The following is a 238,580-nucleotide window of genomic DNA, read 5'->3' as shown; positions in this document are numbered from 1 at the left end:
GTGTGTGTTTAGTCGTTTAGTCGTGTCCGACTCTTCGTGACACCATGGACCAGAGCACGCCAGGCCCTCCTGTCTTCTACTGCCTCCCGGAGTTGTGTCAGGTTCATGTTGGTTGCTTCGCAGACACTGTCCAGCCATCTCATCCTTGGTCGTCCCCTTCTCCTCTTGCCATCACACCTTCCTAACATCAAGGTTTTTTCCAAGGACTCTTTTCTTCTCATGAGATGGCCAAAGTACTGGAGCCTCAGCTTCAGGATCTGTCCTTCAAGTGAGCATTCAGGGTTGATTTCCTTTAGAACTGATAGGTTTGTTCTCCTTGCAGTCCAGGGGATTCTCAAGAGCCTCCTCCAGCACCACAATTCAAAGGCATCAATTCTTCGGCGGTCTGCTTTCTTTATGGTCCAGCTCTCACTTCCATACATCACGACAGGTAAAACCATAGCTTTGACTATTCGGACTTTTGTTGGCAAGGTGATGTCTCTGCTTTTCAAGATGCTGTCAAGATTTGTCATCGCTTTCCTCCCAAGAAGAAGGCGCCTTTTAATTTCAGGGCTGCTGTCTCCATCTGAAGTAATCATGGAGCCCAGGAAGATAAAATTTGACACTGCCTCCATATCTTCCCCTTCTATTTCCCAGGAGGTGATGGGACCAGTGGCCATGATCTTAGTTTTTTTGATGTTGAGTTTCAGACCGTTTTTTGCACTCTCCTCTTTCACTCTCATTACAAGGTTCTTTAGTTCCTCCTCACTTTCTGCCATCAGAGTGGTATCATCTGCATATCGGAGGTTGTTGATATTTCTTCCGGCAATCTTAATTCCGGCTTGGGTTTCTTCCAGTCCAGCCTTCCGCATGATGTATTCTGCATATAAGTTAAATAAGCTGGGGGACAATATACAGCCTTGCCGTACTCCTTTCCCAATTTTGAACCACTCAGTTGTTCCATGACCAGTTCTAACTGTTGCTTCCTGTCCCACATATAGGTTTCTCAGGAGACAGATAAAGTGGTCAGGCACTCCCATTTCTTTAAGAACTTGCCATAGTTTGCTGTGGTCCACACAGTCAAGGGCTTTCGCATAGTCAATGAAGCAGAAGTAGATATTTTTCTGGAACTCTCTGGCTTTCTCCATAATCCAGCGCAAGTTAGCAATTTGGTCTCGAGTTCCTCTGCCTCTTCGGAATCCAGCTTGTACTTCTGGGAGTTCTCGGTCCACATACTGCTGAAGCCTACCTTGGAGGATTTTGAGCATAACCTTGCTAGCGTGCGAAATGAGTGCAATTGTACGGTAGTTGGAGCATTCTTTGGCACTGCCTTTCTTTGGGATTGGGATGTAAACTGATCTTTTCCAATCCTCTGGCCACTGTTGAGTTTTCCAAACTTGCTGGCATATTGAATGTAGCACCTTAACAGCATCATCTTTCAAGATTTTAAATAGTTCAACTGGAATGCCATCACCTCCACTGGCCTTGTTGTTAGCCAGGCTTTCTAAGGCCCACTTGACTTCGCTCTCCAGGATGTCTGGCTCAAGGTCAGCAACTACATTGTCTGGGTTGTCCGGGATATCCAAATCTTTCTGATATAATTCCTCTGTGTATTCTTGCCACCTCTTCTTGACGTCTTCTGCTTCTGTTAGGTCCCTCCCATTTTTGTCTTTTATCATGTTCATCTTTGCGCAAAATGTTCCTCTAATATCTCCAATTTTCCTGAACAGATCTCTGGTCTTTCCTTTTCTGTTATCTTCCTCTATTTCTTTGCATTGTTCATTTAAGAAGGCCCTCTTGTCTCTCCTTGCTATTCTTTGGAAGTCTGAATTCAAGTTTCTGTAACTTTCCCTATCTCCCTTGCATTTTGCTTCCCTTCTCCTCTCTGCTATTTCTAAGGCCTCGTTGGACAGCCACTTTGCTTTCTTGCATTTCCTTTTCTTTGGGATGGTTTTCGTTGCTGCCTCCTGGACAATGTTACGAGCCTCTATCCAAAGTTCTTCAGACACTCTGTCCACCAAATCTAGTTCCTTAAATCTGTTCCTTACTTCCACTGTGTATTCATAAGGGATTTGGTTTAGATTATACCTGAGTGGCCCAGTGGTTTTTCCTAATCTCTTCAGTCTAAGCTTGAATTTTGCTATGAGAAGCTGATGATCAGAACCGCAGTCAGCTCCAGGTCTTGTTTTTGCTGACTGTATAGAGCTTCTCCATCTTTGGCTGCAGAGAATATAATCAATCTGATTTCGATATTGCCCATCTGGTGATTTCCATGTATAGAGTCACCTCTTGTGTTGTTGGAAAAGAGTGTTTGTGATGACCAGCTTATTCTCTTGACAAAACTCTATTAGCCTTTGTCCTGCTTCGTTCTGAACTCCAAGGCCAAACTTCCCTGTTGTTCCTTTTATCTCTTGGCTCCCTACTTTAGCATTCCAGTCCCCTAGAATGAGAAGAACATCTTTCTTTGGTGTCAGTTCTAGAAGGTGTTGTAAATCTTCATAGAATTGTTCAATTTCAGTCTCCTCAGCAATGCTGGTTGGTGCATAAACTTGGATTATTGTGATGTTGAATGGTCTGCCTTGGATTCGTATTGACATCATTCTATCATTTTTGAGATTGTATCCCATTACAGCTTTTCCCACTCTTTTGTTGACTATGAGGGCTACTCCATTCCTTCTACGGGATTCTTGCCCACAATAGTAGATATGATAATCATCTGAGCTGAATTCGCCCATTCCTGTCCATTTTAGTTCACTGATGCCCAGGATACCGATGTTTATTCTTGCCATCTCCTGTTTGACCACCTCCAGCTTCCCAAGGTTCATAGATCTTACATTCCAGGTTCCTATGCAGTATTTTTCTTTGCAGCACTGGATTTTCCTTTCACTTCCAGGCACGTCCACAGCTGAGCGTCCTTTCGGCTTTGGCCCAACCACTTCATTAGCTCTGGAGCTACTTGTACTTGTCCTCCGCTCTTCCTCAGTAGCATGTTGGACGCCTTCCGACCTGAGGGGCCCATCTTCCAGCGTCATATCTTTTAGCCTTTTGTTTCTGATCATGGGGCGTTCTTGGCAAAGATACTGGAGTGGCTTGCCATTTCCTACTCCAGGTGGATTGCGTTTAGTCGGAACTCTCCACTATGTCCTGTCCGTCTTGGGTGTCCCTGCACGGCATAGCCCATAGTTTCTCTGAGTTACTCAAGCCCCTTCGCCACGACAAGGCAGCAATCCATGAAGGAGAGTCAAAGTGTGGTCTCCAGATATTTATTGGACTGAAGTTCCCATCAACTCTAGCCAATGGTGAGGAATATTAAGTTGTAGTCCAACAACATTATTGGGTCACACTTTGCATTCTGCTACCCTAAATGATTTGAGACCAGGAAAACTTCCTACTCCTATATGTTCCTGCTTGGACCTTACATTTCTCACTAAAATCCTGTTCCATGTCTAACCACCTGAAGAGGTGAGGTTGGTAAAAACTAGAGATGGGTCCCTCTCTGTAGCAGCGTCTGTGTTGTAGAACTACCTTACTAAGGAGCTTATTGGTCTTTAAGTGGCTGGTAAAAAGTATACTGTACTTTTTTTTTTCCTAAGCTTCTACTGATTAGAGACATATAAATAACATATAAACCTGACAAACATCCTCAGGAACAAAATGCTGGAGTGAAGAGCAACTGATTAAGACGGTTAAACCTGAAAGTGAGCTGTCCCCTCCATCATCTCAGGTGGAAGGAGTCAACAAAGTGCCAAATACTGTACAGACCATGATTCAAAATCTGACTTTGGGGGAGGCAGGTGGGAGCAGAACAACCAATGGGAGAGGGTTTTATAGTAATTGAAGAGTGGGAGGAAAAGGATAGCGAGAGAGGGGGAGGACTTATGCCGGGACGAGTACCAACAGGAATAGAAGTCCCGTTAGGAGAATTGGATCCTATGGAATGGATGGTGTATGTCTACCTGAGGGGGAAGGGTCCTTGGAAAAAAGGTGGTGTGTCCAGATCCTATTCCCTTTGGAGGACCACGCGCAAAGGAGATTGGGCACGTCCCCCATGCTGTAGGACCATTTGCACAGAGCAGAGAAACCCTTTGAGGAAGCCAACCGATCGAGAGAGATTTGGGATGTCGCCGTGTTAAAGGAAACGACTGCACCAGCCAGATCGGACATGACGTGGAATGTTTTGCGTATGTTTCATAGTCCTATTGGACTTACCAAAGTTGTAATACACCCCTGCCCTCCTGAAGATACTAATGTTTGCTTAAAGACATTTCGTCTCCTGCCGTTAATCAGGTAGAAAAGGGGAACTGCTTACTTTGGAACTGCCACCAAAAGGTCCCCATAAAATCTTGGGGGTGGTGGGACAGGAAGCAATGTGTCTGAAACTGATCTGAGGGTTTGGAAATGTCTAGAGTCTGATCTGGGGAGGAATAAGTACACCACTAAGAACCAAGCTTAAAAAAAAACACCCACAGCCATTGTGCATGTAAGGTCCAGCTTCTGGATTTAGAAGGCAGAGCAATTCACCTGAGAAAACTAATGGACCAAGTGCCAACTTTCATTTCACTAGTAATCTTTCCCCCCAGAAAGAGTGTCCCCCAAATGTGCTGGAGAATTATATCCACCATCCTCAGCCAGGCAAGAAGTGAACAAGAGCTGAATTCCAAAACATTTCAGAGGTAGGGCACCCATTTAGAGGCCTCTCTATTATAATTTTTGTTGCAGCAGCCCCCAAAACTATTTTAGCATGTTTTACAAAATTGAAATTATAAGACCAGTACATATATTTATAGCAATAGTTCCATCAAGAATATCAACCTTGTGTAAGCACTGTACATTTGATCTTAGTTAGATGCATTGAAGACCATTCCGAAACACATGCATAACTTTCCACAGATCTCTATTGCATGCATCTCAATAGGAACCATTACTTTTCTAACATTATGCACTTTTCCCTGTGAGGATATTCTTGTTAATCACTCTTGGACAGACACCTACTGTAATTATGTAGTATAAAAGGGAAACTGCAGAATTGTTCCACACAATTGTTTTAGCTACCTATTTTGTGCTCAGACATAGCTGGTTTATGGACTTGATCACTCACATGACAGTCAGAAAACTACAGTAGCCACTTGCATGGTTCCCCTTTTTGTGAATGGTATTTCACAACATGATTTTGGTCACAGTTTCTTAGGAAATTTAGGCAATAAACAGTCTTGTTTCCAATTAATTTCTGTGGACATAAAATCAACATGCACACAGTGCATTAGAGGAATAGAGAATTTAAACTGCATGCTTCTCCTGCTGAGATGTTTGAGGACTTAAAACCACAATTCACTCATTATCCCTTCCTTCCCCCATCCTGAATCAGAAAAGAGGGATAAATGAAAAAAAAAGCTAAAAGTTTCTTTTAGAGGCAGTCTGATCTGGGTCCTGGCCGGGTAGGTGGGGCTTGTAAGCCATGTAAGGCAGCCCATCTAGGAAAAGGAAAACTCTGACTTCAAACCTTGTTATTTATATTCAAATCTTGTGAAATACCACTGCCTTGTGGCTATATCCACTGATGGAAAAGGCTTCAGGAGTTAACCTAGAGGCAAAATCTGGAGCCGGAGTCCCAGAGGCAGTTCGTGTCGTTCTGCCAACTCCTGCGACATCGCTGGAACCAGTTGTATTGGCTCTTGCCTTTCCATTGGACCATTTCAGCAATGTGGAGAGGGGGGATTTGCTAACAGCCTATCCTCCATATTACTTTACCCAGGCTTCATGCTCTGGAGAGGACACTCCTCGATTCAGAGCATGTTACCATAGTCTCTCGAGACTGAAGGATGCCTATGATCTGGGTCCTGAGTTGATCTGTGACTGCACTAATAAGTAACTAAAAGAAGACAATGTTGGTTTCTAGTCCACATTAGGGATTATAAATATTAAAGAAGTACAAAAGAGCACAAGTCCACATGCACGAGGGACTATGAGCCTTGAGATAGCTGCCTCCCTTCTCCTCCAAACCTTTAACAGATTTGTTAGACTATGCTCTTCACCAAAGAGGCATTATCTCATGAATGGCTGCCATATTGTACTTGCCCACCCATCTTCCCTCTTGATGTTCATCAATTTTTTTTGGTGTCCTTTATGTTGTCTTTGATTTAATCTACTTTATAGTTTGTTGCATTATATTACTTGTATCCATTTGATTAATTGCCATGAGTTGTGCTTCACACTAATTGGGCACTATAAAGGTTGAATGAATGAATAATAGTGGTGGAGGCAAATAAAAAGGGCAGGCTGGTTGGACTCTTTCTGATTGAAAAAACAACAACAGAGTGTGTGTGGTCTTGTGGAAGGTGTGGAAAAAATTAAAAATGAATGTCCCAAAATTGTCATGGCAGACATCTGCCAGGTATACTTCTTAATATGAACCAGTTCTAGTGAGTGTGTTTAAATATTTCATCTCTGGTACCATGTGATTGGAATTTTCCACTCAGCCTCGAGAACAGGAGGTAGCCCCTGAAAGTACCCCTTTCCCCCACTAATATTGCCTGTGTTGGAAACCAAGCTTCCTCTTGGGGGGAGGGGGGGTCGGTCGGAGAGAAAGGCCACACAAAAACTTAAGCCATCCTGATCCCAAAGCTGGGATAAATTTTGTTTAACTCACCAGGTAATAAAAAGCCAATCAAAGATGAATTAAGTTCAAATTATTGTTATCTGGTGAGTTTTGCAAGCAAATGTTATTACTGGTTGCAGTCCAGATTGATTGCTATCTAAAATCCGTGAGTCCATTTAGTATCCTCAGTGCTGCTGAGTGACTTTTCCAGGTATCCTCAAAAGTTCCAACAAACCAAACCAAAACAGAGAAAACTATCCGTCGTTTCTTCTCTTTCCTTATTTTCTGTCTTCCAAGTATGTAGCCTAACAGTAGTGTCCCAGCCTTATCTTTCTGCCACCAGACTGAATCCCTGTCATCTTTTTCTCTCTTTTGATTGCAAAAGGTCTTTGTTGATTGGCTTTTGCCACCTAAATCCAACAATAGATAAAGTAGCAATTGTTCTCCAAGAGTGAAATGTGGCATCCAATACAATCTTGCTTACTGTGTGTCAGAGAAATGGTGGATACAAAAAGCCTATTTAAGTCAGATGAAAATCCCATCCTGTTCCAAAGAATTTACTTCCAGATGAGGCTTTTACTGCACAGTCACCTTACCTCATTTTCTTGGGTGATGAGTCAATGTCTAGGCAATTTGTACAGTGTTTCCATTTGTATCCCCCTGCTTTTCCTCTGCTTCTAGTATGGCTGCAATCACCACTTTCCCAAGCGCCCTTGTTGTAAGCCTGTGGCCTCTCCTCATACCACATAGAGAAATCAGCCAGGTTGGCAAATCAATATTGCTCAATGGTGGTGACCATACAGTGTCCATCACCACACTTGAAGGCATCAGGGCAACTTAGGAAGATATCACAAACACATTTATCCTCTCGCCATTGTGGCTTGTACCCTGGAAATAGATGCCTGAAGCCATTCCCTTCTTGCTAAATGGTAGGACTGGCTTTGGCTGCAATCCTTAAAATACTCGCTTATTTAAAATATTTTTTTTACCTACAGTAGTTGGGAGTTAAGTGGCACTGAACTTCCTTCAGGGTGAAGAGATATAGGACTACACTGCCAGGCAGGTACAGTCCTGGGTTCAGGTCCCACGGAAGCAATTCCAGTGGAACCTGGTGGGAAAGAAAGGAATGTACTTGAAGAGAGAGGGCTCTGCATCTCACAGGGTGCCAAGTTCCATGCCTGGTATTTCCAGGTAGGCTTGGGAAGGGACCTTCTAAAAGTGCTGGAGGATGTCCCCCAACAAGCATGGGGAGTAATACCCCTCAGTCAGTTAAACTGCCTTCCTCTGTTTTTATTCTACAGCCTGGGGCTCACCTCCCACAAGGCATGCCTGACACAGGGTGACCCACGGCCGGCCTTTACTGGGGCTACTAGAAGCAGCACCGCCCAGGAGTCGTGGGAGGCAGCTGCAGGCCTGTGGGGGCAGCAAGCGAGGAAATGCCCTCGACGGTCCCCTTGAGCATTGGCTCTATTCTTGGAACCCTCTCTCCTCTCAAGAACTTTTCACATGTTCAGAAATGCTCTCGCCTCGCCTCACACTTTCGCGGGGCTGAACGTGGGCGCTCAAACGAACTGGGGCAGCAGACGCCGAACCTGGCGCAGCCTGCCCAGAGCCGTCGAGAAAAACGCCGTCGAATCCCCCGGGCGCTCCTTTGCGCGCGACTTCCCCGTTTTTTTTGGCCGGACGGATCCATGGGGCAGAAAGACGAAGGGGGAAACCGCCTCAGAATCTCTCTGAATAAGCCACGTAAACAAAGGCTTCTCCACCTCAACCCGTCGGAAATAATAACCTGACAAATCTCTGTGGAGGCGAGGCAAGAGCAAAGTCCTCGGCCAAGGGCACTTCGGCTGCCCGGCCCTTTCCACGCACCCCCGCCCGCTGACTTAGTACGGCCCAGTCCCGGGCAGAGGTTTCCCTTTGCCCGCGGGGGGGGGGGAGAATCCCCCGTTGCTGCTTCTGCTGCTGCTGCTGCTCGTGGTTGTTGGTGGTGTAGGTGTTGCTGCTGCTGCTGCGGCGTCGGCGTCTCGCCATGCCTTCGAGCCTGAGCGGGCAGAAGGCCGGGTCGTGGCCGTCCGGAGCAGCCGCCCCAGGGCCAGCCGGGCCGTGAGGAGTGGGGCGGCGTTCAGTCCCTGGCGACCTCCCCAAACTTCCTGGCTGCGCTGACCCCGGGGGATGCCTGGCAAGAGAGAGGATGAGAAAAAGCAGGGTGCAGCGGATGGTCCTGGCCACTTGCCTGGGCTCTTTGCTCCTGGTGATCTTCTACTTCCAGAGCAGTCTGAACCCAGGTAGGTTCAACCTTCGCCCCGCTCCTTACCTGCCTCCATTCCTCTTATTTCTCTGTCCATTGCGCGGCGAGGCTCGTTTGTCGTGGTGGGAATGGGGGGGCGGCGGCGGGCTCGAACCCCTTTTCTCTCCTCTCTTTAAAGCCGCCTTTCCCCTTCGCTTCCCAAAGTTTCTCTTTCATTCGGTTCGTCGACTTCAGACCAGCTTTGCGGGCTGCTCGTCGACATTTAAGGGGCCACGAGGCACTCGTGCTCTCTCCTTGTGCGTTTTTTTTTTGCAACCCACAGACGAACGCAGCTCCTCGCCCTGGAAATCGCTGTTCTGTATACGTGCACTACCTTCTGTGAGCCCCCAGCCAGCAGGACGCGAAAAGCTATGAAATGTTCTGAGATCTGCCTTTTGCAGGCTTCTTCCTTCTTCGTCTGTCCCAGTTGCTTTAGACTGTTATGTCCGAGGTAGCTGAGGAGCAGATTTACCATAGACGCTGCCCAGAACCGTTTTTACTCCTGTTGCTGTTTGTTCTTTGATAATGAACAAATTAGTCTTCTTTTCTGTGAGTGTACCTTTAGAAGAACCTGTATTGTTAAAATGGTATTTTTTTTCGTCTTGTGATCCCCCTTGCACACGTACTTGGTTCTTAAGTCCTGTGAGACATTTGAGAAAAACCTGTGTGAGACTGGGCTGCACCATAGATTAAAAATATAATAGTTGGATCACACCCAGAATGCTTTTAGGCAGTTAAGCATTGCTTGACTAAAGGAAAGAGTTAAGCCAGTGATGCAACTTTCGCAGTGAAATCGAGAAGATGTGAAACACTTAGTCCAGGTTGAGCCCTAAAATAGGAGCACTATAATGGATGTTAGATGCTTTTTTCTCCATCAGTACTTTGAGAAGGACATTTGATAGAAAAGCACCGTCACCTGTTGATGGGAGCAGCACTAAGGTGGGCCTCACTGGCCAAAGAGTTGGATTAGAAAAAGAGAAAAAGCTCTGCAGCATGTCTTAACTGGTCTTTTCTTCGGTTACTGAAAAGTTATGGGGGAGTGCAGTGTGTTGATTTCTGCAAACGTAAGTGGAAGTTGCTCATCTTCTTAGGCATATTTCTAAAGCACATCCCTAATACTTTTGCCGGAATTTACTTCTACGTATGTATTTGAGGATGGTGGGCTTGACAAATCGGGATGAAATGCAGGGGTTCATTCCTCTGAATTCAATTAAAAAGGAATGAATCCCTCTGCTCAGAGAAGCGTTCAGCATTTTCTGAAATGAAGCACCCTGTGTCTTCATGCTGGGTATGCGAAAGGGTTTGGTAAGTAAATGCCAACTTGCTGTGGGGAGCCTGTCCCCAGGGAATTTGCTCTTGAGATAATACACATGTTCTCACTAACATTGCTTTCCTTATCAATGTGTGTGTGTGTGTGTGTGTGTGTGTTTTGCAAAGGGATGTGTAACACAGAAGACGCTTACTGCAAACTTTGTAAAGGCTGATCTTGGTCTGGGCTTCAGTATTGTATGGGGAGTCTGGGTTAGAGGCTGAGTGGACACTGAGGTCTGTAGATGCAGCTTCCTTCTGATCCCTTCCACAGTATTTTCTTGAACATGAAGGAAGCAGCATGCAGGACTAACCGTATAAGAGCTGCAGTCCTGAACACAGTTACTGGGTAACCTTGTTGAACACTGTGAGACGCCTGCTTCCGAATGACAGCTCCTAAGATTGTGTTGTAAGCTTGAATTTACGTGTGGTTCCTAACTTCCTTTCTTTCTGTGTGTGGTGCTCTCCTTTGCACAGAGAAAGGCACACAGTTATTTTTGCCAGCTTGGTACTTGTAACCTCCATTTCATTAGGTGGAAGTAGCACACTGAGTTACATTGGTGCAAATACGAAGGAACAAAGGTTTATACAAGTTGTGGGGTCCCCAGGCAGAGGTACTTGCCACAGTGGTATGTGACAGCAGGCTTAAACTTGCTTGCATAGTAGAATGACAGCAGTGGAAAGGGACTCATCCTGGAGACTCCCACAGGGGTGTAGAGCCTAAGCAGAGAAAACACACCGGGAGGGAAACAATGTTTTTAAGGAGGCAAAGTGAGGTTCTCTGCTTTTTTTCTTACCTACACAACCTTGTCATGTGTGTTGCAGATCACCTGAGTGATACTACATGTGTGCAGCCTCTCCTGGATGACTTGCCCTCCCCCATCCCATGCATTCACATATTAGTCACAGTTTCTTTCATACATATTTGGCCCCAGGTGAATGACACCAGACAAATAATTTGGCATGTAAATTCATTTCTGCTAGATCTGCATCAGGTATAAAAATGGCATGTTATCCATTATTACTTCATATAAAGAATGCAATCTAGAGAACTTTTAAGTGTATTATCAATTCTTGATGCTACATTTGTTGCATTGATTTCAGCGGGACTTCACATGCCTATCATAGAATCACAGAATAATGAAGTGGGAAGGAGCTTATAAGGCCATCAGGTCCAACCTCCTGCTCAATGTAGTCATACAAATCAAAGGATATTTGCCAGGTGGTTGTCTACATTTCTCTTGAATTCATTCAGTGTTGGAGCACTCTCCACCTCTCGAGGTAATTGATTCCATTGCTGTACTGCTCTAACAGTTAGAAAGTTTTTTTCCTGGTAATCAAGAGAAATCTGGCTTCCTATAACTTGAGCCCATTGTTGCATGTCCTGCATTCTGGGATGATCAAGAACAGATCCTGCCCCTCCTATATGACAGCCTTTCAGGTGTTTGAAAAGTGCTATTGTATCTCCCCTCAATCTTCTTTTCTGAAGACTTTGTTGTTAAGTCGTGTCCGACTCTTCGTGACCCCATGGACCAGAGCATGCCAGGCCCTCCTGTCTTCCACTGCCTGCCTTCCCAAGACTAAACATGCCCAATTCTTTCATCTTCATAGGGCTTGGTTTTCAGCCCCCTAATCATCCTTTTGCCCTCCTCTGAACTTGTCCCAAATTGTCAGTGTCCTTCTTGAAGTACAACTTCCAGAACTGGACACAATACTCAAGATGAGGACTAACCAATGTTGAATAGAGGGGAACTAGTACCTTATGAGATTTGGAGACTATGCATCTTTTATTGCAGCCTAACATAACATTTGCCTTTTTTGTATACACATCACGCTGTTGGCTCATATTCAGCTTATAGTCTATGACAATTCCAGTCACATCCTCTGCATGTCTACTCAGGTGTAAGACCTACTGTACTCACTGGAACTTATTCCTATAGAATGTTAGGATATATGGGACTGTAGTGTTAATTTTTGTTGGTGGTGATGAGGTAGTAGATGAAGATCCTAATCCATATACAGTAGCTATAAGCAAATGTTCAAATGAATTACACAGCTGTCTTATGCAGGCTTACTTAGAAGTAGGTTACTTATAACCAGTTGATTTTGTTCAGAAGCATAAGATTGGAGCATTGGAGTTTGACTTTCTTGATTACTGTGATCTTTGGTCCTCTATTAAAATAACATACAGATTTTTTAAAAGTCTTTACAAATACATTACATTACACTTACATTGGCTTAAAATTTCAGAACATTGACACCAAAGCTATTAAGCTGAAGTAAGTGTTACCCCCAATTAGGTCCCTGTTCTTTATATCCTGGGGAGAGGGACCATGAGAGGAGAGAGAGGGAGCCAGACCATACACCAATAATTTTAGGTTAAGCACTATTCATGTAACATTTATTGATGAGACTTAAGACATAGGCTATAAGACAAAAGGTACCAAGGGACTTCCCATTCACACAAGATACTCACTCATCCGAAAGACCTTTCTCTGGCGAGTGATCAGTCCTCAGAGAGGGTGATGGGAGCAATCCTTGCAGCACTGTGGAAGCCCACCTGTCATTTCCTGGGTCATCCTTCTTTTAGGTCTTTTCTCCTTGAGGGCTGTGTTAATGGGCTAAACCTGGGCTGGCACAAGCACAGGGGGGCAACCCCTGGCTTCCTGGGCAGATGCAATCTGTTGTCATGCAGGAATGCTTCCTTTCACGTGTACAGCTTGTTCCATCAGCCACAGACTTGACATCAGCTAGCCTGCTTCCTCTTTCTTAAGCTTGCTTTCTCCAGTTTTAGTCATATTTGGAGTTCTTGTTCCAGTTCCCTCATGTCTGGGCTCAACAACTGCAAAAATCCAAACCTTTGCCCACACAGCGGTCTCTTATTAATAACGAAACTGTCTCTGTCTGCAAATTGCATCTTCTTTTGAAGCTCTGTATGAGTCACACTATCCCATCTTCCCTTGCAATTTCTCCATCATCTTCTCAGGTCTGAGGTGCTGGTCTTTCTGGAACCCAAGCACACTCTGTCACTCATAACATAAGTTTATAAAGAGCTCATTAATTTAAAAATTACCCAAATTCTGTAGCTAGTGAGCTAACAAATTAATATCCCAGTTAATGCCATTAATGTGGTCTGCTGTACTACCAATCAATTCAGAGAAGACTTGCAGTCTCCTGTTTTCTGTTCTTGTACTCAGAACTATGTCACTTCTCATTTCTAGAAGAATGTGTCTGTGCAATTTTTATGATTCAACAATATGCCATTATTTCCAATGTGTTTTCCACAATTGTGCTGATCTGAACCTTGAGAAGATATATTAAAAATTCCTCCAGGGAAAACCATAGATTTAAAGTTGACATTCCCATTTCATCCTGTTGGGGAAATTCTGTAATGTAGGCAGCTGAATGTAGTGTATTTTGAACAGAGCGTGGGATTTTTGTGGGTCTTTTACATTTTCTGTGGAAGGATTGTATGAAGTTTAGTGGATGAATTCTTACATTTTGCAAAGGCTATACTGGAATCTCTGCTTTCTGGTCTTGTATTTTAAAAGAAGTAGCTATGTGGTATGTTGATTTCCTGGCAAATTGTTGGAAGAAGGACACAATCTAGGCCCCACTGAATGGAAATAACTCGCACAAGCTTTCCATGGGGTTGGATGAGTGCTAAAGCTGGTGAAAGGAGAGTGCTAATTTACTAGGCAACCAATGCTGGCTAGAGTGGAAGATACAGACTTCATGAACTTTGAATTACCAATAAAACTGAGAAGAAATCTGGTGGTGATATCTATCTGAGATAATTGCTGATTTTCTAAAGAAAACACGTAACCTATCCCTAAGACTAGCCTCTCTGTCAAAGCACTGGGAAGTGGCTAATGCAACTCCAATGCAACTTTTCAGAATAAAAACCAGAGAGTAATCAGGAATTTATGGCTAGTTAGCTTCCTGTCTTTTCGTGGTGAATTTGTGGTATTTTCTGTTCAGTATTAAATGCTGAAACATATAGAAAGGCATGTCTTGCTGTAGAATCAGTATGATTTCTGCATAAGTAAATCCCATCTTACTAACATTTTAGAGTTCTTTGAGAATGTTAATAGGTGTATGTGAATGAATATTTGTTTTTATTTTTATTTTTACTTATGAAAAAGGACATCACCAAAGACTCTTCACACAAGCTTAGCAGTCATGGAATAAGTGGAGAAGCCCTCATGTGGATTGACTGCTGGCTGAAGAACAGGGACCAAATAGTAAGAGTAGTCAGAGAGATGGAAGGATCTAAACAGCACTATCCCAAAATAATCTGCTTTGATGCATGGTTTTTTTGACGTGGCCCTATTCACTTATACCACCAAGTTATTTAGTGTGGTTAAAACAAAATGAAGAGAAGAATACTTCAAAAGGATCTCTCTAAATGGATCTTAGAATATCAAGTGAAGTTCAGCATAAGCAGGTATGCAGTGATACATACACAAAGGTGGGCGGGAGGGAGCTAACTTCAGACATTGCTGGCAGAGACTAAACCAGGAAATGTGTTTCAGGATTATGGTGGATCACTTGGTGGAAATGTTGGCCCAGTGTGCAGGTGATGGAAAGAAAGTCCATTCTGACTTATGGCAGTCCTTTTTAGGGCTTTCTAGGTAGAACAAACTCAGAAGTGGTTAATCATTCCCTTCTATCTGGGGGCGCCCGAGGACTGTGAAGCTTGCCCAAGGCCACCTAGGGTGGCTGTACTTGCGAACTGAACCCCCAATACTGTATCTGGCTCTACAGCTATATATCTGATCCACTGAGAATATAAAACGCTTTATATTCTCTCATAAAACTGCTATGTATCCACACCATAAAACAGAATGCTGAACTAGGTGGGACATTTTACTTTATTCAAAAGAGTTCTTCTTTTCTTAATTGCTCTATATCATCCTGGTAAAACCCTGTCCTATATAGTCCATCAGCTAGGTGTAAAAATGACATTCTGGGGAAGATATGTGACTTACTTTTGAATTGACTTAGTGCTTTGCAGTTCTCTATTTCAGTAACATCGCGAAGAAATTAAAAGGAATTTACATCAAACATGTCCCTCACAACTTTTCTGTAAAGCAAAGAAGTTCCAGAGAGGACTACTTTTTTTTTTTTAATGATTCTGACTTCATCTTACCGTAGTTTCTGTTTTTAAGTTTTGGTGAACATGAGGTGGGTGGTGTGGTTATAACTGAGTTTCTCATTAAGCTTGAGCATAAGATGTGGCTTTTCTTTCAGTTGCCACCTCTTCCGAAAAAGGCGTTTAAAAAACTGTTCCTTTCAGCAAGTTAGCTCAAGGATGTAAAATGTCATTTATGTGGTTATTTTTTGTAAGGTTCTCTTCAGGTGACTAGATAAAGAGACTGGCGAAACCTTAGGAAGAACAACCTTCAGAACACGGCCAAAGAACCCAAAAAACCCACAGCAACAATTAGATCCCAGCCGTGAAAGCCTTCATGAATATAAATCAAGCATTCTTAAAATCGATGCAAGTTGCCGTATGGGAACGCTGTAGAATTACACCCCATGTGGACCATGCTTTGGATGCAACATGCAGATGTCCTGCATACAAGCAGATTTCTATGTCTGTTTGCTTGATAATGCACAGCATTTTACCTTCCCAAAATAGGGCAGTAAGGTCTGCACCTTTGTACATGCTCTTTAGACCAGTGGTTCTTAACCTTGGGTTACTCAGGTGTTTTTGAACTGCAACTCTCAGAAACCCCAGCCAGCACAGCTGGTGGTGAAGGCTTCTGGGAGTTGCAGTCCAAAAACACCTGAGTAACCCAAGGTTAAGAACCACTGCTTTAGACCAACTGTGTTTAGAATTCAAACTTACAAAATAAAACTGTGTCTTTAATACAAGCACGGCCAACTCACAGTATAGAACAATGGCACTGGAGGGACGCAAGGCACTGGCCTGGATGACGTGGTTTCTGTCAGTAAATCAAGAGGCAAGACACTGGCATGAATTATTTATAAAAGCAGAAATCTACTTCAGTGATGCTTTGCACCAGGGATTTTTGAGGACTGTCTCCTCTCCCCCCACCCCTTCTTGTTTCTTTTGCTAGGGCATCTTTGCACACTAGAGTTAGGTTGGACCTCCATGCCTGCATGCACTGCAAGCCTAAGTATGTATTTCTGCCAGTTGGAGCAGGTGAGAGGAGCTGTTGGACCAGAGAGGAAGGGCCAGAACAGGTATTTGCCAATCAGCTGCCAGGCTTGCTCCATGTTGTGACATCCAATTGGACTCAGTTTTGACAGTGTAGATCAGGGGTCTCAAACATGCAGCCCGGGGGCCATTTGCGGCCCGCCGGATGATGGTTTGCAGCCTCCACCTTGCCTGCCCCCCCTGAAGCGCCCATGCATCCTCTGCGGTCAAGAGTCAAAAAAAGCCTCGCCTTTAAACCTGTTGTGGTGGGGGTAGCTGGTGCTGCTGAGTGCGCCTTTTTTGAGAGGGGCCCTCAGAGAAAGGTTGCCGGTCCCCCGCGTGTGTGTGTGTGTTTGTGTGCGTGCGTACACACCTGTGGAGGGTTCGCCCCGTTCTGTTTAATTTCATGGGTACCGGTGGGGGCTTTTCTCCTTTGGCAAGCTGATTCTGTGAGGTTTTTTTTTTTTAAAGTACAGTGGGGTCTCGACTTATGAACGGCTCGACATACGAACGTTTCGACTTACGAACTGCTCTCATAGGAATATATGGACTCGACTTACGAACTTAGATTCGAGTTACGAACTCTTTTTTTCCTTTTTTTAAAGCTAAGTCATCTTAGGTTAAAAGGAAAAAAGAAAAAAATATCCCCGTCTAGTGGCAGAAGGCGGAATAGCAGCTTCCCATTAGTTTCTATGGACGAAAAGAGCAGATACGGATTAAATGGTTTTCAATGCATTCCTATGGGAAATGCAGATTCGACTTAAGAACTTTTCGACCTGAGAACTGCCTTCCAATACGGATTAAGTTCGTAAGTCGAGACCCCACTGTATGTCATGCCCTCCCCCCCGCTAGGCAGTTGCTGGCGATCCCTCCCTTCTCCGCTTCTTCATCTTGCTGCTGCTGCTGGTAGTGAAGAAGGAGCCGGAGGGGGTCGTGGCCGACAACAAGGGCTCACACGCCCCTCCTCCTTGGAGCCCCCAGGAAACTCCTGGGCGGCTTCCTCGGGCTCTTGCTCCGCTTGGCAAAAAATCTGATGCGGCCCAGCCTCACCCAGACTCTGCCTCTAGCAGCCCCTGGGAAAATTGAGTCTGAGACTCCTGGTGTAGATCATGCAGTTTTAGATGTAGTGCCTCATCAGGCAGGAAAGGCAGAAATTGTTAGTGAAATGATAGAAAAGAAATCCTATTACCGTAACAAATATTTTCCACTATGGAGACCTCAGTCTTGCTCTAGTATCGCGATCAAGGTTCCCTCTAAGGTGTACGGCTGCGTGAGCGACTCTGCCCCACGCTGCACTACATTCGTCCTCCACACACCCACAGCGAGCATTTCCAACCCTTTGGCCCCTGGCATGATGGAACCCCATGTGGGAGGCGGAGTCATGTGTGAGAGGGGTGGAGCCTCACCCAGCAGAGCTGAAAGTTAGAGGAAAAGTTAAATGAAAAAAAAAAGTAACTGAGGGATGGAGGGAGGGAGGGAGGAAGAAAGGAAGGAAGGAAGGAATTCTGGTTGACACAATTGTTCTTGGTACTCTGCAGTTTCAGTTCTCTAATATATCTTTTTAAAGTTTTCTCTTTTTGAGATAAGAAATAAGAAGTTAAATAAAGAGAGTTGCTTCTGAGGAAAATGTTTATCCTCCAGTGGCAAGAATAATCATCCAATAAAGCTGCATAGTGAGAGATCTGAGACAGATAAAAAGAAATAACTTTTTCACACAGCGCATTGTTTAACTGTAAAATACACTAATGCGAGATGTGGTGGTGCCCATGCTAGTGATAATTTAAAAGGAGATTAGTCACATATATATATATATTGGGGCATGAAGCTGAAAAATCCTAAAGCCATTTGTCTCCATCCTGGGCAATGAAAATGCAAGTCACAAATTAAGTAACTAACAATTTCCTGCCTTTCATGATCTACTGCCTGACATGGTTGCCACTCCCCATAATGTAATGTGTGGTCTTGACTATTGTACATCAAATCTCAGAGATTTCAATCCCACTCTTGTTTGTGTGAGGGGGTGTTTTGCAACCCCAGCGGATGTCCTAGGTATACTTGGAACTTACATCTATACTCCCATTGAATCCAGTGGACCTGCTTCTGAGTAATTATGCATGACTTGCTGGTTCTGTTGCTCGTGGCGTTTAGCAGACATGCCATTTGTCCATGTCATGGTGATTACCTTCATTGCGCCAACATTCTTCAGGCTTTCAGGATTAAAAACCTTGAAAATTTGCACAGAAAATGTTGTTCTGTTTGCAGATCAAGGAATAGGGATGCAGCCTGTACTGGATGGGGTTACACTCCCCCTGAAAACACAGGTGCACAGCTTGGGGGTACTGCGGGATTTGTGTCTCAGCCTGGATGCCCAGGTTTCGGCAGTGACCAGGAGTGGCCACTGTCACACATGCCTCAGTTATGTCCCAGCCGACACCAGAGTGTGTTACAGTGATCCATCTTACACATCACTGAAAGTAGAGACATGCATCTTCAAGAAAGAGGACCCCAATTTGAAAGGGGGGGGGAGTACATTAATTGATTAACTTGTGCAGGGACAAAATTATAAATTCTGTTATATGTAATATAAATAGAATGGGAAGACTCTGGTGTGCCTGCTGAGTCTGCTGTTGGGATGTTGGTTGCTGTGGATGTGCAACTTCAAGGCTCCACTTCAGGACACACACATGAGAGAGAGAGAGAGAGAGAGAGAGAGAGAGAGAGAAATGGCTCCCAATTCAGCAACCAGTGAACAGAGGATGCTCTAAACAGAGCATTACCCTCCAGCGTAGCCTTTCAAACTGAGGACTGTCTTCTATAAAAGGAGTTATATGGCTGCTCTCTTTCAGTGTGTAACAGAGGGGTCCAGTATTAGGAGCTCAGCCTGGAATTCACTCACACTGCTGTTTTTTTTTTATTCTTGTGGCACAGACAACCTGGCTGTGTTTAAATATAAATCAGTATCTTCTGCCTGAATCCCAGCTTTTGGAACAGGCCAGTTGGAAAAACTTTGTGCTAATCTGCTTCCCACTCCATTCTGTAGCCCTTTCCTATCCCCCTTTCATTGTTTACATATGGCAATCCCAGCTATGGTAAATATTCCCTCCACTCCCACCCCCCATGTCTCTTGAGGGAGAGAATTTTGGGGGGAAAACAGCAGAACTCAAAAGCAGAATGCTGCTCTGAAATGAAATATGGTAGGCTGATAGTTTATGCATGTGCAGTTGGCTGTGGCTGCATATTTCCCTGCTTACACTAAGGACATACAGCAGAATAAAAGATTCCTTTACTGTGCTCCTCTCACTGCTTATTCTTTATTTACCCCCTATCCCTCTCCTCTCACCGAACTAGAAGACGCAAAATCTAATATCTCTTGACTTTCTAGTGCAAACTGGATAATCTTAAATTATCCTCCTTGCTTGGCATAAGAGCCATCCAGATTTAAGACTGCAAAGCATGTCGTAATCACTCAGGTTCCTAAATTAAAGGACATGCAGGGCATGAATAGTGGTGGATGATGTATCGTTTGTTTTCTTTCTCATAGATTGAGAGGAATCTGTAACCATGCCCTTTGCAGTCTCTGCCTAGGAAATGTTAGGGTGTTGTTGCTGCAACAGTGTAATGTTGCTCTTTATAATCAGGCACTCTGAGGTCTTTTGAAAAGAAGACTCACAAGTTAACTTTAAGTAGCAATCGGTATGTACTGGCAAACACCAGCTGGCCCTTAGGGCTAAAGAAACTTCAGGGTAGCGGTGGGGCGAGTGACTCCTGTTAGAGCAACAGTAGGCAAAGTGTGCCTTGGGGCTGCATACATCCTCCAATGTTGTTTTGGCAGCCCCTCCCCCCCGGGACGTAGTGGCGCTGCGGGTTAAACCGCAGAAACCTCTGTGCTGCAGGGTCAGAAGACTTGCAGTCGTAAGATCGAATCCACACGACGGAGTGAGCCCCCATCGCTTGTCCCAGCTCCCGCCAACCTAGTGGTTCGAAAGCATGCAAAATGCGAGTAGATAAATAGGTACCACCTCGGTGGGAAGGTAACAGCGTTCCATGTCTAGTCGCGCTGGCCACGTGACCACAGAAGATTGTCTTCAGACAAATGCTAGTTCTATGGGTTGGAAACCCATAGAGCTTTGAAATGGGGAGTCGGATACGACTGGACAAATTGTCAAGGGGAACCTTTACCTTTACCTTACCCCCCCCACAACTTTCTTGACCCTCAAAAAAATTAAATTAAAAACCCCCAGCTGTCCAGAAAGTGAATTGCCACTCTTAGCAGCTCCTAGAACTGTCAAGTGATACTAATATTTGAATTCAGTGGAATTTATTTCTAAGTAGATACGCTTGGGCTTACATTTCATAGTCACATTTTCTACTTCTTACTGATTGTGATGGATACAATTTTTAGAAGTTACTTTTTGTTGACTACTTTTGGTTTGGCAAAGAATGCATTCTTTCAGCTTGCATAGAATTCATCTTTAGGCAGAAATTGAACTGTGCTTGAAGACTTTCAGACCTTTCATTCAGCATCATACTTGTCCTGCTTCATTTTTGCTGCTCTTGTGTGCAACTCTATCTGGCTTTAAACTTATTTTGTCTCAAGTTCGTAGGAGTACAATATAATCCCAGAATTCTGTTGATGACATACTTGACTGTAGACATATGTAGACATAGGTTTGGTTTGTTGTAGTTTATCATAACAGATGGGAGACAGATACTTTTCTTCCTCAATGAGTCACAGTCTAAATGCTGAAAAAGCCCAGCTTCTTAAGAACTAGAGAAGTATGCCAGAATTATAAAACAGGAAAATTATAGGACTGTGACTAAATTTAGGCACCAAGCAATTGGAGGTTCAATCCAGTCCCAGACATATCCCACATCCTCTCTCTTTTCCCAGTTTGGTCAGCCATTCTCCTATGCATGAGATGTGCAAAAAATATTTTAAAATTTCTCTTGCTACTGAACTGCAAAAGAGTTCCTCTTATATACCTTCACTGACTACTCCTATTTGTGTTTGGTTTAGGGATGAACTACAGTATGTATATAGGCCAGAATCCTGTTGACCCTTGTCTAAAGTTTTACATAACTGGCTGCAGCTAACTGATATGGTGCCACATGTGTCTTAGTCATGTGCTTGGTACGCCATCTGATTAAGCAACCAAGATGTGCCCTTAATTTGATAACCAATTATCAAAAATCGGCCATGGCAAATTGCACAATCATTACTCAAACACCAGTAGGATTCTGGTCATTGTCATTGGAAGAGTGAATTCCTTAACTGCTGAAAGAGATCTGATTGTCACAGCATCAGCTTTTCATGTCTCCCATACTTAACTTACAGTACTTTGTTTTGTGATTGGTCGTTCATAGGGACTTAAGAAGAGGTTTCATGAGCAAGCATAATTGCACACACACAAAGGACTACCAGAACCATGTCTCTGGAATACTAGTACAATTTTAGCTTCTATGAAGATATCCTGTCTATAATGTAAACTTTGGTTTGTATAGGAAGTATATAATAAAGAGAATGTTCTGTTAGAGCTTTTTCTTACTGTTTATAATGGGGAGAAGAAGGTTAAAGAATGCAATGTCTGAGCTTCTGTAAGAAGGAGATGATGGAAATAATCACTGGACAGAGCCAACAAGAGTGGCCTTTCCATGCCAGGGCCATCAAAATGTGGTTCTTATTTTTTTTTGTCTTTAAAATACAACTGATGAGGTTGTGTAGGAGAGAACATTTTATTTGGAGTTCTTATGACTGGAAGATTACTTGGTATCCATCCTTCCCTGTCTGTTAGCATTTCTATTTTAGCATTGCAAATATTGGTGCTAGCAAGCCGGTTTGTTTTTCCTTGTACGTTTTTCCCCTGTGCATTCGGTTTGCTGTGGCTCTCCGAACTGTGCTGTCTTGTTGCTGTGTTTGGGGTGGATTAAAGCTTCTTCAAGCTTCACATCTTTCTTTCTTGCCATAAGTTCTGTACTTTCCAGACTTGAAAAGCTGCCTGCTGGTTCAAAGTTTGGAAGAAGGTTGAAAATTGTATGAAATCTCCCTGCAGATATTAACCAGATCTTTGGTTTGCTTCTCTAACTTTCTTCCTTTTAAGAGGCCCAGATAAACTCATGTTGTTCAAATGTGGTGGGGAAAAAGGACTGGAGGGCATTCCACTCCTGCTACTCTATGCCAAAACATTCTTCTCTCGGGTTACCTATCTAAAGATCTGCTAGACTTTTCCCTTTGTCTACAACAGCAACTGGTCTCTCTGGGCTGATTGAAGGAGGCTGATCTGTCTGACCTTGTGTTGACTCTCCCACATAGCATCCTCCCTCCATCCTTTACTGCTGGTGAGGCAGCCTCTCAGGGGAGTTTCGGTTAGCAAGGAAGGCCAGTGAGCTGTGTGTGCTGTGCCAAGACCCACCGTCCCTGCAGTTCTTGAAATACAAAGTTTTATTGGTCCTAGACATGTTTTTTTTTTCATAAAGTGGTATTGGATTTTCATGTGAATCACCTGTTAATTCTTCCTACTCTGTTCCTGCCACCCTTAGATGTGTGTAGGGGTTTCGCTTTCTTCTTCTTTTCTCATGAACTAAAGAATTTTGGCTTCTTGCCAAACTTTTTGTCTCTTTCCGGGGCCCTAAACAAGGCTGTCTGGTTTCACCTCAGTGCTTATCCAAATGGACGGTGGTACTAATTATCGGGTCAACCACTGCCAGATGCTCTTCATGCCTATTCTGCAAGGGTGGTTGCAGCCTCCATGGTGTTCTGGAAAGGTCTGCTGGACATCTGCAGAGCTTCTGCATGGTTGAAGCCTCTTATTTTCATGAATCACTACAGATTTGATGTATGGAGCAAGTTGGATGCCTCCTTTGGAGGAGCAGTTTTCTTGGCTTTGTTGGCATGACTAGTCTTTTGCCAGTAAATGAGCTTCTTAGTCATCCAGTGCATGATTCAGAGAGACCATGATGAATGAGGACAGGTTACTTACCTCTGACTGCAGTTCTTCGAGTGGTCTTCTGTGAATTCACTCATTACCTTTCCCTCCTCTCTGTCTGTCATGCTCCTTTCTTTGCTCAGCAGAGGATGGAGGGGAACTGAGGTAGGATCACTATGATGCATGCCTGTTGAGAGGAGAGTTGAAGCTTTCTTGGTGCCTCTAAACACTGGATGTTTCTGAATATGTCTGCACAGGCACAATATAAACCCAATTTGTGAATTTACTGAGGACCACTCAGAGCACTAGAGCTACAGGTAAGTAAATTGTCATTCTCCCATTTGATTCTTTAAAAAATGAAATTGGAAACTGGAGTTGGTTTGACTCTAGTCTGAAAGTCAGTTTCACCAGCTTGTTAGTCATGTTAACTTTTATGATAAGGGAGCTCTGAAAAGAGGCCTAATCCTTTCGGTATAAATCTGGATCCTTCCATATCTGGGACATAAACATTGTTAAAAACACGAGTAGTGGTAGTGGTGCTATCCTTGAGGAAGAGGCAAATGTCTTGCAGTTTGTCCTTCCTCACAGGTCTCGCAAAGTGGACCTCCTGTTTTGTTGCAGAGTGCCAACACTGCAATTAAATGGTTGTTGTGTTTTTTTCGGGCTCTTTGGCCGTGTTCTGAAGGTTGTTCTTCCTAACGTTTCGCCAGTCTCTGTGGCCGACATCTTCAGAGAACAGCACTCTGTGTGTTCTGTTCTTTGAAGATGCCGACCACAGAGACGGGTGAAACATTAGGAAGAACAACCTTCAGAACATGGCCAAAGAGGCGGAAAAACCCACAACAACCAGTAGATCCCAGCCGTGAAAGCCTTCGCGAATACATTGTGAATACTGAGGTCTTAGTTTAGAAAAAAACAATTGTCCCTGCACTGCAAGGGTTAAATGCTTGTCTCCCCCCCCCCGGAATGGTATTAACAGAGAAATACGTAACAGTCCTCCAATCCCCCATCAGGCTAGACCGGTAATGGCTGCCCTTGCACCCTTCCGCTGGACCACTGCACCAGCAGAGGGGTGTACCGAAATCCAGGATCGGAGGACTGGTAAGTATTTCCCATGGCAACTTACGGCTCATGTGCCCACAGAGAGGGCTCTGCGTGCCAGTTATGGCACACATGCCATAGGTTTGCCATCTCTGGTCTAGACTGCAGAAGGTAAATAAATTTCACGTTTGACTTTTTAGGTGGCAGCTCCCAAGTCCTATTGTCATGTAGGGCAGTGGTCCCCAACCTTGGGCCTCCAGATGTTCTTGGACTACAACTCCCAGAAGCCTTCACCACCACCTCTGTTGGCCAGGATTTCTGGGAGTTGATGTCCAAGAACATCTGGAGGACCAAGGCTGGGGACCACTGATGTAGGGAACAAAGCAAACTGTCCTAATTGATAATATTGGGTCAACGTACAATTCCTAACAGTCTTCGCCAACCTAGTTGCCTCCAGATGGTTAAGGCTATCAAGAGAGGATAGCGAGAATGATGTGGGAAAGATAAGTAGTATCTTCATTCTCTCTTAAGCTGCTTGCTGTACTGTCAACTGGTATTCATCAGTTCCAGACAGGGAGTTGGCAGACAAGCTAGAAAAGAGACCAGCCAGGCATGCCCAGTTCTCTGAGGTATGTCAGACTGCGAGCAATACCTCACTGGGGGAATCTGTTTTTCCGATGTATGTCACTGGAAATTCCTGGATCTACTCTTACAATGTGTGACGGCAGCACTAGGAAGGGAAAGAGCAGTTGGCCACCTTTCACTCTTGAGAAAAGTAGAGGATTGATTGTATTACTCTGCACATCATGACTTGAAACAGTGGGTGAACATAAGTATGTTTGGTTGGCTATTTCGTGATGTGGCGTCTATTGAGGAATTGGTACAGTAGATTCACTTGTATTTGGATTGCGTCTACAGTATACAGCTAACGCAGTTTGATACCTCTTTAATTTATCATGGCTCCATTTATTCCATACAGTGTTAGCATTCCCTTTCAATTCTTTCAAATTTTTCCAGTGTTACTTATATCTTTGGTTGGTTGGCTGGTTATCATAGTATGTCTTACTTCATACATGTATATGTGTTAACTCCTATGGCTGGAAGATACATAGTTTGGAGATCAACAGTGACCTATTGAGTAAGCCCTAAGGAGGAGGGATGAGACTGTGGGATTTCATAACTAAGGAGTATTTTTCTAAGCTTAATATCATGCTGTTAAACTAGATTCTTATATTTTTAAATTTACATTGCAAATCAAATCTTTTGTTAGCAGGAGTTTGCTTGATGGTAAGGAGGTGGAGGAATTGTGAGGCTTTATCAGAAGGAAAAAAAGAAGGCATGAGGCCAAAAAGATTTGGGAGCTACTGAGGTAGGAAGTCTTATTGTTGCTCAGCACACACAGTTCTACTGTATTGGTTTTGATTGAACTATAGCTGTCTTTCAAATGCTGTTGATCTCATCCAGGGCCAAGAGGCTAGATAATGTGGCAGCCCAACTTATTAAAACTAGTCTCTACAGCCATAGGTAAGGTTAACTGTTTGAATACTCAAGGTGTTAGAATATACTACAAATGAACTGAGAGATGTGAAAATCATTTCTAAATGTGGGATTGTTTATTCTGATTGTTTTGGTGTGTATGTGTGTATTGAACAATATTGAAGAGCTTTTGCAGTCACAAGTCAAGTAAAGAAAAGTGAAAACAGAGGAAAATTCTTCTACGTTTGCACCTGATGATGGTTCATCTTCTTGTGTTCTAGGAACAATAGTGGACTTTATCTAGGCTTGGCCTATGAGTTTTTGTTCATTCTGGTCTTGCCTCTTCTGCTGCGGAATTTGGAAGTAATTTGTTTAAAGTGTCTGGATTTTTCATTGTATGATATATAGCAGGTTAAATCTTCAGAGCTCAGCTTTGCAGGCCGTCTTGGCTAGAATTTAGAGATGGATCCAACAATGAATAAAAATAAAAAATGGCTTTGAATGGTGCCATCAAAAACACAGGCTTGGCTCTGAATGCTTCTTTGGGATTTCCTTTTGGGGCCAAGTGTGCAGATGGTACCTGTCTGTCATGGGTTTGGAGGGAAAGTTCCATCCTATGGGGAGTGGAAGGCGGGACATCAGGGGGAGGAGCTGTACTGTATAAATATTGGGAGCTGATGTGAAGCTGGTGTGGGAGTCTGTGTGTCAGACTGAGTACAACTGTGTGTCAGTTTGTACATACCTGATAGGTTCAGGTTTCTTTATAGGTAGCCAGAACTGATAGGTTCAGGGTCTGTGCTTTACGTTAAAGGGTTCTGTGTGAACCATACTGTTGTATGTCTATGATTGAGACCAAGCCACGTTACAGTATCTTATTTTACTTGATCTTTTATTTACCCTGTTTGTTATTTAAATAAACCTTGTTCTTTTATTTGTTAAAATCCATTCCTGGTCTGTGTGACTCCTTATAGGGAATGGTTGGTGGCAGCTTAGTTAAAGGGTGGTATATCCCAGTAGGTCTGGGGTTGTCACATTGATTGGTGTCCAGCGTGTGGGATACGACTGGTCCAGTTGTCCAGTGGTCCAGCAAAGCCTTGGCAAGTGTGCCCAGAGCAAGGGGGGTCTAGTCAGGGAAAATCTGAGAGCGCGTAGGTAATCTTCTAGGCTTACCTCACGGGGAGGTAGGCTAGTGGAAGAACGTGTAACCTCAGATTGGGGACTAGATTAGGGAGCTCTGAGGCAACCCGTTTTGGCGGGAAAAGGACTGAGGCAAAGCTGTGTGAAGTAACAGTGATCTAGCCTGTCTGCTGAGAGGCCCAGCAGAGGGGGGTGGATTCTGCCTGGCAACAGTTGCAAGTTAGTGCTGAAGGAACAGCAGCAATCTATAGAAGGCTGTTGCTGAGGCAAAAGAAAAAAAAAAGTCGTCGCTTTATTTTGAGGCTTGACTTTTGAAGGCAGCCTGTTCTGGGGGGGGATTATGCCCTTGACTCGAAGCCAAATGGCAGAAATGGGTGAAGTAAAAGAGCCACAGGTAGACCAAGGTTCTGAGGAGGAATTTGGCTCAGTGCAGGATGAGAGCACGGGAGAACAGAACCCAGAACTCAGAAAATTGCTCCTAGCCCAACAGCATGAACTAAGGGTGAGGGAAATGGAGGAAAGATTAGAGAGAGAAAGAATGCAGGAAAGGGAGAAACAGAGACAATTTGAAATGGAATTGGAGAGAGAGAAAATGGCTCTGGAAAAAGAAAGAATGGCGTTGGAAAGGGAAGAGAAACAGAGACAGTTGGAGGTAGAAAAAATGGCGTTTGAGTTAAGAAAATTGGAAATGATGAACCAGAACAATAATAACAATAGGGATTCTGAGGTGGGCCAATTGTCTAAAACTGACTTGAAGAAATTCCCTGTGTACCACAAGGGAGATTGCCCTGAGGTGTTCTTTTCCCTCGTGGAAAGAGCGTTTGTGGACTTCTCAGTAAGGGAAACTGAGAAGATGACTATTATGCGATCTTTAATCAGTGGCAGCCTGGCAGAAGTCTATGCAGAGATGCCAGAGGAACTACTGAAAGATTTCGCTGAGTTTAAAAAACTGGTGTTTGCCAGACATGGGATAACTGCTGAACAGCTGAGGCAAAAATTCAGGTCACTCACCAAAAAACCAGAGCAGACTTTTACCCAAGTGGGGGCCCAACTGGTGAGGCTGCTAGAGAAATGGCTGTCTCAGGAGGGGACAGAGACCTTCCAGCAGCTCAAAGACCTGATAGCGCTGGAACAGTTTTATTCAGTCCTGCAGGGGGAACTGAAGTTCCAGGTGAGGGAGAGGAAACCGAAATCTGTGACAGAGGCGGCAGAGATCGCAGATTTTATTTACCAAATAAGAAAGCCCTTCGGTGCTGAGGGGAAATCTGTAGGTAAACCCAAAGAAACCTACAGCAAGTACTCTCAGGGACCAGGGAAAAACCAGCAAGGGGGAGGGGCCCATGTTGAAGGGAAGCCCTCAGACATGAAACCACAAAGACCTCAGATTTTGGAGGGAAAACCAAAACCAGATGAGAAAGACTCAAAATACAGCAGAAAATGTTATTCCTGTCAAGGAAAGGGCCATCTAATCTCAGAGTGTGAGAAATTAAAGCAGCTAAAGGGAAATTTGCCTCATGATTTGAGTGGAACCAAGCCAAAAGCTGTGTTCTGTGTCCAGACAGAGCAAAGCTCCTTGTCATTGAGGGAGCCTGTTACCATGGCTACTCAATCTGGAACAGTTACATCTGCTGATCAGGCTGGGGAAAATGGTCCCCTGGTAGAGGTCAAGCGCTGCTTGCTAGTGAGGACAGATTCGCAATTGTTTGAGACCGCAGGGGTGGACGTAGAAATACTTGACCATCAGTATAGGGGGCTGAGGGATACTTGTTCCCAGGTGACCCTGTGCCATCCAGACATTATTCCTAGGGAGTATCTAATCCCAAATGAGAGCATGAAGGTGGCAGGGATTGAGGGGCAGGTGATCTCACTGCCAGTAGCTGAGGTACCTGTGAGCTTTCAAGGCTGGAGGGGAGTTTGGCGGCTAGCGATTTCATCGACTCTGCCAGCAGCCGTGCTCGTGGGAAATGACCTAGCTGAACATGTGAAACGCGTGCTAGTGATTACACGTTCACAAGCCACCACGGGGACAGTTCAGGGGGGTACTGAAGAGCCCGAGACGGAAGCAGATGAGGGGAGTTCCGAAGCTGTGGTGGAAACCTTAACCACAGACAGCAAATTTGGCCAAGAGCAAAAGGCAGACGCCACTCTCCAAAAGTGTTTTGAACAGGTGACAGACACCCAGCTAACACCTGAAACCACCGCGAGATTTCGTGAGAAAAAGGGAATTTTATATAGAGAGACCCTGAGGAATATCTCAAAAGGGGGAGATGGGATCAGAAGTCAGCTAGTGGTACCTGAAAAGTATCGCCCCATGATCTTACAAAGGGGGCACTCTGACATGTTTGCTGCGCACTTAGGGGTGAACAAAACACAGCAGAGAATCACACAGAATTTTTACTGGCCTGAAATAGGGAAGCAGATCAAGGAGTTCTGTAAACAATGTGATGTGTGTCAGAGGCAGGGGAATAACCGTGACAGGACCAAAGCGAAGTTGTGCCCTTTGCCTGTGATTGACACCCCGTTCAAATGTATAGGAGTGGATATTGTGGGACCTTTGCCAAGGCCACAAAGAGGGGGAACCGGTTCATTCTCACCATTGTGGACCATGCCACGAGGTACCCCGAAGCCATTCCCTTGACTAACATCGAAACTAACACAGTGGCAGATGCCTTGGTGGGGTATATGTCCAGGATGGGATTTGCCTCAGAAATAATCACAGATTTGGGCGCATCGTTTACATCGAAGCTCATGAAACGGTTATGGCAAATCTGTGGAATTAGACACAAGGAAACCACTGCCTATCACCCCGAAAGTAATGGGTTAACGGAGAAGTTCAATGGGACTCTGATGCGCATGATTAGGGCTTACTTGGCAGAGAATCCAAACAATTGGGACCAGAAGCTGCAATCCCTTTTGTTTGCTTATCGATCAGTGCCACAAGCCAGTACCGGGTTCAGTCCGTTTGAACTTTTGTTTGGGAGAAGGGTGAAAGGTCCACTAGATTTAATCAAACAAAATTGGGAAGATCACCTGAAACACCTGGAGATAGTGCTGCAGAGGTTAAGTGCAGCAGGGCTAACAGTAAAGGCGAGCAAGTGTCAGCTGGGTAGCCCAGAAATAAAATACTTGGGTCACATATTAGGGGGAGGAGTGATCAAACCCCTAGAGGCCAAGATAGAAGCCATTCGTGATTGGCCCAGACCCAACACCAAGAAAAAAGTCAAATCATTTCTTGGGTTGGTGGGCTACTACAGAAAGTTCATCCCGAGGTTTAGCGAGATGGCGACTCCGCTGACCGATCTGACGCGGAAGAAGACTGATGACCGCATCCCGTGGACCAGCGACTGTGAGGAGGCGTTCCGGAGGTTGAAGGAGGCGCTCATCAATTATCCAGTGCTGCGTGCTCCAGACTTCGACCGGGAGTTCATCATCTACACCGATGCGTCTAACAGCGGGGTAGGAGCAGTTCTTTGCCAGGAGGATGAAAATGGTGACCAGCATCCAGTGTCCTACCTGAGTAGGAAACTCCAGAAAGGTGAGAGACATTTGGCAACTGTGGAAAAGGAGTGCCTGGCCATAGTATACGCGATCCAGAAGGCCAAGCCTTACATCTGGGGAAGACATTTTATTCTGTGCACTGACCACTCACCACTGCAGTGGTTAAAGACAATGAAAACCCACAATAGTAAACTTATGAGGTGGGCTTTAAACCTGCAAGATTTTGACTTTGAAGTGAAGGTGGTCAGAGGGTCAATGAACTGTGTTGCTGACGCCTTGTCAAGAAGACCCGAAGAGTGAAGACGGTGAAGAAACATGGACTATGTACATATTTTGATGACCAAAAGTTAAATGTACTTGTTTATTAAACATGCTTGGTTTGTATCAATAAAGGTGATTTAATGTATTGTAAATGTTAATATTTAAATGCCTAATTGATATGTTTAACCTAGAGTGTAAGTATGAGTAAGTATGGTATTGTGTTAATGTATAACTGTTTTGTGTGTTTTGATTCTGGTTGTTTTTTGGAGAAAAGCACTTTAGCTTTTCCCCTACAAAACAACTTATAAAGAGGGGAGGTGTTACATACAGCACTGATGGTACCTGTCTGTCATGGGTTTGGAGGGAAAGTTCCATCCTATGGGGAGTGGAAGGCGGGACATCAGGGGGAGGAGCTGTACTGTATAAATATTGGGAGCTGATGTGAAGCTGGTGTGGGAGTCTGTGTGTCAGACTGAGTACAACTGTGTGTCAGTTTGTACATACCTGATAGGTTCAGGTTTCTTTATAGGTAGCCAGAACTGATAGGTTCAGGGTCTGTGCTTTACGTTAAAGGGTTCTGTGTGAACCATACTGTTGTATGTCTATGATTGAGACTAAGTCACGTTACAGTATCTTATTTTACTTGATCTTTTATTTACCCTGTTTGTTATTTAAATAAACCTTGTTCTTTTATTTGTTAAAATCCATTCCTGGTCTGTGTGACTCCTTATAGGGAATGGTTGGTGGCAGCTTAGTTAAAGGGTGGTATATCCCAGTAGGTCTGGGGTTGTCACAAAAGTGTCTGTATTTTTCATTGTATGATATATAGCAGGTTAAATCTTCAGAGCTCAGCTTTGCAGGCCGTCTTGGCTAGAATTTAGAGATGGATCCTACAATGAATAAAAATGAAAAATGGCTTTGAATGGTGCCATCAAAAACACAGGCTTGGCTCTGAATGCTTCTTTGGGATTTCCTTTTGGGGCCAAGTGTGCAGATATCCAGATAACCAGTACTGCATGCATGGAAATTGCCTATTACTTGACCAGAAGAGATTTGGCCTGAGTGCTGAGTGCTTCCTGCGAGGCTCAGGGTATTGTGGGAAGTGTAATTCTTTGAGGGATTACTATATATCCAGCCCAGTGGGCAGCCAAACTATACTTCCTACAATACCTCTCCCAAGTAGCATTGGGGAGGTGTAGGACCCTAGGCCCCAGAGAGGTTACATTCTTACTTAGCTGGGCAGTGCCAGCGGAGAGGAGAAGGAGGAGGCCTGAGAGAATAAGGTAGGTGCTGGGGTCTGTGAAGGGGCCAGCGGGCGGGTGGGAATGAAGCAAAATGAAACACTCACAATGAAAATGACATTTCATTTTGCTTCATAAAAGCACAGTTCCCCAAACTACCCACAAAATGAACCATCCACTGCCCATCTCTACCTTGGAGATATCGTGATGATAAACAAGCATGGGCTTTCTTAAAATAAATAAATTACACTGCTGTGGGTTTTGTAAAAGTTGGGTATCATCACAGTCTGTGGAACTTTAGACTCTTCAATTTGCTTGAAATGAATGCCTTTTAGTTGAAAGACACAAAACACTATTTAGATTTTTATTTTAGTTCCAGAGGAGGGCCAGCTGAGGCCTTTATTTAAAAACACTTTCAGAGCTGCAGTGCATGTTGGGAAGGGGTGCCTCTTTTCAGTCTGGTCTAACAGGGCTTCTCTTGTTTCCGCAGTGCTTCAGTATTCAGAATTTGTAGTTATGTGATAAAAAGCCAACAGACTCAATATATATATTTTTTGCAAAGGAAAGATGTGCTTTATTTCCCCAAGAATACAGTACACTCTTAGCCAAAGTTGAACACTGTTGCTCTCTTTTTCTTCAATAGGTGTTCAGCTCTTCTCTTTGAGAGAAATGATATTCAAAACTGTAATAGGTAAAAAAAGTTGTTTATTTAGGAAAAAAGCATATAGATATGCCGCATTTGATCATCAGTAAAAAAAGAACCCAGCTGCTCCTAAAAGACGATGTCCTGCTCTCTAAATAACCACAGGGGGGAGAGAGAGAGAGAGAGAGAGATAGTATAACCATGTATAGCTTAGTAGCTTGGACTATCTGGCTGCAGAGACAGGGGCTTGGAGTTCAAATCCCACCATGGTATCTAAGAGAGGAGCCAGGCAGGATCACTTGAAACATGTGTGGCTCATTGGGTCATGTGCCCAGCCACTTTTGTGATTTCACTGGAAAGCACAGGATTAGTCATTTTTGGGACGTGGTGGCGCTGTGGGCTAAACCGCAGAAGCCTGTGCTGCAGGGTCAGAAGACCAAGCAGTCGTAAGATCGAATCCACGCGACGGAATGAGCTCCCGTCGCTTGTCCCAGCTCCCGCCAACCTAGCGGTTCGAAAGCATGCAAATGCAAGTAGATCAATAAGGGACCACCTTGGTGGGAAGGTAACAGCATTCTGTGTCTAAGTCGCACTGGCCATGTGACCACGGGAGACTGTCTTCGGACAAACGCTGGCTCTATGGCTTGGAAACGGGGATGAGCACCACCCTCTAGAGTCGAACACGACTGGACAAAAATTGTCAAGGGGAACCTTTACCTTTTTTTTACAACCAGCTTATCTTCTGTGAAATTGGTATTTTGCTCTGTTTTGTTGGAGGAAATACAGGATTTGGCATTTGTGGCTTGGGCAAATCTTCCCTAAGATTTCATCTTAGTCTTGCCCGAGTAAACTTGTGTCTGAGCCTTTGATGATATGAGTATTGGAGTAAACATACAGTATATTCATAATTACCATTGATTTCAAAATAGGAGGATTGTCCATTTTGTGATGTCCATTTTTGTCACAGCACCTGTATCAGATTTTTAAGCACAAATTAATGAAAAATAAAGAAGACAAAAAAAGTTGTGGCATTTTAAAAGACTAACTGCTATACAGTATTTTAATATCAGTTTTCATGGACAAGTCCACTTCAGACAAAATTTTAAATGTGTCCCGTGGGAGGATCTTCCATTCCATCTGAACTAAATCTCTCATAAATATCATGAAACAGATGCATACAAGTTCTCTGACATCTAGAATTTCTTTATTGGTACCCGGTCAAATCTTTGTGGAACTTTGTCTGAGAGAAATGGATGTTTGCTTTCTGGAATAAATGGAATCAATATGAGGCACACTTGGTCAGGTGTTTTCACACATTATTTAAATTTCATGTAGACTGTGGGTGCTGATGTCCTAAAAAGCTAACAAGGGGCAAGAGCAGGTAGAAGGTACTGTGAAAGGTCTTCTGTGAATCTCTTTGTTTACCTTTTTCATAGGAGGAACTTGACTCTTCTTTGAGGAGTGTGTGTTGAGTATGGTCCAGTCCATCAAATAATGGAACCAGACTCTTTGCAAATGAGCCACAGTGACTGAATTGTTATTGTTGTTGCTTCTGCTGCTATTTTGATTTGTATACTGCTCCATGGTACCGAAGCACTCTCTGGGTGGTTTGCAACGTAATTGTGCAAACAACAGTTTGCCTCCCAGCAGTCTGGGTACTCACTTTACTCACCTTGGAAGGATGGAAGGTTGAGACGACTATCAGGTCCTGAGCAGAGACTCGACTGCAATACTGGAGTTCAGTCACTGCACCATGGAGCTAGTTGCATCATGCCCAAAGCAAACATGTCTGGCAATTGGCAATTAGTTCAGATCTCACACAGTACTTTTAGTATCTCTGGAAATAATTATGTTGCCATTTTCTATCACAGATATTAACATGTGTCTGTGCTTTGAAAAAAAATCAAATACAGTACCATTAATTTTGAATAGTGGCTGAGATTTGAATGCAAGGAAATTAAAAATTATGGACAGATATTTGATGCTCTAATAAGCTTCATCCCGTCTGTTTCCTGTTCCCAAGAGCAATGGAAAAGAAGGGAAGAAAAAGTTTCAACTTAGCAGTCACATTAAAAGAAAGCAGAAGGGACCCAGACTTTTATATGACTTAGCTGTGGTTGCTGGCATGACTTTTTCTTAGGTCTCAATGTCTGTTAACCAATTTAACAGCCAGTATGTCTCTTAGAAGAAACACCTCATATAGCTGAATACAGTCTCCAAAATGCACACTGCCAGGAATAACTAGCAGTATATCAAAACTGGCTTTGGGACAAAATATATTTTCCTTTTTGAAATGATGATTCTGAAGGGATTCATGGGAAAAATATTGAGTGCAAAATTCATTTTCAGAAATCTGTTTTCCTGCTTCTAGATTCATTCTACCAAAAAGGCATGCTGGGTTTTGAATTCCAACAAGTCCCCCTTTCCACCACCTAAACACTTTTTTAAAAAAATACATACATTCTTCCAGGAAAGAATATGGGGGATTGGGAATCATCTCACTCGCCAATCAGCATGCTTTCTTCCATAGCATGACTCTGGTCCCTAGTTCTTTTTGGCTGAGGCATCTGTGTTTCCTCATCTGAAGTATCACTCTGCAGTGCTCCTCCTTGGTGGTGTCTACTGGCCCAGATGTGCTTTCCCCACAATTTCGTGATTGAAAATTGGTGGAAGAAACATTAATACTGTAATTTAAGAGATGAAGATGAGACCATTACTAGCAGAAAGCAGCAATGGCTTGGAATGGCTTTTCATGAAAGTGCAAGAGGAAAGCACCAAAGGAAGACTAAAGATAAAATTGCGACCACAGAAACACTGTACAACTTTAGCACAGACAATGAAGAAAATAAATTAGTTAGAGATTTTGTATATCTTGGTTCAGTCATCCAAATGGGGAGACTGCAGACAAGAAACCAGAAGAATACTGAGACTAGGAAGGGCAATAATGAAAGAATTAGAAAAGATCCTTAAGTGTAAGCATGTGTCACTGGATACCAAGACAGAGATCATCAACACTATCATATTTCCAGTCACCATTTGTGGGTGTAAAAGCTGGATGATTAAGAAAGCTGACAGGGGAAAAATAGTTTGAAATATATAATCAGAGTAGAATCATGAAGTTGGAAGGGGCATATAAGGTCATCCAATCTAACCCCTTTTCTCATTCCAAAGTGACTATGCAGGCTTTGTCACTCCACTGTCACATCCATTTCCTTAAAGAAGGCTATTCAGTTCACACGATTATTTGGGAACTGAAACAAAAAAAGAGAACATGCAAGGCTCCTATTCCCGTCTTGTAGAGATGCAGAGAACTGATCTTGGATTGACAGCTTTGATAACTTACATTAGCAGAACATATAAGAAGGTAACCAGAAAGAAGAAAAATATGAGAACTTAGAAAAGTGATACTTTGGACTATAGAGAAGAGTCGTGTGTCACCTTAAAAACTGTTAGTTATATTTTGCATAATTGCAGCCACTTTATCAGATATAGTTTCATCTGATTTTAAGTAATTTGTTGATGAGAAAGGAAAAACAATTAACATGCCACATTAGCTGGTAAGGGCTGCTGTAATACTTGTGATTCTTCTTTTAGAATTCTGTTTTATGCAGGATTTTTGAAATGAGGGATCCACTCCTTGGAAACCTAGGCACATTCTGTAAATATGGCCTCCCTGCTTTTCTAAGATGCACTAACACATTTCAGCTTCTTTGCCCCAAAATGCAGGCTTCCTTCCTCTTACCTAATATCCCATCCTCCATAAACCCCATCATCACATCACATGCTAGGGCACAATTCACTACACAGGGGGCTGTGTTCTTTTATTTATTTACTTAAAATATTTACAGGCTGCTATTAAAGGTAGGAAATCCTACTCTTTAACATAAAATGCAAATACTAATATTTTTTTAAAATCATCTATTAAAAAACCACATATTAAAAAAGTGTCCAGCACAGTAAAATATTAAAATTCAATAGCTGCAGCTAAAACCACTAGCAGCCAAATTAAAGCTACATATAAAAATGCCACAGAAAATTTATGAGTTTTAAGCTGAGGTGGCAGTCCATTCCTACAACATGGGACATTTGTTATAATGCAGTGGCTCCCAACCTTGGGTCCTCAGATGTTCTTGGATTGCAATTGCCAGACATCTGGGCAAGCACAGCTAGTGGTGAAAGCTTCTGGGAGTTTTTGGCTTCGGAGCCACTGATAGTGGTATGGATCCTGACATACAAGCTTATGATGGGGGGGGGGAGTGGGATTATTTATTCAATATTTCACAGTTTTCCTTCAAGGAGCTCAGAGTAGCTTACTTGGATTCCCTCCCTTATCTCTGCAATATTTTTGGATGGAAACCTAGGCTAGGACACCATGACTGATCCACGGCTACTGAGACATCTTTTCAAGGTTCAAGTCCCCAGTGGGCCATGATCAGTCTCCCTCTCTCTCTCTCTCTCAGCTTGACTGAAATTCTTGAGAGGACCTGAGTTCAAATTCCCACATAGCCACGAAGCTCACCAGAGGACTTTGGTGCAGTTATACCTTCTAAGCCTTAGTCAACTTAGTAGTTGAGCAGAAATCTGAATTCAAGTCTCCCCTGTCTGAATCAAAGTAGCTACTACAACATACTTTCAACAAACTACTTTCCTAACTAGCTTTTGAGCAAGATTAGGCAAAGTGGACCCCACACCTATTTTTGTCACCCTGCTTTGAATTCCTGAGGAGTGGCAATTTTGCAAGCAAATGGGGTGAAGCCCCCCAACTGTTTTAAGCCCCCAACTGTTCTAGAACTGGCCATCTAGAAACACTCCATTTTGCTTTTCTGTGATTATTATTATTATTATTATTATTATTATTATTATTATTATTATTATTATTATTATTATTATTATTATTATTATTATCATCATCATCATCATCATCATCATCATCATCATCATCATCATCATCATCATCATCATTTTCTGGGGTAGTATGACCTCTTAGGTCCTATGGTAGAAAACTGGCCCCTGAATCCCCTGAAGTCTCTCAGCCCTGCTTTATACATTCTGTTCATTTCCTCCCCCCCAAAAGAGCCCGTTTTTTCTATGCTTACTGCCTTTTCTTCCATTTTTTAAAAAAAGAAACTCTCTCATTCTCCAAATTAATTTTATTGCTTTTTGCAAGATGGTTGGATGTAAACTAGTAATTCTCCAGACTTCTGAAAGTGTGTTTGTTGGCCAGAAAATACTTTTGTTATCGGCAGGGGGTGGGTGGTGGGTGGGTGAACAGCTCTGATTACTTTCTAGCTGTCTTGCTGGGTCTCCTGGAATACAGGAAAAGCCACAGCTCAGCTAGAACTGCCGTTTTACCAGAGTATATTTAACTGTTTCCCATTAAGAAAGTGAGGAAGGAAATGGCGATATGAGAAAGGTGTTTTGCTACACAGTAGTAAATGCACACCTCTTAATTCCAGATACAGAATGGTGCTCGCTGTAGACTGAGATCATGCTGAAAGAAAATGAGGGGCAAGAGGGAGGTGAATTGCAAGCTACCCTGTTTCCTCGAAAGCAAGACCTAACCTGAAATTTTGCCCTAGTACGATTTTTCAGGATGCTCATAATATAAGCCCTACCCCAAAAGTTAGCCCCAGTTAAGTGAAACCACACTCTCCACCATTATGCAGCATGCAGAAGATGACATGACTGTAAAATAAAACATTCCCTGAAAATAAGCCCTAATGCGTTTTTTTTGAGCAAAAATTAGTATAAGACCCGGTCTTATTTTCGGGGAAACATGGTATTTTTGTGGTTCGGTGGCCAAAGGCCATATCTGCGCAATCGTTTACGTTAGCTCAAAATTGCATGCCATGGGCTCAGAATTCCAGCCTTGGCTTTGTCTGTCAGACTGTTGTTGCCTTCAGCTACTCTTGAATTGGGAATGGATTCTATGTTTATGTAACAGGAGCTTATTTTATGCCAAAAACGCTACCTTCAGGCAGAGAAGACGACTTTCAGATTGGTTGCTCAGTACAGTTCATTCATTTTAAAGGTCATTTGTATTCTCTTTTGTCTTTCAAAGAAAGCTGCCGCGGTGTGTTTCCAACTTCTCTGAATTAGTTTAGCTGGGATGCCATTATGTAATATTGTTTTTGCACCCTACTCAAGCTGTAAATGGATGTGCCTAATGCTAAGTGTCTGCAGAATTCTGCACTTACAGGGCTGGCCCTGCCACAGTGGGGAACCACATCAGGCAGCCAATGTTGGGAGGCTGCAGCCAGAGGTTGGAGGAAAAAGCTGTGCGCCATGTGGCCCCTGAGCTCGCATGCGGCCCTTGAGGTGGAAGGGGGAATTTTTGCCTGTCATTAGTGTTGAAGAGGGACGTGGTGGCGCTGTGGGCTAAACTGCAGAAGTCTGTGCTGCAGGCTCAGAATACCAGCAGTCGTAAGATAGAATCCACGCTACGGAATGAGCTCCCGTCACTTTGTCCCAGCTCCCACCAACCTAGCGGTTCGAAAACATGCAAATGCGAGTAGATAAATAGGGACCACCTCGGTGGGAAGGTAACAGTGTTCCATGTCTAAGTCGCACTGGCCATGTGACCACGGAAGATTGTCTTCGGACAAAACGTTGGCTCTATGGCTTGGAAACGGGGATGAGCACCGCCCCCTAGAGTCGAACACGACTGGACAACAATTGTCAAGGGGAACCTTTACCTTTACCTTTTAGTGTTGAAGAGTGATCCTAAATGAACTGTCAGTGCGGTCTGTGTTTGAAAACAAAATGGAAGAGTGCATCAATCCTTTTCTTTGCCTCGGGCAACAACATTTCTTGGTTCGGCCAAGACGTTCTTTCTGATTCAATGCTCCTTCTGCCTCACCTGATTTGTATGAAAAAGACGTCATCGGCATACCGACCGTACCTCCCTCTGCATGTGTTGTTGTCAACTCTGTACATATAGAGCTGTTTTGATTCCTCTTGAACTGCCATGGCTCTTTCCTATGGAATCCTAGGATTTGTTATGTGCTGAGGTACTTGAGCATCCCTACCAGAGAGAACTAAGTATCTCCCCAAGCAACAGGTCACAGCGTTTTGTCAGCTGTAGTTGTGACTCTTCTGTTCCGCTGTCCAAGGAATTGAAGGAGTTGTTGCTGAATAAGGTAAACTTCTAACGCTCTACAAAAATCACATCCAAACTGTTAGTAGCTAAGAGCTCCTAGAACCATTTCCTGCTTTCACACCCCCTTTAACACTTCAGTTATCACTACCATCACTGAGGCATGGAGCCACCAAAGAGTGTTAAGTAATATTAGATCTTGGGAAGAACTGCAGATATTATTGCCAGCTGCAAAGACAAAGACATGAAATACCATCTCCATCCTAGGGGAGAAACTCAATCTTTGAGATTCTCTCCGCCGACATATATATATATATACCGTGTTCCCCTGAAAATAAGACAAGGTCTTATATTAATTTTAGCTCCGAAAAACACACTAGGGCTTATTTTCAGGGGATTTTTTTTTAAATGTACAACCATCTATGTTTATTCAAATACAGTCATGGCATCTTCTGGTTGCTGCACAATGGTGCTGTGGGGCTGTTGTGGGGCACAGTAGACAGCCTCCCCCCCCTAAAAAAAAGTACACACAAGGATTCCCAGAGATTGCCAGTTCAGCCAGTGTAGCTGTGGTGCTTTGGCAAAGTGTGCCTCAAAGAAAGGAGAGTAGGGAATGTTTTTGAATTGTCGACTATTCACAAGGGAACATTGCTCATCATTTTCTTCAGAAAGGTGTTTGTCTCACAGGTATGAAAAGACTTCCAGTGCAGTTTTTTAGCCTGGCCTGGCAGGAGTTTTGTCTAGAGCTTTCCTGGAACTTACCCGATAGTTCACTGCTGCTCGAAAGGTAAAAGGAGGTTTGTACATTCCAGGTCGCAAAGCCCGGTGTGCTTTTCCTCTTGCTCTCCTATGGAAGGATCATGTGGGGATACTGGCGAGCCTTCTGGCATGGTCTTCATTGCTTGGTCCTCCTGATTGGCCTGGGGCAAAAACCAGATAGGGGCAGGAATACCACACAGTGCAGTTCTTCACATTAGGAAACTTCTTTGGCACTTAATGGGACAATTGTTTTTTTGCTTCAGATGAATAGCTTTTATGCTGTTTCCGTGACTTCTCACCAGCTGTGGAGGAGATTCATATAGATCTGTTGATGGCTTTAGGTTGGGTAACCAGCAACTGAGCATCTGGAGCAGCTTCATGGAAAACAGCTATGTTCCTGCTATTGTAGGCACCCTGTGCCATCACTTAACACAAAGTAAAATAAAACAAACCTCATACATAATAATAGCCTTTTAAAATGAGGCAGACAATAGAAACATAGTTTACTGCATCAACCCATTGATCCATCTAGCCCAGTGGTGTAATCTCTGACTAGGTCCAGACTGGTTTTCCATGATTTTTGGAAGGATGGTTTCCTAACTCAAGCAAGTAATAGCTAATCTTCAGATAGTGTAGTGGAGTAGACTTTGTCTAGAGGGGTGGGGTATAAATCCAAATAAAGTAAAGTAAAGTAAAAGGTAAATACCAGTTATCAAAATCTGTCACGTAGCAAGTGCAGAAAGAGCAGCAGCATAAAACATCACATGAGAAGAAGCTAGAAGTCAGAAGAACATCACTCTGTGGACAGAGGCACCACTGGCTGGAAAGAGCCCTTGACTTTCCTGTAACTTTGGAAAATGGGCGACAGTCAGAGAAGTGCCTCTGATAAAAGACATTGGTATGTGAAAAAGAGGGTCCTTCAATTTCAGGGCCAGCCCAAGGAGAGGACCATTTTGCTAACTGAGGTAGAGAAACAGATAGCAACACCCTGCCCCACATCTGGCACTCCAAGCAAAGTAGAAAGCCAGCCAAATTATTTGCTAAACATAGGGTAGAAAACCCCATTAGCACCTGTCCCCATCTGGCAGGAAAAATACAACAAATTAAATGCCTAGTCATTTGCATCCCTTTTGTGACGTTCCAAATTTGCTGCCTGAAGCAGCTGCTTAATGATAGGGCCAGCCTTGTTCAGATACTTTTTCGTGCTATTCAGGAGATATTGCCCTCTCAGTAAAATGTTTTGTGTGTGTGTTTTTTTTAAAAAAGCAAAGTTGCTATGATGCTAGCATTCAGGAATCCTTACCTAAGGCAAATAAAAAGGGTTTGACGTATTCCGCAGTTTATAAATGCCCTGATATTTAAAAGGTGAATGTAATGATTTCTCTACTGCTTAAGCAAGCGGTACTGGAAAAATCTTTGCCCTCCTGGCTTCTTTGAAGAATGAGCTGACATGAAGTCTTGCCACAATTTCCAGTTAACCACATTTTCCACTTACGTTACTAAATTAAGAGTTTAATTTGTGGCTCTTGAGCCCATCCATGAAAAGTCTCTAGTGCAATTCTCAGTGAATCCCTTTGAAATAATCTTTTGTTTCCTCCTAGATTACTTAATTCATACCCACATGTTTACTCCCCGATAATTATCTCTTTGATAATTGCTATTATATTCACTCCTGGTAATTATCTCTATGATAATTACCTTCCCATCTGTATGAACTTTATATCCATCTCTAGATTTTTACCATACACACAGCAGCCTTCCATAGATGAGGCTATTTCAGGAAACAGGAATCACTGTCCTTAAAGAGGTTGGATGGAAGTGAGGAGGCATCTTTTCATAATTTCAAAATTTTTTTTGTTTATCTGTGAGGTGAGCAGATGGGCAAAGGTTTTGGGGAAGGGTTATAAAAGTAGATTTAAAAGAGCATGTTGCATATTCAGGAAAAATGGATTGTGCTTCTAGAAATGAATAAGCTAAAACAGGGATTGAATGCTTATCCATGAGTTTGGGTTGTGTGTGTGCGGGTGTGTGGTTTTTGGCCAGTCAGTAATGTTGCCAGTTAATGATGCCAGGTATTTAGAGGAGTTTCCAAAGAAGTAGCTGCTATAGTCTGTCTCATCGTGTTGGCAAAATTAAAGGGGGAAAAAGACATTTTCTTTTTAAAAAGTGACAAAATATTGCTATAGTTTGAAGACTAGCAAACATTCACATCAGAGCTATTACCACAATGTAGAAAAAGCACTTGCTTATAATAATACGTAACAAATGTACCTCATAAGATAAATAAATAGAGCCATTCTGGATCAGGGCAAAGGCCCGAGAAAGGGAACCTTTCCACAACAGCCAAGCAGATAGTTCTCAAAAGCAGGACACGAGGGAGACAATGTGCTTCTCTTTGGGTTCCCCAACAATCAACTGGTATTCAGAGGCCAGAATCCTGGCACATTTTACTATGTATGGAAGGCCAGTCAGGCAAGTGATTTCCTGGCTGCCACAAATTACATAACAAATTATTTTTTCCAGTACTGTAATGTAATGAGTAGCAGTAATTGGCTACTGATCTAATATTGTAATGAGTAACAAGAAGAAGTTACTTTTAAAATGTAACTTTCTGGTTATCTGACATTAAAGTTTTCAGGGCCCTGCATGTCCCAGAGACTTAGTGCTCACCACGTGCTAGGGAAGTGTGTGAGCTGGGCCTTTTATTCAGTCAGACAGTTAGAAGGAACCTAAAATACCAAAATTGTATTTATCCCACTTGGTGCTGAAATCCCTTTTAATTTATCCTCCTTAGTTTCAAGTCCCTGCTTTTCTCTTCAGGAACAGAATAAGACAGCATTCTAGCTGGGTTGGCACTGCCTCTCAGGCACAAGCTTTTGCCAGTCAACAGTCTGCCACTTCATTGCGCCAGCAAGGTGTTATGTGTCGTGTATGTGCGCATGTGTGCGCCCAGACACAGACACTCACACTCAGTAGATGGTCCGGCCCTGCTCGGAACAGACTCCTGCCTGTTGTATGCTGCTTTGTCAGACCACAAGCATGCAGCTCTGCCCTGAAAACGGAGAATGCCTGGAGTCAGGAGGAGGCAGAGGGGACTCTGGAAGAAGGGAACACTAGGGATTCAAAAGAAAGATGCTATTGAAGGGCAATGTAGGTCAGGGCCTGACTGACTGGCCAGAGCAGCTGCTAGATTTCCTCCCTTCAGAACTGGAGCACCTTTGGCTTGTTAGGTTTAAAGGCAAAATATTCCCCACATCATTGCAGTGCCCAAATCTGTATTTAGGCTTTTTATCTTCGGAGTGCATCTAACTCTCTAATTTTTACAGGGGCGATGCAATTCTAGAGACAAGAGCAAAAGACCATGTAGCACACAAGCAATGTTCCTGGGAAATATGTCATGCAAAGGCAAAGTTTTTGCCACCTCTGGGATGCTCCTCTCATCTCTGCAGGAAGCTGGCCAGGCTGATAGCAGGGTGGGGGCCCATTCGTCTCGAGGGGCAAAACTCTCAAGAACCCCAGTGTATACCTCAGGGGCGCCCAGTCCCTTAAATTAGAACCCAGGTGTACTAAACAAGGCTGAATTCACTGGAAAACTCTGGAATACAATAAGGAAGATGTTGTAGGTTTGCAAAAGTGCATACTGTACTGTGTTTATTTTCGCACTGCTAATAATTACATTGACTATAGAAAGGATGAGAAAGGAAGCATCTGGAACTCAGGCACCATCTGCCCCCTCAGTGTCACATGAGCGGGAGACATGTTGTTGTCTATGTAGTGGAACCTACAAGTGGGAGGAAGAGGAAGTACAAATTAGTCACACTTTCGTGTTTGATACTATGGAAAGAAACAGGCCAAATAAAGTTTTGATCATTTCTTTACAATTGAAATTGTCTTTTCCTGATATCTGTGTACAATTCAGCTCTAAAATATCTGTTGGTTGCGGTGCCTATTTGATTGCTTGATATATTATCCCATTTTTCCTGTGCAATAACCAAGTTCTCACTTTTCCTGTTTTGTCCTCACATCAACACCCCTATGAGGTAGATTAGGGCAAGAGAACAGTTAGCAGCCCAAGCTGCCAAATGAGAGCATCATAACTTAGTGGAGATTTGAACCCAAGCCTGCCCAGCCGTAGTCTGGTACAAGCCGTTGTGCCATACTTTCAGTCCATTCTTACATTCTTCCTGTTGGTGTTCATGTAAGGTTTGTATAGTCTAATATTACAACTAATTGTAGCTAATTGATATGTTATCAGTGTTTTTCTGTTGTGTCAAAGTGCTCTAATAGTGAGCAGACCTGGATTACAGTGGTGAGTCTTAGAAAGTTCACAATGTTTTATTTGCAAATTTGGATGCTTTTTATAAATACAATAGAATCACAGTATCTGTGGGGATCATCCATCGCTGTGGATGCCAAAACCACAGAAGTGGAAAGCTTGTAGAGAGCATAATCTCTGGTTCCCTCTAGTGGTCGGTTTTGGTAATACATCTTTGAAACATATTTTGGGGAAAGGGGTGTTATTTAATATTTTCAGGCAATGGATAACTGAAGCTGCAGGTACTGATCCTTAGGATACAGCAGTCCTACTGTGAAGTAAGGCTTTGTGTCTTTTCTAGTTTTTCTTTTTCCCTTTTTGTGGTCTGTGATGAACAATTAAAATGTAAACTTTAAAATAAAGAAGAAAGGTAACTGGCCCTTAACTGTTGTTCCCTTCCTCAAAGTAACTGTTATTGTTGCATGCCATTAAGTTGCTTTCTACCTGATATGACCCTATGAATTATTAACCTCCACAAGATCCTGTCATTTACAGTCCTGCTCAAAGTAAAGGCTGTGACTTCCTTTATTGTGTCAATCTGTTTCTTGTTAGGGCTTCCACTTTTCCTAGCATTCTTGAGCAATAATAAATGAATAAATTCTCATGAAGTGCCCAAAATATGATAGCTGCAGTTTAGTTATTTCCACTTCTACAGAGCATTCTGGCTTCATTTGTTCTAGAACCCACTTACTTGTCTTTCTGACCATCCATGGTATCAGTAAAACTATCCCCTAAGACCATGTTTTAACTGATTATCCCCCCATCATCTTTGTTCCCAATCCAGCTTTTACATTTTGCCTTATTGTAAAAATGTACAATAATAACATTTTTTTTAAAAAAAGTATTCCGAAACATTTTTCAGTCACTCTGCCTCCAGGAAGGCCAATGGCTGTAATTCTTGTCCAAAGCTATAATTTCTGGCTTTCAAGACAACTCTATTATTTCCCTTTCTTTTTATATCTAGGGACAGGAAGAAAGGAGGTGTGCCAGAATTCAGAAGGATTATGGGGCCAGAGAGGAAAATCTTTTTTTTTTACATGCTATAAATGTATATAACCTCACATACTATATCTGTTCCAGGATTGCTACAGACAAGATCCAGTCAAAGTGAAGTGCTTTAAAATCCTGTGGTTGATGTGAGCAAGCACATGCTTGCATTTCTTCCATTCAGTTAAATAGACTTCAGGATTTTTAAGTTTAAATGCATCACATCCAAACATTTTTAGAAAGAGCAGTTTATCTCCTACCATGAACTGTTGGTCAGATTGACTTCTTATTCTGAAACAGGAGTTTCCTTAGTTAGTTCTTTGATTAGTTAACAGAGCTAGCTCAAGGCTCATAGATTTTAGTGGGATCAGGTAATTACCTTAGTCTGGACCAATCCTATTGTGATCTGGATTCCCAATTAATTCTGTGATTCATACATCCATAATAACTGCTGGACAGGGAAGTCAGAGAGAGGGAGAGAGAGAGAGGTAAAGGTAAAGGTTCCCCTTGACAATTTTTGTCCAGTCGTGTTTGACTCTACGGGGCGGTGCTCATCCCCATTTCCAAGCCATAGAGCCAGCCTTTTGTCTGAAGACAATCTTCCGTGGTCACATGGCCACTGCGACTTAGACATGGAACACTGTTACCTTCCCACCAAGGTGGTCACTATTTATCTACTCGCATTTACATGCTTTCGAACCGCTAGGTTGGCGGGAGCTGGGACAAGCGACGGGCGCTCACTCCGTCGCGTGGATTCAATCTCACGACTGCTTGGTCTTCTGACCCTGCAGCACAGGCTTCTGCGGTTTAGCCCACAGCGCCACCACGTCCCTGGGAGAGAGAGAGAACTCTCTGCAAATCAGTTTCCAGGACTACAAGATACACTACAAGTTCATACATTTTTCTAAATGTCCTAAGGCATTTGGAATGGTCAGAAGCAGAATAGCTAAATATGTTTCCTCACTTCTTTGTGGCAGTATAGGTTATGGTTTTGTTACGTGCCCTCAAGTTGACTCCCACTTACATTGATCGTATGGATGAACGATCTCCAAAATGTCCTGTCCTCAACAGCCCTGTTCAGCTCTTGTAAACTCAAGCGTCTGGCTTTGGATAGGGAATCAATCCATCTCATATTTGATCTTCCTCTTTTCTTCTTAGATGCTTGCATAAAAGCTTTCAGTTTCATCTTCTTCAGCATTGATGGTTGGAGAACAGATTTAAATGATGTGTTTCCACACAATTAATTGTTTTGATTTATTATAGCCCCTAACTGCCTGCGTTACATCTTGCCTCAGTATTAGTGCCACTCAATTTCTTCTTTGTCATTTCCAGAGTAGAACACTTTGTAGTTGTCTGATTGAAAATATTCCACTCCGCTCCACTTTAGTTCACTGACACCAAGCACTACATTTCATTTCTTGTTTTGCAATTCCCAGTTTATCTTGATTCATACCTTTCATCTTTCATGCTCTAATTGTGTGTATTGCTGAGCTTCAGGCTTTCCTGTCACTTCTACGTATGCCAGCCAATAGAATTTCTCTCTGCTTCAATCTAGTTGCATTATTAGTAAAAGTCCTATTTGTACTTGTCTTTTGCTGTTTCCCAGTAGCTGATTGAGTGCTTTCTCACCTGGGAGTCTCACCTTCCAGCACTATTTCTTGCTTCATATTGGACTGTCTCATAGGGTTTTCAAGATAAGAAAAGTTCAGCCGTGGTTTACCATTGCCACCTTAAGCACAGCATTAATAAAAGTTAGCTTAGTGTCACTGCTGCTGCCTCCCTGCCAGTGTCACCTTTAAGAATCACTATTGCTCGGTAGCTGCCATCCAGAGGTTTCTCTATGCACATCACCATTGGGATTATCCATTCTTTTCTGCAGAGGCAGCTATTGCTCCTGAAAAAGGTGGATGCATTTTAGTCTGATGCCTCAGCTGTGACCATAATGCTTTGGGTGACCCTGGTAGGAGTCTTGGCTCATAATGGAGTCTGGCCTCCTGGCGGCGATGCTCTCAGCTTCACTGACACACTGAAACCCCTCCACCACATTAAGATGTGCATAGTCTGCCCATAATGGTGCTAAATTCTGATCATTCTACTCAATGGTGAGGTCAGTCCTGCAATGGAAATTCCTTTTTTCACTGCCAAGTGAGCTAGTGTTCAGACAGACATATGTGCTGCATAAAATGCTGGATAGTTCTTCAGCACTGTTGAGCGGTCATGATCGTTCACAAGAGTGCTTCAGCTCTTGCTTTCAGTGGCATATGGCAGAGCCACAAACAGTTGTGCGTTGCCTTCTCATCTGTTTCATGTACCCTGCTCACTCATGTGTTTTTGCTAAACCTTGGACAAGACACATTCAAGCTGTGTAATTCTGTTAGCCTTGTCCTCTGTCCTTCATGTGCCTGGTTGAGAAAGGGAAGGAACTGAAACTTGGGGGTGGGGAGACGTTGAAATCTGGAGTACAGCTGTGCTCAATACGCTGTGTGCATTTTGTAATCCTTGGGGCATCCTCTGAAAAGGCAGAAATTAGTGCTGTGGTAAAGTTCATCATCCTGAGAAACTCTGTGTTGTGTTTTTTTAGAGTAGGTTCTAGCTCTTAAGCCTTAAGCTCTTAAAATAATGCCTAGTAGAATCTCAGACGCTTATGGGCTCTAAAGTTCTCTGTAAGGGGCATTCCTGCACGTGCAAGGAAAAATCAAGCAGATTTAAGATATTTGGAAGTAAACTGATGAACAGAATACTGTACTTGGGATTTGTTTTTATCTTGGTGAGGAATTTGAGTTGTTTTTCATTGTGAAATCAAACAACCTGTAGAGGTCCAGTTGGTGCCAACATTTTCTTTGTTTTGAAACAAGTTGCAGAGCCTGTGGTTTACTCCAGATGACAAAAAAGGGGGAGGAGCAAAACAATTTTCACCTTCTAAAGCTATCAAAGGATTTAAAAGATCTGTATTCTCAAAGGCTTTCACGGCCAGGATCTGATGGCTGTTGTGGGTTTTTCGGGCTCTTTGGCCGTGTTCTGAAAGTTGTTCTTCCTAACGTTTTGCCAGTCTCTGTGGCCGGCATCTCCAGAAGACAGGAGTCAGAGACAGACAGAGTTCTGACTCCTGTCCTCTGGAGATGCCGGCCACAGAGACTGGCGAAACATTAGGAAGAACAACTTTCAGAACATGGCCAAAGAGCCCGAAAAACCCACAACAACCATTTAAAGGATCATTCAAATTTTTTTATTGTGTAAGGCAGCTTGGGTTCTAGTTGCAAAGCTGACATTCTTCCATTTTCATCTTGTGGAAATGGAATCTTGTCTGCCCCTTTGACTCCTTAAAACCAAATTCGTCCCCTGCCCATCCCACTCTCACACACTCCCCTCTATGCCCTGAAAGCAACAGCAACACAGATTGCAGTTATGTTAATGCTGTATATCTGAATGTATTGTTGCTCTTTGGAGTGTGTACAAGTGGACACACACATGCATGCACACTTTGGATTTCCATTTAAGACAGGTTTTCATGAGGACTAGCACGTTGAATATCTTGCACTTCTGATTTACCACTATACCAATGGCTGAATTGGAACATTTTTTTAACAATTGAGGGACGTATTAAGGATCAGCTGAGGGGGCTTTGCTGAGGCCCAGGTATCTTTCCAAGTCTGCCAGGTGTTGAGGCCAGCCTTGGCCTGATGTCTGATTGGTTGTGCTGTTCTCCAAACTACACCTTCTCAAAGGGCTCCAAGGAACATTCCCTCTTTATTTCCTGTCCATTCCATCAGACTAATAAACGACCAGGCTTAGTTTCAGATTGATTTCCTCCTTGTTTTGGAGAAAGAGTGATGGGAGCCAGCTGGCAAGACATTTCATGACCCTGGTTTAAAGCTGTTATTGCTATCACACTGCCAGAAAATAATAGCTTGGCTGTTTAATGGGATATTGCTTCAATTTGGAGTAGTGTTTTCCTTTCCCTGAGACCTACAAGTAAGAGTGATAGCAATAGTAGGTAACAGGGCAAAGGCATGCTGAAAGATCTTTATGCAACTCAGTCAGCTTATCTTAAGAAGCATCAGCTATGTACAGCAAAAATAAAAACAAAGGAGATGTGGCACTTTAAAGATTGATGGATTATTTACAATCTGCTTCCTCAGTATCAGCTACTTACTCTTCAAGTGAAAACCTTCCCAACAGATTGGTGTATTTGGGGGAGAATGTTTGTGTGCATTTTGATTTACTTCAGATTACTGATGAACATGTTAATGGTTTAAATGGGAATCAAGTAACTGGGGCTATTTCAATCCATAAAATGCCTCCTAAAATATGAATGAATTGTGCAAGAATCATACATTCTTATCATGAAGCCTTGAATTACTTCCACACCCCTATTGGCAAACTACATGCTTTGCCTGTCTGCAATATGTCAAAGGACCCTGAGGCCTTCACATTGTGTCAAGTGTGATATGATATGCTTGCTTTAAAAATATACAAGAAGTTAAGTTGAATAGCATACATGCATTGCATGCAAGTTCAATTCCTTGCCTCTCCAGGCAGAGACGGGCAGAGCTTTTGTCTGAAGATACTGAAGCTGGAGCTGCTGCTGCCAGTCAGTGTAAACAGACTGAGCTGGATGGACCAGTGATCAGTTTGACATAAGGCAGCTTCCTGTGTCATATGTGGGACATATTATGGTAGGCAGAGCCAATATGTAGCCAGCCCTGGCTGGCTAGGGCTGATGGGAGTTGGTCTAGCAACGTCTGGAGAACCACAAGTTGTTCACCCATGTATTAAACTCCTATTTTCCCACATAGAGATAGCATTGGAAAACCTGGAATGTGTATAGTTTCCTTAAAGGTGAAGAATGTAATATGCAGCAAAAATGTAGCATTAGTTTTGAGAATGTGCATCAAATGGGGCTATGGATTCTCCGTTCTTCTATATAGTGTGAATTTTAATATGAATTTTAACACAGGCAACAATAACAAAGGCAGAGCCATCTGAAATGCAGATGTATGTATCGCAGGATGCTAAAAATGTCTTGGACTGCCAGAGAGAACGTACTAAAATGAATGAACAAAGACCAAAGAATCATAAAACAAATCAAACATAGAGGGCTGAAATGCTGCGGTCATGTAATGAAAGATGGAAAATGCAGATTATTGTAGCTGATAATTTATGGTAAAATAAAGAAGAATAGAAATGCTGTGAAATTCATAGTTGAAATAGCCATGATGGTGTCTGTCATCCAATGGGAGTAAAGCAACAGGAGGAAAGTGGACGGAACGGCTTTGCTCAGTTTGACTCCAATGTGAGTTTTCTTCCATTGAGTCCTTCTGTTTTGCTCCACTCCCTACAGTTTCAGGGGACAGTAAAGTTTTGATCTGGTTCCAGATCTTTTAGAAGGTCCTATAATCTCTTTCCTTTATTAGAGAAGACACGAACTAGATTTTTTCATAGCTCAATGCTAGTTGTGTTGCTTCCCTGATCTGGTACCCTCCAGATGTGTCTACCTATAATTCCCATCATCCCCTCCAGTATATCTGGAGGGCAGTAAGTTGAGGAAGAACTCTGGAGAGGTTTCAGTAGAATGGGGTTATGGTAAATCATGTAAGGTTCTTTCCCCCCTCCTGCCATCCCATTGCATAGGTAGTAGAGTTAAACTCATTGCATTTGCAAAATGAAGTGTGATGTTTGTGAAAAAAAATGGCTTGAAAAGAACAGGAGTGGAGTAACAGGAGGAAGGCTATGATTGCACTCATGATTTTGGATCCAGGTGCTTTACTTTTGGAACTGAGCAAATGCATCTCTGCTAAACCTTTCAAGGCCCTTCACATGTATGGGCCCTCACTTGTGGCACTTGAAGCTTCATAAAGTGAAATGGCTTTTAGCCAGGTTATTTTGATGCTGGGGAATTTTCCATTCTGAGTTTTTTACGATGGGGAATCCGGCTGTGCTTATGACACAGCTGGAGTTTTTATTGTGGAATTTGGATGACCTGTGTTGATCCACTTATCACCAAAATGTGCAAACTTCCCTGTTCTGGAGTACAACTAAGTCCTAGATCCTCCAGTCAGCATGGTTTGTGGCTATGATGGCTGAAGGATTCAGAGAAGGGTCATCCAGAAAAAGTCTGAAGAAGTGGACTTATCCACAAAAGCTGACATTAAAATCTAGCAGTTAGTCTTTAAGGTGCCACAACTTTTTTGTCTTTTTTTGGGGGGGGGGGGGGTTGGTTTGGTTTTGGATTTTTGCCTGGCACGCCAGCACAGACTAACATGGCTGCCTCTTCTGAAACCACAAAAAGTGGTTTTTCGAAGCTGTCGATATGATGAATATTGTAGATGTCCTCCTTGGAGGCAGAGACTTGGGAGCATGTGGAGGAGCCTCATGGTGCAGATGAATTGAACAGCATTTTTATGTCTCCTCGCCCACGCACTACATACCACCATCCGGCTGGTGCTTCAACCAAGTACCAGAATGTTGTCCCGTGAGGAGCTGGCTGCTATACGAATGACCCTTCCGTGCACTTTTGAAACCTTTAGCCTGTTTGGCAAAAGAGAAAGGGCTGTAATTATTATTTTTCTTTTAAAAAAGCAGCTGCTAAATAACCTTTGAAGCTTGTCCTGCGTAGGAGTAGCAGCCAAGTCTTTTCATTGCATGGAACTTGGCAGTTTTAATATTACATATATGATTACACCATCTCTTTGGCTGGATGCTTTTCAAATTTCATGGCTTGAGTTAGAAGTGATGGCAGGTTTCACAAATGCTTGTGCATCAGGACATGCCTTAAGCCAGAAAACCACTGTTTTGGTTTATACTTACATTTCCAAGGATGAAACTACTGCAGTTTGATTTACTTGGAACTGGATTCTATCTGAGCATTACTTCTGAAATGCCTGAAAGAGAATTTTAAAATATCACTTTCCCCAGAGAGCCAAAAAAACTCCATACTTTATAAGTCAGAAATGCTGATGGAGTGAAATGTTTCTGGCAGTGGTTTTAGATTGCCCTCTTTTGAAATTGTTTTAAGAGTTTTAGCTTATGTTATTGTACTTTACGGTGTGCTGTGGTATATATCATTTTGTATTATTATTCATTAAAAACCAGTTATTTTTATTATTGGCCAGAATCTTATTAGGTGGGGTCTGCCTGTGCACCTCATTAGCAGTGGCCCATTGTCACTGATTAACGGCTTTCTTCAGAGTGCACTTGACTTCACCACACAGCATCTAAACTGTACAGGCCCTGAAACAGGAAAAAAAAACTATAGCAGCAGTCTATGGCCCCCAATGATGTCATTCCCATTGTGTGGGCAGAGCTGCTCAACAAGATTTTGGCCATTATGTAGTGTAAGCTTTCTATCCCTAATTTTCTCACCTTTGGAAGGTTAGCCCTATAGACATCTTAAACTGTTTTTCAATGCCAATAGCAGTTTTTAACATTGTTGATCTGTTGGAGAAACTAGGGTGCAGTCATTTTTTTTAATTTAAGAGGCACATTTTACAGAAAGCCAGAATAAAACGTGTCTAGATACAGGTATAAACTACATGCATGCACACAGAGTATTATTAAGCAATCAAGTAGGCATTTACTTGTACAGTGTAGCAGATGGCAAATATAAGAGTTGAAAAGTCTCCAGTTGAAAGACTGAATTCTTAGTGCAGTACCCAAAACAAAAACCTATATAAAAGAGAGAGGCCAGCAGGCTATGCCAGAGATTTCATGCTAGAAGAATAGTCTACTCCATGCTAGTAGAACTGTGATCTATTTAAGTAATGGTGTGGGGAGAAAATGCATTTAAATGTTGTATGCTTATCTGCTCTTCCGTACAGAAACACCCAAGCAGAGAGAGGTTGAAAAACCTAGGAGGCTGATTTGATTTGGACACCAGCTCTCTCCATCCACCTCTCTTGTATACACAGTATCTTCCATTGTGGGTGTGCTACTGTGGGTGCCTAAGACTGGCGGCTGGAGGATGGTGTCAGTGGTAGTCAGCTGTGCCCCCCTGGCCGGCCTAGTGCTGCCTGGCTTCTTGTGCTACATTTCCTGCTCATGGAGATAGGTTATCAGAAAGGATAAGTTACCTGGGCTCCTCCTTGCCTCTCCTCTTCTTCTAATCATCGTGGGCCAGTGATGCTGCATGGCACTGGCTCTTCCAGTTTTGTTGCCTGACTTTCCCTCTCTCTTTAAATAATGGGAAAGGAATCCCTAACTGAGAACAGGGGAAAGCGTGGTGTCCTCGTAGCAGCAATCCTTCGAATTTCTGCCAAGTTATGCTGTTTGTGCCTCTCTCATTCCCAGAGCACATGTGTCTGTGCTTCTTCCTCCTCCTCCTCCTCTTTAAAATGTTTTGGCAGTCGGGTCCTAGAGCCATGGAAAGTCCCCTCCAGGTGACCGTGAGGTGCACGGATGATGCACTGTGAGAAGGACCCACTTCCCAGCAGCCAAGAGGAGTGTGAGCACCCACAACAGCAGGATAACAGCCAGCGTATACGCGGATACCAGCAGTGGCCCAATTGAGAATAGAGGAGAAAAAGAGCGGGAAAGAGGAGCGAGAGGGAGGCGAGAAAGGGGAGGAGCCAAGAGTAGAGGGATATCTGATGGCAGGGGCTGAGGGGAATTTAGAAGGTGAAAAGGAGCTAGACTGGGAGACTGAGGGGCCAAAAGAGGAGGAGGAGGAAAAGGGGAGGTGAAGGAGGAAGACCTTCCTCTAGGATGTGGTGGGTTGGAAATGGAAGATCCCTGGACAGGAGAACATGTTAAAATCAAACTGTCCATAGAAGAAATAGGAAGGAGACAATACTGTATATTGTTAGACCTGTGGGGAGTAAGATAGGAGAAGAGGGGGAAGAGGAGAAAAGACAAAGAAAGGAAGGATTCGAGATATAGCTGGGGGAAGCGGAACCTGTGGAATGGACGGTGTAGGTCTGTCCCAAGAAGGAAGATTGGTGGAAGAAGAAGGGGGCCAGGCCAGTGGGGATGCTTTAGCCAGAAACGTCCACGGAGGGAGAGTGGTCTCGGCACCCTAGGCCTCAGTCTGAGGAGGCCCACAAGAAAACCCACAGATTGCAAATGGTTTGGAGTGAAACCCCCCCCCCCAGAGTGAACTCTTTTGTGAGTTAAAGGACAATGGATCACAAGGGACCCATTGGTGCCACTGAAGTTGTTATTCATAATACTCCGTTGTTTGAAAATAAAAGAAGTATTTGTGGAAAAGGACTATCTCTACTTTTGGGGGAACAAGAAGGGGAATGGGGTTTCCCCAAATTTGAACCCACTCACACATGTGATTTATACATGTACTGCAATTGCTGACAAACATGATTTCCAGCACAATTGAGGAAGATCTTGCCTTTTACAGCTCTCACACATATTTCTAAATCCTAATTTTGTCATCTCCTGGCAGGCGCGTATGTTACCCTTTCCCAACTCGCTGCCCTCTAGATTCTTTAGAATCCCTCTCCTATTTCTGACCATCAGTCATGGTGGCTGGGACTACTTGGAATTACAGACCCAAATATCTGGAGGGTACCCGGTTGGGGTGGGGGCCGTTTTTGTTCTCTCTGCTCCTCATGGAAGCATTTTAGCTCCTTTCTGCTCATGTTGTAGATTTGTTTCCCTCAAGCAATCTGGTGAAAATTCCTTTCTTCATTCTATCACTTGTACTACATTGCAAACTACCCTCAGTGTTGAGAATTATGTAAGGCATCTAAAGTCGCTTGTCCTATTTCTTTTCCCTGTTTTAAGTGCATTTTCAAAAGGCATGCTTTCAATTGTGCTACATAACTTGCAGCTTCAGCTATTGTTGACAACATAATAGATGTACACTATATCCAGCTTGTTCAGAGATGGAGGCAGTTTTGAGCAGTCATTTGATAATGAACAATCTTGAGTTGGATACATAGGGGATGTCATTGGCAGATTTCAAAAATCACAATTCAGGAAGAAAGGAAAGAAAGGAGGGAGGGAAGGCTGCTCCATTTCCCAGAATTCCCCAACCCATGTGGCCAGTGGCCATGCAGGTTGGCTAATTCTGGAGTTGTAGTGTAGCTCCCCCAAATTTCCCAAGTTTGTCTCCATCCTACTTTCAATTATCAAGTGCTGCAGAAGTTCTGATCAATGGTGCTCTTCTATTAGGATGGGACGCAGGTCTGCTATAATGTGCCTTTCCTTTCTTCCCAGGATAGTTGCCGCTACAATGACACATATAGTAATGATCACATCAGTTTGAGGAGGCCATGCCATTGCTTTCCCATTGCCTTCTGTTGATCAGTGCCCTTGATCGATCCCACAGACTGGGAGTGGCATTTCATTTTGACCATGTGGATCAAATTAGCTACCCATGATTAGTAGGGTAACACCTGATATGGAAACTTGGTTCTCATAGCAAGACATGTCTGGGCAGTTTTAAAAACCTGTTTAGATTTGCATGCAATCTGGTTACACATTTCTGTGGCCGTATATTGAAGAAGCTTTCCTCTTAGAAAGTAGAGAGAGATGTTTTGTCCTAGATTTTATATGAAAAGCAATATTTTAATGCAAGCATGGGTCAGATCAGAAGTGCCGTTTGCCTGGAACCTGTGGCAGATGAGCAGCAACTATTCCAAATGTCAGTGTGAAAGTTGATTGGTTAGTCTTTCTTCCTCATCTTTGTGTATGTAGGGATGGGTCTGACTGAATGTAAGCTCTCCCTTTTTAAAGGAAAGTATGTTAGACTGAAGAGTTGACTGAAAAGAAGGAGAACTGCTTTTGCCCTACTCTGTTGCTTCCCTGCCATCCTCTGTTGCATTTCCCTAAACAGCACTGCCAGTTCAGACAAGGGAGACCAGACCTGAAAGGGTGCAAATAAAATAGAGCCAAGGTCTGTACTGTATCTGGAGATTTCCACCACCAGTCTAATGGAACCAAAGTCCTGCCAAACTTTGTCATCTCCAGTCTAGGCCTGCAAAAAAGCTGAATTTCTCACTCAGTGCTTCCCATTTCCAGCAGAACTGCAGTGAGAAGTTTTTCATATCACCTTTCTAACGGTAACTTTGTGGGCATGGGCTGCAGTTGACTTGCAACACCACGTTTCTCCTTTTCTGCGGTAGAGCTGCATAGGGAAGCAGGACGGGTTGCATCAACTGCTGACGGATCAGATACCTGCTGCACTTGGTGAGACAAACTCACGGTTGTCTCTGAATGAGAGACTGCATCACTAGCAACCCCGTGACAAGCAAGGAGAAAGAATGGCTGCACTGTCATGGATGAGGGCTGGTGAAATGATCTTTCTGCTGACCTTCAAACCAGGCTGTAACTTCTCAGGCTGCATTTATCCCTTGCCTCATTGCAGGGGGTACGGCCAGCTTTTATTGAACTGTTGGATAGCTCAGCGGTTTAGGTATCTGGCTGTGGAGCCAGAGGTTGGGAGTTGGATTCCCTACTGTCTTTGTTGACCAGGGCTGAACTCGATAATCCATAGAGTTTCTTCCAGCTCTGCAGTTCTAAGATGATGATGATGATTCAAAAACACCAGGCATAGAATATCAAAATTATAAAAACATTGACTGGCATTATATAACAGATGCAAGTTTTAACTAAAAACCTAAGTATACAGTATAAGTATATCAGGACACTATGTATCCTTTTCCTAATATTGCCTTTCTTGCTGCTATGTAACCCAGGCAACAAATCAAGGCAAAAGTTTACATTGCTTGTGTCATGACAGGGCTATTTGAGTTAACACGCAGGTTTGTTACTTTGAATAATGAGTATCTTAGGCATGGAGATTTGCAGCTTTTTCTGATTGCCCCAGCACAGTTCTGCTCCCCGAACACACAGCATACCAACCACAAACATCTAGATAGGGCATTTTGGAATGTGCTTTCTTGCATCCTAATAACTATGGCACTAAAAGTAGCTGCAGCACAGGAAGTAAAATGATGAAGAGACATTTGATTAGCAGGCTCCTGTCCTGTCCTGAGGTGTTGTTCTTGCACAAGTAATGAAGGCCTGGATTTTGATACTGTTCAGTTACCCTACTACAATAATGCTCTTCTAGGTTCCCGTGATAGAGGAATAAACTAATCAACTTGCCTTTTTTTAAACTGCTTTAGACTCTGTCCCCCTAGCTTGCCTCAAAAATTCTTACTTGCTGCCATGAGTGAAACATTAGCACTCTTAACTTGGGAAAATTGCCTTGACAGTTTTCTGTTTTAATTGGGAAGCCACTGACAGTGCCAGCTCTGAGCTGCACACATGAGTGGCTCAGCCGAAGGTGGTCGTTTGGCCAGTGTTTGATCAGGCTTTGATCCCCACCTAACACAGTGACGGCCTCGCTTTGTTGCAGGCTGAGGTTTCATCGGGTTGACGACTACCACTTATTGGGTAGTCGCTTGGGGAGTCTGGCACAGCAGGAAGTGGTGTTTTCCTATGTCTACGTGGCCTAATTATTTAGCAAGGTCTCTGTGAAGGGTTTCTTGGTACTCTAAAAAGGAAATGTGAAATACAGAACACGAGTTTGTGCTTTCCTTTGCCAAAATAACCGTTGACTTAAAATCATAATATTCTGCTGTTGGAATGGAAAAGAACTAGATATAGGTGTTCTTCATCAGCAAACAGTTCTTCTTTCAAGAGCATATAATCCTGGACTGGTTGCCTACCTCTTTATGGATTCCATTTAAAGTGGTAGTTTTAGCCTTAAAGCCCTCACCAAGCTTATCTTGGACACACGCTATTCTTCCATGATCCTGCCCAGCAGTTAAGATCAGCATTTGAGTTTCTGCACTGTTGCCCCCAAGAGCTTCTCGTAACAGCTACACTTTGGACTACAACTCCCAGAAGTCCCTAGCCAGTATGGGAATTCTGGAAACTGTAGTCCAGAACAGTAGCTTCTCTAAACTGTGGTCGTACTGTTACTTGGATTACACAAGCGGATAGCAGAGGTGGTGTGTTTTCAGTAAGAGCAACAGGACTGTGGAATTCTCTCCCTTTGTAAATCCAGCAAAAAATCTCTTATCTTTTTGCTTCTATATACTTTCAGCTTGCAGTGTCATTCTATCAGCTTGCTGCAGTGTCTGTTTTCTGTAACATACAGCATTTTATTGTTTTTAACAATATTTTTTCTACTTGGAGTGTGTTTAGCAGGATAAAACTGATAGGATATGAATTTGGCTAAGCCAAATTGTTGTCTGTAATTATTATGAGGAGTAAATGAGATATGCAGCAAGGGAGGCAATCCATGTTCTGGATGAGTTCATTTTCAGCTTTAATTGGGAAGGAGGTATTTTTGTTTTAGTTTCAATCACACCGAACTAAGAATTTAATTTGGATTGTATCACTATGTATGTATGAAAAAGTCCTGTCCAGTGGAATTCCTCTTTGAGATGTCCACCTAGTGACACAATAATACCATATTTTTCCTTTTAAATAAATATTTTTTCCTTTTAAAAAGAGACCTGCTCTGAAAATGCTCTCCATCTCTTCCCTTTTCAGCTGCTGAGGACAGGATTTTGAGGACCATCTGGCATGGGAAAGCTGGCCGAAGTCCACTTCAGACTCTTTACAACAGTGACCAGGTGAGTGTGCTAGAAGGAAGGGGGCAGTAGGTGGAAGAAGTGAGCAAGCTGTAGTCCAGCAATGCTTTTGTATGAAAAAAGGATTTCCAGTAAGGACAGAGTGGGTGGATGAGATTTGAGATTTGCACCCTGCCCAGGATATAGGGTTTTATTTTTTAAAAATGCATGGAATATGAAAAGGAGAAACGTGTTATTGCACAATTTTAATTGTTTTGAACCACCTTGGGTCCCCTATGGGGGGAAAGGCAGTATATACATAATATAAATAAATACATACATTTTGGCAGTTCCATACAGCAGAGGTCATCAATCCCTGGTCCACGCCTCATTGCTGGTCTGTGGCTTGAGCCCTACTGGGCTGTGGAGACAGACATCCTGCCCCCCCCCGCATGCACTCCCCTCCCCACAGCTGCTTTGCCTATGTGTGCGTGCAAGCACACATACGCAAAGCAGCTGTGGAGAGGTGAGTGCGTGTGGGAGGGAGCGGGAGGTCTGTCTTCGCAGCCTGGCGGTGGCGATGAAACATGGTGACCAAAAGCCGGGAGGCTGAGCATGGCCAGGTGCTCCGGCTGCTGGCCTCCCGGCGGCGGTGTTACCCCAATGTCGATTCTGCCGTTTGAATTTCCCACAGAGGGCGGCGAGGAGCCTGTCGGGAGGCAAGCGGCCAGAGAGAGCACCCCGGCCATGCTCAGATTCCCAACTTCTGCTGCTGCCAGCACACGCTTCTGCACATGCAAGAGCGTGAGCGCGAGGGGACGCCCCGCCTCCCTCAGAGGCTCAGCCGGTTCGTGGTAGGAAAAAGGTTGACGACCTCTGCCATTTAGGAACACACCTATATAACAAAGGATCATTAGATAAGGGAAGACTGGCTGAGGAACCCATTTAAAAAAACCAGTGTACCTACTGGTTTTGCCATATTGTATTTTGGTGTTGGGGACTATATAACTTACTGGGAGGCTGTTGTCTTAGTTGAAGTACCTTTCCATGTTATTTTTCCCCAAGAGAAGTTTTTTTAAAAAATGTAGTAGTCTGACACCAGAACATAATCATGTTGCTTTGCTTGGGCATGCCCGCCCCACCCCACCCTAAACATCACACACCAATTACCTATGTCACTGAAACACCACCTACAGACATGCTCCCTTGCTTTACAAGAATCATTTATGACAGACACAGAAAGACCTCAGAACAAGGAAGGCAGTCGCCTCTCATCAATTTATGTTAGGCAGAGTGCTCTCTAGACATGGTTGTCTTGATAGAGTAGTGTTCTTTGTTTCCCCCAGTCTCTCTTTTTTGCTTTTAACAAGACAAATAAAAATGAAAACAAGAGAAAAGCAACACCAGTAAAGTGTTCCCACAGGAACAAGGATGACACCCAAGTGAGCTCTTACAACAAACTGAGTGGCTTTTGAATGCTATAATATATAATATGCTTTAATGTTTCTTTGGGGGCCATTGGAAACATGCCTTTAAAAAAAAAATCTCCTATGGATATTAATTCTTAACTCCTACCTCATACAAACACTGCTTGGGCCTTTGAAATATCTTGCTTCCTATCTATAGAAATTCAAAGGGCTGATAGTAGGACTGATTACAGGGGTGGGCAAGAAGAGGGGTGAGAACAGACCTCAGAAGAGCTACTTTTTTGGCCACACTGGTTGAGGATTGCTGAAGCTGTACTTCCAAAAAGGTAGCCCATTCTAAGCTCTGTGTTTTACCATCATCTTTACCACTGTATGTTGCCTTCATGGAATCTGAGTTGAGTAGTCTTGGTTTCAAAGTAAGTTTCAAAAAGAGTCCTGTTTTACAGGATGGTTCAGAATGACCACAGTGTCACCAGACAGGTGTGTGAGAAAGGGACATAAAGGAGGTGCAGTTTATATACCTCTTCTTATATTCAAGAGACAGAGCATTTTATTTGGAATGGCAGGTGCCAGCTGGTGAGTGGGAAACAGAGAGTGGGAGGATAGTTGAGTAAAAGGAGCTTCCTTCACTATGATGTAACTGTGGCTGCCAGAAACTCGTCGGAAGCCAGAGAAGGACAAGAGGAAAAGGCAGCCCTCTGTTCCCCACAAGCTGGTAGAGAAAGAAATACCCAGCTATGCTGGGAATTGTAGTTCAAAGGTGTTATTTGTTTGCTTGTTTGTTGATTGATTGTATTTTTACACTGCCCATCTGATGGTTGAGGTTGGCTTTTATTTGTGTTAACCACCCAGAGTAGTGGCAGAGGTATAATAAAAGCACATAGAAGCACCCAGTCCCAAACCTCAGATGTCTAATCCAAGCAGTCCAAAAGAACCTCAGTGGCGACCGTGGTCAAAAAACAAATATAACATAGATATAGATAAGCTGTCATGAAAGCAGGATATCCTCGAAAGCTTCTCTGAAGACATGAAAAGCACAAATCTATAAACTTCTATTTGAAACCATTCTCGAAACCCTCCAGGGTTTACTGTTGTTTTGTCTGGATTGTGATTTCAGAGCTGTCCCTTGGTTTTATAGTTAATCCTGTTTGATAAAAGCTCTGCAAGTCAAGTCAGGAATGCTGTTTTCAATGTGAATCAAATTCACTGTATTAAAAAAAAAAATCCTCCATGCATCCTATAACAGTAGCATTTACTGATGAAGAGTGAAACAAATAGAACAGTAAGCAACGTTTGGAAAAGCTAGAACTAATTTTCGTCCAGGACTGGGAATATTTTGTATTGAGCCCTATATCTTCCAGGTTAGGCCTTTGGCAATATAACAACATTTTGGAAGAGGGGGAAGGGAAAACAAAGGCAAACAGTGGAAGAGGACAGCTTGACTTCATGTGCTGAAATGCAAGGTTTCTGTTTTGAGTCTTGTTGCTTCAGAAAAGGAGGAGAGGAACAGGAGGGAAGGCTGCTTCTCCAGATGGATGCTGCTTTCTTCTTCCCTTAGAGAAGAAGCGCCGGGGGGGGGGGGGGAACAGCCAGGTGAAACATGGGGGAAAAAAAGAAAAGAAAAATGAGCTCTTGAACTTGTTCAGAGCAGCAAGCCCTGCGGCAGAGGCATGAACCTGGCGTGGCCTCATGTGCCCTCTCTAGCAGATGGCGCCTGTAGGAAAGGAAGGGAGGGGAAGGTTTGAATAGCCAGAGGCAGTCTGTGTTCATGCCATTCCGTCTTTGGCATTGAACTGCCTTTGGTGAGAGCGTTCAGCTGGGCATCTGAAGGAGGCCTTTGGTTGCTTTTCCTTTGCCCTTGCTCAGCCGCCACACATGCCCACCAGCAATCATCAGGACAGTTTAGCACCCAGCTTGGAAAGGTGCCCTTTTGGTGAACTCAGTTGAGGGTTTGTGGGAGTTGTAGTTTAAAAAAAAAAACCTTTCCCAAACTGGTTTAGCAGTTCCTGTTCCTGCTGTTATTTTGTGACCAGTCTAGCTCACTCAGTGTGTGCCACATTGTGTTTCAAATCCTATGACAGGTAATTGTCATAAAACAAAATAAAAGATATGTGAAAAGGGAGCCAAGACAAATGATTGGGAGGGGCTGCTGTTGCTGAGAAACTCTGAAGGCGAAAGACTAAACTCCATAATGCTATATGGACACATCTATACTAGAAGTGGATGGATGGAAATCAGCATGTGCTGGATTTTTAAAAAAGGTTTTGCTAGTTGAGTTCTCCCAAAGACTTTAGGGAACTGTGTAGTTTGTTTAGGGTTCTCAGACATCCCTCACAGAAAGATAGTTTCTTCAGGTTTGCTGGAAAATGACAAGATCCATCAAACCACTTTGAGCCTCTGGTGTGGATATGGCCTGTGGGATGTCCTTTTCTCAGTACAGAAGTGACAGAAGGCTGTCAGAAGTCTGTTCACGGCAACTGAGGAGAGGCTGAACATGATACTTATTCCTGGAATATTCTTTTTAGATTGGTTTTCTCCATTCACCTAGCCTCCATTTGAAAAACCTAATTTATTCCCTTCTCTGCCAGTTCCATAAAGCCAGTCACAGGAGTGCTCAGGAATGGGGAATTAGATTTAGTTAACTCCCCTTTCTGTCGTGTTTTGCTGTTCCATTTGCCCACATACTTCTGCTTTCTGTCAGCCTTTAAATGCTCACCACACCCATTGGGGTCAATTAAAACTTCTAGAGCCAAGGCAGTTTGCAGTTACAGGAGGAGAGGTTTTTCCTTCACTTTTCTGTGCCACTGCAAGAGAACTTAAACCTTAAAAGGGAAGCTTCTTTATATATGAAGAATTCTTCCTGTTCTCCACCCCGCCACAAGACTCAGCTACTAATGCTCACATTGTCTCTCAAACAGATAGTGGGTTGTCCCCTTTTCCAGTTCTGTCACTAAGTCCTGAGGAGGCTAAATAAGGGTGTGTTGAAGACAAATGATTCCTGTGGCAGGTGATCTTGTAAAACCCAGCCTTCAAGACCGCAGAGTTCTTTATCTCCTGAAACCAGTGACACAGAGTCTGGAAAAGTTCCTCTTTTTTCTGTAACGGAATCCCCAAGCCAGCATGACCACAGGGAAGTTTAAGAATTGTGGTGTAAAAAAGCCGTTTTCCCAAGCTCTTTGCCGATGTGACACTGGCCGCACTGGCTTGGGTATTCTGGAAGTTGTAGGCCAAAGAAGTAATTTTTTTCAAGCTCAGCATTAAAATGTTTGGTGTACTGAGCAGGGAACTCACTGGGATCAGCCAGTGTGCAACTATGACTCCTTTTCTGTCTTGTGTCTTCCCAGTTAGAGCTGTCTTCCCTGCAGGCTACTCACCAGCATAGGCGGGAACTGCTGGGCAGCATGTGCAATCGGTACACCCGCAAGCGCCGCCTCTTGACCCCTGAGGACTTACGCCACCTGGTGGTTGATGATATCCATGGGTTGCTCTACTGCTATGTCCCCAAGGTGGCTTGCACTAACTGGAAGCGAGTCATGATGGTCTTGACAGGGCAGGGAAAATACCAGGACCCACTGGAGATCCCAGCCAGCGAGGCGCATGTCTCCTCCAACTTGCGCACTCTTTCCGAATACAGCGCTTCTGAGATCAACTACCGCTTGCGTAACTACCTCAAGTTCATCTTTGTACGGGAACCCCTTGAGCGGCTGGTCTCTGCCTACCGCAACAAGTTCACCCGCAGCTACAACACGGCCTTCCACAAGCGCTACGGGACGAAGATCATTCAGCGGCATCGTCAGGACCCCACCCATGAGGCTCTGGAACGTGGACACGATGTACGCTTTGAGGAATTTGTGTACTACTTGCTAGATCCACGGACGCAGCACGAAGAGCCTTTCAATGAACACTGGGAGAGGGTGCACTCCCTCTGCCACCCCTGCATCATCCACTATGATGTGGTGGGCAAGTATGAGACCTTGGCCAGGGATGCCAATTACATCTTGCAACTGATTGGGGCTGACGCAGGCGTCAAGTTCCCAACCTCCTCTAAGACCACCAGGACCAACGACGACATGACAGCGAAGTTCTTCCAGAACATCAGCCCCTTCTACCAAAGGAGATTATTTAATTTATACAAAATGGATTACTTGCTCTTCAATTATACTGTCCCTTCTTATCTGCGCATCCGATGAGACCCCCCGCCTCTTTCTCGTCATTTCTGACTTCTGCTATCTGCCAATGATCATAGATAGGAAATAACTTTACCCTTTCCCAATTCCTACCTTTCTGTGATGGACAATGTTGCCACAGTTAGTTAACACTGTGGTGGCCACAGTACTGTCTGTTCCCTCTCCCTTATTTCAGTCAGAAGAATCCACTGTTTAGCCAACCTTTCTCCTGTTTCTCAACCAAAGATTTTTAGCCCCCTAGAAAGTACTGGAATTGTTGCCTTTCATTAGGAGTTGGCAGAATCACTCTGGAGCTGTCAGGAAAGCAATAAATGGCATATGTATTTTTATAAGAGTATGCTTAACATACCCTCAAGCTTCTCCCTTCTTCATAGATTGAAGAAGGAGGAACATGAGCCAGAAATATCTTATTGTGAACAATATCATTCTTGCAACTAGAATTTTCTATGAAACAAAGTCTTTCATCTCTATCCTGCTTTCCACCCACCACCCCTTAGTTGGCATTTTTTGTAACAAAGCATTTTCTTCAGACACAGGCCTCCAATGTCTACCCACATGCAAACTTCCTTGAAATGAATAGATACTGTACTGGAATAGTGCTTAAAGTGGCCACTTGAAGTGGGGGTGGTGAACACTTATAAGAACATTTATGTATGTGACCATCATAATCAAAAATAGTATTTAATGAGAAGCAATAATATACATATATAAGTTCATGTGTATGGTTAACATTCCCTCAAGCCTCTTCACAAAAATTTTAAACAGGCAAACAAACAAACAAAAAGCACCATAACAGATATTGACTATGTGAAGATATTATTGAAAGTTCTGTTTTCATGTTTCTAATACAATGTGGGCCTGGCCAAATTCAGGTCCAGAATTGTGCTCTTCGGTTTAAAAACCAGAGCAGACACAATTGAAAAAACATTTGGGATTCAAAGGCTGAAAGTATTTTGCTTTAGCACTCTGAGGAAAAACGCAGAACTCATTTTGGAAGAGTGAGGGACGTGGACTTTCTGGGTCCTCAAAAACTGCAACAGTGCTTTTAAGAATGGCATCTTGCTACCATATCCACCTCCTCCTCTTGTTTCCCTTCAGAAAACCCACTATTTTCTTCTTCATTGTTTTCCTGTATAATCCCAGCCAGTCATGGTGGTGATATCACAGTGTCATATAACTAATGTTTTGCTCTGTGAGGACATTACGAAGTGTATTCACAGTAAGAGCTGGGCTCCCTGGATTCACTCTGTAGGCAACCACTATTGTTTGCAACCTTCCTGAAAAGAGAGCACTATTTCATTGTCAATCAGGTACTTTTCACTGAGGAGCAAAAGCTTTTATGTGAAGGAGTTACCATCCATCTTAGCTCTACTATCAGTGTTTCATTATGAACATTTTAGGTTATTGCACTCCCTCTTTTTGTCCTGCCAAATATAAGTGTAATAAAGTGGTCATTATACCCCCCCATCTTAAATGAAATGGGTATTTCTTATTCCCTATAATCTGGGTTTTGACTATTTCCTCTGAATTTATCCTTCTGAAAAAAATTGGGGGGGGGGCATCTTAACACTTCAAATTGTGATTCACAGTCCACCTATTCAAAATCCTTTTGACTGCCTTTCCCAGCCAGCCTCTTCTCCTTAAGCATCAAGAGGATTCTGCTCCAGAGAACCATCTGCTGAACTTGAGGAGATTAACTTTTCCTTCCAAACGATAGTTTTTGCAGCTAGAACTAGGCGACATATCTGGCTTCACAACAAGAGAAGAAGTAGCTCGGGAAGAGTTGACTTGGTGAGAATGTTTATTTTTAAAAGTGTGGAACTATTTTTCAGGAAACATTTGGTTGGGTAGAGAAGGCAGCACTGATGGTGGAGTTTGTTTTGTCCTGTCATATAGGCTTCCCTTACATTTAGCTTGGAATATGTTGTTCTGGCATATAATGTTAAAATGGTCTGCACATCAACTTTTGCTTTCCATCTAGAATGGTTATCGTCTTTTTAGGTGCCAAGTCGATCCCCAGGGTGCTAGTTGGTCTAATGCAAAATCCTTTGAAATGGAAAGAAACTGAATACAGTGTAAAACTGGAATGACAGCTAGCCTTATTGAGTGATGAGGTGGGATTTGGATAAGGAAGTAGAGAAAGGGAATTAATAAACTGTTAAATCATTGCCAGTGTGCCTACCTTTGGAACATTTGTACTACTTGAAGAGACAATCCTGGAACTGTAAATTTCATTCAGTCCTCTTGGACGCTTTTGCTTAAATAAAGCAGCATTTTGTCCCTGCTATGTTTCATTCATTTTCATTTTGTTTTTTCCTCTATGTATGGAAGAGATCACTTTGGTTAAACCGAAGTTTTGATAACAGGGTTATCTGCAACTCCCAAAAGGCTTAGCCAGCACAGCCAGTGGGGAAAGGATTATGGGAACTATAGTCCTGCAACTTTTAGAAGGCTTCAGTGAAGTGTTTCGAAGTTCTCTCTCTCTCTCTCTCTCTCTGTGTGTGTGTGTGTGTGTGTGTGTCTGTGTGTGTGTGTATGTGTCTGTCTGTGTCTGTGTTATATAAATAAAGAACAAAGGTTTTTGGTTCTTCTAATTTCACTTCTTTTGAAAATGACACTCTCTTCCAAAACTGACTGTTGTTTTTTAAAGTTAAAAATGTGTAATTGCACTCACAGGTAGTATGTGGCCTCTGTGTTGATTCTTATGGGTTTAATTCTATTAGGCTTCCAACTGTCTTTGTGTGTAGCTAGTTCCGGTGTCCCCCTTGCTGCTTCCTTTGATGCCCAAGGAGGTTGCTTATTGTATTATTAACCTGCATCCAGGGATGCTATCTCACTTTTCCAGACTGTAGGCATTCCCAAAACCTTCCTAGAACAATGCTAATCTGTTCCACCAGTCCATGGGCTTATGCATGAATTTAAAGCCATGTTGTTGGAAGCATGAAACATGGACTCTACAGCAGTCCTGCAAGCTAATGGTCCAAAGATTTTTCCACAACCAAAACAAATGTGCACTGGCATGGAAATCCAGTGAGAAATGTGATGGAAGAAGAGAGTATTATCTACTTATCACAGTGGCCTTTAAAAACACTTTAATTGTGTTTCTTGTTATATGCTGTCAAGTTGAAACCAACTTATAGTGACCCTAATAAGACTTTCAAGATAAGTGAGACAATTAAAGAGTGGCTTTGCCAGTTCTACACATACCCCAGTGAGTTTCCCTGGCTGAGTGGGCATTTGAACCCTGGCATTCAAGGCCACAACTATTCAGTACACCACACTGGTTATCCCTGTTTACCAGGATGGAGGTTCCAGCACAATATTTACTGCAATGTAATATGAGTGACCTTATAGCCAAAACGTGTGTTTTTGCTTCAGGGAATTATTTGTGCTGAAGTGAATAACAAATCCAGTCAAAACTGAATATTTTTAACCCTAGAGTGTTTTCCATTGGACAATGAAGTGCAATCCTTTATTCATATAGGGCCCCACTGAGAAGTGTATTTGGGATTCTGGGTAAACCTGTTCATGAAATCCAAAAATGCTTTATTACCTTTTAATTCCAGTATCCCTCTGAAGAGCCCTGGATTCTTTCTGTTCATTTACAGTAGTTATCTAAAGCAATGGGTTATTGCTGTGCTTTCTGTTGTTCCAACCAGCTATAAGAAACGGCCTGAGAATGTTACAGGTGCAAACAAGATGCCTTTGGAGCTGAATTACTGCTCCAACTTGGGAGAACTAGACTAGAGGTTTCATAGCCCCTTACTATTGGCCATGATGGGTATCCTGGACAAAATTTGATGGCCAAACCATCTGGACGACCAGAGGACTCACACTCCTGTTGTAAACACATAAGCTCTGAGGGGCATTGGATAGATAAACCCCACTGACATAAACAGAATATGTAGAAAGAAATGGAATCAGCTGGGCAAGTTATTGGTGATGTAACCTGATTCTCACTGACTTCACTGAGAGTCAGTGTGCAGACTATGTTAGGCTGCATCCTATCCAATGAGTACTAAGACAATGGGAATGACAAAACAGGGGTAACCAGAAAAATCAGCAGCCATTGGTTTACTCACAAATAAGGCCCATCAAGTTCAATAGAACATACTTTGATCAGTGGATTTGGGATTGTTGCCTAAGTATTTAATGCTGAAATATGCATGCAGGAGTGACTGTTTTGCCAGTGCATGACCTAAACTCAAGCGTGGCTGCTTCTCTTAGCGTGAATAGTAGCATTGAAGCAGAAGATTCCAGAAGCATAATGTTTCTCCTTGTGAACTGAAGGAGCCCCAGGCTTCACACAACCTCCTTGAATGGTGTTTATACCCTGTTTCCCCAAAAATAATACCTAATCTGAAATTAAGCCCTAGTATGATTTTTCAAGATGCTCAAAATATAAGCCCTACCGCCAAAATAAGCCCCAGTTAAGTGAAACCCCGCCCTCCGCCATTGTGCTGCAACCAGAAGAAGATACCATGACTGTAAAATAAAACATCCCCTGGAAATCAGCCCTAATGCGTTTTTTTTGGAGCAAAAATTAATATTTGACCCTGCCTTATTTTCAGGGAAACACGGTATGTCTATACACACATTGTATTTAGGTCAGAAACTGTCAGTCATTCAAAAGGATGTATTCTATATTTTTAATTTTTGCCACAGCATTTCTGATTCTTTCCTTGGCTTTTACTCTGATTCTCTCTGAGCCATGTTGTGCTCCCTTTCTTTTCAGGCTGGCCTGTTTCCTCCCTATTCCCTCGTGGCAAAGCGAGTCCTCCACCCCTTTCGTCCACCTCACCGTCTTCTGCTTCACCTCCATGAGGGTATTTGAATTTTACCGCCTTCCATAAAGACAGGTTTTAATAAATGTCTGGACAGTTTCTCAGACCTGTCAGGTGTGAGTGGTTGCTGCTGATAAAGCAGGAATTTTAAAAAGGGCAGCACCCCAAAGGCAGGAGGAAGAAGAACAGCAGGCATCAGAAAAAGTGCTAAAACCTTATTTCTTGTAAAAGGACACCTCATTTTTGCGAAGTAATTAGTTTTTCTTCTGACACTGACAATGAATTTCATGTTCTGCATTAACAGTGCCAGGGCAGTACATCTCTCTGTTTGCATGTAAAGTGAGGACAGCAAACCACAGGACTGCCATTTTCATTCCTCCTTGGCATCTTAATTCGCTGCAGTTCTGACTTTGTCACAAAAGTCCTGCTTTCAAATGGAAGCTTCCCGAGGCCGTAATACGCAGGGAGGCCAGCATAGAACGATGGGGACATCTTTAGTCCAGTTGCATGAACTGCAGCAGCTTAAATAATTCTCTTCCCCCCCCCCCCAGCAGCTTGCGTTAGGTAGAACAATTGTTGCTCTTTTAAGATGCCCTGTGGCTGTTTTTATTTTTATGCATAGTAATTACAGGTGTGCTCCCTGACACCTCCCTCTTCTGCTTTAAAAAAATCTGCTTAATTATGACTTAATAATGATCCAAACCTCCTTTCTGTCGTAGAGTTTTGAATTTCTGGTAAAATTCCCTGTGACACACAGCAGTAGTACACAAATCCAAAAATAATAGCTTCAAGTTTCCCAGATAGTCTACCCCTTTATAGTCTCAATAATGCCCTCTGAGATATATGTAAAAAGATTTTTTTTTAAGTTCATTACAGTTGTGAATATGAACAGCAAACAAACAAACTCTGACTTTCAATAAAGAGAGGAAAAGGAGTGGAACTTAGCAGAGAGCTGGATTCAGAGGTGAGAGAGGGAATGATTTCTTAGTGCTGGTTAGACTGACAGTCACCCCAGCCCTCCCAGTCTCTCAAATCACTGGCAGCAAGCCAGACTATAAAGACTTCCAACAGTTTCTGCTTAGGAAGTAAGAATGTGATGGTAGTTTGAGGGAAAGACCTTAGAATGGTATTTCTTAAAGAAACGCAAGCTAATGGACTTTTGGTCACATTTGCCCAGGAATATTGACTGCAGCTACTGCAGAAGACCTCACAAGCCACTCTCTGTGTGGGACTAGAGGGCTTCGCAATAGGTCTTCCCTGCCGTACCTTCTCCCCAGGGGTCCCTTGTCCTCTGTCTCACTTTCAGAGCCGGACAGAAGGCTCAAAAAAGATAGGGGAGATTCCATGAGGACAATGCCATGTCCCCCCCCCGGCACCTCTATGAGAGAGTTTGGCAGCCTCTGAGTGCAAATAATTGTGTCATTTCCTGACCACAGAGACTAGGGTTGGGTGGGCCAACGACAACCCAGGGCGGTGTTGGGTTCCAGGATCACAGATGGCCTTGCCAAAAAAATTTTTTTTTGCCCAGCTAAAGTAATGTGCTAGAACTTCTGGAAGCCTCCGGATGCAAGGACTTTTTAAGTAAACCACACACACACCAATTAACACTCAAAACAGATTTTTTTTTAAATCTTTTTGTGTGTGTGTGTGTAGGGAGAAATGGTCTCCAGGTCCATGCAATTGCCCACCCCGACTTAAAAGTCTTTTCTGATCTGCTGTCCACTAGACTGGAAGATAAATTCAGATCTGCTAGACGTTCTGTTTGCTTTTAAATGCTTGGTATTCATAACACAATTATGTTTTTAATCAAAGCTCCTTAGTATTCTATTTTTTTCTGCCCTCATTTTCATGATCTAAATTATGTTCTCAAGCAGAGGAGAATTAAGGAGACTTGTGTGTGTGTTCTCTGCAATTTTAAGATTATATTATAAAATCCCCTGCACATCTTCTCCTGAACATTCACATGCTTAAAATTTCCTTTGAAGGGTAGGGAGAAATAAACCCTGCACATTTTGTCTATTTCTGCTAACAAGCCAACAAATATTTGTGCAGTTCTACTTTTTATTTATATATAACTGAAATTTACAGGAGCGTAGCACATCTCTCCTTACTCTTACTTGTCTGAAATTTGGTAGGTATAATCTCCACCGAAGGGGCCTATGACTTTCATTCAGATCTGCCACAAAGAAGAGGAGGAGGAAGACCCAACTGTTACATACAGCACTGATGTTACCTGTCTGTCATGGGTTTGGAGGGAAAGTTCCATCCTATGGGGAGTGGAAGGCGGGACATCAGGAGGAGGGGCTGTACTATATATATATGTGAAGCGTGTGTGGAGAAGTTAGGAGACGCTGGGATGTGAAGAAGCAGCAGCTGGGAAGAAGAAGCTGGTGTGGGAGTCTGTGTGTCAGACAGGGTACTACTGTGTGTCAGTACCAACCTGATAGGTTCAGGTGTCTGTTGGTTAGCCAGAACTGATAGGTTCAGGGTCTGTGCTTCAAGTTAAGGGTTCTGTGTGAACCAAACTGTGTGCATGTATGAATGAAACTAAGCCACGTTACTATATCTTATTCACATAATCCTTTTATTTTCCCTGTGTGTTGTTTTAAATAAACCTTATTCTTTTATTTATTGAAAATCCATCCCTGGTCTGTGTGACTTCTTATAGGGAATGGTTGGTGGCAGCTTAGTTAACGTGTGGCAGATCCCAGTAGGTCTGGGTTTGTCACATTGATTGGTGTCCAGCGTGTGGGATACGACTGGTCCAGTTGTCCAGTGGTCCAGCAAAGCCTTGGCAAGTGTGCCCAGAGCAAGGGGGGTCTAGTCAGGGACAATCTGAGAGCACGTAGGTAATCTTCTAGGTGTGCCTCACGGGGGGGTGCACTAGTAGAAGAACGTGTAACCTCAGATTGGGGGCTAGAGTAGGGAGCTCTGAGGCAGCCTGTTTTGGCGGGAAAAAGCTGAGGCAAAACTGTGAAATAGCAGTGAGCTAGCTTGTCTGCTGAGAGGCCCAGCAGAGGGGGGTGGACTCCGGCTGGCTACAGTTGCAAGTTAGTGCTGAAAGGACAGCAGCAATCTATAGGGAAAGCTGGTTCTGAGGCAAAAGAAAAAAAAAGTGGTCGTTTTATTTTGAGGCTTGACTTTTTAAAGCAGCCTGTTCTGGGGGGGGGGATTATGCCCTTGACTCGAAGCCAAATGGCAGAAATGGGTGAAGTGAAAGACCCCCAGGTAGACCAAGGTTCTGAGGATGAATTTGGCTCAGTGCAGGGTGACAGCACAGGAGAGCAGAACCCAGAACTCAGAAAATTGCTCCTAGCCCAACAGCATGAACTGAGGGTGAGGGAAATGGAGGAAAGATTAGAGAGAGAAAGAATGGAGGAAAGAGAGAAACAAAGGCAGTTTGAAATAGAGAAAATGGAAAGAGAAGAAAGAATAGAGAGAGAGAAAATGGAAAGAGAAGAAAGATTGGAGAGAGAGAAAATGGCGTTTGAATTAAGAAAATTGGAACTGATGAATCAGAACAATAATAACAATAGGGATTCTGAGGGAGGCCAATTGTCTAAAGCTGACCTGAAGAAATTCCCTGTGTACCACAAGGGAGATTGTCCTGAGGTGTTCTTTTCCTTAGTGGAAAGAGCGTTTGTGGACTTCTCAGTGAGGGAGACTGAGAAGATGACCATCATGCGATCTTTAATCAGTGGTAGCCTGGCTGAGGTTTATTCAGAGATGCCACAGGAACTGATGAGAGATTTTGCAGAGTTTAAAAAACTGGTGTTTGCAAGACATGGGATAAATGCGGAACAGCTGAGGCAAAGATTCAGGTCCCTCACAAAGAAACCAGAGCAGACTTTTACCCAAGTGGGGGCTCAATTGGTGAGGCTGCTTGAGAAATGGCTATCTCAGGAGGGGACAGAGACCTACCAGCAGCTTAAAGACTTGATAGCGCTGGAACAGTTCTATTCAGTCCTGCATGGGGAACTGAAATTCCAGGTGAGGGAAAGGAAACCGAAATCTGTGGCAGAAGCCGCCGAGATTGCAGATTTTATTTCCCAAATAAGAAAGCCCTTGGGTGAGGGGAAAGCGATGGGGAAACCTAAAGAAACCTACAGCAAGTACTCTCAGGGACCAGGGAAAAGCCAGCAAGGGGGAGGGGCCCATGGTGAAGGGAAGCCCTCAGACATGAAACTAAGACCTCAGGTTTTGGAGGGAAAACCAAAACAAGATGAGAAAGACTCAAAATACACCAGAAAATGTTATTTCTGTCAGGGAAAGGGCCATCTAATCTCAGAGTGTGAGAAATTAAAGCAGCTAAAAGGAATTGTGCCTCAGGATTCGAGTGGAACCAAGCCAAAAGCTGTGTTCTGTGTCCAGAAAGAGCAAGGCTCATTGTCACTGAGGGAGCCTGTTGCCATGGCTACTCAATCTGGAACAGCTACATCTGCTGATCAGGCTGAGGAAAATGGTCCTCTTGTAGAGGTCAGGCGCTGCCTGCTGGTGAGAACAGATTCTCAGTTGTTTGAGACAGCAGGGGTGGACGTAGGAATACTTGACCATCAGTATCGGGGGCTGCGGGACACTTGTTCTCAGGTGACCCTGTGCCATCCAGATATTATTCCTAGGGAATATCTAATCCCAAATGAGAGCATGAAGGTGGCAGGGATTGAGGGGCAGGTGATCTCACTGCCAGTCGCGGAGGTACCTGTCAACTTTCAAGGCTGGAGGGGAGTTTGGCGGCTAGCGATTTCATCGACTCTGCCAGCAGCCGTGCTCGTGGGAAATGACCTGGCTGAACATGTGAAACGGGTGCTAGTGATTACACGTTCACAAGCCACCACGGGGACAGTTCAGGGGGGTAATGATGAGCCAGAGACGGAAGCAGGTGGGGGGAGTTCAGAAGCTGTGGTGGAAACCTTAACCACAGACAGCAGATTTGGACAAGAGCAAAAGGCAGACGCCACTCTCCAAAAGTGTTTTGAACAGGTGACTGACGCCCAGCTAACACCTGAAACCCCAGTGAGATTTCTAGAGAAAAAGGGGATTTTATATAGAGAGACCCTGAGGAATATCTCAAAAGGGGGAGATGGGATCAGAAGTCAGCTAGTGGTGCCTGAAAAGTATCGCCCCATGATCTTACAAAGGGGGCACTCTGACATGTTTGCTGCGCACTTAGGGGTGAACAAAACACAGCAGAGAATCACACAGAATTTTTACTGGCCTGACATAGGGAAGCAGATCAGGGAGTTCTGTAAACAATGTGATGTGTGTCAAAGGCAGGGGAATAGCCGCGACAGGACCAAAGCAAAGTTGTGCCCTTTGCCTGTGATTGACACTCCGTTCAAATGCATAGGGGTGGATATTGTGGGACCTTTGCCCAAGGCCACAAAGAGGGGGAACAGGTTCATTCTCACCATTGTGGACCATGCCACGAGGTACCCTGAAGCCATACCCTTGACTAACATTGAAACTAACACAGTGGCAGATGCCTTGGTGGGGTATATGTCCAGGATGGGATTTGCCTCAGAAATAATCACAGATTTGGGCGCATCGTTCACATCAAAGCTCATGAAACGCTTATGGCAAATCTGTGGAATTAAGCACAAGGAAACTACTGCCTATCATCCTGAAAGTAATGGGTTAACTGAGAAGTTCAATGGGACTCTAATGCGCATGATTAGGGCTTACTTGGCAGAGAATCCAAACAATTGGGACCAGAAGCTGCAATCCCTTTTGTTTGCTTATCGATCAGTGCCACAAGCCAGTACCGGGTTCAGTCCATTTGAACTTTTATTTGGGAGAAGGGTGAAAGGGCCCCTTGATTTGATCAAACAAGATTGGGAGCAGATCACCCAGGATGACCCACCGGACGTTGTGACATACATAGACTCTTTAAGGAAGGACCTAAAGAGAAACCTAGAGCTAGCAGCAGAGACCCTGCAAGCTCAAAAGGTCAGAAAGAAAGCTTGGGATGACCAGAACGCCAGGGAGAGGCACTTAAACCCAGGGGAGGAAGTGCTTTGGCCTAGGCCTTGCAGAGGGAACAAACTGCAGCTGGGTAGCCCAGAAGTAAAGTGCTTGGGTCACATAGTAGGGGGAGGAGTGATAAAACCCCTGGAGGCCAAGGTGGAGGCTGTTCGTGGTTGGCCCAGACCCAACACCAAGAGAAAAGTCGAATCATTTCTTGGGTTGGTGGGCTACTACAGAAAGTTCATCCCGAGGTTTAGCGAGATTGCGGCTCCGCTGACCGATCTGACGAGGAAGAAGGCTGATGACCGCATCCCGTGGACCAGCGACTGTGAGGAGGCGTTCCAGAGGTTGAAGGAGGCGCTCGTCCAGTATCCAGTGCTGCGGGCTCCAGACTTCGACCGGGAGTTCATCATCTACACCGATGCGTCTAACAGCGGGGTAGGAGCAGTTCTGTGCCAGGAGGATGAGAATGGTGACCAGCATCCAGTGTCCTACCTGAGTAGGAAACTTCAAAAAGGTGAGAGACATTTGGCAACCGTGGAGAAGGAGTGTTTGGCCATAGTCTACGCGATCCAGAAGGCCAAGCCTTACATCTGGGGAAGACATTTTATTCTGTGCACTGACCATTCACCATTGCAATGGTTAAAGACAATGAAAACCCACAATAGCAAACTTATGAGGTGGGCTTTAAACCTACAGGACTATGACTTTGAAGTGAAGGTGGTCAGAGGGTCAGTGAACTGTGTTGCTGACGCCTTGTCAAGAAGACCTGAAGATTGAAGACGGCGAAAGAACATGGACTATGTGTATATATTGATGACAAAAAGTTAAATGTACCTGTTTTTTGAACTTGGTTTGTATGAATAAAGGTAAATTGATGTAATGTATATGGTAAATGTTTAAATGCCTAATTGATATGGTTAACTTAGAATGTAAGTATAAGTAAGTATGATATTGTATGTATAACTGTTGTTGTGTGTTTTATCTAGGTTGTTTTTTGGGGGAAAAGCACCTTAGCTTTCCCCCTACAAAACAACTTATAAAGAGGGGAGGTGTTACATACAGCACTGATGTTACCTGTCTGTCATGGGTTTGGAGGGAAAGTTCCATCCTATGGGGAGTGGAAGGCGGGACATCAGGAGGAGGGGCTGTACTATATATATATGTGAAGCGTGTGTGGAGAAGTTAGGAGACACTGGGATGTGAAGAAGCAGCAGCTGGGAAGAAGAAGCTGGTGTGGGAGTCTGTGTGTCAGACAGGGTACTACTGTGTGTCAGTACCAACCTGATAGGTTCAGGTGTCTGTTGGTTAGCCAGAACTGATAGGTTCAGGGTCTGTGCTTCAAGTTAAGGGTTCTGTGTGAACCAAACTGTGTGCATGTATGAATGAAACTAAGCCACGTTACTATATCTTATTCACATAATCCTTTTATTTTCCCTGTGTGTTGTTTTAAATAAACCTTATTCTTTTATTTATTGAAAATCCATCCCTGGTCTGTGTGACTTCTTATAGGGAATGGTTGGTGGCAGCTTAGTTAACGTGTGGCAGATCCCAGTAGGTCTGGGTTTGTCACACCAACATCAAATTGATTGACTCCATAAAGGAAGTCATGGGCTTGATTTTGCAAGACTTAAGCAGGGCTCTTAGTGACAGGATGTTCTGGAGGCCACTGGTTCATTTTTGGGGGGGGGGGGGGAGACCTCCATAAATGGAAGTGACTTGGTGGCAGGTCACAGCTACTTGCAACTACTTGCATGGCTTTCTGGCAGACTGTTGTTTAGTGCAGCAAGTCTAACACTAGAGTAGGCCCACTTGAATCAATGGAATCTATCCCCACTGATTCCATGAGCCTCCTCTAATGCAACTTGTTAAAACTAAGCAACAGGACTTCAGCCTCTTTCTCATGCCAGTAATTGGCATACTTCACACAGGCAGGAGCGTGCACACACACACACACACAGAGGCAGCTGTACAATAAGCGTGTGTGGAAGTGTAGTGATAGGCACCAACAGATGGCTGGCCTACAGCTGTGCTTCCAACGAGAAAGGCCTGTAAATCTGTTAGTACTATAGATAAAGAACCTGCTTCATCTTGTATTCAGTAGGGCAGGGGGAGTCCAACTGGCTCTCCTGTCTTGCGCCCCCTCCCCAGCAAGTAAGTCTGCGTCTTTACCAGCTGTAAAGTAAAGCCTCAAGCAGACCTTTGGAGTTAACGAGAGCCCCCCCCTTTTTTTTGTCAGTTTGCTCTCCTGAGCAAGGAGGCCTTCCTGTTGCTTCCCTGCAGAAGGGGCAGCTTTCTTCATTCATGCTCCGACTCCCAGGCGTTAATTCTCTTCTGGAGCAGCACCGCTGAAGCCATTTATCATCCCTCTTCTGCTGAGCCGTCTGAAGAATCTCATGTGGTTTCAATCTTTGTCAATTAGATTAGAGTGCATTGTGTCAAATGGATTTAATCTGCTCTCTTTCTTGGACTGTATTAATCAATAAACTGCCACCAAATGACCACGCTTCTTTCTCTTCAGCCAGCTCACATAGTGTGTGTGGGGGGGAAATTGAGGGCTCGCTCTCCAGAAGGTTCTCTGAGTGGAACTTCAATAATTTTGTTTCAGCATAACACCAGAAGGTTTGGGCTTGGTAATAAATCTTGGTTTCTCCCACAAATATCTGCTAAAAACTGACCTCAGCTGCTGAAAGAGGCAGTAAAGCCTCCAGCACCAACCCAGCCCTTTTGAAAGATGATGTATCCGAGACGCAGAAGGAAAGCCGCTATTCAGAACTAGAACCCTGAGAGCTCCACCAGGCAGCCTGGTGGATGGTGGCTGAGCCGAGGGGGTGGCCATAGCCCTTAAATCCAGGGTGGGGAACCTGTGGCTCTCTTGTGCTTGGGCTATAACAGTGTTCCTCAACCTTTTCTGAACCGCAGAGCGGTTGGGAGGGTCAGGGCCCTTGCACAAGAGGCGGGGCACCTTACATCAACATTCTGCCCAAGGTGCTCTCACTTCCTTACAAAGTTCCTCCTATCATTGTCCATGCTGGTTGGGGATAGATGGGAATAGGAGTCCTGCAACAGCTGAAAAACATTACACCCCCCTATCATTGACTTATGCATCCCAGCACCTCTACAAAGTTCAGTGCTCCCCATCAGATCTCAAGGGATAAAAGAGCAGGCTCCTTTAGATGCATACAGATTCCAAAATCTGTAATTTATTAAGCAGTGATCTTTCTACAGATCCCTTGATTGCATCATTCCCAGCAGGAATGAAGGCTGCCCTCTAAGCGTCTGGCTGGAAAGACACTTCCAGAGCTCCTTTTCTGCCTGGCTCTGTGGTTGGCCTCCTTTTCTGTCCTGCTGCAAGGCACAGCTTAGAAACATGCTTAGATGTAAAAGCTGAGCAGGGGGACGTCCAGCAGGTCCGCATAAGGTATGGATAAGAGAATCTTCAGGTACCTTTTCTTCTTCAGTTGGCAATTAAAAGTCAGCTTCTAGTGTAAGCGGGAGTAGCCCTGATCCTTCAGTGTTAAGTGTGCAAATTCTATCACAGTGATTTTCAGTGTCAAACAGAACAGAGCCTTCATTTTAGTCACCGACCTCATTGCTTCCATTTGCCTGTCAAATGCATTTTTCATTTTGCCTGGACTTTTCGTAAACATGAGGACACCAGCCGTCCTTGTTTGCTTAAAGAACATTGGATTTGGTGCCAAACCGGACTGCAGAAGGGGCCATGTATGAGTACGAATGCACAGATGCCAAGATCTCCTTTCAGAGAGTGGTGCTGGTAACACAGTTTTGCTTATTTACCAGGTAAAGGGATAAGACAGCCTCCTGAAAGAGAAAAACACTGTGTTGGGCACCTGGGGGATTTCGAAAGAAGGTTTTAAAAATCTGACAGTGTTTATTTGTTGGCATTTTGCATGTCAATCAAATTATTCCTTCTGGAAAACTGTGTCTGAATACCTGAACAACAGCACTGTGTGTGTGTGATTTGCTTCCACTTGAATGAGGCATGATAGCCAGTGCTAGCCCAAGACATTCGGCCTCCTGAGTTAGACCAGCTACTGTCACCAGCTTGGCTTCCCACAGATCCCTGACCTCCATTGCCTCCTGCTTTCAACCAAATGTGCATCAGAGCGCAGCCACCTTTACAGGCTCTGCAAGCCAATGGTCCACCTTCTTGTTGGGCTCCCAGCAGGCTACTCTGGTGTCAGGAGGAATGTTCTGGCCACAATTGGGAGCAAACTACCTTTTTAAAGTGCCGCACTGCCCCAGAACAAGGCTGCTTCACGAGCATTTTGGGAAACTGCAATGGGAGCTCCCTTCGCAGTGGTGATCTGAGAGCCTCCAGCCATGTGTCTGTAGTACTAGGCCATTCTTGGATGATGGCAGAAGCCTGACAGTGCCACATTCTGATATTGGGCCCTTTAGGCTCAGATTTCTTTATATGTGAGATGGGTGTGTGTGTTTGAACAAACAAATGTGGTTATCCTCCACCTGACTGACCCTTAAGCGTGGGCGGCCTCAATCTCTGTGAAACGCAGGAAAATTAAAAACCCAGGTTAGCAAAGAACTGTGACCTATGACTTAACTGTGTCAGAAATGTTCTTATGATTTATTCAGTGGGGATCCTCTTCAGTAAATGCTATGATGGCACTCAATGTTCTGAATTCCAATTGATTTGCCATCCATTCTTGGCAGCTACATGAATATTAAAGTGGTGTTTCTTTGAATTTTCCCCTAAACCCAGATAGGATAGCATCATTCACTTTGCTCACAGGGTAACGCAAGATGTGGTTAATGTTGTCATCTTTCAGTTATGAAAATACCTTTAAAATAATGTAAAACATATTTTTATTTACATGTCTTGTTAATATATGCTTTTACAGATGGTTTCAAAATTTCAACTCTTGTGATCTCCACAGACAGACAGACAGCTTCTTTCCCCCAGATTTTACTACAGCTTGCCTTGGGCCCAGAAATGGCCATCAAGGGGAGAAACAAAATAAGCCAGGAAGTGCCCAAATGGGCACCTCTGGGTGCTATCTGGGTTTGGGAGGGGTGGACAGGGAAGGGTTGTGGAATAATTCCCATGTCTTTATTAGAAAACATGGCAGAATCTGAATTTGTCAAAATTCTTGGAAGAGCATAAGACTCAAAAAACATAAGCCCCCTGGCAATATACTCTGATAAAAGTATACTGGTTCACTGCAAAAACATATTTTAATATGCCTTAAAAATCCTGTTTTATTGAAACAATTTCCTTCTGTTACATCATATTTCTTGAAGTCAAAAGGTAGGAGAGGGAAAGGAACTGCATGCTTTTAATTTTTTGCCCTTAAAGTACTACAGTAATGATGTTTTGCAGCATAACAGTATAACAGAAAGTTCAGATGCATTTCAGAAAATGGCTCCCAAGGCTAAGACAATTTCTCATTCTGATTCAGAAGCAGCTTTTCTTATAACTAAACCACCTGCTATTTTTATTATTATTTTTACAAATCACAAAGCCCTTCCCCTCCCCCCAATATATCAGTAGTTTTTTTCAGAACCACCTGAGATCACCCAGCGTATGTGTGACTGATGGAGTTACATACCCTGCTATCTGGATGATCATGGGCAAGCTCCACAGTGTCACCTGAAGGAGGGACTGCTAAACCAGATCTTAATGCATCATAGCTAAGAAAACCCTGGGAAGGGTCAGAATCAGTCTAGTGGCACATTATTATTCTTTTCCCCCAACAGGAACCACCAGCTGAAAGCTATGGCCCAAGGCAAGCATTCCCCATTCAGGCCTCATTTGACTGAACAGGAATTGCCAAAAAACACAGATGAATCCTAGACAGATGTTCTTCCTGGACCACACCCAAGGTAGAACACAAACCACACAATGGGTCTTAGTGAAGAGAAAAGTCTCATTGTTGTTTTGCCACTCAGAAGGGGACAAATTCTTGTGATGATTCCAGGGGAAGGGACTATCTGACTTTGGGGGTGGGGAATAGTAGTGATAAAGTAGGATGAATATAATGAAAAGCAAACTCTAGTAGAGCAACAATAGTGGCAAGGTATAATACTGCCAAAACAGAAGTCCTTAAATGCTGTTGATGGGACACACTGATCAAATAAGCATTTGGTGGACATTTAAATCGGCACTAGTCCTATAAGTTAGTACATATGCTTTATAGCTTGTTCTACAAACAATTGCGATGTTTCTCAAGGATAGCAGTAGGAACACATTTTTCTTCTTAAAAGTTCTTTTAAAAGGGAATAACCCAGATTTGTTTATAGCTAGATTATGTAACTTGCCATGATACCTTTTAAAAATTACTAGGAGTTGCCACTACCCAACTTTAAAGTAAGGAACTTTAATGTAAATAATTCTTCTTCTTCCTGGCTATACCACAGTTGTTTCAGTGCACTTGACCTTCTAGTTTAAAAACTGCTAGAACCAAATAATTCTCGTTTCATGGTCAAGCTTATGGAAATGTTTGATCAAAACAGCCCCACTACAACACTTACGTTCAAAATATTTTTGTTATGGAGATTATTTATGGGGATGATTTGGGAGAGAAGACATCAAGTGATAGCAAAATTATAATGGGCTCACAGGATGCTTTAGTTGAAGAACTGCAGTTCATTGAAATTTCTTCATGAACAACAATTCTTGGGATTTTGGGCTGTGGGAGTGGGCATGACACTCAAACTGACGGGCTTTTTATTATCCCCATAGATTAAATCTCTGATTAGTTCCTCCACATTATTTTCTTACTCAGCTACACTGATAAATCTTCTTGCCTGCAGACATAGAAATTTTCAGTTCAGTACGTAAACTATAAGCTTGCAATAAGTTCCATCTTTTGTCACTGGGTAGGACCCATGACATATTTCAATAAGTATTTCAGGTTTTACTTCTGTGTTATAATCTTTGTTACCCATTCCACTTCAGCAGCCATGTTCTTTCTTTGATATTAGGGTTAAGAATATGGAAATCAAAGCTATATGCTTATTTGGAATAGGCAGCACCATTACCTCAGAACCGTGATGTGGCTCTTTCTCACAATTCTTGATCCCACACTATTAAAAGAAGAACAAAAGCAGCAGAGATAGCACAGCTTCTTCTTTGCCAGGTAGTGGCAATAATGTCCTAAAACCTGGGCAAGCCTATGAAAGAAAATTGCCAACACACTACTATTTTCACATTTTATTGTGTGTATATTTCTATAAACCATAAAAAGTTGCCAGATCTGAAACAAAAAAACATGAGAGTGAATGAAAATTTAATCAAACTAGACACTGATGCTGGGGCATAGTGAACTGCAATCCTTCTGTCTTTCTTGTTTCACCTGCAAGGGTCTCCTTGAAGAAAAAGCTCATTCAGCTTTCCTCTCTATGTGAGGAAGAAATTCTACAGATAGTCTTACCTTTGGAAGAGTGGACAAATTAAGACCGCTGTTTGCACAGTTGGTTTGTTTTATCCTGGCACAGAACTGTTGAAGATCTGGGGACAGGTTGTACCTTTTTCTAAGAACACTGAACTCTATCTAGTATAGTGAGGCACTATGCCTGTCCTTTGGTGAGTCTTTTAGAATATGATGTATGATAATGACTGTCTCTTTTTAAAAGAAAGATTTATGAAGCCTATAAATCAGGGCTCATAATTATTCTTAAGATTTCATGCACAATCATGAGCATTTTTTGCAAGTGGCTTTAGAAAAGAAGGTTGGCACGGGAGGGAACAGGATGACACGAAGCTCCTCTTCTTACTAGGTGGCACCTTCATCTTCATTTGCATCTGTCTTCTCAAAACAGAATATTTGCATTTCACCTCCTCACAAGTGTCTGGTGCTGAGAAAGAGAGACCACACTTCTCTGGCACATGGAGGTATGATAGCAAACTTCTTATTTTGAACAAGATGGAAATGTCAAAGGATAGGATAAAGTAAAGCTTTCTTCCTTCTTCATGAGAAGATGCTCTGCTTCTCCAAGATTTGATAGAGCTGTACAAATAATTGAAGCCGAGGAGCAGCCAAAAGCATCAGCTTTGGCTGTTCTGTGTTCTTTTCTTGATTTCTTCCTTTTCCAGCTCATAACTGCTGTTGTCATTGCAATCTCAACCATTTCAAAATTCTGCCAGGAAAACCAGCCACAAACAAGCTCTTCTCAAATTCAGCATAAGCACACACTGAGAAATCTAATGCATAGTGCATAAATGCCAGATACCATAGTTATACAACTATGCATGAGGTATTGTAAAACAAATGTTGAGCTATTGCACTGCTCAGTTTAAGTTTCCCTGCTGTAGCTCATAGAGTTTTTGGTGCAGAGTGTTAACAACCTTGGGCATAATTCTCTCTCACTGTCTCCCTTCTTTCATATCAGAGATAGGCAGACAATAAAATGCCTTCTTGGATTGCCAGTTAATGCCTGGCAAAGACAGTGCAACATCCTTATCTAGGACATAATCTACACCCCACTGAGATCAGTGGACAGCCTCCCATTGGTATCAACGGACTTTTCAAAGCAGGCCATTGGAAAACACTTCTCAACCAACTGAAAGGCAAATCAGAGCAGAGTGTTTCACTGTTAGTATCTCAACAGCTGCAATCCATGTTAATGCTCCTTAAGTGACAGATATTTTTCAAACTCCACAGCTAGGCAGAACTGAGATCAAAAGGGAGGGGTATACAATTCATTCCAGTTTAAGGACCTGGATCTCCTTTTTCAGTACCCTGTTGGACCATGTCAAAAGCACCATCGTGAGAGTTTTTGCTCATCAGATCAGTCTGCAGGTCAACATTGTAGCAGAAGTCTCCATTAGTTTCCCATGTTCAGCTACAATCCAATGAGCAGCCAAACGAAGCGGAAGCAAAGTGCCAGGAACCCAGTGCCTAGGAGGTCTCCCAGAGCAGTGAGGTAGGGGATGGAGAAATTGTCAGGATCAAGACCCTTTCTCCACATGAGCCGCACAAGGATGTCAGCCATGTAGAGCAGAATTCCCACCTGTAAACAGAAATGCAAAGCAGACATGACATCTTCTACTGTGGTGTGACCCAACACAGTTATAGCGCTGGAATGGCCAACAGCAACAGAGCACAGACACGCCCTGTTACCCATGTCAGAGGCCACAGATATCTCTTGGACGAAGCTATGGCCACCTTCCCATCTAATTCCCAGATGGTGTATGTGTGCTGGGAAATAGTGGGGAAAATCTGGCCTTCCAGATGTTGAAGAACTTTGACTCCTATGGCCATTCATCTGGGGTTGATGGGAACTATAGTCCATCATCTAGATGGCCAAATTTCCTAGTCCTGGTTCCACAATCCTGGTGTAAGCCATAAAGGGGCAAATGCAGCTGTGGCATCTGCCCAGGTCATGAATATTCATATGCTATCTGTATAGACCAATGGGAGTGTTGGAGGGGTGGAGTCATGAGATAGACTCAGCAGCAGCAGGAGGAGGAGTTTAGAGAGTGTTTTTGAGATTAGTTGAAGAGGTTTAGGAGTTTGGTGTGGTTTTGGAATTTGGGCAGGATAGTGGTGGTTGAGAGTGAAATGAATGAGGATGTTTAAGAGTTAACAACACTGAATGAACTTTCATCATCTGTAACAATAAACAACTTCTATTTGGTTCTTTTAAAATGACATATGGCCTGGACATCAATTATTAATAATAGTAATATTGATGTAATCAACTGTTGGCAGCTGAAAGACACATAGTGTGAGCTCTTACAGTAGTTTGGTGAAACAAGCAGGGGCCGTGTGGGATCGTGACAGCAGGAACACACGCATGCGCGTGCACGCACGCACACACACACACACACGCACACAGAGAGTTCTTGACAGATACAAGCCACCACCCTTAACCTCCTTGGAGAAAATAAAGTAGCAGGTGGGCTGGGGACTGAAAGCAATGCCTTCCCTTGGCCTGAGTTCAGGACAACACTACTTCATCATGTAGCTCCTTCCTGGAGCCAAACTTCCTTTTGTTTACTGCTCTGTTTGACAGGGTAGGGAGAGCAACTGCTGGTAGATACTGAGTCATGGGCAATCATCACAGCCCACTGCCAACATCAGGTTTCTCTCATTTTCAGCCAAGCACTCTGTTGGGGGGGGGGGAGACACCTTTTCAGCTCATCCCTAGAAATGCCATGACAGAAACAAGGCACTGAACTGTCTCTTTTCAAAATACTAATAGGAGAAAGGTCATAAAAGGGATGTAAAGTGAATGAAACAGATGGTGTGTTCCAGATAGAAAAGTGAAAGTGACATTCTGTAGTTTTCTGCAGTGGTATCCCCACATCACTTTCCCCCATAAATACATCCAAAAAGAGCTATAATTTCAAGTGGATAACTGCCAATTTGGAAATTTCAAAGGGACCAGGATCAAAATGTGTGAAGAAATGTGGGCGTGTTACTGGCAAAAGCACAGATACAGTGGCTGATCCGCTTTTGAACACATTAAAGAGTTCATTCATACCCCAGAAGTCCATTTCTAGTTACCTGCAGGACAGCAGCCATCAGATAAAATGCCACAAAGGTGAAGGTGAGTGCGGTGTGGCCTGCTTGAAGCAGGTGAATGGTATAAAGGAACACCAAATGTCCTGGGATCACTAGCAGGATAAGAACACGAGCTGACTTTGAATTTACCCCTGCAAAAGAAGAAAAGCAAAAATTACATGACAGTTATAGTTATGCCAAGTGAAAATAAGACATGAGTTCTCTTCAAGGCTTTTCTTCATAACAATGATGCGCTCTAGTAACTGAGAACTAATTTTCGAAAAGTTCCAAAGCCCCCTCCCCTGTGATCCATCACTACATACAAAATGGCCCCTTTATGACAATGGGGGTGCCAGTGGAGAAGTAACAAAAGATGGGATGAAGGGAGACAGTAATGAGAGAAGGGATGCTGGTGGTCAGGATTAAAGGGCTAAGTCTATTCAAGACTGGTGTCTATTAAGGTAGATTGTGATATGATAACTTGTTCTGGCAGTTAATTTCCATTAATAAATATAGGAGCTCATGAATGTTTGACAAACTGAGAGATTGTAGTATAATGGACCTTACCCCACATGCTAGCGTGAAATGAAGTCATGCCTATGGAGGGAATGTTTTACTGCTGCCTGTACCTTAGTTTGGGCCTGGCAGGTCAGCAAAGTGACTTCTAAGGGCCAGAGCTTTGCAGTGGAGCCACAGAACAGCCACTTCAAGGCATTTCACAAAACAGCCTTCTCAGTGTGGCCGCTGATGCAACTGATTGCCACCTAGTCTGGAAGAGTTTCTCAGTGCCACATCATATTCAGATTAACCACAGAGACCGAGGTGCCAGAGACAGTGTTCTCTTGTGGGTGAGTGTGTTCATTTATACATGGGAGTAACTGGGGGCCAGCATCTAAAAATGGTTTCCCTACCTGAGGAGAAGAAAGTGTTACACGGATTAGGCCAGTGCTGCCTCATCTTGTGCGGCAGGACTCCAGGCATGCTCCAGAAGTGCAGAAATGTGGAAATGCGACTGGCTTGGATAGCTACCAAATTGCCACCAACACCTACAAAGGAAAAGTGCAGAACAGGGAAATTAGTCTTTGGTGCCAATAATGACACATCACATAAAGCATCCAGCAGTAGGAATCTGCATAATCTGAACAGCCCCACAACAGGTCCTTCCCTCGACTAATCCAAAGAAAGTTATATTCTGACCTGCAAGACTTATACTAATTTCCCAAACACATAGCAAAGAGCATCCTCTCTCTCTCTTACACACACACACCCTACTCATACAACCCTTATTCACACACATACCCAACTTTGGCAACATGAGAAATATGACAGTATGAGGAAGGTCCCATTGAACATCTGTTTTTTAGCTCGAGTACTATGTCTTCTTCCATCTCTGCTACTGAATGGCTATCATACAATCTTTGCCTATGGTAGATTTCTCCTCCAGAAAGTATTTGGCACTTCATTGTAGATCCAGCATTCAATTACGCTTTTCAGAAAAGAGAAAAACCTGAAGACTTTTATTTTTTAAAGATAAAGCACAAAAGTGCACAATTACATTTTTTTTTGGAGATACTGGGCACTGATTCAAAGAATTAGCTCTATCCAAGTTGGGCAAGTTTATATGACAGATTCATTCTTATAAAAATAATTTGTTTTGTTTCTTTGGTTGTATCATTTGTATGCCACCTTTCTCCCAGTAAGGGACCCAATGTTGGCTAAGTAAAAATTCAGTCTTATTCAGAATGATTGTAAGGAAGGCTCATACTGCTGCTTTTGACACAGACAGCCACAAACAGTGACACATACTGCTTTTTAAAATTATAGATGTTCTTTCATTAGTCCTGTTTTATATACCCAGAGGAGTTCAACAACGTTTAGCATTGTTCACACCAAATGATTCTGTATACTCTTCAGATCACAGGATACAGGGCAGCACTGTTCAAATGCTACAAACTCCATATGCTTGTGACATATTGATGCATTTGCAACAATTTCTGATAGTGTTCCAAAATATAAACAGATTCAGAAGGATTTAATTTTCCACTAGAAAAACAACATTTTAAACACTGAAATAATGCACTGTTCTGAATCAGACCAATGGTCCATAAACTGGATTCACTATCAACAGTGGCCCTCCACGACTTGGAGATGAGATGTATTAAAACTTGGGTTCGTCATATGCAAAGCATGTGCTGTATCACTGAGCGGCAGCAGTTCCAAAAAGGCACACAAATACAATCATTAAACTAGAAGGGATTCTGAGGACTGAGTTCTTCCACTTCTCCAGATAGTTTTGAGACTTAAGGTTTATTTTTGCTAATAGATCTAAAAACTGAAATATCTAGCCTTACACCAATGAAAAAGATAATGTTTCATTTGCAATCACCAACCCTCTACCATTAACATGAAACTTTTTTTAAAAATTATCATCCTACCATTGATCACAGGAGTGAAAACAGCCATGCCTTCAAAGTTTGGGTTTGTTATGGTTTTGTCCAAGATGAGTCCTCCTAGGCTGTTTAAACAAACAAAAATATGAGTATAATTTTCATTTTATAATCCCTACTCTGCAGGATTTAAAGACTAGTTATTCCATTTTGAGCCTGTCTTTGATGAAGTTAACTTCTTTTCCTGAACTCTTCTGCCACGTTTTAAAGCTGCTGATGGTAAGGGGGCAGCGGTTCAAGAGAAGAACTATTATCACCTTGTTGCCAGAGAACAAAGAGTTGGAGGAAAATAATAAATAAAATCTCATCAGCATAGAATTAACATGAAGACCATGATCACAAAGAATGCTGCCTGACTTGACAGGTATCTGCAATTTCTGCTGCTTAGAGGTCTAACAAGATTCTCTGACAGTTTCTGCTGTGTCACTTTGGCCAGATTTTGCCTTCTGAGCATGACTACATTTTTCTTCTTCTTGCCTCCTGATATAATTCTGATTATATGGATGTATGCTGTACAAATCCCAGCTTGTGATTGTCTTAGGCAGCTGTTCCTTTAATCACTAATGCACCACTGATTATGGACTGTAAAACCCCCATGATATTCTAGCTACTAGCTATTTCCAACCATATGGCCACATATCATTTAATGATGATAATATTTTCAGATCTCAGAAATAGACTACTGTAATGCTATATACTTAGGGCTGCCCTTGAAAACAGTACAGAAACTTCAGCAGGTCCAAAATGTAGTGGCCAGACTGATTTCTTGGATTAGTAAATTCGACCATAGATCCCCAGTCTTGGCATACCTTCACTGGTTCTCTGTCAGTTTCCGTGCTCAATTCAAGATACTGGTTATGACCTATAAAGCCTTAACAGTTTAGGACCTCGATACTTGTTGGGATAGCTCTCCTAGAAATCAGCTACTGTACTTGTTTCACTCCATGTTGCTAAATGTGGTAACACTGAAGGAGGCCGGAAAGGCAAAGACAAGGAATCAGGCTTTTTCAGTGGTGGCTCACATTCTCTGGAACAGGTTTCCACTGGAGATACAGGAGGCGCCTCCCCTCATGTTCAGTAAATCATTGTAAAGAGAACTATTCAATGCTGCCTTTAACAAATGAGTCTTCCAGATGCAATTCATATTCATATTTTATTTTTATTTTCCTGTTTCTCTTTTCTTTTTTCTATGATTTTCCCCCCAAATTGCCATATTGTTATATGTATTGCTATGTGGAGCCTCAAGGATTTTTACAGTTTCATTTGTAAACTGCCCAGAGTAGTTCACGCTTTAATGGGGCTGGCGGGCTGTCTGTTTGTCTTAACAGATTATTTATTTAATAAATAAACAAAATTATAAAAGTAAATCAGATTTGTCTCAGACCAGGATAATGATCTCATCACTGTCACTGGACAATGCTTGGCTTTTTAGAGCAGTCAAATGGTTGTTCGTTCTGCTGTACTATACTCCATGGTTTACTCCTAACCCCACCCAAGTCCAGGGTCTAATTTATCTGATTGTTTCATGGGCTGGCAGCAATGCCTTTAGAGAGTGAAAACACTGCACAGTCTACCTTACCGGAATACCAGAACAGTGCTGGATTTCCTCTACACACACACACACACACACAAGATGATTTCTTTTAAGCAGGTGCAGCTGATAATGCAAGACATGGGGAAAGTGGCACTTCCTGGATTCTTTCCCTACACGGCTGTTAGGATGACTGTAGGCCTGTTCCCCTTTGCCTCTAACCATTCTAGTACATTTATGACACCGTTGAAATGACACAGATGGCAGCTTTATTGCTTCTAGTCACTAAAGAACAATGAGTGCTGAGGAAAATGCTTGATGTTTTGAAACTGTTTCATGGAGCTGAACCACTGAAGTGACCCCACACTTCTAGCATATGCTGGGAAAAAACATCACACCATAAAAATCATCACTGCCTGCTTGAACAGACACTTTTCTTTGAAATCTACAGATCATATAATCAAGACAGTGAAGGGCATAGGACTGGCTTGTTTGCACAGTCATACTTTTGATGTATAAATCCTTACTAGGAACTCCCCCTGTAATTATTCTTATATCTCTTTAGGACTTGATAATTCATAGCTGAATGTGTGAACCGACTCCACCAAAGAGGCATAAATATCAGTGTTGGTACATTTTATGACTATTCATCACACATGCAAGTCATCCCCATTCTTCAGGTACCCTCAATGTACAGGTATGTTAACCAGACACCAAACCACCTGTGTACACATTTATAGGATACACCTGGGACATTCAACATGTTCAAGTGTGGAGTAGCATTGTTCAAGATTCCAGCCATGATCTCTTCTAAGGTATTCCATTCTATTCTTCCTCCCTCCAAATTTCTGTCTCTGCTTTCACTGAGCATGCTCAGTCCTCACTGAGCTGTTTCAGATCCCCATGGTCAGTTCTTATTAAAAGGCTGGAAATCAATCAGAGGGTGAAATCGGCAAAAGCAGATTAAAGGGATTTTGCAATGACTAGTACCAGGGACAAAACTTGAATAGATGGCTCCTGGAGACACACCACTTGTACCCCTCTAAGTTCCCCATTAAGCAATGAACACAGCACAAGAATTTCCCCTGATATCTAGATGATATGCCTCGTAATTTGCTTTGTACTGCTTCTTTTTCTTAGATGCCCAGCTCTTTTTGATCCTCTCAATGTCCTTGGTTTTTTTTTACTGTTTTGTACCAAGGGGAGGCGTTTAGAGCACAGCGCATCAGCCAGAACTCCACACTGCAACACTTTCTGTGAAGCAGAGACTACTATGCGGTCTCCCTGCCTGTACAGTAGGCACAACATGTCCAACACTTCCCCACTTCTGCAAGAGGCCAGAACAAACACAGAGGATGGAACAGGACAAGGGCAGAATACCATGGGGACGGGGGGGGGGATTTGAGACAAAAAATATTGTCCAAAGTCCCTTCCCAGCAGGAAAACAACAGTTGGGATGCAAATCTTGGTAAATCCTGTGTTCTTTGGCCTCAAGCAACAAAGCAGTAGATTTGCTCCTCCTCGAACAGCCTCAAGATTGCTAAATTCAGGCTACCTACTAAATTCCTTTCCTGTTTGTCGATGTTTACCTGCTAATGGCCATTGCAACAATTACTGGCTGCCAACCAGATTTCAAGACCTCAGCAATGGGAGGACTCTGTCTGGCAATCGCAATCCACAGAGGAATCATCACAATGAAGATGGCACAGATCATGGGCGAAAGATATTTCACATCTGCAAGAAAAAAAGGAAACCTCAGGTTAACAAACACCTTTTACCTCTGCTAGTTTTCACAAATGATTTCTGCAGAAAGACCCCCATTAATTTTTGAAAGAGTAGATCAAGGATGAATGGCGAAGACTGTATGATCTCAGAATGCACTATGGATGTTTTCCTTCTAGCACCATCTATAATTAAGCAGCAGATTATAATATGCAACACTGATGAGAGGTACAAAAAGTTACATATAAAAAACAAGAAAGCCTATCACACAAGTGAAATACCAAAAGGAGGAAACAGAAGAGGTAGAGAAAGAATAGGGCGCTATTAAAATGTTTACTCCCAAAGCACTGATATAAAAACAGGATGTATAGAAGCATTAACAAATTAATACTGTACAGTGATAGCATTTGCAGCAATAAGCAACATAACAGAACAAAGGCACAAAGACAATACCGTAATTATTTATCTGTATTCCAAACAAATTGATTCATGGGCGACAAAATCCTTTAGGCCTATTGCTTTCAATGGGACTTAAACTATGACTTATATTTCTATATAAACTTCAGCCCACTATATACTAACCAGATTCAACACTAATCTTTAAATGGGAGTCTCTATCATACTGGCAAGAATAGAATTGGTTCGTGGAAATTACCTGAAGGTGGACACTCAAGAAGCCAAACCCTAATCAAACGCAGTATGCTTTCATGGGATAATGTAACAAGCTCATTACCGCCTCTTAGCAGTAATTATGTCCTGGTGAAGAACTGAGCATATAAAAGTAGTTTATGCATTTGTAGAAAGGAAGCACAATACACCCAAAGACAAGCTAAAGAGCTTGCATAAAGGGGAAAGCACAAGTTATAAAAGCAGAGTGCAAGAGAGCAATAAACGAAGCAATCTATCTGAACGAATACAGACAATTTTCAGAGTACTGCTAAGAAAAGGGCAAAGTTTCCTTTCTGCAGTCAGATATACTATAACTGGATGACATTATCTTGGTGCTTGCAGATACACAATAAGGGTGTAGGAAAATGTCTAGTGCACCATTTCACTGTTCTTGAGAGCAATAAGCCATGGAAATCACGATTGCCAGCTTCCTCCTAACAGCAGATCAAGTGAATTAGGACAGTAATCATAGCTGGGAATGGGCCAAATCCTGGGACTGCACAGCTTGCCTAAAGCCACACAGGCTCTACTCACAGGAGGCACAGGAATTGAACTCCTAATGTCTGGCTCCATAAGCGGTGAAACCTCAATGAGTAATCCAATGGTAAACCCTCTTCTGAAAATCCGGAAAAGAGTTGCCATAAGTCAGAATTGACTTGATGGCTCATAACTGTTGCTATCTTGGCACTAAAACGAAATTAGTTCTGGGGACAGTCAAACATCTAAAGGGAGACTGTTCCATAACTGGGGCTGCTACAGATGAGAAAGCCCTCTTCCGTGTCTCTGCATAGTGGATCATTCTCCACAGATGGACACAGAGGAGGCCCCCCAGCAGATCTTGGTGAGCAAGCAGGTATATACAGGAAGAGGTGTTGCCGTCCCAAGCCATTTAGGGCTTTATAGGTTATAATCAACATACTGAACTAGGACTGGCCAGTGCAATGTTGTCAGAACGAGTCATATGAGCTCTGAAAGGTGTTTCTGCTAACAGTCCAGTTGCTTCATACTGTGCCTGCTGCAGTATCTGTGTTGTCTTCAAGGGCAGCTTTACATAAAGCCCAATACAGTAGTCCAGTCAGGAGGTTACCAGTCCATAAACCACTGGAATGGCTGAAGCTGGCAGGCCACTCAAAGACAGTCTCACTGTGCTCACCTGAGCCACAAATGATAAAGAAGTCTCAATGAGTACCCTGATGCTACATACCTTCTCCTTCAGGAGTGCAACTTCATCCAGAACAGGTTGTCTACTGAATTCCTGCACATGAGATCCATCAGGTCACAGAGCTTCCATCTTGTTGGGATTCAGCTTCAATTTACTGGCTCTCATTTAGCCTATTACCTCCTACAAACAGTGTTTCACCACATACACGGCATCTCCTTTGACAAGAGCTAGTGCTGGATATAATTCTGATGGTACCCAGCACCAAAATGCTGTATAACCTGTCCCAGTAGCTTCAAATGGATATTGACCAAAATGGTGGTGGTGGTGGTGGTGAGAATGGATTCCTGTGACACTCAAAATCATAATTGCCATGGAGTTGAACAGAAATCCCTCAGTGCCACTCTCTGGAACAGGTCCCTCAAATGGGAACAGAACCAATGCAACACAGTGCTGCCTGTTCCCAATTCTGCAGAGCCAGTCCAAGAGAATACAATAATGAAAGGTATCAAAAGCCACTGAGAGATCTAGGAGGGTCAACAGGGTGGCACTTCCCTTGTCCTTACTTCAAAGGAGGAGCAAGGCTGTTTTAGTGCCAAACTCCAGCCTGAAACCAGAACAAAAAGGGTCCAGATAATCTCTTTCCTCCAGGAACATCTGAAGCTGCCTAGCCACTGCATTCTAGTACTGAGGATTTTTAATTCAAGTCATAAGAAAGTACTAAACAGAAACTGTCTTCCACCCTTTTTATAAATACAGGATCTTCATGACTGATCTATATGTAGTGTCACAGAGTTAGACCAGATTTTGAAATTGTAGACCAGTGGTGGGTGACTTGCAATCTGTCAAGGAAGTATTGGGGTACATTGAGCAAAGCAGGGGTACAACCAGCCTCCAAGGTCCTCGCAGAGGAGAAAAACATGAGACAGCAGCTTCTTCCTTTACATATGCACAGTCTTCACAAAATACAGTACTCCAACAGCATCTCCTCTAGTAAATCTCCAAACTATCCACTCTACACGTGTTTTCTTGCGTACAAAATATAGTACATATGACCAATCATTATCTCATTACCTGGTCCCATAATTCCATAGGTAACATTACCTCATCTCAGATGATCTCAGAAGAATTACATCAGCCTTCTGCCTAGTCAGCATGACTCAGCTTTATACACAGCTGTACAACATGGCTGATTAACAACTTCCTTTACACATTCAGTGTAAAATGTCAATTTCTCCTATTACAATCCTTGTATTTTCCTGACATAATCCTCCAGATGATGTCGGACCGCAGCTCCTTTCCTTCTTTGCCAATAGCTTTGCTGGCTGATGCAAACTGAAATCCTGTTATATCTATCTAGATGCAGACCAGATTCTATAAGTAACTGCACTATTTCTGATTTCTTTTAATGGATTTTACACTTAAAATGTCGATTGTGATTTAGGATGCTCATGTAGTTTGTTTTCTTGGTATGCATTTTTTCACCCCAAAGATCAGGGGTGGGCAATTAATTTCTATAGGGGGCCACATGAAAAATCTGAACTGTGTTTGGGGGCCGAACCAACTATACTTAAAAATAAAATGAAACAGTGATGTTATGATTGTTTTTATTTTAAACTTGTTAATCTTCACAAATACTAAAGAGGTTTTTTGTGGTATGTTAAAGATAAGCAACTGATCAAAATTAGACAAAAAGCTATAAATGGCTTTGATGTCCGGCAGGCTGGACAGGAGCAGATCGCAGCCTGTATGTGGCCCTCGGGCTGCACTTTGCCAAGGTCTGCCATAGATACTGGAGCCCACCTTCATGTCCTTCCTTATGAAGGACCTAGGACTGCCAAATCATCCTATGATGATATGAAGGGTCTTGAGCCTGCCAAATCATCTTGTCAAACAGGAGCAGGGGAGCTAGACTAGAGATGGCACATTAATGTGAGCTAGAATAATTATTGTCATAATAATAATAGCTGGGCTTCAGGAATTGGGTTTATTAGCATCTTTGAATCAAGCTCTGTTGTCTTTTTCTTCTTTTCTGAAGAGACATAACCTTGGAATGATCTCCAGAAGTACAAGGAACTTTACAAAGGGGGGGGGGAGAGAATGCTGTGCTATGAGAAAGCAAGGCTAACGCAAAAGCAGGAGGAAGGAAGCCTCAGAAGCGCCTTCAAGGAATGGGGAGTGTGCCAGGCCTTTTGATATGGTAATGATCTTTCTTAGAGGTCTCTCCATCTGCTCTTTGTAACTGGTCCAAAGCTAGGCTAGTTGCAACACATTTTGCAGGTAATGGGATAGTTGACGCATTCTTGAAAAGCGTTTGTTTTTTTCTTTAAAAAAAAAGGTGCTGTCAAAGCCGAGGCTAGAGGCCTGAAGTTATCAAAGCCTTTAATCACAAAAGTTGTATTAATCTCAAAGACTGATACCCAGAAAAGAAATGCATCCTCCTTTGTGAGAAAGTGGGACAAGATCCTAACATCATTCAATGTTTCATAAGATGATACACAGCACAAAGCCCACTGTTTATCCTTTAACAGCAAGAAGGCAGAATAGCTCTTGGCTATCATCTGCTTGGTGGGAATGGGGAACTGTTTAAAAGCAAAGCAAAAAGCAAAGCGTGCTGCTTATATACCACCCCATAGTGCTTCAAGCACTCTCTGGGCAGTTTACAAGTTAATTATGCAGGCTACACATTGCCCCCCCCCCCAGCCAGCTGGGTACTCATTTTACCGACCTTGGAAGGATAGAAGGCTGAGTCAACCATGAGTGGGCTACCTGGGATTGAACCCCAGGTCGTGAGCACAGTTTTGGCTGCAGTACAGCAGTTTAACCACTGCACCACGAGGCTCTTTAACTCCCAATCCTTTCAGAGTTGCAGGATTATTTAAGCATCAAGCACTAGAAATGACAGGGAATAGGAACCCTCTAGGATCTGAACTTATGTGACTTTATATGAATAAAGCTTCACCTGTAGATATTTCTTCATCAGCAGAAGGGTTAGCGAGACAACAGCCTCTTAACCTTTGGCAGCTTGAATGTCGAAATAGAAATCCGGCTAAACTAGGAAGGTATTATCACATTATCCTTTTGTAATGGGATATAGCACTTCTGCTGCATGTCAAATAAGGAACAAAATATAGAAAACCGCTAAATAGCCCACATCGTCTCCTCCCACTGTGAATTGCTGTTACATATTTGCAAGGAAAAAAATCCACAGTAGGCTGAAATTAAAACAGAAGCCAAAACCATGTCCTCCTACACCTCCACACGCAGTTCTTCCCAGAGGGAATAATTTTATGGAATAACATGGAATAATTTTCACAGTGATATCCAAATGTTAATGAAAATGTATATTAAATTAGACTTGCCTTCATGTAATACTAATATCCAATTCTTATATGCCCTCTGTGTCACCAAGATGGTGAATCATCATAACCTATCTTGAAAGTCTTCATGAAGAGAAGCATAGGGAATAATTTATAGCACATAGATGTGAAGTAATCTTCAGAGCTAGGTTAATCAAAGCCCAAGAGAATAAGGCTTTTTCATCTTTAGATACTCTCCAGAGAAGAGGAATCTAGGCTGGTTACAATTTCTCTCCTCATCTACCTTCCATACCTGTTAATACTCCAATAAGTGTACAAGAATCTCTATTTCTGTTTAGTCAAATGACCAGTTGGGTGAATGGGCCAGGCCATTTGTAACATCCATGGAGTGCAGTCATTTAAAAAGTGAATAATCTGTTATGACCACTTGTCCAAATAAACGTCTTTTCTTTTCATCCCTCGTCTCCTGGGATAGACCCTTCTTGATTCTGAAATGGATTCCATTTCTTTAAATTAAGTGACCTATAGACTTGAGAGAACTTGCAGACTCACCCCCTTGCCACCAAATACAATATGGTTGTCCACTACTGCATTCCTTGTTTAGCCTAACAAGGCATTTCCTTGAGCCTTCTCATTGTCCTGTTTGGCTGTCAGATGCCAGCTGTTTGGAACCTAATAGGATCCACTAAGGAGAATATCCTTACCTCTGTTATTCGACACATTTTATCATTTTCTATTTTTAGACTATTTTGTAATCAAAGCACACACTGGCCAAAATAAAAAGCAACTGAAAGAAGCTGTACAAGATTGAAAATCATGGAGAGAGATAACTCATGAAATTGCCAAGGGTCGGATCTGACTGAATGGATAGTTTGATTTCATTTTTAAACACACAATGAAAATATAACTATTTTTACAAGCATTTCCTTTGTAGTCCAATCTGACACCTACTTCATGGACACCAGAGGTATTTCTAGGGAATTAGCCATATTACCATGTTTCCCCGAAAATAAGACAGGGTCTTATATTAATTTCTGCTCAAAAATGCATTAGGGCTTATTTTCAGGGGGTGTTTTATTTTTTTCATGTCCAACCATTTATATTTATTCAAATATAGTCGTGTCATCTTCTTCTTGTTGCTGCACAATGGTGGAGGACGGGGTTTCACTTAACTAGGACTTATTCTTGGGGTGGGGCTTATATTACAAGCATTCTGAAAAATCATACTAGGGCTTATTTTCAGGTTAGGTCTTATTTTTTGGGGAAAAGGGTAGTCTGTTCTAGCAAGACTAACAAAATCTCTATTTGCATCCTAAAGACTAACAAAATGTATTTGGCATAGGTTTCCATGGCCTGTAACACATTTCTTCAGATATAATTGAAATAATAAACACAACATGAATACTATATTCTAATTTTTGTGCTGTATATAGTGGTGCCTTGACTTACGAACTTAATCGGTTCCAGAACTCCGGTCATAACTTGAAATGGTTGTAAGTCGAAGCACCATTTCCCATTGAAATGCATTGAAATGGAATTAATCCATTCTGGCCGAAGGCAAAAAAATAACAAAAACAACAAAAAATCACTACAAGACCCATCGGAAATGCGATTAATCCCTTTCGGCTGAAGGAGGAAAAGAAAAGCAATCAAGCATGCAAGACCCATTGGAAATGCAAAGAAAGCAAAGGAAAAAGCAAACGGAGCACATTGGAAATGCAAAGAAAACAAAGCAAAAAGCAAGGGGAGCTTCCGCAAGACCCATCGGAAATGGGGGGAACCCCCCAAAAGCAGCCAAATTCCCAAAGACCCATCGGAAATGGGGAAAAACTCCAAAAAGCAATCAACCCCCCAAGACCCATCAGAAATGGGTGGGGAAAAACAAACAAACCCCCCAAGACCCATCGGAAATGGGAAAAAAACAAAAAGCAACCAACTCCCCCGAGACCCATTGGAAATGGGAGGGAACCCAACAAACAAACAAACCTCCCAAGACCCATCGGAAATGGGGGGAACCAAAAATCAAACAAACACCCCAAGACCCATCACAGCACAGAAACATAAACCCCCAGCCCAAAACCACGCTGCAAAAACACCCAGAACAGTTTTTAAAAAGCAGAAAGCAGCACCTTACCTTACCAGGCAGTCCAAAGCCTCCTCCAATCGCACAGTCTCTAACTGCTCGGGCGAAAGAGCTACAAAGAAGCAGCCTCTTCACCACCAACAGTTAGCAATTTGAATTTCCCGCCTTTTTCCCCTGCCTTTTTTGTGTTCGTAACTGGAAGCTCCGACCACAAGTTGAAGCAAAATTTTGAGGCTGGAGCTGGTCGTAACTCGAAATGGTCGTATGTTGGGACGTTCGTAAGTCGAGACACCACTGTATATATTACTTTTCATTTTTACTCTTGTGCACTGCTTTAAAATCCTCAGATATATGCAGTATGTGCACATACATGAATGAACAGATAAACTGACATACCTATGTGTTTGAAGAGGGTGCTACTGATTCCAGCGAGTAGAGAAAGAGTGATAAGATCTCCAAGGCTTGCAGCTATAGGGGTTGCAACGTTGTCTGGGTTTATCCCCACTTTTCTTGCACCAAGGATCACACCAATCATAACCAGACCTACAAATAACAGAGAATCAGATTTAGATTGGTTTGGGAAAAGTTAAGTGACCATGGCTGGAATAGTTCAAGATGGAAGATTTTCTCCTCAGTTTACAAAACCTCACCCTGAAATAAATCTTTTAGTCTTAAAGTTGGCACAAGACTTTTGGATTTGTTTGTCTTTGTTTTGGTTTAACTAGATGGCACTGAAACAAGCTAACCATTTTCTAGAACACAGCCAACAAGCAAACCTAGAGATAAACTCTGTAGGAAATAAAACAGGTTAAAATAGGTATGGGGGAGAAGGGAATTTCGTGCTACACGGGAAGGAATGCAACAGGCTGGTGGAAATAATGCATCCCGCCTCCATACACCCCAAATTGTAGCCTGGGCTTCTCTTAAACTCCTGAAAAAAAGTCAGTGGGAAAAATACCTGTTGTCCTGGAATACAAAAACTGTTGTCTTGATCTCTTGGGATTTTCCTGTTCTATATAGCTTTTTATAGATACATTCTGCATGCAATTGAACAGATTAGGGGAACAAATTGCACTAGGGTGCAAAATGTATCATACAGAAAACTAGATTAGATTCAGATGAAGGAGGAGTGAAATTTGGCAACTCTCCTTTTAAACAAGCTGGAGGCTCTGACTTGCATTTTTAAGTGTTAACAGAAGTAGATTGCTGGCCATTTCTGGTTTTGTCTCCTCCCTGCTTCCAATATTCAGTGCTGCTTCCAGTGGATTTAGGGCCGGAAACTGGTCCCTGCAGTGTGTCCAGGCCCACAGTAAATCTACATCTGCTGCTGAGACAGGTTAACTAGGGTTACAGCACATGCACATGGCTGGGCAGTCATCTGATTGCTACATTTTGCAATGTGTCACAGGATTGTAAAGTGGGGAGTGGAGAGAGATAGTCCAGCCATTGATGGATGAAAGGGTATATTTATTATTGCTTAACTCATGAATGCTTCACTTCAGCCTCACATCTTTCACCACCTATAAAAAAAAGAGGACCGTCTCTCTCTATAAATGGGTTGGTGAAGCCTTGTCAGGTAGAGGTTGCCAGCAGAGAGACTGGTCAAGAATACAGTGTACGTAAAAGGTTGAGGAATTGTGATCAGAGAGAGACAGACTCTTTGTACTGTATCTCTCTTTGACTTTTCCCATATTTTTTCTGCGAATTCTCCAAATCATAGAAAAATCTGGATTGTCTTATCAAGGCTTGATTAGTTCCATCTGAGCAACATCACTCTATCATAACAATCCTGCCAGTTAACCTTCTTTTGCAAATTATAGACAACTGTAAACAAAGGACAGTGGCTTTATAATCTGCACTTTTAAAAAGTATAATGTTCTGATTTTTTAGGTTTTGGGGGGATCTAGATCTTTTATGCTATTGGCCTTTGTTCTTCAAGACTTGCAAAATTGTAGTCAAGTGAATCAAATAATCATCCAAAAGATGCAAAAGATTTATATACCTATTTTGTTAGTTGACATTTTTTGGTGAACTAATCAGATATTGTTCTGGGTTTTATGCAATCAATAATGCTTTAACCTCACTGTGTGAAATTCCACGAAATGGAATGGTTATGGATGGATGGAAAAGGAGAAGGTTTACCTATGTCAATAATCTTGAAGAAGCTACAAGCTAGACAAAAATGAGTCCTAGACCTCACCAGATAAAGAAAATCCAGGGGAGCCAATTTAAGCTATGAACTTGCCATAATGAAGTCTAATTCCTATCCTAATGGCACAGAAGGAACTTATTAAGCCCTCTTAAGAAAAAAAAAACACATACACACTTCTACCTGTAAGACGTGGGGTGATAGTGCTATGAAAGGGTGAAGAAGATTCAAAGGTGAGAATTTCTCATCACAACACTGTCTGCAAGGCCACTTTTATATTTCTACATTTTGGTACAGCATAAGAACTGTACTGCAACAAACTGCACAAAATGTATAAACAGATAGACCTCAAGAGGAAAATATAATATATATTCAGCAAACCAGACACTTGGCGTGCAGATTTCCTTCTTTCTGAAAAATGAGAAAAAGATGTCTGGATATCAATATTTTCTCTAAGAGGGTTAAAAAAACTGGGTACAGATAGATGCTCAAATTCTTCAATCAACATTTAATACAAGTGATTCAGTTAAATAAAACTGAATAGCTGTTCTACTTTACAATTGGAACCCTAACCAATTCTAAGGACTTTAAGGACATTTTATGTCTAAAAAATGGATATATTTCTTTCTCAGTAAAATTTTTTGAAGCAACAAATTTCAAAGGAGTCTATTGCATTTAATTTTACTTCTACTTTTAAAAGTTTTATTTTAAAGTTTTGAAAGTCTCACTCAGGCCAATAAAAAGCCAGAAAAGCAACAACAACAACAGGTTTGAATAGCTGAAGCCTGAGAGTGTAGGGCCTGCACTGAGCAACACAAGATTTGTGAATAAGGAAAGCTGCAAGACATCACAGACAAGTGACATCAGACCAATGGCAGTTCAGAGGGCAACCAACAGACATTTTATTAAGAGTGAAGAGTTAAGAAAAAGATATCCCTGTTTTCCGCTGTGGAGGAAGGAATGTTGAGGTTTGAAATTTTGTGTATATAGAGTGTACAAATAATTAAGGAGTGTATCGAAAATGAAAGTGTTTTTAAAATCGAGGCTTGAACAATAGTTTACTATTATCATTTCAAAACAATTAGCTAGCTTCAGCTGAGAAAGACAATTCTTCATAAAAATCCTGCCAATTTAACTTGTTTTGCAAATGATAACCGAAGGATGCAAGCTTTATAATTTGCACTCTTCAAATTATAATGTTCTGGTTTTCCAGTTTTTTGAGGAGGGGATGTCTAGATGTATGTTATTGCCCCTTGTTCATTCAAGCCTTGCAAACTTTTAGCCAAATCAGTGGCATAGTGCCATATTGCCAGATACTGAATAACAAGCCACCGGAGTTACAGTAGGTGTAACAACAATTAAGACTCCTATTTAAAAATCTTTTCTTGGAGGACTTAGCCTTTGGACTGCAAAGCCCTGGAGATAAGTTTGTTTGCAGTCAGAAGGGAGAACTGTACAAGGTGCAAACTATTTCTCTGGATCACACTGGGATTAACCCTTTTGTGATAAATACCAACTGTGACAAACATAGCCTTTTGATTTTTCCTTGGATGTCTACAAAGTTCTGCAGAAGTCTGAGGAAGAGGTTCAGGTGTCAGCTTATCTGACTTGACAATCCAAAATGTTACCAGAGTAGTTGTGCCGTGTACCCAGGCTTTTTTGAAGCCAACATTCAACCTTCCTCCTTCCTATTCCTCAGTGAAGGCCTATTTTCTAGCAACTGTGGGAAAGGGAACTGCCTCAGGAACCTCCATTAGGGTTGGAAACCTTAACGACTGGAAACTTCCAGTGCAGAACTCTCTGGGAATCATGATTTGCAAAGACTTTGTGGATGTTGGTAAAGACTTGGAAGCGCTAATGAATTACAACTCCCTGCCTGTGGATAAGGCTCTGGGCCCTAATGGAAGGCTTAGGGGTTCTAAGCTCTCTTGCTTTCCTGTTCAAATATAAATTTGGAGGGAAAGAGAAGGGAGAATGAGTGAGCAACAGTGATCTTCTTGGATTTTTCTCTGATCTAGTGTAACAAGAATGCACTTTATCACTCTGTCTGTTTAACTTATCTACAGAACATGGAATACTGAAAGCTCAATTAGATTCAAATGAAGGAGGAGCAAAAATTGGTGGAAGAAACATCAATAATTTAGGATATCCCAATGATGCTATTTTAGTGGCAAAAAGCAGCAAAGACTGAAAGCAATGCCTGATGAAGGTTAAGGAAAAAAGTGCAAAAGCAAAGTTACAGATGAACACTAAGAAAAATAGCCATTACATTAAAAATAAATTATATAACTTTAACATGGACAATAAAAAAAGTGTTAAAGATTTACTATGCTTTGTTTCCATCATGAATTCAGTAGCCAAGAGGAAGACTGAGACTTAGAAGGGTGGCAATGAAAGAATTAGAAAATATCCTTAAGAGTAAGGATGTGTCACTGAAAAACAAGGTCAAGATTATCCACCCTATGGTACTCCTGATTACTTTTTGGGTATGAAAGCTGGAAGTGAAGAAAGCTGAATGGTAAAAAGTTGATTCATTTGAAATATAGTATCAGAGGAGATCATTACAAATACCAGACACCATCAGAAAGACATATAAGTGGGTTCTAGAGCATGTTTCACTGGATACCAAAATGAATAAATTGAGGACATTTTACTTTGGGCAGATCACAAGATAAGATTCACTGAAAAAATAATAATGCTACGAAAGTTGAAGGCAGTACGATAAGATGAAAATCTAACGCATGGTGGAATGACTCACCAAAAAAAAAATCTTGGCTGTTAGGTTGCAAGACTGGAGCAGGGCGGTTAAGGACAAGACCTTTTGGAGGTTATTAATACATAGACATAGGATCACTATAGTTGAAAGCAACTTGATAGCATGTAAAACAATAATACTCTTTTTTGGTTAGCAACAGAGCGATGGGTTCCTGGTCACTGTAGTAGCAATCCCATTTCCCTGCCTAATCTATTTTATGGACCTGTTGTAAATATAGATGAGATAAAACTTAACAAATACCATCCTAAGCTACTTGAAAGAAGAATGTGATCAAATATAATTAATAATAACATTCTATTTCCAGCATCAGTTGGTTAACACTTCAAGAATTAGTGCCCTCCAGATGTGTGGGACTACAGTTGCCATTACTCCTTGGATCTGATCCAGAATTATAATTCTTCTGTCTTATTCTTCCAAAGGTCCATAAATATCTGGCTCCATCTCAAGGTGTGCTGAAGATGCTAGCTAGTAGGCATACATGAGCATGGGAGTTGGACTAAGAAAGAAGTGAACAATTTTATAGACCTTTCCCTGCCTTTGGTCTTTCATCCACATATAGAATGAGAAATGTGTATGGCATGGAAACTGAAAGCACATACACACATGGGTGTGAGATACATAATGGAGGGATAGATTTGTCCCTTGGCACGTGCAGCCATTGTCAAGGGAGCTTGTAGGAGGACTAAGCTGATGATGATAAGACTTAGTAAGAACTAGAAACCAAGTCTCTAACTTATTAATATGGACTGTTTGCTTGGGACTTGTCTTCACATGAACGGGCCTTGTAGCAAAACCTCCTTAACTTGCTGTACCATCAAAGCTTTCTTCATTACAGCTCTTTGCCAGTGAAATTTGCTTAAAGCAATACTGAAATTCTCTTTTCTGCTTACAAAACACTTCAAGAATCAAGTAACACCAGGGAAGAAGTCTTACATAAACCCTTTTAGTTACATCCTGTTATTTCATAATCAGTTTTAATATGTGTACAAGCACACAACCTACAAACCAAGGATTAGCTGTGGTTACTTTATTTCTCTGTTCATGGAGTTGTCTAGACAAAGATACTGGAGTGGATTGCAAGTTCCTGCTCCAGGTGGATCATGTTAATCAGAACTCTCCACTATGACCTGTCCATCTTGGGCGTCCCTGCACAGCATAGCCCATATCTTCTTTGAATAACTCAAGCCCATTCACCATGACAAGGCAGCAATTCGTGAAGGCTCTGTAAGGTCAGCAAAAACAAGACCTGGAGCTGATTGTGGCTCTGATCATCAGCTTCTTATAGCAAAACTCAAGCTTAAACTGAAGAAAGTAGGAAAAACCACTGGGCTAGTCAGATATAATTTAAACCAAATCCTTTATGAATACACAATGGAAGTGAAGAACAGATTTAAGGAACTAGATTTGGTGGATAGAGTGCCTGAAGAACTATGGATGGAGGCTTGTAAAATTGTACAGGAAGCAGCAACAAAAACCATCCCAAAGAAAGGGAAATGCAAGAAAGCAAAGTGGCTGTCCAACGAGGCCTTACAAATAGCAGAGAAGAGAAGGGAAACTAAATGCAAGGGAGATAGGGACAGTTATAAAAAATGGAATGCAGGCTTCCAAAGAAAAGCAAGGAGAGACGAGAGGCCTTCTGAAATGAACAGTGCAAATATATAGAGGAAAATAATAGAAAGGGGAAAACCAGAAATCTGTTCGAGAAAATTGGAGATATTAAAAGAACATTTTGTGCAAAGGACATGGTAGAGGACAAAAATGGTAGGGACCTCACAGAAACAGAAGACATCAAGAAGAGGTGGCAAGAATACACCAAGGAATTATACCAGAAGGATCTAGATGTCCTGGACAACCCAGATAGTGTGGTTGCTGACCTTGAGACAGACATTCTGGAGAGTGAAGTCAAATGGGCCTTAGAAAACATGGCTAACAACAAGGCCAGTGGAGGTGATGGCATTCCAGTTGAACTATTTAAAATCTTAAAAGATGATGCTGTTAAGGTGCTACACTCAATATGCCAACAAGTTTGGAAAACTCAGCAGTGGTCAGAGGATTGGAAGAAATCAATCTACATCCCAATCCCAAAGAAGGGCAGTTCCAAAGAATGCTCCAGCTACCATACAATTGCACTCATTTCACACGCTAGCAAGGTTATGCTCAAAATCCTATAAGATAGGCTCCAGTAGTATGTGGACTGAGAACTCGCAGAAGTACAATCCGGATTTCGAAGGGGCAGAGGAACTAGAAATCAAATTGCTAACATGCGCTGGATTATGGAGAAAGACACAGAGTTCCAGAGAAACATCTACTTCTGCTTCATTGACTATGAAAAAGCTTTTGACTGTGTGGACCACAACAAACTATGGCAAGTTCTTAAAGAAATGGGAGTGCCTGACCACTTTATCTACCTCCTGAGAAATCTATATGTGGGACAGGAAGCAACAGTTAGACTGGATATGGAACAACCGATTGGTTCAAAATTGGGAAAGACGTACAATGAGGCTGTATATTGTCTCCCTGTTTATTTAACTTATATGCAGAACACATTATGCGAAAGGCTGGACTGGAGGAATCCCAAAATGGAATTAAGATTGCCGGAAGAAATATCAATAACCTCAGATATGCAGATAATACCACTCTGATGGCAGAAAGTGAAGAGGTATTAATGAACCTCTTAATGAGGGTGAAAGAGGACAGCACAAAAATGGTCTGAAGCTCAACATCAAAAAAACTAAGATCATGACCACTAGTCCCATCACCTCCTGGCAAATAGAAGGGGAAGATATGGAGGCAGTGACAGATTTTACTTTCTTGGGCTCCCTGATCACTGCAGATGGTGACAGCAGCCATGAAATTAAAAGACGCCTGCCTCTTGGGAGGAAAGCAAGAGTCCCCTGGACTGCAAGGAGATCAAACTTATCTGTTCTGAAGGAAATCAACCCTGAGTGCTCACTGAAGCTGAGGCTCCAATACTTTGGCTATCTCATGAGATGAGAAGACTCAGTGGGAAAGATTCTGATGTTGGGAAAGTGTGAGAGGAAGAGAGGAAGACAGAGAATGAGATGGTTGGACAGTGTCACCGAAGCTACTAACATGAATTTGACCAAACTCCGGGAAGCAGTGGAAGACAGGAGAGCCTGGCGTGCTCTGGTCCATGGGGTCAGGAAGAGTTGGACACCGCTTAATGATTAAATAACACTTTATTTCTCCTAGACACAGGCAAAGCACTTGAATTGCCCATCCCTACAACCGCAGAATAGTTTTAAGTTTTAATCTTCCCCACCCCCAAATACTCTAGATATCAATTGTATATTTTTAAGAGAAGTGGCAGCAAGTTTAGGAAAGTTACTTTCTTGGCTTACAACTCCCAGAATCCCAATGGTAATGTATTTTATTTATTAGGTATAGGTATTTTAACCCAAAGAAGTACCTATTACAAGGTCTGCCACTGCTGTCACAGTTACAAAGAGTAATCGTACTGCATGTGGCAGGAGAAAGGAAGGAAATGGCTTTGAAAATCTCCAGGTGCTTTTATAAATTTCTGGGTCATGTTAACAGAAGTGGCCTGAAAGTTAACAGTATGCAACATAGCCAAGCTCTTTCCATGCATAAACAGCTCCCTCAAAGTAGCTGTTTATCACCACTTATTAAATGAAAGAGGCAAAATCATCCTGCTATTCCTTCTGTGCCTAGTGTCCCCCTCCTTGTCATCTTATATTATACCATATCATCGCCAAAACTGCGTTCCAGAATCAGGTAAACAATGCCTCCCTTTCAGAACTGTTCATGATACTGTATTAAAAATTATCACAATAAAAAGGGTACAGAAGTCAGGTTTGGCAGAACTACCAAAAAAGGAAGTATCCTGTTGGCAGATGATGATCTGAGAAAATTCAAGATGGAGGGCAAGGTTTCAAAAACAAATTACTTCAATTCATCCATGTTCCACTTTTCAAGTCATCTTGGATCCCAAAGCGACTTAGTAATCCAATACACAAAAGGGAGCTGTAGCTCAGATCCAATGTTCTAAATACATAAGGTTCCAGGTTCAATAGCTGGCAGCTCAGGTACACACAGACCCATACAGTACTCTCAAAGGTACTGGCCATTACAAACCCTGAGGAATGAGAAGAACTTAAAAAAACTTACCCAGTGTGAGAGCAGCTATAAATGCAGTCGTCAAACTGCTGGCACATAGCACCGCTGCTTGGTTCAGTTCCACGTACCCCTTGGACAGAGCACCCAGAAAGACAGCTACCACAGCTGCCAAGAGGCCCACCACAGTAGCCTGTACCTGTTGAGAAAAACAACGGAGGAAAGAAACCCTAAGTAAGTCAGCCTCTTTCAGCAGCTCACAAGCATCTCTGCAGGTCTTTAGCCCAGACGGTGCTCTGGCAAACTAGGTATCACAAAGAAATAGGTCTTGAAGTCCCAATAGTGTGTGTTTTTAAAAAGGAGAAGTAAGGGGCTTGAACCTTTGGAGTGCTTAACTTTACTTTCCCCCTGCAAAATTTCAGACATGTTTGCACTGGTAAAGAAGCAGCCAAAACTTACTGTATTTTTTGCACCATAAGACTCACTTTTTTCCCACAAAACAGGGGTGTGGAAAGTCTGTGCGTCTTATGGAGCGAAGAAAACAGATTATATTTTCCTGTTTTCTTCTCCTAAAAAATTGGTGCGTCTTATGGAAAGGTGCGTCTTATGGAGCGAAAAATACGGTAATATGTGAAGTGAGATTAATCCTCAATCTCATCTCATATTCAGTTAACAATCAGGTAACTTAAGTTCTCTACGAAAGTGCACTGCTGCCCTCTGATGGATGGAAGAAAGTATTCTACAACATAAGCTACACTGCACTAAAAAGAATTTGTTACAGATTTATCCACATTGGAAATTTATCCGCTTTAAGTGTTTTATTTTCTCCACTCCAATGTTCAAAAATCGTAGCATCCTAGTAGAGTTGCTGAGAATTTAGAACCCCTACTTTTCTTGTTGTTTAGTTATTAAGTCATGTCCAACTCTTCGTGACCATATGGACCAGAGCACACCAGGCCCTCCTGTCTTCCACTGCCTCCCTGAGTTGGGTCACATTCATGTTGGTAGCTTTGATAACACTGTCCAGCCATCTCATCCTCTGTTGTCCCCTTCTCCTCCTGCCTTCACACTTTCCAAACATCAGGGTCTTTTCCAGGGAGTCTTCTCTTCTCACGAGATGGCCAAAGTATTGGAGCCTCAGCTTCAGGATCTGTCCTTCCAGTGAGCACTCAGGGTTGATTTCCTTTAGAATTGATAGGTTTGTTCTCCTTGCAGTCCAGGGGACTCTCAAGAGTCTCCTCCAGCACCACAATTCAAAACCATCAATTCTTTGGCGGTCAGTCTTACTTATGGTCCATCTCTCACTTCCATATATCACAGCTTTCCCAATTTGGAACCAGTTGGTTGTTCCATACCCAGATCTAGCTGTTGCTTCCTGTCCCACATATAGATTTCTCAGGAGATAAATAACGTGGTCAGCCACTCCCATTTCTTTAAGAACTTAGTTTGTTGTGGTCCACACGGTCAAAGGCTTTTTCATATGAAGCAGAAGTAGATGTTTTTCTGGAACTCTCTGTCTTTCTCCATAATCCAGCACATATTAGCAATTTGCTCTCTAGGTCCTCTGCCCCTTCGAAATCCGGATTGTACTTCTGCGAGTTCTCGGTCCACACACTGTTGAAGCCTACCTTAGAGGATTTTGAGCATAACCTTGCTAGCGTGTGAAATGAGTGCAATTATATGGTAGTTGGAGCATTCTTTGGCACTGCCGTTCTTTGGGATTGGGATGTAGACTGATCTCTTCCAATCCTCAGTTTTCCAAACTTGCTGTCATATTGAGTGTAGCACCCTAACAGCATCATCTTTTAAGATTTTAAATAATTCAACTGGAATGCCATCACTTCCACTGGCCTTGTTGTTAGCCAAGCTTTCTAAGGCCCACTTGACTTCACTCTCCAGGACGTCTGGCTCAAGGTCAGCAACCACACTATTTGGGTTGTCTGGGACATTTAGATCTTTCTGGCATACTTCCTCTGTGTATTCTTGCCACCTCTTCTTGATGTCTTCTGCTTCTGTGAGGTCCCTACCATTTTTGTCCTTTATCATGTCAATATTTGCAAAAAATGTTCCTTTAATAACTCCAATTTTCTTGAACAGATCTCTGGTTTTTCCCTTTCTATTATTTTCCTCTATATCTTTGCACTGTTCGTTTCAGAAGGCCTCTTGTCTCTCCTTGCTATTCTTTGGAAGCCTGCATTCCATTTTTTGTAACTTTCTCTATTTCCCTTGCATTTGGTTTCCCTTCTCTTGCCTGCTATTTGTAAGGCCTTGTTGGACAGCCACTTTGCTTTCTTGGATTTCCTTTTCTTTGGGATGGTTTTTGTTGCTGCTTCCTGTACAATTTTACGAGCCTCCATCCATAGTTCTTCAGGCACTCTGTCCACCAAATCTAGTTCCTTAAATCTGTTCTTCACTTCCACTGTGTATTTACAAGAGATTTGGTTTAGATCAGTGGTTCTTAACCTTTTTTACTCAGGTGTTTTTGAACTGCAACTCCCAGAAACCCCAGCCAGCAGAGCTGATGGTGAAGGCTTCTGGGAGTTGCAGTCCAAAAACATCTGAGTAACAAAGGTTAAGAACCAGTGGTTTAGATGATACCTGACTAACCCAGTGGTTTTTCCTACTTACTTCAGTTTAAGCTTGAATTTTGCTATAAGAAGTTGATGATCAGAGCCACAATCAGCTCCAGGTCTTGTTTTTGCTGACTGTATAGAGCTTCTCCATCTTTGGCTGCAGGGAACATAATCAATCTGATTTCGGTATTGCAAATCTCTTGATGTCCACGTGTAAAGTCGCCTCTTGTGTTATTGGAAAAGAGTGTCTGTGATGACCAGCTTGTTCTCTTGGTAAAACTCTATTAGCTTTTGCGCTGCTTCATTTTGTACTCCAAGGCCAAACTTCCCTGTTGTTCCTTTTATCTCTTGACTCCCTACTTTAGCATTTCAATCACCTATAATGAGAAGAACATCTTTCTTTGGTATCATTTCTAGAAGGTATTGTAAGTCTTCATAGAATTGGCCAGTTTCAGCCTCTTCAGCATCGGTGGTTGGTTCATAAACTTGGATGATTGTGATGTTGAAAGGTCTGCCTTGGATTTGTATTGAAATCATCCTATCATTTTTGAGATTGTATCCCAGTATAGCTTTCCCCACTCTTTTGTTGACTATGAGGGTTACTCCATTTCTCCTATGGGATTCGTGCCCACAATGGTAAATATGATAATCATCTGAATTGAATTTGCCTATTCCCGTCCATTTTAGTTCACTGACACCCAGGATGTCAATGTTGATTCTTGCCATTTCCCGTTTAACCAATAGCAAATGCCCAAACAAAACTGTAGAATCATAGAATAACAGAGTTGGACGTGGCTTATAAAGTCACTGAGTCCAAATCACTGCTGAATGCAGGCATTCAAATTAAAGTATATATGACAGATGCCTAACTTTCTCTTGAATGCCTCCAGCTTTGGAGCTGCTCACCACCTCTCAAGGTAATTATTGCCACTGTCATATTGTTCTAACAGTTAGGAGGTTTTTCCTGATATTCAACCAAAATCTGGCTTTGTGTAACTTGAGACCATGATCATGTTTCCTGCACTATGAGATGATACAGACCAGTTCCTACCTTCCTCTGTATGACAACCTATTTGAACACTACTATCAGGGAATATATTAAAATATAATACATTATATTTATATATTATATATGTACCATATAATACATTATACTATATATTTAAAGATGTTTGAGATAATTAACTAAAAAAGCAAAAGGTAAAGTGTGCTGCTTATATACCGCCCCATAGCACTTAAAGCACTCCCTGAGGGATATACAAGTTAATTGTGCAGGCTACACATTGTGTGTGGTCCCCCCCCCCGGCTACATACCCCCCTGCCCCCGCAAGCTGGGTACTCATTTTACCAACCTTGGAAGGATAAAAGCCTAAGTCAACCTTGAGCCAGCTACCTGGGATTGAACCCTGGGTCATGAGAACAGTTTTGACTGCTGTGCAGCAGTTTAACCACTGTGCCAGGAGGATCCTAACTACTATCTTTAAACTGATTTACTGACTAAACAATGCTCAGTTCAATTTACAGTGGTGCCTCGCATAACGAGCGCCGCGTTTAACGAAGAATCCGCATAGCAATGCGGATTTTGCGATCAGTAATGCGATCGCATACCGATGTTCCCATACTGTTAGATCAGTATGATAATGGAACCAATTACAGGCAGACCTTGGTTTACAAATTTAATGAGTTCTCTGGAACATTACATAATGCGAAAAATTTGTACAGTGGTGCCTCGCAAGACGAGCGCCCCATTTAACGACGAAATCGCATCACGACAAACTTTTTGCGATCGCAAAAGCAATTGCTTTATGATGTTTTGTCGCTTTGTGATGATCGGTTCCCTGCTTTGGGAACTGATTCTCGCAAAACAACGATTTTCGGCCAGCTGATCGGTGGTTTCAAAATGGCCGCCAGGTAAAAAAATGGCTCCCCACTCTTTTCTGGGACGGATTCCTCGCTGCACGGGCAGCAAAAATGGCTGCGCTATGGAGGATCTTCACTGGACGGTGAGTTTCAAGGCCATAGGAACGCATTAATCGGGTTTTAATGTGTTTCTATGGGCTTTTTTATTTCGCATTATGACGTTTTCGTTCTACAGCAATTTCGCTGGAACAAATTAACGTCGTAATGCGAGGCACCACTGTAAACCGAAACACAGTTTGCCACAGGAATGGGGGCGGCACTATAAACCTCTAGGCACAATGCATCCTGGGGAAACTTGCTGCGTACTGCGGGAAAAATAATTCTAAACCAAGGCATTATTTTCAATGGATTTCCCTTCGTAAACCAAAAATTATGTTAACCGAGGCATTCTTAAACCAAGGTACTACTGCATCTTGGGAGGCAATGAGTGCTCCAACATTAGAGAATCACACTGTGAGCTGCATAAATGAAGGGAGGTGACTGCACAGAGCTAGCTCAGATTCTGGCTTTTTAGGTTTAGGGCTGAAATTGATGTTTTTTAAAGAATAAAAAGCCAGCAGGCCACAAAAAAAGAGAAAAGTGTGCTCCTTAGATATTGCCTCATAATGCTTAAAGCACTCTGGACAATTTACAAGTTAATTATGCAGGCTACACATTGCCCCCATCCTGCAAACTGGGCACTCATTTTACAAACCTCGGAGGATGGAAGGCTGAGTGAACCTTGAGCTGGCTACCTGGGACTGAATCCCAGTCATGAACAAATTTTGGCTGCAGTACAGCAGTTTAACCACTGTGCCAAGAAAAATTTGGCTTTCTTTACTGCATGTGAAGTACATTCACATGCTGAAAAGGTCTGAAATAGCATGGTAAGGAGTCTAGTAAAAAAAAAGTATAAATTTAGGAGGTCTGTTTTGATTAATATCAGTAAGACACCTTAAGCAAAAATGTTTATTTGCCCACCTGAATCAAGGCTAAATTACAGGTAGCCATTTTCCATTGTTGTTGTGTATCATCCATTCTCCCAGTATTAGCCTGGAAAACAAAATAGGAAAAATTTAAATCTTACATACTGAGAGTAAGAACTAGATAACACCTGCCACAATAGTGTTGCACCTGAATTTTGCCAGCAATGTGGCAGATGCAGGTCCTTGTTCTTAGACATTCCTGTTTTCAGCCTTTTCTTAGTAATCAAAGCTTCCCACACGTGGCCCTCCTGGGTATGGGTCTTTTTTTTCCATACAGGATATAGAGAAACAGAGGTGCTGGTTTTTCAAGGGCTGTGACCAAAACAGCATCCGTGCAGGTATATTCCAATCTACAGATATAACTGCAGTCTATACAGTACTAATTATTCACTCTTGCTGATGGCAGATACATTTCAAAAAGTAATCTAATCTGTGGCAGCAAATCAAAGTTTATGATAAAAGGAAATGCACTACTTAGAATAAAACATGAATAGTTGTAGCCAGACATATAAAATATTACACTATTTTTGATAAATAGGGGTGGTGGGGGGGAAGAGAGGCAAACAACTGAAAATTTGGGAGATATGACCATAAACATAGCCAAAGATATCTTATTTCTGTTTGCCATAATGTAAAGCAGGATCCCTTTTGGGAAGTTCACCAGCTAAACATGAGATCAATGATTAATCAAGGGTACATATGATTCTAATATTTTACTTCTCTCTCTCTTGTACCTGGTCATAAAACTTTCATTCCAGATTAAGAGGAAGGGCAGTTCTAAGAACAACCCTCTTTTAAGTCTCAATACAGCAAGAAAAGAATTCTTGTCCATGTGCCCAAGACTAACCACTGTACTGCTTGTCATTATCTACATCATATTCTTGCTGCTTCATAAAAAGCAAATGCAATCTATTTTCATTGATGAACTATTGATGAGATTCTTGATTAAACCTCAGAAAGTTCCTTGCCAAACAACAGTTTTAATTACATCTCTGCATATTAAAAACACAAATCCAAGAATGATACTCACAGCGGTAGAAAGTCTTGATGCCAAGGTCATTTCCAGGTTGCCCTTCAAGCCAACCAGGGCCGGAATGAGGATAAATATTTCTGTGATTGTCTTAAACACCATCCAATGCTATGGAAAAGGAAAAGGAAAAGGAGGGAATGTGAATCCACTGCCATACCAAGCACAGGCTACATGCACATGCGTAAGCTGGAGGACCTGGCATGAAGCTTCTTCCACAACTTTAAACAGCACATGTTCACTTTCTAACCTGGCAGGTCAACAATGTCTCTAAGAGATTGTGCATCAACAAAACTGTTGGAACTGCCTGCTAAAATCAAAATTCTCCAAAAATTGGAAAAAAATGTACTGACTTTTTAAAAAAGATACATAACAAAAAAATAAATAAAGCAACCTGCCAATTACTGGGTCAACAGTATATTGTTATAGGGATATGCAAGTTTATTAGTTACACATGATTTTTTTTTCTCACAGAATAATGTGTTTCTACTGTGAGAACCTTCTGAATAGAGCCAATAACATCTCAAGCCTTGCCTCCCATGTTTCCACACATCTTTTGAAAACATATAACAAAATAAACAGTGATTAACCCATTCCATCAATGGCTGAAATGGCATTGCTTAGCAAACAAATCACAACTAGAGCAGACCCAATGAACCAATAAAATGTATGTAGACATTGACTTACCAAATCCTTAATAATCCAACGGGCCTACTCTAGTTGTGACCTACTATACTTCATCTACTTTATAGGCATCCTTCAGTCTAGAGAGACTCTGGTAACATGCTCTGAATGGAGGACTTGGAACAATGTCTAGTGTTTTGATGCTGTATGCAAAGCTGGAGTGTCCTCTCCAGGGCACAAAGCCTGAGTAAAATAATATGGAGGATAGGCTATTACCCAACCAGCAAATCCCCCCCTCTCTACTATACTAAGTACAGTGGACCCTCGACTTACAGACAGCTCAACTTACAGACTTTTCGAGTTACAGACTTCTCTGGCTGCAAAATTTAGGTTTGACTTGCAGCCAGAGAATTGACCTACAGACCGGAAAAAATACCAAAATGGAACAAAAATGGAACAAAAACAGGCGGTTACGGATTAATCGGTTTTCAGTGTGTTGAAGGTCAATGGAGCCTTGACCTACAGACTTTTCGACCTGCAGCCACCATTCCAATATGGATTAATTCCGTAAGTCGAGGGTTCACTGTAACAGGATTTTAGCCATTATGTAGCTTCAAGGATTAACTTTAACATCTCCTAAACTAAATAAATGAATAAGACATTTTATTACAGTGACTCTGGAGATCCTTTGCCAATCAGAACATTAGACCTTCGGTCTATTTATTTATAAAATGCTTATTTAGATGAAAACGTGTTCTGATCTTTCCTGAAATTAAACAAGAAGTATAGTGTGATTTCTTAGAATTCAATTTAGGAAACAGCAAAGGAACAATGTGTATATGTGTATGTGATATGTTACATATAGTTTTAATACGAAACAATTTTTAAAATATTAAATACTTTGCCCCTTAGATTCTGGCAAACCTGACTTTTTCATACTAGACATGGTAAGTAGGTTCACTGTGAGTTAGGATCGAAATTAAAGAAGGGATAGCCTGCGGGACATTCAGAAGCATCTTAATTGTGAAGGCTCTTCACCCACACCCTCCCACAACAATTTGACCCAAGACAACAGGGAAAAAAAGAGCTCTTGGGCTCCAGCCATTTTGCCCATCTAAAGCTATCCAGCTAGTATGAGAGGAAATACCACACGTCCATCAAATAATAACAGCAGACACACTTTCTAAACAGAAATAGCAAAGATTTGATCCTAAAATTGATGTTTAAAATGAGCGAGACAAAACCCAGAATGGGTGAGTTACCTGGTCAAAGCTATACTTGGAACCAGGATGATCTCACCCATTTTAAAGCAAACAGTAGGGCCCTCCTTGGTGTCAATTTAATTGTGAGGAAATCTGAACTGATCATGGAGAGTTAAAGTATGTCTAAGAGAAGCTATTCCCTACAGATTCCTATAAATTATATTTAGGTTTTAACCATTCTCATCTCCATAAAGAATCCTGTGCCTTTATTTTGGGAGTGTGTTAAAGGAGAGGCAGTATTACTGGTGGGGCAGTGTGAGAAAGAGGTCAGGACTAACAGAAAAGTCAAGCAATCCAACATGTGAATTCTAACGTTTACCCCGTACCGAGTTCTTCTTATGTATAGCTGTTCCAGTGGACTTGGGGCGGGGGGAGGGAGGTTCTGTCAGATTTCTTTTTGACTGTATTCAGTTCAAACTTATGGATGACCACACAAGTGTCAAACCTCCCAATAATGAATGCAAATATTCTACTTTTACAATAGCACTATCAACTGCCAAGGGCAACTCAGTGACCTCTGTATTCATTTCAGTCTGGAGCCAAAGATTTCTTATTCATCTGTGTCTGCACTTTTTAATTTCGCTTTCCTCAGGACACTGATTAGTTCACAAAGTGGTGATACACATGGGCTGTGCTTTGGTAGAAGGGACAATGTACACACAGTGAGTACTGCTGAATCTTGCTTACACTGCTTTTCATTCAATTATGACAAGGTTGAGATTTGCTGGTATGCTTGTACTCAATGCAGTTAGCACATACATTTTGTGATACACTCATTCTGCAGTTATGCAAGAGATAATTATTCTACAATAAAAAACATGAAGTGCGAAAGTATGACATTGTCTTTGTTGCATAACTTCACAACCAAAGGTGAAGAAGAACATAGCCCCCAAAAGTGGCGGGGTCATTACTGCCAATAATAAATACTGTATGCCTTGTTTCCGTTCCTTATATGTAATGTATGAACCGGCTGCTCTACACCAATTTTATTGCTCTTCATCAACTGATCATCTGGGTAGGGAACATGAATATTCTTACTGGATTAAAAGTTTCTATAGGATTATGCTTAGTGTGATTCAGAAACAAGCCCCATTTGGTGCCTTTCTTATCAGGATCAGAAAACAAGTGAAGAAAAAATTGTGCATCTCAAAAGAATATAGGCAGAAAGGCACAAAAGTGCTTGGAAATGCTACAAGGAGCCCTGTTTTGCTACCTTGCTGGCTAATTATCATTATGCTAGGACATGTGTTTTCACAGCATATGAAGAAAGTAAAATTAAAATGGATGACAATGAAAACAGAAATCTTTTTCCCACAGATCTATGCCTAAGGATGTGCAAGAAACGGAATGATCTTTCTGGTATGGCAACAAAGCAGACATATTGGAAGACTGTCATGGGACTAAATGAGCTCTCCCATAGACAAAGTGAGGGTTTCTGTCATCTTAGATATTCTCCAGATAGGGAAATATGCTAGTCTGTATACTGTATTGACCAAAACGGGGGGGAAACAAAATGGCCCCAGAAAGACTGAGGAATCCAGGCCCTTTAGCAATCATGGAATGTTGAGGAGTGTTGAAAGTCTGTTGAAAAGGGAAAAAGTCTGTGAGCCCCAATGCCTTATTATCTCCTGAAAGGAGGGATGAAATCAGGTTGAAGATTTGCACAACTCTGTCCAATTATTTTGTACACCACGGGGAGAAGAAATAAAAAAATATCCTCTTCCCCAAAGGTGTAACACTCAGCTTAAGGTTGCTATAGTAGCCTCCTGATCAAATAACCCTACCAATCAGTAACCGTATGTGATCACAGCTGTCATTTCCTAGTAATTTACATCTCCCCTCTTGACTGCTTATAGGGCCCAACTTGTTCAGGATGCTGTCCTGTCAGCTGAATCCTAGCTTCTGTGTTCCAGGATAAAAACAAAAGTGTGCCATGAAAAGGAATGAAAACCATTTCCTCTGACACAATCTAAGTACCAAGACCTCTTTAGAATTCTGACATACTCACAAAACATACCTTCCTCACAAGCAGGGAGGCAGCATGCTGTGCTGCTCCTAGCTAACAGATAACCATATTTAAAATGGATGCTCAAGGTCACTCAGGTAAACTAGACATTTTCCCCATCTTGTTATCAAGGTATGTGAAAGAAGATATGTACATACTTGAATAATATCCATCAACAAGCCAGCAGCCACCAAGCTTAAACCTGCCAAGAAGAATGGCCCAAAGATCTGTGATGCAATGGAGAATGACGATTCTGGAAGGAATCCACTGGCTGATCTAGCAAATTTACAGGTGAAACCCCTTAGTTTCTTTCCATGGAAGCACAGTTCCAATTTCAGCTGGGTGACAACCATGGCTGAATGCCATTAACCCATACTCAAGAAGCAGGAGGTGAAGAGGATATCCAGAAATAGAGGTGGCTCTCACCTCTCAGCAGCACAGTCCAGGATTGAAGGCACTTTTCGGTTATGGCTGTACAGTACCAAGTCTTCAGTTGGATGCTCTATTCTTCTTCAACCAACAGGCAACAAGGTTATTTTCCCTAATGCATTTGGCTTAGAGAGCTTGATTTCCACTAAGCTTCTTGAAAGTTGCTTCTTGTACTCCAGAGAGGAAACAGAATCCAAAGGAAGATTAGGTTGTTTAGGATATTTATGGATCAAAACATATAAAACCACATCTTCAGCTACTATCACCTGGCTAGAAACCAAAAAAGACTTGCTTAAACTCTGGCATTGAAAAATACCAGCATGAAGAGTGACAGGTTCTGTGGGAATACTTCAGTCACAGATGCCCTTTCTCCTCATGTTACAAATACGGTGATTTAAAAAATAAGCCTGTCCTTCTGAAACAACCACCACTGCTCCAGGTTCACCATGTGTGACGCTGAACTTTTCTTGCCCTTTCAAGACAAGGGAGGGGGGAGGGCAGATTAACTCTTTATATTTGTTTCCCTTCTTCTCTTGCTTCCTCAAGGTGAAGAAAGGTCACCAGGAACATGAGCCAAATCCATATGAATCTCCGGATGTGACAGAAGAGGTCAACAGGAAGAGCTAGGAAGATGTAGCAGCTGGAAGGGTGCTTTTATTTCTCAGCTCCTTTTTCTTCTCTCTGTTTCTCCAGCCCAGCTAAGGGTGTATGAGTTGAGGAAATAATGTGGTTTCTATCTCTAAGTGACTAACTTTCAGAAGAAAGGGGGGGGGGGGAGAAATTCCACAGTAAAAGCCAATGAGCTTCAAAGGAACACCCTTATCTGCTGTCATCGCTTCAACTTTCAGCTACTATGCAAAGGCCATGATAAGAGTCTCTGCATGAGTTCTATTTAAGGTAGTTCCATAGTTAATGGAAAAGTTTCCAGTCACTTCGCTGTGGCTTTTTATTTCCTGTCCCTAAATTCTTCAAAATGCTGTAATGTATGGTTTCCCAAAAAGTATTTGTTTATAAAACCATGGTGCCCATGATGGGATGCCGATCCACAGACGAAAGCATTTGTTAGGCACGTAAAATGACTGATGGAACAAAAATGATCACTGCTATTCTTTTACTCTTTTTATTGGACCGAACAATGGAATCACAAGAGAATTTCCTGGCCAAGACTGATCATACTTTGCAATTTGTGTGGAAGTTCACAAGTCAGATTTTTATCTCTGAGATATTATGTCGTCTTTGGAATAAATTCTTTATGAGCATAATCACTGTGTATATTATTTGGAAAGTCTGAGAAGGTTAGTGACATGGAATGAGTCTGCCACTGACCAGATGACAGGCCTTTTATCATTTAGTTTGCCTGTTGAAAGCCACTAAGCCACCTTAAGTGCCTATTTTTGGATTAAAAGGCTATTCGGATAATTGACAAATTTTATATATGTATATAATAAAAATAAGTCAATACTGCCCCAAGTTAAACATGTTGATAGCCCACTTTTTGTCTGCCTAGCTTGTTAAGTCATCTTGCCTTCAAAGTGTGGAACGCATAATGGTCCCATAATTTTATCTTCATTACTTTGTAGAGATAAGTTAGGTTGAGAAACTGTACAAGTCCAAGGCTAGTCCCACTGGCTTCAAACCTAAGCAGGGATTTATTTCCCTAAGCAGGAAAATTGCACACAAATGGTGAAAAATCACTGAATTATGGTATTATGAGAAAGGGGGAACAGCAATCTAGGAGAGCCCGTCTCAGGCCAAAAGGGCCAGATTCAGTCTTTCCCTGCTCCATCTATACAGTATGCACTCCATCTCACTAACCCTCAGTGCACCGACCTGTTGATAACAGTTTGTTTACAAAATACAGAACAGTTCTGGAAACAAATTAACAGTCTTCCTCACGTAGACTATTTGGCCTCATTAATGTTTTCAGAAAAAATACACATCTTAGAATTAAATCACAGAATTCAGTCTTTTTAGCTGCTGCTCTCCTTACAGCGAAGAGATTTAAAATAGGTCCAGGCTTACACTTATAACTCTTGTACCCAATATTCACCAAGATGGAAACTCACTAGGCAACCTTTTAGACCACCGGCAGCTTGTAGACTGGGACAGGGAGACACCTCATCCCAAAATGTCAGGACTCACACTAGTCACAAGTCACCCTTACTTTAGACGTCACCTTGCTGACCAGGAAGTAGAACCTCCCCTAACTTTCTATTCCTACAGAACAATATTGCATCAACCAGCATATCTTCCATTTCCTCTTAAACATGACGCCACAGAGGCCTATTGGAGGTCTTGTTCACACACTGGAAACTAATACACACACACACCATCCAGCACTCCTCAGTTCCCTAGCTGATGGATGGGATCACGGGGTGCTTCCCTTCAGATCTGGAGTCTGAGGGAAAATGGCAGTTGGAACTGAGTGTTCTTTGTGGGCAGAGGTTGGAGGGGTATGCAGTGAGAGTTTCCCTTCAGCTATGAGGCAATATGATTATTATTATTAAAATAAATAGTATGAAAACTATCAAGTAATGACAGAATCCTCTCTCAAATGGCATAGTTGTTACTTCAATTGCCAAACCTTTATGTTCATCTATTAATAGTAACAACTCATTCTTTCCAATCTTCATTATGAATCTTGTTTCCCCGCTAGGAAACCTAAAAAAAACAGTGCTTTACTATACCCCAGTCCTGAAGACTTAAGCGGCACTCTAGAGGGGAGAAAGGGCTCTAGTAAGGCATTCAACTACTAGCTAGCTAGCTTGGGGCCATTATTTTCCTCTCTCAAACATTCTGTGACACAGCAGCTGTTAAAGGTGTTTGCCATGAAGAGATACAGTAGCAAGTACTGTATCACCTTTACTAACAGTCTTGGGAGAATGGGTTCATTGCACTCCATCAATAAATAAGAACCATAAAAAAAAGTGCAACCAATGAATCAACATTAATTGGCATTTGAGTCAGGAGAGGCGAGTGTACAAATCCTTTTTTTTTAAATGACCTAGTTAAGGTGCCTCCAGTAAAGATGGACACATCTCCAGCATGGGACTAATAAAAAAAATACAGAGCCCTGAATAGTCAAGGGACTTTTCTTTCACTACAAGATGCAAAAAGGCCATAACTGAAAATATAAAAAATACACTTTACACAGGACATATAAAAATAATTTCTATCAAATATGAAATACTGTAATAACCCAACCCAGTGTATTAAGTGCTTCTGAAACCATGAGTCAGTCTGCCTGTGTAAATAGACTGGCCATCTATTTATTGTATATATATATCAAATTACCACCTTATGTATAACAATGGCCATAGGCAATTCAAACATTATTGCACCGATATTATAAATATATCAAAGCAAAAGCTAAACTGTTTTTCCAGATGACATTAAAGAACAAAATCTGTTATTACCATTTGTAATCCCTACCAGGCAAAGGAGGGGGATTTAATATTGCGGTTGAGATATGAGTTACTGAACTCTGCTTCCCAACACTCTCCAGCCAGTGGTGTACAGTTTCAGAGTATCATTGGTAGCTAAGCCAAAAATTGTGATCACTTCTTGCTCCTACAGATGTACTTACTCCTATAGGAAAGGCACAAGAATTTGCTGACTTGAGATATCTGAACATCTCCTTTTGACAGTGGCAACAGCACAAAGAATAAATCCAGATCCCCTCATTGGCCTTTCCTGTGGGAAATATGTTGATTTGCTGCTGGGTGAAGGCATTCACGATGCCACAAACTGGCAGCTGGGTGAAGGCATTCACGATGCCACAAACTGGCAGCAGGTAAAACCCTCACCATGTTTTGGTGTGTGTGTGTGTGTGTGTGTGTGTGTGTGTGCCTCAGAGCAGCAAGATTGCCTTGCCCCAATGACTCCTCCAGAAAAGTCCTTGACTGACCTTTTTCAAAAACAGAATAATCTTTCCTCCTTTACATAGCAGAGTCTCCTATGCAGGGTGAGCAGAAGTGTGGGGAAGGGGGTGAGGGCTGGTAGCTATGAACTAGTGGTGGCTAGCTCCTACTGGAGTTGGTGGAGTGGAGGCGAAACCAAGGAATTACCAGAGGTGGAGCAATCTTTTGAATACCTAGCAATGCATGGTACCACAAGGGGAAACTGAGGCACCTGAACTTGAAACACACTGTATCAGATGTGTAACACTTCAGGCCATCCTTTTGTAATTTTCCAAAAACCTACATAACTGCTTTGAACTGCAGTAGGATCCACTGGAACTGTTTGCACACTGACAAGATGTAGACTCAAGTTCAGAGTCATGAAGCTAACAGCCTGAGCACAGACCTTAGTGTCAATTTAATCTTACAATGCTTCCATATGACTATTTTAATAAGCAAGCAGCATATTTTTAATGTGTGACTTTTAAAGTTAATTAAATAAACACTATTGAGTCATGCCACTGGTGTGGAATATTATGGAAATGCATAGAAACGTGTTTTGTGTTGCTGTTATTTTTATCTTATTCTAAGGATCATCCAGTACAATAGAGTAAAAAAAACCATAATGTCAATTGAAACTAAGTGGGACCTCTAATCTTACAGAACCCTAATCGATTTCTTTAATGTTGAGCAGCACAAGGTTAATACTGGAGAGAAATATTAACTCCAACTTTATGAAAGCTGTCAGAACAGTCAACAGGGTTTGTAGTGTCATCCTATCAGGAAGATAAGGGGCAGCTTGACCTGGTACTCTACAGATCAAATAAATCAAATGTACAGGAGGACTACAGTGCTAAAAATATAATCCATTAAGAAAGAATTCTAGTTTAAGTTTAGAACAGAAAAACCTCTTTTGTAGAAAAGAATTCATTTGTCCTAATTCTGTGTTTTGCTCTTTTAATATCAGAAATTGCATATCTTAAATCTTGCCTGGTTAACTGTACTCAGGTTTGTGCATATAATATTGTGCAAATATCTTAGTATATGTATTTACAGAAAAGACAACAAGGAATCGTGACAGTTTATGATCCGAGAAGGGTTGAGGGGTGCTGACTCTAAAATGTTGGGATGAGATACATATACACATGCTCTGATCATGAGATATTACACCTTAAAGCCAAACCACTTTGATTTGTTAAAACTTTCCAGAACTTTTATCTGAGAAAGTGGACTGCAATCCACAAACACTTGTGCCACATAAAGCCAGTCAGTATTCAAGTTGCCACAAGATTCTTTATTTGTTTAGACCTCTGACTTGAATTTATTTGTTTTATATTTTTCCATTTAACTTGCTACACCTTTTGCACTCAGAGCAATTCATTAAAAAGATTAAAATAATAAATGCAAAGTAGGTCTATTCACCAAAGACTAGCAAAGACAAACATGGAAAAGAGCATTCTAAGTCAGTCTCACCTGCTTTGGAACACCAAACAGAATACTGTAGAAGGCAGCCCACTTTCATATCTTGTTATGTTTAATAATCTTCCAGGGAGTGGGCAAAGTAGTTGTAAGCATCCTAGACCAACTTACATACCAGTATTCTGTTCCACTTTCTGAACACAGAATGGCAACTGCACATGCTGTTTTCTTTATTTTCTAGGGTGTTTATCATTCACTGGGTGCACAGCTGACTATGTGACCAAATGCTCAACAGAAACCCCAGGGGAAAGAAAAGAAAACTGCCTGGGGCTTGCTATTGCATACATGCTAAATAAAACAGAATACTGGCCTAATATCTTTAATTTGACATAAAGCTCCATATACTGTAGGCCCACAACATCTGAGTACAGTCCACAAACACGTATGCCAAACTAAACTTTATAATCTTTACGTGAGTTAAGATTCTATGCTGTTGAGTTTCAGTGAAGCTTGTTCTATAGTAAATGCGAGCAGGACTGTAGTCTTAAAAGTTTGACCTCTGCATATTCATTCAGCAGTCTCACTGAACTCAGTAGGTCTACCCCACAGCAGGTGTGCACACATATTTGTAAAAATCTGTCATTTGACAAAACTGAAGTGTAACTAAAAAGGCAAAGAGGAAACTAATTATCATCAAAGAAGACTGGTTGTTTAGCTGCTCCAGGCTATGGACACCTAGAAAAAGGAATATGATAATGCCTGCTGTCATAACTGAACACACTCGAGGAAATGGACGAAAGTACCTGTTTGTCCTACCTGAACGTAATCCAAGACCATCCCAGCAAGGACCATGCCCATGCCTGCGAGCATGTAGGGAAAGAGCACCTGCAGGCCAATGGTAACAGCAGACTCCTCTTGAAGCTTGGCCATTGCCACTTTTGCCTCGGCTGGCTGCTTCTGAGATAGGAGCAAAGGGCCATCCTCTGCTCCCTGGCTGCCAAGTTTGCTCTCTCTGTGTTTACTCTTGCCCTTCGCTTTGTGCCTCGATCGTTCCCCATTTCGAGTTCTGCCTTCTTTCCGTCGCTGCCGAGTCTCCTCACTTTTCATGTTGATCCTTCCAATTCAGGATTCCCTTTTTGGCCAGCAGCAGGAAATCAGAGACAGGGGAAGAGAAAAACAAGAGAAAGTGTTCCATTTCAGCCTTGAGAGGAAAAGCATTGGAGAGGGGTTTTTCCCCCACTGTCCATCCAAATATAACGTAGTAATTCATTACTGTATGTGATCCCAACTGGCACATAGTTCATCAGAGATGGTAATTCACAAATGCTATTCACAGATGTTCTGCAGACCCAAAGCACATGATGTTAAGTGAATGCTCAAAGTCTTAAGGGCAATTTATACGAAAGAACCAGTTCTAAGCCAGTTCTTCTGGGTCCCCAGATGTTCTTGGACTGCAACTCTCAGAAATCCTGGCCAGCACAAGAAGTGGTGAACGCTTCTACGAATGCCTAATGTTATATACCTAAATTCTATTCTTATTCCACTTTCTGCCTTAATTCAATGCATTTTCTTTCACTAAAAATTGTACACATGTGACATTCTGGTAGTCTAAGTTCTAAATGGAGTTGTAGTGTTCCAAATGAGTAGAAAATCTGATATTTTGTGGGAATTCAGTTTTTTGAAATACACCATATTCCTTAAACAGCAGGAAATCTGGCGACCCTGATAAAGAAATGCTGCTCCTTTTCTTGCTAGACAGACCTACCCACTAATTAAAACATATATGTGTTTTTATGACAGAAAAACCTGCACCACCACCATTCCTTTACAGGTTGCTGCCAGCACAGGCCTCAGATGATCCGTGGACTGCACTGACACTTCCATCTGGGTTCAAGACCGTTCCGGATTCTTTGGGGTCATTCACATTTATTATTTGTGGTGTGTGACAGTCATGTCTCTATGGCCAGTTGTCCAGCACACTAAATTACAACACATATTTATTTGACCAATGCAGGGACTGGGAAATCTTCAAAGCTTGCATGTACAGTAGTTTTGTGCTCTTTTGGTTGGCCTGATAAAAGCATTACATGTGCATTTCAGAATGTGTTATTTAAAAAAGATCACATGGAAAGGGTGGCTGATACGGTACCTGTCATATTTTATACACACCACTCACTTTTAGCTGCAATTCCTCAGCTGTATTAATTTACGAAGGAGACACATTCAATTGTTAGCCGCAGGTACAGTAGATTTATTGAATGACTGGGGAATTCAATCAGCGCTGGCACAAATCCCATTGGTTCAATGGGACATAGCCCCCAACCTTCCAGAAATCTGGATAAAACCAAAATCAAAATACAAAACAAGGAGATAAAACTCCTCTTGGTTTTGATGTCGATAGGGGGAAACAGAGATGTGAGAAAGCTAGGATAAAGCAATGCCTGGCCATCTGTCCAAGACGGAGGGCTTCCCATCCCATCCTCCGTCACTTCCATAAGCCGCAAAAGAAGGAGCCGCCGACACTTACCCAGCGCCTTTGTTCTTCCCGGCCCGAGTTTTACCGCCCCCTGGGACCCAAAAAGGGCATCGCGCGCCGCCGGAGCGCATGCAAACGAAGGGGGCGTGGCCTCGCCCGCACCTGGAAGCGACCCGCTTTCAAAAGCGCGCCGGCCCTCGCTCGATGTCGTAGCGAGAGGTGATATTTCGCGTTGCCCCTCTTGCCACACGGTCTCTATGGGGGCGTGTCCCCTCGGCGGCCGGCGCAAGCGCAAAACGAAGGGCCACATCTACGGGGTGGGGCGGGCTAGTTCGCCGGGAGGCGCCGGCTCTTCGGCAGCTGGGACCGGGGGGAGGTGAGGTGAGGCGCTCGGGCCTGAAGAGGCTGCGGCCGTTTCCCTGCCACGGAGGCAAGCGCCGCTCTGCCTGCAGCGCCGTGCACCTGAGGTGTTCGCTCTCTCTCAGGCGGCTTTCCCCGTTTCTGGCTTCCTTTCCCCGCGTGCAAAAGGAGGCGAAGGTGTTTTTTCCCGTTCCCGGCGCCGCCTGGGTTTTTAATTGTAGGATGTTTTGAGATCCGTTCGGCTTCCGAGCACGAAGAACGGGATACAACAATCAACAGATAAATGCCAACGTGGAAACAAAAAAGAGCTTGCTCGACAAGTCCGGAAGCTTGTCGTGACTAAAAATACCATTTTGGTTTTCTGTGTCGAAGGAAGGCAGCGGAGTGGAGAGAAGACCTGACAGGAGGGGGCGAGCACGAGTAATTAGTAATAAGATCATGAGTAACGGCCCCCCCTCCTACAGAAAAGAACGCCCCCGAGAAGGAGAAGCGTTGATGGGCGAGGGCGAGGGGCCAGGCTGGAGAGAGAGGTCGACCCTCTCGTCTGTTTCCGCACGGGTAGCAACAAATGGAAGAACAAAACGTGGTTAATAACCTGAAAGAGATTTAGTTCAGTGCCAGCTTTTATTGATGACGATTCATTTCCTCAGAAACGAAGGCTAAGTTCTGAGACCACAGATTTAATTGAATATGATTGTATAGGACCTAGCTGTATCAGAAATAGTTGTCTAACACCTATAAAACTATAGCTTTTATTTTTCATAAACTTCTTGTGTCCTATCTTTACAATCGTGTATACCTGTGGTCTTATACTTGAAGCCTATGTGTCTGAACAAGTGGATTGGAATCTACAAAAGCTCCTGTTGAACTAAATCTGTTAGGTTTTATAAAAAAAAAAACACAAATATTGTTTCTGTTATGACAAAGGAGGACACCCTTCCTTGGCTGAATGGGATTTGATTAGACATGGAATATTTGTATTTGTCCCCCATCCCTTCCAGATACTGGGCCAGCTGTCTGTGTGCGTGTGCAAGCATATCATCTGATAGGTGGCCACAGAGTGACAGATAATCTCTCCCTCTTATCACAATACACCCACAACAAAAAACATGCGGATCACCACAGTCACCCATCTCTTGAAAAGGACAAAAGCTGATCACCTCCATAATTAGAAATGGAGATTTCCTGCTTATGAGATTTCCTACCTGAAGTGTCAGAATATCTTGGCTGACTTTGGTAATCATGCACTTGGACTAGGGGATGGGCCTTGCTGTTCCACCTCGGGTAACACAGTGTGCCTGGCAAAAAGTGTGAGGACTTTAAAAAGGTGGCACCGCAGGTAGGAAATTTCATAAGTAGTTCCCCCAATATCTAATGATGGTAGTGATGATGATAGTTGTTGCTGTAAAGTCTATTCTGATGTATAGCAACCCATTTCCTCTGGTGGGTGCCCATCTCTGAGTGGGTGCCTGCCAGAGAAGGAGGGCTGGGAAGCCATGCCACCGCCTCTGAGTGGGGTCCCATTGGAGAAGGCGGGGCTAAGAACCCAGGTTGCCTGTAAAATAGCTACTACACTGACATGGTTCCTATACACTGCCATCTGATTGGTTCATTGTGTAATTGCCATCCTGTCGTTGCTTACTACCAAAGGAGTGATGTAAGCACGTTTTCTCTTTTGCTTATAGACAAAAACAAGTGGATAAAGCAAACAAAACCATTGCTAATTGCAACAACCATTGCTTAGAAGCAGGGGCTAGCCATTGCTTCATGACAGAATAAAACTTAGAATATAAATAAGCCATGATTTTTCTCAGAAGAATCAGACTGAGCAGTTGTGAGATACATCTTATCAAAACAGATTGATAAAGCAGTCACACCAGAAGATCAGCTACAGTGAACCTTTGACTTACAAACGTGGTTCAGGAAGAGGGGAGTAAGTCAAAATGGGCGTAAGTCGAAGTACAATTTCTCATTGGAATGCAACTAATCCATTCCAGCTGAAGAAAAGAAATCGCCAAAAAAATCACTGCAAAACCGGTCAGAAACGTGATTAATCCCTTCCAGCCGAAGGGGGGGGGGGGAATAATCAACCGTGTAAGACCCATTGCAAATGCAAACGAGAAGACAAAAAGCAGTCAAGTGTAGAAGACCTAATGCAAAGAAAATAAACCAAAAACCAATCAACCATGCAAGACCCATTGCAAATGCAAACAAGAGAAAGTAAAAAAGTAATCAAGCAGATCATGCAAGATTGGAAATGGAGGGGGGGACTAAAAAGCAAACAACCCCCCCCAAGACCCATCAGAAATGGGGGGATCCAAAAAGCAAGGAACCCCCCCAAGACCCATTGGAAATGGGGGGAAAATCCCAAAAGCAACCAAACCTCCCAAGACCCATCGGAAATGGGGGGAAACAAAACAAACAACCCCCCAAAGACCCATCACAGAACAGAAATATAACCCCCCAGCTCAAAGCCACGCTGCAAAAACACCCAGAACAATTTTTAAAAAGCAGGAAACAGCACCTTGCTTTACAAGGCAGCCCAAAGCCTCCCTGCCAACTCTCTCTCTCTCTCTCTCAGATGCATAAGGGAGGCAGTCCCAAGCCTCTGAGGATCTCTAACTGCTGGGGCAAAAGAGCTACAAAGAAGCAGCCTCTTCGCCACCTACAGTTAGAAATTTGCATTTCCTGCCTTTTCCACCTGCCTTTTTCTGTTCGTAAGTGGAAGCTTCAGTTGGAAGTAGAAGCAAAATTTTGTGGCCAGAGCTGGTCGTAACTCAAAATGGTTGTACTGTATTTGCCGGCGTATAAGATGACTTTTTTTGTCCTGAAAAACATGCCTCCAAGTGTGTGTGTGGGGGGTGTCTTATACGCCGGGTGCACTTCAAAATTCAAAAGCAACACACATGTACTCACATACACACAGAGATACACCCCCCACTCACTCACACAAGGGGGTAGCTAAAGGTTTCCACACCCCCACGGACCAGCCCTCTTGATTGTTGCTCACTTAACGACGCTTGCGCTGTGTCGCGGCGGCAAAACCGCGGTGCCGCAGCGAGAAGTCAGGCCAGCAAGTCTTACTTTAAAGAAAGAAAAAAAGGCTACTCCTTAAAAGCAAACCCCCCAATGAAAGCAAGTTATAGCTACCCGACGTGCTTAAACAACCAGTCAAACCCAGAAAGACAGCCAATGCTGTCCTTCTTTTCAGCAAACCGTCGCTCTCTCCCAGCGAAGTCACTTACCTGGTAGTAAGACCGAGTAGACCGAGCCCCGCTCCTCTTTGGTAGCCTCGGAACAGCCGGATTCTAGCGCCGAACAGCTGACTGTCGGGAACCAGCAGAGAGGCGGCAGCCATTTTGAGATGCGACCACATGGCTGCTGCCTGCCAAAATGACTGCCGTCTCTCCAAAATGGCTGCTGCCTCTCTGCTGGTTCCCAACAGTCAGCTGTTTGAGGCCGATGCTGACCTTCTTCCAGCAAACTCTCGCTCTCTCCCAGCGAAAGGAAACAAAAGCGGCAAAACAAACTCTCCCCATGATGCAGCCAAAGCAGAATCACGCATGCGGAAGAAGGGGTAGTCTTATACGGCGAGTATATAACAAATTCTACATTTCAAGTGGAAATCTTGGGGGGTCGTCATTGTTACATACAGCACTGATGTTACCTGTCTGTCATGGGTTTGGAGGGAAAGTTCCATCCTATGGGGAGTGGAAGGCGGGACATCAGGAGGAGGGGCTGTACTGTATAAATATGTGATGCCTGTGTGGTGAGATGAGACACACTAAAGAAGACACTGAGAGACACTGGGTTGTGACGAAGCAGCAGCTGGGAAGAAGAAGCTGTTGTGGGAGTCTGTGTGTCAGACAGGGTACTACTGTGTGTCAGAGTACCAACCTGATAGGTTCAGGTGTCTGTTGGTTAGCCAGAACTGATAGGTTCAGGGTCTGTGCTTTAAGTTAAGGTTCTGTGTGAACCAAACTGTGTGTATGTATGAGTGAATCTCTGCTTCCGTCTCTGGCTCATCATTACCCCCCTGAACTGTCCCTGTGGTGGCTTGTGAGCGTGTAATCACTAGCACCCGTTTCACATGTTCAGCCAGGTCATTTCCCACGAGCACGGCTGCTGGCAGAGTCGATGAAATCGCTATCCGCCAATCTCCCCTCCAGCCTTGAAAGTTGACAGGTCCCTCTGCTACTGGTAGAGAGATTACCTGCCCCTCAATCCCTGCCACCTTCATGGTCTCATTTGGGATTATAAACTCCCGAGGAATAATATCTGGATGGCACAGGGTTACCTGGGAACAAGTGTCCCGCAGCCCCCTATACTGACGGTCAAGTATTCCTACGTCCACCCCTGCCGTCTCAAACAACTGAGAATCTGTTTTTATCAGCAAGCAGCGTTTTACCTCCACAAGAGGACCATTTTCCTCAGCCTGATCAGCAGAGGTAGCTGTTCCAGACTGAGTAGCCATGGCAACAGGCTCCCTCAGTGACACTGAGCTTTGCTCTTTCTGGACACAGAACACAGCTTTTGGCTTGGTCCCACTAGAATTCTGAGGCACCATTCCTTTTAGCTGCTTTAATTTCTCACACTCTGAGATTAGATGACCCTTTCCCTGACAGAAATAACATTTTCTGGTGTATTTTGATTCTCTCTCATCTTGTTTTGGTTTTCCCTCCAAAATCTGAGGTCTTAGTTTCATGTCTGAGGGCTTCCCTTCACCATGGGCCCCTCCCCCTTGCTGGCTTTTCCCTGGTCCCTGAGAGTACTTGCTGTAGGTTTCTTTGGGTTTACCTACAGATTTCCCCTCACCCAAGGGCTTTCTTATTTGGGAAATAAAATCCGCGATCTCTGCGGCTGCTGCCACAGATTTCGGTTTCCTTTCCCTCACCTGGAATTTCAATTCCCCATGCAGGACTGAATAGAACTGTTCCAGCGCTATCAAATCTTTAAGCTGCTCATAGGTCTCTATCCCCTCCTGCGATAGCCATTTCTCAAGCAGCCTCACCAATTGGGCCCCCACTTGGGTAAAAGTCTGCTCTGGCTTCTTGGTGAGGGACCTGAATCTTTGTCTCAGCTGCTCTGCATTTATCCCATGTCTGGCAAACACCAGTTTTTTAAACTCTGCAAAATCTTTCATCAGTTCCTCAGGCATCTCGGCATAAACCTCAGCCAGGCTACCACTGATTAAAGATCGCATGATGGTCATCTTCTCAGTTTCCCTCACTGAGAAGTCCACAAACGCTCTTTCCACTAAGGAAAAGAATACCTCAGGACAATCTCCCTTGTGGTACACAGGGAATTTCTTCAGGTCAGCCTTAGACAATTGGCCTCCCTCAGAATCCCTATTGTTATTATTGTTCTGGTTCATCATTTCCAGTTTTCTTAATTCATACGCCATCCTTTCTTTTTCCAGAGCAATTTTCTCTCTCTCTAATCTTTCTTCTCTTTCCAATCTCTCTATTTCAAATTGCCTCTGTTTCTCTCTTTCCCTTTCCTCCATTTCAATTTGCCTTTCCCTTTCCTCCCTTCTTTCTCTCTCTAATCTTTCCTCCACTTCAAATTGCCTCATCCTCAGTTCATGCTGTTGGACTATGAGCAATTTTCTAAGTTCTGGGTTCTGCTCTCCTGTGCTGTCACCCTGCACTGAGCCAAATTCATCCTCAGAACCTTGGTCAATCTGGGGGTCTTTCACATCACTCATTTCTGCCATCTGGCTTCGAGTCAAGGGCATAATCCCCCCTCAGAACAGGCTGCTTTAAAAAGTCAAGCCTCAAAATAAAACGACCACTTTTTTCCTCTTGCCTCAGAACCAGCTTGCCCTAGAGATTGCTGCTGTTCTTCAGCACTAAAGTTGCAACAGTATCGAGTCAGAGCCTACCCCCCTCTGCTGGGCCTCTCAGCTGGCAAGCTAGCTCACTGTTACTACGCAGTTTTGCCTCAGCTTTTTCCCGCCAAAACTAGGCTGCCTCAGAGCACCTTAATCTAAGTCTCCCCAGTTGGCACGTTCTTCTACTAGCGCACCTCCCCGTGAGGTACACCTAGAAGATTACCTACGCGCCTCAGACTGTCCCTGACTAGACCCCCCTTGCTCTGGGCACACTTGCCAAGGCTTTGCTGGACCACTGGACAACTGGACCAGTCGTATCCCACCGCTGCCACCAATCAATGTGACAACCCCAGACCTACTGGGATATGTCACACAGTTACACTAAGCTGCCACCAACCATTCCCTATAAGAAGTCACACAGACCAGGGATGGATTTTTAAACAATAAAAAGAATAAGGTTTATTTTAAATACAAACAGGGTAAATAAAACAATCAGGTGAATAGGATAAAGTAACGTGGCTTAGATTCACTCATACATACACACAGTTTGGTTCACACAGAACCTTAACTTAAAGCACAGACCCTGAACCTATCAGTTCTGGCTAACCAACAGACACCTGAACCTATCAGGTTGGTACTCTGACACACAGTAGTACCCTGTCTGACACACAGACTCCCACAACAGCTTCTTCTTCCCAGCTGCTGCTTCGTCACAACCCAGTGTCTCTCAGTGTCTTCTTTAGTGTGTCTCATCTCACCACACAGGCATCACATATTTATACAGTACAGCCCCTCCTCCTGATGTCCCGCCTTCCACTCCCCATAGGATGGAACTTTCCCTCCAAACCCATGACAGACAGGTAACATCAGTGCTGTATGTAACAGTCATACGCCAGCAAATACGCTAAGTAGGGACGTTCGTAAGTCGAGGCATTACTGTATGAGATTTCCTCCTTAGTCTGGGTGAGATCTCTTTAGAAATGTTTTTCTATATGTCTAAATATGCTAAGACTGAAGTTATGCTTTTTGCTTCTTATAATATTATTTTGGAGGGATATCCTCTACCCCTTTGGGTTGTAAGCCCCTGTATTTAAAATGTATTCTCCTTCATTGTTGAAACATTATTATAGCATGACTTAAGTGCTTGTTTACAACTTAAGTCCTATTCTCATAGTGGTCAATTGATCAGATGGGCGGGATATAAATAAAATAAATAAATAAATAATTTTTTGCAAAATTAAATGACATAGCTGTGACTTCTCAAAAGATACATTTTAAAAATACTGTTAGATTTCATGTTATGCTTATAGAACCTAGAATCTATGTAGAAATAAAACTTGTAAAAATAAAGGTTTTGCAATTGCCTGGAATTACTGCAACAACGAAAATACATATACAGTGGTGCCTCGCTTTACGATTGCCCCGCATTATGACGAAACCGCTTAATGACGATCTTTTTGCAATCGCAATTGTGATCGCAAACCGATGGTCTGAAAGGGGTATTTTGCTTTGTGATGATCGGTTCCCTACTTCGGGAACTGATTCTTCGCAAAATGATGTTTTTTGAACAGCTGATTGGTGGTTTCAAAATGGCTGCCGGGTGATTAAAATGGCTCCCCGCTGTGTTTAGGGACGGATTCCTCGCTATACAGGCAGCGAAAATGGCCGCCGTATGGAGGATCTTTGCTGGACGGTGAGTTTTTACCCCATTGGAACGCATTGAACTGGTTTCAATGCGTTTCAATAGGGTTTTTATTTTCGCTTTATGATGTTTTTGCTTAACGGCAATTTTCCTGGAACGGATTATCGTCATTAAGCGAGGCACCACTGTACTGATATACCCATTTTCATTCTGGAATTAACCCTTTACTAGGATGTCAGTTATGATGAGCCTAGAAAACATTTGTCAGCTATGAGCCAGTATAGACTCTATGATTTTCCTTGTAGGTCTGCACATAAGTTGGCTTTTAAGAGAAATGTAGAATGCCTCAAGCACAGTCTGACACAGAGCTATATGAAGCTACACTGAGTTAGCCCCTTATGACTGGTATATCAAGAACTCTGTATGTGAAATAGTACTTGTGATGGGTTCTATGTGCACAAATAGGGTGGGAATGCACAGCCTAATGACTATAATAAGCTGTTAATAGTAATGGTGCCTCCTCCAAACAAGCAAACAAACATATATTTCGTGCCAGAGCCCCGGATTGGTCAATGGTTAGAGGCATGACTCAGCGATTATAGAGTCAAGATGTGTGAGGCATCTTTCCAAAAATAACAGTGCAGCTAAACTTGGTGTGTGTATGTGTCTTTTTCTGTCTGTCTGTCTCTCGCTCACTCGCTTGCTCTGGTTCTCGCTGTCTATAGATGAGGCCTATATATAAGGAAATGTTTTCTACTGCTGATAACACTGTGGCCAAAATCGTGTTGTTTAACACAATAAATTCCATTAGTGTAGGCCCATTGAAGCAGTCAGGATTTAGTAAGTCAACTCCTCCATAAATTCCATTGATTCAAATGGGCCTACTCTAAACTACCACTCACTTTAGCATAGTAAATTGCAGATAAAATAGACCTTACAACGGTTGACTCCCTAAGTCTCAAATGCCTCAATGGGCCTACTCTGGTGTGATTAATTAGGGTCTGGTGACAGTAAGCAACAAGATTTTGACCACTGTTTAATAGCCATAGCAGTTTTTACTCTATTCCCATTAATGTTTATTGTTTCTCCAAAGGATGAGAGGACATTCCATACATTACAGTGCAATTATACATAGAAATCAAAAGGATTGTTTTGGTATATATAGCCCCACAAGAAAATATTTGTAGGATCTGCAGGTCAGGTACTTTAAAACTCTAAATTGTAGATTTTGCTTCATTTATTCTCCGAGTGAATAGAAATTATATATAGAACCAGGAAAATTATGCATCATTTACATAACAAAAGTAGACCAATGGTAAATTTGGTCTTATCATTTGTATCTCCTGTGGCTAGAAAGTACATATATTTGTCATATTATTACCTGTGCTTCTGGACAGCTGCTGCCAGAAATAACATATTTAGGAAACTGGCTGGGTCAGACTGCAGTGCACACCCACAAATGATATGAACAACAGCTTTGTTCCTGTGCCACTCCACAACAGAATATGCTAGTGCTGTATGGTACAAATCAGCACATGCTGAACAAGTTGATATAGTTCTTAATGAATCAGGAAGGATTAGTACTGGCTAAAACCTGCCCTCATTGAAAAAGTCTATTATTTGGCTGGCATTGCCCCTCCAGAAATATGTCAAGAACTGCTAGCCAATAATTAATGAAATAAGGTAAGACAGTACCAAACCTATCTACTTCATGTTTACGTGGGGCTGCCTTTGAGGTTGACGCGGAAACTTCAGATGGTGCAGAATGCAGCGGCCAGGCTCCTTACTGGAGGGAGAAAATACCACCACATTTCTCCTACCCTGACCAGACTGCACTGGCTGCCCATTCGTTTCCGCATCGACTTCAAAGTTCTAATGCTCACTTATAAAGCCCTAAACGGTTTGGGACCTTGATACTTGGCGGAACGCCTGCTCCCACCAAGATCTACCCGGACCACCCGCGTGAGCCAGGAGGTGAGGCTGAGGAGCTTGACGCCGAGGGAGGCCTGGTGGGAAAAGATGCGAAACCGGGCCTTCTCGGCGGTGGCTCCTCGCCTTTGGAACAATCTCCCTCCTGAGATTCGCGCGGCCCCTACGCTGGGTACATTTAAAACGCAAGTAAAAACATGGAGCTACATCCAGGCCTTCCCTCCTGCCAGCATGTAATCTGATTAGACCTAATTTTCTTCCTTTTTTCTATCTGTCATTTATTATCTTTGGTATATATTGTCAGTTTTGCCAGTATATGATGTTTATGGACTTTATTTTAATTGTATATCCTTTGCTGTTAGCCGGCCAGAGTGGTATGATATACCAGATGGGCGGGATATAAATCAAATAAATAAATAAATAATAAATATGAACTCCAACTCCCTAGGCAATGCTGCCATTAAGGAAACATCTGCACACATTTCAAGCTCTAAATATTAAACCAGAAGAGGCTAGGCTAAACCTGTGGAGAACAAAAACAACACAACTTGCTGAACTGATGAATGCTAAAGAGGACAAGACTCTACCTAGACCATCTAGAAGTCACTTCACAGACTTCAAAGCAAAGTAGGAAGATCAAAGAATAATCAAATAAAATGGGGCTACTTTTTGTGACTGTAAAGAGATTCAATCAGCATAGCACTTACATGCATGCAATTTATGCCCTACAATGTGTACAAAATAAGATCTAGCAAATGATTGAGATATTGTTATTGAAGTAGCTTGCTTCTGATAAAAATTAGTCTAATTATCTTAACATATTAGTTTGTTTTAATTTTACCTGTATTTTATATACCTCCATAATTTTAATTTGTGCAACGGTTTAATACGAATAAAGAAATATTACCTTAGTTTCACTCTTTCTCTCTCTTTCACATCATAACAGATTAAAAGCAGACTAAACATTGCTTCATCTATCAAAATTGTGCAAAATGAATTGTAATCATACTGTTTATGTCATTTAAACATTTCAGAATTGAGAATTATTACCTCAAGTTGAGAATCAGGATAACAGCCTGTCACAAGAAACCTAGTTCATGCAGGAAGGTTGTCAGGCAAAAAGTTCCTTTAAGCTGTTCCACACAGTCCTGGAACAGCATAGTCCCCAAACAGTTGCATGATTTTGCAAGTGATGGTAACTAAATCTTGCAGCTGCTGTGCATCATTTCAGGTTGTCACTTCTAGGCCAGACAAGCTTCAATTTCAGCTCACTTGGCATAGTTATGCATCTCTGTATCTTCCTAAGCAATGCATGGAAGATATACACCACACACCATTGTGTGGTGTGTGCTGCAAGAAAAGCTTCTTCTCCCTTGAGGGAAATCATTGGACCTTGGAAAGTATACATAGCGTAGTCTTAGTTACATCAGTTGTTAGGAAAACAGGTTTGGGTGGGATGGGGTTAGAGGAGAGGGTTGTCCTTGTTAAAAATAGTGCTCTAACCAAGACGTTTTTAGATTTGATATCCCTTATGGCATAAGGCTTTTGCTATCAGTTTTCAACTGAGCTTCAGGAAAGCATGTGGGAATTTCCTCAGGAGATCCAGAAGAGGGACAAAGGGACAAACACAATTTCTTGTCCACAGCTCCTAGCGTATGAATAGCAGCCAGGTCTTCTTCGTTTGAGGTATCTCAGAATGGGAATGGGGAGTGTATGTTGTCTTCATGAGTTGCTGGACACATATGCCATCATTACTTACCATTGGCTATGATGGCTAAGAGTTATGGGAAATGTTATCCCAGAACATCTGGGAAGCCATATCTGGGAAAGTTTAGCATCCTTTGGTTTAGCAGCCTTTGCAAATATATAGAGCAAATGCTTACAGAGTCACAGAACTAGAAAGAAACCCCTATTCACTGTAGAATACCAGTGCAGCATCCATGAAGTGTTGTTGAATCTGAAATTTGATGATTCCTTCCTAAACATCCATTGTGGAGTCCAATGGATTCTAAATACTTTTTTTGTTGGATCAATCTCAATTTCAAATCCAAAGAAATATTGTGTATAGATTCTAATAAATTCTCCATTGATTGGACTGAATTTTACTACCGAATCCTCAATTCCATGTTTCTTTAAGCTCTTGAAATCTATCTTATAAAGATCCATCAGACATTTATACACTACAGTTACTGACTTGGATTTCTCACCAGGTCCAGTAATTCCCTCCAGCAATTTAGGAGATTCTGAAGCATTCAGTGCAGGTGGACCTCAATGTGCACTGTCAGTGCTGGTGCAAGCTCTTCTGCCACCTGGGGCATGAAAAGGAAACGCCCTGGCCCACCCCACCCCCCACTGTCCTGCCACCCTGCCTCCTCTGTCTGCTTTTGCTCTTGCATATTTCTGCTCTGATACTTCAGCCATTCCGAGACTTGTGGGAGTCTTGGTTACACTCACCATAGTTTTTGCAAGTTAGTTCTGGCAAACTAGGTTCTTATAGAATCTCTTCTTTTAATAAGAACCATTGTTCTGAATAATTACTATGTTTTTGGTTAAGAAAGGTTGCCACCTACTGGATGAAGATGGTACTACATGGTACAAAAATTTACAAATTGATTAATTAATTCATTAAAAATATTCATATGTTACCATTTTTCCCAAAGGATCCAAGGTGGCCTAAAGTATTAAAAAAGAGTTGAAATCCAAAATAATAAATTATTACAATATTTTAAAAAGCACTAAACCAATGTCACAATAAGAACAAAATTAAAAACACAAGTAAAACACAGAATAAAATACTCCTTTTTTTTTTAAATCCCCTTTGTCAAACCAGTCACTTAAAGGAAAGCCTACCTGAAGTCTTTGTCTGCTTGCAGAAGGACAGCAAAGATGGGGCCAGCCTGACCTCCACTGGGAGGGAGTTCCAAAGTCTGGGAGCAGCAACACAGGAGGCCGTCTCCCATCAAATGCTCCTGTAAGGATGATGAGACTGAGAAAAAGGCCCCTCCTGATGATCTTAATACCCAGGTAGGCTTGTAAAAGGAGAGAGGGCATTTTAGATAGCTTGGACCAAAGCTGTTAGTAAATGTATTCTAAAAGATAACTAAACCACTGCCCTTTTCCCTAGGAGGCTGGGCTGAGGTTGAAGTCCAGGTGTGTTTGCATGGACATTTTGCTGAGGAGTTTGCTTTGCTCGGCTTTCTATTGTTCTCCCTCGCCACATGGCCCAAAGCGGGTGGGCTTTCTGGTTTAAATGAGGGTGTGCCAGGACCCTGGGCTCGTTTCCCTAGGAAGCTGGGCTGAGGCTGAAGGCTAGGTATGTTTGCATGGACATTTTGCTGAGGAGTTTGCTTTGCTCGGCTTTCTATTGTTCTCCCTCACCACATGGCCCAAAGCGGGTGGGCTTTCTGCTTTAAATGAGGGTGTGCCAGGACGGCGCACCTAACGGTGCATGAAATTCTCAAATTCTCTGATTCTATCTCTGACCCTAATATGGTAAATAGGAATGGCCTGAGGGACGGCAGGCTTCAGTTTTAAAGGAGGATGAGCAAGAGAAATTCTCTAATCCTATTTTTGGCCCCAGTTTGGTAAATAGGAAAGCCAACTCGCATCGCATACACCTGGGGGTAGGAAACTTTTAAGGGACAGATCATACTTCTGCACTATTAGAGAGCAGGCCGGGTAAGTGTGGCTCATCAGCCCAAGGAAAACTCAGATTTCAAACCTCCACTGCCTTGTGACTATATCCACTTATGGAAAAGGCTTCAGGAGCTAACCTTGAGGCAAAATCCAGAGCCGGAGTCCTGGAGGCAGTTCGTATTGTTCTGGCAAATCCTGCGTATTGGCTCTTGCCTTTCCACTGGACTATTTCAGCAACGTGAAGAGGGGGGATTTGCTGCTTGGGTAACAGCCTATCCTCCGTATTATTTTACCCAGGCTTCGTGCTCTGGAGAGGACACTCCAGCTTCGCATACAGCGTTGAAACAACACAGGAAGTAGCAGTTACCATTATAAGTCTTTGCTCGATTGGGGTAGAGCATGATGCCAGGAGCTACTTCTGACAGTGGGCGAGGTCATTGTACCTCACTAGGTAGATACTGCCTGCCTTAAGCTGGGCAGCCGCCAGCCAGTAAAGTGTTACGTCGCCATGGTCTGTTAACCTCATGGGGTGCATAGGGTTTAGGCTGAAACCCGACAAGCAGATCAATAACCGTGCACCATGCAACAATCGTAAGAAAACTTCTGCCCTAAAGCTGGGCACCTGGAATGTACGGACAATAACCCCTTGCATGGTCTTGGAAGAGTTGGACAGCGAACTAACCTTAGCAGAAATAAAAGTGGCCTTGGATTCCCTCGCCTCCGGCAAGGCACCTAGAAAGGATAACATCCCTGTTGAAGTGCTGAAGTGCTGTAAAGAGATCATCACCACCGAACTATATGAAGTCTTTCATTTCTGCTGGATGAAAGGTGGAGTACCACAGGACATGAAGGATGCAAACATCATCACATTGTACAAAGGAGACATGGGTGACTGCAGTAACTACCCTGGCATCTATCTTCTCAGCGTTGCTTGCCCGTGTTGTGCTGAAGAGGCTCCAGGTGCTTGCAGACAGAGTCTATCCAGAATCACAGTGAGGATTTCGAGCTAATAGATCCACCACTGACATGGTATTCTCCCTCAGACAGCTGCAGGAGAAATGCAGGGAACAACAACAGCCACTCTTTGTGGCCTTCATAGATCTCACAAAGGCCTTTGATTTGGTTAGCAGGGATGGCCTTTTTAAAATACTTCCCAAGATTGGATGTCCACCTTGACTCCTTAACATCATCAAGTCCTTCCATGAGGGAATGAAAGGCACTGTAGTTTTTGATGGCTCAACGTCAGATCCCTTTGACATCCAAAGCGGAGTGAAACAGGGCTGTGTCCTCGCACCAACCCTTTTTGGGATTTTTTGCTGTCATGCTGAAGCATGCCTTTGGAACTGCAACAGAAGGTGTCTAGCTCCGGACTAGATCAGACAGAAAGCTCTTTAATCTCTCTAGATTGAGAGCAAGTACCAAAGTCCAACTGAAATGCATACGGGACTTCCTCTTCGCAGATGATGCAGCCATTGTTGCCTACTCTGCTGAAGACCTCCAACAACTCATAAATCATTTTAGCAAGGCCTGCCAAGACTTTGGACTAACAAATAGGTCTGAAGAAAATGCAAGTCATGGGCCAGGACATGGACTCACCCCCTCCATCACCATCTCCACACAAAAATTTGAGGTTGTTCATGACTTTGTGTACCTTGGCTCAACGATCTCTGACACACTCTCTCTAGATATCAAGCTGGATAAACGCATTGGCAAAGCAGCTACCATGTTCTCTAGACTCACAAAGAGAGTATTGCTCAATAAGAAGCTGGCGGCATATTCCAAGATCCAGGTCTATAGAGCCGGTGTCCTGAGCACACTCCTATACTGCAGTGAGTCCTGGAACCTTTGTGCATGGCAGGAGAGGAAGCTGAACACCTTCCATATGCATTGCCTCCAACGGACTTTTGGTATCACCTGGCAGGACAAAGTTCCAAATAGAGTAGTCCTAGAACGAGCTGGAATTTTTAGCATATATATATTACTGAAACAGCGACGTCTTCATTGGCTTGGGCATGTTGTGAGAATGGCTGATAGTTTTCATAAGGATTCCAAAGGATCTCCTGTATGGAGAATTAGTGCAGGGAAATCGCCCCAGAGGGGGACCACAGCTGCAATACAAGGACATCTGCAAGCGGGATCTGAAGGCCTTAGGAATGGACTTCAACAGATGGGAAACCCTGACATCTGAGCGTTCAGCCTGGAGGCAGGCGTTGCATCATGGCCTCTCCCAATTTGAAGAGACCCTTGTCCAGCAGGCCGAGGCAAAGAGGAAGTCACAAAAGCAGCAAAACCAGGGAGCTGGACAGGGGACAGATTGGATTTGTCTTCAGTGTGGAAGGGATTGTCACTCTTGAATTGGCCTCCTCAGCCACACTAGACGCTGTTCCAAGTCCCCTATTCAGAGCATGTTACTATAGTCTCTTGAGACTGAAGGATGCCTAAAAAAAAACACCCCAGAGCTAAGGAGGATACACATTCATGCATGCATGCATGCATGTCTGCTCTTTCACACTCCCTCTTTCCCTCCCTCATTATTATTATAGACAGAAAGCAGTACGGTAGTTATATGAACTCTCTTAAGGGCAATGTGCAAACATGAACTGAATCAAAGATACCTGTGTGACCTTGGGTTGACTGTGAAATAAAGCAAAGAGTTGCTGGTCTTGAAAAGGGCAGAGCACTACGTACCACCGAGAATCCTTCATCTTCTACACGGCTTTGAGTTTTTAACCAACGATGTCCAGTGATTTGAACCGAGGAAATCGAAATAAAAAAGTCTGAGCTGCTGGTGCCAAAGGTCAGAGTGTCACCAAAAGTACACAGGTTGGGTTGGGTGCCCACCTGTGTGTTTTTTATTTGGGTGTGGGCTACTTTCGAGGGAGGGGTGGGTTACATCCCTGGATAGGAGGAGTGCCCAACTTCACAAGGGTTAGAGACTTCCAACCCCCACATTGACTGTTCTCTATTATTATAGATTTCAGGACTCCAGTGAGGGTGAGGCTAAACGATGCATTCCTGTCATTGTGTAGCACATAGCCATACCCTGGTAGTCATGCTGGCTGAGGGATTCTGAGAGACAATATGAAGAAACATAACCTCCCAAAGCTCTGGTTCCCTGTATATGGTATGAGTGCTGGTGATTTGTTCCGCTCCTGCCAGCTAGCTGGAGAGAATGTTGTTAGAAAGAAAGCCAAAAGATTACAGAATGGAACTGGAACGGAACACGGGACCGTTAAAAGCCCTTTGTTATTTTTATGCTCTTTTTTAAAAAAAATGTATTTATAAGTGTCAAGTGATAATAAATCTCATTGTAAGTGGGCTCTTAAGATGCTATTACATACCATCAACTCAGTATTATGAAAAGCCTGTGTTTTCTGTGGTGATAAGGAGCAAAATGTGCCCAAAGGCCTCACTCTGTCATGCACCCCACCCTGACAGCGTAATATAGCCAGTAAGGGATCTCACTTTAGAAGCTGGATATATGCCAAAGGATGGATAGAAAATTCCTTCTTGCACCAACAGGCTTTTGTGTAGAACTGGTTGTCCTGCTATAGAAAACATAGCTATTTCAGAGGCATTTCTCTACCAATCTTATGAGCCAGGTTGTAACGTGGCTGAGCCACTCTGAGATCACTTTCTACTCAGGCCTCTCAGAATGCCCACCACGCCACCAAACACTCTTGCTGCCACCAACCTTTCCTTTAAATCAAAAGGACAAGGGTTTCTTCAAACACAATAAAGTATTTATTGATTTGTACAAAATAAAATGAGTAAATCACTGGTATAGAATCAAGTTGTCAATCACGGTTCCTAAAACATTAACTCACACAGACTTTCCCTCACTGACACTCAGGCACGCAGGCCTCTTTCTCTCACACACTAGATCTCTCCAGATCTCACTCTCTCTCTAACTCTATCAATCTCTCAAACTCGATACACACCCCTTTATATCCCACCTCCTCCCCCTTTAGCACCACCTTCCGTCCCCTCATTGGTTGCTGTTCCACTACCCAGCTGTGACGGACAGGTGAGGGCAGGGCTGAACGTTACACAGGTGTTGATCTCCTTTGCCCAAAGCAGCTCACAGAAACATTGCTTTTTCTTTTTAATTGGAGCAGGAAACGTGCGGAGAGAGTCCTTTTGAAAAAACACAACCTACAAACAGTATTCAAGCCTACCACAAAAATACAACAAATGTTACAGTCAGCAAAGGACAGAAGGGACCCCCTCACCACTGCGGGAGTATACCGGATACCTTGCAGTTGTGGCCAGGTATATATTGGAACCACAAAATGAAGCATCCACACCAGAATCAAAGAACATGAGAAACACTGCAGACTAAAACAACCAGAAAAACCTGCAGTAGCTGAACTTGCCCTAAAACAAACTTGACATGAAATTCTATTTCAAAATACTGAAATACTGGACAGCACCAGCAATCATTACGTCAGACTGCACAGGGAAGCCATTGAAATTCACAAGCACCAGCAGAAATTCAACAAAAAAAGAGGAAAGTTTGAAACTTAACAAAACTTGGCTCCCAGCTCTTAAAAATCCAGTGTGCAAAAGGTCAAAGAACTCTACCCAGCCACAAGGACAGGGGATCACTACACACAAAAGACCAGCTAATGACACCCATCAACCACAGTGACAGATAATCTCTCCTCTTTATCACAACAATACACCCACAACAAGACACACTAATCACCCATCTACAGAAAAAGACAAAAGCCCCTCTCATAGCCATAAATACTCCACTCCCAAGCCAACAACAACAGAGCACAGAATGCTGTCCTCTGAAGATGCCGGCCACAGACACTGGTGAAACGTTAGGAAGAACAACCTTCAGAACACGGCCAAAGAGCCAGAAAAACCCACAAGAACCAAAAGCTTTGACAACTTCAGCTACTTTTTTCAAAACAATAGCTGAAATTCTGTTGTCTAGCGCAGTGGTTCTTAACCTTTGTTACTCGGATGCTTTTGAACTGCAACTCCCAGAAACCCCAGTCAGGACAGCTGGTGGTGAAGGCTTCTGGGAGCTGTAGTCCAAAACTCCTGAGTAACCCAAGTGTAAGAACCAGTGGTCTAGCGCAATAAGTCACAACTTGAATAGGCACACTTGAATCAAGGGATTCAAAAGGCCTACTGTAGTGTGACTTACTGCACTGCATAACAATATTTCAGCCAAAGTTATGGAACTGAAGAGACCTCACACATGCTTGTTTCAAATGCAGAAGGATTTGTTCAGTATTTGAGAGAAGAGATGTCCACCTCCTGCATTTAGGAGGAGAACATGACAACATGGCAGTGCTCAACTTTGCTCGGGAAGAAGACAATCAACAGTGTAGTTTGAGAGTGGAAGAAGAAAACGGAAAAGTTTAAACATAAGTTTGCTGCACTTGTGTGTTTCCTAGGCATTCCATTGTCTTTCTCTTTCATTGCTTGCACATTTTATTCTTTACCTCACTGGCCAGCACAAATTTCAAGAGAGACAAGGACTCCCAGTCTAACAGAAGGTGGCAGCAGAAGCACATGAAATCTAGTCCTAAACCATTCAAAAGGACATGAAACCAAATAAAAATACGGACAAATAGCAACAATATCTAAAAGTCCCATGACTTTATCTTCCTCATAAGGAGTTGATAATCTACTGGGAAGTTTTGCTACACAGCTACAGTATTGTAGATTTCAATGAGACTTACACTGGAGATTTTAGCAGATTGTGCTCCCAATCCTTGACATTGATACAACAGTGGTATTTATTGGTCTGCTGTGTATTAATCCAATTCCTTCATGTCTCTAAGAATCTAGAGGACACATGTTTAGTGCATTTTCAGAAGAGGTGCTCTCTAAAATGCAAACTATGTCTGGCATAGCATGTGCTTTTTTCCCTACCTATGTGTTTTGCATTTTGTCGTGTTTTCTTTTGTGAAAGTAAACATGGACTTACTTTGGACAGCTGATTGCTGAGGCATGAAGCTCTAAAGAAATTCTACAATGGAAAAGAAAATAGGTCAATTGGAATATGCATTCTTCTTAACATCTAATTTGACCTGAACCTAATGCATTCATATTCTGCTTGCAGCCTTTGCTAGCTGTAAAAGACCAGAGACATGCTCAGTGTGATTGCATCATTTATACACAAAGGGACTCTGTACAGTTCTGCTGGCATCTATTGATTTTAAATTCTTTCATCACTTTCTGTCACTGATGCCCTTCAGGTATCTTGAACTACAGCTCTCATCAAATGCATCCTGGCACACATCAGTCTCACTGACGTCAAAGAGTCTTCTATGCTTCACCTGAAAGGGGTAATGAGAATAGTCAGCCTCTGTACTAGGACGACATCATAGCCCATGTCAGCTTTCCCTCTCTCTTCTTGGCAATTTCTTTAGAGGAAAAGCATGCAAAGGATGGAGGATATTCCCCCATGGATTGAGATGTAGGCATGATCAAGTCCTGATTGAGTTCTTCTCTTAGAGCCTTTGGGGAACCCCTGTCCCAATGAAATAATAAATTTAAAGAGGACTAGGGGACTGCCAAATCAGTTTGCTTCACATGGTGGCCCATCATCCGGGTAACTTTGGGGTCTTGTCCTGATATTTTGGAGTAAGACACACACACGCACACACTCCACACTGACCATGAACTGCCTCACTTTGCTTTGTTGTTTTTAAAAGTATGTGCCCTGGCTGCCAAAATCTGCTCTACTGCTCCTTGCCACAGGCAACAAAACACTATGAATAGAAATAAAAACAACAAACAGAATGAAGATAAATATGAGTAATGAAATAAATGTAATCTTAATGAATCATCAATGAAACTAAGGTAATTTGTATGAGTGACTAATATATCTATGCAGTCCTTAATAACAAAAATGGACAACACTTAGAGTCTGAAATACTAGGAGGTGCGAGGGGCAGAAGGGTAATTGTTGTCTAAATGACTGTTTCCCATCTTCCTGGCCTGAGTACCTTTTTATTGACATGTAGATTGCTATTCTTAGGCTCCACTTCTTTCCTGCATCTCATCCACAAGGTGGTTGTTCTTTCTTTGCCCTAGAAACAGTCAGTAGTATTCTTTGTCTATGATGGCTGCAAATTATTTCCAGGAACATTTAAATGTACACTTCTTTTGCAAGTACTAGCTCCCAGAGGATGTGTTTACTTTTAGTAAACACAAGCTCAGCCTCAATACCACAGTCATCTGCTACTATGAATACCAATATTTTTCAATATTTTCCATTATCTTATCGGGGGGAAGGAGTTTCACACATCTTGCTGTAGGCCAGACTTCCCAAATCTGCCTTTTAAAAATGACAATATGTTTTAATGTTTACTTGCTTTTAATTGTTCAGTTGTATTTTAATTAGCATATAATTTAATTGTTTTTCAATGTTAACTTGTGTTTTTAATTTTATTCTTTTTAATATTGTGAGCTGCCTTGGATCCTCCTGGGTCTATAAAGCAAAGAAACAAGAAAATCTGTTGCCTGCTTAAGGTATTAAATGATAATTTACCAGCCCTATACGCTCAGTGGGTTGAATCTCCACTACACCTCTTGCGAGAGGGATCAGATAAGATTCCCCCGGAGCATGTGTGACTGATGAGGTTAGGAAAGGCCCTGAGCAAGCTACGTAGTCCTAGAGCACCACCAGAAGGAAGGACTGGTAAATCACTTCTGAGTATGTTATACCTAGAACATCTTAGGAGGATTGTCATCAGTTGGAATCAACATGACCACATATAAGTCTTATCATTACTAGGCAATGGCCATGGATGGTTGTTGTGGGTTTTTCGGGCTTCTTGGCCGTGTTCTGAAGGTGGTTTTTCCTAACGTTTCACCAGTCTCTGTGGCCGGCATCTTCAGAGGACAGCAAACTGTCCATGGCCATGGATGTTGGAGACGTTGTTTACAACATTTGGGCACCCCAGATTGTAGGAGGTTTCTCTGTGTATTGGCAAAAATGACAGAATCAGCTCCTGCTGGAGGGGGTTCCAGACCCTACCGAGTATACATCACAAGGTACTACTAGAAAGGAGAGGTGCTTCCCCACAGGCTGTCTCCTAGCAGCCACAGCAGTATACCTCTTCCAGAGCTCCACCACATATAATTCCTTACAGGTGCTAGCCCATAGCCCACAAGCTGGTGAAATCTGCCTGATGACTCCAGACTTAGCCCTTGGTGCTAATTCTGGATGTGCTGTGGCTCATACACTTTAAAGGGAGACAAAACAGGAAAACCCGAAACCATCTGATCTCATGGCCAGTCATGCAAATGGATGGTGTGGTGTGAAAATAAGAAAACAAATGAAAAGTGCATCAGGATTGCAGGGTATGCGTCTATTTTCATCCCTCCCCATCCTCACGCCATGTAGTTGTGTGTGGTTTTTAAATTGTTCCAAGAATGTATTCACGAAGGCTTTCACGGCCGGGATCTAATGGCTATTGTGGGTTTTTCGGGCTCTTTGGCCGTGTTCTGAAGGTTCTTCCTAACATTTTGCCAGTCCCTGTGTCCAAAATATTCAGAGGACAGCACTCTGTGCTCCCAAACAAACTGCACCAGAGCACAGAGTGCTGTCCTCTGAAGATGCCGGCCACAGAGACTGGCAAAACGTTAGGAAGAACCTTCAGAACACGGCCAAAGAGCCTGAAAAACCCACAACAACCGTGTCCCAAGAATGTTCTTTTAAAGTTCTTGCCAATGAAGTGATTGACATTCCCCATTTATTGTTACCATGAAAGGTGTCGAGAATGCAGATATGAGTCTGGACACCTAAGCTTTCTTGCCAATAGCAAAGGCAACCACCACCAAATAAGAATGGAGGGAAAGCCTAGGGAAGAACTCATGAGGTAAGCATATTGCCCAGAAAGCATATGACTCTGGTACAGTTCAAGATTGTGTTTGTCACACAGCTCTCTCTGTTCAAAAAGTGAAAAGCAGGCAGCTCAACCAGCAATGCAAATCCCTCTGGGCACTTGGGCAGCCCTCCAGTCCGCTGGTTTGCCTTGCAGCTAATGAATCAGCCTCTTTTGCAAAGTTACCTCCCCAGCTTGTTTACTTGGAGACCAAGTGCTTAAGGAACAGGGTGCTCTCCTTGCATAACAATGATCTCTGTTTTTCAGATGGTTTCCCCCTTTGCTCTCCTTCCTTCGTGTTTGCTAAAGGAGGCATCTGCATGCAAAGGCCCCTATATATGCCGGTAACTTCCAGGAAACCATCCTAAAGAACATGAGAACATTTTCATTTCAAAGAAATGCACTCACATGTCAGAAGAAAATGTTGTCGGGGATCCAAGAACGTCAAAAGAACTGGTGGAGGTAGTCCAGAGATACAACGGACAACATTGACTTACAAGCTGCATGCAACCGTACCCATTTTGCAGTGTTTTGAGCCAATACCTGGATGCGTGGGCAGGGGGAGGATGATTAAAACATGGAGAATTAAATCAAGGTGCATGACATGTGTAGTTTTGTTTTGATGTTTTATAAACTTTTTTTAAAAAAAGGCTTTCTTGTGACTGGAAGCAGACTTCCACTCACTTCCAGTTGTGGTAGGAAAGGATAGTGTGGCCTACAGTGGATCCAATAGGTCGGAAATTGCTAAGAATTATTGTAGATGGACCAGATCAAGTTGCCCATCCTTGATTTGGTCCATCAAAACTGGAGGGGGCATTCTTTAGATATTTATGCTCATGACTCCAGCTACAGTGGTACCTCAACTTGAGAACGTCCCTACATAAGAATGATTCAAGGTAAGAACGGCTCCATTTGCATAAAGTTGCTTTTACTTGAGAACGGAGCCTCGACTTAAGAACCAAAAAACAAACAAACAAAAAACCCTTTCCTGCCTTTTTTGACCTAAGTTCACCTTAGGTCAAAAGAAAAAGAAAAAAAATTCACCCCTAGTGGTAGATAAGGATTAACTGGCTTTGCATTAGTTCCTATGAGAACAAATGCTTCGATTTAAGAACAGCGCCGCGACTTAAGAGCGAAAAACAGCAGATACGGATTAAATGGTTTTCAATGCATTCCTATGGGAAATGGTGCTTCGACTTAAGAATGTTTCAATTTAAGAACGCAGTCCCAATACGGATTAAGTTCTTATATGATCAAAAACATAAAGATTAGTCTGGCAGGATTTGTTCTTGCTAAATCTATACTGTATTGGCTTATAGATATCACTGCATTGTTTTAAATGTAGTTTCAGACTGACCACTTTTTAATCTGCTCCTAATTCCTCCTTTCTGCCATTTTTTTTAAAGATAGGGACAATGTTAGTTCTCCTCTAATCATCTGGCTCTTCACTCATCCTTCAGGACTCAAGAAAATAATAGACAATGGTTCTGAGATTTCTTCAACCAGTTCCTTCATTACTCTCAGATGTAGTTTATCAGGCCGTGGAGGTTGGAACTCATTCATTATTTTCCTCAGTGTTTCAAAGTACAATTATCAGCAACACAAGCCAGGAATTTCTTTGGGCAAAGATCCATTTGGTAAACATGTATGCTTGTTTACTATAGATGACTAATTCAGATTTAGCAAAGTGAAGGAAATCTTATTTTAAAGTGTTAAAGAAAGATTATTCCACTATGTATATGTATTTAAAGCAGGATATTTTCAAAATGGCAGAGTTGGGATGCTTAATCATGAAGACAGTGCAAGTATGAAAAATGTATAGATAGCTCATAATAAATAAAAGCTTGAGTGACAAATAATATAATTACAGTGGTGCCTCGCTTAACGAGTGCACCGTTTAACGACAAATCCGCATTGCGATGCGGATTTTGCAATCGCAAAAGCGATCGCATAACAACGTTCCCAATGGCAAAAACTCGCATTGCGATGATCGGTAAGCATTTCGCTTACCGATCTTCGAACTACTGTACAATGTTCTAAAAACAGCTGATCGGCGATTCCAAAATGGTCATCCGCTCCGTTTTTGCACCCTGCCCTCACTTACCGGGCAGCGAAAATGGCAGCCGGATGGAGGATTCCCACATAGCGGTGAGTTCCCCCCCCCATAGGAACGCATTAAACGTGTTTTAATGCGTTCCTATGGTTTTTCCCCCCCGCATAGCAATGAATCCGGATAGCGACGATTTTTTTGGCACTGATTATCGTCGCTATGCGGGGCACCACTGTACACATGAGTAAGTACACTCAGGTAAATCTCATCAATGAACTGTCTAATTCAGTGGCATCTCTTAATGTACCTATTAGTGAAGGCAACTCTGTGTGATTTCCATGATACTACTAGGATTTCTGGAAAAGGTTATTCTTCTTTTATTGCCATTGTCATGTTGCTATGTGTTTTCTGCTTTTGGTCACAGTAATACCATCTGTGACAGTAGCAACAGGATGCATGATCTTGCATGTGTACTTGGAAAATGGAGCATATTTCCAAGAAAAGAAATACCACTACAGCCAAAGTAACACCGGAGGCATTCAAGAGAAAATGAGACATCCATCATCTAAGCAACAACATACAGTGGTGCCTCGCTTAACGATTGCCTTGTTTAGCGATGAATTCGCATAACTATGTTTTTTTTAAAGAAAATAATATGCACCGTATAACGATGTTTCCTATGGGCGATTTTCGCTTAGCGAAGTTTGGGACCATGCTTTGCATAACGAATGCGATTTTAGGTCCCCTGCTTCACTTAACAATGTTTCTTTTTTCAATTTAAAAAGTGTCTTAGAAGGGTCAAAAACGGTTCTAAATGCTTGGATTCGTTAGAGGACCCCCTAAGTCATGTGCAAACCTGATTTGGCTTTGATCTGACTTTTTGTTAATTTATGGTGAATTTTTTTTCAGCCCATAGGAACCAATGGACCTGTCAAAATCTGACAGCGCCATGCTTTCCTATGGGGGAGAAAACAATTCACCATAAATTAACGAAAGTTCAGATCAAAGCCAAATCAGGTTTGCACACGACTTAGGGGGTCCTCTAACGAATCCAAGCATTTAGAACAGTTGCTGAGTCTTCGTTATTTTTTTTGTGAATTTTCTCTTCCCCCATAGGAAATAATGGAGCTGTCAGATTTTGACAGCTGTCAAAAGTTGGGGGGAAAAATTCACCATAAATTAACGAAAAGTCAGATCAAAGCCAAATTAACTTTTGCATCCGTTTTAGAGGGTGCAGAAGCTAATCCAAGCATTTAAAACCATTTTTGACCCTTTTATGACACACTTAATTTTGCAAAAATTGACTTCGCAAAGCCATTGAAATGTATTGAGTCAGCTTCAATACATTCCAATGGAGGAAACATTGTATTGTTTAACGATGTTTCCTATGGGTTTTTTCGCTTAAGGACGGCAATCCGTGCCTATTGGAATGGATTAACCGGTTTCCAATGCATTCCTATGGAAAATGGTGTTTCGCATAACGATGTTTCACATAACGTTTTTTTTTGAACCAATTAATATCGTTATGCGAGGCACCACTGTATGTATGAGTGGATCATAGTGACCAGAGCAGAGTTATTTTTTGGACTACTACGGCCAAAATTTCCCTACCAGGGTAGCCTATTAGCTAGTAGACATGTTGGTTGCAAGCTTCTGGGAGTTTTAGTCAAAACAAGTAATGTTTTCAAGCTTTGGTATGAATACGTAACACGGTACCAATAATACTGTGACTGTGGTAAAAAAAAAAGATCTGTTGGTTTTAGTCTTACCTGTGTCGTATACCAGAGCATGTGAGAATGTTCTGTTCTTGTAAAGCTGAAACTGATGTGCTAAAACAGATGAACCAACAAACTGTTAGCCTTTAACGTTCCTGGCAGGGCTTGAAACAACACTCCTTATGACCTGGATGTGGCTTCTCACCTTTTTGCCAAAACCTTGGCTACAACTCTCCTGTAATACCATTCATCATTTCTCCACTCTGAGATTGACAACAGTTACGGTAATAGATTTTCTATAGCTGGCAACATAGCACCTTCCAATGTGCCTACGAATATTCAGAGGAATTTTTTGCCTATGCACTTTGTAGTTGCTGGAATTCTGAACTGCTTATAGTTACTTCCTGGCCTCAGAGATTATTGCAAATGATCTAATGCACCCGTTACTTGACATTTTCTGACACAGAAATGGGATTAGTGTTTTAGAATTTTTAGTACAAAGCCATTCCTACTTGCAGTTGTGGCAAAATGTTTCTCGGAGAATTACAAAATGCAAGCCAAGGAGTTCTGTACCGTTTGTACCATGTAGTTCTACACAAGAGCATTTTGCCCATTGTGCTAGAACAGTTGCCATTCAAGCAAATTGCTGAAATGCCATGATTGGCATTAGTGTATGCACATTATACACCATTTCTAGAGACACTGATGCATATGAATGACTGCCTGTCTTTGTCTTGCCAAATGCTACTGACTGGCACAAGATCGAGAGGCCTGGATTAAGAAAGCCTTGATTTTAATGCAATGGATTGCTCTCAACTGAAGGCTGGGGAGGACAAAAGGATGAAAAGCCCACCCCTCTGCCACGTGCTCATCGCCTGCCCTACCTCCTCCCCATGCTGGAGGGAATTCCACCTGTTGGCAGCCTTCCTGTGCAATTGTGCATCTTCAAAACTGGAGACCTCAGAAAAGCCCACCCCCTTCAACTGTTGTCTCTCTAACAGGTGGAGAAAGTTAACTATACTGTATCTAAAAGTCTGCATCTCCCTCTATGAGTCTGCCTGGGCTTTAAGAAGAGGCCTTTATCTTGATTCTGCCACCTTTGCAGGTGCATCTGATGGGGACACAAGAAAGAGCCTTCTCTGTTGCTGCTCTCAGATTCTGGAACACCCTCCCAAAAGAGGCCACGCTGGTCTCATCTTTGCTGTCCTTCCACAAGCAGGCAAAGCCTTAATGACTGGTAATCTGAGAGGGGTTTTTTAATGGATTGGTGTGCGCTCAGAGTAGCCTTTTGTATCTTGCTCTGTCCACTAACTCCTGCAATGAAATCAGAAATGGAAACCCCAATAATTTGCAATTTCCATCTTCTGTCCTCAGTTTTTCAAATGTTCAACACAGAACAAGTGGCAGGCATAGAGCTTCTCCAAGTAATTTTCGTTAGCTTTAAAGAATCTCCTGTCTCTGGCAAGGAAAGCATCCCAGGAACGTGATGTGTTCAGAAAGGGTATGTGTGTTTCCTCCTTGGTACTGTCTTTTAGCTGCAAAGAGGAATCAAATATAGTTTTGGGACACACCGTTCTATGAATCCTTTTTTGTGCTAAGCCAAAGATCTTCAGACTGACAGCTAAACCTTATATGTGGACATTAGTAGACCTGAGACAGATTAGCCCAAGTAGGGAGAATAACGTAACGCTCCAAGTGAAAGCCTGTGCATACAACGTGAGTGAATGAAATGCCTGAGAAGCAACCTCTTTGCTGGAAACCCTGGCAAGCAGCACTGGGGAGCGTAACACAAACCATAATAGGTATGCAGCTCCTCTGCTTTCCATATTTGTGGCATGTTGCTTGCTGGAGCTGTTTGGAGCCTCAGGCATCTGGATGAGCAGTAGCATGTTACACCTTGTGATCAGCTTGCTAATAATATACATGCACAGATAGTGACATAAAAACATCCCAAATAATTTTCTTGGAGGCCGTACTGTGGAAAAAGAAATTATGCAAACAATCTTCTTAGTGCTGATTACTTGCATGGAAAAATCTCTGTGTGAATTTCCATGAAGGAGATTTCCTCACCCTCTGTTATTTCCGAGATGGAGTCAATATGTCTCTGCTATATCAATGGGGGTTCTTTTAAACCCTCTTTTATTTCTGGATTTGAAGCTATGGCTGAATCTGATATTCTGTGGAGCACAGTTTGCATCCTTCAAATGCTACACAATGTTACACACTCATGTATTCATGCATGTGCGCGCACACACATACACAAGAAGAGTCATGCTGCCTTATAATCATCCCAGACACTGCCTTCTTCACTAAGTCATTTTTCTCTTCTATTCCACACTCTGTTGACTAGTCACCCCTGCCGCTAAAAGTGGGGGTGGGAAGAAAGTTTTTGGAAATCGGTTTATTTTTAAAATTTTTGTTTTAGTTAACAGCATGTATGGCAGAAAAAACACAGAAATGTAGAGAGATCAGCTCACCAACTACCCTTTGTGACTTGCACACAAAACTAGCGCTTTGTGTGGTAAAAATCACTCTGGAACCCTGTAAAGTACAAAAAAAAGTTGTCTTTACTTACAGTAACCATTGTACTTACAATGGGGGGGGGGGAATGGAGGAATGGAATCTCCAGCATGTAGGAGCCCCTGCATGCTTACTGCTTGACAGATGATCAGAGGAAGAAGAGAGAGCTATCAACAAAACAACAATGGAATCAAAAACAACAAGAAGAGGAACAAAAGTTTACCTCAAATGCCAAAGGTGAATTTTCCCAATGAAGCTAGTAAAGAACAATAAAATTAGTCTGTAAAGCCCCTTCCTACTGATATCCAGTGTTAGTGTATGCAACATTGGTATTATCTCAACAACTGCATCCCTCCATCCTTCCTTCTCTCCCCTGCTTTTTTTTTTCTGACTGGTCTGTCATTTTACCCCCACTAACCCTAAACCTAAATCCATCACCCATGTTTTTTGCTGTATTACTTCTTACCGTTTTGCTCTGCCAATCAAGGAGAAACCAAACATTTTACTCCTTGATGGTGGGGTCAATTTCCTAACAACCCCCTCCACTAACACACAGTGAAGAATCCTAGTTAAGTACTGACTTTTCTGCTTCAACATATTTCTCCTGATTCATGTTCAACTCAGCAGGGTCCTATGCACCATCTTTATAAAATCACACCATTGATGGAAGGTGGAATGATACAGCTATTTTATTTTATTTTCTGTGCCACCTTCCTCACAATTATGGGACCCAAGGCAGCTCATAAATTATTAAAAATCAAACCAGTTAAAACCACAACAAATTATTACATGAAAACTGTTGGGGTGCATGACAGTTTAGTGTGAGGAAAACTAAATATGGCCTTAATTTAAAAAACAAACAAACAAACCTGCATCTTACTAAGGAAAAAACAGATGAAATGGTTCTGGTAGGAATCCACAGAGCAGATTAAACTACAGTCTCCTTTTGTAGACCACTCCTTATTTGTTAGTTTATCTCGCTACTTATTTATTTCAATACAGTCACTCAGAAACTCTGGTAAATTAGAAAGAATAAAATGTTTCCATTTACTTACAATTCTTCTTATATAAAAACAAATTTCATATTTTGTGGAAATGTTAACTTGTTACATTACTGAGCTTAACAACTTAATTTACTTTATTATTAACTAACAGACTGGTTGTATTGCCAATGAAAAAACCCTTCACTTTAACTGTTCACTTCTAACACCATAAGTCACTCTTTCTGATGGAATGCTAATTGACTCTGATTAAAAAAAACATTCTCAAAAAATATTCTCAGAGGTAGAAAGGGAAACCATTGACTGCTACTGAATTGACTGACATTCACTACAGCTCCCTCCAAGCCAAAACCTCTCAAAGGCATCAAGTGAGGGTGCAATATATCCAACAAAAACAGGTAACATACATTAGTATTAAAATAATTAGTCAGAATTGTTAAAAACAGCTTTAAAAACTGTTTTGAACAGATGCAAAATAATAGGCAGCAGCAAAAGTTGAAAATTTGTCTCTGCCCAATTAGCTATTTAAAGCCTGCTTAAAAAATATAGTCTTCCTCACCTGTTGCTTGGAAGACCAGGAGGGAGGGGGTCAACATGGCCTCCCAGAGGAGGACATTTCACCACCCGTGAATAGCCACAGAAAAGGGTCTCTCTCTTGTTCCCACAAAACGTGCCTGAGAGGGCCAAGGGACTGAGAGAAGTGCCTCCCCTGAAGATCTTAAGAGCCAAGTAGGCTCATATAGGAAGATACGTTCCTTCAGCTAATTGGATTCCAGTAACAGCACAGGTACACTGTGTTCTGATTTCACTGTATTAATTTATTTGCATATATTGCACTGATTTATTGCATGTTCATTGTAGAGTCTATTTCACTGTTATAATAAAGTGTGGCTGTTTTCATCCACTTTAATTAGAATCTAAGTATCTTTGGTTGTTGTGTGACCATGCACCACTGCTTTCTAGCGTATGATCTCATAGCCCAGGTCTGGAAGAGAAAGGCCATACTCGGGAAGGCACACCTTGTGTCTTGGAAATCTACCTCAGAGTTACGCCATGACATGTCATTCTCTTTCATTGACATCCCACTTGTGTGTCTATTGCCTTCATAATTTGGTTGAGACCTTTGTAGATCTGTCTGATTAGCCACTTTTGGAAACAGGGTGATGGAATAAATGGATCATTGGGCTTACCTCACAGGACTGTTCTTGTGGTTTTATGCTCATCTAGCCATGGGCCCAGTCATTGTTAGGCTGCACATACCAACATCCTGCATCACTTGTCTATGGCAGATGGGGGGTTGTAGTCCAACAACATATGGAAGGCCACATGTTGCCTGCTTCTGGTTTAACTCCATGTCATCTGCTCTGGCGGCAGCTTTCTTGGGCATAGATCCTTCATATCACCTGAATATTTCTGCTTAGGGAACACAGTATGGATCTTCTGCATGCCAAGCAGGTTTTCTGCCCCTCACCATAATAGAAGAGGAATTCAGCTGGAGGTGGAAATGGCTGCACATGTGCAGTTGAATGCATCCAGTGCAACCCACTGATATCTGGTCAACATAAAAGGAAGAATGGTGTGAGAAAAAAGTGAGGAGAATGGCTGCTGGTTTGTGCAGTGGACCTGGTGGTGTTTTCAGAAACCTCTGAAGGTGCTGCAGAGTTTTTCATTTCCGATAAAATTCCTTTCAGTTACACAGTAGAAATACTCATTAAGTGGCACTTAAAATCTCAATAACTTGCTCTGAGACATTTGAAAGAGAAAGAATGAAAATATTTCTTTACTTATAGTTACTTGAAAGTACAGACTTATGCATACTGCTTTCTTTGCTTCACATGTATTTGGCAATCAACTTACCAAAGAGAGGGAAAGAGAAGGTCAGCACAGAGGCGGGACTCTCTTTGAATTCAGAAGCTAGAAGGAATGATTGGTTAGTGCTAGATAGATAGACAGTCGCCCCAGCCCAGAAAAGTCCCTCCCAGTCGCTTAAACCACAGGCAACATGTGAGGTTGCAAACAAAGCTCCAACAGAAGGATTGGTGGAATGCTGAAATCCAAAGCCCATAACTGTGGTCACCATGAGTGTCACAGGACTGCTATGGCAGCTGAAGTATGAAACCACTTCTCAGCTGCTGTTGCTGCTTTCCAGCTGGTTCCTAAGCTCTCCTATCATTATGTTGATTATTGAACAGTTAAGGAGCAACTGTTTGGTTGCACTATGACACTCAAGGAACACACTGTGCTTGGCAGCAACAGGGAGAATCTGAATGGACTTCTATTGATTGTATGCAATTTATGAATTCACCATGGACTGAAATAGTACATCAATTAAGTCTGAGATCACAAGCAAGGCCCAGAGGGAGAAGGATGATTAATCATTGTTCCTAGGATAATTTCACTGGAAGGACAGATCCTGAAGCTGAGGCTCCAGTACTCTGGCCATCTCATGAGAAGAAAAGAGTCCTTGGAAAAAAAACTTGATGTTAGGAAGGTGTGACAGCAAGAGGAGAAGGGGACGACAGAGGATGAGATGGCTGGACAGTGTCTGCGAAGCAACCAACATGAATTTGGCCCAGCTCCAGGAGGCAGTGGAAGATAGGAGGGCCTGGCGTGCTCTGGTCCATGAGGTCACGAAGAGTCGGGCACGACTAAACGACTAAACACACAGGATAATTTCAGTCTATCCAGAGGAAACCGGGGTGCCAGGACAGGACAGTCCTAAATTAGTGCAATCTTTTTAGAAGAGAAGAGGAGCATAGACCAAATATTTGGTGTTTCTTGAAATAAGGATGGTTCTTTGTTTTTTATTGTTTCACCACAAATTGGCTTTTGACTGCAAAATGTCATTCTGTAATGACATTCATAACATGCCTTGTTTCAGAAAAACCAACAAACAGTCGTAAGATTAATAAGTTTCATTCGGTAGAGGCTTTTTTGGACTGCAGTCTTGCTTCTTCTGGTGCATGAAGAATGCACATTCAAATTCAATTTCCTATGGGTAAGTCCATTGTTGAGAACAGATTCTCTGACGGGTTCTGTTATAGTGTGACTGTTTGGAAATCATAAAAGAGAAGAATATTAAAAGAGGCCTGCTTGATTAGTACAAAGGACGATATCATCTAGCATCTTCCATCCCACAATAGCTATGAGCACAACATCATCCTCTCAGTTGGTATCCAACAACCAAATATAGTGGGGTCTCTACTTAAGAACTTAATCCGTATTGGAAGGTGGTTCTCAAGTTGAAAAGTTCTTATGTTGAATCTGCATTTCCCATAGGAATGCATTGAAAACCATTTAATCCGTATCTGCTCTTTTCCGTCCATAGAAACTACAGTGGAACCCCTACTTCAGAACTTAATCCATTTTGGAATGGTGTTCTTAAGTTGAAACGTTCTTAAGTTGAAGCAAAATTTCCTATAGGAATGGACTGAAAACCAATTAATCCGTTCTGGCTGTTTTTTTTTGTTATGTAGAGGTGCGTTTGTACATTGAAGCATTAGTTCCCATAGGAACTAATGCAAAGCTGGTTAATACGTACTCTACCACTAGGGGGAGAATTTTTTTTAACCTAAGATGACCTAAGGTTAAAAAAAGAGCAGGAAAGGTTTTTTTTTTCCTGTTCTTATCTTGGATTTCTGTTCTCAAGTAGAAGCAAAATTTAGCAAATGGAGCTGTTCTTAAGTTGGATTGTTCTTAAGTAGGGACGTTCTTAAGTAGAGACCCCACTGTAGCTATTGATGCAGGGCTTGAGGAGACCTGGGTGCAGATTTTCACTCATGGTTAGATCGCACTGTAAGGCAAGTACTTATTTCTTCCTCTTATAATGCTGTTCATTCAGACAGTACATTATAATTCTCTGTAATGTGCCATTAACTCCAGAATTGTTTTTATTGAGCATGATACCTGATAACATAGATAAGTCAAAGAAACATATAGTCATGTATATTGTTACGGCAGCTAGAATTTTATATGCAAAAAATTGGAAAAGTCCTACGATACCGAAGCAAGAAGATCTTATTGAAAAAATACGGGAATTAGCAGAAATGGACATTTTATCAGAAGTCATGAAGGACTACCCCCTACAAAAGGCAACAGAAAGATGGGACCTATTCAACAAATGGACTAAATTAACAGGCAACGTGTAAATAGCATATACTGAAATGAGTGCTTAATCTAAAAGGCAGAAAAGAGAAAACAGAACAATTTAAAACTATGATATGGCATTAAGTTTAGAATGGTTGTTAGCATGTTATAGTCTCTCTTCTTCCCCATAAATTCCCAAGTCCCCTTTTCCTTTTTGTCATCCCTTATCTTAAAAATAAAATTGTTTTTTTAAAAAAATTCAGACAGTACATTTATTCACCTATGGTATCTGTCCTGCAAACAGAACTGACCAGTTACAAAAGAAAAATGAACAAAAGCTGTGACTAAACTGTGAGAGAAATACAAATTAATTCACCTTCTTTTGCAGCAAAGTCTCACAGGGGCATTCGGTTCTCTTCGATATAAGTGGCCACAGAACCAGAGGGGGGGGGGGAAGCCTTCTACTTGCATTTCCATTTGAAGATGCTGCAGGTGGTGCAGATCAAAGGGACTGCCTTAGGAAGGCTTTCCTTCCTCTCAATCACTTCCCTCTCTTATCTTGACAGGGAGAGTTATATTGCAACTATTCAAAAAAATAAATTGATGAATCAACAGGATTGTGGTGTCGGGCGGGCATTGGTTTTTTTTTAAGTGACAGCTTAAGGGAGTAGAGGCTTTGCAGAGAGTGCTGAGTACTGGCACTGCTTGTGTGGATGTGGGTGTGCACACATGCTTGCACATGCATGTGCATGCATGCTCCCTCCATCCCTTCTTTTCCCCTCTCACACATACCACTCCCCATTCTCTTTCACTGCTCTCCCCTGCATGCTCTCTATCTTTTCTCAGCTGGCACTTCTCCTTCCGCTCTCCCTGCCCCCCCCCCCCCAGGCAGCCTCTCCCCCGCTGCCCACATCCACACAGGAAAATATCTTTTCAGAGCCTTCTGGCAAGAAAAAAGTACTAGCCTCTAGCCAGGAGAGGGGGAAAATCTGTTTTGCAAGCCAAAATGACTAGGCAGATTTGATTTGGCCTTTGCGTCATGTGGGCAGGAGAAATTACTTTGAATTCCCCCATTTTATAAATGGAGCAAATCCCAAGAGATTTGGTGGTGTAGTCGGGCTCCAAGTTACCCAAGCAAGCTCATGTTGGAATAAACAATGTTTTCCCCTTAAGGTTTCACTGTCCCTAGGTATGGAATCAGCATCATGGGAGGCCCTCAGTTTGAAACCCAACAGATACTCTTGATCAGGCAACATTTCACAGCCCAACGTTTAATGAGAAGGAGGAGGACTGTATGGGGAGAACACTTGGCTGAAAGCTGAGGTAAAATAATAGTGAATAAGAGTCATAATAAAAAGACTGCCAACCAAACCAAACCACAGAATCCATGTTCATTTAATTGAAAGAGATATCCACATTTGTTTGTATGGAAGAGATAATGTGGAAATGTCTAATCAAATGTAACTACATGATGGCTACCTTGAAATCATAAATTTCAAGGTAGCTCTTATAGCCATCTCTGTCTTCTTGAATTACTAGGAATTCAGGGTAGGATAAGACATTTTGTTTCTTGAGCCCATCCAAGCAAAGAAGCAGATAGTACCAAAACTGGGCCAAGTTATTTTGGCATATGAAAGAGAAATCCCCACAAGCATGTCTTGTCCTCCTTCCTCTGGCCATGCATTCAGTAATAATAAATGAAATGAATATCAATTTGGTGCCCCCTCAGGAAGCCTGAAATATTCTGCCTGAGGCAGTGATCTCTGCCTGTGGCGATGGCCCTCATTCAAAGCGAATTCTGCTAAATGCAAAGATCCCTGAGTAGATTAATTCCCTTATTTTTGGTATCTTCTGAAATTTTTAATAAATCATAATATTCCTTGGTCTGTGAAAGGTCTCATTTACACACACACACACACACACACACACATACACACATGCACACACACACACACACACACACACACAAAGCCTGAAACAAAACAAAACAAAACAAAACCCTGAGCAAAGATATTATACTTTGCTTGCTAATTCTTGTGGCTACAAGTGTGCTTTGACTTTCCATCAATCCAAAAAATGTGAACTATGCCACTCTGTAACAGAACATTGTTTAGAGTCAGTCTGTCACATGGTTTAATTCTACCAGTTACGTAATCAGTATTATTGCCTCCACAAATGGAAACAGATAGTGCTTGCCATGGCATATTTTTGGCATCAGACATCTTTGGCATCAGCAGCTGCCTCTGGGAGACGATATGGCAGGCACACAGAACCACATTTTCACTGGTAGCTGTAGCAGTTAATGACTCATCATTCTTCTTCTTCTACACTTTGATGAATTGCAAGACTAAGTGACAGGCTAATCTGATGATGGGAATAAGAGCCACACTATGGATTACAGGATACCCAGTGTAATTTAATGGATAGAGTGACAGACTAGAACTCATATGGCCTGGGTTCAAATCCCCACTCTGTCATGGAAGCTCACTAGGGGTTGTAGAACTGGTTAAACCATTCCTTAAATATCTTACTTACCTTGAAAACCCTCTTAGGGTCGCCATAAATTGGTTCTGACTTGATGGCCCATAAAAACAATGGATTACAATCCAACTGCAAGATGATTTGAAAATGCTGATCTTCCTCGTTTCAGTTAGAGGTGGAAATAGTATTTAGAGCTTCCATCAGTGTGGAATGGAATTCAAAGTTCTCAGAATGAAAAAACCCTTTGCAGTAAATTTATATTTAATGTATTCGTGAAGGCTTTCACAGCCAGGATCTAATGGTTGTTGTGGGTTTTTCGGACTCTTTGGCCGTGTTCTGAAGGTTGTTCTTCCTAACATTTCACCAGTTTCGCCAATTTATATTTAGTTTGGAAAATATGTCGGCTAGTTCTGATTGCTGAATTATGCACCATGATTTAGCTTTTTCAAAAATGCAAAATTCCAGGCCGAAAGCACCCTTCCATAAGAGACAGGACTGTAGGCCTCAATGAAGAAGGACCCATCAAATTCAGAACCCAGCCCAACATGATAGATTGGGGGGGGGGGGAAGCTCATTATAAAAAAAATATGGAGAATTCATATCAGGAATAGCAATGATTCAAAATGTTCAAGCATCCCTAATTTGAATATGATGGGTCTCTATTAAGATGATGGCTGCAGCCTGAGAGGTAGCCTCAAAGGAGGTCAGTCTGTACCTAGGCTGCATAGGCAGATCTCCTCTCTCCTGGGTTCCCTACTCAAGGGAATGCCTTCATTGACCTTTGGGAATGATAATCCCACATATCATCATATTCAGGTCCACGTTTGTTTGTATTAGATACAATCTGTTATTACAGTAAGAGAACCAAGCACGAATGAAAGCAGTCTCTCTTGCCTTTGGAGGGAGTAGCGTGTCCCAAAGGTGAAGAAACATTATCTCCATGTAACATTTTCCTGATCATGACCTGAAAGCATATCTTGGTGTAAACAACTTAAGAGGATGGATGAGTTTGTTCACACTGGCATACAGTTATGGTATATGGATCTCTGATGGCACTGTCTGACATGGAAAAAAAGACCATATCTGCTTGCATTTTTACTGAAGAATGATCCATCCTTCCCCTTTAAGAGCTGTAACACTCTTTTCTGGCACAGGGCTAGGGCATGCATTCTTTTTGACATGATGCAGAGAGATGCAAAATAACCCTTTGTTCTGCCTTTGTGGATGGGTACTTTCCCCCCAAATGGCACTGGGGGCTGTGTTAACTGAGGAGACAACCCTGTGATGCATTAGATGGGCTGTGGCATTGAAAGGTAGGGTGGAGAAACCCCCCTGTCTATTTTCATCTCCTTTATTTTTAATATTTCCGGAACATAACAAAAATTTAAAATCATGTCAGGTCCATGCCTTGCCATTGCAATATGCCACTTACTTTATTTTTAAAAAAAATCAAAGAAAGTCACCCCAGCCCCCTGAATGACAACTGAGAGAAAATGCAGGGAAGGGGCTAAGTTGACTCCATGGGCAGAGACTGGGCTGAGGAGAAAGGTGAGGGGGAAAGGGAGGAGGTTAATTCCCTTCTGTCTCCCCTTTCACCTTGATGTTCTCTCCTCACACTGCAACTATACTTGGCTGCTGTTGTTGCTGTCTCGTTACTCATGAGAAAACCAGGTAAACTTCGCTTTGTATGGATCAGTAGCACAAGAGAAGAGGACCCGTAGCACAATCTCCAATGTAGACAAGAAGGATTGGTCAAGTGAGAGTTTACATAAGTCACACTTAAGATAAGAACCATTTAAAGATTGCACCAAATTTCCCAGTGTGGACAGGCTCTGTGACTCCACGTGCAGAATCTCACTATTGCCATGTCACCGACTGTGTGTGTGTGAGAAAGAATGTAGACCTTTAAAAAAATATCTAATTCTAGCAACTATGGGCAATTATCTTTTAAGAACTGGAATAAAAAAGAAAAGAAGAAAAGCATACACATTTGCAGGGAAAAATCTGTGTTTTAGTATATCTGTAAAGATGGAAAAAATTTCATATAATTACTGCAATTGAAATTAAACTGAAATTAAAAGACGCCTTCTTCTTGGGAGGAAAGCGATGACAAATCTTGACAGCATCTTGAAAAGCAGAGACATCACCTTGCCGACAAAAGTCCGAATAGTCAAAGCTATGGTTTTTCCTGTCGTGATGTATGGAAGTGAGAGCTGGACCATAAAGAAAGCAGACCGCCGAAGAATTGATGCCTTTGAATTGTGGTGCTGGAGGAGACTCTTGAGAATCCCCTGGACTGCAAGGAGAACAAACCTATCAATACTAAAGGAAATCAACCCTGAGTGCTCACTGGAAGGACAGATCCTGAAGCTGAGGCTCCAGTACTTTGGCCATCTCATGAGAAGAAAAGAGTCCTTGGAAAAAACCTTGATGTTAGGAAGGTGTGATGGCAAGAGGAGAAGGGGACGACCGAGGATGAGATGGCTGGACAGTGTCTGCGAAGCAACCAACATGAACCTGACACAACTCCGGGAGGCAGTAGAAGACAGAAGGGCCTGGCGTGCTCTGGTCCATGGGGTCACGAAGAGTCGGACACGACTAAACGACTAAACACACACACTGCAATTGAAATGCAATGCAGTAGGAAAGACAAGTGACCAGGTGATTCAAGTCTTTGCTTTGCCTTTTTGCCAAGTATTCACTCTTGATGGACCACTTCAAAGATCCCTTCCTTCTTGCGGTTCTAAATGTATTTGGATTAGAGATGGGTTACAGATTGAATTGCAAAATTTGTTTCCATCAAGTTGTATTCGTACGAATCAATGCCCTGAGAATAACATCAATGAATTTTTAGTGTTTTTTGAGTTGTCAGTTTGTTGGGATATAAAATGGCCCCCAGGCACCTAGAGACACCAGAAATACAGGGGATCTTCCCCTGACTGTCCTCTACAATATCTTTCATGGAGATTGAGCTTCCCCAAGCCAGTTGCTAAAGGGGCCTTTCCGGGTGCTGGACCCAGTTTGTGGGAGTATAACTTGGATATCTGAAGCCCAATCTTCACCAAACATGGAGGGATTGTAGAGGACAGCCGGGGGGACCTTCTCTGTGATGTTGGTGTCTCTAGGTGCTTGGCGGGCATTTTATGGAGTTTTAAAGTCAAGATAAATTGACGAAATTGATTTGTCAGTTTATCAGAAAAAATCGTAAATTCATGATTCATCAACCTTGATAAATTCTGAATCACGATGAATCATCATTTTTTTTTCCCAATTTGTGCCCATCTCTAATTTGGATTGCACAGCTCTTCAGAGAGAAGATGCTTTCAAAGACATGGCTGTCCTCTGGAAGTGGGACATGTGGCCCAAATGGAAATGGACATGCAAGACCAAGCCTGTGCTGAGAAAATATGGCCCCCATCTCCAGAGTTCTAGAGATCTGCTTCTAAACATCTGATGTGAGCATGGGACTGTTCTTACTTCTCATCAGGACAGCGAGAACCTCAGTTTTCCTTCACTTCCCGTCCCCTACCTCCCCCATCTCTATACTTGGTCTTTTCTGACATTATAGTAGCATTGCTAAGGGCTGATTGTGGTGTTGTCAAACCTATCTATGAAGTTTTGTTCTGTAGAAATTCTGAATTATTATAGAAAGGTGTGTGGCGTGTTTTTAAAGAAACAAATAAAAATGTTAAAAGGAGGGAAATGGCTTTGTTTGAAGTGTTGAAGCTGAGGCACAATACAGAAATGCAGTCATTCCAGCCTTGATGTTTGAGAGAACGTGACTTCATGCCGGCCCAGTGCTTTCCACTTGTAATTCTTCTCTCCCGGTTGCTTTTTCTTCTGTAAAATTTCATTCCCTGGTAAATATCTGTAAGAACCCTGCTAGGGTAAAATGAGAATTGTAAAAGTTGCCCACTTTGTCCTAATGCATGTATTTTTTATGTAATTTTGTGTAATCTACATATTTTTGCAAGCATTTTTTCATAACAGATTCCATTTTAAAATAGTATTTTCACAACCATATTTATATTTATTTTATGCAATCAAGGCATCTCACAAATGTAAGTAAAAGCAAATTAAACAAAAAAAGTCATCACAATCAATGAATATCGACAGCTTTAAAAGCCAGTTTGAAAACATGTCTTCACACTTTCCTGATGGCAGTCAGAGTAGGAACTAATCACATCTCTATGGGGAGTGCATTTATTAATGTGGAAACACATCTCTTACATCCAGTGGACCTCTGCTGTTATGTTACTCTCAAAATGGTTTCCCCTAAATCTCTTAACATCCGGGTAGATTCATAACAAAACAAGTGGAACCTCTAATAGCTGTGGCTCCACTACACCACAGGACAATACATTCAACAATTTGTCAGTTAGCAAGCAGAGATGCAAAATTCATACAAAAAGAAAAAGAGAGAACAAGGGAAAAAATAGCATCAGGGGAATGGGTTATTAAAGGCAGCTTTGTATAATTCTGTTTTCACCAATTCCCTGAACATCAGGAGGGAAGAAGTCCAGCATATCTCAGGTGGTAGCTTATTCCAAAGTTTGGGGGCCACCACCAAAAAGGCCCAATTTCTTGTTTCAACATTTTGGTCTCCTTTGGTGTGTCTGCTTTTGTAACGTTGATTGAGAGGAGCAGGTGAAATGGATTGCTGACACTGGTTCTCCCACTCAGAAGGCTAAATGAAGCATACCTGCACCTTCTGGACCAGCCTTAAAGGCAGTCTCACACTAAGCACATAATTTGCAAATCTTTTATTTGGGATCAGAAAAAATTGAATGCAGGCAGAAGCAACTCTTCTGCTTTTACTGTCCTTGATTAAAAGCTGCCTTTCAAATTAGGTTCAGGAAGCAATTAAGAAGTAGTGCAGGCCTTTCAGTATCACATTAAGGTGATCGTGATAAGATATCTATTTTCTACTCCTGTTGGCTCCTGTGCACATTTTTCTACTCTAGTACAAGATGCGCTAAAGTAAGAATTTTGGAAGATTACTGTGTTTCAGTTCACAACCCCAAAACCGGTTTGACAGTGCAAAATTAAGTAAAGTATGCATTATCATAGAAACTGAATACTGTTTGCCAGTATTTCTGCTTTACTGCTTGCCCACAGTGCATGGGAGTCTGGTCTCTGGGTGTCTGTGTGAATTTCATTGTATGGGTACACTGCATATATACTTACAATAATACATTTATTTGATTTCCACACCTACAGGTTGTAGCATTCAGTTCACTTTTCCCATCTGTTTCTTTGGTGCCTTTAATGGACTCATGGAGCCTCAGCCACTAGGGATTAAGCAGCCCAGGTTGTCCCAGCAAAGAAGAACTAGAACATCGTGTTATTTCCATTCATTTCTCGGTTGTGTTCTTTTTAGAGCCTTCCACTGCTTGTGACTTCCACACTGAGTACCCTTCTCTCCGTTGCCATGGCACAGCTGCTTGATTGTCACTAATATTGTGGGTAGCTTCAGATCCTTGACCCTTTCCCTTTTCAGTGCTTTTCATGGTGGATTTTCCTCTTGATTGCATAGCTCTGCATTCTCAAGCAGAGGTTTTTGGGTTTGTTTGCATTTTTTTCACCAAAAAAAAATAAAAGATCAGGAAAGACAGAAAGAAAAGGAGTGCTGCCAGTGTTGAACCAGGGGATTCATTTCACAAAGGCATGCTCCGTGAAGGCAGAGAAGTGGTCGATTAATAAAGCCGCAGCCTGGACACCCATGATCATGGGCACTGGATTCATTCCAGCATTTCGCTTTGGTTCGGTGAACTTCTGGACACAAAGGAACTCAATGAACTGAACCCTTGCTCCATTTTTTTACTCCTCTTTATTCATCGTGTAGACTTCATTTTTAGTTGCAGAAGTCACATGGTGGGCTTGCCATTTTGTCAGCTGTCTGTCATGCGCACAATCATGCCCTGGTTGCTGAATAAGGTGCAGGGCTAGCTTTGCAATGGAGGACCAGCAAAGTGGTCACTGCTGGTATTAAGCAGTTTTCAGCTGATTAATCTGCTTTTTAACTTAATAGTTACATTTTAAAAATACATATTACCACAATCTTTAGCTTCCCATTGGAGATACTAAATTAGGGGATCATGCATGCAATGGACATAACAAAACTGGGGGGGGGGAATTGTCAGAAAACCCCACACAATTAATGTTTACCTTTTCATTCTCAGTTACTACATGCCAGTAACTGGTATACATGAAATAAACACATGAGAGTTGTGTCCACCCTCCTGAATTAAGATTTTTTTCTCAACAATTAAAATTGGTCACCATTAAATATTTAATTAAAGGTTTATTCTTCTACATTAATTGATTAAATCTTTAAATTCTATGCCAACCCCTGGGAATACACAGAATTTAACTTAATGGCACTTACTTCTGAGTAGACATGTAAAGGATTGTACTACACCGTGGCCAAAATCTTTTTGCACAACTCTGTATGTGTAACAGTTAATGGCAGCGGCAAATTGCTGCTGATTAAATGCTTCCTTTTGTGATTTTGCTATGCATGCAAAATGTGTACAAATCATGTGTGCCCCCAAATTGGCATGTGGTTAGGGGGTGGGCATGCGTGCGTGTAGGGGGCGTATGTGCACATGCGCTACTTTGGTCCTTGAAAATGTGAAAAATATATTACATGGCCCTCATGGTGAAAAGTCTGGAGACCCCTGTTCTACAATTAAGAAATTAAAATTGTTAAAGATTTTTTGTTTAGTCATCAATCCAAATGGAGACTGCAGCCAAGAAATCAAAAGAAGACTGAGACTAGGAAGGGCAGCAATGAAGGAATGCTTGCTTCCTTTCAGTTTCCAATAGGGCTACACACAGGAATTATTTGCACATGTGTTGTGCAAATAATATTCATTTAAACTAGGGTAATGCAGGAACTCTGCAGTGTCTGTCTCATTCTCCCATGCACACAGACATGCACAGACTCTGCCTTCTCTGGCATCACAAGGGCCTGTCCCTGTGATATGGTAAGAACCCACTTCTGTGATATCATCCTCATCTCAGGCTTTGGTTCTGAGATCTGAGGGTGTGTGAAGCTGGCAGCTCTGAATGAGCATAAAGTCAGACTTTGTGACAAAGGAATTGTGTTCTTCCTGTAAGCAAGAGTAAAGAGTCTGGCTGCAGCTTTTTGGACCATCTGAAGTTTCTGAAGGCTTTTCAAAGGCAGCCCAGCATAAAACTTATTACAGCAGCCCAGGCAGAACATCACTAAGCCATGCCTTGTTGTGGCTAGATAAGACACCTTTAAGCATGGGCACAGTGGGTGCCTTCCCTTTAAATGTGCAAACAGTGCAAAAATTTGGCTTTACAGTTTAAGAACAACAGTGCAAAACAACCATCTGTCAGAAATAATCTGGGCACAATTCATCCTTATTTGAGGCCTAGGCTGGGCCAGATATTGTTTTACTGTACCTTCTAGCTTTAATATTTTAATGATTTTATAATTGGTCCACGTCAAGGAAACTTTGCAAGAACAATCAAACATCCTATACTGGTGTCTTTTATGGACAGTTAATTGCCACCGTCTTTTCCTTATGTATTATCCAAAGCAGAAAGCTTCTAAATTCATGAATTGGGTAAGAATCAGTGGAACAACACTAGAAAAAAGTGCATCTCACAGCTTGAGCTAATTATTCACAACACTGGGAAAAAGTAAGGCATTTACAAAGTGTTCATTCCAAGGGCACAGTCAGTCTTTCAGGCTGGACAGAGTCATATGTGTGCTGCTGAAACAGTAGCATCCACTGTTTCTGAATATGAAAAATAAACAGGAAATTACATTAAAATCCATCTGAATCACACATAAGATGTACTCCTTGTTTGTCATCATCCTCTTCTTTGCTCCACTGATTATGTATGATGACCTGCTTGCTACTTATACCTGCTTGGTACAAGGAAAGCATGAATTTTAAGTATTAATGACTTTAAAAGCCCATCTTGAAAATATGTCCTAATTCAGGCTATGACTACCTTGGCAAGCTGAATCAGAGTGAGTCAGCTTTTCAGTGGCTTGAGTCACAGCCTATTTCACTCCTGTGTTCAGATTAGATTGTCACACGGTGACTGTGGATTGTGTCAGTGCCAGTGTCCACAATCTGATGCTGTTTGATCTACACCACAGCCTACAGTCCCGCCTTCCTTTGATCCCACCCTCTCCTGATCCACAGATCTACTTTTAAGGTTCATTGTAAAGCTGATGGGCTGTTTAAAATGTTGCACTACACTAAGAGAAAGGAACAGATTTCCAAAGCTATTTATTTATTTATTTATTTATTTATTTATTTATTTATTTATTCATTTATTCATTTATTCATTCATTCATTCATTCATTCATTCATTCATTCATTCAATTTGTATACCACCCCATTAATAGAAAAGCACTATTCCTGGTGGTTAACAACAGGTTAAAGACAATATCAAATCAAACAAACATTTAAACAGTCACAATATAAAAACCACATGGCATCAAAACAATTTACAGAAACAGCAGGAGAGGAGATGAACACATACACACATACCATGGAAACATGGTAGTTTGCTGTAGCTTATCGGAGTTTTTAAAAAATGCTATATATCTATATATCTATCTATCTATCATCTTTTTTTGTCTTTGTGCAGATAAATTTTTAAAAAGTACCTTCTGCGTGACTAGGGAGAAAGGTCGTGGGGTGGGTGTTCCTGCTGTTTAGTATGTCAGTTGAATACCACCCACAGTCACGCTCCTGTCCTTTTGGAGAATGAAACAAGTGATCACATCAGAAAAGACTGCTCAACTTGAAATAAGTGGAAGCCCCTAGTGGGAGATTAAAAAAAAATTCCATGTGAGGAGCAAAAAGGGCCAGAGTGATTCAAAATTACCTTTGTGTTTCAGTTAAAAAAGAGAGAGGAATTCATCCATTTTTCATATGTAGCAAATCTTCCAGTATTTAATTGGATAGTCACAGTGTCTGCGAAGCAACCAACATGAAATTGACAGAACTCCAGGAGGCAGTGGAAGATAGGAGGGCCTGGCGTGTTCTGGTCCATGGGGTCACGAAGAGTCAGACACGACTAAACGACTAGACGACGACAATGATTTTATGACTGAGGGCTAGCAAATCTTAGGCCAGTCTCAAGAAAATTCACATCACTGATTTAAACAGGAATGTTGATTTTGGTGGCCAAAATCCTGTCCCCAATTTATGCCTGTCATGGATATCTCATAAGTCTTTTTGCTGCTCTTTAACAAAGTGCTAGTTGCATTGCTGCATTTGCACAGAGTTGCACAATTGTGCAATTGCCCAGAAATGTAATCAACACTTTGTTAATTAATGACAATTTGCTACCAAGACTTACATGATTTCCCTTATTCAAACAGTAACATGCCGGCCATCATATAACATCCACTTGCAATAATGATAACCTGCAGTGCTGGAGCAAGCCCTCCTATGTCTGAAGCAGAAAAAGAAGGGTGTTGCTGCCTGCTGCCCTCAACCTGCCCTCCTCCATGATTCATTACAATGATAACTGGTGAGTGGGAGGAGGAAGCAGGAATGCCACCTTCTTTCTCCTATTCCTTCACCTCTCCAATGCTCCCCTTTCCTCTTGCTGCCGCTTCCCCAGCATGGGGCTATTGTTCAGATTCTTATGATTTCTGACTCCTAAGACAGTTAACATATTTTAATTGCATTTTAGTTTAAAATATTTGATTAACTTGTTTCTGGATCACCACACTCACATTCATAAAGAAGGATTTAGTCCTATAGGTGTTCACACTTAATCTTGCTAATTTATGTGAACAATCCATTATTTTCAAGCTTGTTGACGGACCTAGATTTAGCTACAAATAAAGTCTCATCATGTGCATAAAATTAATGGGATGTTCACCATCTCCAATTCTACCTTCCCTCATTTCTGGATGGTTGATTGAGGTGTTCTAAGCAAATAATGTAAAGAACTGGGTGGAAATAAGGATTGTTGTTTAGTACAATGATACACAAAAAAAGTGTAGAACCCATTTATTGACCTATTTTATAGCTGACAAAGTATCATATAGCTTTTGGGTTGTCCTTTTAAAAAATCACCCATATTGCATCTTTTGCATCTCTCAAGAACTCTGATGAGGAAAACCCACTCATAGTAATCGAATGCCTTATGGTCATCCAAAGTATATATACCAAGTGTCTGTCTATGATACTTAACATGCACTAAAATGCTGTACATTTGTCTAATTGGGTCTGAAACATAGTGATCACAAATAAAGCCTGTTTTATCTGGCTGTATATAATTGGACTTCATGTGAAAAAGAATATAGACCCTGTTTGAATTCTATGGTTTTACGTATCAGGACATAATAAAAATCATGTGGTCCTTAGTAGGTCTGAAAATTAGGTAATTACAGCCTCAGAGGGACAAAAACACATGACATATTACATTGTTGTCATGATTTATTTTACAAAAGTAAAGCCAAAATGGAGAAACCATGTGTGAAAAACTAAGAACACTGTATGATTCAATAACTTGCAGAATCACCGTTAGCAGCAATAACTTGAAATAATTTTCTTATCATTCTCTCACGTCATTGTGGAGGAATTTTGGTCCGATCTTCTTTACTATGTTGCTTCAGTTCATTGAGGTTTGCAGGCATTTGCTTATACATAGCTCTTTTAAAGTCCCACCACCACATTTCATTTGGGTTGAAGTCTGATTTTGACTGGGCCATTGCAACACCTTGATTCTTTTCTTTTTCAGCCATTCTGTTGTAGATTTGCTGGTGTGCTTGGGATCACTGTCCTGTTGCATGACCCAATTTCAGCCAAGCTTTAGCTGTTGGACATTTAGCTGTCCTCACATTTGATTCTAGAATACTTTGGGGTACACAGGAGTTCATGGTCAACCTGATGACTGCAAGATGCCCAGGTCCTGTAGCTGCAAAACAAGCCCAAATCATCACTCCACCACCACCGTGCTTGACAGTTTGTATAAGGTGTTTGATCTGATATGCTATGTTTGGTTTTTGCCAAACATGGCATTGTGCATTATGCCCAAATATCTCCACTTTGGTCTCATCTGTCCAAAGAACGCCAACAATGGTCTGAAGCTCAACATCAAAAAAACTAAGATCATGGCCACTGGTCCCATCACCTCCTGGGAAATAGAAGGGGAAGATATGGAGGCAGTGACAGATTTTACTTTCTTGGGATCCATGATCACTGTAGATGGAGACAGCAGCCACGAAATTAAAAGACGCCTGCTTCTTGGGAGGAAAGCGATGACAAACCTTAAAAAGCAGAGACATCACCTTGCCAACAAAAGTCCGAATAGTCAAAGCTATGGTTTTTCCTGTAGTGATGTATGGAAGTGAGAGCTGGACCATAAAGAAGGCCAACTGCCAAAGAATTGTTGCTTTTGAGTTGTGGTGCTGGAGGAGGCTCTTGAGAGTCCCCTGGACTGCAAGGAGAACAAACCTATCAATTCTAAAGGAAATCAACCCCGAGTGCTCACTGGAAGGACAGATCCTGAAGCTGAGGCTCCAATACTTTGGCCATCTCATGAGAAGAGAAGACTCCTTGGAAAAGACCTTGATGTTGGGAAAGTGTGAGGGCAAGAGGAGAAGGGGACGACAGAGGATGAGATGGTTGGACAGGGTCACTGAAGTGGCCAACATGGATTTGACACAACTCAGGAGGCAGTGGAAGATAGGAGGGCCTGGCATGCTCTGGTCCATGGAGTCACGAAGAGTCAGACATGACTAAACAACGATGATGTCCATTGTTCCAGAAGTCTTGTGGTTTGTCCAGATGCAACTTTGCAAATCTAAGCCATTCTGCCATGTTCTTTTTAGAGAGAAGAGGCTTTCTCCTGGCAACCCTTCCAAACAAACCATTCTTGCTCAGTCTTTTTCTCATGGTACTATCATGAACTTTAACATTAAACATGCCAACTGAGGTGTCTAATTACAAAAAAATGCTACCATAAGTGAAGTCATCCTGCCAACAGCAGTAAAGTTATCCCAGTGGCACTGAATTTATGTCAGTTTCCAGTGGTTAAAGGAATTACTCAGGACCTGTAGGGTTCAGGGAATAGGAAAATGTTTAATTTGTTAAAAAAAAAAAAGAATTCCCATGCTGATGACACCATCAACCTTCTGCTGTGGAATTATATGAACAGGATTTCAGTCAATAGATTTCAGTCTCCCTGCTTTAGGCGCACTAAACATCTGGAGATTTGTGCCCATGCACCTCATATCTCTGCATGGTAGGACACATAAAAAAAACTAGGATACAGGCTACAGTATTAAATTTCTTCAAGGTAAAAAAAATAATTCCTTCCTTCCTTCTGCATTCTTCAGGAAGGACTGTCGTACCATTGGGCAGAGTGCAGGAGCTGCCTCAGGCAGCAGATTTAGAATCTCACACACAAGCAGGAAATTATTAATTTATTGTTACTGGTCAAGGTGGTGAGAGACACTGGTGAGTATTTCAGTTTCAAATTTCAGAATGAATTGCTGAGTTTCAGATGAATTGGTGAGCATTATTTGCATCTCTGTCTTAGGCAATGAGAGTTTTTGACCAACTCTGACCTCACATTCACAAAGCTAGTATCTCTGTCTTGTTTCTCTGTATCAAAACCTATTGTTATAGTGAATGTGTCATTAGAAACAGAGCTCATACCAGAGATTAAATCCATTCCTTTATCCTCATGTGAGTTTTCTCAGTCCTGCAAGATGCAAAATATGGCTGTTCCTGATGGTGCATTTGTACCATCTCGTTTCACTTCCCATTTGTTGCTTGATGCTGAAAGATCACTGCATTTAGCACAGCTTACCTTCTAAATATTCTCTACCGTAATGGTTCCCAACCTTGGATCCCCAGATGTTCTTGGACTACAACTCGCAGAAATCCTGGCCAGCACACCTAGTGGTGAAGGCTTCTGCGGGTTTAATCCAAGAACATCTGGGGGCCCAAGGTTGGGGACCAGAGGTCTACCATGAGTGTACTTTCCTCCTATACCTCATTGCTTGTCCACCACATTTTGTCTCAAGCAGAAGTCTGTACCCCTGGCCCTTCATTCTGCTTATGTGGCCACTCATGTACACTCCACAGAGTTGCAGCTGCCTCTCTGAGACCATCCCTGCACCCTGCATACAGGAAGACAACAGGAGGGCGCAGCAATATTTCTGGAACCCGTTTGGCTCCTTCACTTGCCTTTCCACCTTTTCTTGTTCTGATGTCCTGCCTAACTATCAGGCAAACCTGATATGGTAAGAAGGAAACTCTGTCAGGGGAGTTTCTATTAAGATCACTGCAAAACCAAGTACTTAAAAGGAAACATCTGGAAACCCTCTTAGCTTGGTGAGGTAAGCACAGGTAGGAGGTAAGTACAGAGCCTGTTGACTTGAGCAAGTGGGCAGCGCCGACATAGCAGCTTTGGGCAATTGCAGCTTTGAAGGGGAATTGTTTTACCGACTTCTAAATGCATGTTATCTAGCACAGCCTTCAGTGCACCTAAGCATGAATTTGCACCTAAGCACGAATTCACCATTATAAAAATATCTTATGTGTGCTGAATGTTATTTGATGTTAAAAAGCTGTGGTGGCAATCTAGTCTCAGCTTAAGTCTTTTAAAGTTCCATCCATTTCTGTGTGGAATATTAACATATACAGAAAACAACAAACACTTTACATCTCTATCGTTCTGGTTTGGGAGCTAGCAGTAAAGAATTATTGTCATTGCAGAATAGAGCCTCTCACAAAAGTGTTATTATTTTTTTTAAAGATTCCTCTAATTAACCACGAAGCTGAGCCATCTGGATATCCTACAAGTGGTTTTGATTTGATAGATATACTCTATTGAGTTGTACTTATTCATATGCCTAATGAGAACCGGTATTCTCCTGATGAGGGATTAATTTAATAAGAGTATACGTCAGGGAGCTAAATCTGCTTGTGTGCAAGCATGCCAATTGCACTGCTCATTTTGGGGAAAAGGTTTTAATTTTGCGAGAATGTCTTTTTCCTCTTCATTCATGGCAAGTGTCATAAGGTGCTGCTGAGAAAATATTGATTCTCATCTGAGATGTTATCTGGGTGAGTCCCAAGGGGGGGGGATGCCCAGAATTCTGAGCCCCATGTTATTAATAAAAACCAAAATGGAGCCAACATTTCCAGGAGATGAGCTGCAGTCACAGATTTTACAATCTTTTCAATGTTCTCTTAGAAAATACTGCATACATGCACACATGCACGCACACACACATACACACACTACTACCACGAAAGCCCCCACAAAACTGGAAATCGGGACTTGGCCAGCAAACTGAGCTCTTGTTCAAAAGATTAGTTCACATCATCTGCACTCTATTAGAGGTGCTCCCTTGCCAGGAATATAATGCCAGCAACATCTTCAAGGGGGAATAAGGCCTGCTTTTGCCAAGTGCTTGCAATTTACTGGCTCTCGCAGCAGTGATATCGCGAGCCACAGGGCTCTGGGCACAGCCATTTCGAATCCTGGCAGTTTAAGGGATTAGCCATATGGAATACACCCATTTCATGTCTGTGTTAAAAGATTATTGACGACAAGTTTGTAAGGCAGTCAAGTGACAATTTTTCATTACGCTCATCCTTCCAGCATTTATCCAGTGGCAGCTGCTATATGTAGAGAAATAGCATAACTTAACTTTCTGACTTAATAGGAAGTTGTTTTTCTTCTCACTTTAAAAACTCTCCTGTCTTTTTGTGTTTTAATTTTTAATGATCATTATATTTATGGCCCACTGCTGCTGATAGCAGCTTTGAGCTTTGATAAGAGCTGGCTAGATGTAAATATTTCAAAGCAGCCAACAATTGTGCAAGAGCATTTTTTTTCCTTCTCTGACACTGTGAATCCAGGGATCGTTTTTCCTGTTGCTGAAAACATCCAGTTTCTCTTGATTTCTTTCTTTTGTTCTTTTTATATTTTGATTTCTGTATTTCCCAAAGAAAGGAACCTAAAGTGACAAATAAGGTGAAGGAGGAGGTGGAGGCAGAGAAGGAGGAGCAAACAGGACACAAGGAGCATGGCAAGTATACTGTTGTCTTTGTGTCTTCTCTGTGGGCTTCCCGCTGGCATCACAGGGATCCAGCTGTCCATTTCTCCTTCTCCCTTCTTTCCTACCAGACACTGGACAGCTTCGTGCCTCTTCTGGCTTTGGATATGACCACTCTAAACAGTTAAGTTGTGCAGCGCCCACATCAGCCTCTACCATTCTTCAGCCAATAAGTTCTTCTCCTTTCTGTTTTCATTTTCCCATTCACTCCATCATGAATTATCAGTTGTAATAATCTGTGTTTTTTCCCCCTCATTCATGACCTGATTCTTTGAGCTTTCGGCATTCTGTGTGTTTTGTGATATCTTGGGGCAGTATCCTGATCCTCAATGCAGAGCCTAACATCTCTATGGACAGAGCACTCCATGCCTTTCCCCAGCAGTTCTACAAGCTGGAGATTACCTTGTTGCTTTAAATGGGCGTTCCATTCGCAGAAGGGGCTGCATTTCTCCTTGGACAGTTAGTGGGGAAGGCGTGAACTGCTTGTGGAGCAGAATGATCTGCTGCACTTTGCAGGCAACAGGATACTACTACTTCTGGTCTTTATCCATTTGCCTCAGTGATTCCTCATTAACCATTTTTGCAATCCAGGAATTTCTAAAGACCCTGACACAAATCTATGTGTCAAGTGCTTCTCTCTTGTTTATAGCAATGTGATTTATTGCCCATGATTCCATGCCATAAAGCAGAACAAATAACACATAGAACCAAGCAATGGCAATGCTCAAAGCCTATTCTTTTAAGTTTTTATTGCTTATTACATTACTGTTCTTAATGAAGTTGCCCTGAGTCCTCTCTGGTCTGCCTTTCATTCTGTGGCGATGATCCGACTAGGCCTTTGACCGAATTCCAGTGTGCAGGTATTTGCCAATATGCTCCATCTTTTTCATTTTGTCTTTTTTCAATGTATTTTTTGTTATTGTGGAGCACTGTAAGTTTTAACGTTGTGTAAACCACTCAGCATAATGTTTGTACTAATGGGGAAGTATATAAATTGAATAAATAAAATAAATTAATAAAACAGCTGTATTTCATGGACTGCTTACTTTTAACTTTACTTTTTAGACCACTTTCATGACTGACTTCAGTAACTTTTCTGAGCAGTCAGCTCCTAGTACTATAAAATTGTCAGCTACTCGTACTATATCATCTGCTTATTGGATGTTGTTGATGACCTCTACACTGACAATGATACTTGAAGCACCAAGTACTTCTAAAGATGTTCAGAGGACAAATTAAAAAGCAGTAAAGGAAGCATGCATCCTCATCATGCTCCTTTTCATATTTTGATGTCATCTGTCATCTGATCTTCAACTTTCACTACCCTACTGTGTAGTTTGGCAATTAAATAAATATCTCTTATATATTCGCGAAGGCTTTTACAGCCGGGATCTAATGGTTGTTCTGGGTTGCTGTCCTCTGAAGATGCCGGCCACAGAGACTGGTGAAACGTCAGGAAGAACAACCTTCAGAACACGGCCAAAGAGCCCGAAAAACCCAGAACAACAAATATATCTTACATCAAGACCTCTGCCCACGCACCCCCAGGAACATACAAGACACAAAACCTACAATCCTGATAAATCTGGCCTCTTCCCAAGTTGCTCTTAACCATGAGAGGGCTAAAAGCAACTTACAGAAAATGACATTTAACCTAGATCTGATTTGGAATAGATGATTCCCATAGAAATACCTTCACCCACCCTGGCTTAGTTGTGCTCCCTTTCCCCTTGTGGTTTCCGAGTTAAATTTGGTTGCTTTTTCCAGCCAGTTTAGACCTACTGATTCACTAGGAATTTGGGTAAGTCAGTACCTAATGTAAACTCCCTTGATTCAGTGAGTCTAACTCTATCTGGGACTGACCAGCAGATTTAGGTCTCTGCATGACAAAGAATTAGACATCATGTCCACCCAATTAATACCATGTCCAGTTGGGCTCCCAGACCTTTGCATTTATTGGTAGAACTTTTGCTAGCACTGTGGTGTCTGTGACGTATAAACAAATCTCAGCATATACTTCTGTAAACACCAGCATTTATTGTTGAGACACAATAAGGCTTGCCATGAGACCAGAAATACACCAGATCCTCAAGGGATAACAAGTTTTACTTTCACATATGCCAGGTAAGCATTTCCTTTTAAAGAAGCAAGATTCCCACCTTCAGCTAGGAATTGAGAGATCAGTTTCTTTCTATAAACGTTGCATGTCTCCAGTCATAAATCCATTTCATCAACTTTTCTGTATTTATTTTTAAATGCATGTACACAAACACCGCATTTTCATTGTCATCATGTCTCGCCAAATACATATTTTCTTATGTACTTCCCACCCCAAAATGTACATTTCTCTATGGTGGGACACATTTTGGTTGTGCACTGAAGGACATAGCAAAACACTCAACCGAAATGCATGCTGCTACCAGGTGTACTAGACAATGTTAACCATAAAAGTGTCTAGTTCACATGGTAGGAGTGTGGTTCCAATAAACATATGCAAAGGGCCATAAGGTTAATTTATACACATCTCTAGAATGTTTTGCTTCAGCAAATGTTGGTTTGACTTGCATTAGTAGTACTTTTACCATGTATACTACAATTACACCAAAATTACATCTAAACTGCAGAGGACAGGATAAGTGAAATAATACAGTAGGAGTCCTCTGCCCCTGACACACACACTTCGCTGTATTACACATAAAATACTCATGTATGGAAAAAAAATTAAGAATTGTTCCTAAAAATAAAGAGACAGTATTCCAGTTGGTATTAGAAGACTTAATCCCTCTCACAACTCCACCCCAGATTCTCTGGCCTCATGTGCTGAAAAACATATTTCTCACAATCAAATCTTGGAAATACGGGGACACATTAATTACAAAATTGAATGAATATTTAATTTTATTATCATCCTGCCCAATAAATATCAAGGGGCTCTTCCCTTCAGGAAATGTCAGCCAAGCATAACCGAGTAAAAAAAAATGAACTCTGTGTTTGGTTTGGCTTCCTGAACAGAACCAGACTGTCCAAAGTAAGGGTAGAACAAAACAGAGACCCAGGCAAACAACCTGGCTTGGAAAATGGGCACAGTCTGAGGCCAATGTGCTGGTAATTCAAGCCAAACTTGCCTCCTGGTAGAGCCTGGCCAATTCAGATAGCTTTCCCTTTCAATTTCTCTGACCCCAGGAGACCCACATCAAGAGAGAGCTTGGAAGTGAAGGGAGGCGGGAAAGGTTGATAGAGTCCAGGCTCTTAACACAAGTAAATTCTTCTCCTATCCATCATGTTTCTACACACACAGAGAGGGAGTCGATGTTTGGACATTAGTCAACCAGAATGTCTAAACCTTGCCCCCATCTGCATACGAATTCTGTTTTAAAACATTTGGGACAGGCAAATTGCTTGAAGAGGGAGCGACTGTGGCTATGTTATTCCTCGTCCCCTCTTCCTCTCCTCCACCACCTTTTGTGCCATCTGTTGTCAGTGAATACCAACTTGTTCAACTATGGTCAGTATGGTCTAAAATCAGTGGTTCTTAACCTTTGTTACTCAGGTGTTTTTGAACTGCAACTCCCATAAACCCCAGCCAGCACAGCTGATGGTGAAGGCTTCTGGGAGTTGTAGTTCAAAAACATCTGAGTAACCCAAGGTTAAGAACCAGTGGTCTAAAGCCAAGGATTGGTCCACCCCTTTTCCTTACAGAGTGGTTGACCTGAGGAAGGACAAATGGTCTTCCATGTTTCACAAAATAGCTGATTTCTCTCATCACCAGCCTTTCTGTAGTTTGGCCACAGTTCATACATATACATAGTAACATAAAATACAAAGGATCTGTTACAAATGCAGCTATGAAGACAACGAGAACAGTTGAACAGGATTGTCATACAATTGTGTTGGTTGATATGCCCTGTAAATAGATACCCATTGCTCCCTTGAGTTGTTTGAATATTTGAGTCAGGATGGTTGGTTTCTTTCATAAGAGTCCAAGGTGGTTCATACAGGGGATTTCTGATTATGTTACATATCCACAGGTCCCCCACCTTTGCTTCTAGTGAATATATTTTGAAGGCTTCCATATTCTGACAAATGTCTTTGTCTGCTGGGACTGTCACAACTGGACTGTGAGTGATGAAGGAACCAGGAGGCCTAGCTAGGACATTCCTGCACACATGACAAAAAAACCACACTGGACCAAAGAGTAAACCAGGAGACAGGACCAAGAAGGAAGGAATTAAGGACAGCCAACAGCACATGAACATGCCATAGTGGGGGAAGAACTTTTTTTTGCAAACAAAACTCCATTGGAACAGAAAGGCTTTTTGTAACTGTAACTGAGGAATCTACTCAGTGGCCAGGCTTGGTGGATGGAGTCAGTCCAAGGTTGATGATGTTTCATTGAGCAACTTCCATCTAAAATTTGGTGGTTTGTCACTACAGAAGACAGCTGTCCACAGTTTCCTGGTGGGGTAACTCCTAATAGAAACATTGGAATAAGAGAAGGTTTTGTGCACCTTGTATGAAGTGAAATGTCTCTTATACTACCAACAATTTTTGTAATAAATCTCCTTTTGTTCTCTGCCCTCTCTAACACAGATGCAAAAGCTCTCATTTCCTAGTTTCTAGTCTCTAGTTTAAGCATCTTTTGCTGGTGTATATGTTAGGTCTTTAAGAAAAAGAAATGTAATTAACAATTGGTTAGTGCAGGTGGAGTTATTTAGTCACTGCCTACGTGACAAGAAGGACACAGCCGTGTGGAATTAACTACCATGAGGTCAACCACTAATTTGATTGGTTGGAGGTAGTATAAATTAAGAGGCTGGTTAGTGTGCCCTTCACTGTTCTATTTTAAGTATCATGCTTAAGTTCTGTCTGTTGGAATGCCTATGTTTATGTTTCCGTGGGTAAAGGTAAAGGTTCCCCTTGACAATTTTTGTCCAGTCGTGTTCGACTTTGGGGGCGGTTCTCATCCCCGTTTCCAAGCCACAGAGCCAGTGTTTGTCCGAAGACAATCTTCCGTTGTCACATGGCCAGTGCAACTTAGACACGGAACTGAGGTGGTCCCTGTTTATCTACTTGCATTTGCACGCTTTTGAACCGCTAGGTTGGCAGGAGCCGGGACAAGCGATGGGCACTCACTCCGCCGCATGGATTCAATCTTACAGCTGAAGATCTACAGACTTTACAGCACAGAGGCTTCTGCGGTTTAACCCACAGCGCCACCATGTCCCATTTGTACAGCAAATGAATATTCTCTACACTTCTTCCTGGGTTCTCTCTGTTTACCTTACTACGCTGGAGCTTCTGGTCCATATCTTTGTAAATCTTCTGCTGTGATTTTAAATGCTAACAGTATAGTCCAACTTTTACTGCATCTCACTACTGTCACCTGCTCAGCTGAATGCAAGAAAAAGCAGATTGTCCATTCAAAATACATGGGTTTAGTGAGAAGTTTAGAAGTATTAGTGAGAAATACAGAAGAATTTGGAGCTGCATCAGGCCTCAAAATAAACTATCAAAAACCAAAATTCATGACTAAAAATATAAAGAAAGAAGATGTGGAAAGATTGGTAATGATAACTAACTTCGAGGAGGTACAAAAAGTGAAATATCTAAGAGTTGTTATTACAAAAAAACCCCAAGTAATTTGATGAAAGAAAATTATCTTACAACACAGAAAGAAATTCAGAGAGACTTGGAAAAATGGAATAACCTACCAACTTCAATGATGGGAAGAATCTTGATAATGAAGATGATGATATTACCAAAACTGTTATTTTTATTTCAAAATTTTTAAAGCAAAGCTGGAAGTTGATATATAATTGGGCCCAGAAAAAAGACAGGAACTTGGGGAGAAAATCAGTTTATAGTGAACCAGTGCGCACTGGAGTCCTTTGAAGATACTCCGATGACCAGATGACGGTGAAATCTCTGATCCGTAGGGGAAGGATAGATGTTTAGTTTGTAATGCTTTTTGTTAATTATTTGTTAGAGTCTTAATGTTTTAAGTTTGTATAAATAAAGAAATACATTTTTTAAATAGCAAAAAAAAAAAAAAATACATGGTATCCTAAAGAGAAACTGAATTTTCACAAAAATCTGTTATAGATCAGTCTTTTGTGGTTTCCAAGAAGAGAAATCTGAGAGGGAGAGTCTTAATGGCGTTTTAAAAACAGCTGTTTGGTGCCATGCTGCTTTGTATTTGGAGTTATCTTTAAAAGATACATGAACGAATAAGGAACAGGTGGAGTGGTCAAGCCAACTTTTAAACATATTATTATTCAAAAATGCAGGACACAGTCTTTGACTGTTATTTATTATATAACAGCTACAAGTTTTAAATAAAAATCCAAGTATCATTTAATTATCTGTGCAACTTGTATGCTGTTCCTTATATTGCCATTCTTTGCATCTCTTATAGTGTTATTTCAGAGATCTGCAGCTGATTATAATATTTCATAAAATTCTGTGGCATTGTTCCCGTGACTATGGAGACCATTAAAATGTGTTTCATTCACAGGTGAATCATTTCTATTACCAGGTCTCTGTATTTTGTTATTTTCCCCCAATTCTTTATCTTTAAAGATAAAACAGCATCTCCTGGAATTGCAATGTCAATTATCCAGTTGTTGTTCATTGTATTACTGTTATTTCTGATATACTGTACTCAAGGATTGGACATAACAGTATTTATTACTGCTGTTGTTATCAATATTGTACAAAATAGGTGCTTAATATCCAGTTCATGTAGTAACCAAACCTACAACCAAGTCCACAGGATAAGATCAAAGAACTGTACAGAAGACTTGATAGACAATGTTACTGAATAAAATTGTACCATAAAAAATAGTACCTGGAATTGATCTGAGCTTTGTGTGTTTGGAGTTAAAGGTCTGAATTAGCAAACATTAAATCTGGTCTCATCTATTCTGTTTTAGACTCACTCACCGACAGATTACATTCTCCCCACACCAGTTCCAAACTGGAATTCAATTCTGGGCTAGATAAAAGAGTTCTATGTTAGAGGACTGTAATTTTTGCTGTATACACTCATGTAGTTTTATATATATATCCTAAGTGTATTTTACATTTTTTGGCTCTTATTTACTCAATTGCTTGTGTGTTAAATAAACCTTTTAAAGAAGAAGTCATTTTTGAAACTTTAAATCAAGAAATTAAAGGGTATTCAGTAATGGAGAAATAATTAAGTATAGCAAGGTACAATATCTTCTAAGACCACAAATAAATTCCTTGGCAGTTGTGTGAAAAACACAAGTCTAGAAGTCTCTCATAGGGAGTCTGTAGATCAGGAGCCCTTTAGAGCAGGGGTCCCCAACCCCCAGTCCGTGGCCCGATGCCAGTCTGTGGCCTTGGCAGGACCGGGCCGTGGAGACAGATCTCCCATCCTCCCCACCCACACTCCCCCCACGCACACCCATCCACATGACCCGCCCACCCACATGCATGGGTGACCTGCCTATCCGCACGTGCATGCCCCACCAACCTGTGAGCACACCCACACATATGTGCATGCGTGCAAGCATGCCCAACCCACCCATGAGCCCATCCCACGCACCCGCACATGCGTATGAGCATGCCCTGCCCCCCTGCGAGCGCGACCCACCCACCCATGCACACGAGCGCACCCCTCCCCTGTGCACAGACCCCGCCCCCCAACCATTCCGCAATTCAGAAAAGGTTGGGGACCACTGCTTTAGAGGACATTAAGATTTCCTCCCATGGAAACTGAGACCTGTCAGCTGTGATGGCATTTAGGACTCTTCTGTCAGCATAGCTTTATTGCAGTCACATCCACTTACCTGATGGCAAGCACCAAATCTCAGCGGAGCTTTCTCTTGAGTATACAGGCAACAGTTGTTACTGGTAAATTACTTAACGAAAATACCTACATGAATATCTCCTTTAAATTTGAATAACACCCACACCTGTTATCAAAACGATTCCAAAGAAGCTTGAAGTAGGATAGGGTGATATCATCTAACAAATATGGAGGGCACCAAGAGGTTGATAATTAACCCTCAAGCAGCAGGGTGGGTCATTTTAGTCCCCCAGTTGCTTTTGCAGAATCCAAACATAATGGGATGTACAAGACAGGTGTTCTATGACATTGTCATATAAAAATGTGTAAAAATGCCACAAGGAATTTTAAAACAAAAAAGAGTCAGGTTAATCTAAACAAATCTATTTTTCTTATTGGATTTTCTTAAGACAGTGTAATGTTCTCAGACAGATAAAAAAAGAAAGATTAAAAAATTTATTTTATTTTATTTGGCACAACAGGATGCCAAGAAACAGGTGTGACTGTCTAATTGCCACTAAACTGGCCCCATTTGGGGCAGGGAGGGGAACAACCGAATTCTTAATGGGATCAAGAAATGCAAGACATGTAAATGCTAACTCTTATTCTGACCCAAGTGCCTACACTTCTAACCCTCAACACCATAGAACTCTCATGGGGTCAGAAATAACCACAGAACTCCTTCATTGCAAGTTCATTTATCCATGTGGATAAAAGAATGCTGTATTTTTCAGAGGAATATACCTCTGACTACTGGAAACTGGAAATGGCCATTAGCTTTATAACCTGCTTGTGAGTTTCTGAAGAAAATTCTTTGGCTGCTTTTAGAAGAAAGAATGCTGGACTAAATGCTGCTCCTCAGTCTGATCCATTATATGTTTTTAAACTCTCTCTCTCTCTCTCTCTCTCTCTCTCTCTCTCTCTCTCTCTGTGTGTGTGTGTGTGTGTGTGTGTGTGTGTGTGTGTGTGTGTGTGTGTGTGTGTGTGTGTGTGTGTGTGTGTGTGTGTGTGTGTGTGTGTGTGTAAAGACTTCTAAGCTATAATAAAATTCTCAGTGCAAAAGAAGACAGCATAAGGATTAACTGTTCTCATAATTATTACTGGTAGCCTTGCGAGGCTTTCTGAGAACTATGGCTGTTAACAAGGCTCATGCGAACGTTAACAAAATGGCAGAGGTGTCGGCGGCCACGGCCTCAGGCCAATGTGGTCAACAATTATTACTGGTAGCTACTGACATCAGCAATCCAGAGTTGAAAAGCACCCTCACCCTTCAACCCTATCTCAAGTTCCTTGCTGATCTCTCTAATTTGCATAGTGGATGTTCTGCCATTGGAGACCAATAACATGGGCCTCGGGGAACTCTTATGCTTACGTTTGCGGTGATGTGTGTTCTTCCACTTATGCTGATACGTATTCTTGTTCACCAGATGATCCCATTATGGTAACATCTTTAAAGTGCCACAACATCTCTTTTTTTGCCTTTGTTTTGCTTTGTGGTTCTTGTTGAAATCCAATTGAAGCTCTTTCATTCTCTTATTAACTTTATCTGACCATTAATGCCAACTGAATATGTGAAACACGAGTCTTTGCTCCTTCCATTGCAAAAATCCAACCCTTTTTCCCCCTGCTGAGGACCACTGGTTTGGTCACTCTGTGTTCTTCCATGTTCTTATAAGTCTTCGTTGCCATGATACATTGAATATTTGTTCTGCGTATATGTAGGATGTAAAATGCCATTATAAATGTGTGGAATCTGACTTCGTAAAGTGAACCGTCATGAAGTCCAGAACACACGCAGGCATTGATTCCCTCTTTGGCTTTCTCCTTTCCATAAAGTTTGATGATGCGATAAACACTGCAAATAGAAACTGTTTGTTCTAAGCAATTGCTCTTAAAGAAATAAACAGCCAAACCTGGGGAGAAAACCACTAATTTTCCTTCTCGTTTATCAAACATGACTCTGTATCTTTATGCTTAGGGTGAGGGACAGAGAGAGAAGAAAAAATCCTGTTTGTAAAGATTGAAGTGGGGGTGTGTGGAAACACAAGGCCTTCTTTCACGTTCTGTCTCTGGATCAAATCTTGCCTGGTTTTTCATGTCAATGGTGCATAGAAAGCCGAATGATGCCAGCGTAAGTATTTGGCAGTGTGGCTGTTACATAATACAATCCTGTCTTTCACAGAAGAAAGATCTCTGTGCTACTCAAATGTGCTAAATGTTAACCCAGTGCTTGGCTTTCTTCGGCCAAACTAGTTCTGCACTATTTTCCAAAAGTACGCATGAAGGTACATTGGGGAAAGGCAAGGGATGGCAGAAGAGAAAGTACAGAACGGGAGAAAGAAAGCCCAGCAAGATTAAGAAATATTTGCTTAAGGAAGTACACACTTCTCTGATCTCTACCCACAAAATCTATGATGAGCAGGAAAGTATTGGTTCTGAAAACCAGAAGAGAAATATTTTTAATACAAGCATACCATGGATAAACTAACAAATATGCCACAAAGGGCAAGGTCTGACCTAAATGTGAGACCATATGACTTTTTCCCGGAAATGTTTGGGATAATAGAAATCTGAAATATGTTATGATGGTGTTTACATGAGGCTAAGCTATTCAGCCACCTTGGGTGATGATGTGAAAAACATGGTCAGTTCTTTCCAGTCTGTCTCTATATTTAACCGGTGTACCACTTGACCATAAAGCACTTGTCTGCTCAAAGGTAAATTAGTGATGGATAGGATTAAAAGTGCTGCAAAATAACAGGCTTGGTGAATTGTTCCTTTATGGAAGTTTTCACGGAGCTAAATTTGAGGTGACTGTTGGGCCCATTAAATGTATTTTGTTTCATTTTTATTTGAACATTTAATATATTAGTTTTCTGAGCCCAATCCAAATGGCTTGGGAAACGCTTTTCCAGGAGCCATGAAATTCAGCCAGCTCCACTCGGCTGGGATAATGTCTAAATGACAACATCAAGGAATGACATGGTAGCTAGGGAGACCATTGATGCAAGGTTAAAAAAAAAGATGACAAGCACCCCCTCAAAAAGAGGCCAGAGGAAGGGCTCTGATCTGTGCAAAATATCTATATGCTACCTGATAAACAGAGCTGCACATTTGAAGATATTTAGTCTCAATAAAAATACAGTATGTCTCACCACAAGGAGGTGAAGACTTTGAGCAGCTGATTGAGGAGCCTCATGGCGCAGTGGTTAAAACGCTGTACTGCAGCTAAAACTGTGCTCACGACCTGGGGTTCAAATCCCAGGTAGCCGGCTCAAGGTTGACTCAGCCTTCCATCCTTCCGAGGTCGGTAAAATGAGTACCCAGCTTGCTGGGGGGGCAATATGTAGCCTGTATAATTAAAAAATTGTAAACCGCCCGGAGAGTGCTTGTAGCGCTATGGGGCGGTATACAAGTCCAATAAATAAATAAATAAATAAATAAATAAATAAATAAATAAATAAATAAATAAATAAATAAATAAATTTAGAGCAGGTATGTCTGCTTAAACCGCAGAAGCCTCTGTACTGCAAGGTCATAAGACCAGCAGTCGTAAGATCAAATCTACACAAGGGAGTGAGCTCCCATCACTTGTCCCAGCTCCTGCCAACCTAGCAGTTCGAAAGCATGTAACTGTGAGTAGATAAATAGGTACCACCTCAGTGGGAAGGTAACAGTGTTCCATGTCTAGTCACGCTGGCCACATGACCACGGAAACTGTCTTTGGACAAAACGCTGGTTCTATGGCTTGGAAACAGGGATGAGCCCCGCCCCCTAGAGTCGGACACGACTGGACTAAATGACAAGGGGAACCTTTACCTATGTCTGCTTAACAGGCACGTGGTGCTGCTGTGGGTTAAACCACAGGAGCCTCTGTGCTGCCAAGTCAGAAGACCTGCAATTATAAGATTGAATCCACACGACGGAGTGAGCCCCCATCACTTGTCCCAGCTCCCGCCAACCTAGCGGTTCGAAAGCATGCAAAATGCAAAAATGCAAGTAGATAAATAGGTACCACCACAGTGAAAAGGTAACGGCATTCTGTGTCTAGTCGCACTGGCCATATGACCACGGAAGATTGTCTTTGGGCAAAACGCTAGCTCTATGTGTTGGAAACGGAGATGAGCACCGCCCCCTAGAGTCGGACACGACTGGACAAATTGTCAAAGGGAACCTTTACCTTTTCCTATGTCTGCTTAGGCTGTTGCTGAGCTTTGAGATCAAAACCACAGCTCCCCGTCCTTCAGCTTTCTTATCTTCTAATCAAGCATGGTGTGCACTGCCCTTCAAAGAGAGACAGATTTACTTTATAAAGGAACCCATTGCTTCAGTTTGCAAGAACTGAGCAGGGCTTTCAATGACAGAACCTTTTGGATGCTACTCAGTCATAAGTTAGAGGTGAGCTGATGTACATAGAACAACACCTGAGCCCCAAACCGAAGCACTAACCCCAAAAATGTGATGGACTGTGGCCTAATTTATTTACAAGGTTTCATCTATTTTCTACAGTTACGCCTGATATGTTTAAAGGATGTGAAGTCTCAGATTTTGGCAAATAATTTATTGTGTTTTATTGTATTACGATTCCCAGAATCCCCTAACCAGGGGTTGAAACCATTTTGCTTAAGTTATGCAAAAAAACCTTAACTTTGAAGGTGACTTGCCCCCAGTTAAGAAATCTCTGCCTTCTTCTTCTTGGATGCACACCCTAATGGGGTGAAAAGGTTTGAGTAATGCCATTAGGAGGCTGGACTTCACTATGAACCTGGACTCCCTTGCAGGGTCACCCAAGGTGGAACGGTCGCAGCTGAGACACCAGACTAAGATGCATCTTCCCCACTTCAGGACAAATGGCCATATAATTAGAAAATAATGGATAGTACCAATGGTGATGGGAGTGGAGAAATTTCTGGAAGGCAGCTACTGGGCAGTAGCTGAAGGAACTGGAGGATGATCTTTCATAGGCAATGGTAGCAACATCCAAACTAACTTTGGTTACTACTGCACAGAAGGCGACAATGGTAAACCACTGCTGAACCTTTAGTACATTGGAAAGATAATGATGAGACAGCCCAAAACGAAACAAGAGAAGGCTGGAAAATGAGACTCCCAGGTTGGAAAGCACTCAATTAGCTACAGGGGTAGAGCAAAAGACAAGTACAAATAGTGAAGTTGCTAATGACACAATTGGATTAAAGCCGAAAGAACGCCTAGTGGCTGACATGCACAGAAGTGAAATGAAAGTACAATGCTCAACAACACACACAACTGAAACAAAGAATGCGAGAATCTACAAACCGAGATTATGGATCCATTTAGGCCCATGTTGTCAAATCTGACTGGCAGCAACCCACTAGGTTTTCAGTCAGGATTATTGCCATGCCCTATCTGGAGATTCTGGTGCTCTTCCATTTAAGTAGTAACTCACCCTGATGCTGCTTGTGGGGATAATAAAAATTGAGACAAAGGCTGCTATTTAATTATAACATCTAATTGCTACATCCTAGAAGAAACTCAATCTATGATGTTGTGTGGACTCTTCAAAGTGTGTTCCATAATCTTCCATGCCAGAATGATCAGTTGTTGACTATCACTTCTATGATCTATCCCTTTTTAAAAATTATACCTCATGATAGTGGTATATCGTCATTTTGCTGTTGTCCTTTGTCCTCCATAATTCAACTAAATCACATCTGCAGTTTTTCATGTTCTTCACTGTTCCAGGTTATTAAGTCTTCCATTATCAAAGCGATTATGCAAGACATGTTGAATAAACAGTCCCAATGAAAAAGCCTTTAAAATGAAAGCAATATTTACTGGAGTAAATGATCTAACCTACCCATTCATCATGCAAAGTGTCTTCAGATGAGAGTCATAAAAATATTCAAAGGTTTGTACATAAGTCTGCCATATGTCTTAAGTGATGAACATATAGCAGATACATAAACACAGCTGTCTACTCATTGGGGATGTAAGAGGGCAAAGAAATTACATTCAGCAAGCTTTTCCCCCCTCTTAAAGCCAAATGTCAGGTTCAGGCTGAAGAGCAGAACAAGAAACATTGTTAACTTTCCAAACCATATTGCTAGTGAATTTGTTTGCATTGTGGATGATTTTTCATACTCGGGAAGAATCCTTGTTACAACAACATACACAAAAGCAGCCAGAAATAAACTGAGGAGGGGGCAATTAATTTGTGGATCATACAGTTTGAAGACACTAACAGCTCATTGTTTAGGCATGGGGAAATCTATCAAAGAACCATGAAGTTGGAAGGGGCCTTATAAGGCCATGGAGTCCAACTCCCAGCTCAATGCAGGAATACAAATCAAAGGAATTCTGCCAGGTGGTTGCCTAAGTTTATCTTGAATGCCTCCATTGTTGGAGCACTCACCACTTCTTGAGGCAATTGGTTCCATTGTTGTACTGCTCTAACAGTTAGGTTTTTCCTGACATTCAACCAAAATCTGGTTTCCTGTAACTTGAGCCCATTGCTGCATGTCCTGCACTCTGGGATGATTGAGAACAGATCCTACCCCTCCCCTGTATGACAACCTTTCAAGTATTTGAAAAGTGCTATCATATATATGCGCTCTCTTCTTTTCTCAAGGCTAAACATGTCCAATTCTTTCACTCAATCCTCATAAGGCTTGGTTTCCATCTTGTTGTCCTACTCTGAACTTGTTCCAATTTGTTGCCATCCTTCTTGAAGTGTGGTGTCCAGAAGTGGATACCACACAAAGAAAAAGAAATGCAAGAAAGCAAAGTGGCTGTCCAAGGAGGTTTTACAAAATAGCTCAAGATGAGGCATAACCAATGCTGAATAGAGGGGAGTAATACCTCACTCCCCTTCATGGATTGCTGCCTTGTCATGGCAAAGGTGCTTGAGTAATTCAGAGAAGCTATGGGCTATGCCGTGCAGGGATACCCAAGATGAACAGGTCATACTGGAGAGTTCTGACTAAACGTGATCCACCTGAAGCAGGAAGTGGCAAGCAACTCCAGTATCTTTGCCAAGAAAACTCCACGGACAGAAACAAAAGGCTAAAAGGTATGATGCTGAAAGATGAGCCCCTCAGTTAGAAGATGTCCAACATGCTACTGAGGAAGACTGGAGGACAAGTATGAGTGGCTCCAGAGCTAATAAAGTGGTTGGGCCAAAGCTGAAAGGATGCTCAGATGTGGACGCACGTGGAAGTGAAAGGAAAGTCCAATGCTGCAAAGAAAAATACTGCATAGGAACCTGGAATGTAAGATCTATGAACCTTGGTAAGCTGGATGTGGTCAAACAGGAGATGGCAAGAATAAACATTCACATCCTGGGTGTCAGTGAACTAAAATGGACAGGAATGGGCGAATTCAATTCAGTTGATTATGTTATGTACTATTGTTGGCATGAATCCCATAGAAGAAATGGAGTAGCCCTCATAGTCAACAGAAGAGTGGGAAAAGCTGTACTGAGATACAATTTCAAAAAAGATAGAATGATTTCAATAGGAATCCAAAGCAGACCTTTCAACATCACAGTAATCCAAGTTTATGCACCAACCACCGATGCTGAAGAGGCTGAAACTGGCCAATTCTATGAAGACTTACAACACCTTCTAGAACTGACACCAAAGAAAGATGTTACTGTCATTATAGGGGATTGGAATGCTAAAGTAGGGAGTCAAAAGATAAAAGGAACAACAGGTAAGTTTGGCCTTGGAGTTCAAAACAAAGCAGGGCAAAGGATGATAGAGTTTTGTCAAGTGAACAAGCTGTTCCTCACAAACACTCTTTTCCAACAACACAAGAGGCGACTCTACACATAGACATCACCAGATGGGCAATACCGAAATCAGATTGATTATGTTCTCTGCAGCCAAAGATGGAGAAGCTCTATACAGTCAGGAAAAACAAGACCTGGAGATGATTGTGATTCTGATCATCAGCTTCTTATAGCAAAACTCAAGCTTAAACTGAAGAAAGTAGGAAAAACCACTGGGCTAGTCAGATATAATCTAAACCAAATCCCTTATGAATACACAGTGGAAGTGAAGAACATATTTAAGGAACTTAATTCGGTGAACAGAGTGCCTGAAGAACTATGGATAGAGGCTCATAACATTGTCCAGGAGGCAGCAACAAAACCATCCCCCCAAAAAAGGAAATGCAAGAAAGTAAAGTGGCTGTCCAACGATGCTTTACAAATAGCAGAGAAGAGAAGGGAAACAAAATGCAAGGGAGATAGGAAATGTTACAGAAAACTGAATGCAGACTTCCAAAGAATAGCAAGGAGAGACAAGAGGGCCTTCTTAAATGAACAGTGCAAAGATATAGAGGAAAAGAATAAAAAGGGAAAACCCAGTGATCTGTTCAAGAAAACTGGAGCTATTAAAGGAACATTTTGTGCAAAGATGGACATGATAAAGGACAAAAATGGTAGGGGCCTCACAGAAGCAGAAGACATCAAGAAGAGGTGGCAAGAATACACTGAGGAATTATACCAGAAAGATTTTGAAAGACAACCCAGATAGTGTGGTTGCTGACCTTGAGCCAGACATCCTGGAGAGTGAAGTCAAGTGGGCCTTAGAAAGCATGGCTAACAACAAGGCCAATGGAGGTGATGGCATTCCAGTTGAACTATTTAAAATCTTAAAAGATGACACTGTTATGGTGCTACACTCAATATAACAGCAAGTTTGGAAAAGTTAGCAGTGGCCAAAAGGCTGGAAAAGATCAGTCTATATCCCAATCCCAAAGAAGGGCAGTGCCGAAGAATGCTTCAACTACCATACAATTGCACTCATTTGACACACTAGCAAGCTCAAAATCCTCCAAAGTAAGCTTCAGCAGTATGTGGACCGAGAACCCCCAGAAGTACAAGCTGGATTCCGAAGGGGCAGAGGAACTAGAGACCAAATTGCTGACATGTTATGGATTATGGAGAAAGCCAGAGAGTTCCAGAAAAACACCTACTTCTGATTCATTGACTATGCAAAAGCCTTTGACTGTGTGGAACACAGCAAACTATGGCAAGTCCTTAAAGAAATGGGAGTGCCTGACCACCTTACCTATCTCCTTAAAAACTTTATTTTTAAAAGTGAGATTTAAGGATGCATTGTACAGAATCTTGTGATGCTAAGCATCTGAGACCTGGCAGGTTTAATCTCCTCTTCAGTGTCTACCGTGTTGCTTAATTTCAATGCAAAAACAAAGACGTTCTAATTGTTTTAGTTTTCTGTTTCAGGTCAATTGGTAGCTAATGATCCAAATTTGCAAACAACTTTGGAGCCAGGGCACAAACTCAACCAGATGGAGCCTGAACGGTTTTGGTCTGAATTAAGATCCATCCCATAGTGCTGAATTGAATGGGAAGACATGTGCACAGCCTTAATTTTCAGGAGATCACATCCATTATGCAGGCAAACTGTGTTGGTAAGAGAGAGAAAATATGAATAAGACTTTCCAGCATGGCTAAATTTATGCCTGAGATATTTTCGTGTTCTGGTTGTGAAACTACAACAAGGAGTGGTTTTGTTTGCTTGCTTGCTTGTTTTCAGGGAAAGGAGAATAATCATTTTGAAAATATCTCCTTGCTGGAGATGCCCGTGACATTTTGCTGCCTGAAGGATAACTGCAAATGGCATGCTTTGTCGCTGACACGGGCAGAGTGCATAGCGCCCAAGGACAGCCAGGTTATTTGGATACCTGCAGCTAAAAACATGACCAGTATCTCTCCCCTTCCTGGGCCGTCACATCACAAATAGAATAATGGAAAGTCATCTGCAGTTTCATGGTATCCAAAGGCTGTGCTCTATCACCAGCGTGCCTGTCTTCTTTCAGCAGTTGCAACAGGAAGGGATGAAGAAATGGTACTGATTCACTACGTGAGATTTGACCAGCCTTGAATGCCACAGTCCATTTGGAATGCCCAGTTTATCTCTGAATCTGAATCCACTTGGTGGCTGAAATCCAGTGGTAAGTCACAACTAGAGCAGATTCATTGAAACACTGAAATTTACAGAAGAATGGTCTTACCAAATCTCCACTGTTTCAATGGGCCTACTCTAGCTTGGATTTACTGCTGGATTGCAGCCAAGATGCATAATCTTTCTCTACAAAGACACCACACCCTCCAGAGAAAGGCGAGCACACTGAATCATCATTTTCTAAGAGGTGTAGCATGTGTGTGTCCAGTAGCTAATTATCACACTGAAGAAATCCAATCTGTTTGCTTTCTGTTTTTTGAAAGACATCCAACGATGCCTGGTTCTTGTTAGTAATTCAGAAGCGTGGCCAGATCTGATGCTATAAAATAGTGAAGTCAACTTAGGTGTTTCCGAAGCACAGAATGTTCCAACCAAGTAAGCTTTTGAAACATTGCGCTGTTTTGCACTTGTATAATTTTACAGGACAACGCTGTGTACAAATGCTTGTGTTGGCCTTAGCATTGTCTCGTTCGTTCTTGCTTTGAGCAACACAAAGCTCAGGAGATGTTTCGTGGCTGCGGGTTGTTCTTTTGGATGAGCTGGAAACAGACAAACAGTCACTTATGTGCACATATATGGATTGTGAAGGAAGAACAGGAATGTAGCAACACATATTGGAAGAACCTCTGCCCTCAAATTCTACTCCTCCAAAGCAATCCACAGGAAATTGAGATTTAAGTTCTGGTGGGTGCCCAGAGGGCATCCAGAATTCTCTGATGAAGTGGATGGATCCTCTTCATCCTTTCCATTCCTGTTTCATGTCTGGGTTGAGTGTAAAGGTGGCCTTTGTCCCTCTTGTGTATGGTGTGCACTGGGAGAAAAACTGTGCAGCAGTAAAGTTTGAAGGGCAAGAATTTAGCATGAAAATGCATTTATTTTTAATTATTTTTATTAGATTTCTACCCTGCCCATCTAGTCTACTCTGGAGAAAGGCCACCCAAGGGCATCCACAGATTTTTTTTTCATCAAAAAAGCAGCACAGTAATCACCAAGAGATGTTTAGTGGTGGTTTCAGAAATCATGCTGTTGCTCAGCCAAAGGGAGTAAGGGGGCGAGCATAGCACCCAATTGCCTCTCACAGCACTCATGAGGTGAACTGTGTTTCACACACACACACACACACACACACACACACAGAGAGAGAGAGAGAGAGAGAGAGAGAGAGAGAGAGAGAGAGAGAGATGCAGGACAAAAGGGAATATAAATAATAAAAGGGAATAAATCATTTAAATCAGAGTCAGGCACAATTTAAACAAGGTACCCAGTGTGGTGTAGTGAACAGAGCAAGGAACTAGGGCTTAGGAAGCCTGGGTTTGAATCCCTGCTCAGTCCTGGAAACTCACAAGCAGCTGAGACTGGTAAAACTACTCCTTAAAAGTCTCACTTACCTTGAAAAAAAAACCTATTAAAATCACCATGAATGAAATGCAATTTGCTGGCACATGACACACTCATCAGGAGCAGGTATCATTTACTTAGCATTTTAATGGGCACAGACAGACACACTGGCCACAGTCCTACTGGTGTTCATATAAGATTGCATAACTGCTAATTATAGCTAACAAGATGCTGGAGTGCATTCAGCTGTGGTTGATTGTGAAACTGAAGAGGTCTTCCAGCATCTTGTCGATCAACCTCAATTAGCTGCAACAAGTTACGCAAACCTTTCATGAACACTAACAGGATTCCGGCCACTATGTTGTGCCACTATGTCATGTGTGTGTGTGCGTGTGCTATGCATATGAATTTAAAATGGAACAAATATTCACAAACATTTTAACCCATCAGTACATAGGCTTATGGGGGGGGAGACCAACTGCTGCAAAAAAAGTTTGTGACTTCATGATAGTGAAAAGATGAACATATTTTCAGCAGCAGCAGCAGCATTATGAACAAAACCTCCCTGTGTAAAAAATCTTGCATTTTCTGTAAAGAAATATGTATTTCTCGTACATATTCCTCTTTGCAAACCAAGTGCCAAAATGTAAAAAATACACAGGAACTCTTGCAAACTTGCCCAGTGGGGATAAAATATTTCATTCTTTGTTGCTCTTTATTGTCACCAGGGAAGCTGACATGACTGAATATTTATACTGCTGTGAATTAAGCTAATATAGATAGCTCCCCTTTCCTGAAAATACCCATAGACTCTTTTGGGCAAGGTATTTTGTTTTTTGTTTTTTAAGGGAAAATCACCTCCAGATAATACAATATTCCACTAAAATAGGATATCCTCCCACTCTGTTTCAGCAGAATAAAAGTTTTCTTTAAAATTAATTTTTTTAAAAACAGAAATGGCCTATGTTCATTTCTAGGTTCAGCAGGGAAGTATTTTTGCCACTGCAAATAAAACCTGTAAGTTACCTTGACACAAGGGCACACAATGTCATTGATCCTGCCAGGAAAAAAAAAAATACTTTTTAGCATCATGTCCCCCCATGTTCTCCCTCTACGGCACCACTACTTATATCTGTCTAGTTGGCACTTCTTAACTTTTTTCTCTTGATCTTATTCTACTAACATGATGAGAGAGAAAGGGGAGTAAGGCAATTGGAAAAAGAATCCGAGTAACCTAAAAGCATGCCAAAGCCTAGAAACCAGTATTTCAGGAAAATAAATATAATAGGCACCACAGCTGCCAAATCTGGAAGCAGCAGCTAAGCAAAACTGGAAATGTAAAACTTTCTTGGCAGTGTCCCAGATGTTCAAACAGCTGAAGAAGTGGGGGTGTGGGGAGAGATGCAGCACAATAATCTATGTTTCCCTTAGGAAGTTACAGATGTTTGCAGAGGTTTTTTTCCTGATAACTTTTGAAAATAGAAGTTTTACTTGCAAATATGAATGATTGGCTTAAAACAACTTTTGTAGGATTTGGGAGTTGCTGTTTTTCCTTCTGTAGAAACATACTGTTGCAAATCATGTGGCAAACAAATATTTTAAAGCATCTGAGCTGGCTTTTCTCACCAGATATGAAGGTTAGAATTGTCAATGAAAATGAGTGTGTGACTGCTCAAGTTAGTGATAATTTCTGACAATATGAATGGAAGACCACATTATAATGAAATGGAGCTGCTTTCTAGTGGCTGTTTTAAAACTTTCTCCCAAAAGAATTGCTTTGGATGCATAAAATGTACAGAAAAATAGGAATTGATCTATTATGAATTTGCACCAGGAAGTTGGGTTTCCTCAGCTGAATTTGCTTTAGCTGATCAGACAGGAGTCAGCAGAGAAAGGAGGAAATTAGTCATCAGTACTTGTCAGAAGATGAGATGGTTGGACAGTGTCATCGAAGCGACCAATATGAATTTGACACAACTCCGGGAGGAAGTGGAAGACAGGAGGGCCTGGCGTGCTCTGGTCCATGGGGTCACGAAGAGTCGGAGACGACTAAATGACTAAACAACAACAACACCTTGTTTGCAGCCTGTTAAGGCAGTGTCTGCTGTGGCCGTCTGATTGGCAGGAAGCATGCTTACAACAGAGCTACCTTAACAAAATGCAAAGAAGAGCCAATTAGCATTTTACTCCTCTCTCCCCCCCTCTCTCCTTTGATCTCCTGTGTGCTCTTGCAGAACTTTGCTGCTGCGCTGGCACCAAGCATTTTTTTAAAGAAAAGAAACAGCCATACTAGCCTTATTAGAAAATATTTTAAGTTTCTTTGGTGATCTCTGAAAATGTTTATAGCACAATCTTGTGCATGTCAACTCTGAACGCAGTCCCTTGGAATGGGAAGGAAAGAAGAAAACAAGAAGATCCAGACAACTTTTAAATATATATTACACAGTTGTTCTTACAATTATCGGCTTGAATGAAAAAAGCTTGGAAAAGATTCAAATGGCAGCCAGTTTCCCATCTAAATAGGGTCACTGCCTTGCCCTTCTCACTGTTGTGGTTGGGAGGAATGGCTTCAAACAGAAAGGCTACACAGACCCTTCATAGAAGGATATGAAATACCAGCAAAGCGGTCACACCATTGCCGCCAAAATAAAAAAGCAGAGGCCTCATTGGCGGAGGAAAAAAAATTGGCTTGGAGAGGAAAATCTCTGAGCTGATTTGCATTGACCTACATGTCATGTAGTCAATGGAAAATAATACAAACATGACTTTTCAATCCCAGAACAATTTCTGTATTGTTCGCCAAGTCATCTCCTTATGTCATTCTTCCATTTTTCCTGGGTTTTGAGTGCAATAAGCCAGTCACTCTGCATTTAGGGGCCACCTGCTCATTTTATTTATTCATAAAGGTTAGAGACTTCCTGACTTAGAGAAATCACTACTTGGGGCAGTTTACAAAATATAAATATGCCATAAAATCAATCAATTGAACAAAAACCTACCTCCCAATCAGACAGTCACAGTAACTGAAAGGTGACCATCAGCTGACATCAGCAACAAGCGCCAACCGATTTAGAATAGATCAAAAGTAAATAAATATAATCCAATGCCACAAATGAAATTCTGTAGAGTGGAGCTCTTGATTTCTGCCCCAGACTTTGTTCATTTATAACAAGCAAGGAGTAGCACAGAACTTTTATTGGCCTGGAATGGGGAAGCAAGTGAAACAATATTGCCAAAGCCATGACACTTGCCAAAAACGAGGTCCTGGAGATGACAAGACGAGGGCTAAGCTGTGCGCATTGCCAGGGATCTCGATCCCTTGCCACCATGTAGGTTTGCAAAAGTCCTTAGAGATCGCAGGGCAAAGCTTGAGGAGTGCTCATGAAAAGCAGAGGGGCTGGTGTGATGAAAGGGCCTGGGAAAGAGCATTCTGGCCCAAGGACGTACTGTAGTGATGATGCAGAGACCCATAGAGGGGAGTGAACTGCAGTTAGCACGGTCAGGACCTGTGGATTTGTTGCAGCAGCAGCATTGGAAAGTAGAAGGGACTGGTATTAAGAAGAGTCCCCATGCAGCAGCAAAAGTCCTGAGAATCTTGCAGAGCAAACCCCTACCTGAGAAAGCAGAGATTAAAAGAACAGAACCAGTTGAAGAAAATCTCAATACATCTGTGTTATGTCCACCCCGTGCCCCTGTTTCTTTTCTCAACCCAAAGGGCTCGCGCTGATGATGTTCCCTCTTTTTTTTGCTGCCACCAGTGGATTTCTTTATCCACACTGTAAAGGACTTTAGTCTGACACTGGCTGCCAACAACAGTACTGGTTTATTAAAGGGTTTTAGGGTAATTAGGGTAATTCAGAATCACAGATGTTCTTTATTCATTTCATGGAATCAAATCATTGACATAGCATATATTCTGCCACACATTCAATTGCCTCCTGTTTTATTTATTCACCTTAACCAGCTTATCTTTATTAGTTACAGTTCTCACTCCATCTACGACTCTCTCTCTCTCTCTCTCTCTGCAAACCTCTCTCCTCCTCTTCTAACTCTCTCTCTCTCTCTGACTTAACTGACTCTCTGCCTCCACCCCTCCTGTCCTCTCATAGGCTTATGCAAATAAGCTCCAGCTATGAGTGACAGGCGTGACGTGAGGCATCCGTCACAATCTGAAATAAGCCAAGTGTTTGAGATTGCACGTAAAAGAAACTTGCCTGAGAATTTTGAAGTGACCCAGGATAGTGGTTCCCCACATACAGTATAAAGAGCTTTGCGAGAAAATTACCTGTGGGCGAGTTTGTTGGTGAGGGTAAAGGCAAAAGCAATAAGATTTCAAGGAAGAAGGCACCCATAGCTGTTCTGGAGGAGTGGAAGAAACTGCCTACCCTTCCCGCATTTGAGAAAGTGAAGACACTAGTCAAAGGAAAACAGGCTTCACCCAGAAAAGTCAAGCCGAGGACATCCAGTGGACACCAGAGTGCCAGGTGACTGTCAATCGTCTGAAGAGACTTCAAGACCTGTCCTGGTTGCACCAGACTTTGACCGGGAGTTCATCATTTACACGGATGCATCAAAGGTGAGACTGGGAGTTGTGCTATGCTAAGCAGATGACAGCAGCAGTCTACATCCCTTAATGTACATCAGCAAAAAAACTCCAACCTGGTGAAAAACATTTATCTACCGTCAAAGATGTATGGCAGAAATACGTTACACTGGTAGACCATGCAAATTGGAACTGTAAAGCTCAATTTCTCAGCACCGAACTCAACCATCTAAATTGGGCCCTCCAGGCGAATATCTGTTTCAAGAATGAAATCAAAAGAGCCATCAAACCAAGAAAACAACACCAAACTGAAGAGGAAAAACAGCCACCCACAAATAAAGTATTTCTGCCATACATCAAAGGGGTCACACATGGGAAAACTTTTGAAAAAACACAACCTACAAACAGTATTCGGAACCACCACAAATAATACAACAAATGTTATGGTCAGCAAAGGACAAAAGGGGCCCCCTCACCACTGCAGGAGTATACTGGATACCTTGCAGTTGTGGACAGGTATATATTGGAACCACAAAACGCAGCATTCACACCAGAATCAAAGAATATGAGAGACATTGCAGACTAAAACAACCAGAAAAATCAGCAGTAGCTGAACATGCCCTAAAACAAGCTGGACATGAAATTCTATTTCAAAATACTGAAGTACTGGACAACACCAGCAATCATTATGTTATACTGCACAGGGAAGCCAATGAAATCCATAAACATCAACAGAACTTCAGCAAAAAGAAGGCCTAAAACTAAACATGGCCTGGCTCACAATACTGAAAAATACAGCCTGCAAAAGGTCACCAAACTCTACCCAGCCACAAGGACAAGGGATCATTGCACAAAAAAGACCAGCTAACGACACCCATCAATCACAGTGACAGATAATCTCTCCCCCCTTATCACAACAAAAACATGCTGAACACCCTATGTCCTGAAAAGAACAAAAGCTGCAGGGTCAGAAGACCAGCAGTTGTAAGATTGAATCCACGCGACTGAGTGAGCTCCCATCGCTTTGTCCCAGCTCCTGCCAACCTAGCAGTTCGAAAGCATGCAAATGCGAGTAGATAAATAGGGACTACCTTGGTGGGAAGGTAAACAGCGTTCCGTGTATAGCCTTGCTGGCCACGTGACAACGGAAACTGTCTTTGGACAAACGCTGGCTCTACGGCTTGGAAATGGGGATGAGCACCACCCCCTAGAGTCGGACATGACTGTCTAAAATGTCAAGGGGAACCTTTACCTTTACCTATCCAAAAAACAGCAACAGAGCATGGACAGAGTTCCTACTCCAGTGCTCTGAAGATACCGGCCACAGAGACTGGCAAAATGTCAGGAAGAACAACTTTCAGAACATGGCCAAAGAGCCCCAAAAACCCACAACAACCATCAGTTAACAACATTGGTTGTTCTGGGTTTTTCGGGCTCTTTGGCCATGTTCTGAAGGTTGTTCTTCCTAACATTTCGTCAGTCTCTGTGACCGGCATCTTCAGAGGACAGCACTCTGTGCTCTGGTAAAATTTGCTTGGGAGTGGAGTATTTATGGCTGTGAGATAGGCTTTTGTGCTATTCAGGAGATGGGTGATTAGTGTGTCTTGTAGTGGGTGTATTGTTGTGATAAGGAGAAGAGATTATCTGTCACTGTGATTGATGGGTGTCATTAGCTGGTCTTTTGTGTGTAGTGATCCTCGATCCTTGTGGCTGGGTAGAGGTCATTGACCTTTTGCATGCTGTATTTTTTCAGAGCTGGAAGCCAAGTTTTGTTGAGTTTCAAACTTCCCTCTTTTCTGTTGAAGTTCTGCTGGTGCTTTGTTCTGTCAACAACTGTATCAATAAACAATTTCTATTTGGTTCTTTCAAAATGAATATGGCCTGGACATTGATCATTAATAATAGGTATTGGTGATGAAATCAACTGGTGGCAGCTGAGGGGCACGTAGAGTGAACTCTTTGGTTAGTGAAACAATCAGGGACCATGTGGAATTGCGACAAAGCCTTTATTTGATCATCAGCAATGAATGTCAATAAGCTTCAGATCCCCATTCAAGCTACTGGTAGGATCTACTGGTAGACTTTTGAGTGATATGCAGGATATTGGCAATAATTTCTGACTACCAAATATTTAAAAATAATAGCAGCATTTTTCCTCCTCTTCAATCCCATGCAAATTATTTTGTTGAAATGAAGAAAGCTCATGGGTTGTGTGCAGAAAGAGCTCTGTTCACAGCATTCAAACACCGGAGTGCTACATTGCTTATCTCTGTGGCTTTTGCATCCTGGCTTCACTTGAAAGATCCCTGTGTTTTACAAAAAGACAACCACCTGGATCCTACAATTCTGACAGCTGTCCCCCTTGCCTTACAGCACTGACAGAGAACCTGCAGCCAGATATAGACCCCAGGGCTTTCCATCCAGCTGCATCTTCTTTTACTGTTATCTTTAATCAGTGATCAGAGATAAAATGTTATTTAAAACAGAGCTCTGGAGAAATTGGATCCTGATTTATAGGCCAGGAAAGCACTGCATGGAGCAAAGCACTGACTTGCAATCTAGGAAGACTCTGACTTGGGTTGTGTGTTGGTCTGCAGCGCTCAAAAGCTCTTGAATGAAATTGACATTGCGATCAGATAGCTCAGTGGTTTAGGAATCTTGCAGTGGAGTCAGAGGGTTCAGTTCCCGCCGGTGCGTCCTTGACAGGGGCTGGACTCAATGATCCATAGGGTCCCAGCTCTGCAATTCTTCTTCTTCTTCTTCTTCTTCTTCTTCTTCTTCTTCTTCTTCTTCTTCTTCTTCTTCTTCTTCTTCTTCCATTATTATTATTATTATTATTATTATTATTATTATTATTATTATTATTATTATTATTATTATTATTATTATTATTATTATTATTATTATTATTATTATTCTTATTCTTATTCTTATTCTTATTCTTATTCTTATTCTTATTCTTATTCTTATTATTATTATTATTATTATTATTATTATTATTATTATTATTATTATTATTATTATTATTATTATTATTATTATTATTATTATTCTAATACACCAAGCACTGTCAATCAAAATTATAAAAACATTGACGGGTATTATGTAACAGATACAAATTTTAACCAAAAGCCTCAATATCAGTTAAATATTGGTGCAGTGTGCATGCTGTTCCTAATGCTGCTGGTTTTTTGTAGCTCTGATGGTGTGATTTCTGAGACCTGCAATGGCTTACAGTACTGTGTGAAATTTCTTCATATTGTTCCCAAAGCCCCAATGACTACGGGGACCACTGAAGTCTGCCTCTTCCAGAGGCGAGATGTTTTGATTGCCAGGTCTCTTTACCTTGTTAGTTTTTCCAATTCTTTATTTTCAACTCTGGCATCCCCTGGAATTGCAATGACAATGATCTGGACATTTCTTCATTCTATTATTACTAATAATAGTAATACTGAGGCTCCAGTACTTTGGCCATCTCATGAGAAGAGAAGACTCCCTGGAAAATACTTTGATGTTAGGAAAGTATGAGGGCAAGAGGAGAAGGGGACGACAGAGGATGAGATGGTTGGACAGTGTCATGAAGCTACCAGCATGAATTTGACCCAACTCCGGGAGGCAGTGGAAGGCAGGAGGGCCTGGCGTGCTCTGGTCCATGGGGTCACGAAGAGTCGGACACGACTAAACAACTAAACGACGACGACGACGATTATTACTATGTCTGGTGTGTTATCCTTAAAGTGTCTATCCGTTTGGATCCGGAAATCCCACAAAATTTTGACTTCCTCATTTTCTGACACCTTCTCTACCTCATGTTCCCATGGAGGAGTAGTTTTTGGAGCACTTCTCCTTCTCCCCCTCCTCCTCCTCCTCCTCCTCCTCCATAGTTTGGACCACTTTGGGAGCAGGCTGGTTTGCTCAAGAACCAGCCTGCCCTTTTTTGAGGTTACCTGCATATTTTGGGGTCATTAATGTTTTGAGATATTTGTATTTTTCATTTTATGTTTTTTTTTCCATATTGCATGCTACTTTGAACTTTAAAAAAGGTGACACAATGTTCAATTTTTTTAAAAAAATTGTATGTATGTTTAGTAGAGATGGGTATGAGAGATGGGTATGAACTGAACTATAAACCAGAAAAACCAATGAATCAGGGTGGTTCGTGGTTCGGTTTGCAATCCAGTTCAGGGATCCAGTTTTGTTGAAGCTTTGGCAAAATGGATGCCCGTTCGTCCCCTTCCCGCAGCCCCCTTTGCCTCCCTACTTGTTTCTCCCACTGTTACAGCCTCCATCACCTCTGCCATCATCAGTGACAGCCAGCCAGCTTCCCTTCCAGCAGTTGGACCTGCTGCCTCTGAGCATGCACCTGCTGCCCAGCTGATCAGGGCGATCAGCTGGGGATCAAGGGCATGAGCAGAAGGCAGCACCCAGGTTTCTGGAAGAGAAGCTGAGCTGTCACCACTGTTGTTGTGGCAGCAGCAACATCAGCACGACAGCAGTGGCAGTTGGTGGTGTGGCAGTGGTGCAACAACAGTGGAGGGTTTGGTGCAGCAGCAGCAGCAGTGTGGTAAGGCAACGGTGATGCAATGGCAGCAGGGCAGTGGCGGTGGCATGACCATGATGGAAGCGCAACAGGAGCAAGTAGCACCCCCTCCCCGCAAGGACACGAACTACACACTGAACTGCAAACTGGTTCTGTTTTCCAGTTGGTTTGTGGTTCATGGTTCGTAGCTAACCACGAACCAAGAACCATCATGAACTACCATTTTTCAGGTGTGTGCCCATCTCTAATCTATACACCAGCTCAGCTAGGGCAGCCTATATGTGTGCCATAAGAGATTCAGAAACAGGCAGGAGACGGTCACTGATCCAATTCCTTGGTCTCACAATGGAAGAATCTATTTGGCCTGTATGCTCCTCTTCTTAGACACATAGCACAATGTTGTCTAAAAACTAGACAGTTAACATTGTGGTTGAAACAGTTCAGCCCTCTCCCATCCCAGAGACATTAGCCCATAATGAATTTGCTTTGCAATATTTAGAAAATTCACCTTCTTATTAGTGTCTAATTATCTGCAAATGGGGTTCAGGACAATTTTCTTTCTTTAATTTTTCCTATACCACACTTCCTTCCTTCCTTCCTTCCTTCCTTCCTTCCTTCCTTCCTTCCTTCCTTCCTTCCTTCCTTCCTTCCTTCCTTCCTTCCTATTGGCTGCCATAACGGGCAAAGTTCATATTCTTGTTTCTTTTTATTGGTCTTGGGAATTGGAAACATGGAAAAGAAGCGGAAAACCCTATAGGAAACTACTAAGAAAAAAACTTGACAATCCACAGGCATAAGCAGACAAGACACTTGTCACATAGTTTCCACATACATAGTGGTGAGGGAGCTACAGTCCTTTGCTTCTGCTATGCCCTGCTGTTTGTAATGGAAAGAAGGCTCTGACAGGGACAAAGCAGAGATACAGGATTGAACACAATGCTGGTAAGGCTGCACCTGGAGCACTGAGTACAGTTCTAGTTACCCTACCTCAAAAAAGACATTGTTGAACTGGAAAAAATGCAGAAGAGAGTGACTAAAATGCTGACCTTTAAAAATATTCTCGTGTCCCAGGTTTGAGTTGTGATGTACATGGGCGGGAGTAGTCTGAGCTGAGTCATGAACATTTACCCTCTGTCTCTCACTCTTCTTTCTCTATATTATAATTCCAGAGCAGTTGCACAATACCTCCTCTCGCCTCTTTATTCACGGATATCTGTATGGAGGTGAACATGCAGGCAGCTAACAAAATGAAGTTTAGCACGCTACAACTCTGTCACCTTTGCTGTGAGCTACCTGATTTGCTGTGCATAAGAAAAGCAGTGAAGTGTGTGTTACATAACAGCACTGATGTTACCTGTCTGTCATGGGTTTGGAGGGAAAGTTCCATCCTATGGGGAGTGGAAGGCGGGACATCAGGAGGAGGGGCTGTACTGTATAAATATGTGATGCCTGTGTGGTGAAGAGGAGATGCTGAGACAGACTGTGAGACACTGGGTTGGGACGAAGCAGCAGCTGGGGAAGAAGAAGCTGTTGTGGGAGTCTGGGTGTCTGACAGGGTACTACTGTGTGTCAGAGTACCAGCCTGAAAGGTTCAGGGGTCTGTTGGTTAGCCAGAACTGATGGGTTCAGGGTCTGTGCTTTAAGTTAAAGGTTCTAGGTGAACCAAACTGTATGCTTGTGTGTGTGAGAATAAGCCACGTTACTTTATTTTATTCACCTGATTGTTTTATTTACCCTGTTTGTATTTAAAATAAACCTTATTCTTTTATTGTTTAAAAATCCATCCCTGGTCTGTGTGACTTATTATAGGGAATGGTTGGTGGCAGCTTAGTAACTGTGTGATAGATCCCAGTAGGTCTGGGTTTGTCACATTGATTGGTGTCCAGCGTGTGGGATACGACTGGTCCAGTTGTCCAGCGGTCCAGCAAAGCCTTGGCAGGTGTGCCCAGAGCAAGGGGGGTCTAGTCAGGGACAGTCTGAGGCGCGTAGGTAATCTTCTAGGTGTACCTCACGGGGAGGTGCACTAGTAGAAGAACGTGCCAACTGGGGAGACTTAGATTTAGGTGCTCTGAGGCAGCCTAGTTTTGGCGGGAAAAGCTGAGGCAAATCTGCGTAGCAACAGTGAGCTAGCTTGCCAGCTGAGAGGCCCAGCAGAGGGGGGTAGGCTCTGACTCGATACTGTTGCAACTTTAGTGCTGAAGAACAGCAGCAATCTCTAGGGAGAGCTGGTTCTGAGGTAAAAGGAAAAAAGTGGTCGTTTTATTCTGAGGCTTGACTTTTTAAAGCAGCCTGTTCTGAGGGGGGGGTATGCCCTTGACTCGAAGCCAAGTAGCAGACATGAGTGATGTGAAAGACCCCCAGATTGACCAAGGTTCTGAGGATGAATTTGGCTCAGTGCAAGGTGACAGCACAGGAGAGCAGAACCCAGAACTTAGAAAATTGATCCTAGCCCAACAGCATGAACTGAGGGTGAGGGAAATGGAGGAAAGATTAGAGAGAGAGAAAATGGCATTTGAATTAGAGCGAGAGAGAGAGAGGATGGAGAGAGAAGAAAGAATGGAGAGAGAGAAGATGGCGTTTGAATTAAGAAAACTGGAACTGATGAACCAGAACAATAATAATAATAGGGATTCTGAGGGAGGCCAACTGTCTAAGGCTGACCTGAAGAAATTCCCTGTGTACCACAAGGGAGATTGTCCTGAGGTGTTCTTTTCCTTAGTGGAAAGAGCGTTTGTGGACTTCTCAGTGAGGGAAACTGAGAAGATGACCATCATGCGGTCTTTAATCAGTGGTAGCCTGGCTGAGGTTTATGCCGAGATGCCTGAGGAATTGATGAAAGATTTTGCAGAGTTTAAAAAACTGGTGTTTGCAAGACATGGGATAAATGCAGAGCAGCTGAGACAAAGATTCAGGTCCCTTACCAAGAAGCCAGAACAGACTTTTACCCAAGTGGGGGCCCAATTGGTGAGGCTGCTTGAGAAATGGCTATCGCAGGAGGGAATAGAGACCTATGAGCAGCTTAAAGACTTGATAGCCCTGGAACAGTTCTATTCAGTCCTGCAGGGGGAATTGAAATTCCAGGTGAGGGAAAGGAAACCGAAATCTGTGGCAGCAGCCGCAGAGATCGCAGATTTTATCTCCCAAATAAGAAAGCCCTTGGGTGAGGGGAAGTCTGTAGGTAAACCCAAAGAAACCTACAGCAAGTACTCTCAGGGACCAGGGAAAAGCCAGCAAGGGGGAGGGGCCCATGGTGAAGGGAAGCCCTCAGACATGAAACCAAGACCTCAGATTTTGGAGGGAAAACCAAAACAAGATGAGAGAGAATCAAAATATACCAGAAAATGCTATTTCTGTCAGGGAAAGGGTCATCTAATCTCAGAGTGTGAGAAATTAAAGCAGCTAAAAGGAATGGTGCCTCAGAATTCTAGTGGGACCAAGCCAAAAGCTGTGTTCTGTGTCCAGAAAGAGCAAAGCTCATTGTCACAGAGGGAGCCTGTTGCCATGACTACTCAGTCTGGAACAGCTACCTCTGCTGATCAGGCTGAGGAAAATGGTCCTCTTGGGGAGGTAAAGCGCTGCTTGCTGGTAAAAACAGATTCTCAGTTGTTTGAGACAGCCGGGGTGGACGTAGGAATACTTGACCGTCAGTATAGGGGACTGCGGGACACTTGTTCCCAGGTAACCCTGTGCCATCCAGATATCATCCCTAGGGAGTTTATAATCCCAAATGAGAGCATGAAGGTGGCAGGGATTGAGGGGCAGATAATCTCTCTGCCAGTAGCAGAGGTACCTGTCAACTTTCAAGGCTGGAGGGGAGATTGGCGGATAGCGATTTCATCGACTCTGCCAGCAGCCGTGCTCGTGGGAAATGACCTGGCTGAACATGTGAAACGGGTGCTAGTGATTACACGCTCACAAGCCACCACAGGGACAGTTCAGGGGGGTAATGATGAGCCAGAGACGGAAGCAGAGGGGAGTTCAGAAGCTGTGGTGGAAACCTTAACCACAGACAGCAGATTTGGACAGGAGCAAAAGGCAGACGCCAATCTCCAAAAGTGTTTTGAACAGGTGACTGACGCCCAGCTAACACCTGAAACCCCAGTGAGATTTCTGGAGAAAAAGGGGATTTTATATAGAGAGACCTTGAGGAACATCTCAAAAGGGGGAGATGGGATCAGAAGTCAACTGGTGGTACCTGAAAAGTATCGCCCCATGATCTTACAAAGGGGGCACTCTGACATGTTTGCTGCACACTTAGGGGTGAAAGGGCCCCTTGATTTGATCAAACAAATTTGGGAGCAGATCACCCAGGATGACTCACAAGACGTTGTGACATACATAGACACCTTAATGAATGACCTAAGGAGAAATCTAGAGCTGGCAGCAGAAAACCTGCAAGCTCAGAAGGTCAGACAGAAAACATGGTATGACCACAAAGCTAGAGAGAGGCACTTTGACCCAGGGGAGGAAGTGCTTTGGCTTAGGCCCTGCAGAGAGAATAAACTGCAGCTCAAATGGGCAGGACCATATAGGGTCATTTCCAAGATGTCAGACCTGAACTACCTAATAGAGCAGGAGGAGAACCAAGCAAGGAGGGTGGTTCATGTGAATGCCCTAAAACCCTACTACCGAGGGGAACAGAGGGTTTTATTCGCGATAAAAGCAGCTGAGAGTGAGGAAGCTGAATTACCCTTCTGGGAGGGTAGAGGGGAAGTAAAATACAACCCAGAGGAGGTAAAGATCAGTCCTGCACTCACCCAAGACCAGCAGCAAGAACTAAAAATGCTGCTTAGTAAATATCAACAGGTGTTTTCCAACAAGCCGGGGATAGTGAAGGGAGTGATGCATCGGATCCACACAGGGGATGCACCCCCGCAGGCAGTATCCCCATACCGAGTAACGGGACCCTATAGGGACAAGGTGCGGAAGGAGCTGGACGAGATGCTGAGGGAGAACATAATCGTCCCCTCTTCTAGTCCTTGGTCCTCTCCGATAGTCCTTGTGGACAAGCCTGATGGGAGCATTAGGTTTTGTGTCGATTACAGGAAATTAAACCGTGTAACCACTCCTGATGCCTACCCAATGCCCAGGCTAGACAACCTGATTGAAACCATAGGGGGTTGTCGGTTCATCTCATCATTGGACCTGGTAAAGGGATATTGGCAATTAAGAATTGATCCCAGGGATCAAGAAAAGACTGCCTTTTGCAGCCCTTTTGGTCTCTATGAGTTTCGAGTCCTGAGCTTTGGTCTCAGAAATGCACCAGCCACATTCCAAAGGCTGATGGACCAGACCTTGGCAGGGCTCAGTGACTTTACAGTGGCCTACATTGACGACATAGGGATCTTCAGTAATACCTGGGAAGATCACCTAATACACCTGGAGTTAGTGCTGCAGAGGTTAAGTGCAGCAGGGCTAACAGTAAAGGCCAGCAAGTGTCAGCTGGGTAGCCCAGAAATAAAATACTTAGGTCACATGGTAGGGGGAGGAATGATAAAACCCCTGGAGGCCAAAATAAAAGCTGTTCGTGATTGGCCTAGACCCAACACCAAGAAAAAAGTCAAATCATTTCTTGGGTTGGTGGGCTACTACAGAAAGTTCATCCCGAGGTTTAGCGAGATTGCGGCTCCGCTGACCGATCTGACGAGGAAGAAGGCTGATGACCGCATCCCGTGGACCAGCGACTGTGAGGCGGCGTTCCAGAGGTTGAAGGAGGCGTTAATCAACTATCCTGTCCTGCGTGCTCCAGACTTCGACCGGGAGTTCATCATCTACACCGATGCGTCTAACAGCGGGGTAGGAGCAGTTCTGTGCCAGGAGGATGAGAATGGTGACCAGCATCCAGTGTCCTACCTGAGTAGGAAACTTCAAAAAGGTGAGAGACATTTGGCAACCGTGGAGAAGGAGTGTTTGGCCATAGTCTACGCGATCCAGAAGACCAAGCCTTACATCTGGGGAAGACATTTTGTTCTGTGTACTGACCATTCACCATTGCAATGGTTAAAGACGATGAAAACCCACAATAGCAAACTTATGAGGTGGGCTTTGAACTTACAGGACTATGACTTTGAAGTGAAGGTGGTCAGAGGGTCAGTGAACTGTGTTGCTGACGCCTTATCAAGAAGACCTGAAGACTGAAGACGGCGAAAGAACATGGACTATATGTATATAATGAAAACAAAAAGTTAAAATGTACCTGGTTTTAAATTGGTTTGTATTAATAAAGGTAAATTGATGTAATGTATATGGTAAATGTTTAAATGCCTATTTGAAATGTTTAACTTAGAATGTAAGTAAGTATAATATGGTATGTATAACTGTGTTGTGTGTTTTATACAGGTTGTTTTTTTGGGAAAAAGCACCTTAGCTTTCCCCCTACAAAACAACTTATAAAGAGGGGAGGTGTTACATAACAGCACTGATGTTACCTGTCTGTCATGGGTTTGGAGGGAAAGTTCCATCCTATGGGGAGTGGAAGGCGGGACATCAGGAGGAGGGGCTGTACTGTATAAATATGTGATGCCTGTGTGGTGAAGAGGAGATGCTGAGACAGACTGTGAGACACTGGGTTGGGACGAAGCAGCAGCTGGGGAAGAAGAAGCTGTTGTGGGAGTCTGGGTGTCTGACAGGGTACTACTGTGTGTCAGAGTACCAGCCTGAAAGGTTCAGGGGTCTGTTGGTTAGCCAGAACTGATGGGTTCAGGGTCTGTGCTTTAAGTTAAAGGTTCTAGGTGAACCAAACTGTATGCTTGTGTGTGTGAGAATAAGCCACGTTACTTTATTTTATTCACCTGATTGTTTTATTTACCCTGTTTGTATTTAAAATAAACCTTATTCTTTTATTGTTTAAAAATCCATCCCTGGTCTGTGTGACTTATTATAGGGAATGGTTGGTGGCAGCTTAGTAACTGTGTGATAGATCCCAGTAGGTCTGGGTTTGTCACAGTGTGTTCCCTTACAAATTGCCTTAGAAGCAGCCCTGACAACTGTTTGCTACAGTGGATTTATGAGTGACAGTGGCAGGGTTACGTGACAGGGATTTATTTCAATGTAAGTCATTGGATCTTGTGAAATGAGCTAGAGTAGTTAGCATTTTTTTTTTGTTCTGTTTCTTTCATGGCAAGAAAAGACCTTAAATGCAATCCATTTCCAGCTTAATGGCAATCCTGCGTATTACTGACGTCTAAAAACTCCTATCACCAATGGCCCTGCTAAGCTCTAAATTTAAGCCTGTGGATTCCTTTAAGGAGTCAGCTCATCTCATATTTGGTCTTCCTTTTTTTCTGCTGAGTTTAACTTTTCACAGCATACTGACTTGCCTTCTCATAAAGTGCCCAAGTATGATACCATACAAAAGGTATACACTAAGTCTCCTGGCCTTATACATAGGATGGGACCAGAATGCAGGTAAGATCTGGAGAAAATTAAGAAAATAAAACTTGAACATTCTTCATGTCCCTACTCAGACCAGACCCAGACCTGCTTTACTTCAACAGAGTGGCTTCATCTTTTCATCCTTTCAATCCAGAGCCAGGCCAGTCATTAACTGAGGTGAGGTGATCAACCTCAGATGGCCCTCCTTTGGAGAGGTGGCAGAACTGCCATGGCCACATCTGCTCACTGCCACCAGGAGCTTGTTCACTTCTTGGCAGACTAGTTTAATAAAGCCTGTCTCTGAGAGTCCTCAGGTCTGAGGCATTGTGAAATAAGGGTGGCCAGAAAAATAGTAGTGGGGGTTAAAATAAGAACTCTACCCACAAGGCCTTGTTCCCAAGCTAGCTGAGAAGCAATAGAGCTGAGGAAGCATTTAAATGCTATGCAATGGACTCAGAATGTCTAAAGAAGTCTTTGTTTCCATAAAGTGTAAAACTTGCAACCAATGTGGCTCATTGTGGAGACTTTATTTGTTTAAAGCTTCTTTACTCCACTGTCAGACAGAGTGGCTGATGGATAAATACATAAGCAGCTGGAGGTGCCGAATGACATTTTGGAATAAGGCCAGCTGTTCAGCCCATGAATCATCCGTTGATAAATCAATCAATTTGAAGCTGACTGCACAGCTAAGTGGTTTAGGTATCTGGCTGCAAATTGAGAAGTTAGGAGTTCAATTCCCCACTATGCCTCCTGCAAAGTAGAGCCAGCCTGGGTGGCCCTGGGCAAGCTGCCCAGTCCCAGGGCACCCCAAGAAGAAGGGAAGGGTAAACCCCTTCTGAGTACTCTCTATCTGGAAAACCCTGGAAAGGGTAGCCATGAATCAGAATAGACTTGACAGCACATGATTACCATTAATTTGTTCTGTCAGTTGAAAACATGGCGGGGTGGGGGCAGCTTTAACCCTCCAAACATTTTGGACATGTCTCCTACAATCTTTTTATAGTTAGCTATGCTAGACAGGCATTGTGCGCCCCAAACAGCTGAGAAAGCTGATGCTTCTCTGCCTCAGTCATAAAGATAGGAGACATAAGGTATCAAAGCTTGGAGGGGATGCAAGGGGAAAAGGGTAATCAGGCAACCCTTACTAAAACTACAGTTCCTCTCATGACTGGCTGGGGTGGAAATTAGGAAATGGCTACCGCTACACACCATAGGGAGCCTCTGCTGCCTTCAGACAAGTAGCCATGGAGGATCAGCAAGAGCATTTTTAATTTTTTTTGTCCAGTATGAGAACATTCATTTTTTGCTTTCCAGCTTCATTGTGTCGGCAACGCTAGCCACTTTGGATGACGGTAGTAGGAATCACGAGTCCCCCAGGATGGAGGAAGTCGCCTACTTATTGCTTTATAATTACCTGTAAATTTTGGATGAAACTGCCTGGAGTCCACTGTCCGCATTTTGTACTGGCTGACAAACCTGGCAGAGGATTTCTGTACCAGCAACAGAGGACTAGGAAATGAGCTGGAAGCATGCTAAATCTGGAAAACAAGCCTTTGAAACCACATAGGAGCCTCTGATTAACTGGAGACAGGCTTTGCCACTCCTGGTCTCTGTGAGCGATTCAGGTTTAAGGAAGTAAAACAAACAGGCATTTCATTTTGGAACTTCTGAAGCCAAACTGAATCAACATGAGAGAATTGTTCCTATTCTAATGGCGCCTGAGTGAAGCAGTTTTCCAAAGACAAAAGAGAAAAGAAAAACTAAATATACCAAAAGCTTAAAGAAACTGTGGGAAAATAAGGGAAATAATTCTTTAGATCCCATCGCTCTTATGTATCTGTTTTTCCTAATTTTTCCACATTAAGGTCCAGGCACCAGAAACTGATGATCTGGGGAAATAGCTATTTGCTTGGGAAAACATTGACATAACCCACATGCAGTGCATGGAAAAGTTACTTCTTTATATTTCCAAAGTTCAAAAATATAATGGCTGTACTGGCTTGGGTCTACTGGGACATATAGTCCAAAAAAGGGGGAACTTTTCCAAGGTTTGTTCAGATGTAAATACCTTCACCAGGTGTCTTTCTTTACATTTCATGTGTACTTTGTTTTTGCTGTTGATATTAAATGCAGAACAGAGCTAAAATTTAACTTTCTGGCAGTGGCATCTGGTGGACCGAAGGTGGACTCAGCATTCATTTTGATGGATAATATCAAATTATCCCACTGCTTCTCATCATTTTGTAGGAAATTATTCCAAATGGGGTCCCTTATATGCAATTTTGGTATATCCTATATACCAAACCAAGCATTAAACAGAAAACTGCTCAGCCTATGAAGAAATAAATTAATCAATAAACCCCAAGTGTGTCATTTTCCTACAGGGTTTTGCATATAGAAAATAAATCATAAAGTATACTCAAAAGAAGTATAGATTCGAAGGACCAGCCCTGTCATTTCTCATTTTCTGTGGAGATCTGCTATCCACAGTGATCCCTGATTATGCATAATATATTGGAGAGAGAAGAATACGTAAGAGAGTGAATCTTACCCTTCAAGGCTGAAACTTATTTAATATTTTGGATGAAGATTTTAAAACTCTGACTTATTATTCAAGTGACACATTCCCAGGACCACAAGATTGCAGGCTTATTTAGCATAAACTCAAAAGTGAAGCCCTAGGAAACCATTTTGGGGTGTTTTTGGATAAGTAAAGGACACAGAAAATAAGCTGACAAGAACAAAGTTCAGTGTTGCATGCTATGACTTGCTAACACCATTGAGGCAGTCAGAATATGGTTACACTGAAAGGATGAGGAAAGGATCAGGATGGTTCTGACCAATCTCTTATAGCTCTATTTGTATGGAGAGCATTCGTCTAATAATTTGAACCTCAGCTGCATGTAGAGGTTTCCTGCAGGATCTGGAAAAAGTCAGGATTGCTAACTGTGTAGAAGGAATGCATACTTAGAAGGGAAAAATAGTATATTGTTCTCCACATGAAGACAACAATGGTGGGGAAGGTGTTAACACCAAATGCTTGAATAGTGCTTGTGCTGAAATATGTTTTTGAGGCAAATTCAGTATCAGAAGTCTTACTAGGAAGCTAGAAAGGACTTGCTTTGAACTTCTCAGGTACAGTACCTGTGATGGTTACTTCAGAGCTCTTTCAGCATTTGTTCCTCACACCTTGCTTTTTCTACATGGCGCCAAAGGAGTGAACTGCTTTCCAGGAGTCATACACAAACAATTCCACTTATCCTTAAGAAATATGTTTTTTTTTCCAAGAAATTTTATGAGAAAAATTCAATTAACTTCTCTCCTGGAGGTTCCTGCTACAAGTTGTTGTTATTTATTGCCTTTGACTGCTAACAGAAAGCGTCTGACTGACAAGCTGCCGCCACACACATGGACTTTGATGAACAGGGCTAAACCTGTCCACCCACCAGAACAAAGTGAGACTAAGAATCAGCCATGCCTTCAGCAACGACAAAGAAGGAAGGCAAATCAGAGAAAACGTCACTCTAAGAACCTACTACACAAGGGGATGTCATATAAATGGTGGAGACAATTATGATAAAATAAGGGTCCAGTCATTAGAAGAGCCCTTGAGACCATCCAATAAAACAGTGGTTCTTAACCTTTGTTACTCAGGTGTTTTTGAACTGCAACTCCCAGAAACCTCAGCCAGCAGAGCTGATGGTGAAGGCTTCTGGGAGTTGCAGTCCAAAAACACCTAAGTAACAAAGGTTAAGAACCACTGAGCTAAAGAAACTTCTAGTCATCCTGAATCTCCATTCTTTTATGAAGGTCCTAGCTGAGTTGTGAAAACTGTAAGAAGGGTTTTAGACCACCCCATTTAGTGAAGGTTGCTTGCGCACAGAGAAGTAGCCCCACATATCTTCTCCATGCAATTTGTCATGAGTGTAATCTTCAGAATCTGGCATTAGAAACTTATACATTCCCTTTGTATGGGGATCTGAAAAAAAAACTTGGAATGAAGTTAATTGGCAATAATACTGGATTTTTAATATTTTACTAAATCAACCAGTTATGACAATAATCAGAATAATGCAATGAGGATGTTCTGTTTTAGTTATAACAAAATATCCCCCCCCCAAACACACACACAGAGACACACAGGATGTTTTAACTTCTTTCTGGCTGGCTTCCATTACTCCATGTTCTAAGTGGAAACACGTTTCCCACATGCCACTAATTTATCTTCATATTGAACACTAAGCATTGCTGCTACAGAATATGGCTCCCACTGGAATTCTAGGGGAAAAGACAACACAATATATACATATATATGTATTGAAGAAGCCATTGTATTTCACCGAAGGCCTCCCAGAATGTTATGAAATTTGATGTCAAAACAGAAGGTCTGGGAAGCATTTTCACTCTGGGAAATGTTTTATTTCAGTTGTGCAAGGGCATAATTGTACACATTATTCACTCTATTAATTTAAAATGTAGAGTATTTTGAATTTGTTTGTTTAGGACAGAGAGAGATCAGAACGAGGCATATAAGTTTTTGCTGGTGAGAATAAGTATGCCAGTGATAATGCAGAGAAGGGACAGTGTATTAAGAATGAAGAAAAGCAATACTGAGTGTGATGGTGGTTATCAAAATATTTCCTAGTGGTCCAAGAATAAATTCCTGTCCAATTCTGCTGAGTTTGATGAGAATTATAGAAAGGAGACGTGGAGATTAATGTGTTTATTTATTTTTTTTTTGTACTGGAAGATGACTCTTTTCCAATCTTTGGACAAAATTTATTTGTTAACTGATCACTGTTCCTGACCACCTTCCTCCCCCCCAATTAAATTTCACAAGTTTGGACATACATCTTAAGCCTTTGCTTTTTCCAGGCCATGTTTTTGCCTTTTGCATAATTTTCTTTATTAGTTTGTACAAAGGGCCCTCTGTGTCGCCACAAAGTTTTGTTTCTGTGACGACAGCTGAGTCTTGAGCAACTGAAGGAGGAAGGAATCGCAGCCGAATTCCAGATGACTCTCCAAACAAAAGGAAATTGTTGGTTGCTCCGTGAGACAAATTCTTCCTAGAAAGAAGCTACGAAGAAAAGCTGGTGCTGCATCCACAGATAATTGATTGCCACATCTTGCTGAACAAATTGTTAATCAAGATTTAGAGTAAGCAGCTGAGGGGGATATACAAGGCCTGCTGAAGAATTCATTTACTCACTTTGCAATTTAAGGTTAGGAAAAAAAGCACTTTTCTTGGCAATGAAATTCAGGATTCAGAAGCTTTGTTCAATGGATGGTTAGCTACATATATACATAGAAGTGAGTAGCCCTTTCCCACTTCACTGCTGATTTCTCCACACAGAGAACAATATTTCTGAAAAGGAGAAGTGCAGGTTCACATATAGGCATCCTCACACAAGCTCTGAATGTGAGCAAGAACCTTGGAAATTTGGCCTCTTGCTCATGTGTACAGCCTACTCAGAAGCAGGCGTTCTATTCTGCCACGTCATAGTTCATGTGGAGAAGACATGATAGAGAGGGAAGTGGCTAGTCATTCCTCTCTCAGTGAAGCCAGGTAGGTAAGGACTGAATAAGCTAGTCTACCCTTTCTTTATGGTTACATTCCAGGAGAACAGAAAGAAGCAGCTTAAATTATAGGCCAATTCCCTCTTCTATTTAACAAGTCACTTTTAAACGGTGTTTTTGTTTTTGTTTTTTTGAAGCAACAGTCTTTTAGACAAAGAGTGTCAGATTAGTGAGTGGGTAATTTGAGAATCTGATTAATTCTTTTCTTGGAAAGATTCGACCAGAATGATCAGATGATAGACCTATTATTTATAAATCAATGAACACATCACAGATGGCAGAGGTTTTGATTATCTTATTGTTCACATTTTTAAAAATTGATAAATCTCTATTTGGATTTAGTAGATTTGCTTTAAAATTATCAGAAGAGCACCTTTATTGGAAGAGAAGAGTAGCTCAGTAGTACAGTTTGTGCTTCCTTTCATATTTGGGTATATCTGGGAAAGCCCTTGTTCCAAATCCTGTATAGAATCTTGTTGACATCATTAGATAGGTAGACCAATGAACTGACTTGGTATGAAGCCAGTATCTCAGTTTACCTTGGGCTAAATCTAGTTGTTTCAGTTAGAATGGGTTCATTGAACTAACTGGAATAACATAATAATTTGTCACTTAATAATTTGTCTTATTCGACATGTGGTGGGAATGTGAGAATATGCTGAAATTTTAGAGGTTGGCCTTTAAGGAAATAAATATTTTATTTCATTTAATGGAATATTAAAGTTAAATATAGAGGTTTCCCCTAAGATAGTTCTTTTATCAATGTATTTGATAACGATCAATGGAGTTATGAACAAAATATTTTTTTTCAAATTTTTTAACAGCACCAAGATTAATGGTAGCAAGGAATTGGAAAGTTAACCATGACATTCAATTGGAGAAACTATATAAAGAAATTTGGACTATAGTTTTTAATGACAAATTAATGTGTAAAATTAAAATTAAGAAGATATTTTTATATAATTATATTTTTATTAATATATGAGGAGATTTTATTGAGTTTCTGTTTCATAGAGGGAAGGGTTGTATGCCTTCACAAGAGATTCTGGGAACACAACAGGGCACCTCAAAGAAGGAAAATGGATTATATCTTCAGGTGGTCCTGAGGGGCTGCATATGTATTTTGTGTTTTTTATGTTTAAGATTTAGAGGGACGTGGTGGTGCTGTGGGCTAAACCGCAGAAGCCTGTGCTGCAGGGTCAGAAGATCAAGCAGTCGTAAGATCGAATCCACACGACAGAGTGAGCGCCCATTGCTTGTCCCAGCTCCCGCCAACCTAGCGGTTCGAAAGCATGCAAATGCGAGTAGATAAATAGGTACCATCTTGGTGGGAAAGTAACAGCGTTCTGTGTCTAAGTCGCACTGGCCATGTGACCACGGAAGATTGTCTTCAAACAAATGCTGGCTCTATGGCTTGGAAACAGGGATGAGCACTGCCCCCTAGAGTTGAACACGACTGGACGAAAATTGTCAAGGGCAACCTTTACCTTTCCAAAAAAAATTAAAAAATATTTTTAAAGCCCCATTCATTCAAAGGGACTCCTCTTGTTGTGTGTAGCCATTAGATGTAGCCCTGAGTCCTATTCCATGCACTGATTGCTATTTGTTGCCTGATAACTCAGATCACAATGCAATGCCAACCTTTAATTATGGAAAGCAAATACTGAGGAATGGTATGAACTGTGCAGTCAGAACAGAAAAACAACCTAAGAATCTGAGTGTTTCCTGATGGATTTTTATTTTTATTTTTTTTAAAAAAACTCTTTCTGAAAGGATCCACAGGTGTTTTTTTGGGGGGGGGGGTAATCTTCTCATTGAGCGCAATCACATCTCCACCATCTGTCCCTCTGACTTGTATTTGGGTCCAGCTCAGAAGAAAAAAAATACTGACATAATAACAATAATCTTAGAACTGCTAGAAGGGACCCTATGGATCGTCAAATTCAGCCCCTGTCAAGGTGACATAGTGGCGTATCAAACCGCCAACCCTTGGCTCTGTTGCCAGGTACCTAAACCTCTGAGCTATCCAGCTGAAATACATTTGTATGTTGTAAAATATTTTGGGACATATTCTTAGGTCAGAATAAACTCTTAACACAGTCAGCTGGGCCTCAGCATATCTCCAGCAACTAATGAGAATGTGCCATTCAGCATCCTCAAGACCCCTTTGCAGCTGCTATTTGTGGTGGAAGATTGATCATAGAGAGTAGTTTGCCTTTACAAGGGAGCCTGTTGGCTATGACAGAGGATCCTCTCCAAGGACTTCATGCGATACAATCTGAAAATGTCCAGCTTCCCTGGTAGCCTATAAAAATCAGAAATGGGAAAAATTACTAGATTTTGTAATGTAGGTGGCAGGCTTCTTTAAAAGCATTTTAAAAGCAGCTCTGCATTTTAAGTTAAAAAGAAGACACTGTGGCAATTTTGTAGACACCTCCACTGTCTATAGTTAAATGTAGAAGTGGATGAATATACCTGGTGGTCATCAGACAAGAGTAGACATGGTCTAGAGGGGCGGGGAAAAAACAAATAGATAGATAGATAGATAGATAGATAGATAGATAGATAGATAGATAGATAGATAGATAGATAGATAGATAGATAGATAGATAGATAGATAGATAGATAGATAGATAGATAGATAGATAGATAGATAGATAGATAGATAAAGGCCTTTAAGCAGTGGAGCATTCTGTCCACCCATTCCGTAGGCCTTTCGGGGCCACTGACCTTCCTTCACTCCCTCTGATTTGGACTGCAGTACTGCACAGTTGCATCACTGCACTGTTTGGGTGTGTGCACACATATGCGTTCAAAAAGCAATTAAAAAAAAATATTTCAAACAAAAACCATGACAGTAAGTCATGCTGTCCATTCAGAAAATTGTTTTTTTTAAATGTGAAACATTTCACCATAAAATGCCACCTTCAGTTTAAAAATAACATTATGGTAAAATGTCAAGTTCAGAAGTCAAAGGAAGGACATCAAGGTGGGGGTGAGGAAGGAATTAACCATTAATATCTGCACCAATTCAAACCTGAACCGATGAACATTGTAACCTGCTTAAACTGTTGAAGAAAAATCACCTCCTTTATCTTTGGAGGCTTTGTTCAACTGCTAGTGCAGAATTATCTTCTGAAATATTGTTCTTTGCCATTCATAAAAGCAGGAGATCTCTCTGGATAGGATTTTATAAGCATTTCTCTGTTTTATGGTACAATAAAATACGTGCAGCTTGACCATGGTATCTTCATATGGAGAAATGTGTTGGCTGAGCAGTTTCTGTATTAACAACAGTACAAAATGTCCCAAGGAGAAAAATTAAGAAGGCGATTTCAAATGATGAACTGAAATCTGATAACCATATGAAGGAAGAAATGAAGTTTTCTTGGCTGTCCAGCACAGATGTTGATTGATAATTATTTTTCCTCCTGCACTTTTTCCTTTGGTTTATAATGCTGTCATTTTAGCACACACCTCTTTCTGTATGAAACAGGTGTTTTATGATGAAACATTTTAAATTTTTACAAAATCCTTATGAAAAGGCTGCCGTATCAGGTTCTGATCCAGAAACTATGCCAGAAATAGAGAACTCCACAATCAAGAGTGAAATACAGTTGATTCTATACTTGTCACTAAAAGAAACCTGTCAAATTTTTGCTCCTATTTTTAATAGCCTTTAGTTCATTCTGCATCATTCGATTAATTTTTGTTTTAAAGTCGAAATTGTATTAAATACAGAAGTTCATTTCTATATTTGAGCCCACTTGTTCAGAAAACACACCACACAAAATCCAGAAAAATGCAAATACTAAACGGTGTTCCAGTTTGCATATTTGTATTTAAAATGATGATCTAGTGACCTTATTTTTTTATTATTTTTTTTGGCTTTTACCCCACCCATCTAAATTCAACGAATGTATTCTTGATTCAATAGGTGGACTGAATGAAATTTTCCTCATACCCTGTTATGTTACTTAAAATTTCACCTACTTCTAGATTTCTCCTGTTAATTTTTCTGTAGCCAGAGTCAAGATTAAAAAGGGGGGGGGGGAACTGAGCTTCCCTTTATGACTTATTTTGAAAAATACAGTTCTCACTCTAAATACATTCCCGGAAAGTCGTGGACAATGCTTATTTCTTTTCTTGATCTTTTTTGAAATGGAAAGGGGCTGAGACATCCTAACTCTGGACTGATGTTGCCATGAGTGGTCCTTTGGGGGATATCTTGATGGTTCCGAACATGCATTCTGATGTGTCATGGGCAGTATAATGAACACTGGTGGGTAGTTAAAGGGGGAAGAACCGAGGAGGGGGATGGAGATGGGATCTGAAAAAAACCCCTGCACTTTAATAGGAGAAAAGGGACCCCTGTGGAACATAGCAGGAGATGCCCAGCATATTCTGTTGGCTTTCTGCAGAGGTACATTCAAAATGTCTCAGCAACAAAAAGCCTTTGTTGGTCTACTTAGCATTAAACTCTGACAGTTTTTGGAGGAATTCCACACTACTGCCTTTTTTTTTAATGTTCCCAGGACCAGAATACTGTCTAATGATCTAATTTCCAGCTGAATTATTCTGTGGCCAACTGGAAACAATAGGGACAGATTAATGGCTTTAGGCAATTTCAAGAGAGAAAAAAAGGGTAAACTCTTCAGGTGAACAAAATCCTCGAGAAAATTTTCCAAAATGTACTATTTGAAACATTCGGCGATTGTTCCATATTTTATGTTGAAAACAACTGCTTGTTTATATGTTTGTGCTATTTTATTTTGATTCCAGGCTTCTTTCTTGGCGATAAACTATCCCATATGTTGCTTGGTTAGAAACCTGCATTCAGAACCCTCAGTAGCTGGAGAGGTCAGGCAGGGAGGAGCAAGAGATGTGCTCTGATGGTTTCCAATACCATCCATCAGAATTACTGCACTGGAGTCATTCCACACTGACAGCTGTTATTACTCAGGCAGACTCGTCCTCTTGTGTCATTAGATAAATTGCATGAATCCAAGGTGTATCATCATTATATCCTTATTATCCTGAGTGTGTCTCATAGTCCACCTGGTGAGTCCATCTAACCTAGTGGTTCTCAGCTGGGAGTATATGTGCTGCTGGTGGGACACAGAAGTAGTCCCTTTCTCCAGCCTCCTGGATGATCCTGTATCTCTTACTGGATGATCCTGTATCTCTTACTGATCCTCCCTGTTGTAGGCTATTCATCTGTGGTCTTTTTGGCACACTGGTAGTAAGCCTGGGTAGCATTCCTCCTCAACTTCTTTTCCCTCTGCCCACCAACTTGCTATAAATGATGAATTTATTAACATAATGTTTGTAAACATATTAATATTATTCTCAGCAAGAGTGAACTGTTTGGCTCTTAACTGTTTATGTGTTACATTCTGCCAACCATGCTGCTCAAAAACTTCATTTCAATTGAGACAGAACAATTCGACCCCATGCTGTCATCTCTTGCAGCAGGATTCAAGTTAGAAGTCTTTCCCAATCTTGCCATCAAATACCATTTTAAACTGAACAGTTGAGGGTTGGATTAAACCCAGGAGCATGTTATGTGCCACATGTGTGAACCCCACAAGCTAGAGGCCATTTTATGTCAAACTCAACAAATGAGTTTTTGATGTGCTCATAAAAAAGAGGAAAATATTCTGCTAAGATCATTCAACATAGAATACCCAGCAATTTGTACAATTAAATTGACACAGGGTTTAAGAAGAATCAAAATATTCCCTTCCTCTTTTTGCTCTGCATTTACTTGTCATTAGATCCTTGGTTTACATAGCTAAGCTACACAACATGTTGAAACATTAAGATGCAGTGTGAGTGTTGCTTTGGAGCGCATAAACAGCACAACGTGGGTTACTACAGTGACAGGTTTGAAACAACAAAGAACCTTGTGCCACTTTAATGGCTAATCAGTTTTATTTGGCATAAACTTCTGTGGACTGGGGCCCACTTCTTCAGATGTAGGGTGCGTAGCATCAGTGTGTGAAAACTGTCTTTAAGCTGCCATGAGTCTCTTTTTTTGTTTCTGCTAGAACAGACTACAAACAAACATGAGTACTCTGTAGGATTAAAACGAATTGTTTTCTTAGTTTTTAAAAACAGTTCTGTAAGAAAAACAATGACACTAAATGAAATGTGAGGGAATGTCCCATTCTCTACTGCATAAGCAGCTGCCTTTGGAAGAGGGGAATCCTTGGGAACACTCTCCACCTTATCTCTTCCCAGCAGGCCTTAGGGAGGAGTAGAAAATGGGAATTCCATAAAGGCTTCCCATTCAATCAATACTACATATTCTTACATGTCTACAAGGGAATGTTATGCAATATTTTAATGCAATTAATATTTCCAACAGTCATGGCTCCTGGGTCAAGCTTTCTTCTTTACAAACACTCATCCACACTGCTGCTGCTCGTCCTGGGAGGGAAAGTCCAGGGGGAGTCAGATGTGGTGAAGACTATGGAAGTTTGACTGAAAATGCATCCACTCCCAATGCCTACCTAGTCTCCCAGAATTTAACACAAAAAAGAAATTCCCAAGGCTAGGCACTCAGAACTAATATCCCAATTTGCAAGAGAGCTGCCACTATTTCCACACACAAATACTGCCCCCCCCAAAAAAAACAGTGGCTGGTTGAGACCAGGATTGGTTTTGAATATATATTTGCAGTTTATAAAAAAGAATGAAAGAAAAAATAATTCACAAAGAACAAATGTATGAAAGTTCCAAATGGTTACAAAAATGGTTTCTCAAAATACAGAGAAAATGTGGAGACAGACTTACAAGCATTCAGGAAGAAAACACACCAGAAAATAATGAAAGAAGCCACTGGTAATGGTGCGGCTAAAAAATATTGTAAATAAATTAAAAAATATTGTAAATAAATAATCTACCTTATCTATAAAGGACACCTGAGCTGAGAGATGGTGTAGTTCTGGGACATGCAGAGAGTGCATCCATACTTCAGAGCACAGCTTCATAGGATGGCAAACAGATCCAGTTTCTCTTTACAACTCAGAGTCCCTTTGAGGCATTGCTGAACAGCAGGGGAGCAAAGCATTGTTCTCTTCAGAAAAAATAGTTTTCTTAATCCCTTTTATACCAGTAAACAGACCATTAAAAATCACTTTCCAACAACATCTTTAGTCCTTTCATGTTCTGTCAGGACGTAAATCAGCTTCCTGACGTACTGCCATCTCTCCCAATCCCATCATATTTGCATAATTCTCTGGATAGGAAGCGGGCTGATGCCTTTCAAGTCAGGATTAAACATAAGGCATTAGTATCTTTGTGGGGCTGTTTTGATATGCCCTTTGATGAAGATAAGCATGGAAGTGTCTGCTCTTTGCTCTGTCTCTTCTTTGAAGTGTTCAGTAGCAAGAGATGAGTTGAAGGTGTGAACTGTCTGCTTACATGTTGTTGTCTGCCTGTTAGGTCAATTTCTCAGGTTCTCACAGAAGCATAAAAGAGTTCAGCAGCTGAACTCCATACAGTGGGGTCTTGACTTAAGAACGGCTTGAGTTAAGAACATTTTGACTTAAGAACCACTCTCATAGGAAAATATTGACTTGACTTACATACTTAGATTTGAGTTAAGAACTAAAAAAAACCCACGTAGGAGGCAGGAAAAGTGCAAAATTGGAACTTTCAGTTAACTGTTGGCTGGTGAAAAGGGTGCCTGTCTGCTTCCTCATTCCTTCCAGCGTTTAGAGAGTGGATTGGGAGACAGTCTTCAGACTGCCTGGTACTGTACTGCCTGGACTGTATTTTCCCTGCCTTCCCTTAACCTTTCTTGACCTAAGAAAAAAAGAAACAAAATATCCCCCTCTAGTGGTCGTAGGCGGAATAGCAGCTTCCCATTAGTTTCTATGGATGGAAAAGAGCAGATACGGATCAAATGGTTTTCAATGCATTCCTATGGGAAATGCAGATTTGACCTGAGAACTTTTTGACTTGAGAACCGCCTTCCAATACGGATTAAGTTCTCAAGTCAAGACCCCACTGTATTTCATATACCCCAACTTCCCAATTTCATCACACCAACCAAGTAGGGAATAGGGATGGGAAGGACTCATCTTGAACACTATAGTATTGTTACTTCTCTCAGGACTTTTCATGAGAAGAAACACATCTTACCTTGAGAACTTGCACATTTGTAAGCCTGTTGTAGCATTTTGGGGAACTAAACTATTTGGAGGAAAATGCCTGTATTTAAAAATGTAAACTACTACTATTATTGAAAAGATACACAGAAACATAATTAAACATGATTTGTCAGAGCAAGAAGATATATAAATTGGAGGTAATGCATATATGGACGTTAGGAAAAATGCACTCAAAATGTGTGCAGATTTCAGTGCGGAAAGGAAAACAGCCAAAATCTCAGAACCCAGTACAAAACAAAGATGGGAAAGAAACACAGATGAGATTTGGAGAACCAGCTAAATCAAGAAACAAAGATTTCACATGTCTGATAGGGAAGATAAAGGTAAAGATTCCCCTTGACAATTTTTGTCCAGTCGTGTTCGACTCTAGGGGGCGGTGCTCATCCCCGTTTCCAAGCCATAGAGCCAGCGTTTTGTCCGAAGACAATCTTCCATGGTCACATGGCCAGTGCGACTTAGACACAGAATGCTGTTACCTTTCCACCGAGGTGGTCCCTATTGATCTACTTGCATTTACAGGCTTTCGAACCGCTAGGTTGGTGGGAGCTGGGACAAGCAACGGGAGTTCACTCCATAGCGTGGATTCGATCTTACGACTGTTTGGTCTTCTGACTCTGCAGCACAGGCTTCTGCGGTTTACCCCACAGCGCCACCACGTCTGATAGGGAAAGTTTACATTAAATATTAGAAGCACTAACAAGACTAAATTTACGTCCTGTTCTAGTTCTTCTGTTGGATTTTGGATGTAATCATGGCTAAGTTCTTTGCCATCTTCTCCTTTTTTTCCTATTTCTTTTAATTTGCATGCTTAGCTGTTACAACCTGTAGTTTTAAATCCAAGATTCAAACATCTGTTTTTTCAATGTCAGATGAGTCTTTCAGGAGGAAAAAATATCAATATCAATAGTTTGTTTCTTTAAAAATATGGCAAATTTATTAGGAACTGCAGTTACAAGCTACCTATTGATCTGAAATTATGATGTCACATTATATGTAATAGGTTCCCAGTCTGGTATAGTGGATAGATTAGGACTCTGGTTTGAATCCCTGCTCAACCACAGAAACTCACTGTGGGAATGGAATTGGTAAAACCACTCCTTAAATAGCTCACTTACCTTGAAAACCCTAATAACACATCCATTACAGTACATGTAAAACAGTCTTTTTTCCTAAAGACTTCATAAACCATGGGGTCCATCAAAATGCGGTTTATTATTCCTGTTATTGTGAAGGAATATAAAATGGACACATATTTCAAAGCAAAAAGTGCTCAATTTGTTTTCTTTCTTTTTCTTTCATTCTTTCTTTCATTCTTTCTTTCATTCTTTCGTTCTTTCTTTCTTTCTTTCTTTCTTTCTTTTTCTTTATCTCTCTCTCTCTCTTTCTTTCTTTGCTTTTTGTATTCTAAAGTCGACCTTATTCAACAGCAAGCCCACTCTGCAGAACACAATGTATGTCCCTTGTTTCAAAACATTGTGGTTTTTACAGAGCAGACACCCACAATTTCCTTCATATCTGAAATTCTTTTTGTGGTATCTCATCATAAAACCACGGTGTCCCACTGTGTGTCATGTATATAAAGCTAAAGAACAAAATAAAACATAAGCGGGGGGGGGAATACAGCAGAGAACTAGCAGAAATTAACATTAACTGCCTGTTACCACAAGGAGCATCTTTACTATTTTAGCATATTTTCTATGCGGGTGTGTACGTGAGTGCTCACAGCACATAGTAGACCACAGTTGAAGGAAATTATGTTTCACGTTAAGAATGAAAGAGTGAAATTGGAGACAGAAGAGAAGGAAATAGCTGAGATGTTAGAGATTCATTGTGCATTTCTCTGCAAAATAAAAAAAACTGTTATGGAGTAAAATTAGACATCAGCTGTGAGGGATAGAAAATACACAAAAAGTAAAGAAAAAGTCTGTCAGCATCTGAAACTAATGTTCTACTGTGCTCTGTGGAATTTTCTGTGTCTTTTTTTTACAGTACCCATTAACAATGTGGGCATGTCACACCAATGAAATGAACTAGATATTTTAAAATACAAACAGAAAAGCCACCAACAGACCAGGACAGCCAGTTCTCTTAACAGAGAAACAAAACATTGGCCCTAATCATTATTTTTTTACAATAACTGTTCAGTTTTGTTAATAGGGGCAAAAGTAACCCCAATTATCAAGGGAGTGGACCATTTTCCTTACGAGGAAAGGCAAAACCATGGTGGGATGTAAATTTAGGGAGAAATATCCGAGGGACATGATAAGGATGATAAGGATTATAATTACAAACAGTGTAGAACCCAGGGACAAGTCAGTCCAAGAATCATGCAAGAGATGGAGAGCTTGGAGAGATGGGACAAATTACAGCTATCGTTTATGGGAAGAATAAAAACCATCGAAATGAATGTTCTACCTAAAATTCTATTTTTATTTCAGACAATTCCCATAATGTTAAAACAGTATTTTTTTCAACAACTTAACAAGATTCGTTTGGCAAGGTAAAAAACCAAGAATTAAAATTAAAGCAATGCAAGATGCCAAGCAAAAGGCAGGTTTTATTCTCCCAGATTGGGTTTTGTACTACAGTGGTGCCTCGCTAGACGATGTTAATCCATTCCATTGAAATCGCTGTTTAGCGAAAACATAGTCTAGTGAAAATCATTTCCCCATTAGAATGCATTGAAACCTGTTTAATGCGTTCCAATGAGGAAAATAGTCGTCGTCCAGCAAAAATCGCCCATAGGGAAGCCATTTTGTGAAGTGTTTAAATTGCTGTCTTGCGAAGCTTCGGTCCCGAAAACACCCGTTTTGTGAAGATCGCCCATAGGGAAGCCATTTTGTGGAGCCACCGATCAGCTGTAGAAATCATCATCTTGCGAAAAAACCGATCCGCAAAGCATGGACCAAATCATGGTCCAGCAAAATCCCCCATAGGAAAGACCGTTTTGCGAATCGCTATAGCGATCGCAAAAAGTCAACGTCTAGTGAAAAAACCATTTTACGGGGTAATCGTTGTGCTAGGACCACTCTATAGATCCTGTGTATTAGACTGGATAAAAGAATGGAGATATATATATATATATATATATATATATATATATATATATATATATATATATATATATATATATATATATATATATATATATATATATATATATATATATATATATATATATATATATATATATATATATATATATATATATATATATATATATATAGTATCTCTAACTCTTCTTTAGACCTTAACTATAATATATATACTGTATATTTTATATACAGTATACAATATACAATATATATTTATCTCTAACTACCAGTCGATAGATAGATAGATAGATAGATAGATAGATAGATAGATAGATAGATAGATAGATAGATAGATAGATAGATAGATAGATAGATAGATAGATAGATAGATAGATAGATAGATAGATAGATAGAGACTGGTGGTCAAGAGCACAAGTGGAATCTAGGTACAGAAAAGATAATATAGAAGGTTTTTACCCAGAACAAACGATATTTGACAAACTGCTGGGCTCAGAAGATAAAGTAATTAAGAAAATGTATGATTATTTGTTAGAAATTAAAATGCAAGATGAGATAGTCAAAGAATGTATGATTAGGTGGGCACAAAATAGAAGACATAATATTGATATTGATCAATGGTTGCAAATATGGCAAAATAATATAAAGCTCACAAAACCGGTTAATTTCAAGGAGAATATATATAAGATGTTTTATAGGTGGCATATGACTCTACAAAAACTATCAAAGATTTATACAGATGTATCAAATGTTTGTTGGAAGTGTGAAGCACATGGGGAAAGTTTTTATCATAGGCTCTGCATAGACTTGTAGAGTAGCGAAGCAATTTTGGATAGGTGTACATACTCTGTTACAAAAAAATATTGCTTTGTAAGGTTCCACTAACCCCAGAACTGTTTCTATTGAGTATTACACCAGACAATATAGATAAGACAAGAACTACTTAGTTATATACATAGTCACTTCAGCCAGAATTCTTTATGCCAAGAATTGGAAGAAATCGGTGATACCGGAACAAGAGGAACTTATTGAGAAGATACGGGAAGCGGCAGAAATGGATATTTTATCGGAAGTGTTGAAAGACTGTCCAATACAAAAGGCAACTGAATGATGGGATTTATTATATAATGGTCGCATTGACTGCGGTAGTGCAGTTTAATCACTGCACTATGAAAAGTGCAATTAAAACAGAGCAAATGAATGGATAGATATAGCATTGATGAGGATCAGCCTTTAAATACTCTGTGCTCTGCTGAACTTTATCCCTTAGTCAATTGTTCTGCTTGTGAAAATACAATAGAATAGGCTAAAGTAAGATAGAGTGCTGCCAATCCATATCAAGCTGGCTAGGCATCTCAGTGGGTTAGGTATCCAACTTCAGCACCAAGGTTTGGGAGTTTGATTCCTCAATATGTTCCCCAGGAGTAGAGCCAACCTTTGTAACCTTGGGCAAGCAGCACAGTCCCAGGGCAATGCCAGAAGATGGGAATGGGAAACCACTTCTGTGTACTACTTACTAACTAGAAAACCTTGGAAATGGTCATCATAAATCTGAATTGACTTAACAGTACACTGTTGTTGTTGTTGTTTATCTATATCAAGCACTGTGCAAATGCACCTTCAAAGAAATAATATTGAGATGTGTCCAAGCAGAGTTGGGAAATGTGGATAAATTCAGTTCCTTGAAAGAGCAGTTTTACGTATCTGCATTTTCTGAATATCTCATCTCATCAGGGTTTTGTGTCAGGCTGAAGTTACTTACTTTTGATATAGTCTTCTACATATAAACAGTGTCCATAAAAATTTTATTGACTGTACCCAATTTAGCATTCTCTCCTGTCCCCACCCCCTGCAACCGTTCCACACCACCCAGATCAACAATGAATCCATGCAAAAGTATGAATGGTATGGCTGCTGGCCCAAGAGCACACACTGTGTGGGATACTAAGTATAAAAACCATAGAACATGTTGACAAATATCATCCTTGATGTCAGGAAGACTCTGTACAAGGCACAACGTCCCCAAATTTACCTTTGGCCCAGCTCAACTGAGTCTTTATATGTGAAGAAAGTCCAACGATGGAGAGAATCGCTTGGACACCATTGGTTATGCCATCCTGACTTGAGGCAGGGAAAACACAACAATTTCTAGGAGGGAATGCTTGTTTATGACACAGTATCTTGTGGCTGGGTCAACATAGTTGGCTCCCAAGAGGCTTCTATTGAGAGCATTTAGTGGTTGGGTGGAAGAAAATAGGATCCTTATGCTGCAAAAAATAAATGTTTTGCTAGTTAAAATAAACATGGATACAAAGTTTTCTTTTAAGCACACATACTGTGTTCTCCACTAACTCGTCCCCTTGACATAGCTTATCCTTCCATTCATGTTATGCATGGAATGGAAAAACTTACCTAAGAGATGTGATAGTGACAGCTCTTTTCTTTTTCTTTTTCTTTTTTTCCCTCCCTCCCTCCCTTCTTGTTTAAATCCTCCCAGAACCACATTGCACTGGATAATTTATCACCAGTTTCCAATATTCCATTCTTGGGCAAAGTGTGGGGCCCACGTTGTCGTTCTTGGGGCTTCTGGATACACGGATGCTCACGATTCATTTCAGTTTGACTTCACATCTGGCTATGGGACAGGCATTTATTAGCTTGGTGGATAATCTACAAAAGAAAATTGCACAGATGGATATATCTCTGTGGGTTTTTCTGGACAACTTAATAGTTTCTGATACAATTGTTTTTGGTTTCTGAATCATCTTTATTTGGTGGGAGTTGTAGTTATTCTTTCATGGTGGCTTGTCTTTAGAGGGACAAGCTATGAAGGAATTGTTGGGGAATTCCTGTTTGACAGTGTGGCTATTAGCCTCAGGGATTCCATTTTGTCTCCCACTCTATTTAACATGGAGCTAAAGTTGAGAGTGTGTTGGAGGCAGGGAATGTCTGGAATTTATGGTTTAGTGATAACAGAACACTTATGACAGCCAATTCTTTCTCTTATTTATTTCTACATTCAAGAAAGCTTTTAAAGTTGCACATCAGTGTCCAAGCAGATTGAAGAATATTCCAGACAAACCAACGGTGTTCCTGGCCAACTGTAGATCAGATCAGAGAATAGGGATTGAACTCATGTTGCCTAGAGTGGTTGTTGACTAGATAAGCGGGATATGAATGAATGAATGAATGAATGTTGGTTGGAATTACACTGCTTTTAAAAATGCAGGCTCACTGCTAGCCCATAGTGAATTCTGCCCTGAACCTGTAAACTCAGGTTTCAACAATAGGGAAGTATTGGCACAGTTAAGGTTAGTGTGCGGATTGTACCTGTTCCTAAGTATTCCACATTTGGCCACAGGGACACTTGTCTTACTGACATGTTCTTTGGTAACATGCTCTACAGGGAGCTGATTTTAAAGGCAGCTGTAAAATTCAGCTGGTCTGGAAAGTTGTAGGCAGACTGTTGACTGGGTTCAATTACACAGTCCATGCAAGTCTCTTGTTATAAAGGACTTACTGGATACTGGTTTCTTTTTGGAAACAATTCAAAATGCCGGTTATGCCTTATAAAACCTGATTTGAAAGGCCTTATTCTTCTAGTTCTTCTCCCCACAAATCTCAGAGACATATTTGGCAAGGGCCTAAAGCATGGCTCTATTGGTGGTTGCTCTCACCTCTGGAACTCCTTACTAAAGAAGACACTCTCTCTGTTTACCTTCCCTGGCAAACAAGGGATTATGACTGGATGGGTGCTTTGGAAAATTGCAGCTAGGACAGGGTGAATTAATGATGGCATGTTGTTGTTGCTGCTGCTGTTGCTGTTCATGTTCTTGTTGTTCTTGTTCTTGTTTGAGACTAATTACGGAAAATGACTGTTCCCATTAGACGAATGGCTATTCATTTTTCAACCTTGTATTCAGTGGCTACCTATAACCACCAAGAAAGCCGGTGTGATGTAGTGGATAGAGGGTCAGACTGTGATTCAGAAGACTTGGATTCAAATCCACACTTGGCAATGGAAACTTCCTAGAGCATGTTAAAACAATTAGAAATCATGGAAGCAGGAAAGGAATTTGTTGAGGCAATAAGCACTATTTATAGACAACAGAAAGGGGAGATCAGAATAAATGGAGAACTAATACAGGATATAAAAATACAAAAAGGAACAAGACAAGGACGCCCATTGTCTACTGTTTCTACTATTTATTGAAACATTATTACTACAAATTAGACAGAACACACATATAAAAGCACTCAAAATAAGAGGGGAAGAATATAAAATACAGGTGTTTGTGGATGACACAGTCTTTATTGGAGAGGATCCGATAAATTCAATGAGGACATTAAAAGAAACAATAAAAATTTGGAGAAGCATCTGGACTAAAAGTAAATAAACAAAAAACATGGGTTTTGACCAAAAATATGGAGAAAGAGGAGACCCAAAATTTAGTAGAAATGACAGGTTTTAAAGAGGAAAAAAAGTTAAATACCTACAAATGCAGACTATTAAAAAAAAACCAAGTACTTTGATAAAAGATAACTACGTCAAAGTGATTGGTATGATCGAAAAAAATATGGAAAAATGGTCAAAATTTCAATTATCATTTATGGGGAGGATTGCAGCTGTGAAGATGAATGTATTACCTAAAATGATATTTCTTTTTCAGACAATTCCAGTCCTTAAAAATCAACTAATTATTCAATAATGTACAAAAAATTAATAATAATGAAGAAGAAGAAGAAGAAGAAGAAGAAGAAGAAGAAGAAGAAGAAGAAGAAGAAGAAGTTTGTATGGCAAGGGGAAAAAACTATAATAAAAATCAAAGCACTTCAAGATGCAAAACAAAGAGCAGGCCTTGGCCTTACAAATTGGTTTTTATATTATAAAGCCTGTGCTCTAGTTTGGATAAAGGAATGTATAGTTTTAGAAAATGACAGAATACTAAAACTAGAAGGACATGATTTAAATCTAGGATGGCATGCCTTCCTAAGGTATCAAAAAGCAAAGGACAATAAACAATTTAAGTATCATCTGATAAGGAAAGTTTTCAACTGAGTATGGACTAAGATTCAGGAAGAAAATTGCCAAAAAGTTTCTGAATAGGTCTCACCAATGGAAGCATTCATACAACCAACATTAATGGAAAAGAAGAAACTCTTGAAATATAGAGATTTGTTAGAACATGACTTAAGTATGAAACCAAGGAAAGAATTAGAAGAATAAGTTATAATACTTGATTGGTGGACAAAAACACAAATAGATTCAAGATATACAAGAGATAAAGCAAAAGGTTTTGTAAGGAACAGACACCATTAGATAAGATACTTCTGAACGTAAAGGAAAAACTGATCAAATGTTGTATAATTATCTACTAGAATTAAAAATGCAAGATAAAATAGTTAAAGAATGTATGATAAAATGGGCCCAAAATGTGGGCCACAATATTAACTTAAAGTCATGGTCACAAATACGGGAAGACAATATTAAGTTAACAAAAGCAATTAATTATAAAGAAAATATGTGTAAGATGTTTTATAGATGGTATATGACACCTGAAAAATTATCAAAAATATATCAAAGTACCTCTAACAAATGTTGGAAATGCAAATTAAAAGAAGGTAGTTTTAATCATATGTGGTGGACTTGTAGGGAAGCTAAGAGCTTTTGGAAACTAGTCCATGGGTTTTTACAAAAATGTTATCTTCTATAATTCCATATGAACCTGAACTGTTTTTGTTGAACATAATACCAGACTTGATAGAAAAAGAAAAAAGATATTTGATCATACATGTAACTACAGCAGCAAAAATTTTATATGCCAAATACTGGGGGGGGGGGGGGAGAGGAGACTCCAACAACTCAGGAGTGAATAGAAAAGATTTTTGAAGCAGCAGAGATGGATATTTTAACTGAAGTATTAAAAGACAAAGAAGTGTTGAGGCTAGAAAAAAGTGGGAACCTTTGTATAACTGGATGAGAGATGAGAACATGAATGGGTTAAACTATGAGAAAGAAGCTATATTTGTAGATTTTAAAAGCTTAGAAAAAAATGGCAAGGTAAGTGTGAAGTAGGCTTAGTATGAAGGCATATAGGCAAAAGTAATAATGATATATATTGTTCTCTATCGCATTCTGTATTTTTTATTTACCTCAGTACCCTGTTCCAAATCCTATGATTTCCCCTACCCAATGGAAAATAAATTTAAAAAGAATTTTTTCCCAGAATATGGCAGTGTTAAACTACTCTGTGAACATCTCACATTCCTTGGAACCCTATTAAGCCCCCATATGTCCTTGTGAATCATGAGGATTCATTGAATCATAGAACCATGAAGTTGGAAGGGACCATTCCTAATAAATACCTCAGATCTCACAGATCTTAACCTTGAGCATCAGAAGTAGAGATGGGGACAAATATAATTGGCTTTTTCGACAACAATAGCCGGTTTGTTAAATATTAATCCCTTCATATTTGTGGGTTCTTGAGACCCCCACGAATACGAAGGGATGAATATTTACCCCGCTTTTATTCATCATCATCATCATCATCATCATCATCATCATCATCATCATCATCATCATCATCTTCTTCTTCTTCTTCTTCTTCTTCTTCTTATTCTTATTCTTATTCTTATTATTCTTATTATTCTTATTCTTATTCTTATTCTTATTCTTATTCTTATTCTTATTCTTATTCTTATTATTATTATTATTATTATTATTATTATTATTATTATTATTATTATTATTATTATTATTATTATTATTATTATTATTATTATTATTCTGTGTACTGGCCACAGCAGATAGGCAGCCACCCCCCCTCACAGCCAGCCAGCCACTTATCTCCCTATCAAATTTCTCAGCACTATGTGTAATTCTGCATGTAGTCTAGGATTCCATGGGCTGAGCTTTACAAACAGGTTCATGTGAAAATTCCTGCTTCCCCAAAGGAGCATAATTCTGATCATTATGAAATTTGCTTTTGGCAATATAGAAATGGTGCTTTGAAAACAGTTTAACTGTTTTTGAGATGAAGTACAAACAGGGTCTTTGCAATAAATCAAAACTCCTTGCTGGTTTTAGGCAAGAAGGCGTATTCTCTATCCCTCTTCTTTATGTTGCTTTGGCTCCTAGTTACTCCCCAGGAATATGAGGAGAACAAAAAGGAGCCAAGTCCTTATTTTATGGCTTGGAAATTTTTGTCCCAAGTGTTGATCCAACTGTCTTAATTGACCCAAGATCAACACGTTTCTTTCTTTATCAGGTTAAGATATTTTACAGTGTGGCTCTGGGCAAAATCACTGGAGTCTTCCCAAGGCTTCTGCTTCCATGTGGCTGCCATGTTTGGACATGTACCCAGCATAATGCTTTCTCAGTCCAAACATCCCACCCCATTTTCACATTCATACAGGGTATCTCACACCATCCTTACTGTAAGTTACTGCTGGCTGGTTTCCCAGATGATTCTTTGGCAAGAGAAACAGTTAATACACCTACTTAACTCCCAAGCTACTCCTAATTGCTAGAGAAGGGAGGCGGTCAAACTGACACCCTGAAACTCAAGATTTGTCATGACATATCTTATGGAGAAGAGGTGTAGCATATGGAGAATGTGTTTTGGATTGGGAAGACCCCAGATTTAATTCCTGGCATCTTCATTTGAGGCTGGGAAAGATTCCTGTTTGGAACTCTGGAGAGTAGCTGCCAGTCCTTGTAGATAGTATCATGCCAGAAGGACATGTGGTCTGCTTTGGCTTCTCATATTGCTGTGTTGATATATGCACATCACTCATGATTGTGGAAGTAAAATTGCATGTGTTGCTGCCTTTGTTGTCACAGGGTTGGTACTTCCCATCTCAGTTGGGTGAGAATGGTTGCTCAGTAGGAGACTATATAGACTGCATGGAGAACCAAGGTTTTCTAGTCTGATATAAGTCCTCAGCTCCTCTCTCAAATTTTAATCAAGGTATGGTAAAAATAAATTTCTACTCATTCTCTTCTCTTTTAAGGAAAGAAATTCCGCCTCCCAAAGTGTTTTGAGCAATATAGTTTCTACATGTAGCCTTTCCCCTGCTAGGTTTGATAGATTGTTCATATATTGTCAAGAGTATAGAAATTGACTACATAAATGACAGTAATAATGTAATATTATGGCCAACAGCCTGCTCTTAACAGAAAAAAAAAACTGTTGTACCCAAGGGCCAATTCAACCATCACACTTTATATTCAAAATATGATTTTTAGGATGATTTCTCTGGATGTGTACATTAAAAAATATTTCCACAGACCAGGTCATCTGCACAATTTGCTCAGAAAAAGGTCTTCTTACAAGCTATACACACTCAGATACCCAGCTTAAATTTATAGGTAAAATATTAAGATGGCAATTGACT

General features: G+C 41.8%; 2 protein-coding genes and 3 long non-coding RNA genes across 10 annotated transcripts; 2 read left to right on the top strand and 3 right to left on the bottom strand.

The window, feature by feature from the left end:
- The first annotated feature begins 8,227 nt into the window (after positions 1-8,227).
- CHST13 (carbohydrate sulfotransferase 13) lies at positions 8,228-67,102 on the top strand. Its single transcript, XM_020815161.3, has 3 exons — positions 8,228-8,859; positions 59,171-59,253; positions 63,962-67,102. Exons 1-3 carry the CDS (start codon positions 8,766-8,768, stop codon positions 64,805-64,807), a joined length of 1,023 nt encoding a protein of 340 aa, XP_020670820.1. The 5' UTR covers positions 8,228-8,765; the 3' UTR covers positions 64,808-67,102.
- On the bottom strand, positions 10,661-16,554 carry LOC140704350 (uncharacterized). Its single transcript, XR_012083503.2, has 2 exons — positions 12,646-16,554; positions 10,661-10,889 (listed from the first exon to the last, which is right to left on the bottom strand). It is a non-coding gene; the product is annotated as an uncharacterized LOC140704350 (long non-coding RNA).
- LOC140704351 (uncharacterized) lies at positions 43,751-52,601 on the bottom strand. The gene is made up of 3 exons (XR_012083504.2): positions 52,520-52,601; positions 52,141-52,240; positions 43,751-44,191 (listed from the first exon to the last, which is right to left on the bottom strand). It is a non-coding gene; the product is annotated as an uncharacterized LOC140704351 (long non-coding RNA).
- A 15,627-nt stretch (positions 67,103-82,729) lies between the features above and the next one.
- On the bottom strand, positions 82,730-137,719 carry SLC41A3 (solute carrier family 41 member 3). 6 transcript variants are annotated; one of them, XM_072989520.2, is made up of 11 exons: positions 137,404-137,719; positions 124,930-125,245; positions 114,479-114,586; positions 113,444-113,515; positions 108,045-108,189; positions 99,367-99,513; positions 91,607-91,751; positions 88,475-88,554; positions 86,951-87,085; positions 86,043-86,191; positions 82,730-84,543 (listed from the first exon to the last, which is right to left on the bottom strand). In XM_072989520.2, exons 2-11 carry the CDS (start codon positions 125,218-125,220, stop codon positions 84,376-84,378), a joined length of 1,440 nt encoding a protein of 479 aa, XP_072845621.2. In that variant the 5' UTR covers positions 125,221-125,245; positions 137,404-137,719; the 3' UTR covers positions 82,730-84,375. The 6 variants fall into 6 exon arrangements, with proteins under 6 accessions (XP_072845621.2, XP_020670815.3, XP_072845623.2 ...); XM_020815156.3 differs by lacking the exon at positions 137,404-137,719 and adding an exon at positions 126,641-126,876; XM_072989522.2 differs by lacking the exon at positions 137,404-137,719 and adding an exon at positions 126,290-126,547.
- A 1,449-nt stretch (positions 137,720-139,168) lies between these two features.
- LOC140704112 (uncharacterized) lies at positions 139,169-149,437 on the top strand. Its single transcript, XR_012083236.2, has 2 exons — positions 139,169-139,377; positions 149,115-149,437. It is a non-coding gene; the product is annotated as an uncharacterized LOC140704112 (long non-coding RNA).
- The last annotated feature ends 89,143 nt before the right edge of the window (positions 149,438-238,580 follow it).

This window comes from Pogona vitticeps, chromosome 2 (genome assembly GCF_051106095.1).
Source record: "Pogona vitticeps strain Pit_001003342236 chromosome 2, PviZW2.1, whole genome shotgun sequence".
In the NCBI taxonomy this organism is placed as follows: Eukaryota; Metazoa; Chordata; class Lepidosauria; order Squamata; family Agamidae; genus Pogona; species Pogona vitticeps.
This window is presented reverse-complemented; position numbering and strand designations above follow the sequence as displayed.

What these genes read in the sequence shown, in the direction of transcription:
- CHST13 (XM_020815161.3), top strand. Translation starts at nt 8,766, where the DNA reads ATGAGAAAAAGCAGGGTGCAGCGGATGGTCCTGGCCACTTGCCTGGGC. An exon ending in CCAGAGCAGTCTGAACCCAG is followed by an intron (nt 8,860 to 59,170) that starts GTAGGTTCAACC and finishes TTCCCTTTTCAG; the next exon opens with CTGCTGAGGACAGGATTTTG. An exon ending in CTCTTTACAACAGTGACCAG is followed by an intron (nt 59,254 to 63,961) that starts GTGAGTGTGCTA and finishes GTGTCTTCCCAG; the next exon opens with TTAGAGCTGTCTTCCCTGCA.
- SLC41A3 (XM_072989520.2), bottom strand. Translation starts at nt 125,220, where the DNA reads ATGAAAAGTGAGGAGACTCGGCAGCGACGGAAAGAAGGCAGAACTCGA. An exon ending in TGGTCTTGGATTACGTTCAG is followed by an intron (nt 114,587 to 124,929) that starts GTAGGACAAACA and finishes CCTTTTCCATAG; the next exon opens with CATTGGATGGTGTTTAAGAC. An exon ending in CACCCTCTTCAAACACATAG is followed by an intron (nt 91,752 to 99,366) that starts GTATGTCAGTTT and finishes TTTTTCTTGCAG; the next exon opens with ATGTGAAATATCTTTCGCCC.